This window comes from Grampus griseus, assembly GCF_964374135.1.
Source record: "Grampus griseus genome assembly, chromosome: 3".
NCBI classification, from domain to species: Eukaryota; Metazoa; Chordata; class Mammalia; order Artiodactyla; family Delphinidae; genus Grampus; species Grampus griseus.
In genome coordinates this window covers 40,529,744-40,818,101 of record NC_139019.1, presented here as the reverse complement: position 1 = coordinate 40,818,101, position 288,358 = coordinate 40,529,744, and the positions used below count along the sequence as shown (strand labels likewise).

At 38.5% G+C, this 288,358-nt stretch overlaps 2 protein-coding genes and 1 long non-coding RNA gene across 7 annotated transcripts in view; 1 reads left to right on the top strand and 2 right to left on the bottom strand.

The window, feature by feature from the left end:
- Positions 1–62,087: 62,087 nt before the first annotated feature.
- Positions 62,088–181,480, bottom strand: NDUFS4 (NADH:ubiquinone oxidoreductase subunit S4). Of its 3 annotated transcripts, none has more exons than XM_082652186.1 (6): positions 181,363–181,480; positions 134,541–134,619; positions 102,066–102,238; positions 91,031–91,104; positions 89,402–89,443; positions 62,195–62,302 (listed from the first exon to the last, which is right to left on the bottom strand). In XM_082652186.1, coding segments are annotated over exons 1-6 (468 nt in total). In that variant the 5' UTR covers positions 181,461–181,480; the 3' UTR covers positions 62,195–62,300. The 3 variants fall into 3 exon arrangements, with proteins under 3 accessions (XP_082508311.1, XP_082508312.1, XP_082508310.1); XM_082652184.1 differs by lacking the exon at positions 62,195–62,302 and adding an exon at positions 67,512–67,606; XM_082652185.1 differs by lacking the exon at positions 89,402–89,443 and having other exon boundaries at positions 62,088–62,302.
- A 57,295-nt stretch (positions 181,481–238,775) lies between these two features.
- FST (follistatin) lies at positions 238,776–245,029 on the bottom strand. 3 transcript variants are annotated; one of them, XM_082649964.1, is made up of 6 exons: positions 244,913–245,029; positions 242,801–242,992; positions 242,156–242,374; positions 241,612–241,836; positions 240,664–240,894; positions 238,776–240,205 (listed from the first exon to the last, which is right to left on the bottom strand). In XM_082649964.1, coding segments are annotated over exons 1-6 (954 nt in total). In that variant the 5' UTR covers positions 244,998–245,029; the 3' UTR covers positions 238,776–240,203. The 3 variants fall into 3 exon arrangements, with proteins under 3 accessions (XP_082506090.1, XP_082506088.1, XP_082506089.1); XM_082649962.1 differs by having other exon boundaries at positions 238,776–239,928; XM_082649963.1 differs by having other exon boundaries at positions 238,776–239,928; positions 240,664–240,891.
- A 41,356-nt stretch (positions 245,030–286,385) lies between these two features.
- Positions 286,386–288,358, top strand: part of LOC309821348 — a 4,414-nt gene continuing 2,441 nt past the window's right edge. Inside the window, exon 1 of the long non-coding RNA XR_014296597.1 lies at positions 286,386–286,565. This is a non-coding gene — a long non-coding RNA (uncharacterized lncRNA). The remainder of the gene's footprint in view (positions 286,566–288,358) is intronic.

The window sequence follows — 288,358 nt, the reverse complement described above, 5'->3', positions numbered from 1 at the left end:
GGGCCTGGTCAGCTAAAGGGACAGGTATGAGACTACCTTCTGTCTCTGGCTCCGCTGGTGGCAGACTGGCCATGCTCAGTGTCTCGGCAGCCAGAAGCCGAGACCATCTGGACAGCCTTGGTTGGATTCCCTGACGACCGGCTGAGTCTACAGCTCACGACAGTGTCTCCAGGCAAAGTCAGGAGGCTGACGGTGGATTCCCAGGGGGCAGAGACGATCCCCTTGGTATCCTGCTTGGCGCAGCACCTGTCCCATCAAGAGCCCTTAATGGGGATTTGCTGAACCTTTAACTGACTGAGCTCTCTGGTGCTCTTCCATTTCTCCTGTCCACTCACACTGCCCTCGGGATTGTCAGTCATCTCTCCATCCACATGATTCAGAAGCAGATTCGTTAAGTCACCAACACTCTGAAGTTTAATAGGTCACCTCTTCCTTCTAGCAACTTTTTGTTGTTGTTGTTTCTGAAGAGGAATAAAAATATTTAAGTAAGCAAGACTATCATTTTTTAGAAAACAAGACAGATAACCGCCAGAGGGACCAGACCATTGAATTCTTTATCAATGCATCTTTCCCTGCAGGAAATGCCCGTGGCGTGGCAGAAACTTCTGATTGTATTGGGTATGCAACAGCCATGCCCCAGGTTTCTCTTGTAAATAGACGTCTAATATGTTCACGTGTGGCGCTGTGCTTTAAGAAAGCTGGGCCCACTCTCAGTCTTGATTAGTTTAAGTCGATCATGGTGAACCCATTCCCTTTGCCTATTGGTTTAGAAAAGGGCATAGTAACAACGATAGCCAATAAGATACAAAGGAAAGGTTTTTGAGAAGCGTGGGGAGGGGCTTGAGTAAGTTTTCTTTTTCACACAGCCAAGTCGGTCTCGCTGTGGTCTTCACGTTTTGTTGTGTGAGGACGTTATGGATAGGGCTGTTGCCACCATCTTTTAACCATAAGGAGATGGGCTAGAGGACCAGAGCCAACACCCCGAGGACGGCAGGACAGAATTACGAAAAGAATCTGGTATCCTTGCTGACGGTGTGGAGCCACTAGATTAACCGACCCTGCACCTGCCACTCCTCAGACTGCTCCTCCTTTGAGAAAATAATACCCTTATTATGGAAGCCAGTTTCAGTCGAGTCTCTTACTAATTGCAGCCAAAAAACTAAACACGAGAAAGCCAATTCTGATCAGAAGGTTGCCAAGGGCGCAAGGACGCAAAGTGCGGTGAGTAGATTGAATTCTTTAAATGGCAAACAGTCCCGTGTCTGAGCATCTGTTTTCCCCTGGGGACCAGACAACCGAGTCCTCCAGCAAGCTGTCCCTTTCCCTAAACTCTGCGAGATGTACACTGCCGAATCTTAACTCTCTTGTGGGGGGACTGAGGAATCTTTTGAGGTGGATTTAAGCCCTGGGAATAGAATAATTTCTCCCAGGTTTCTAAAGCCACAATCTGTTGGGGACTCCCTCCTCGTCCAGTGGCGCCTGTGGTCTGGGTTCCCACAGACCTGTCCTCCCAGCTCTCCGCACAGTGGGGTGGGAAGGAGGGGAAGGACAGGTAGGTGGGGGGAGGCACTCAGGGGGCTGGCGGAGAAGCCCCCACCCCACCCCAGGTCCGCCGTGGCGCTCTGTGCCCTGTACTGTCAGCAGCAACTTTACTTGCAAGAGGAAGCTCTCTTTGGGGAAAATTACTTCTTTTCTTTTGCTCTCTGACAAACTTCCTTCAAATTGGTCTCAGTGTGTTTAAAAATTTCATCGCTACTATAAAGGAATCTGGTGGTTTCAGACCCTCTAGTTGCAGTTCTAACTACCTCTACGTGCATTCCTCCATATACTACGCTTTTCAGGGTGATTTATGAGTTGCAAATGGGATAAGAGTAAACTAGCCTTCCCAGGTGAATCTTGGTTGATGAATAACAGCTAACAGAAGATCAGGTAGGAAACAGGATTAGGTATCAGGATCTGAACGTGAGGGTGGCAGCACTTCTGGTGATGGGGTTGGTTTTTTGAGCCTCCAGGTGGAGATGGCCCACCTAGACATGAAGAGTGGAGTCAGCATATCACGCAGCAAGCAAAGACATGTATGTAAAGGCATCCAGAGAGGCAAAAAGGGTCCCCAGGTAATTACGTGTAGGCTCTACAAGGCAAAATAAAGAAGGGTCCCTCAGAGGCCGGCTGGTCAGTTATGGAAGTGGATATGGTAGGGAGCGATGCCAGTCCTGAGAGGTCACTGCTTTCTGGGCAACAGTGATTACCTTTTTATCCTGTTCAGGGGGAGGGCAGAGATAGTTCAAGACAAAGGAGTCACTGCTCAGTGCTGAGTTTCAAAATAGAGTTCTTAAGTCTACAGAAGAGATAGTAGTGTAAAGGCCAAAGTGCTTTTGCTGTTTGATTCTCAAGAGGCAGCCTTTGTTGGGACAATTTCTGCTGGCATTCCAAAATCTAGCTTTTTATATCGAGAGCAAAGGTAGAGAACTGATCATGTAGCATTCATCAAACTAGGACTAGGGAAGAATGCACGCTGACTGAAGTACAGGTGTTTGGTTTACACAAAAGAGAATAAAACCCCTCTCAGGGCAGGTGAAGAAGTAGGGAGAGGATGGAGAGAAAAGAGAATATTTAGATTAACACCAGCATCTGCTCCCCATCAACCACCTGATTCAACACACCCCAGGTGAAACCCTAGGGGTGAAAATAGAAACCATGGAAAATACTAGATTCTCTATACTCACTCGACATACATCTATTGAGTGCCTTTGAAGGGCCTGGCACTGTTCTGGGTACTTGAGATACATCATTAAACAAAACAGACAGATGCCTGCCCTCCTGGAGCTTATATTCTAACCGAGGAAGACAGATGTAACCAACAGACGTAATAAATTATCTTGTGTGATCTGGTGATAAAAAGAAAAGTAAAGGAAGGTAAGGATTCAAAGCCAGATTGAAATTCAAAGCCTGGGCTTTTAGCCACTTCTTCATAATAGTTTTCTTTTTTTTTTTTTTTTAAAAATAGTTTTCTATTATAGTTTTTTGACCATGGGAAATCTGCAAAGAACCTGTTTTCATTAGTGATAATAAGCAACTGGGTCCGAACCCTTCCTGAGGCAAGGGAAACACACGTGGGTAATGTCTTGAACATAATGAGAATTATCCATGAAAATACTTAAAGCAGGGGAACAGGCCCCAGAGGAGGTCACAACTCAGCAGTGCATCCTGGAGCCGTCAGTTCCCTCTATGGTCTAAACTCTGCTTTGGGAAAAGAAAAAGATACCCACAAATTAAATGCAAACTTCTGACAAAACAGCCTGAAGAATGAGCAATGGTATGCATCTGATTTACACCCACACCAGCTCCCTAGTGGGGGCCAACCCTCAGCTAGACCCAAGCTCCACTCGGCGGACGGGGGGGGGGGGGGGCGGGGGGGGAGTTGGGCATTTGCAAATGCAAACCCGCCAATGGCCTCTTGCCATCAGTCACTGCCTAGCACTGTAGGGGCTTCCCGAAACATTCATTTGTGTTTTCTTGTTGTCTTTTCTAAATTCACAACCAAGAAAATATTCAATAAGTAAAATTACCCATGACATATAATTTCATCCACATTTCTTGCAAAGGCTGTCTCCTCCAGACTTCAACAACTAGTTGAAGCCGTCAGGAAGGGATTACTGTTGTATGAAATGTGTAAACAATTGATTATATGAGAGTCTCATTAGTCTTGGCATCTGGCAGGCTCCCTATGTGTCCCAGGGTTCATGCACACGTGTGTGAGCATACACACACACACACAAAATGTGGAAAAAGGGATCCGTAGATAGACAAGTGGCCCACACGGAGTATGTGATCATTGAAGGTATAATTGCAGAATTGAGATGTAAAATTTTTTCTACCTTTCTCAACTTTTGGGTGCCTCTACGTTGCTTTTCTTGACTGTATTTCTTTGTGATAACTACTCTTTTATATTGAGCGTTTTAGAATCGGTTCCATATTATTTGGGGATCAATTCTGCTAATTTTTCTCCTTTTATTTTGAAACGTGAAACTTCGTACTGAGATTGCATTCTACTTTTTGTTTATATTTGATAATTCCATGTAAGTAAATATTTGCTTTCCAATCTGTATATCTTTTCTCTCTTCTTGCTTTACTCCTCCGGTTAAAACTCCTAGTGCCATGTCAAATAAGAGTGGTAACAGTGGACATCTTTGCCTTGTTCTTGATTTTAGGGGAAAAGTATTCAATCTTTTATCATTAATTATAATGTTAGCTAAAAGGTTTTTTGTAGATTTTGTCAAGATGAGGAAGTTCCCCTCTATTCTTTGTTTTCTGAGAGTTTTTATCACGAATGGGTACTGGATTTTGTGATTTGCTTTTTCTGCATCAATTGATAGGATAATATGATTCTTCTTCTTTAGACGGTTGGTGTGGTAGATTACGTTGATTGGCTTTTTAAGATATAATAAACGTGCAATATAATTCACATATTTAAAGCATATAATTCCATGGATAATTTAATACATTTACAAGGTTTTGAGCCATCACCACTAATTCCAGAACATTTTAATTACCCCAAAAATAAACTCCATACACTTCAACAGTCACTCCCTTTCTCCTCATCCCCTAGTCCCTGGCAGCCACGAATCTGCTCTCTGATGTTATGTATTTGTGTGTATTCATATAAATGCAATTACACGATACGCGGTAAAGGATACCGCTCCTTTGCAATGGGCTGTCCTTCCTGTGTACATGTTACTCTGACCAAAATAGGCCCTGTTAAATCAGTATTCCATAAGGAGACAGCTCTCCTGGGAACCTACTCCAAGTATAGTGTAACTGCAGTAATCGAGTACGCTCACTGGGAACACACCACCATCACTAACAACAGCTGCAGAGATTCTTTCTTTCAGGACTTTGTGAAGATACAAAAGGATTAAATGAGAATGACTAAACAGTGTATGAAATAAGACCTATGTGCAGTTTACTATATAGTAAACTTAAACATGTACAGTATGTTTATATAATAGGCTATAAATGATATACAGAGGGTTCTGGTAAGAGTTTCCAACTCTTCCTTACTAGTGACTGGTGAGATCTTATCAAGCATGCCTGAGAAATAATCTCTTTTCTGGACAAGTCGGGATTGTGATGATCTTCTTGGTTCCCCCACACTGCCCTTGTAACCCATTAATCTGCATTTGGAGTGTAGCTTCCTCCAATCAGGGCTTTTGATACCACGCAGGAAGACTTCTAATCCAATAGTTAGGATGAGGGCTAATCATATAACTTTTTTAAATGGGTTCAAGACATCTCTTTGACATTATGTTGATTATCTTTAGTTGACATAAGGATATGAAATTGCTGCTATTCAACTATTTATGACATTTAAAATCGTGTTTTCATAGGTTACAACTCAAAACAGGTATTCAGTTGAATATGTGTCTTCTGATCAGGGTTCCAAACCATTCTTCTTGCATTAGCTGCACCCATAATGTATCACCTACAATTTTTGTTTTATTGAAACAGACCAAAACTTGAAGGTAGTTGCTCTGGAATCCGAGTACAGAATATAGTTCTAGGTTTTTTTTTTTTCCTCTCCCCACCACTCAGCTTGCAGGATCCTAGTTCCCCAGTCAGGGATCAAACCCTGGCAGTGAAAGCACCAAGTCCTAACCACTGGACCACCGGGGAATTCCCAAGCAATTTTTTCTTTACAGACCTACTTTTGTTAAAGACTTCCAAGCTTCCAATTTTTCATTGAAACAACTCTCATCTTGCTCTGATACTTCACTTGCATAATATTATTACAATAACAAGGACAAGACATAGAACTAGTCTAAAAATGGACTCTTAGTAAGCCTACAGCTCAGTTGGTACGCCCAGAAGTAGAGATGTAGTAGAAAGAAGCCTACTAGCTGCAGGAGTTAAGAGAAGGAATGGAATATATATATTCCATATATTCCATATATATATGGTGTCATATACAGAGATTTGACTTTTATACATATGTACAGCTACTCTACGGAGCTATGTAATCAGTAGGTTTCTGAATGGGTACATGTAAATTAAAATTCACAAGTCATTTTATATTTGAACTATATACAAGATCTCCTTTTAAAGGAAGGCTTTGCAGAATTCTTTTCTACTGTAACTAAATTTCTCATTGCATAACTAGAAGAACTTTTACGTACGGATTTTCTGAAGCAAATACCTAGAACTAATTCCAGGCAAAATTACGAAGTTGGCCAAAGTTATGTACAGTTCATTTCTTCCTAATTACCCTCCTCCCCTTCCACTGCCCCTGCTGGTCAGACCTGTCTCAGATGGATTTGCCAAGCCCCATCTTCTAAGGATAGAATGTGGTCCTCACAGAACCGTCTTTCTGCCTCTGCCCTGTCTCAGGGCCCTAAATATCTCCACTGTAAATTTGTCTACAGGTGTTAGGATATGCTGGCTTCTCTCCAATCTCACCACCACCGCTTTGGTCCAGTCTTCCATTGTGTCCCATGTGGACTTTTGCAACAGCTTCCTACCCGTTTCTTGGAATCCTCTGCCACTCAGTCCAACGTTGTCTTCACAAAGCAGTCACAGTGGGTCTTCCTGAAGTACAAATATGAACATCTCCCTCTCCTTTTAAAGTCCTTCAGTGGCTTCCCATTCTCTTCCAATAGAGACCAACTTTTTACCAGTACCCTCAAGGCCTTGCTACCCTTCCACTCCTCTGTGCCTCACCACTCCTCCCTTGCTTTCTGTATTCTAGGAATTTTGTCTTCTTTCAGTTCCTCGTGCATGATAGGCTCTTCCCTCCCTCCAGGTCTTCTGTTCCTTCTTCCTGGAACATCGCTAGCATCATCACTCAGCTGTATCCAGGAAGACCTTCTCTGAAGGTCTGGCCCAAACTCCCACTGCACCCAGTAGTGCCCCTTGTCGAATATTCTTCAGACTTTAATTCCTAGTGCAACTCTGACACCCTCACTAACTTTCAAGATCCATGAGGGCAGGAACCACGTTTGTTATGATCATTGCTGTATCCCCAGTACAGTATCTGGCACTCAGTGGATGCTAAGAATTATTTGTTGAATCAGTACATATATGTGGCGCCCTTTTGAGGGTTATTTGTGTTTGCATGAGGACTCTGGATAACACAGAACCTTAACTTCGAAGCACCCAAGTAGGCCAGCTGGTAAGGTATTTACAGGCAGGGGAGCCTTTTCCATGAGCCTTTTTTCAGCCTACCAGATGACGTCATGTTGGGGAACTAAGAGCCTTTTAGGCCACCAAGCACACATTCTGAAGCCATCTCTCCTCAGTTATATGTCCCGTCATGTTTATTTTGCAGACTTGTCTCAAGATTCCTGATTCATTCTCTTGAGAAGGTTCTGGGGGATCTCATAATTGAAACTACTTTTGTATTTGCTACCTGTAGGGCCAATTGCCAATAAAACGATGTGGCAAAAACACTGCTGTGGAGAAACCTCTCGAAGTCTGCCAGCAATTCCTGCCACGGGGTGACTTCAGTGTGTTTTCCATTTGGATGTCTTGACTCTTCATGAGTGTGGGGACCTTCACCTTTCGTTCAAAAGGTGCCTTAGAACTTGGGTTTCCTGTTCTGTAGGCTCACCTTGTTCTTGTCCATAGCTGCACACCTGCTTCCACCCTCCCCCCAGAAGAGAGAAGACATTGTTTCAGAGATCTCAGACAAGAGGGTTGAAAAACGTCCACCGCCAATCTCCAGAAAAATGACCTTTTCTGTCTAGCCGTCTCTCATTTCAGTTCCTTGTGTTTATACATGAATTTCCTTCCTTCCTTTTTACTTCCTGATATTCTTGAAACTTGCACCCAATACCCTTCTGTCCTCTCTGGCCAGCTACATTCCAGTCCCCTGAGAGCACAGCCATTCTTGGAAAGGACAAGGAAACACTGGTTTCCCATCTCCTCCCTTGGCACACAGACTGGCCTTCAATCCCAGGATCGTTTCAGTCAGCTTTCGCCTTATGCTTTGACACTACGTGAGGCTGTGTCTTTAAAAGAGAAAGAAACTCACAAATAAAATGCAACCTCATCTTTGAAATGATTGCTGAAATGAGGTTGCTTTGGTACACTGAAGACATTTTCCACTTCATTTTCCATTTTAGGTCTCATCTGTAACTTCCTGTAACGTTTTTTTAAGCAGACACCCTTGGCCAGAGAGGAGAAGCTGGTAACTTAAAAATAGCCAGATATCTGGTGATATTTCAAAGGCATAATGGAGCACTGTGACACATTGCTGTGGTGTTGGGCTCAGTTTACGTCTTCCATCTTCCTCAGGCGGACAGAAGAATTAGTCTAGTTTATGATGAGTTTTGTGTATGTTTATTGGAAAATGTTCTGCTTTAAAGAGACCTTTCACCCTAGCCGAATGCACATCGCAGGGAAGACACTCTGCATAGACCTGTGTGTGCTTGTAATGTGGCAAATGTCAGACATGGGAGTTTCATTTGTTCCCAGATGCCAGGCTGAGGACAGTTAATATATAGTCTGTTGGCTTCAGTCAGCCCTGGGCTATTCGTCACTTACTCTTGACGATACACTCAGCCACGCTCATGGGTTTAGAAAACTCAGAACGTGATGAAAGGGTAAGGGCAAATATCTGAAATAACACCAACAGAAGCCCAGTTCTGATTGGAGCTATTGTTTACGTTTACGACAAGCTCCTCATAAACCATTATGTTTAGAGTTTAATGTGTGTAAGTCTCATCAGAGGCTTCTTGCACCAGACCCAACCAGACCAGACACAGTTACTTCACACAGTAACCACAAAAACATTCCTATCTTTTAAATATAAGAAGCCAACCTATTGTAACCTCTTCAGTCGTTTTACTTATTCATTCTCCTTTGATGCTTGCACTTAACCTGAAATGGCTTTTTGTTTTTTCTCGTGTGTTCAGTTTGACAAAACAGGAAGTAGAAAGCATCATTTGATCTTATATCTCTTTTCCTGGCTAGAGACTTTAGATCTAGAACAACAGTTAAGCCCTATTTGTTTGGGACATGTAAGCAGGTTATTTGGTGCCTTTAGGGATTATTCGCTCCCTTGCTTTTCCCTGTGTACATGTCTGCTGATAGAACTATGTCTCTGGAGATCCATCAGCTTGGCCATCAGATCAAGCAGGCACCCATGGTTTACGATTAGTAAGCAAGACCATGTAGGAAAAACATCACGAAGAGCGTGAAGGTGGTGCATGTCTGCACTGAGCAGAACAGAACGGGGCAGCCTGGCCAGGGAAGTCATAGCCGCCCTGGGTGTGGTGGGACCAGCCACTGATGATTTTGCAGCCACAAAGTTCCCGGTGAAAGGCTTAAAGGAGAAATTCAATGCAGTTGCCTTTTATCTGCCTCTCCAATTGATGTCTACACAGAGCAAGCAGGGCTCCTCAAACATGCCAGTCCGTTTCAGATACACAAGATTAAGTAGCTAGTGACATTCAAGACCAGTCGGCCCACCCGGGAGGACTGAAGCCAGCGGAAAAGCTGTCAGATTTCTCCTTTTCTCCATTAAGCTGGAAGCTTTTCAGTGGTGCCAGGTCGCATCTCCATCAGACAAGCTGGGAAGAGTGTCCGGCAACTTTCTACACCCTGACCCCCGGCACCCAGAAGAGTAACCCCTTCGCTGCTGAACTGCGGGGATCTGGAAGCGATGGTGGGGTCCTTCTTCCTTCCGTGTGCGCAGCTGTGTGGCTGTGACACACAGTCTGTGCTGTTCCCAGAGGAGATGGGGCTCGGGGCAACTGCGGGAGGACTGAGGAAATGGGTGTCCCCTCAGTAGTCCGGAGGCGTGGCTTACTGGGCACGAAGGTCGTGGAAGGTGAAGAGAGGAAGCAGAGGGGCCGAACGCGGGGAAAGATGAGAGGAAAGAAGAAGAAAGACAGTGGAAATAAAGGGAAGTGAGGTCTGGATCTGTAGCGCTCCCTTCCCACGCCACACTTCAAATCCCTTTGGAGGCAGGTGATGACCTGGGCAAGAGGCCACTGGCAAGGAGCAAAGGGAACCGTCTACCACACTGAAGCACAAGCTGATTTGGGGTTCCCAGAGCTGGCCACTGGGGAGGGCCGGATGCTGTGCAGAGGCCACGAGGCAGGAGACCCAGACCCGGGAAGGGGTCCCTGAGCACGGTGGGGTGGGCCTTGCCTCTGGCTTCCAGAGACCCGCCCTTGCCTTGCGAGATGGAACTCTGAGAACTGCTGGCTGCAGGGGGCCAGGGTCTTTTTTTTTTTTTTTAAATTGAAGTATAGTTGATTTACAATGTTGTTAGCTTCAGGTGTAGAGCAAAGTGATTCGGTTATACATAGATGTATATTCATGCTTTTTCAGATTCCTTTCTCACATAGGTTATCACAGAGCCTTTTCTGCGGTGTTTATCTCACTGTCGGCCCCAGTGTGCTCCCAGCAATAGGTGTCTGAGAAAGCTGTGGGCCCAGCTCCTTCAGCTGGGGGTGATTTACGCCAGCAGGTGTAGACTGATCTGCCTCAGAGACGAAACTCTGGCCTCCTCTGAGATCTTTCACAGCTCGTATATCGGGTTGGCCAAAAAGTTCGCTTGGGTTTTTCCGTGGCCGTTTTGGCTAACCCAGTTGTTTTAACACACACGCAGTCTCGGTCGCAAAAACCCCTTTCTTGAGCAGTGTAGCTCATGCCCCGGATGGGCTATCTTGTTCCCATTAGTAGGTATATGCTTCCCCCGGCTCCCACCCTGCCCCAGATGGCTGCTGGCAGCAAGGGCCCAGCCTTGTTCCCGTATGCGTGTGCGGGGATTAGAAGCAAGACCTCTGGATGACTTGCTTTAGGGCAACTTCCCACGCAGCCCCTGGACACGTTTAAATAACTTTTGTTACATCAGAGAAGTCACCCTCCTCATCAGTCCTGGCCAACCAGGCTGTCACCCAGAGTTAATAGCACTTCTTAATTAGGTTAAAATGTTAATGAGCATAAAACTATGCTAAGGTAGACTTGTGTTGTTATCAGTCTCACCGCAACTGGAGAGAACAGATGTGTCATTGTTGTGTATATTAATATCTCATCTCAAAGGGATATTAACCTCCTCCAAGGAAACAAACCATGGGTGTAATTATATCTACGCAGAATAGCATGCGTATTGAACACTACCTTTGTCAGTAGCCTGCAAATACATTTATCCTAATTGACTGTGATTAAATAATTTGACAGAGAAACACCCACCAATAAAGAGTGCCCAGCATAGGACCACGCATGGGGCTGGCGCTCAGTAGTGTGTAAATTTATTACGTGCGTGTTCTAACTAATGCATCTGGTATACAAAGCACTTAGGTATTTGTATCGAATGCAAATTCCTAGCACCAGCATGATCCAACCTCTAATATTACAGTTAAGAAAAAGATAAGGACTCCCATGAAGGGAACTTAAGCCCCTGAGGGCAGGTGTTTTGTCTAGGAATTTAACAAACAGAGGCTTTGTGTGATCAGAGTCTCTCAAGGAAGGGCCAGCACTCAAGATCGTAATCACCCTGTCCGTCCAGGGTCCGGCCTGGGTAGCTGGGCCAGCAACTCATGCTTCTCGCCACCCCTCCTTAGCACCTGCGGAACTCTGAGGATGACGAGGTCCCGAATAGGGAACTGGTGATGAATTGCATGAGAGTCTGGGAAAGTGGTGGCTTCCGGCCACAGGTGGCCAGCATGATAGGTGCTTTCTGCTTCCTTTAAAACTGTCAGCGCGTATATTGCTCATGAGTTTTATTTCTGTTGTTGCTTGTAGCAGTGCTCACTTATTTTTACTGTCTTCTATGTTTTATTATATAAATGCAAAATATATTCTAAAATAGGAACTGACCACAGAGTCATTGCACAGAATTTTAAGCCCAGACTGAAAATGGCATATTCTATTACCAATTTTTTAAAACATTAAAAAAAGTTTCCAGCTTCATTGAGGAATGGTTGACAAATTAAAAATTATATATACTTAAAAAAAAAACCAAACTGTCAGCACATCTTTGCACTCCCGCAGAATGAATTGGGTGAGCACTGTGGAGAGAGTAATTGGAGAGGACTCCTTGGCCGCTCATCCCTGGGGCAGCTATGGGGCCTGAAGTCTGCCTTGTGCAGAACTCCCAGCCCAGGGCCCCCTCGCACATTGTGCAGTGAGGACAATTGTGTCCTAACCGTACAGAGGAAAGAGAGAGCCCAGCTATTCCCTTCTACAGTCCCCTGCCTCGTCACAGGCCCACCTGGAAAGGCTGAGGTGTCACTCAGACTTGGAGCCCTTAGAGTATCTATTGGTGTGTGGGTCTTCCACACACCATCCACCACAGGCCTCATGAACATTGTCAGGCCCTTAGGATGAAAACTGGAAGAATACGATGCTTTGCCTTGGAATCTTACTGTCATGGACAGTTTAGCTGCTGTTTCTTTATTATTAGTATTTTAAATCTGCTATTAGGACTAACTAGGTCTAGGTAAAAACACACTGTGGGGACTTCCCTGGTGGTGCAGTGGTTAGGAATCCACCCGCCAATGCAGGGAACACGGGTTCGAGCCCTGGTCCGGGAAGATCCCACATGCTGTGGAGCAACTGAGCCTGTGTGCCTCGAGCCCGTGCCCCGCAACAAGAGAAGCCACTGCAATGAGAAGCCCGCGCACCGCAACAAAGAGTAGCCCCCGCTCGCCACAACTAGAGAAAACCTGCGCACAGCAACGAAGACCCAACACAGCCAAAGATAAATAAATAAATGAATAAATAAGTTTTTTTTTTTTTTTTTTTTTTTTTTGCGGTACGCGGGCCTCTCACTGTTGTGGCCTCTCCTGTTGCGGAGCACAGGCTCCGGACGCGCAGGCCCAGAGGCCATGGCTCACGAGCCTAGCCGCTCCGCGGCATGTGGGATCTTCTCAGAGCGGGGCACGAACCCGTGTCCCCTGCATCGGCAGGCAGACTCTCAACCACTGCGCCACCAGGGAAGCCCTAAATAAGTAAATTTTTTTAAAAAAGCATACTGCGTCTTCATTTCATCAAAAGGTAGATTTTCTTTGACAGATGGGAACAATTCTCACCTTTGAACTCTAGCACCTCCTCCCTTCTTTTCCGTAGAGTCTTCTGGAGCAAAACCATAACTGAACATAAGAAGTGCAGTTATACTTTATAAAAGATAAGAAATTCTTATTACTGTTCCTTGATCACTCAGTATAGAATTTGTACATTGTCTGGACTCATGGGGATTTAAAGTCAGTAAATCAGTGTTATAGGTTTCTCAGTGAATCACAAATTTATGATTTAACTTTATACCATGGAAGAGAAAAAAGTTGTAAGCAATTTAGGCTTGGAAATAAAGTGGAAAATTCAGCAGCCTGGCATCACTTGTTTAAAACTCTTTCTATGATTGTAAAGAACCTGGACTTTTTTGAAACTTAACTCCCTACTCTCCATCCTATCTTGTTTCATTGTTCTTTCCTTTTTTCAACTGAATATCATTGACATATAACATGTTCATTTCAGGTGTACAACATGATGATTCGATATTTGTACATATTGCAAGATGATCTCCACAGTAAGTCTAGTTAATGTCCATCACCATACATAGTTACCATATTTTTCTTCTTTTTCTTGTAATGAGAACTTTTAAGATAAACTCTTAGCAACTTTCAAATATGTAATATAGTATACAATAACTACAGCCTCCATGCTGTCCATTACATCCCCAGGACTTATTTATTTTATAATGGAAGTTTGTACCTTTTGACCCCCTTCACCTATTTTGCCCACCCCCACTTCCTGCCTCTGGCAACCACCAATCTGTTCTCTGCATCTATCAGTTCTTCTTTTTCTTAGATTCCTTGTATAAGTGAGATGATACAGTATTTGTCTCTCTCTCTGACTTATTTCACTTAGTGTAATGCCCTCAAAGTCCATCCATGTTGTCACAAATGGCAATATCTCTTTTTTTATGGCTAAATAATATTCCATTTTGTGTATATACCACATCTTCTTTATCCATTCATCCTTGATGGACACTTAGATTGTTTCCATATATCTTGGCTATTGTAAATAATGCTGCAGTGAACATAAGGGTGCATATATCTTTTTGAGTTAGTGTTTTTGTTTTCTTTGGATAAATACCCAGAAGTGACATTGCTGGATCATATAGTGGTTTTGTTTTTAATTTTTTGAGGTAGCTACATACTGTTTTCCACAGTGGCTGTACCAATTTGCATGCCCACCAATGGTGCATGAGAGTTCCCTTTTCTCCACATCTTCCTGTGCTTTCAATAATAGCCATTCTACTAGGTGTGAGGTGGTATCTCATTGTGGTTTTGATTTGCATTTCCCTGATGATTAGTGATGTTGAGCACCTTTTGTGTTCCTGTTGGCCATCTGTTTGTCTTCTTTGGGAAGATGTCTATTCAGACCCTCTGGCCATATTTTTTTTCATAAATTTTATTTATTTATTTGGCTGCATTGGGTCTTCATTGCCACGCACAGGCTTTCTCTAGCTGCGGCAAGCAGGGGCTACTCTTCGTTGTGGTGCATGTGCTTCTCATTGTTGTGGCTTCTCTTGTTGCAGAGCATGGGCTCTAGGCACACAGGCTTCAGTAGTTGTGGCATGAGGGCTCCAAAGTTGTGGCTCATGGGCTCTAGAGCACAGGCTCGGTAGTTGTGGCACATGGGCTTAGTTGCTCAGCAGCATGAAGGATCTTCCCAGACCAGGGATCAAACTCGTGTCCCCTGCATTGGCAGGCAGATTCTTAACCACTGCACCACCAGGGAAGTCCCCTCTGGCCATTTTTTAATCAGATTGATTTTTTTTTTTTTTTTTTTTTTTTTTTTTTTTTTTGCTATTGAGTTGTATATGTTCTTTATATTTTTTGGATATTAACCCCTTATCAGATATATGATTGCAAATATTTTCTTCCATTTGACAGGCTGCCTTTTCATTTTGTTGATGGTTTCTTTTGCTGTGCAGAAGCATTTTTAGTTGGATGTAGCTGTACTTGTTTATTTTCACTTTTCTTGACTTTGCTTTTGGTGTCAGATCCAAAAAGTCATCACCAAGACTGATGTCAAGGAGCTTAACGCCTATATTTTCTTCTAGGGTTCTTATGGTTTCAGGTCTTACATTCAAGTCTTTAATCCATTTTGGGTTAATGTTTGTGCATGGTGTAATACTGTAGACCAGTTTCATTTTTTTGCATGTGACTATCCAATTTTCCTAACACCTATTCTTCCCCATTGTGTATCCTTGGCTTCTTTGTTGTAAATTAATTGTCTATATATGTGTGGGTTTATTTCTAGGGCCTCTATTCTGTGTCATTGACCTGTTTGTTTTTATGCCAATACCATTCTGTTTTGGTTACTATAGCTTTGTAATATAGTTTGAAATCAGGAAGCATGAAGATTCCAGTTCTTCTTTCTCAAGATTGCTTTGGCTCTTCAGGGTTTTTTGTGATTCCATACAAGTTTTAGCATTGTTCATTCTAGTTCTGTGAAAAATGCCATTGGAATGTTGAAAGAGATTGCATTGAATCTGTGGATTGCTTTGGACAATATGTACACTTTAACAATATTAATTATTCCAACCCATAAGCATGGAATATCTTTCCATTTGTTTGTGTCTTCAAGTTCTTTCATCAGTGTCTCATCGTTTTCAATGTATAGGTCTTTCACCTCCTTGGTTAAATTAATTCTCAGGTATTTCATTCTTTTTGAAGCAATTGTAAATGGGATAGCTTTCTAATTTTTCTTTCTTTCTCATTACACCTTACACCCTTCCTATAGTCTATCTTGTATGAGTAGAGACCCATTTTGCCAGATCCAGAGTCACCTTGATCCTTTATTTTATTTGCTGTCTTCATTCTTTATGTTATTTCAAGTGTGTGTCGCTACCTAGCTACCCTTTCCACCTTCTCCTAGTTGTAGTCACAGGGCTATCATTGTCAGGAAGAGCACCTAAGTTTTAATTACATTGAAACATGCAATAACATCTGGTTGGATAATACTTAATGAATCTCTACTAGGGGTGGAGTTATTTTGCACTAATCTTTCCTGGTGCGCTCATCAGATAAATAGTGCCATTTAAAATAAAATGTGTTAGGGGCATTAGGAAACCATCCCTGCCCTCAGCATCTTCCAGGCCAGGCTTTGACTTCCATGATTTATCATATACAAGTCAAGAGTTTCAACTGATGACTTGTTGGAACAGGAACAGATTAGGCAAGGCTTCCAGATAAAAGGCTCTGAGCACCCTGGAGGCTGGAGGCTAGGTCTGGTGTCCTCTGTGAGGGCAATTATAGAACTTAGATTCTTCATGGCTCACATGAAACATCACCTTTGTAGCCTACACATCTGTGTCTGCAGTCGTGAATCTTCAATTAAGAACCCAAGTTCGTTCAGGTGTTTGTTAGGTACCTCAAATTTACATATATGCCAAAAGGGCTTCTGCCAAAAATCAGGATGAGGAACGGATATTTTTGAGAGATGCTTTAAGGCAATGAAGGCTGTTTTCAACATTCCAAAAAGTGTGTTAGAAATGAAACATTCGTGATAAGGCTGCCTAGGCCATTACTCAATAAAAGTATATTTATTTAATTTTCAGAAATCTTTCAAAATAACTGACTCACTTGGGATCTGGAAAAGTTAACAAAAGGGGTTGTGAGTGGTGAACAGCTTGAGAGGCCCAATCTGAAACACAGGCTGCCTATGAGTCTGCAAGCGCCATCCCTGTATTAAGCACCTAGATCACCAGAAGACTATATTCTTGGATTATATTTCTCCCAGAGAATCACCTTTACAGAATCAGGCTTTAAAAAACTTCAGGCCCTTGGCAGTTCCCTGGAGCACTCCAGGTCGGTGTTCAGGTGCCGGAGACTGAGCAGTGACGTCGTCTCCTGTTCCCCGTGAGCCCCTTGGGTCCCCACTGCAGTGGTGCTTCCACTAAAACATTGAAGTGATAAGTAGTAACAGACTCTACCAGCCAGGAAGTGCCTCCAGTGGACATTTTCTAACAACAACAGACTGAGCAAAAAGGGAGAGAAACAAAAACAAGGACCTGGAATGAAGTGGCCCCTTGGAGCTAACTCCCATCTTCCCCATCACTCCCAGTCCTTGTTGAGGAGCCTCTGGTACCACTGAACCTTCATATCAAAGGTGGGTCTTTTCATCCCTAATCTGTCCCTGAAGTTCACTTCTTTTCCTGAGAAGGGAAGCAAAACCTGTTCGGGAGCACAGGAGCCATCATTTCTGGCTGAATTAGGACCTCAAGGGGGAACCTCGGAAGAGCCAGCACACACGTGAGCCACAGCTGCTCCCAGCCTCTGGAGGAGACCCTCCAATACCAGTAGCTGGCACGGCTCTTGGCACCGATGATGTGTATTATGACAAAGGATGCCAGTGTGACGTGTCCATGAAGGACCTCACTCCACTACTGAAAACTGTCATTTGGGCGATCAGGTCCCCACAGTGAGCCACAGCCACCCCACATCTCTGCAGGAGACCCTCCAACACTAGCATGGTCTTGGTGCTCCAGCCGGCTGTCAGGCCTGAGCCTCGTAGGTGGGAGAGCTGAGTTCAGGACATTGGTCCGCCAGAGACCTCCTGACCCCATGTAATATCAAATGGTGAAAGCTCTCCCAGAGATCTCCATCTCAACACTAAGACCAAGCTCTACTCAACGACCAGCAACCTACATTGCTGGACACGCCATGCCAAACAACTAGCAAGACAGGAGCACAACCCCACCCACTAGCAGAAAGGCTGCCTAAAACAATAAGTTCACAGACACCCCAAAACACACCACTAGACATGGACCTGACCACCAGAAAGACAAGGCCCAGCCTCATCCACCACAACACAGGCACCAGTCCCCTCAACCAGGAAGTCTACACAATGCACTGAACCAACCTTACCCACTGGGGGAAGACACCAAAAACAATGGTAACTACAAACCTGCAGCCAGCAGAGAGGAGACCCCAAATACAGTAAGTTAAGCAAAATAAGACAGAGAAATACAGCAGATGAAGGAGCAAGGTAAAAACCCACCAGACCAAACAAATGAAGAGGAAATAGGTAGTCTACCTGAAAAACAATTCAGAGTAATGATAGTAAAGATGATCCAAAATCTTGGAAATAGAATGGAGAAAATACAAGAAACTTTTAACAAGGGCCTAGAAGAACTAAAGAGCAAACGAACTATGATGAACAACACAATAAATGAAATTAAAAATTCTCCAGAAGGAATCAATGGCAGAATAACAAAGGCAACAGAACGGACCTGGAAGATAAAATAGTGGAAATAACTACCACAGAGCAGAATAAAGAAAAAAGAATGAAAAGAATTGAGGACAGTCTCAGAGACCTCTGGGACAGCATTAAGCACACCAACATTTGAGTTATAGGGGGCCCAGAAGAAGAGAAAAAGAAAGGGACTGAGAAAATATTTGAAGAGATTATAGTTGAAAACTTCCCTAATATGGGAAAGGAAATAGCCAATCAAGTCCAGGAAGTGCAGAGAGTCACATACAGGATAAATCCAAGGACAAACATGCCAAGACACATATTAATCAAACTATCAAAAATTAAATACAAAGAAAAAATATTAAAAGCAGCAAGGGAAAAGCAACAAATAACATACAACGGAATCTCCATAAGGTTAACAGCAGATTTCTCTGTGGAAACTCTGCAAGCCAGAAGGGTGTGGCAGGACATCTTTAAAGTGATGAAAAGGAAAAACCTACAACCAAGATTACTCTACCCAGCAAGGATCTCATTCAGATTTGGTGGAGAAATTAAAACCTTTACAGACAAGCAAGAGCTAAGAGAATTCAGCACCACCCAACCAGCTTTACAACAAATGCTAAAGGAACTTCTCTAGGCAGGAAACACAAGAGAAGGAAAAGACCTACAATAACAAACCCAAAACAATTAAGAAAATGGTAATAGGAACATACATATGTATAATTACCTTAAATGTAAATGGATTAGATGCTCCAAAAGACATAGACTGGCTGAATGGATACAAAAAAAAAAAAAAAAAAAACCATCTATATGCTGTCTACAAGAGACCCACTTCAGACCTAGGGACACATACAGACTGAAAGTGAGGGGATGGAAAAAGATATTCCATGCAAATGGAAATCAAAAGAAAGCTGGAGTAGCAATTCTCATATCAGACAAAATAGACTTTAAAATAAAGACTATCAAGGGATCAATCCCACAAGAAAATGTAACAATTGTAAATATTTATGCACCCAACATAGGAGCACCTCAATACATAAGGCAAATGCTAACAGCCATAAAAAGGGAAATTGACAGTAACACAATTATAGTAGGGAACATTAACATGCCACTTTCACCAATGGACAGATCATCCAAAATGAAAATATATAAGGAAACACAAGCTTTAAATGATACATTAAACAAGGTGGAATTAATTGATATTTATATACATTAAACAAGATGGACTTAATTGATATTTATAGGACATTCCATCCAAAAACAACAGAATACACTTTCTTCTCAAGTGCTCATGGAACATTCTCCAGGATATATCATATCTTGGGTCACAAATCAAGCCTTGGTAAATTTAAGAAAATTGAAATCATATCAAGTATCTTTTTCAACTACAGTGCTGTGAGACTAGATATCAATTACAGGAAAAAATCTGTAAAAAATACAAACACATGGAGGCTAAACCATACACTACTAAATAACTAAGAGATCACTGAAGAAATCAAAGAGGAAATCAAAAAATACCTAGAAACAAATGACAATGAAAACACGATGACCCAAAACCTATGGGATGCAGCAAAAGCAGTTCTAAGAGGGAACTTTATAGCAATATAATCCCACCTCAAGAAACAAGAAACATTTCAAATAACCTAACTTACACCTAAAGCAATTATAGAAAGGTAACAAAAAAAAAACCCCAAAGTTAACAGAACGAAAGAAATCATAAAGATCATACCAGAAATAAATGAAAAAGAAATGAAGGAAACAGTAGCCAAGATGTATAAAACTAAAAGCTGGTTCTTTGAGAAGATAAACAAAATGGATAAACCATTAGCCAGACTCGTTAAGAAAAAATGGGAGTAGACTCAAATCAGCAGAATTAGAAATGAAAAAGGAAAAGTAACAACTGACACTGCATAAATACAAACGATCATGAGAGATTACTACAAGCAACTATATGCCAATAAACTGGACAACCTGGAAGAAATGGACAAATTCTTAGAAAAGCACAACCTTATGAAACTGAACCAGGAAGATACAGAAAACGTAAAGAGACCAATCACAAGCACTGAAATTGAGACTGTGATTAAATATCTTCCAACAAACAAACCCAGGACCAGATGGCTTCATAGGTGAATTATATCAAACATTTAGAGAAAAGCTAACACCTATCCTACTCAACTCTTCCAAAATATAGCAGAGGGAGGAACACTCCCAAACTCATTCTACGAAGCCATCATCACCCTGATACCAGAACCAGACAAAGTTGTCACAAAAAAAAGAAAACTTCAGGTCAGTATCAGTGATGAACATAGATGTAAAAATCCTCAGAAAAATACTAACAGAATCCAGCAGCACATTAAAAGGATCATACACCATGATCAAGTGGGGTGTATCCCAGGAATGCAAGGATTCTTCAATATATGCAAATCAATCAATGTGATAAACCATATTAACAAATTGAAGGATAAAAACTGTATGATCATCTCAATAGATGCAGAAAAATCTTTCAACAAAATTCAACATTTGTGAGAAAAACCATTTGTGATAGAAACCCTCCAGAAAATAGACACAGAGGCAAGTTACCTCAACATAATAAAGGCCATATATGACAAACCCACTGCCAACATCATTCTCAATAGTGAAAAACAAACCATTTCCACTAAGATCAGGAACAAGACAAGGTTGTCCAACCTCACCACTATTATTAAACATAGTTTTGGAAATTTTAGCCACAGCAATCAGAGAAGAGAAAGGAACAAAAGGAATCCAAATCAGAAAAGAAGAAGTAAAATTGTCACTCGTTGCAGATGACATGATACTATACATAGAGAATCCTAAAGATGCTACTAGAAAACCACTGGAGCTAATCGATGAATTTGGTACAGTAACAGGATACAAAATTGATGCACAGAAATCTCTTGCATTCCTATACACTAATGATGAAAAATCTAAAAGGGAAATTAAGGAAACACTCCCATTTACCATTGCAACAAAAAGAATAAAATACCTAGGAATAAACCTATCTAAGGAGACAAAAGACCTGTTTGCAGAAGACTATAAGACACTGATGAAAGAAATCAAAGATGATACAAACAGATGGAGAGATATACCATGGTCTTGGATTGGAAGAATCAACATTGAGGAAATGACTACCCAAAGCAATCTACAGATTCAATGTAATCTCTTTCAAACTACCAATGTCATTTTTCACAGAACTAGAACAAAAAATTTCACAGTTTGTATGGAAACACAAAAGACCCCAAAGAGCCAAAGCAATCTTGAGAAAGAAAAACGGAGCTGGAGGAATCAGGCTCCCTGACTTCAGACTATACTACAAAGCTACAGTAATCAAGACAGTATGGCACTGGCACAAAAAAAAAACAGAAATATAGTTCAATGGAACAGGATTGAAAGCCCAGAGATAAACACACCCACATATGGTCACCTTATCTTTGAGAAAAGAGGCAGGAATATACAATGGAGAAAAGACAGCCTCTTCAGTAAGTGGTTCTGGGAAAACTGGACAGCTTCATGTAAGAGAATTAAATAAGAACACTTTCTAACACCATACATAAAAATAAACCCAAAATGGATTAAAGACCTAAATGTAAGGCCAGACACTATCAAACTCTTAGAGGAAAACAGGCAGAACACTCTATGACATAAATCACAGCAAGATCCTTTTTGACCCACCTCCTAGAGAAATGGAAATAAAATCAAAAGTAAACAACTGGGACCTAATGAAACTTAAAAGCTTTTACACAGCAAAGGAAACCATAAACTAGATGAAAGGACAACCCTTGGATTGGGAGAAAATATTTACCAATGAAGCAACTGCCAAAGGATTAATCTCTAAAATATACAAGCATCACATGCAGCTCAATATCAAAAAAACAAACAACCCAGTGCAAAAATGGGCAGGAGACCTAAACAGACATTTCTCCAAAGAAGATATACAGATTGCCAACAAACACATGAAAGGCTGCTCAACATCACTAATCATTAGAGAAATACAAATCAAAACTACAATGAGGTATCACATTACACTGGTCAGAATGGCCACCATCAAAATATCTATAAACAACAAATGCTGGAGAGGGTGTGGAGAATAGGGAACCCTCTTGTACTGTTGGTGGGAAAGTAAATTGATACAGCCCCTATGGAGAACAGTATGGAGGTTTCTTAAAAAAGTAAAAATAGAACTACCATCTGACCCAGCAATCTCACTACTGGTCTTATACCCTGAGAAAACCATAATTCAAAAAGAGTCATGTACCACAATGTTCATTGCAGCACTATTTACAATAGCTAGGACATGGAAGCAACCTAAGTGTCCATTGACAGATGAATGGATAAAGAAGATGTGGCACATATATGCAATGGAATATTACTCAGCGATAATAAGAAATGAAATTGAGCTATTTGCAGTGAGGTGGATTGACCTAGAGACTGTCATACAGAGTGAAGTAAGAAAGAGAAAAACAAATACTGTATGCTAGCACATATACATGGAATCTAAAAAAAAAAATAAGGTTCTGAAGAACCTAGGGGCAGGACAAGAATAAAGATACAGACGTAGAGAATGGACTTGAGGACGTGGGGAGGGGGAAGGACAAGCTGGCACGAAGTGAGAGAGTGGCATGGACATATATACACTACCAAATGTAAAATAGATAGCTAGTGGGAAGCAGCCCCGTAGCACAGGGAGGTCAGCTCAGTGCTTTGTGACCGCCTGGAGGGGTGGGATGGGGGAGTGGGAGGGAGACACAAGAGGGAGGAGATATGGGCATATATGTATATGTATAGCTGATTCACTTTGTTATACAGCAGAAACTAACACTATTGTAAAGCAATTATACTCCAATAAAGATGTTAAAAAAAAAAAAACTTCAGATAGGCTGCTGGTGTGGAAGGGAGGCAACACAAGAAAGCCATCATCCTCTATCCCTTTATACTTTAGTGTGTGTATGTAGTCAGAACTTCTGTGATCATATTGCTTCTGCATCTGTCATACACAGACTGGTGATAAATTTCAGGTTTAGTTCAGGGGCAAGAAAAAGATTGTCTACTCTCGTAAGCCGATTGCTGTGTTCCTTCTAGCTAGCAAGAATTCTGTAACCCATTGGATTTTCCCTTAGATTTGAGCCCATTAACATCCAAGACCAAGATCTGGGCTTCATTACTGTTTTCTTTTTTTTTTTTTGGCCAGAGCTTCTTGGTATGATATTTTTCCCCTTTAAACTTGCTATTTGTTTTTTTCCTGTGTTTATAGTTTTTGGTTTTACTGCACGTAAGCGTTTATCCTAAGCAATCTCAAATCCTTTCAGAAAGTAGGTGAATTTAAAAATTATGTGAAGTAGCTTGATATCATTTTGGTCGTGGGCTCCGAAATCATGCCCAGGTACTGACATATTCATTCCAGTGCTTGAAGTGACCTTACCAATAGACATCATGCTGTCTCTCATGTAAGTGGAGTGAATGTACAGGAAGTATTTGGATGAAAATGGAAACATGTTGAAACCACTTCTTTTGCTTTAATCCGCGCCCCCCCAAAAAAATCTAAGACAGCATGACCCCGTCCTGTGTGCATTAGATAACCCAGACAACCTTCCACAGGAGGCCCACACACGGGAGGGCCTTTGTTAGTCCTAGAACTGCTGCCAGCCAATGATGGGCCTTACCTCCTTTGGCAATTCTGCTTCTCTGACTCACTTCCTGACCCAGACTTCTGTTCAGAAAGGAATCCCTTATTCCTGCTTGCTTCCCAACAGGCTTCTCTGCCTGCTCAACTGTTGAAAGATGTAGGGCTTTGTGATTTGTTGCATCTCAGGGCATCTCTGAGGCGGTTCTTCTGACCACCCTGCTTGCAGCTGCCCTGCTTCCTCTCCCCTCCAGCCGCTGTTCTGGTGTCCTGCTGTCATCCCCGGCACACACAGCCAGACAAGCAATCTCTTTGCAGCGAGCAACCATCCTTTCAGTGTCGGTAGGCTGGCTGCATTCCAGGACCTGGGTAGACTGATACAAGAGAGCAAGCTTGGGAACCGAATGCTGGCAGCGGGATGGCATCAACACAGAGCCCTTCACTAGTGACCATCAAGGAAGGGTGATAGGAGCATGTCCCTCCATGGATGACCTTTTAATTCTCAGTGTCTGTAAGTGCTTTGCCATCAGGGAGCCTTGTGTGAGTGTCCTCTAAAGGCACATGTTTTCTTCAAAAGTCTGTTGTTTGCAGACCCAGAATGTTCTTACTAGCCCTACAAGCCTGTGGCTCCTGGCAACCTGGACCCAGACCCTAGATATTCCAAAAACAGTGATTATAGAACTAAGAAAGCAAAGAAGCTGAGACCGACGAAGCAGACAGTTTGAGGCACGTGTTAAGCTTCAGAGTAAGGAATGTGGACATAGCCTGTCTGTCAGGATGAACTGAGAGTGATGACATTCCTTTCTTTACAAAACTGGCACGAGGAAAATTTTAGAGGGGAAACGGGAAGCTACGTCACAGATCCTGGGCTGGAGTAGGAGTTCAGAGCCTGTAATCCCAGGACTTCCTGCAAGTGAGAGGCAGAGAAGGCATTTTGGTGGTGCTTGTTTGCAGAAGACAGGAATGAGAAACAGAACAGGGAATGGTGAGATACATGTCGTTGATGTTTGTCTTTTTTTTTTTTTTTTTTTTTGGTGGTACGCGGGCCTCTTACTGCCGTGGCCTCTCCCACCGCGGAGCACAGGTTCCGGACGCACAGGCCCAGCGGCCATGGCTCACGGGCCCAGCCGCTCCGTGGCATGTGGGATCTTCCCGGACCGGGGCACAAACCCGTGTCCCCTGCATCGGCAGACGGACTCTCAACCACTGCGCCACCAGGGAAGCCCCGTTTATCATTTTGTGGCTATTGTAGGACATGAACCACCTTTCTGTGTTTGAGAAATTCGCTTCCTAAAGGTTGGAAAACCCCATTTGCTAGCCCTCTTTGCAGCTAGAGTTTGGGTATGTGACCTAGGGTAGGTTCCTCAGATGCATCATGCCACCTTTTGAACAGAAAACCGGAGTCACAAAGAAGCAGAAGCAGGAGAGACACCATTTGGTGATGGTGGTAGCAACAGCGCCAACATCCACTTTCTGTGTTCCATGGGGGTGGCAGGAGGGTCTTGGTGGACCGAGTTGATGCTCCTGCCTGCTCTGAGCCCAGTGTTCTTGACGTGTTTGTCAGTTCCCGCGTATCCTTTGAAAACAGTTCCCGTCACTTGCAAAGTGAGGCTTCAGGTGAGGTGACACCAGCACTCCTCACCTCACATACACAAAAGTTTGAATCAAATTCTGATTTACAACATGGGGCTCTTGATGTGCACATCCCGGCTCTGAGGTCCAGCCTGGTCTGTTTGAAGGGAAAGAGAGAGGGGTGAAGCAGAAGCCTGGGTGGACGCGGGGACACGTGGTCTGGTCAGAGAACAAGAAAGTGGCAGGACTACTCAGGGTCCAACCCAGGGAGGGCTTGAGAAAGTTGGGGGCGTGGGCGTGGCTGGGGGGCAAGTTCCTGACTGTCATTTTCGGGAGGTTGGGGGTGAGGGATTACCCTCAGGAAGCCCACATTGGTTGAATGGGCCAACCCTGGGTTAATAGAGAAAAGCAGACCACTTCTCTAGATGAAGAAAGAAATGTATTAAAATCCTTCACCCTCGTGGGGAAAGGCAAAACTCTATAAAAACAACATATCCTCTCCTACCCCCGACTTAAGGGATTAAAATTGGTGACTGGGGTTTAGCACATTAAAGCAGAAGTCATGCAGTTTCCCACTGAGAGAATCTTCCCAACTCCCCTTCAATCCGGAGCTGCCTGTGTGCACACATTGGGACCTAAACAATCTAATAGTGCCAGATGACTCCCAGGGAGGCAAATTAATTAGACATTTCTCCAGAGGTATTATATTCCAGTTGGGGCATAGTAGGGAGCAAAGGAGGCAAGGTTTTGCTGAATTGGGAACTGGCTCAAATTACGGCACAGCCTGCAGGCTGAGCTACATTTGGGAGTTTGGTTTTAGACTAGGGGTAGGCGCTTGGCTACCCACTAACTTGAATGAATCCTCTAGCTACATATTCAGCCCTCCCGTATTTCTAAGAGTGGCCCAGGCTTTAGGGAGAGCATGACAGGGACTTATGGCCTTTCTAGAGGAAGGTAGGTGAATTCGTTCATCCCTTCATCCATTCATCTACTCATTAAATAAATATTAAACACTTTATGTGCCAGGCGCTCTGCCTGGACCTTTCTCCCTGTGATAATTGAGATAATTTTCTTACTTAACCCACACAATAACCCTGAGATAGGTACGTTAGCTATCCCCATTTTACAGATAAGGAAATGGAAGCAATTTGTCCATATAGAGGGGATCAAGAGGCATAGCTGTTGCTGGCACTGTCAGTGCTTCTTTGTGGGAGATCTCTGCCTCCCAAGAGGGAGTTTGACTGGTGGAAAATGAAGGCCCCCCCCATATACTTCCTTGGTCATCAGTAAGGGTCAGGGTTGGTTTTGTTTTTTGTTTTATGTTTTTTTTTTTTTGCGGTACACGGGCCTCTCACTGTTGTGGACTCTCCCGTTTCCGAGCACAGGCTCCGGACACGCGGGCCCAGTGGCCATGGCTCATGGGCCCAGCCGCTTCGCGGCATGTGGGATCTTCCCGGACCGGGGCACGAACCTGCGTCCCCTGCATCGGCAGGCGGACTCCCAACCACCGCGCCACCAGGGAAGCCCTCGGGGTTGGTTTTGCGTTCCTAAAAAGCCACATGAAGTTCTTGGGCGCTTCCAAAGAGGCAGCCTGTCAAGTAAAAGAGAAGATGTGGGGTTGTGTGGAGTACGGATGGAGTAACCTTCACCAAACGATGGGAATGTACCAGCTCATAAGGATTTGCCCCCTGAGCTTCAAGTCTACCTGAATACCTTTTCCCCTCTCTAAAGGGATGAAAACATATAAATGGAACTCTCTTGATGTTCTTAAGTGAAATAAATGATGCTATGAAACAGCAGATGTATATGAGCATTTTCTTTCCAGTGAAGAGCTCCAGACATATTGTCTTCACTTAACATGGTTGTATAAATATGTGCTGGTAGAATTTTTTTCTAAGCCAGATACCCTGAAGTATTGTAGTTGTCCATCTCCAACTTCCTTGCTCTGGACAATGTTGACCTCTGGGTTACTTCGGCTGTTTATGTTCACCTGAAATTATGTTTTTGCAGTTTCTTTTATTATAGTTTGGCTGCACTGCCTGTCCAGTGATAGACGTGATGTTCTTATTGGAACTAATATAAGTTACGGCTCTAGGACCAGCAAAATCCACTCCTGTTTTTTTCCCCACACACTTCTTCCTGCAGGAGAGAAAGGAATTGTTGTTGCAGTTTGTTTGTGTTTAACGACCAATGCTTGTTCACATATACTTAGGTTTATAAATTTGTTCCTCGTTATTACCTGCTCCTTCCTCCTTGGTTCAATTTCCTTCTTAGAGAAAGACATGCATTAGTGGTTCTTATGGAAAACTGTTCTCATACTTTGCCTGAAAGTGTATTCATTTCACTTCAGTCAGAATTTTTAGATTAATATATTTCATCAGCATTTTAAAGATATTACCTTATCTCCTGGCTTTTCATTATGAGCACATCCATATCAGTGATCTGTGGTGTGTGTGTGTGTGTGTGTGTGTGTATAGAAATTCACCATGCCTAGGTTGTAGAAATATTGCTGTAACAGGAGTTTCAGTTCCCAGGACTCCATTTAACAATAACTTCTCATGGAAGCTCTCCCCTAGAGCCTTAGGCAAATTTCTTGCTGCTTCTCTAGGTTAGTGGATAGACCTCTTCTGATCATTCTTTGCCAGAGAAGGCAGGGTTGAAGGGTTTCAGTTCTAGACCTCTATCGTTTGCAAGTTCATGGTCCCAGATGTTCCCACATGGGCATTAACACCTCCTCATCCCAGCCATGGCCAACAACTCTCTAGCTAAGTTCCTCTTCCATTTCTGGCTCAGAATTTACTTTGCTTCTCTTCACTCAACTATGTAGTTAATATTTTTGTCTTCTGTTTTTTTGTGGTTTTTTTTGGCTTGATTATATGTTTATAGTTGAAGAGGAGTTTATATGACCTCAATCCATATGTTGTGGAAACTGAAAAGCCCATAATTGAGTTTGTATGAGTCTTACCTTTTCCTCATACCTATTATTCAAACTATTCCTGAAATTCCTAAATCTCTATGAAGTATTTCTAGGTTGTTCAAAGGGGACATAATAAGTCACTACTATTCAGTGAGCATTATGGACCAGGCCCTAGTCTAAGCACTATACATAGTCCATGTAAAAAAATTCTACCAGAGAATTAAAAATTCTCTTAATTCATACTGCTATTATCCTGTTTTTCAGATGAAGACAGTGAGTCAATGGGAGGACAGACAACTTTTCCAGGGTCGAACAGCTACTGAGTGACGGCGGCTGGTATTCAAATCCAGGTCTGTGTGATGCCAGAGCTTATGATCTTAACCATGGGGCTTTGTTGCCTGGTGCCCTGTCTATGCCTTGTTAGACTGGCCATAGCTTTTCTCCCTTCTCTCAGCCAACTCACCCTTGCTCTACTCTATGCTCCTATGATCCGCTGTGGTCATTGCTCCACTCCATGATCTCCACAGAGGAGATTCCTAATGTGCTTTTGTGTTTGCTTTTTTTCTCTTTGATAAAAATGAGAAAATTAGAGATGATCTTTAACATTCTTTCCAACTCGGACACTCTATACTGTAGTTTATCATCCATCTACTTGCTCACTTAAAATTTTTCCCACTTGTCCTTAGTGTGATTGTTTTTTTTTTCTTTTCTTTATTGCTTCTTGGATTGTAAACTTATGAGGTGCTGGGATGACAGGGAAAAGCTGGGAAAGTTCTGCACTCGTGAGAGCATGATAACTAGGGCTGGGCAACACTGCAAGCCCATTGAGGAGATAAATGAAGTGGGTTGAAGTTGAAGTTCTTATTTAAGCCACATCTGCCCTTAAAGTTCTAAGCAAAGTTGGATACTCTTTATGGGTGGGGTTGAAGATGAAGATGAGAGTAGAAGAAACTTCAAAGAGCGTATGCCTTTTTCTAAGCACTTCTTCCCAATAAGTGTTTAGGCACAACAGAGAAGGCAGCTTAGAAAATCTTGGGAAACAATAGGTTTATGGGGAAATAATTTGGAAATAACTTTTTATGTATTAATAATCATGCCACCTATCAACTAGATACTAAGCTCTCTTTTTATTCAATAGCTTCCTAATTTGGGCCATCCATATGGGATGTTTTGGGGAACTAAATGAAGCATGTGTAGCTGTCTACTTTGTGAGATTCAGTCTAAATTAGCAGTGTGCATGGACAATAGAAAACAAGAAAACTTTCTGTGTGTAGCAGCCTGTGGTGATGAGAACATGTGGCACGTGAAATAACACAAAAATATTACTATGGCTTTGAGAGAATAAACACTACTTATTCTTTTCAACATCACGGGTATTTTCCTCTCCCATTACTAACGAAACTTTTCTTTTCCCTGGAAAATAGACGTAATTCTTTTTTCTTTGGTTTAAGTCTATTTCTAAGACATTGGAAATAAGATCAAGATTTAGTTTCATAAAAACATAGCAGGAAGGGCTTTAAGCATTTAATAAGCACCTCAAACCTAAATACTCTTGTTATTGTAGCTCTGTTGTGAACTGAATTGTGTTCCCACCCCTAAATTCATATGTTGAAGCTCTAACTCTTAGTGTGACTGCATTTGGAGATACGGCCTTTAAGGAGATAATTATGGATAAGATGAGGTCATAAGGATGGGGCCGTGATGCAACAGGACTGATGTCCTTTTAAGAAGAGAAAAAGACACCATGAGCCCATGCACAGGGAAAAGGCCATGTGAGGACATGGTAAGAAAGCAGCCATCTGCAAGCCAAGGAGAGAGATCTCACCAGATACCAACCCCACAGTCACCTTGATCTTGGACTTCCAGCCTCTAGAACTGATAGAAAATAAATTACTTCCATGCCACCCAGTCTGTGGTATTTTGTTATAGGACCCTAGCTGACTAATACAAGCCCCTTTCCTTTTTATCTCAAAGTATTGTATCAATTAATGTATAACATTTAACCTAAATAAGCAAAATACAATTCAAGCAAGTAAACACTGAAAAGGAACTGCTCCACCAATCAGCCTGAACTATACATACTGCAGATTTGCTTTTGTGACAGAATGTATCAACACTGTATCCAGATATGCTTAAAAGCACTTCAGTTATTCCTCTATTTTAAAAATCACATGGAAAGCCTTCTTCACTGAGCAAGTATTATTCTAAAAGGGTTAAAATGATAAATTTAAACAATTTTCAACATTTGTAGAAATTAAAATAATAAGTCACTGAGAATTGTTTAACAAATTTTAATTTTTTTTTTTTTTTTTTTTTTGGTGGTACACGGGCCTCTCACTGTTGTGGCCTCTCCTGTTGCGGAGCACAGCCTCCAGACACACAGGCTCAGTGGCCATGGCTCACGGGCCCAGCCACTCCGCGGCATGTGGGATCTTCTTGGACTGGGGCATGAACCCACGTCCCCTGCATCGGCAGACAGACTATCAACCACTGCACCACCAGGGAAGCCCTAAAAAATTTTTTTAATTTAATTTTATTTATTTTTGGCTGTGTTGGGTCTTCGTTGCTGTGCATGGGCTTTCTCTAGTTGCGATGTGTGGGCTTCTCATTGCGGTGGCTTCTCTTGTTGCAGAGCACGGGCTCTAGGCACACGGGCTTCAGTAGTTGTGGCTCGCGGGCTCTAGAGCACAGGCTCAGTAGTTGTGGCACACGGGCTTAGTTGCTCCGTGGCATGTGGGATCTTCCCAGACCAGGGCTCGAACCCATGTCCCCTGCATTGGCAGGCAGATTCGTAACCACTGTACCACTAGAGAAGTCCTAAAATTTTATAAAAACAGGTGGGTGTTCTTTTCTTCATGTAGAGACTGCTCCAGTGTACCAGTGAGGAAAGCTGCTTTTAAGTGCATATATTTGAATAGCAACTTTTTGAGCAAGAACCCGATTTCTAACTTGTCCTTGGTCATGGACATCAGACCTAACATATGTATAGACATTTATATTTCCCCTCCCCAGATCGGAGGCATTTAGATTCTGTCCAGTCAGTTTACCACTAAGGAACTGTTTTCACCATAGGTCAACACTTGCCTATTCTTCAGAATGTTGAACCATTCCCACTCCCCAGCCCTGCCCCAGGGAATGTGATTTGCTTTTCATTAAGTATAGCCAGGAAAATAAAAACTCTACTTTCTTTGTTCTAAGACCAGAATGGGACTTGGTGCTGGTTCTGCGTAGCTAGAACTGAGTACTTGCCGATAACTTGTTCTTAGTAAATTATCTGTGGGGTAGATGTACTTTCATGTGGGAACACCACATTTGCATGCAAGAGGAAATGCTCTCCTTTTTGTAAAGAACAGGAAGATTCCATCTTAATCAGGAATTGTCTTCAGCTTGGGGTCGCTTTTTCCTATCAGCTGTCTGCGCTGCTTAGTGCCCTGTGGCGGGAGCTGCGGTCAGTCCCAGCCGTGCTCTTCCTTCTCATTTGCACTCTACCTCCTGATCCCCCTGGTTGTGCCTCGACTTCTCCTTGAGGGCTGACTCTCAGTAACCCTGTCATAGTTCTCTTTATTGCTTCTGAGACACCTACAAGATGCTCCTGGATCAAGAATTCACAAGACTAACTGATATAATCCTTGACTCCAAGGGCGGATGGGTTACACCTAATGGTCTCCAAGGCCTGAGCCAATTGGAAAAAAAATGACATTTCTCACCTTTTGGAGTGTTTCAGCTCTCCAGGGCACTGACCAGTCCGATGACACGGTCTGCCTCTTGCCTCTGTAATTTGTTCACAATGCAACATCACCTAATCTAGCTTGGAGGTGGCCACCCTTTCCTCAGAGAAAGGTCTTTTATTTTGCTTTGTGACACACCGCCTATGGCGGGGGGTGAGTTTGAACACACGTTCTAAATAAACACAGATAACTAGTTCTATGTAATAAGTAGAAACTAGATTTTCCATCAACATTCATGAATTAGGAGACAGATGTGTGGTATGATTTGCGAAGTGTTTTTAAAATCTGCTTAAACAAATTGCCTAAACTCCTAAACATGCCTCTCCACTTACCCCAGTGCCTGAAATGCCACCGTGAGTTACTAGCTTAGGAAACAGACTGGACTGTCAGAAGCCAGCCCAGGCTGGGGTATTTTGGACTGTCAAGATTGACCGGAAAGTGGCTGAGCAGATGTTTTTTGTTTTCCTGGTGAGAAGGGTTGGAATAAGGTTAGTTTGGGGAGAAAGTAGGTAGGTAGGTAGGTAAGTGGTAAAGAGAAGGGAAGGCTGACAAAAGAGAAGATGAAAGGGTGTCACCAGGGCTAGATTATGATCTTTCAGAGGCTTAAGCACTGGAAATAAAAGTAAAAACAATATTTGACTGTAAAACACAAACATATGTATGTGAAATTATAATGTCTATACATTTCTATAAATATTTCTATATATTTTCTATAAATTACTGTTTCTATATATCCCGACTGCAACATTCTGGATAAGTTCATCAGAGCTGAACTTATTTTCCCTGGCCCTCCCTGGCTGATGCCCTGTGCAGGACTGGGTCTGCCTGGTTGACATTCCTGAAGGGGAGTATGTCTGCTGATGTGCAGGGCCACTGCATAGGGCTGCACAGGCTGTGCACTGCACAACAGCAGGGGGCCCCCGGTCACAAAGAGCCTATGATGAGAACGGCTGCCCCTGGAGCTATTGTAGAGCTATTGTCTCTGTGCTTGAATCTCTCTGTAAAACTAGGAAAGTCATTCTACCTGCTGATAAAATTGTGTAAATAAAAGCACATTGAATTTTTCAGAAAAGGGCTTTTTATTATTTTCCTGAAAGCTAAGCTTATTTTGCCACTAATTTTAGCCTATATGGGTTACTAAGAAGAGTTAAGCAAAGCAGGGGCCTGGGGCGACCTCCCTTTGGACTTAAAGTATATGTCTGTTGTGAGTGAATCCAGATTCAACAATTCTAGAATGAAACAAACAGTTTCCATGAACTCACTCACTCACCTTCCCCACAGTCCAGGAAATTCTGCTTGTGATATTGAAAGATTGCTGGCCAGAGGTTTGCCCTCCTTGTGATTCTAAACTGGGCTATGATTCTCTGGGGCCACAGAAGCAAATCACTGGTTCTAGAATTGAAACTCTGCAAAAGCAGCATAACTCAGCTTCAAGTCACAACTCTAAGTAGAAGCTACAAGCTAAGCTAAACTACGAGTGGCACAGAAACGTTCGATAATTTTTCAGTCTCATTGAGACGGTGTTTCTTTTCCATTTGATACTTACGTGACAAAAATGCAATTCTCAAGTTAAATTATTTGTAGCCACCAATGTCAGATGTTTACAGCACGATCTAATGCTTCTGCCACCTAGGTCCCAGTTAACATTTGCTGGAGTCTTTCAAATTCATCGTGAAATGTATTATTCGTGAATGGTTGTATTCTATCAGGAAATGAGGATTGGTATAGAAAGGGGAGACTGAAATGACAGTTTTCTTTTCTTTTTAGTAGTAAATTCCAGAGAACTCACTTACCTTCTCACCACTGCCAGACATGACAAGACTTCTAAAATGGGAAAAATTCTTTCTGTGGTTTCAGAGCAGCCATTCTTAAGTCTCCTTCACTGACTAACTTAATTAGATTTTCCTTAAAAAGAATTGCTCTGGGCTAAATATTTGCATGCCAAGTTTCAGCCCTGAGCATATTTTCACTGAAATTATTAACCTCTGAGAAAACTAATAGAATCTTAATTATACTGACACTACCAGGAAATGCCATCATAGTCTTTGATCCTGCTTTCTATTTGTCACTTTGTTGGTTTTGGTTTATATTTATTTTAACCAAGATCATTAAATCAGAACCTTGTGAACACCCCAGTCACAAAAAACCGCAGTCACAACATAGGTAAAGAATCTTTCATGCAGTGATACTAAAATGCTCTATAAATAAATTTTAAAACTCTGAAGTTCCTCAATTTATCCATCACTGAAAGATATTTCCTAGTGAAGTGGAAAAATCATCAAATTACCATTTTTTAGGATACTTGGGTGGGGTAGTGATTTAAAAAAAAAAACAGTAACTCTGATTTTGAAAATGATTCTTTGCTTTTTTTTTTTTTTTAATGGTCACAGCTGGGCAAATCTGCTCATGAAATTCCTCTCAACAATTGCATGACTTTGGGTAAGCCAATTACCTTAGATTTCTATCGTGAAGGTGTTTTCCACTTCTAACAGGTGACCATGGAGCTATGGTACTCTTTTATATCTTTCCACCTCTAGGATTGGGCTGTATAGATTCTGAAGAAGAAAATCTGTATAATCCTACGTATAGTAGATGTTTCCCTTCTTTTGTGAAAGTCTTTATGGTGGTACCACCATGATGTATTCTTGCTAAAAATGTTGCACCTGAATATTACCCAACCTAAGGTCAAATCTCAGTTTATAAGAAATATGAAAAACCAAGGAAGGAAATAAACATCACCATTTGGAAGCAATGACACAAATCCAGAATGTGGACAGTCTATTTGAAAACTGACCTGGACTTCTTAATAATTCATAATACACATAACATAAATTTTATGGTCATTACATTTTATTCTGCTTCCTATGTAGATACAGAACAAGTACCATTATAATTTGTGGTTCTGGAAACAAGTGGTTTCTTTGAGACCCTTTCAGGAAATCTATTAAGTCAAACTCTTTTCATAATAAAAATATTATTTGCCTTTTTCACTGTGTTGTTATTAGCACTGATGGTACAAAAACAATGGAGGGAAATTGCTGTTTGACAAAGTGTTAAAATAGATTTCCCATATAGTGAAGCATATTCAAACATTGTCACAATTAGCAATTTTTTTAAACATAGGAAAACAGTTTTTGTACCATCTGTAAATAAAATTATATATATTTTCTTTTCCATTTTTAAAGTAAGCATGTATTCTTAAAATTACAAAAAATAGGGCTTCCCTGGTGGCACACTGGTTGAGAGTCCGCCTGCCGATGCAGGGGACACGGGTTCGTGCCCCGGTCCGGGAAGATCCCACATGCCGCGGAGCGGCTGGGCCCGTGAGCCATGGCCGCTGAGCCTGCGCGTCTGGAGCCTGTGCTCTGCAACGGGAGAGGCCACAACAGTAAGAGGCCCGCGAACTGCAAAAAAAAAAAAAAAAAAAAAAAAAAAAAATTACAAAAAATCACATAGAAAAGAAATCATCTGTTAGACTAAATTCTCTAAAAATGGACTCAGATTCACAGTGATAAGCAAAAGAAAATTATGAAATCAATTTGTACTGCAACTTCCATTTTTTTCAAGAAAAGAAAGAATGATTGGCAAAGGAATTAGTCTAATTATGCTTCAAAGAATGTCAGTTTAGTTATGGTTTATCTTTAAAATTTTTATTCAATTTATTTAAACTAAAAAAAGAAAAACAGTTCATCCATTTCTTCTACCCCTTTCCCCCAACCTCTTGCAACCACCAATTTCTTTTCTGTATCTTTGGGTTTTGTTTGTTTTTGTTTTCAGCTTCCATATATAAGAGAGATCATAACAGTTTTTGTTTTTCTCTGACTTATTTTACTTAGCATAACACCCTTGAAATCCAACCATGTTGTCAATGGCAAGATTTCTTGCTTTTTGATGGCTGAGTAGTATTCCTCTATGTCTGTGTGTGTGTGTGTGTGTGTGTGTGTGTGTGTGTGTGTGTGTGTGTGTGTGTCGCAATTTCTTTATTCATCCATTGATGGATACTTAGGGTTTTCCATATCTTGGCTATTGTGAATAATGTTGCAGTGAACATGGGGATACATATCTTTTCTTTTTTTTTTCTTTGCCTATGAAGTGTTTTATTTTATAAGATTATATTTACTGAAGGTCAAAAGTTCAGTTTTACCATTATTTCTAACAATTTTATAGAGTTAATTAAAAATATGCTACTTTTTATATTCCTTTTTATGTTTTTTTTGATATGGACCATTTTTAAAGTCTTTATTGAATTTGTTGCAATATTGCTTCTGTTTTATGTTCTGTTTTTTTTGGCTGTGAGGCCCTGTGCTATACAGTAGGTCATTGTTGGTTATCTATTTTATATATAGTAGAATGTATCTGTTAATCCAAAAGTCCCAATTTATCCCTCCACTCCCTTTCCCTCTTGGTAACCATAAGTTTGTTTTCTATGTGAGTCTATTTCTGTTTTGTAAATAAGTTCATTTGTAATTTTTTTACATTCTACATGTAAGAGATATCATATATTTGTCTTTCCACCTGTTTGTGTCATCTTCAATTTCTTTCATCAGTGTCTCATACTTTTCGGAGTACAGGTCTTTTGCGTCCTTAGGTAGGTTTATTCCTATGTATTTTATTCTTTTTGATGTGATGATAAACAGGACTATTTTCTTTTGTTATTAGTGTATAGAAATGCAGCAGATTTCTGTATATTAATCTTGTATCCTTCAACTTTACCAAATTCATTAATGAGCTCTAGTAGTTTTCTGGTAGTGTTGTTAGGATTTTCTATGTACAGTACCGTATCATCTGCAAACAGTGACAGTTTTACTTTTTCCTTTCCAATTTGGATTCCTTTATTTGTTTTCCTGATTGCTGTGGCTCGGACTTCCAAAACTGTGTTGAATAAAAGTGACAAGTGTGGACAACCTTGTCTTGTCCCTGATCTTAGAGGAAATGCTTTCAGCCTTTCACTATTGAGTATCATGTTAGCTGTGGGTTGGTCACATATGGCCTTTATTATGTTGAGGTAGGTTCCCTCTATGCCTGCTTTCTGGAGAGTTTTTAATCATAAATGGATATAGAATTTTATCAAAAGATATTTTCTGCATCTATTGAGATGATCATATGGTTTTTATTCTTCAATTTGTTAATGTGGTATATCACGTTGATTGATTTTTGGATACTGAAAAATACTTGCATCCCTGGGATAAATCTCACTTGTTCACGATGTATAATCCTTTTAATGTATTGTTGGATTCTGTTTGCTAGTATTTTGTTGAGGATTTTTGCGTCTATGTTCATCAGTGATATTGGCCTGTAATTTTCTTTTTTTGTGATATCTTTGTCTGGTTTTGGTATCAGGATGATTGTGACTTCATAGAATGAGTTCGGAATTGTTCTTTCCTGTGCAGTTTTTTGGAATAGTTTCAGAAGGACAAGCGTTAGCTCTTCTCCAAATGTTTGGTACTATTCACCTGTGAAGCCATCTGGTCCTGGACTTCTGTTTTTTGGGAGTTTTTAATTACTGCTTCAATTTCAGTACTGGTAATTGCTCTGTTCATATTTTCTATTTCTTCCTGGTTCAGTCTTGGGAGATTGTACCTTTCTAAGAATTTGTCCATTTCTTCTCGGTTGTCCATTTTATGAGCATATAGTTGCTTGCAGTAGTCTCTTACGATCCTTTGCATTTCTGTGATGTTGGTTATAACTTCATTTTTCATATCTGATTTTAGCCCTCTCCCTTTTTTTCTTAATGATTCTGATTAAAGGTTTATCAGTTTTATTTATCTTTTCAAAGAACTAGCTTTTAGTTTCATTGATCTTTTCTATTGCTTTTTAAAAATTTTTAAATAATTTTAAACTTACACAGAAGCTGCAAGAATAACATTAATACAAAGGATATCCATATATTCATTATGTAAATTCAACTGATTAACATTTTATCCCATTTGGTTGATCACTTCCTCCTTCCCTGTACACACACACACACACACACACACACACACAGAGGCATATGATTGTGTATGTGTAAGGGATGGCAAGGGAGGAAGAAAGAGATTGGTTGATTGTTTCTGAACCTTCATTCCTAAGTAGTTCAATCTGTATTCCCCACAAATATGGATAATTCTCTTTCACTACCATAGTACATATGTCAACATTCGTAAATTTAACCTTAATTAAAATATTTTTACCTAATCTATCTGTATTCCAGTTCTATCAGATTGATAATAATACCCTTTATAACATTTTTCACATTTTTTTAGTTCCTTAATATAGAAAGTTAGGTTATTGATTTGAGATATTTCTACTTTTGTAATGTAGGCATTTATAGCTATAAATTTACCTCTGAACTCTGTGTTAGCTGCATCCCATACATTTGGCACACTGTGTTCTTATTTTTATTCAGCTCCAAATGTTTTCTAATTTCCCTTGTTATTTCTGTTTTTGATCTATGGGTTATTTAAATGTGTGTTGTTTAGTTTCCACATATTTGTGGATTTCCCAAATTTTCTTGTGTTGTTGATTTGTAACTTAATTCCACTGTGGTCAAAGAACATTCTTGGTATGGTTTCAATCCTTTTAAATTGAGTCTTGTTTTATGGCCTAATATATGGTCTATCTTGGAAGATATTCCATGTGCACTTGACTAGAATTTGCATTCTATTGTTGTTGGTAAAGTGTTATAAAGATGTTAGTTAGGTCTGGTTGGTTGATAATGTTGTTCAAGTCTTTTATATCTTTGCTAATTCTCTGTCTTGTTGTTCTACCCGTTATCAAGATTAAAGTATTGAAGTCTCCAAATATTGTTGAATTATCTATTTTTCCCTTCAATTCTGTCAGCTTTTGCTTCATGTATTTTAGATCTTTGTTGTCAGACAAATAATATATACTTGTTGTTATATCTTCCCAATTAATTGATCCTTTATAAAATGTTTTTCTTTTTCTCTAGTAACAGTTTTCACCTTAAAGTCTATTTTGTCTGAGAGTTGGATAGCCAATCCAGTTCACTTATACCTACTGTTTACTTGGTATTTCTTTTTTCATTTCTTTGGTTTCAAACTGCATGTATTTTTAAAGCTGAAGTGTGTCTTTTATAACATCATATAGTTGGAACCTGTTTTTTTATTCAGTCTGATAATCTCTGCCTTTTCTTTGGAGTGTTTAACTCATTCGCATATTTTTTTTAATTGGGATATAGTTGTTTTACTAACTCATTCACATTTAATGCTATTACTGACATAGTTGGATTTATGTATGCCATTTTGCTATTTGTTTTCTGTAGTTGTCATGTCTTTTTGTTCCTCTATCCCTCCTTTATTGCTTTCTTTTATATTATGTGGTTATTTTCTAGTGTACCATTTTAATTCATTTATTCATTTAAAAAACATATTCCAACTCGTTTTGTTAATGGTTGCTCTATGGCTCTGCCATATATTTTACTTACAAAATACTTATTTATCATTCTGGTACTCCTCACTTCTTTCCATAGATTCAAGTTACTGACCAGTGTCATTTCCTTGCTCCAGTGTAATTTTATTCTTTGCCCCCTCCTTTGTTCTATTTTGTCATATATATTACATCTTTATACAGTGCCAAAAATACAATTTTATAATTTTTGTCTTCATATTAAAAATCAGTTAAGATAAAAAGGGAGAAAAAAATTATACTGCTTTTTGTAATTACTTTCAAAATTACCTTTACTGGTGCTCTTTGTTACTTTGTGTAGATTTGAACTACTATCTGGCGTCACTTCCTTTCAGCCTGGAGAACTGTATTTAATATTTGTTTCTTTTATTTGAGGCAAAAAATGTTTATTAACTTCAGAATTGAGTTTAGTTTTGTTTTCTGGTGTTTTTCCAGTTTTATGGAGATTTAATTGACATATGGCACTATATAACTGTAAGGCATATAGCATAATGATTTGACTTACACATATTGTGAAATGATTACCACAGTAAGTTTAGTTAACATTCATCATCTCATATAGATACCAAAAAAGGAGGAAAAAAATATTTGTTCCTTGTGATGAGGACTCAGGATTAATTCTCTTAACAATTTACATGTGTATCACATAGGAGTGTTAACTATAGTCATAATGTTATATATTACATCCATAGTACATATTTATCTTATAACTGGAAGTTTGTACCTTTTGACCACCTTCAGCAATTCCCTCTACACCGTGCCTCTGGTAACCAGAAAATCTGATCTTTCTTCCTATGAGTTTGGTTTGTCTGTTTGTCTTTCTCTTTTTAAGATTCCACATTTAAGTGAGATCGTAAGGTATATGTCTTTCTCTGTCTGACTCATTTCACTTAGCATAATGCCCTCAAGGTTAATCCTTGGCGCAAATGGCAGGATTTCCCCCCTGTTTATGGCTGAATAATATTCCATTGTGTATATATCCCACCAGTTCTTTATCCATTCATCCATCTATGGACACTTAGGTTGCTTCCATGTCTTGGCTATTATAAATAGTGCTGCTATGAACATTAGGGTGCATGTATCTTTTCAAATTAGAGTTTTCTCTGGATATATGCCCAGGAGTGGGATTGGAGGATCATATGGAAACTCTATTTTTAGTGTTTTGAGGAGCCTCCATACTATTCTCCATAGTGGCTGCACCAATTACAATCCGACCAACAGTGCGCAAGTGTTTGCTTTTCTTCACATCCTTGCCAGAATTTATCTCATGCATTTTTGATGCTAAGTATTCCAACAAGCATGAGTTGTTACCTCATTGTGGTTTTGATTTGCATTTCCCTCATGTCCAGTGATGTTGGGCATCTTTTTATGTACTCATTGTCCATTCATATATCTTTGGGAAAATGTCTATTCAGGGCCTTTGCCCAGTTTTTAATTGGATTACTGGGGGGGGGGGGGTGTTTGTTTTGTTGCTATTGAGTTGTATGAGTTCTTTATATATTTTGGATATTAACCCTTCAGACATATAGTTTACAAATATATTTTTTCCCATTCCTTAGGTCGTCTTTTCATTTTTCTGATCATTTCTGCTGCGCAGAAGCTTTTCAGTTTGATATAGTCCTACTTGTTTATTTTAGATTTTGTCACTTGTGCTTTAGGTATCATATCCAAAAATTTGTTGCCAAGACCTATGTCAAGGAGCTTTTCCCCTATGTTTTCTTCTGGGAGGTTTATGGTTTATGGTTTTGTGAGTGGTGTAAGACAAGTGTATAGTTTTATTCTTTTATACGTAACTATCCAATTTTCCCAGCACCATTTATTGAATAGACTGTCTTTTCTCCACTGAATATTCTTGGATCCCTTGTCAAATATTGGTTGACCATATAGTCCTGGGTTTATTTCTGGTCTCTAAATTCTGTTCCATTGGTTTGTCTGTTTTTATGCCAGTATCATAGTGTTTTGATTACTCCAGCTTTATAATACAGCTAGAATGAAACCAGGAACTGTGATGCCTCCCTCTTTGTTTTCTTTCTCAGGATTGCTTTGACTATTGAGGGTCTTTTGTGATTCCATATACATTTTAGGATTGTTTTTCTACTTCTGTAAAAAATGCCATTGGAATCTTGATACAGATTGTATGGAATCTATAGATGACTTTTGGTAGTATTAACATTTTAATAATATTAATTCTTCCAGTCCATGAACACAGGATACCTTTCCATTTATCTTCATCTACTTTAATTTATTTCATCAACATCTTGTAGTTTTCAGTGTACAGATCTTTCACCTCCTTGGTTAAATTTATTTCTAAGTATTTTATTTTTTGATGCTATTGTAAAAGAATTAATTTTACTTCTTTTTCAGATAATTTGTTGTTAGCATATAGAAATGCTACAATTTTTGCATGTTAATTTTGTATCCTGTAACTTTACTGAATTCATTTGTTAGACCTAACAGTTTTCTGGTGGTGTCTTTAGGGTTTTATATATATATGATCATGTCCTCTGGAAATAGAGACAATATTACTATTTCCTTTTCAATTCTGATATCTTTTCTTTTTCTTGCTTATTACTCTAGCTAAGACTTCCAGTAGTATGTTAAATGTGATGAGAGAGGGAACCCTTTTCTTGTTCCTGATCTTAGAGGAAAATGACTTCAACCTTTCGCCATTGAATATGATGTTAGCTGTGGGCTTGTCACATGTGGCCCTTATTTATGTTGAGTTATATTCCTTCCATTCCTAGTTTGGTAAGAGGTTTTTGTTTTATCATGAACGAACGTTGAATTTTGTCAAATGCTTTTTCTGTGTCTATTGGGGTGACCATATAATTTTTTTCTTTCATTGTATTAATGTGATGTATCACATTGATTGATTTGTGTATGTTGAATCATCCTTGCATCCCAGGGATAAATTACGTTTGATCATGGTGAATGACCCTTTTAATCTGCTGCTGAATTTGGTTTGTTAGAATTTTATAGAGAATTTTTTCACCTATATTCATGAGGGATATTGGCCTGTAGTTTTCTTTTCTAGTAGTATCATTATCTGGCTTTTGGTATCAGGGTAATGCTGGCCTCATAAAATGAGTTTGGGAATGTTCCCTCCTCTTTGATTTTTTGGAAGAGTTTGAGAAGGATTGGCATTAATTCTTCTCTAAATCTTTTTTAAAATTCACCAATGGAATGTTCTGATCCTGGGCTTTTTTTCCTTGGGAGATTTTTGATTACTGATTCAACCTCCTTACTAATGATTGACCTGTCCAGATTTTCTATTTCTTCCTGATTTAGTTTTGGTAGCTTGTATATTTCTAAGAATTTTTCCATTTCTTCCAGGTTGTCTAGTTTGTTGGCATATAGTTGTTCATAGTTGCCTCTTTTGTATAACTGTGGTATCAGTTGTAATGCCTCCTTCTTCATTTATAATTTTGTTGATTTGGGTCCTCTCTCTTTTTCCCTTGGTTAGCCTAGCTAAAAGTTTGTCAATTTTATCTTTTCAAAGAACCAACTCTTAGTCTTGTTAGTATTTTCTATTGTTTTCCTGTTCTCTATTTCATTTATTTCTGCCCTAAAATTTATTAATTCCTTTCTTCTACTAACCTTGGGTTCAGTTTGTTCTTATTCTTCTAGTTCCCAAGCCAGAGTTAGGTTGTTTATTTGAGATCTTTCTTGTTCCTTAATGGAGGCATTTATTGCTATGGACTTCCCTCTTAGAACTGCTTTTGCTGCATCCCCAAAGTTTTGGTATGTTGTGTTTCCATTTCCATTAGTCTCAAGATACTTTTTTATTCCCCTTTAATTTTTTAAAAAAATTTGTTGTTTGTTCAGGAGAGTCTTGTTTAATTTCCATGTATTCTTAAATGTTCCCATTTTCATTTTATTATTGATTTCTTGTTTCATACCATTATGGTCTGAGAACATACTTGGTATGATTTCAATCTTCCTGAATTTACTAAGACTTGTTTTGTGGCTTGACATATGGTCTATCCTAGAAAATGTTCCTTGTGCAGTTGAGAAGAATGTGTATTCTGCTGTTGTTGGATGGAATATTCTGTATATATCCTTTAGGTGTGTATATATCTTTTAGGTCCATGTAATCTATAGTGTTCATACTTGCTTTTTCCTAATTGATTGCATATCTCTTTGGATGATCTATTCATTGTTGAGAGTGGGTTATTAAAGTCCCCAACTATTATTGTATTGCTGTTTATTTCTCCTTTTAGCTATGTTAGTTTTTGCTCTATACAGCTGACCCTTGAACAACATAGGTTTGAACTGCGAGGGTCTATTTACACGCAGATTGTTTTCAATAGTAAATACTACAGTACTACAGTATCTGCAGTTGGTTGAATACATGGATTTGGAACTGTCAATATGGAGGAATCATGGATACAGAGGAACTACTTATATGGAGGGCCATCTATAAATTGTACATGGATTTTCAACTGCATGGCGGGTCTAACCACTATGTAGTTCAAGGACCAAATGTATATTTAAATGCTCCAAGTTGGACACATAAATATTTAAAACTGTCATATATTTTTGATAGATGACCCCTTTATCATTATATAGTGACCTTCTTTGTCCCTTTGTGCCATTTTTAAAGTCTATTTTGTCTAAGTATAGCAACTCTTGCTTTTTTTAGGTTACTATTTCTTGAAATATTTTTCCATCCCTTCACTCTCAGTCTCAAAATACTGTATCGTTAAAGCTAAAGTAAGTCTCTTGTAGGCAGCATATCATAAGATCTTTCTGTTTAATCCATTCAGCCATTTTATGTCCTTTGATTGGAGAATTTAATCCATTTATATTTAATGTAATTATTGATAGGTAGGGACTTACTTTTGCCATTTCATAATTGTTTTCTGGCCATTTTATAGATTCATTATTCCTTGTTTCTTATCTTTCTATCTCTTTTTTGTGTTTTGATATATTTTGCTATCACTATGCTTGAATTCTTTATCATGTTCTTTTCTGTAATTACTACAGATTTTTCCTGTATGATTATCATGAGGTTTACATAAAATATTTTAAAATTATAGCACCCTATTTTAAACTGATAACAATCTTTGACTTTAGTAAGATTCCTAAACTATACTAACTTCTCCCCCTCACATTTTAGGTTATTGATGTTAGAGTTTACATATTTTTTATATTGTGTAACTAATATCAGATTTTTGTATTTATGGTTATGTTTCTTTTTAACTTCTAAACTTTAGTTGTAAGTGAATTATGCACCACCATTACTATATTACAGAATCTAACTTTGACTATATATTTACTATTACCAGTGAGTTTTATGGTACCTTTTTATGTTTTCATGATGTTAATTAGTGTCCTTTTACTTCCACACAACACCCTTTAGCATTTCTTGTAAAGCAGGTCTACTGGTGATGAACTCCCTCAGTTTTAGTTTTTTTGGAAAGTCTTTATTTCCAAAGGACATCTTTGCTGAGAACAGAATTCTTGGTTGACATTTTTCCCCCCCGATATTTTGAATATGTCATCCTGTTCTCTCATGGCCTGAAACATTTCTCTTGAGAAAGCTACCCATAGTCTTATGGGTGTCCTATTATACTAATTTTCTCTCTTTTGCTGCTTTCAAAATTCTTTCTTTGTTTTTTTACTTTTGATAATTTAATTATAATGTATCTCAATGTAGTCCTATTTGGGTTGAACTTATTTGGAATTCTTTGGTCCTCATGGATCTTGGTGTCCATTTCTCTTTCCAGGTTTGAGATATTTTCATCCATTTTTGCTTTAAGTATACTTTCTGTCCTGTTCTGTTTCTCTTCTCCTTCTGGAATTCCCATAATGTGGATATTATTTCTTTTGATTGTGTCCTGTAAGTCCTACAGGCTTTCTTCACTCTTTTTCATTCTTTTTTCTGTGTGGTCCTCTGACTGGATAATTTCCAATGTCCTTTCTCTAGGTCATTAATTCTTTCTTCTGCATGGCTGAGTCTGATTTTGAAGTACTTTATTGAATTCTTTGGTTCAGTCGTCATATTTTCCAGCTCTGAGATTTGTTTGTTTTTGCTTTAATGGTTTCTATTTCTTTTTGAACTCATTTTGTTCATGCATTGTTTTCCTAATTTTATTTTGTTGTCTGTGTGCTGTTGTAGTTCACTAAACTTCTTCAAGAGGATTATTCTCAGTTCTTTGTCTTACAGTTCATAGATTTCCATTTCTTTAGGGTCAGTTATTGGAGCTTTATTTGATTTCTTTTGTGGTGTGATGTTTACCAGATCTTTTTATGATCCTTGATTCCTTACATTGTACTTCACATTTCAGTGAGGGGGTCTCCTCTTCCAGACTTTATAGGTTTCCTTTGGCAGAGACAGTTCTTCACCAGTCAGTTCAGTTTGCGTTTCTGGATGTGTCTGCTGGTCAGGTCCTTGGCAGGAGGGGGCTTGCTATCAGGGTCTATTTTGGGGTGAGATCACTGCCCAAGCTCTGAGGTTAGGAAGGAGGTGCCACTGGCTGAGAACAGTTGGATAGGACTCCTGGTTTATTTCATTGGCTAAGCAAGGCTGTAGGATGGTCTCTGCAGTTGCCTGGGTTCTTTGGTCAGGCTTGCTAGATGGTCAGGACTGGGTATTACATTCAGCAGTGAAGTACTATGAATTAGCTTCTCTGTCCTGATGGGATATCAGGACAGGCCCCAGGTCCTATCCAGCCCATTGTTCGGGGACCCAAATTAGGCAAAACTGTGCACTGAGTTCTCTGGCCAAAGAGGGCCACCAGTTTTGCTGTGCAGACAGGGAAATCCATGGGCTGTGTTCTCTTGTTAAAGTGTCACTGTAAGCAGGGCTATTAGATGGGCTACATAGCTTCCTAAGTACCCTGGTTAGGTTCCCTGCTTGAGCAAGCTGAAAACTATATTCAGCAATGGGTGGGGCTACACATTAGTTTCCTAGCCTGGCACAGCCGGGGAAACAGCTCCAAGTCAGAAAGGTTTTTTGTTTGTGGTCTTGACTCAAGCTGACCAATGCCGCAAGTAATCTGGCCAAACAAGGGCACTGGTTTGGCTCTGCAGTCTATCAGTTCTGCCTGCTGAACTCCCTGCTTGAGCATTGCTGGGCTATACAGTTTTCCAGCTGTTCTGGACAGGCTTTCTGGTTGGCCAGGTATAGGAGCTTCACTCAGCAGTGTGTAGGCCTAGGAATTAGCTTCCCTGCCTGGGTGGATTAAGGGAACCATCTAAGCCCAGCACTGGCTTTGCTCTGCGGGTAATCAGCTCTGCCTGCCAGACTCTCTGCTTGAGTGTTACTGGGTTATGTAGCTTCCAGGTGTTCTTGCCAGCCTTTCTAGTCAGATGGAGCCAGGAGCTACACTCAGCAGTTAGCGGGGTTATGACTTAGCTCTACTGGCTGGGTGGGAGCAGACCAAGCTCCAGGGCTACCAAATCTCTTCATCTGGGGACCCAAATCAGGCAGACCAGAACCCTGCTGAGTTCCCTGGTCAGACTGTGTCGCTGACTTGGTTCTACAGATGAACAAAGCCACTGGCTGGGACCACTACTTGGGTGCTATAGGTAGAAACTTGATCTGCCAAGATCCAAGTGCTGCTTGTTACAAGCCCCTCCCCACTTCTCCATCACCATCAGATTCCCAGTGGTCAAGACCCACAGATTCCCCTGTAATCTTTATGAGACAGTACTGGAGTGAGGGATCCCAAGAAGTGATCCACAGTGCTAGGGGAGCTGGATGTCAACCCTACACTCTCTTTTCCCACTGGAGGAACCATAGGTTGAGGGGAGACCTCTCAGCATGGCTCTGCACCAGCCTGGGAAAGGGGCAGTGTGCTCAGCATGTAACCCTCCTATTAGCTTTCTAATGTTGTCCATCTTTTTCTCTGTGATTCAGGGGGTGCTTCAGCCTCACCCCTGTGTTCTAGGATTTCTCAGTGGTGTCTTGTCCATGAATATTTGTTAGTTGTTTTCCCTGTGAAGCGGAGCAAAGTCAAGAATAACCTATGCTCCCATCATTGTGACATTACTTCCTCTAATATTTCTTTTAAAGCACATCTGATAGCAATGGATTCTGTGTCTTTGTTTATCTGGGAATATCTTTGTTTTCATATTTGAAAGACGGTTTTGCTGTATGTAGGATTTTTTTTTTCTCTCAGCACATTAAATATGTCATTCCACTGTATTATGGCCTCCATAAGTTGTTTTATTTTTTTTTAATAGGAAATCAGCTGTTAATCTTATTATGGTCTCTTTGTATCTGATGTATTGTCTCTTGCTCTCATGGTTTCTCTTTTTGTCTTTCAACAATGGCCTATGATGTATCTAAGTTTGATTTTGTTTTGTTTTTTTCCTTTTCTATCCTACTTGGATTTTGTTGAGCTTCTTGTTGTTTAGATAGGTTTTTTAATCAAATTTGAGAGATGATCATCATTATTATTTTGAATATTTTTCTCTGCTATTGTGGTAGGTAAAATAATGCACCCTCCAACCACTACCACCCCACAGACATCCATGTCGTAATCTATGGAACCTATGAATATATTACCTCACATGGAAAAGGAGACTTTGCCGATGTGATCAACATTAAAGACCTTGAGATGAGGAGATTATTTTAGATTATTCAGATGGGCCCAACCTAATAACAAGTGCTAAAAAGAACCCTTCCTGGCTGAGGTCAATGTTGGAATGAGATGTGACTACAAAAGATGATCAGAGAGATGCCATATTGTTGGCTTTCAAGAGGATGGGGGCCATCAGTTGAGAAATGTGGGCATCCGTAGAGGCTGGGAAAGGAAAGGAAACAGATTTTCCCCTAGAGTCTCCAGAAAGGAATGCAGCCCTGCCAACACCTTGATTAGCCCATTGAGACCCACGTTAGACTCTAACCTACAGAATTATAAAATAGTGAGTCAGTGAATGAGTGAATGAATGAATGAATAAAAGTCTGTTGTTTTAAGCCACTAAGTTTGTGGTAATTTGTTGGGCACCAATAGTAAACCAATATTGCTCCTTTCTCTTCTTCTGGTACTTCCATTATGTATATATTGATATGCTTAATGGTGTCTCATAGATCTCTGATTTTTTTTCATTCTTTTAATTTCTGCTCTTCAAATTGGATAATCCCTATTAATCTATCTTCACATTCCCTGATCTCTTCTGCCAGCTAAAATCTAGTTTTGAGCCCCTCTAGTGAGTTTTTCATTTTAATTATTGTACTTTTTAATTCTAGTATTTCTGCTTGATTTTAAAAAAATGATTCTATCTCTATTAATATTCTCTATTTGGTGAGTCATTGTTATACTTTCATTTAATGGATTAAATATGGATTCCTTTTATTTTTGGAGCATATTTGTGGTAGTTGCTTTGAGGTGCACCCAAAAGTAATGTTATTGACTGATTTTTTTTCCCCCGTGTGTGGGGCACACTTCCCTGTTTCTTTTCATGTCTCATAATTTTTGTTGTTGTTTAACTGGATATTTCAGATAATATAGCAACTCTCAGTCCTTATTCTGTGTCCGCACTCCAGGCTTGTTGCCATTTTTTGTTTCTTTCTTTAGTGATTTCATTGAACAAACTTTGTGAAGTCTGTTTCCTCTGCAGTGTGCAGTCTCTGATGTATGTCACTACTCGTTTGTTTTCCTTCTTTATTTTTAGGCTTCCTAGGCATCACCCCTGAGTCAGCATAGCTCAGCGTCCAATGATCAGAGGTTGTTTTGATCAGAGGTTGTTTTAAGCCCCCTGAGCCTTTAATGCCTCCACTTTTTGTTGGTGGATCTGTGTATAGTGTTGGGAATGCTTTCAAAGTTCAGGAGTCGGTTACAAGTCTTCCCCATGTTCAGTCAGGAACTAGCAACTTCTCTTGTTACTTAGATGCAGTCTTGCTCATATATACAGCTTTTCAAATGACCAGGGATGCCTGGTCAAGGCCTTGCAGGGATGCAAGGCCTTGCTTGGCAAGGCCTTTTTTTTTTTGGCTATCTCTTTCCCTGGATCTCCCTCTTAAATTTCTGATACAGTAAGTCCCCTACATATGAACAAATTCTGTTCCAATAGCACATTCATTAGTCCAGTTGGTTCATAAGTCCAACAAAGTTAGCCTAGGTACCCAACTAACACAATCGGCTATATAGTACTGTACTGTAATAGGTTTATAACACTTTTCACACAAATAATACATAAAAAGCAAACACAGAAAATAAAACATTGTTAATCTTACAGTACAGTACCTTGAAAAGTACAGTAGTACAGTACAACAGCTGGCATACAGGGGCTGGCATCGAGTGAACAGGCAAGAAGAGGTACTGACAGGAGGAGGGAGAGGAGGTGGGAGATGGTAGAGCTGAAGGATCATTAGCAATAGGAGCCGGAGGGTAAGCTGCAATTTCACTCATGCCTGACGCTGATGGCATAGGTTCTGGTTCCTTGCTGGATTCAATTCTATCTACCCTTTTGAAAAAATGATCCAATGATGTCTGGGTAGTAGCTCTTTTTTTCTCGTCATAGATGACATGGTAGCACTGGACTGAATTTTGAATGGCAGCTGCAGTCCTTTGTGTACGGTTCTATGTTTGGGTCCTGTGCCTCGAAAACTAACAGTGCCTCCTCAAATGAAGAAAATTCCCTTGCTATTTCCTGCTCTGTGAATCTCTTCAGTTCGTCAGTCACTTCTTCTTCCTCTTGTCGCTCACTTTCTCAATTATTTTCACTTTTGTTTCTATCATTATCGTTTGGTGCTTCTTAGCAGTACCAGCTACATCACCGCTACTTTTACACTTGCTTCCAGACATCCTGGACTTGAAATAAAGATACCGTACTACTGTACTGTATACAGTACTGTACGGTAAAGTACACAAAAGCACAACCACTATGTAGGGGATGCACGCACGTGACAATGTACGCCAGACATGTGAACTAACTTATGTGATTAGACATGCAAACGCATGTTCGCATCTTTGAACGTTTGCAACTTGGAGGTTCGTATGTAGGGGACTTACTGTAATGCCATTTTGTTTACCATTACTAGTAGTACAGAGACACTAACCATCCGTGATTGTTTGGCACTGATATCTACTGTTTTTGATAGCGTTCCTGGATATGGTTTTTCCATGTTCATCTCCAAGTAAAGTAAGCCTCTTCAGGCAGGGCCAAGCAGCTACCAGTCCTCATGACATGCTATGCCCACTCTGAGCAGAACCTCCACAACACAAGGCCAGAGCCCTGGGGGTGCGGATAGGAGCCACTGATCCTCCCAAGCTACCCCATCCTTTCCTGAAGTGGAATCTATGTCCCAAATTGGGAGCTGGTGAGGGAGGATGGGAGCTATCAGTTCTTACGGGCTGCCCTACCTTCACAGTGTAGAATTTCTAAAACATAGAGATGAAGAGAATGGGAGCATCCCTTGGCTGAAATGACATAGACTCCTACATTTCTTACAGAGATGCATAGATTTTCTTAAGCAAATTCTTCTTAATTGATTATATGCCCTTTGGTCAAATTCCAGAGACATTTAGAAAATATTAATTTATGTACTTATCCAGTTTTATCTCTGTTTCTCTGAGGAGACAATCTATCAAGCTTTTCATGTAGACATTTCAGAAGTCCCACTGCCTAGTCAAATCTTGACTATGATGGTTGCAAACTGCTGATCTTCCAACTCCAGCAGCGTTCTCTCCAAATTTACCACTCAGCACTTGGCATTCTACTATAAGCAAGAGCCCTTCCTTCTCCTCCATTATTTATCTATATTTATCATCAGTATGGATTCATGAGTTACTATTCTTTTTCCTAATGGTTTATACTTTATTACTGTACTTAGTAATTTTTCTGTTCAGTTTGTCTAGTTTTGATCAGTTTGTTCAGTTTTGATCAATCTTCTTTATCTTTTCAAACACCAGCTGTTAGTTTTGTTGTTCTTTTCTATTGTGCTTTTGGTCTCTATTTCATTCATTTCCATTCTGATCTTTGTTATTTCTCTTCATTCTACTAACTATGGGATTCATTTTTTTTCTTCTTCTAGTTCCTTGAGGTATAAAGTTAGGTTGGCTTTTTTGAGATTCCTTCTTGTTTGTTTGTTTGTTTGTTTGTTTTGCGGTACGCGGGCCTCTCACCGTTGCGGCCTCTCCCGTTGTGGAGCACAGGCTCAGCGGCCATGGCTCACGGGCCCAGCCGCTCTGCAGCATGTAGGATCTTCCTGGACCGGGGCATGAACCTGTGTCCCCTGCATCAGCAGGCGGACTCTCAACCACTGCACCACCAGGGAAGCCCTCCTTCTTGTTTCTTGATGTAGACATTTATCACTATGAACTTCCTTCTTAGAGCTGCTTTTGCTGCATCCCATAAGTTTTGGTATATTTCCATTTTCACTTGTCTTAAGGTATTTTTAAATTTCTCACTTGATTTCATTTTGACCCATTTGTTTTTAGTAGAATGTTGTTTAATCTCTACGTATTTGTGAATTTTCTAGTTTTCTTGTAATCAATTTCTATTTTCATACCATTGTGTTCAGAAAAGGTATCTGATATCTTCTTAAATTTATTAAAACTTGTTTTATGGCCTAACATATGACCTATCCCAAAGAGCATTCCATGTGCACTTGAGATGAATATATATTCTGTTGCCTTTTCATGAAATGTTAAATCCATCTGGTCTAACGTGTTGTTTAAGGCCAACATGTTTTTTCATGGATTTTCTCTCTGGATGATCTATCCATTGATGTCAGTGGGGTATTAAAGTCCCCTACTATTATTGTGTTGCTGTCTGTTTTTTCCTTTACATCTGTTAATATTTGCTTTATGTATTTAGGTGCTCCTATGTTGGGTGTGCAAATATTTACAAATGTTATATCCTGTTGTTGAATTGACCCCTTTATCATTATGAAATGCCCTTGTCTCTTATTACAGTGTTCATTTTAAAGTCTATTTTGTCTAATATAAGTATAGCAATTTCAGCTTTCTTTTGGTTTCCGTTTGCATGGAGTATCTTTTTCTATCCCTTCATATTCAGTCTGTGTGTGTCCTTATCTCTGAAGTGAGTCTCCAGTAGGAAACATATATACGGGTCTTGTTCTTTTTCTTTTTTCAAATACAAGCCCATTTATTTAAAGCTAGGTTAACTCTTGTTTGTTTTGGGTTTTTTTTTTTTTTACATTCAGCCACTGTGTATTTATTTATTTATTTATTTATTTATTTTTGGCTGTGTTGGGTCTTTGTTGCTGCAGGCGGGCTTTCTCTAGTTGAGGTGAGCGGGGGCTACTCTTCATTGTGGTGGCTTCTCTTGTTGCGGAGCATGGGCTCCAGAGTGCAGGCTCAGTAGTTGTGGTGCATGGGCTTAGTTGCTCCGCGGCATGTGGGACCTTCCCGGACCAGGGCTCGAACCTGTGTCCCCTGTGCTGGCAGGTGGATTCTTAACTGCTGCACCAGCAGGGAAGCCCCAGCCACTGTCTTTTGATTGGAGAGTTTATTCCATTCACATTGAAAGTAATTATTGACAGGTATGAACTTAATTGCCATTTTATTTATTTTCTCGCTGTTTTGTATTTACTTTGTTCTTTTCTGTTGCCTCTTCCTTTATGGTTTAATCACTTTCTTAAGTGGCATGCTTAGATTACTTTCTCTTTTTGTGCATCTCCTATGGGTTTTTGCTTTGTGGTTACCATAGGATCTATATATAATAACTTATAACAGTCTATTTTAAGTTGATAACAACTTAAGTTTGATTACATTCTAAATCTGTACATTTTTACTATTCCTCTCTCATTTTATATATTTGTGATGTCACATTTTACATCTTTTTATCTTTTGTAGTCCTTAACTAATTATTGTAGTTATAGTTATTTTTACTACTTTTGTCTTCTTTCATACTAGCTTCATAAGTGATTAATCCACCTCCTTTACTATACATTTACCTTTACCAGTGGGATTTAAACTTATATATCTTTTCCTATTACTAATTAGCACCCTTTATTTCAGCTTAAAGAAGTCCTTTTATCATTTCTTTTAAGGCCGATTTAGTAGTGATAAACTCCCTTAGCTTTTTCTTGTCTAGAAAACTCTTTAACCCTCTTTCAATTCTGAATGACAACTTTGTTGAGTAGAGTATTCTTGGTTGGAAATTTTTGTTTGTTTTCCTCTCAGCACTATGAATATATCATGCCACTCCCTTCTCGCTTGCAAAGTTTCTGCTGAAAAACCTGCTTCTGATCTTATGGGGGTTCGCTTGTATGTAATGCATTGTTATTCTCTTGCTGCTTTCTCTCTTTGTCTTTAACTTTTGACATTTGAATTTTAATGTCTCTCTGTGAGTCTCTCTGGGTTCATCTTATTTGTAACTCTCCAGGCTTCCTGGATCTGGATGTCTGTTTTCTTCCCCACGTTAGGGAGATTTTTAGCCATTATTTTTTCAAATAAGCTTTCTGCCTTTTTCTCTCAATTTTCTCCTTCTAGGACCCGTATAATGTAAATACTATTTTGCTTGATGTTGTCCTATAAGTCCCTTAAGCTGTCTTTACTTTTTAAAATTCTTTTTCTCTTTTTGCTGCATTGATTGGGTGAATTCCTCTACCCTGGCTTGGAGGTCATTGATCCTTTCTTTTTGTTTCATGTAGTCTGCTGTTGAACCCCTCTACTGTAATTTTCAGTTCAGTTATTGTATTTTCATATTGGTGACTTCTATTGGCACTTGTTAATATTATCTATTTCTTTGTAGAAGTTCTCACTGTGTTCATCTGTTCTTCTCCCAAGTTTGCTCTTTATCTTTATGGCCATTATTTTGAACTCTTTATCTGGTAAATCACTTATCTCTGTTTCATTAAGGACTTTTTCAAAGGTTTAATTTTGTTCTTTTGCTTGCAACATATCCTCCGTTGCTTCATTTTCTATGTTGGTTTCTTTGCATTAAATAAAATAGCCACCTCTCCTAGTCTTGAAGGAAGTGGCCTTGTGTAGGAGATTAATCTCATTGTTTAACCTTGCCTTAGCTCTTTGTTGTCTGTCAAACCTTTGTGGTTGTCCAAGTAGCCTATTTTATTTTGAATGGCTCCCAGTAGTTGACATGTGCCAAGACTTATTTTTTTATACGATTTACATTTTGGCATTTGGATATTGTTGTTTTCTTCTTTGGAATTCTCTCCATATATTTCTTTGAGTGGTATAACCTAAAGCAAAATGCAATGTGTATTTGATCCTTTGGAAATTTAACTGAAGCAATTCTTCACTTACCTCAATTTATCCTTTGTTTAATACACAGTGAAATTGCATTAGGTACTCCCCAGGGTTCTTCCACACTGTTACATACTTACTTAATTCCTATTCATCTTATGGTTCTCTATGATCCTTCATCTCCTTCTCATTGTTAGCAATTTTCTTCTTTCTAATGTAAAGATCAATCATCCCGTCTTGCAAATTTATAATTTATATTTCCCAAGTGCACTGCACTGTGTCCTCTTAGGTGAATTGCCACCTTTAAAAGACTAAAGCATGCTTTAATTGTGGTATATATTACTTTAGACTCACATGGAAATCCCTTTGTAAAAATCATATGATTGTTACATGTGCAAAATATTTCCTCCATTTTAAGAACTGTAAATCTATATTGATCCCCAAAACTTGGCCTCTGTACACCGATGCCAAATTGAATCTCGGAGACAGAGTTTTGGGTGAAGTAGAAAAGAATAGCTTTATTGCTTTGCAAGGCAAAGGTGAACACCATGGGCTTGTGCCTCAAAAACTGTGTGTCCCAGCCTGAGAGGATTTGGTGAGGAGTTTTACAGCAGTGGTTCAAGGGCAGGGCTGCTGATAAGGATCAAGCCGTGTATGTTCATAATGAAAAATGTCAGCAGATATTACATTGTAATCTACTATTGGTGATTTTCTCTAGATATGGATATTCATTAAAGAGTAAATTTGAGTTAGATATTAACAACAAAATTAACTATGCTTTATCACTCTGTACTCACAAGCATTGTTTCTATTTCTTACCCATAAAACCATTCATTAGTTCAAGTATTCACAAGTCTGCTAAGTCCTGTTTATTCTCCATTTTAAGTACAACTTTAAAAGAAACTGTTCATTATATTTTTAAAATTTATTAATTTATTTATTTTTGGCTGCATTGTGTCTTTGTTGCTGTGCACGGGCTTTCTCTAGCTGTGGCGAGTGGGGGCTACTCTTCGTTGCAGCGTGAGCGCTTCTCATTGCGGTGGCTTCTCTTGTTGCAGAGCACAGGCTCTAGGCATGCGGGCTTCAGTAGTTGTGGCATGCAGACTCAGTAGTTGTGGCTCATGGGCTCCAGAGTGCAGGCTCAGTAGTTGTGGCACACAGGCTTAGTTGCTCTGTGGCCTGTGGGGTCTTCCCGGACCAGGGATTGAACCCATGTCCCCTGCAATGGCAGGCAGATTCTTAACCACTGCGCCACCAGGGAAGTCTGTCTGTTCATTATTTTATCTAAGTTCTATTTATATCTGTAGGCATCCTGCTTTATCTTTCTCACATTATGATTAAAGTTTAAAAAAATTACTTAGAGATCCTAGCAGGCACACATAAATTTAGCCATATGCCTGGCCACAAATAATATTTAATGAATGATGTGCATTTTCATGAAGCAGAGTGCCCAACATTTATTAAGTATATACTAGGTGCTTATTTATTCAACCACACTTGATAAGGACACTAAGGTATTAGAGTGGTCAAGTACAAGTGGCACATCTGACACTTGATCTAAGGGTTGTCGTACTAAAGAATACTGTGCTTTAGTTTCTCTTCCAAAGGGGATATTAAATCCAATAAGTTTAATTATTTACTTACTTATTTTAAACTTTTCTTGGCTCAAGCAGGCCTAACTTCATCATAGGTCATAATGGGCATGTGATTGTTCTAGGGAACCATTCAAAAGGAGAGACAGTTATGAAACCTCATTGTAATTAAAAGACTGATTTTTGTCAACTTGTATAAGTGACTCCCTCTTCCACAACTTTAAATTATATCTACTATTATCTCTGAAGGCCCTTCTAAACTAATCTTTCTTGTAAATACCAATAACTGTGTACTGCTAAACAAACTTGACAGATTGACAGTTTAAAGTGAGGTGGCTCTGGGATATTTTTCATGGCTTTATTATCCCATGTTTTGGATTATCTGGGTGAGTCCTAAATGTAATCACTAGTGTCCTTATAAGAGAAAGGCAGAGGGAAATTTGACCTGAGGGGAAGAAGGTAATACGTAATGCAAGATGTTACTGGCAGGACTTCCCTGGTGGTCCAGTGGTTAAGACGACGCACTTCCAATGCTGGGGGTGTGGGTTTGATTCCTGGTCGGGGAACCAAGATCTCACATGCTGCACGGAGCGACCAAAAAGAAAAAAAAATGTTACTGGTTTTGAAAATGAAGAAGGGGCTGCAAGTCAAGCAAGGCAAGGAATGTAGCTCTGGAATCTGGAAAAGGCAAGGAAATGGATTCTCTCCTAGATCCTCTGGAAGGAGTGCCCTGACCACACCTTAATTATGGCCCAGGGAAACTGATTTTGATCTTCTGATCTCAAAAATTGTAGAATTAATGTGTGTTGTTTTAAGCGAACAAATTTGTGATAATTTGTCACAGAAACCATAAGAAACTAATACAAAGACTAAACAACCTTTTATTTACTACTAGAACCACAGTTTCTTAATGAAATTGCATCTAATTTTATTCAATTTCCATTTCTGATATTCTAGTAATTTTGGTGCTAAGCACATAGCAACGTCTAAGGAGGTATGTAGCTGTTGAGCTTAGAGACAGTTCTTTTCATTTAAAAAATCCTTTGTTGGCCTCCTCAATTCCTTATTTATCACCTCTTCCTTTTTGTTTACTGAAAATACCTTCCCTAAGGAATTGTCTGTGACCCTCCTCTGTTCTTCATAATTTTATACTCACTACTCTATTCACTGCCAGAGCTATCATTGTTACAGTCCAGCCAATGCTCTTGGCCCATCTGCTAAGCTCCAGACCCACATTTCCAATGGTGGGCTGTGAATCTTTGATAGCTATCTTTTATAGCTCATTGGCATCCTGCATTCACTGTAACTAAAACTGAATTCATCTTCCCACACATAGATTTATAAACAGAAAACCAAATAATACCAGAAATGAATGTTTCATCAAATAAGGCATGTTAAGAATTTTGTTTTGCTTTGTTTTACACAATAATGGAAAACTAGAGAAGTATCTAATTTTTTGGTTTTTGCAGATGTCAATTTTGAGTAATATTTCTTCCAATATGTCTTCACTTTGCCTTGTTCCACATGGACCATCCTAGTCATGGTGCAAATGCTGCAGGAATGGAAAATCTGACTTTTAGATTATTCTGTATATGAATTTTAACACATTGATCTTCTCAGTCATCAAAAACTTTATATATAGTTGTTTTTCTGTTTAACCATTATAAGCCATATCAAATGCTCATGGACCATGCATGTTGTAAGTGCTGCTCTGACATCACACTGAGGTTTGTCTTTATGTTTAAATCAACTTTTACTGAGGTATAATTTACATTCACTAAGATCTACCAAATTTAAGTATAGAACTGATATGGAGTATGTCCTAAGGTATACTAAGAAAGAAACACAGCAGGGTACAAAAGAGTACATATAGTATGCTTCCTTTTGTGTAAGAAAGGAGAAATATGAATATGTACATTTGCTTAATTTCCAAAATGAAACACAGCTAAGATAAATCAGAAAGTAATAAAATTGGTTACCACAGAGGGTAGGTAAGAATGGGACTCCTTCAACTTTTTAGTACAATTTTGATTTTTGAACCAGGTTAAAATTTTACATGTTTAAAAAATAAATCAATAAGAAAGAAAAAATGCTATACATGAATACAAAGGAACAAATGAACCTAACTGTATATGAAAATAGATAATGTAAAGAGTTAATTCAAGGAACTTGGGAAACAGTGCCCTGACTCTATCTCTTCTTTTTTCTGAATAAGAATTGTGAAGAAATCTTGAACTTTACCTTGTAGTTTGTTACTGGTGGTATTAGTGATTTCAAAACCATTTTGTGTGTATTGTAGGATAGAGTAAGAGTAATACACTGATGTTAGGAACCAGGATTCTCATTGTGAGAGAAGGGTGATAAAATATTCAATGGGGGTGAGGGAGAGTAGAGGAGGAGGGAGATGCAGAGAAAGAACTCTGAGCTACTGGACTGGAATTGGAGGTTATCAAGATATAAAATATGAGCATGTGTGTAAACTCTGCCCACTTACATGGGTCTATATAGTACCCTAAATTTTTTTTTATTGAAGTATAATTTATAAATTTGTGTTAATTTTTGCTGTACAGCAAAGTGACTCAGTTACAGGATACTGAATATAGTTCCCTGTGCCATTCAGTAGGACCTTGTTGTTTATCCATTCTATATATACTAGTTTGCATCTACTAATCCCAAACTCCCAATCCTTCCCTCCCCCACCCCCCCTCCCCCTTGGCAACCAAAAGTCTGTTCTCTAGTTCTGTGAATCTCTTTCTGTTTCATAGATATGTTCATTTGTGTCATATTTTAGATTCCACATATAAGTGATATATGGTATTTGTCTTTCTTTCTGACTTAATTTGCATAGTATGATAATCTCTAGGTCCATCCATGTTGCTACAAATGGCATTACTTCATTCTTCTTTTTATGGCTGAGTAATATTCCATTGTATTTATATACCATATCTTCTTTATCCATTCATCTGTTGATGGACATTTAGGTTGTTTCATGTCTTGTCTATTGTAAATAGTGCTGCTATGAACATAGGGGTGAGAGCCTAACCTTGATTTCTAAATATTACTTTCCGCTAAAAGGAAACAGGGGTCCTTGGAGAAATGACTGATTCCAGGTCTGAGGGGGGAATGTACAAAGTAAACCTAAAATATATTGTTCCAGAAATCAAGGAAGTATTAAAAAAGGGGGTAAAGATATGCCAAAAGGGACAGAGGAGCCAGCTTGAGGGAGCTCCCAAAGGTGAAATCTGGGACATTAAATATAATGAGAATAATGAATACTAAATAAAAAAGAATCCATAAATCAACAACAGTAATTAATAACAACAGCAAACCAGTGGGGCTAGCTAGTAGATGGAGAATTGACAGAACTAGAAAATTACCATTTGCAGTCTCTGGTGTAATACCTGATTCAGGTAAGGACAGTCCAAAAATGCTTACACAGTTTGGTAAAGTTTTCTTGGGAAACAGGATTTATGCAACCTCAAAGTATCAAACCATAGATTATGTACTAATTAAGAGATAAAAGTACTTTGTGATGGAGACTCTGGCATGTACCACCTTAACCAAGTGATTACACTAACATCACCAATAATTGGACAGTGATTTTATGTGCCTCCAGGACTGATTCTTTGAGAAAAACAAAAAATTACTAATTATTGGTGATATTAAGTTTGATCACTTGGTTGAGGTGATACGTGCCAGATTTCTCCATCATAAAGTACTTTTATCTCTTTTAGTTAGTACATAATGTATGGGTTGACACTTTGAGATTGCATAAATCTGCTTCCCAACAAAATTTCACCATTGTTTTAGCATTCCTTGGATTATTACCAGGAATGTTTAACTTTAATCTCATCATGACGAAACAATGAGAGAAAGCTAAATTATGGAACATTTTCTGAGGACTAGCCTGAATTCTTTGAAAACACCCAATGTCATGGAAGAAACAAAAAAGCAGGTGAACTGTTCAAGATCAAGGAGACTAAATTTAATATATAATTATTGATTGGATCCTGGACTGAAATAAATCAGTGTAAAGAACAATATTGGGGCAACCTGGCAAAGCCTGAATATGGACAATTGTTAAACTATCAACAGTCAAATTTTTAAAAATTGTGACAATATTGTGGTAATATAGAATAATGTCTTTTTTCTAAAGAGATATTTCCCTAAGTATTTAGAGATGATATTATGCCTGCACCTTACTTTTAAATGAAGATTGTGGGGAGGAAGGGAGGGAGAATACATGTGACAAAATATTAACTAGTAAATTTAAGTGAAGGGTATATGAGTGTTAATTTTTAACCTTTTTTTCTTATAATAAAAATTTGTGGAAAATCCCACTGAAAAGGAAAAAAATTTTTAAATATAATCAGTGATCTTTAGATTAGGAGAAAATCTATTACAGTATAATATATTATTATGATCACATACCATTGTTGGCAGGCTTTGGTCACAAAATCATCATCATGAGCTTCCTACAATAAATAATGACATCTCCTGGACTTATTCTTGTTAAATTGACAACTGGAGAGACACTGGAGCTTCTCATTAGGTTCCCAGAGTTGCCATATATTCCAGCATTCAGTTTCCTCAACCTAGATCTACCCCTAACCAGGATCCAAAGCACAGGCGTAATCATGTCTACATCTATGGGTAATCAATCAATTAAATCACAATTTGAAAATCTATTTTTTTCTAATTTTGTGATTTAATCTTCATTACCCATGTAGGTTTAATATTTATCTTCCAAAAAACCCACTTTAATTAACTGTTCCTCAGTTTTCGAGAATATATGGGAGATTATTTTAACAATATTTAAGATAAAACAAGATTGTTTTATAAAATTTAAAAAAATCTGAGTTCTAAAATTTAAAAAATCCATTTAAAATTAACTCTTGAGTGGTCAGTATAATTCTTAGATGAGTGTAAATAACATCAACTTTTGAACAGCTATTGAATAGAGTCCCAGTAAATATCCACTAACAGTTTCAAAGACGTATCAACTGAAAACTAGAAGAGAATGAGACAGACCAGGTTTGGTTTGTATTCAGAATCACTGAAACAGTCAAACTAATCATTGTTTATTGTGCTTTCCCACGAGTGAGGCTTTGCTGAAGACATTGAGAAAGAAATTTCAATACTTACAGTTTTAGTCATTTGCAGTCTGGCTAGGGAAGTAAGAGTTATATGTTTTTAAATATAAAAGCAAAAAACTGGGAAAATCAAAACGTTGAAAACCAGAGGTTTAAATTGTGTATTACATGCCACAATATAAAAAATGTCTTGAGAAAACACGATATAGTCAGTGTGTGTTTGGTAACTCATACTGTATGACCTAAATGATTAGCACATAACAAAAGCATATATTTATATTTTCTAAAAATAACAGTGAATACTAATCATCTCTAACAAACAAAGAACTGGTTTTTATTTTCTGAGTCTTTTAATTCACAAGAATATAAAATCTTTACCTGGACCTCACAATCATGAAGTGTTGATTTGTGGGCAGCATTTAGTATGGAACACAATTCATTCAGGCTCAAAGAAACTTACTTAGAGAATATTTCTAATTAAAGAAGAGGGTTTCAACAATAAGGAGATTTGGGTTTAGGTTTATCAGATTGCAACGTAATCATGAATTTCTTTACCTATGATAAAAGGAAAATTTCTAAGACAGCATTTTGATAATGATGGCTGGTAGTTTATAAATATTATTAACTTGAGAATGGTCATAAAAAGCAAGTATAAAACTTCAATATTGCAGATTTCAAGTACTCCTTTTAATAGATTAAGTGCCGAAATTTCCTAGAGGTATGATCACCTGAAAATGTCTCTCTATAAAGGAAATTATAACAAGTTTAATTTTAGACATCAAAAAACATATAAAATGACACCACAAAATGTAGTTTAAAGGTCAAATTTATTAGGAGATTGAGGTGTAATATACACGGACTATAAATACTGAACAGCTGACTTTATTCACAGACAAGCAGAGATATAATCCGTGCCAACCTATTTTGTGGATACTCTTGTTCTTTTGTTCCAAGAAAAGTTTGCGCCGTAAGACTTGGACTTGGGTTTCGGAACCCTTCTCTCTTCAACATCATAGCTCCATCCTAGAAAACAAAAACAAAAATAAACACACAAGAACAGAATTAAAGAGGACACCTGAAGAACACAGCGAGCAGAGGCTAACTTTCATAAATTTAATGTTCATTTATCACGAGTATGTGTCAAAACATTTGAAATATAAATATTTAGTAATGCGTCCCCTTGTAATCCTGTGTGACGAGAGGGTCTAAAGTATTGCCTGAAGATGATTTACCATATCTTAAAGGTGTAAGCCATGATTTAATTTCTCCTTGCTGAATATTACTTGTTCAAATATCCATTAGTTATGTATTATGTAAAAATTTCCATTCCTCTTTGTGGTTTAATATGTGATTTCTTTAGCTGTAATGAGCAATACTGAACAATATAACCCATCTCACTGCTTTCTAAGAGCTGGTGCCTTTATAACAGTTTGGAGCTCACTTGAAGTGATACAGAGAAACATGTACAGAACTAACTATATAAATCAGAGTTAGAGGAGACCATAAGAGATTACTTGGTTGAGCTCCCTGGAGTTTGACAGGCAGATTAAACTCAAAAAGTTTTTCAACATTTGTTTCAAGGGCTGTCTACATTAGACTCCCATTGAAGTATCTGATAACAGTGCAAATTCTTAGGCCTGACCAGAGATCCATTGGATCAGAATCTCTTGTGGGGACCTGGGAATCTGTACTTAATTGATCCCAGGAGATTTTTATGCATAGAAATTTGAGTACCACTGGTCTAAACTGTCTATTCCCTTCTGAGAGTTTATACCTTCTCTCCAAAGCCCTTCTCAGTGTTTTACAATTTTGAAAACTGGATTTATATATGTCTATACCTTCTGCTTTAAGTATAGTTCAGTTCTTCTAAGACATGGAGAAAAACCAAATAAACACACTCCTCCTTGAAAATATAATTGTCATACTTTTATTCCCTAGTCCAAGCAACCTATCTATATAACTCACTTTTCTTCATTAGATCCATTTTCCATCTCTGTAATTTGTCATTCTTCTCTTCTAGAACTTTCTTCAAATAACTCATCTTGAAACATTTGATTCATGGCTGAATCATGCAGTCATATATAAAATTTCCAAACTGAATACTGTAGTCTAATTAAGTAAGCTTCTTGATCTTGTGAGTTGTTATGAATTCTAGTGCCTCTAGGTGAGTATAGTATTTGCTACCACAAAGCTTACGTTGCAACAAGCCTTTTAGAATTCGATTTTGCCGTAAAAGTGAAGCCTATGAAACTCAAATCATCAAAGTATACTGCTAGTATGCCTATTTCAGTGCCCAAAAAGGGGAAATAATTAATAACTCCACTGCTAGAACACTATCTTCAAAGAAAGCCCATTTGCTATAAGGAAATGGAGGAGGAATGCAAATGAAACAAATGGTTTAAAATACATCTTACTTTCACAGAACCCCAAATACTGGTATATTAACAAGTGGTTGTTTGAATTTCAAAAAATTTACTAAAGAGCATAAGAACAGTACCTACTTTATAGGTTGTCATGAGGTTTAAACAAGCTAATTCATGTAAAGTCCTGGCATTTATTAACTTCTATGAGAAAGGTATTTTTCTAAAACCTTTATATGAATTAATATTAGTTCTTTTATATAACTGAGGAAACTGAGGCACAGAATGGTTAGGTAACTAGCACAAGGTCACTCAGCTAGGAAAGGGCAGAAGCAGTATTTGAACACAGTCTGATTCTGGAGCCTGTGCCTTAACCATACTCTATTGGTTCTTGTGGTTTATAGTAAGAACTTGATAAACGTAAAGGTATTATTTCTCCCTCAAGTTTGATTTGCAACTTCCTAGCAACTTATCTTCTATATGAAGTATTAATGTGAATAAAATCTGTCATATTGGAACCCATTAATTTTGAACTTATGATGCTTTGAATCTAGTTAGGCATAATTTGGCCTAGTAACTATAGAAAGGGGTTTTGGTAAGCAAATTAATACTGTGAACTAAGTATAATTTTAACATTATAAACTTCTCAAGCATTTCCTACATTAATCAGCAAGTGGTGCTGATAATTATAAAATACTCAATTCAGTAAAGCAGGTATAACAATAATATTTACTGAGCATTTGTTATACATTTAACAAAGATTATCAATTGCCTTCTCTGTGTCAGGAACTGTTTAGACACCAGAGGTAAAGCAGTAAACAAAAAATTTCCAAACTTCTTCAAGTCAGTAGGGGAGGAGAAGTTAATAAGTAAATGCATAGTATATTACGTGCTAATATAGTAAAACGTACAATTAAAAATATATATTATATACTAATGAGTACTAAAGAGAAAACATTTTAGAAAGGGCAGATAGGGGCACCTTCCGTCCCTGAGAAGATCACATTTGAGCAAAGACATAAAGGACATCAGAGAGTTAGTCATGTGGATGTCTGGAAAGAGAGCTTGAAGGCAAAAAGAACGCAAGTACAAAGGCCTCCATTCAGGAATGCGCCTGGTATTCTGTGTTCTAGGTCCTGCACTGAGTTTTAAAATTGAGTTCATAGGTTGCCTGGCTTATGAGGTAGGCATTATAAATACCCTGATTTTATATCTAATTATGAGGAAAAATAGAGAACATAAACAAGCAGCCTAAAGCCACATGGCTAATAAGTGGCAAAGCCTGGATTTTAATTCAGGTTAAGTCTATGCACCTAACCACCTCATAATAAAATGGCATTTCCCTGTAACTGCAATTTTTATCTATTTCACCCATCTCCTTTCAACCTGTGTGATTTCCTAACTTTTTTTTCTGTTTATTTTTGTAAATGAGTTGAAAAGACGGTTTTAAGAATCCCTGGAAAGTAAGGCTATGTCCTCCATATGTCCCCCCATAGTTGTGAAGAAAGGAAATCGTTTCTAGTGTGGATTCTATGTCTGGTTATTGTAATGATTACTGGTAAGTTACCCAAGACTCTGTGATCTTTTTCTTGCCAAATGATGGGTGAGACGACTTACGTTCCCTCCCCCTCTGCCTTCCTACACACATTCTCCAGCCCAATAAAGACACTAAGAGGAACTGAAGAAGAAATGAGAAAGCACTTAGAAATATTTAGTAATTGGTACTATACACACACACACATACTTGATAATCACTCTCAATTACAGTTAATCCTTCAGCCACGAGGGAGAAAAAGAATTTTTTTTTACTGCCTCAGAATGCAGACATAGCTCTATTATCTGTTCTGTCCATGGAGTCTGAAAACGCTGTCAGGGTCACTGCAATGTGAGAAGACTGGGGTTTTGTACACATAAAAGAACAACTGGTTTGGGTTTTCTCCTGGTAACTAAGGAGTGAGCTGACTCTTGGGAATTGTGAGCCAGATTATAGTTGCTGTTGATAGTGATAACAACAATAAATAGAAGTATCATTATAGGGATTGGAATGTGGATGGGCAAAGCACCCTGTGAAACAAACAGAAACACCCATGGAAGAAACCTGCGTTTGCTAACGGCATCCGTCTCTATGCTATTACTTTCCACTTTATCACAGCCACCAGTGATTCTTCTACGGAAAACCGTTCCCAAAGCGACACAAGCAACTGTGTTTCTCTGATTAAGTAAAAGCAAAGAAGGGTATGAGGAAGTCTAATGACAATTCACAAAGACTGAAACTCAAGTCAGAGTCTACGTAAAATCTCCCTTTGGATTTTTCAGCAGTTTTCTACTATGTAGGACTGATGTTACAATGAAAATTTGCCCTTTTCTGGAACCCTGTTAAGAATCTGACCACATTTCCAAGCATCCCTCTACAAAGTGTCTACCTTACAGTGCCTGGATGAACAAATTTACTGGTCCCACTAAAAACTTCATACCACAATCTTTTAAAATTATTTTTGTAATATTGTAGCAGTATAAAGGCTACTGGGGCAAGCTGTAGCTTAAACTAAAAAGACAAGATAACTACAAGAGTAAAAGCACTTGAAAGGACATTGAACATTTGTACTTAATGAGTATGTTTCATGAATTGTACTCATCTTTTCTACTTTCCTATTTGAAACTTGTTCTTAGAAGGACAGAAGATAATATAACCTGTGGGAAATAAAACATAGACCTTTAAGAATGGAATCTTATTTGTGAAATGTTTAAATTTCCACAGGAATTGCTTTTGCAACCTGAAAATTTTTTTTAAAGAAATAACTCAAACGAGTTTTTGAATGAGATTATGAAAGTGAAAACGCTTGCACTCTCTGAAGAATGCTTGTATAAAATCAAGGTGTAATCTATGACAATGGTTTCATGTGTTGTTCTGTTGTTCTGGTTGGTCTGAAAACCAGCCCTTGCTCCTCCCAGCTGTGCAACAGAAGAAGATCAAAGCAACTGAGTCTAAGGCAGCTGCCCAGGGATGGGGTAAAGCTCCTAGGGCTGCCGTCACTTCCCACTGAGGAGAGCAGCCATATGGCATGGATTAACCACAAATCCAACCAACAGCACCCAAATGATGAGAAGCTGACTCCCTTTGCTGTTTCACACACTGGAATGCTTTCACAAAGATATTTGAACGTTAAGCCCTAGTATCAGAGAAATACCTCTGGCAAATGCTCCAATAAACTTAAAATGTGATCTGTGATATCCCATGCTCAATTTCTTCTTCAGAAATATGCCCATTTATTTTGTTGACCTCCAGATTGTGGCTGGTATATTCTACGTCCTATGATATGAATGTCTGGTGTAACCTTTTCAAATACTACCAAAAAACAAAAACAGAAAAGCCTCTGAACAAAACGAGACCCCAATAATTTATGAATTCCATGTATGAGACAAAAGAAAATCCCATTCATTTAAATTTACAGAACCATTTTATTTATGGTTCAGTAATGCAGAAATACAGAGAAACATTCATCAGTATTTTTACTGCTTGTGAAATATGTTACCTCTAGTAACCTTGGTTCAAGTCCTGTTAAAGGTCTTTCTCCTCCAATAACCTAATCGCAAACTCTGATATTTGGAAGTGAACGGTTTAATGATTTTTCCTACTGTCCATTTGTGTACAAAGTAAGAACGATCACATAATTTGGCACAAACTGACATATCTGGCAGTCACTGCTAACAGAGGCATGGGATCAGAATAGCAAAGACTTTGAGAGGTATGTTGATACTTAGAAAGTTTCAAGATTCCCCACCAGGCCATGGACCCATACTATGCGCCTAGGTAAAAGCAAAGCATAAACTTAAAATATAATTTAAGGAAGGAAGGGGAGAAGGAAGAAAAGTAGCTTTATAGGCACTCAAAAGTACCTTGGGACTTCCCTGGTGGTCCAGTGGTTAAGCCTCTGCACTTCCACTGCAGGGAGCGCCGGTTTGATCCCTAGTCGGGGAAATAAATAAGATCCTGCATGCCGCGTGATGTGGCCAAAAAAAGTACCCCTATTTGAAATTCTCACGTATCTAATATTTTGGGGGAGAGGAAGAGGTTCAGAATAATTTAAAAATATCTTAGATCTTCTTTTAGAAAATATTATAGAGGAGAAATGTATTTTGGATACACTGGCAAAGCAGTTCTTTCCATGAAACTTATGTAAGATGGATTAGCAACACCCTACACCTGCCACAGCTGCAAAGACCAAAAAAAAAAAAAAAAACCTTTGATACGATAGTTAATGCTCCCTTAAATTTTATCTGTTCAAATAATATATTTGCTATACAGTATTATTATTTTGGAGCCACATTATTCAGAAGTTGCCACAAAACAAACTGGTTTGTGTTCCAAAAGTACATTTGAAAATCAGTCATTAGAAATTTACAACACATTTTTCTAGAGAACGAAACTATACAACAAAGGTAGATTTTCAAAAATCACTTAGGGGCTTCCCTGGTGGCACAGTGGTTGAGAGTCCGCCTGCCGATGCAGGGGACGGGTTCGTGCCCCGGTCCGGGAAGATCCCACATGCCGCGGAGCGGCTGGGCCCGTGAGCCATGGCCGCTAAGCCTGCACGTCCGGAGCCTGCGCTCCGCAACGGGAGAGGCCACAGCAGTGAGAGTCCCGCGTACGGCAAAAAAAAAAAAAAAAAAAAAAGAAAGAAAAGAAAATCACTCAGATTTTGACATAATTGGTCTGGGTGTGGTCTGTGTGTAGGGATCTCCAGAATCCTGTAGATTTCCAGAATCCTATATAACCCAAAATATACTAGAACCTCACTAAGCCCCCATGTATAACACTATCTCTATGAGAAAAATTATTTCAGACTTCCAACAGAGAATCTAAGGATTTCACGTTTGTCTGTCTGTCTTTCTCCTTAGCAGCCAAACGGAACATTTCCCTAGCCACAAGACAGTCAGTAGTACTGGGACTGGGGATTGGGAAGAAAGAATTATGTAGAAAAAAAAATTGGTGCTTCAGTAGAGACGACGAAGTGTTTATAGAACAACAGATCATAGCTGTTAATCTTCTTTGAGTTACTTTGCAATTCCAAACGTTGTATGTACAAATAATCTTCATTATTCGCAGATTCTGTATTTTCAAATTCGCCTACTCACTAAAATTCATTTGTAAACCCAAAATGCATACTTGTGAGGCTTCCATGGTCATTCATGACATGCACAGAGCAATGAAAATTTTGAGTCATCCAACACACATGCTCCAGCTGAGATCAAACGAGGTAATGCTCTGCCTTCTTGTTTCAGCTCTCACACTGTAAACAAGTATCCTTTCTGTAGTCTATTCACAGCCACGTTTTTTGCATTTTTGCGCTTCTTGTTGGTAATTTCACTGTTTAAAATGACCCCCAAGGGTAGTGGTTTAGTGCTGTTTAGTGTTTCTAAGTGCAAGAAGGCTGTGATGTGCCAAGTTGTGTTAGGTAAGCGTCATTCAGGCATAATGCTGTTGGCCATGAGTTCAATGTTCATGAATCAACAAAATACATTAAATAAGGTACTTTTAAACAGAAACACACATAAAAACAAGATGGTGTATTGACTGGCTGACAAAATTTTGTGATCAGAGTCTCACAGGAATCATTTTCCCTAGGAGCAATATTTCAGTATTCACTAATTTAGTGTTTGTGGTGACTTTATAAAACATAACTACCGGGCCTCCCTGGTGGCACAGTGGTTGAGAGTCCGCCTGCTGATGCAGGGGACACGGGTTCGTTCCCCGGTCCGGGAAGATCCCACATGCCGCGGAGCGGCTGGGCCTGTGAGCCATGGCCACTGAGCCTGTGCGTCCGGAGCCTGTGCTCCTCAACGGGAGAGGCCACAACAGTGAGAGGCCCGCGCACCGCAAAAAACAAACGAAAAAAACATAACTACCATGAATAATGAGAATCAACTGTACTTGATAGATATATAAATTCTGTCCTGCCTGGTGACTCCCTAGGCCTTGGAAAAACCAGTTTTGTTTCTATTTGCAATTCATCTCATTCTTTCACTCTATATAAATTTGTGCTGTACTGACTTTTCCTTTGAACTGGTTATAACGCCTGCCTGGCTCCCTTATTTCATGAGTAAAATAAATTCTTCAACACATGTTTACTTATATCTATATTAAATCATAATCTCATCTTTTTCAGGATATTCTTTTAACAATTTTGGAGGTACTACTGAGATGCCCAATAGGTTCACCAACCAAAACCAAGTAAATTTCTTCACCAGAAGTTGTGTACCTTATTTTAAGCTCAGGCATATCTTTTCTTGGCTTCTGAAAGTAAGAGAACTTTGCTGATTCTCGTTTTTCAAATTTCAATGTTGTTCTCTACTAATCTGGGGAACTGATTTAAAGGTCTGATCATTTAATGATTCCCTTAAAATGGATTAATGGGGACTTCCCTGGTGGCTCAGTGGTTAAGAATCTGCCTGCCAATGCAGGGGACACGGGTTTGATCCCTGGTCTAGGAAGATCCCACATGCCGTGGAGCAACTAAGCCTGTGCACCGCAACTACTGAGCCTTTGTGCTGCAACTACTGAAGCCCACGTGCCTAGAGCCCATGCTCTGCAACAAGAGAAGCCACCACAATGAGAAGCCCACGCACCACAACGAAGAGTAGCCCCCACTCACTGCAACTAGAGAAAGCCCACACACAGCAACAAAGACCCAACGCAGCCAAAAATAAATTTTAAAAAATTATAATAACATTTTTTAAAATTAATTTAAAACAACCAAAATGGATTAATGCCTTTAGAAATCCATTCTCAGATGAGAAAAGACAGAAAATCTGGTTTGTTAGTCCTTCCTATTTGAGGTCAGATAAATGAAGAAGTTGTAATCACTGAGTAGAGAACAGCTCTTTAGTGTCGACCAGTGAATATTAAAATTCTATGTTTACTATTAACCCATGGCTGAAATTTCAGAATTGAAATTATAAGTTCTTTGTGTGACTATGTGTGTCTACATAACCTATTAATTCAGAAATGCCTTTACTTCTCATTATGTGTGTGGCTAGTGTTTTTCTACCTCCAGATGGAATTAATGAATTAGATTATAAAATATCATTAAGGGGCTCTGTTCTGACTGGGTATAGAGAAAATACGTGCTTGTATAAGTGGAATATTCCTAAAATGAGGGAACTGAATTTCTAATACCTTGAATGTGCTAGGTTTAAAAAGTATTCTTATAGGACCTAACAAACATTTAAGAATTTAAATTCAGGTAATATAGGTAAATTTTGGCAAATGGCAAATTGAATTTTTGTTTAATAAAAACAGCTATGTTTTCTCTAATATATCAGTGTTAAATATAACACAAGCATAGATTTTTATTCTACCTGAATACAGTCTTTCTAAACTTATACAAGTTTTCTGATCAAATAAGCTAACATTACTTCTTTTCAATGTTTTACAATCCTGCAAAATGTAAATTTGTGTTTATCTACAATGATTAGTTATTCTAACAAACAATTTTATTTCAACACTAATTACATTTTGCAATATGTCATCTTTAAAATTAATTTCCAGGATCTTTAGATAACCTAAAACCTTAAATGATATTAATGAATATTTATTAGATACCTAGATAATTTCTACAATAAAATACTGAACAATTGATTACTAAGCAAAAATTTAAATTTATGTACTTTTGCTTCTTTTATATGCTACAGGGAGGCTGTATCTTTGGTTTGTTAATGGACACGTTCATTTTTGCCACTTGGATAAGTTGGACTGTAAGGAATGCACACGAAGATGGCTTACTAGGAGGACACGGAATTTGCGTCTCCTCACAACTAGGGTACCTGCCAGGCACCGGTGGGTGACCACGGTCACCTAAGGGGACGGGAGGAACCCCCAACGACTGGGTAGGACGTGGGGAGTGAAGGGGGAGGAGAAGTGGAGGGGGGATGGGACTGGCACCCCTGAGGGGTGGCTTTGGGAGGGGAAGGGATCCCAGCCTGAAGGGGGAAACTGGTGAACCGTTAGGAGGGCAGAGGATCAAAAGGGAGCGTGGCCAGGTTTCCCCTGCCCACCTGGATCCCCAGGAATCTGTTGAGATCCTGGGCCAAATTCTCTGCCCACCTAGGCCCCCTCCAGCTGCCTGGGTCCTGAGGGAATGGGAGGGAGGTAAGGGGGTACAAAAGTAAAGGCCCGACCTCTGGGACCAGCACCCCTGAGTGATGGCTGGGGGAGAGAAGGAGTTCCTACACCCAGTGAGACCCACCCACAGTTAGAGGTCCAGTGGCAACGGGGGAGACCCTGGGGGAGATGGTGGGGGAGGAGTGCGAAGTAATGGAAGGGAACACAGCCAGGGCTTTCCCTGGCCACGTAGGCATCAGGAAGCCTGTTGGGCTCCTGGGCCTAATCCTCTGCCCTCAGAGCCTCCCTCCTGCTGCACAGAGCCCAAGCCCACCCCTACACCCCCACCCAGGGCCCTACCTCTACACTCGGAGAACCCTTCCAATGCGCTGGGCGTAAACCCCAGCCACACACCCTCACCCAGGGCCTTACCTCCTAACTCCAGAACTCCACACTCCAGAGGCCCTTCCTTCCCACTTACTGCCTCTCCCCTTCCTAGCAGGTCCTAAGCAGAGGCCCTGCCCCATGCTTAAAAATCGCCCCACCTAGGCCACGCCCCCCAGGGCCTTTCCCAGCTATGTGGGTACTGAGCCTAGGCCCTGCCCCACCCTAAACCCTGCCCCTGCCTAAGTTCCACCCCCTGCCTAAGCTCCACCCTCATAGCCAAGGATTTTTTCTTTTCTTTTTTCTCTATTAGATTGGAGGTCTGTTATACCTTGTTGATTCATTGTTGTTCATTCTTATATATCTTTATTTTTCCTAATCTTTTATTTTTCTAATTTTATTTTATTCTTTATACTTTATTAATGATCTCTCCTTTTGGCTTGTTCCCCACACCCCCCCACCCGCTTTTTTGTTGTTTTCTTTTTTTCTGTTCTGGATTTATTTTACCTTGTGGCAGTTGTTTCAATTATAGTTTTATTTTTCCTAATATATTTTTTATCTTTCTAATTTTATTTTCTTTTTTATTCTTTGATATTGTACTGCTCCTTGTTTCCTTCCCTCCCTCCCTCCCTCCTTCCTTCCTGTTTCTTTTATTTTGCCACGAAGCTTCCAGGATCTTGGCTCCCAGGCCGGACGTAGGGCTTGAGCACCTTTGGTGTGAGCTCCGAGTCGAAACCACTGGACTAACAGAGAACCTCAGACCCCAGGGAATATCAGTCAGAGTGAGGCCTCCTGGAGGTCCTCATCTCAGCACTAAGAACCAGCTCTATCTAACTAACTACCTGCAAACTCCAGTGCTGGATGTCTCAGGCCAAACAACCAGTAAGAGAAGAATACAGCACCACCAATCAAAACAAACAAAAAAATATGTTACAGACGAATGAGCAAGGTAAAAACCTCCAAGACCAAATAATAAATGAAGACGAAATAGGCAACCTACTTGAAAAAGAATTCAGATTAATGACAGTAAAGATGATCCAAAATCTCAGAAACAGAATGGAGAAAATACAAGAAATATTTATTTAACAAGGATCTAAAAGAACTAAAGAGCAAACAAACAGTGATGAACAACACAATTACAGAAATTAAGAATACTCTAGAAGGAATCAATAACAGAATAAGTGAGTCAGAAGAATGGATAAGTGAGCTGATAGATAAAATGGTGGAAATAACTGCCAGGGAGCAGAATAAAGGAAAAAGAATGAAAATAATTGAACACAATCTCAGAGACCTCTGAGACAGCAGTAAACAGCACCAACATTTGAATTGCAGGGTTCCCAGAAGAAGAAGAAGAGAAAAAGAAAGGGACTGAGAAAATATTTGAAGAGATTATAGTTGAAAACTTCCCTAATATGGGAAAGGAAATAGCCAATCAAGTCCAGGAAGTGCAGACAGTCCCATACAGTATAAAACCAAGGAGAAACACACCAAGACACATATTACTCAAACTATCAAAAACTAAATAAAGAAAAATATTAAAAGCAGTAAGGGAAAAACAACAAATGACATACAAGAGACTCCCCATAAGGTTAACAACTGATTTTTCAGCAGAAACTCTGCAAGCCAGAAGGGAGTCGCAGGACATATTTAAACTGATGAAAGGGAAAAACCTACAACCAAGAATACTCTACGCAGCAAAGGTCTCATTCAGATTCGATGGAGAAATTAAAACCTTTACAGATAAGCAAAAGTTAAGAGAATTCAGCACCACCAAACCAGCTCTACAACAAATGCTAAAGGAACTTCTCTAGGCAGGAAACACAAAAGAAAGAAAAGACCTACAATAAAAAACGCAAAACAATTAAGAAAATGGTAATAGGAACATACATATCGATAATTACCTTAAATGTAAATGGATTAAATGCTCCAACCAAAAGACATAGACTGGCTGAATGGATACAAAACAAGACCGTATATATGCTGTCTACAAGGGACCCACTTCAGACCTAGGAACACATACAGACTGAAAGTGAGGAGATGGAAAAAGATATTGCATGCACATGGAAATCAAAAGAAAGCTGGAGTAGCAATTCTCATATCAGACAAAATAGATTTTAAAGACTATTACAAGAGGCTAAGAAGGACACTACATAATGATCAAGGGATCAATCCCAAAAGAAGATATAACAAATGTAAATATTTATGCACCTAACATAGGAGCACCTCAATACATAAGGCAAATGCTAACAGCCGTAAAAGGGGAAATAGACAGTAACACAATATTAGGGGACTGCAACACCCTGCTTTCACCAATGGACAGATAATCCAAAATGAAAATAAATAAGGAAACACAAGCTTTAAATGACACATTAAACAAGATGGACTTAACTGATATTTATATGACATTCCATCCAAAAACAACAGAATACACTTTCTTCTCAAGTGCTCATGGAACATTCTCCAGGATAGATCATAGCTTCGGTCACAAATCAAGCCTTGGTAAATTTAAGAAACTTGAAATCAAGTATCTTTTCTGACTACAACACTATGAGACTTCATATCAAATACAAGATAAACACTGTAAAAAATACAAACACATGGAGGCTAAACAACACACTACTAAATAACCAAGTGATCACTGAGGAAATCAAAGAGGAAATCAAAAAATACCTAGAAACAAATGACAATGAAAATACGATAACCCAAAACTTATCGGATGCAGCAATGGCAGTTCTAACAGGGAAGTTTATAGCAATATAATCCTACATCAAGAAACAAGAAACATCTCATAAACAACCTAACCTTACCTAAATAAATTAGAGAAAGAAGAACAGAAAACCCCCAAAGTTAGCAGAAGGAAAAGAAATCATAAAGATCAGATCAGAAATAAATGAAAAAGAAATGAAGGAAATGATAGCAAAGATCAATAAAACTAAAAGTTGGTCCTTTGAGAAGATAAAAAAAATTGATAAACCATTAGCCAGACTCATCAAGAAAAAAGGGAAAGACTCAAATCAACAGAATTAGAAATGAAAAAGGAGAAGTAACAACTGACACTGCAGAAGTACAAAAGATCATGAGAGATTACTACAAGCAACTCTATGCCAATAAAATGGACAACCTGGAAGAAATGGACAAATTCTTAGAAATGTACAACCTGCAAAGACTGAATCAGAAAGAAATAGAAAATATGAACAGACCAATCACAAGCACTGAAATTGAAACTGTGATTAAAAATCTTCCAACAAACAAAAGCCCAGGACCAGATGGCTTCACAGGAGAATTCTACCAAACATTTAGAGAAGAGCTAACACCTATCCTTCTCAAACTCTTCCAAAATATAGCAGAGGGAGGAACACTCCCAAACTCATCCTACGAGGCCACCATCACCCTGATACCAAAACCAGACAAGGATGTCACAAAGAAAGAAAACTACAGGCCAATATCACTGATCAACATAGATGCAAAAATGCTCAACAAAATACTAGCAAACAGAATCCAACAGCACATTAAAAGGATCATACACCATGATCAAGTGTGGTTTATTCCAGGAATGCAAGGATTCTTGAATACATGCAAATCAATCAACGTGATACACCATATTAACAAATTGAAGGAGAAAAACCATATGATCATCTCAATAGATGCAGAGAAAGCTTTCGACAAAATTCAACACCAATTTACAATTAAAACCCTGCAGAAAGTAGGCACAGTGGGAACTTTCCTCAACATAATAAAGGCCATATATGACAAACCCACAGCCAACATCATCCTCAATGGTGAAAAACTGAAACCATTTCCACTAAGATCAGGAACAAGACAAGGTTGCCTACTCTCACCACTCTTATTCAACATAGTTTTGGAAGTTTTAGCCACAGCAATCAGAGAAGAAAAGGAAATAAAAGGAATCCAAATCGGAAAAGAAGAAGTAAAGCTGTCACTGTTTGCAGATGACATGATACTATACATAGAGAATCCTAAAGATGCTACCAGAAAACTACTAGAGCTAATCAATGAATTTGGTAAAGTAGCAGGATACAAAATTAATGCACAGAAATCTCTTGCATTCCTATACACTAATGATGAAAAATCTGAAAGTGAAATCAAGAAAACACTCCCATTTACCATTGCAACAAACAGAATAAAATATCTAGGAATAAACCTACCTAAGGAGACAAAAGACCTGTATGCAGAAAGTTATAAGACACTGATGAAAGAAATTAAAGATGATACAAATAGATGGAGAGATATACCATGTTTGTGGATTGGAAAAGAGAACACTGTGAAAATGACTCTACTACCCAAGGCAATCTACAGATTCAGTGAAATCCCTATCAAACTACCACTGGCATTTTTTACAGAACTAGAACAAAAAATTTCACAATTTGTGTGGAAACACAAAAGACCCCGAAGAGCCAAAGCAATCTTGAGAACGAAAAACAGAGCTGGAGGAAACAGGCTCCCTGACTTCAGACTATACTACAAAGCTACAGTAATCAAGACAGTATGGTACTGGCACAAAAACAGAAAGACAGATCAATGGAACACAATAGTAAGCCCAGAGATAAACCCACGCACATATGGTCACCTTGTCTTTGATAAAGGAGGCAGGAATGTAGAGTGGAGAAAGGACAGCCTCTTCAATAAGTGGTGCTGGGAAAACTGGACAGCTACATGAAAAAGTATGAGATTACATCACTACCTAACACCATACACAAAAATAAGCTCAAAATGGATTAAAGACCTAAATGTAAGGCCAGAAACTATCAAACTCTTAGAGGAAAACATAGGCAGAACACTCTATGACATAAATCACAGCCAAGTTTCTATTTGACCCACCTCCTAGAGAAATGGAAATAAAAACAAAAATAAACAAATGGGACCTAATGAAACTTCAAAGCTTTTGCACAGCAAAGGAAACCGTAAACAAGACCAAAGGACAACCTGCACAATGGGAGAAGATATTTGCAAATGAAGCAACTGACAAAGCATTAATCTCCAAAATTTACAAGCAGCTCATGCAGCTCAATAACAAAAAAACAAACAACCCAATCCAAAAATGGGCCGAAGACCTAAATAGACGTTTCTCCAAAGAAGATATACAGACTGCCAACAAACACATGAAAGAATGCTCAACATCATTAATCATTAGAGAAATGCAAATCAAAACTACAATGAGGTATCACCTCACACCAATCAGAATGGCCATCGTCAAAAAATCTACAAACAAGAAATGCTGGAGAGGGTGTGGAGAAAAGGGAACACTCTTGCACTGCTGGTGGGAATGTGAATTGGTACAGCCACTATGGAGAACAGTATGGAGGTTCCTTAAAAAACTACAAATAGAACTACCATATGACCCAGCAGTCCCATTACTGGGCATATACCCTGAGAAAACCGTAATTCAAAAAGAGTCATGTACCAAAATGTGCATTGCAGCTCTACTTACAATAGCCAGGAGATGGAAGCAACCTAAGTGTCCATCGACAGATGAATGGATAAAGAAGATGTGGCACATATATACAATGGAATATTAGCCATAAAAAGAAATGAAATTGAGTTATTTGTAATGAGGTGGATGGACCTAGAGTCTGTCATACAGAGTGAAGTAAGTCAGAAAGAGAAAGACAAATACCATATGCTAAAACATATATATGGAATTCAAGAAAGAAAAAAAAGAATGTCATGAGGAACCTAGGGGTAAGACGGGAAAGGGGACGCAGACCTACTAGAGAATGGACTTGGGGATGTGGGGAGGGGGAGGAGGAGGGGTAAGCTGTGACAGGGCAAGAGAGTGGCATGGACATGTATACACTACCAAAGGTAAAATGGATAGCTGGTGGGAGGCAGACGCATAGCACAGGGAGATCAGCTCGGTGCTTTGTGAACACCTAGAGGGGTGGGATGGGGAGGGTGGGAGGGAGGGAGACCCAGGAGGGAGCAGATATGGGAACATGTGTATATGTATGACTGATTCACTTTGTTATAAAGCAGAAGCTAACACATCATTGTAAAGCAATTATACTCCAATAAAGATGTAAAAAAAAAAAAAACAGAATTGATAAACTATTAGCCAGATTCATCAAGGAAAAAAGGGAGAAGACTCAAATCAACAGAATTACAAATGAAAAACGAGAAGTAACAACTGACACTGCAGAAATACAAAGGATCATTAGAGATTACTATAAGCAACTATATGCCAAGAAAATGGACAATCTGGAAGAAATGGACAAATTCTTAGAAGAGCGCAACCTTCCGAGACTATATGCCAAGAAAATGGACAATCTGGAAGAAATGGACAAATTCTTGGAAAAGCACAAACTTCTGAGACAGAACCAGGAAGAAATAGAAAATATAAACAGACCGATCATAAGCACTGAAATTGAAACTGTGATTAAAAATCTTCCAACAAACAAAAGCCCAGGATCAGATGGCTTCACAAGCGAATTCTATCAAACATTTAGATAAGAGCTAACACCTACCCTTCTCAAACTCTTCCAAAATATAGCAGAGGGAGGAACACTCCCCAACTCATTCTACGAAGCCACCATCACCCTGATACCAAAACCAGACAAAGATGTCACAAAGAGAGAAAACTACAGGCCAATATCACTGATGAACACAGATGCAAAAAATGCTCAACAAAATACTTAGCAAACAGAATCCAACAGCACATTAAAAGGATCATACACCATGATCAAGTGGGGTTTATTCCAGGAATGCAAGGATTCTTCAATATATGCAAATCAATGTGATACACCATATTAACAAATTGAGTATAAAAACCATATGATCATCTCCATGGATGGAGAAAAAGCTTTTGACAAAATTCAACACCCATTTATGATAAAACTCTTCTGTAAGTAGGCATACAGGGAACCTATATTGACATAATAAAGGTCATATATGATAAACCTACAGCCAACATCATTCTCAATGGTGAAAAACTGAAACCATTCCCACTAAGATCAGGAACAAGACAAGGTTGCCCACTCTCACCGCTATTATTCAACATAGTTTTGGAAGTATTAGCCACAGCAATCAGAGAAGAAAAAGAAACAAAAAGAATCTAAGTCGGAAAAGAAAAAGTAAAACTGTCACTGTTTGCAGATGATATGATACTATACATAGAGAATCCTAAAGATGCTACCAGAAAACTACTAGAGCTAATCAGTGAATTTCGTAAAGTAGCAGGATACAAAATTAATCCACAGAAATCTCTTGCATTCCTATACACTAATGATGAGAAATTAAGGAAACACTACCATTTACCATTACAACAAAAAGAATAAAATACCCAGGAATAAACCTACCTAAGGAGACAAAACACCTGTATGCAGAAAACTATATGGTATTGATGAAAAAAATTAAAGATGATACAGATAGAGAGATATACTATATTCTTGTATTGGAGGAATTAATATTGTGAAAATATACTACCTAAAGCAATCTACAGATTCAGTGCAATCCCTATCAAACTACCAATGGCATCTTTCACAGAACTAGAACTAAAAATTTCACAATTTGTATGGAAACACAGCCGACCACGAATAGCCAAAACAATCTTAAGAAAGAAAAATTGAGCTGGAGGAATCAGGCTTCCGGACTTCAGACTATACTATAAAGCTACAGTAATCAAGACAGTATGGTACTGGCACAAAAACAGAAATACAGATCAATGGAACAGGATAGAAAGCCCAGAGACAAACCCATGCACATATGGGCACCTTATCTCTGATAAAGGAGGCAAGAATATACAATGGAGAAAAGACAGCCTCTTCAATAAGTGGTGCTGGGAAAACTGGACAGCTACATGTAAAAGAATGAAGTTAGAAAACTTGTAACACCATACACAAAAATAAACTCAAAATGGATTAAAGACCTAAATGTAAGGCCAGACACTCTTAGAGGAAATCATAGGCAGAACACTCTTTTACATAAGTCACAGCAAGATCCTTTTTCACCCACCTCCTAGAGAAATGGAAATAAAAACAAAAATAAACAACTGGGACCTAATGAAACTTAAAAGCTTTTGCACAGCAAAGGAAACCATAAACAAGATGAAAAGACAACCCTCAGAATGGGAGAAAATATTTCAAATGAAGCAACTGACAAAGGATTGATCTCCAAAATATACAAGCAGCTCATGTAGCTCAATATCAACAAAACAAACAACCCAATCCAAAAATGGGCAGAAGACCTAAATAGACATTTTCCCAAAGATATACAGCTTGTAACAAACACATGAAAAGATGCTCAACATCACTAATCATTAGAGAAACGCAAATCAAAACTACAATGAGGTATCACTCCACACCAGTCAGAATGGCCATCAAAAAATTTACAAACAATAAATGCTGGAGAGGGTGTGGAGAAAAGGGAACCCTCTTGCACTGTTGGAGGGAATTTAAATTGATACAGCCACTATGGAGAACAGTATGGAAGTTCCTTAAAAAACTAAAAACAGAACTACCATATGACCCAGCAATCCCACTACTGGGCATATACCTTGAGAATACCATAATTGCAAAAGAGTCATGTACCACAATGTTCACTGCAGCACTATTTACAATAGCCAGGATATGGAAGCAACCTAAGTGTCCATCGACAGATGCATAGATAAAGAAGATGTGGCACATATATAAATGGAATATTACTCAGCCATAAAAAGAAATGAAATTGAGTTATTTGTAGTGAGGTGGATGGACCTAGAGTCTGTCATACAGAGTGAAGTAAGTCAGAAAGAGAAAAACAAATACCATATGCTAACACATATATATGGAGTCTTAAAAAAAAAAATGGTTCTGATTAACCTAGGGGCAGGACAGGAATAAAGACGCAGACATAGAGAATGGACTTGAGGACACGGGGAGGGTGAAGGGTAAGCTGGGACAAAGTGAGAGAGTGGCATGGACATATATACACTACCAAACGTAAAATAGCTAGTGGGAAGCAGCCGCATAGCACAGGGAGATCAGCTTGGTGCTTTGTGACCACCTAGAGGGGTGGGATCGGGAGGGTGGGAGAGAGATGCAAGAAGGAGGGGATATGGGGATATATGTATGCATATAGCTGATTCACTTTGTTATACAGCAGAAATTAACACAACACTGTAAAGCAATTATACTCCAAAAAAGATGTTAATAAAAAATGCACACAGTTGTAGAAAGTTGTGTTACGTGTATTAATGACCCTTGCCTGTCTACTAAAATGCTGGTGTTTAAGAGTTTTCAACTTATGTCTATTTTCTCTATGAAATCAAAGTAACTTTCATAGAATTAATATACAGAAATGAAACTCCACTGGGAGTGATGGTGGCAAAGGGTATAACTTTGTATGCAAGGTTATGAGATGTGTTTTTGTTTACCAAGGGGAAAAGAGGTTAGGTCCTAAAGTAAAATGGCTGTTCCAGAATGAGAAAGAGAATTATGAAGGACAAAACCTGAATGGGTACAGAAAGTTATGTAAGCTTTGGAAAAAGTAAATTTTATTTGCCTTAGATTACAGTATGTCTGGAAAATAAGTCTGAAAAGCTATGATATGTGTTAAAATCCTTGCAAAGTCTGCTCCATTTTGATGGGCTTGTTTCATTAGTTTACTGTTTATTGCTTTCACCTACAAAATGAAGGGGTTATTCTTTTTGTCTAATCTGCCTAGATTGCAAAGATTCTGTGGCTTAACAGAATAACTTTATATGCTTTATGTTGACTTTAAGTACTTGATGACTTATGTAAGAGCTCAGGTTCTTCACAGTTATGCTAACCTCTATGTTTATAAGTTTAATTGTCACTTTGACATGAGCAGTCAAATACTGTTTCTCAGGCACATGTGATTCTATTTCCTAAATGTTCAAATCTATTGAAAATGTTTTATTTTTGCCTCCCAGAAATCAAATCCTAAATGTAAAATATTCAGCGTATCTTTGCATCTAAAACTATCTTTGTGGGAATCTCAAAGATGTGTGCTTCCAACTTTGTAAAACGAGAAGTGCTAGAAACAATTAGATTTATTTGATATGTTACTATTGATGAGCTACATTGGAAGAGCTGTCAAGTCAGAAGAGATGCTTAAGCATCCTGAGGTTAAATCTGTATGGCTAAAATGTTATTAATGTAAGTATTTCACAAATTGTATGCTATATGCTAAGTATAGAGATTTGTCAATACCCTCACTGTCTATGATAGGTTTTATCTATCTGATCTCTGGTGCTGCTTTGCCTGATATCAGAAAATGGTATAGGTTATCAGTCACAATTTCAGTTAATTTTAAAAACATTAACTTGGTTGCATCTTTACTTCTTTAGTTTAGATCTTTTATCTTCTAGGTCACTATATGTCAATAGGAATCCATACCGCATATCTATGGAATTTTATTAATATACAGATGTTTAGGACCTACCCTAGACTTATTGGATATTTTTACTTGATATATTTTTTGACATATTCTTACTATATGTTTGGTATAGTCATGGTACATTATGTCTCAGGATTACTTTGTCTTAAGATTTTTTTCTCTGCAAAGAGTATGTTCATCTATTTTCATAAATTAGATGAACAGTCACTGTCTTCTTTGAAAACAGGCTTACCTAATTGTGTACAGATATTTTGCCTGTAACATTTTTTGGAATGCCTTTAAATTGCATTATTCTTGTTATTAACTCCTATCATTTATTTCACTTTTGAAATTTATCTGTAATGTTAACTACATCCATTTTAAGTCTTTAATCATTTATGAAAAGATTGTTAAATTTTACTCTACTGCTTCCCTGACAGTTCTTGCAAATAGCTACAGGCAGAGAGCTTTATCTTCAACAATGAAAGACTGTCTCAAAGCCCTGTGAAGAATATGTATAGGCTTCCGATGGCATCACTTAAATAATTATAAGACCCTATCAGTGGACTCAGTCAAAATTTCCAGAACTCTAGTTAAGAAGCAAATGCATTTATGATCCAGTGAAACAAGAATTAGTTATACAGGACTGAAAAAATTGATGAGAGATAATTCTATGGTTTGGGGGAGAATATTTTTGATATTGTTTTAACGTTCTATTTTCTGGACATATAGGAAGTTCTTTCCCTCTCCTCTTGAGGTATCTATAACTCATTACAATTTAACAGAAACAATCGTTATGCAACCAAGGCCTTACCTGGAATGACATATTTGAGAATGATGCTCATTTACTCAGGTATGACCAGACATTTGTAAGGAACTGAAGTTGACTTTATGGAGGCAATGCTTCCAAAGTCCTTCCATGGCACTAGGGCTTACAAAGTTCCCTAAGGTATTAAGGAACCTTAGGATATTTTGGGGACCCTGAGAAGGGAGGAATTCGCCCAATTTAACAGGTACTGCAGGAGAAATCTGGTGGCAAGTTATTGGCTTGGCTTCTTAGTCTTAAAACGGTTTGAAAAACCCAATTTGAGATTCCTTATGAAATTTTCAGCAGAGCAAACGTAAGAAAGCTTATGTGGTAAAGAGGAGTTAGAATATGCCATTCCAAAATATGCCTCTTTGGCAATAAGGATTATCTTGAGCTGGTTATTTTTAAGAAACAGTAAACACAGGAAATCTCTGAAAACAGAGAAATTGCCCTTTTCTGAGGGACATTTACATTTATAAGGGAAATTTCCATTTGTAAGATGTCTCCTTCTCTGTAGCAGGAGGAGAAAGGATGACTAAAACTCTAGAAACTTATCAATGGAGGAGGCTTGAACTTAAATCTGCATAACAACCATACCCTTGTTTATGATACTTTGCCTGATAACCTCCCATAACTCACTCCCCACCCAAAATATCTCGTCTTTAACTGAAGACCGTATTTAAGGACTAAGAATTAAATTGACATGAGATAGATGAACAGGAGAAAATCAAACAAAAGTTTCATAACATATATACATGGGAGAGACCCAGCAGAAGTAAGTAATTAAAAACTGCCAAAGCCCTCACCTTAAATACCATCCTCAGCTAAAGACAAAAGAGAACACTGAGGATAGGGAAAGTCAATTCTGTGAGATCACCAGGAAGAAAACAGTAAACAGGGGTGAGATTGTTATGCAGATTTAAGTCATTGCCTTCTCCACTTATAAGAGTTTCCGGAGATAAGGTCATCCCCCTGTTTCAGGTACATCAGGGAGATACCCTTACAAATCGATATTTCCCTTATAAATGTAAATGCTTATTACAAAAGGGTAACTCCTACTTTCCTCCAAGTATGCAGTTTCTTAGAAAATAATCAGCTTAAAATAATATGCCAAAGAAACGTATTTTGGGGTGGCAAATTCTGCTCCCCTACAGAGTAAAATAAATCCTTTAACAAGCATTTTGTATCTATATGAGAGTCATAATTCTTACTTTTGTTTTGAAAGTCTTTTCTTGTTCGTTTTATTTTTTTGAAAGTTGTTTTTTTAATAATAGATATATGGATGTGAGGTTGAGACCCTCATTACAAGGTTTAAATTAGGCGGAAATCCAGACCTTGCTGATGGTGTCCACTTCTGGGGTAATTCTACGTTCTGGGCTGCAACTGCAATTATCTCTTTATTTTCCTGAATCCAGGGCCTAAACTGTCTGCTTCCTTAGTTGCTTCCACCTTCTATTAGTTCAGAGGTGGGTTTTTCTTCCCAAGAGACCACTACAGCAGTTTCAATGCTTATTCTCTGTCTTCCTATTTCTGAAGGAAACCCTCCTCTATTTTGAGAATTTCAAAGAGTTTTTACAGCTAACAGCAATGAGAAAAACACAGGGGGTAAAATGACATACCAGAGGAAACTCACAAAGTTTCACATCAGCTCAAATGGGGGTGGGGGGAGCCATTCTGGTCCCATTAGCATGTAAATGGTAGTAGATGCTAGCTTGCTATGGAAATTTCCCACAGCTTCTACCTCCTCTCCCAAGGATGCTTCCTTCTCCTCCCCCACCCTTTGACTCCAACATGAAACAAGAAAAGACAAAAGCCACATGGGTGAGAAAGGTGGGTCTTTTCTGTACACAAAGAACTAAAATAAGGTTCATCTACGTTTCAGAGGAAACCTCAGATAACCTTTCTTTGTAAAAAGAAAAGAGTTTGAAGAGTTCCTCTGGAATATATGCTGCATTCAAAGTGGGACCTTTAGGATGAGGAGGATGAGGCGCTGGAGTTAAAACCCAAAGACATAGGGGCATTTGTAATTTACTTTGTGTATGTTGGGGGAGGGAGAAGTAAGAGGTGGGAAGCAGGGGGAAAAAGAAGCCATGGGAAAGCATTCAGTCTTTTCTTCTATCCCAATCCCCAGTTCACAGAACCAGCCTTCCACAGGAAGTGAGGAATGGTGAGAAGGGAGACCTAGGCAAAAAAGAGGAGCAGAGAGGTAGTTGCTGGAATTATCAATAGCAGGAAGAAGAAAACTTTTAGTCTTAGAGATGAGGGCATTCTTAGGTAAAAAGATGGACTTACACAATGCCTTATTTGATTAAGAAATTGAAAATAGGTGATTAACATGGGTTTTATGATGTAATATAGGTCTCTTTTAGCTATTTTATTTCACTATTATTATATGTAATGTAAGAGTTTACACTTATCCTTGATTGATATTGGGTAAGAGTGTCTGAAGAACAGAACGGCATTTCTTTTTAAAAAATTTTTATTTTTTGATCAAGCAGTGCAACTTGTGGGATCTTAGTTCCCCAACCAGGGATTGAACCCAGGCCCTTGGCAGTGAAAGTGCTGAGTCCTAACCACTGGTCTACCAGGGAATTCCCCACATTTCTTAAGTAATAAAATGTGAACTTTTAAAAATTGGGTAAGTTTTCCTGTTTTTTTTAATATTCACCTAGAATATGTGTATAATGAATGTCTTGTATAGCTTGAAGTATTCTAGATTAGTGCTGTCCAACAGAAACAGAATGTGAACCATACATATGATTTTAAATTATCTAGGAGCAACATTTAAAAAAATGACTAAAAAGAAACAGGTAAGCCTTTAATCATTTTTTTTCCTAGCCCAATACATATGTGAAATATTATCATTTTAATATGTAATCAATATAAAAATTAGATATTTAAAGCTTTTTTATACTAAGTCGCTGAAATCCAATGTATATTTTACACTTAACAGCACACCTCAATTCCAACTAAACACATTTTAAGTGCTACACAGCCACGTGTGCCTACCATACTGGACAGTGCAGATCTAGATGACTGATTTTTTAAGATCTACCAGCAGCATAGTATCAGAAGAAACACTGGACTTGGAACCTAGAAACTTGGGCCCTATCAGCTGGGAGCTATGTGATGGATACTGGTCTTGTTTTATTAACTTCTCTAGGTCTCAGTATCCTTTAAAAAGAAAAGTTTAGACCAAATAGCATACAGCTTGGAAATAACTCTAAAGTTATGAAATAATCATCTTAAGTACACTGGAATATACTTTAGGGTACTAACTCTTAAACTAAGGATAAGCTGCAAATTAACTTCACAGAAAAACGTTTACAGGTTGCATTTTACAAACACACTAAAATATAAGAAATTGCTAATCATTCTATTATAATTTTGTTTCTTCAGGTTTCTACTTAGAGGGAATTAACAGTTCTTCTAAAAGATACAACAAGTAGCCAAATTAATTTAAAGTGATTTAAGGAAAAGTTTAAAACATGATCTGGAGAATAATTTATAACATCACTAAATATAATGTTGAATTTACCAATTTTTATTGAGCATATTAAAAGATGAAGATGAATGAGACTGGGTGTTTTCCCTGGTAGGTGCTTATAATTCAGTAAGCAGGGTAAAGTATTACAGTTTGAGTAAGAGGACTATGCCTTATTAACTAATGATCCCCAGAACCCAGCCACCACTGCTGGCATATGACAGGGTACTCAACATATGTATGACTGAATGCAATACAAAAGAAGTAAAATACAATACCATACTATAAGAGCTGTAAGAAAGGAACAAATCATTGTGGAAGTTAAAAGGAAGAGAGGGCACATCTATTTGGAGGTGGGAGATGGAGGTGGGAAAGGGAAATAAGAAAAGGGATCAGGAAGGAGATAACATTTAAAATGTATTTTGAAGACTAGGTTGGAGCTCACAGGCAGGAAAAAAGAAGAGAAAGGGAACAGAATGAGGAGGAGGTTATAGAAGGAAGAAACTAAAGCAGGCTTGGGGATAAGGGCAGGAAGAAGAGCTGAGGCATAGTAATATAAAGTTAGGTTAGTACTTGAGTGATAATTCAAGTTCTTCACAATATAAGCACTAACTTATCAATTGAGAAAAGTATCTATTAAGCACAGGCCTTTTGAAGTGTCTGAATAAAGAATATTTTGGATTTATAAAAATGTCAGGGAAGAAAGGGTCTCAGTATTGAGGGAATACATATAATTGTTTACATGAGGGGTCAGGCAATATTTTCTGTAAGTGGCCAAGTAGAAAATATTTTTAGACTTTGGGAGTCATAAGGTCTCTATTACAACTATTTAATTCTACTATTATAGCTGAAAAGAGGTCATAGACACTACATGAATGAACATACCTGTGTTCAAATAAAACTTACCCCCTTATAAGTATGTGGCCTTGTTAATGTTATAATATCTCTAAACCCTCAACTTCCTTGAACTGTAAAATGAGAATAACTGTTCTTGCTTCATAGAGTTGTAGTGAGAATTTAAATTAGAATGAAAAGCACTTAGCATAGTGACTAGCTCATGACTTGGTGTTTATGAATGTTAGCTTTATGTTATGATGATACCCATTAACTGAGTCTGATATATAGGCATTAAAAATGTTTTCTAGAAAGCAACGGAATCTGTAAATCTTGTTCTTCATTGTACTGATTCTCTACAGTACAATCTTTTGTGTCAAGGGAAATGATGGTCATGACTTTTCTAGAAAACCATTTAAAAGTAAGGGAAATTAGAAAACGAAGGAGGAGATGAAAGGTAGATTGTTTATTTTCAGAACAGTTCCCTTCGTGTACAAATTATCTTTTTTGTGTGTGGTAGTTTTACCCTAACCTCTTATTTCTAGACACTACTGAAAGGCAAACTAATGCTCATAACTGGATTGCCAGATTTTACTATCAACACAGAATTATCTATATCAACAAAAACAAATGTTTCCTTCTAGAGCATATGATGAATAAGGCACTGGGTTAGACAGTAAAGAAATAAAGATATATATGAGCTGGTTCATGGGCTTGACATCCTTAAGTCTATCTATAGTTTTTTATCATTACTCAATCCAACTTATTTTAAAGATGAAGAAACATGTTTATCAATGGCTATAGTGAAACATGACTGGCTCAAGCTCTCCTGTGGGGCAATTACAGAATGAGAATCCTAGTTTCTAGCCTCTTAATCCAATAGTCTTTCATGTTAGTGCTTCTGAACCATTTCTTTTTATAGCCTTAACCTACCAGAACACTGGTTCACGTAACCTTCAATAGCACTAGCTTACAACAAAATGATGTTTGGTGTGGAGGGGAAGCGGGCATCCATTTGTATGCCCCCCACCACTATGCACCTACCCAAGAGAGCAAAATCAGAATAGAGGGCATGCTGGGCAATTTGGAAAAGATCCTCCACCCCATGATTCTGTACCATTTCAATGGTGTTTGTTTAGACTTGCTGCCACGATAGCTGCAGAAACAGGACTTATCTATTTAAAGACATATAATGCTAAATGTTAAATAAATGAGGAATGAGGAATAATCATTGAGGACTTCCCCAGGAGATGAAAGTGGCTTCAAATTCTTGAGTAGAGGAAAATATTTTAGAAAGTCAATAATTTCACCACATAGCAAGTGTCCATTATATAGGTTTTGTGTTATGTTGCTTTGTTTCCAGTATGTACCTAACTCTTGCTACATTGTAGGTTAGAATTCCTGATCCACTGTTTTTCTGTTTTTGTTTTTTTAATTTTATCTTGGCCGTGCCACATGGCTTGTGGGATCTCAGTTCCCCAACCAGAGACTGAACCCGAGCCACAGCAGTGAAAGTGCCAAATCCTACCACTCAACCACCAGGGAACTCGCCTGGTCCACTGGTAGCTTACAGTTTTATAAGGTAATATCCTCTAAACTTTTTCAAGTTTTACTGTCTATTGACTTTGAATAATGGTCCTCAATTTTCATTCTGGTGTTGGGGGTAGAAATCAGAATGGAAAGGCCCTTGATTTTAACAGCAGCAGTGGTTAGTTCACACCTGCAAATCACATGGCAACTATAGTCAGGCAGTCCTTGTGCCCACTCAGAGACTAGTCAGCAATAAGAGTTTAATTAGATTTCCTGTCATTAAACTCACAGTACGGACATTTTTGAAGTGTCAGACATGAAATACGGTAGGCTGCAAAGATGAAAAACATTAATAGAACTGTTGCTGATAAGCTATATTACAGTTTAATTTAAAAAAGAGCAATGTAAATGTTAAATCATAATAATATTTTAAAGACTATAACCACTTTGAGAACAAATATGTAATTCAGAAATTTGGAAATTGCCAAGAAAGTATTAATAAGGAATTATACTTAAATCTTTTTTTTTAATTTCAAAAGTCTACTACTAAGTAAATAAACTGATATACTATTACATACTTACTTAACTATGTTCTAAGCACTTTAATTAACCCATTCAATCCTCACAACAATTTCCATTGTACTTCCATTTCCTCCTGTACAGAGTCAAACAGCGATCCGACATGGATTCAAACCCAGGCAGTTTGGCTTTAGACTCTTAATCATAAGGTATATAATATGAACTTAGGATGAAAAGAAAATATTTCAGATAATAATAACCTTTACAGTGCTTTCACGTTTATATCAAATGTTAGATAATGCTAATAATCTTTTACACTTATATATTGCCTTATAGTAATAACATACTTAAATGGACAGTATGTCATTCAAATAGATAGCTAAATTAGATACAAATTCGATTTGACCAACTAGGACAACAGAATGCATTAGATACAAATGCACAGTACTGCATTAAAATCCGAGAGAAACAGCAGAAATAACAGATGGAGAGGGAGGTAAGGAACAGGACTAATAGTTACCAAACGTCTATTATGTATCAAGTACTGAATAAGTACACCTTAAGATAAGTACCATTATTTCAACAATGAAGAAACATTAAGTCCATGATGAAATTAATCCAAAATCATGTAGCTTCAAGTGGCATAATAAGGATTAGAATTCAGAATGGTCTGCCTCCAAAGCCTCTTTTCACTACTGTGTTGCATGGCTTAACAGCAGGAAATGAGAAAAAAAGACATTCTGTATTTTTGTTGAAAGCAAGACCAACATAGGCCAATAGTTTTAGGGCTACAGTAGTTTTGAGGTATAATATACTCTGAGGCTGTATTAATATAATTGTAGACATGAGATTATGCTTGGTACTAGGCCCAACATATCAATAAAAGTGGCAGATGTAGACATTTAGGCTTACATGAAATTTTAGAGGAAGTATGATAATGATAACTATTTTCAAATAATTGAAAAGCTATTAGGTAAAGTAACAGACATGAGATTTTGGCTCAAAGTAAGAAAATAATAACCAGATGTCAAAACTGGAATAGGTTGCCTTATGAGATGTTTAATTGGAGTTTAAAAACCTAATGTCAATGATTTTGCAGAGGAATTCATAAGCAAGATAGGAATTAGACAAGTAGTTTTATTCCCTGTCTCTACTTCAAATTTAGAGCAGTTTGACTTATATGTTACATGTGCATTTTACTTTTAGATCTTTTTTTTTGGAGGGGTATGTTCTCATGTTGTAAAAAACAAAAAAATCTAAAAACCACTGGATTAGATACACTGAGAGATTTCATTCAACTTAATGCCAGTTAGGGATATAGTATCTGATTAAGGTTAAGAACATAAAATCATATCTTGATTTTATTTGTCAAAGCAAAACAAAAACAAACCAAACTTACCATTTTTTTCTGCAAAGGCAATTGCGTCGTCTTTAGTACTGAAAGCTAGAACCATGTTGGACAGTGGATCAGCCCTGTAAGAAACAATTTTTTTCCAGGATTTAACATTAACCTCTGGCTGAAAATTACTTATTTTAAATCATTTCTTTAAAACTGTTAAATGTTTGAATATGTTTTTCTGTGTTAAATTTGATTTTTCTAACATGTATTGTCAAATTAAAAAATTTAAAATTGTAGAGATATTCAGCAATCTTTAATCTCAAATAAAATCATTTATTAAACTTAAAAAAAAACTAGAGGAGAATGAGAATCCTCTTAGGTTTTTCCTTAAACCTTACAAATTCATCAAAATGAGAAGGAACATGGCCAAAATGGTGGACTAGGAAGACCCTGAGCTCACCTCTCTCACAGACACACCAAAATTACAACTATTTACACAGCAACTATTGAGAAAAACTGGAATCTAGTGGAAAAGATCTTCTATAACTAAAGATATAAAGAAGGAACCACAATGAGACAGGTGGGAGAGGGAGATCCCTACCCACGGTGGGCTACCCACAAAGAGAAGGATAATTACAATTGTAGAGGTTCTGCCCAAGAAGCAATGGGTCTAAGCCCCACATTGGGCTCCCAAGCCCAGGGATCCTGCACTGGGAAGACGAGCCCCCAGAACGTTTGGCTTTAGCCAATGGGCCTTACTTTCAGGAGACCCAGAGGGCTGTGGGAAGTAGAGACTAACTCTTAAAAGGTACACACAAAATCTCACATACTTTGGGACCCAGGGCAGAAGAGTAATTTGAAGGCAGCCTGGGTCAGACTCACCTGCTTATCTTTGAGAGTCTCCAGAAGAGGCAGGAGGCAACTGTAGCCTGGGGACGTAGAAAACTGGCAACAGCCATTTTGGGGAGCTCATTCTACCACAAGGACAGTGGCAAGTGCCATTCTGGAACACTCCCAATAGCTTATTACCACTGGAACCACAAGGCTGTAGGCACCAATCGTGAGGTGCCTCAGGCCAAGCAATTAACAGGGTGGGAACACAGCTCTACCCACCAGCAGGCAGGCTGCCTTAAGAACTTCTGAGCCCACAGTGGCCCCGGGACACAGCCCTCTCCACCAGAGGGCCCTGCAGCCAGAGACCCCAGGACCACAGCAGACCCTCAGCCTGCCATAGAGGACCCAGCCTACCCACCAACAGGCAGTACCAGCCCTGGGACCCCACAGGCCCTGGCTCTGTGGACCATCAGGACAACACCAGCTCTGAGACACCGTGGATCGTGGATCCCTCACAATCCCTCACCTCCCTCAGCTGTCCTGGTACCACCCAGCAGTGGACAACAGCAGTTCAGCAGGAACCCCCCAGGATTCTGTAGCCAGAGATCCCAGGACCCAGCTCTGCCTACCAGTGAGCCGGGACTAGCCCCAGAACCCCTTGGCCTTGGCCCCACTCACCATTCGTTTGACACGAGCTCTAGGACCCCTGGACCCTGCAGCAAGAGACCACAGGACTTAGCTTCATGCAACAGTGGGAGGAAATTAGCCCCGGAACCAGACCCTGTCCACCAGCAGGTGGTCCCAATCCCAGGACCACTGCAGCCCCACAGCCTGCTTTATCCAGGATCCAGCCAACACACCAGGAGGTTGACACCAGAACTGAGACATCTTGGACTACTAAACCAGCTGACCTGGAGTCCAGCGCTACACACCATGAGGCCAGCACTAGTGTTAGGACACCACAGAACCCACAGCCAGCCATGTCAGGAAATGACCCCACCGACCAGTAGGCTGACACTAGATCCAGGAACCCAGCTCTGCCAACTAGGGAGCCAGCACTAGCCCTGTGACACCCTGGGTTTCTGCAGCCAGCCTCCTCCACACGAGGTAAGGCCTAGCAAACAACTGGACCAGGGGCCAGCCACATCTATCTGACTGCCCACAGTAGTCAACCTGCCACAACAGAAGGACCCATTCAGCCCACACAAGCGGCACCCTTAGCGCATATAGCTTTGGTGACAAGAGGGGAGTGTGCTGCTAGGACACATAGGACATCTACAAAAGGCCACTTCTTGAATGTTGGGAAACAAAACTAACCTGCCAGATACATAGAAACAAAAAGGGCAAATCAGGCAAAATGAGGCAAGAAAATCAGTTCCAAACGAGGGAACCAGATAAAACACCAGAAGAACTAAGTGAAGTGGAGATACCCAATAAAGTGTTAAAAGTAATGATTGTAAAGATCAAAAAAATCAGGATAAAAATGGATGACACAGTGAGAAGTTTAATAAAAAGAAGATATAAAGAAGAACAAAACAGAGTTGAAGAATACAGTAACTGAAATAAAAAGTATACTAGAAGGAATCAACAGATTATGCAGAGGAATGAGTAAGTGAGCTGGAAGTCAGGAGTAGTGGAAGTCACTGAAGCTAAAAAAAAAAAAGAAAAAAAAAGAAAAGAATAAAAAGAAATGAGGACAGATTAAGAGACCTCCGGGACAACATCAAGCATACGAACATTTGCATTATAGGGGTCCCAGAAGAAGAAAGGAGAAAAAAAGGGGTAGAGAACATATTTGAAAACATAATAGTTGAAATCTCTAACCTGGGAAAAAGAAACAGACATCCAGGTCCAGGAAGCACAGCAAGTCCCAAATAAGATCACCCCAAAGAGGACCAGAGCAAGACACATTGTAATTAAAATGGCAAAAATTAAAGATAGAGAATATTAAAAATTAAGAGGGAAAAGCAACAAGTTACTTACAAGGCTACCAGCTGACTTCTCAGTGGTAACTCTGCAGGCCAGAAGGGAATGGCATAATATATTTTAAATAATACAAGTAAAAAAACCTACAAACAAAAATACTCTACCCAGCAAGGCTTTCATTCAGATTTGGTGGAGAAATCAAAAGTTTTACAGACAAGCAAAAGCTAAGAGATTAGCACCACCAAATCAGCTTTACAGGAAATGTTAAAGGTAGTAAATCAACCATGTAGAAAGCTACTTGGAAGATTAAAAGTCAAAAGTAGTAAAATCATATATGTCCTCATAAGCAGTTAAAAGATACATATAACAAAGATGTAAAATATGATGTCAAAAACTGTATTCTTAGGGGGAAGGGAGTAAAAATACAGGGTTGTTAAAATGAGTTTGAAATTAAGAAAGCAACTTAAAATAATCACACACAAACATATAAATTGTTATATATAAACCTAATGGTAACCACAAACCAAAAATCTATAATAATACACAAAAAAGAGAAAGTAATCCAAATATAACACTAAAGATAGTCACCAAATCCCAAGGGAAGAGAACAAAATAAAAAGGAACAAAAACTATGAAACAACCCAAAACAATTAACAAAATGGCAAAAAGTATATACCTATCAATAATTACTTTAAATGTAAATGCTCCCTCCAATCAAAAGACACAGAGTAGCTGAATGGATATAAAAACAAGCCTCATATATCTGCTGCCTACAGGAGACTCACTTTGGACCTAAAGACACACTGAAAGTAAGGTGATGGAAAAAGGTACTCTTTGAAAATGGAAATGAAAAGAAAGCTGGGGTAGCAATACTTATATTAAAGCAACAACGACAAAACAGAGTTTAAAACAAAGACTGCAACAAGAGACAGAGAAGGACATTACATAATGATCAAGGCATCAATCCAAGAAGGAAATATAACAATTGTAAATATATATGCACCCAACATAGGAGCACCTAAATACATAAGCAAAATTAACAGACATAAAGGAAGAAATTGACAGTAACACAATAATAGAAGGGGACTTTAACACTCCTTCTATCAATGAACAGATCATCCAGACAGAAAATCAATAAGGAAACACTGGCCTTAAATGACAAGACAAACGGCCTTAAAAGTTATACATTTGTATAAATATAAATATATATATATATATACACACACACACACACACAACAACATTCCAAACACAAGCAACAGAATACAAATTCTTCTCAAGTGCACATGGAACATTCTCCAGAATAGATCACATGCTAGGCCACAAAACAAGTCTCAGTAAACTTCAGAAAACTGAAATCATATCAGTCATCTTTTCCAACCAAAACACTATGAGACTAGAAATTAACTACAAGAAAAAAGCTGCAGGGCTTCCCTAGTGGCGCAGTGGTTGAGAGTCCCCCTGCCGATGCAGGGGACACGGGTTCGTGCCCTGGTCTGGGAAGATCCCACATGCCGCGGAGCGGCTAGGCCTGTGAGCCATGGCCGCTGAGCCTGCGCATCCGGAGCCTGTGCTCCGCAACGGGAGAGGCCACAACAGTGAGAGGCCCGTGTAACACACACACACAAAAAAGCTGCAAAAAAACAAACACATGGAGGTTAAACAATATGCTACTAAACAACAATGATCCAAAATCTACAGGATGCAGCAAAAGCCACTCCAAGAGATAAGTTTAAGGTGATACAAGCCAAACTCAGGAAACAAGAAAAATCTCAACAACCTCACCTTATACCTAAAGGAACTAGAAAAAGAACAAATAAAACCCAATGTTAGTAGAGGAAAGAAATCATAAAGATGATAGCAGAAATAAATGACAGAAACTAAAAAAAAATACAGAAGATCAACAAAACTAAGAGCTGATTCTTTGAAAAGATAAACAGAACTGATAAACCTTTAGCCAGACTCAGCAAGAAACAAAGAGGGCCCAAATCAACAAAATTAGAAATGAAAAAGGAGAAGTTACAGGCTGCACCAGAGAAACACAAGGAATCATAAGAGATTACTATGAACAACTATATGCCAATAAAATGGACAATCTAGAAGAAACAAATTCCTAGAAATGTACACTCTCCTAAGACTGAACCAGAAAGATATAGAAAATATAAACAGACCAATTACCAGTGATGAAATTGAATCAGTAATTTTAAAACTCCCAACAAAAGGAAGCCCAGGACCAGATGGCTTCATAGTTTAATTCTACCAAACATTTAGAGAAGTTAACACTTACCCTTGTCAAACTATTTCAAAAAATTGCAGAGGGAAGAGCACTTCTGAACTCATTCTACAAGGTCAGCATCTTCCTGATACCAAAACTAGATAAAGATATCACACACAAAAAAGGAAACTACAGGCCAATATCACTGATGAACAGATGTAAAAATCTTCAACAAAATACTGGCAAACCAAATTCAACAACACATTAAAAGGTTCATCTACCATGATCAAATGGGATTTTTCCCAGTGATGCAAGGATGATTTAATATCTGCAAATCAATGTGATACACCACATTAACAAACTGAAGAATAAGAACCATATGATCATCTCAATAGATGCAGAAAAAGCTTCTGATAAAATCCAACATCCATTTATGTTAAAAACTCTCCACAAAGTGGGTTCAGAGGGAACACACCTCAACATAGTAAAGGCCACATATGATAAGCCCAGAGCTAACATTACAGTCAATGGTGAAAAGCTGAAAGTATTCCCTCTAAGATCAGCAACAAGTCAAGGATGCCCCCTCTCACCACCTGTATTCAATATAGTACTGAAACTCCTAGCTATAGCAATCAGACAAGAAGGAATAAAAGGAATTCAAAGTGAAAAAAGAAGTAAACTTTCACTGTTTTGCAGATGACATGATACCATATACAGAAAATCCTAAAGACATCACCAAAAAACTACAAGAGCTCATTAATGAATTTGGTAAACTTGCAGGATACAAAATTAATATACAGAAATCTGTTGCATTTCTATACACTAATTATCAGAAAGGGAAATTAAGAAAAAAACCCATTTACCATTGCATCAAAAAGAATAAAATACCTAGGTATAAATCTAACAAAAGAGGTTAAAAAACCTGGACTTGAAAAACTGTAAGACTCTGATGAAAGAAACTGAAGACGACACAAACAGATGGAAAGATATACCATGTTTATGGACTGGAAGAATTAATATTGTTAAAATGATCATACTACTCAAGGCAATGTACAGACTCAATGTAATCACTATTAAAATACCAATGGCATTTTCACAAAACTAGAACAGATAATTCTAAAATCTGTATGGAAACACAAAAGATCCTAAATAGCCAAAGCAATCTTGAGAAAGAACAGAGCTGGAGGTATCATGCTCTCTGACTTCAGATTTTTCTACAAAGCTACAGTAATCAAAACAGTATGGTACTGACATAAAAACAGACACATAGATCAATGGAACAGACTACAGAACCCTGAAATAAACCCCATGCACTAATGGCCAATCTATCTATGACAAATGAGGTAAGAGTATACAATGGAGAAAAAACAGTCTTTTCAACAAATGGTGCCAGGAAAACTGGACAGCTACATGTAAAAGAATGGGATTAGAACATTTCCTCACACCATATATAAAAATAAACTCAAAATAGATTAAAGACCTGAATGTAAGACGAGGAGCCATAAAACTAGCAGAAAACATAGGCAGAACACTCTTTGACATAATTCATAGCAATACTCTTTTAGATCTGTCTCCTAGGGCAAAGGAAACAAAAGCAAAAGTAAACCAATGGTACCTAATCAGATTAAAAGCTTTTGCACAGGGCTTCCCTGGTGGCGCAGTGGTTGAGAGTCCGCCTGCCGATGCAGGGGACACGGGTTCGTGCTCCGGTCCGGGAGGATCCCACATGCCGCGGAGCGGCTGGGCCCGTGAGCCATGGCTGCTGAGTCTGCGCGTCCAGAGCCTGTGCTCTGCAACGGGAGAGGCCATGACAGTGAGAGGCCCACATACCACACACACACAAAAAAAAAACCTTTTGCACAGCAAAGAAGTAAAAAAAAAACACTGACAAAATGAAAAGATAACGTACTGAATAGAAGAAAATATTTGCAAATGATATGCCTGATATATCTAAAATAAACAGCTCATACAACTCAATATCAAAAAAACAAACAACCTATCAAAAATATACAGAAGATCTGAATAGATATTTTTCCAAAGACATACATATAGATGGCCAATAGCCACATGAAAAGATGTTAAATATTCCTAATTATTACAGAAATGTAAATCAACACCACAGTGTGATATCACCTCATACCTGTCAGAATGGCTGTCATCAAAAGGCCACAATAACAAACATTAGCAGGGATGTGGAGAAAAGGGAACCCTTGTGCACTGATGGTGGGATTGTAAATTGGTGCAGTCACTATTGAAAACAGTATGGAGGTTCTTCAAAAAAACTAAAAACACAACTACCATATGACCCAGCAATTCCACTTCTGGGCATATATCCAGAAAAAAACAAAAACACTAATATGAAAAGATACATGCACCCCAAAGTCCACAGCAGCATTATTTACAGTTGCCAAGATATGGAAGCAACCTAAATGTCCATCAACAGACGAATGGATAAAGATGATGTGGTATTCATATGCAATGGAATACTACTCAGCCACAAAAAAAGAATGAAATTTTGCCGTTTACAACAACATGGATAGACCCAGAGGGTATTATGCTTAGTGAAATAAATCAGACAGAGAAAGACAAATACATATTTATGTTATCCCTTATATGTGGAATCTAAAAAAATAAAACAAATGAATAAATATAACAAAACAGAAACAGACTCATAGACAACAAACTAGTGGTTCCCAGTGCGGAGAGGGAAGAGGGAGTAAGATAGAGGTAGAGGAGTAAGAGGTACAAGCTACTATGTACTAAATATATAAGCTGCAAGGATATATTGTAGGGACTTCCCTGGTGGTCCAGTGGTTAAGAATCCACCTGCCAATACAGGGGACATGGGTTGGATCCCTGGTCCAGGAAGATCCCACAGGCCGCAGAGCAACTAAGCCTGTGCACCACAACTACTGAGCCTGTGCTCTAGAGCCCACGAGCTGCAACTACTGAGCCCATGCACCACAACTACTGAAGCCCACAAGCTCTAGAGCCCACACGCTGCAACTACTGAAGCCCACGTGCCTAGAGTCTGTGCTCTGCAGCAAGAGAAGCCACAGCAATGAGAAGCCTGCACACTGCAAGGAAGAATAGCCCCCACTCACCACAACTAGAGAAAGCACCCTCACAGGTACAAAGACCTAGCACCACCATAAATAAATAAATACATACCTACATACACACATACATAATTTTAAAAAAGGATATATTGTAGAGCACTGGAATAGCCAATATTTTATAATAACTTTAAATGGAGTATAAGCTGTAAAATTTTGAATCACTATGCTGTACACCTGAAACTAACAGAATATTGTACATCAACTATACCTCAATTTAAAAAATTTAGTATCAAGAAAATTGCTGAGTACAACAGTTACTACTAATATCATTACTGCCTCCCTGCCCCAAATAGATGGCAACAACACCTACTCTTCTTGATGAACCTTCATCATTATGGAGAATACTCTTTAGAATACATCATACTGACAATACTGTTTTCAGCTTTCGGCCACTTTAAAAAAATAATGCTCTAAGATCTGACATCTAATTGAGTTCTTCAAACTAGGATAGTGGTAATGTTTACAAATCTACATAGACTCTTTACAAAATAACCATATAATTTCAGAAATGTCACTTCTATTAGCATGTTTATTAAAAGACTGTTTTGCTACAAATATTTATTTTGAATCTCTAAGCCAAGTATAGCATTCATTCTGTGAAACATCGTTTAGATACATGGAATAAAAACTATAGAAAAGAAGGTTCAGGAAGTAATTTGGGGAGTGTAAAGATATGAGATATACACAGAAGAGAATACATGGGAAATAGCACTCACTGAAGTGAAGATTCACAACTTGTACAAAATGGTTACTATTCTGGGACTCCCGTAAGATCCCTATATGCCAGATCAATCTTCCTAAGTTCAATTCCCAAATTCACTGTCCAACTCAAAAACTTTGAAAAACTGGAACCACAGTGGACTTGATCCAAGTTTATACAATTTTTCCCCTAAAGGTGCTCTCTAGTTCAGACAGCTAGGAGCATCAAGCACTCAAGCAGAAAGCCAGTCTTGTAAGCACAAGAAGTCTGGAGATGGAATTTAGTATATTCCCAGAGAAGCTGGAAATTTAGGAGCAAAAACAGTGAAAAGGAGGAATCTCCAGAACAGAGAACTTTTGAATTGCACATGAATGGACAAGGCTTTAAAACAATAGCTGAGAAGGCTGAGAGAACCCAACAGAGATTTCAGCAGCTGTCCACTTGCTACAGTGGAGACTGAGTTTGGAGTTCCACAGAGTTAGAAGGAGTTAGTAAACACCTTGTGCTTTCCATCAAAACCTCAGAAAGGCCATGCCTTTTTATTTTTCCAGATTATGTTCCAGGATTAAGAAGAGGGGTAAAACTGCAACAGACCTACCCTAATAAAGCATAAAATATATCTTCCACAAGTTCAAGGTTTTCTATCAGTAATTTAACTGTCTGTCATTAACTATATAAGCATAAGGGATGGAGAATTAATAGATTGTTGATATTTCTTAATATAAATTGGTTTATTAACTGAGAATTAATGTTTCAGGGATTAATTAGCATATTATTAGTATGAAGTCATACATTCACCAAAAGATATGTACAATAATTTTCATTTTAGTATTATGTATAATAACCCCAAATGAAAACTACCCGATGCCATCAATAGACAGTGCAATGGATGAACCTTGTGTATAGATGAACACATTAAAAGATCATGTGACTTATTTAAAAATGAGTAATCTTAACATTTCAACCATTGGGCATAGACGAAGTTATTCCTTATAAATTTCTTTAGTCTCTATGAGTGTGTGATTTACAACAACACTCCATATATTACATGAAACATAAAATCTAAAGATACCAAAACACCTGAAAAACCGTGCCTATGTATCATTCTGCCAAATAAAATATAATTCTATTTAAACTGCAACATGGCAGATATTTTAAACAAAAATTCTCCCAGGTACATCATCAGGAAAAGATGTTAAGTGTCATACTTTTCTAAAATGAGACATAATTTAAACTGATAACTACCTTCAACTGGAGACTGAACAAATATAATGTTCCAGTAGTCTCAGTAAGAAAGATAATATTCTTGAATATCTAGCTATTTTCTCTAGTAGCAGCTTCTTTCATTCAACTAGAGGCAGTCCTGCTCTTTAACATTTGGGCCTTATCCACCATAGAGATTCAGGTCACCGATTTCATTAGTGCCACAGAATTTATGACTACTTTATTCCAATGCCTGTAAACTTATTAATCACAAGTTCTCACTCAGGAACTTACAAGTTTCCCTCAAAATAGCCAATTTCTAAACTTATCTAATCTCTTCTTATAAATAACAAAAAAATACTTTATAAGTTTTATTTTATAAACAAGTAAAAGTGTCACTAAATTATTAACACTATTCATACAGTGTATCTTAAACTAATATATATAGCTTGGGGACCATGCTAAGAGTGCTCACAATGTCAGCCATTTTTATCCAATAAATAGTACTCTGAAAAAGACTGTTTTTATGGTTTATTTTGCTGGGCCACACTTATATGAACATTATATATATGTAATATATACATCTATATCATTGACCATAGTGATATCTACACAAATTATCTCAAAAGGTATTGTCATAAAGCATCCTGGGGACTTTCCTGGTGGCACAGTGGTTAAGAATCTGCCTGCCAATGAAGCGGACACGGGTTCAAGCCCTAGTCCGGGAAGATCCCACATGCCACGGAGCAACTAAGCCCATGCGCCACAACTACTGAGCCTGTGCTCTAGAGCCCATGAGCCACAACTACTGAGCCCACGTGCTGCAACTACTGAAGCCCATGCACCTAGAGCCCGTGCTCCACAGCAAGAGAAGCCACCCCAATAAGCAGCATGTGCACCACAATGAAGAGTAGACCCCGCTCGCCGCAACTAGAGAAAACCTGCGTGCAGCAACGAGGACCCAACACAGCCAAAAATAATTAAAAAAAAAAAAAAAAGCATTCTGTACACAGAAGAGTCTGAAAATCAGTGTATTTAAAAGGAAAATCTACACAGAAAAACAGAGCTGAGAATATTCAAATAAACCAAAGTACTCACGTTGATGCCCAACCCATCAAAGGATTTTCCCATCTCTCTCTGGTATCAAACTCCATCTTCCATTTCTTCGTGTTGTTTACTCCAGACTGCATGTTATTGCGAGCAGGAACAAAGATCCTGACTTTTCTAGTTTTGATATGCTCTTCTGGAATACCAGTTAAAGCAGTAATATCCTACAGAAAAACAAGCAAACGTGTTTCTAACAGCCCACATACACTCTAATGTGTTTTTGTTGCTTTTTGTATCTTGCAATTCTATTCGTACTTATTTATAAATTTTTTTAAGCTTTCTGACTTAATTCACTACTTTGTTATTTTACCATGTAAACTGCTATTTTGATATTTGGAAAAGATATACTGGGGGAGTGTTAGGGTACAGTGGGGAAGGGTTCATAAAAAAAAATTAGGTCCCTTCTGTACAACAAAGCACTGGTAATTTCTGAAGATTTTGCTGGTAGAAAAGCCTGTATACAATAGACTGTTACTTCATAAGCAAGTAATTACCTGCTAATTAGTTAGCAGAGAAAGAATGTAAAGGGATATTAAAAATAATGAAATATAAAAAGTGACTAAATTTTAAATAGAAAAATCTATTACCAATGGTTTCTATGTCAAATTGCTTACAACAAGGCATTCCCTTCAGAGGAAGGCCTGACCCTGTTTGTAAACAATTAAAATCAATTAACAACTTTAACTAGCATTTTGATTTATCTCCCTTTGGTGAAACCTATTGAAGAGAAAATGATATCAGATAGATGTCAAATCTATTCTGCAAAGCAGAGCCAAAAAATTTGCACAATTTTTGCAGAAACATGAGATGAAAACAATGGTAACTTTCTTGACTCTTTTTCTTTATTTCTATCCAGTAACAAATGCTCAACTGATGAATGTATACAATTTTGATGCCCTAGATTAGATATATTTATCAATTTATAATAGCAATCAGGACGCAAAATAACAAAGTAATTCAGAATTTAAGTTTCCATTTAGTAATGGTAAAATACTTTATCAACATAAGAACATAGTAGGGTCAACTATATTATTCTTATAAATGAAGCATTTTAAAATCATGGTTCACTTACTAAGGTAAATTTTAACAGGTTAAAAACAACAGGTTTAACCTGGAAATGAGTATACCAAACTTGTGAAAACTAGAAAATATAGCCCATTTTGTCAATTTTAATTTCACTGTAATATGTCCTCTAATGAAGGCTAATGTTTATTTGTGGTTCCACTCTAATCAATGCTTTGGACCAAAGAATTAGTATAAGTAAGTACTTAGTTGCAATATGTACTGTGAAAAAACTAAATGTATTTCTGACTGGACTAGGCTTTCTACCCACAGATTAAAGAACAAATTCTTTAGTTATTTTAGCTGGCAACTATACCTTTCCACCTGTACCAATAATTAGGTGTGGTTACTTTGTCACAGCCTGTCTGTTTGGAGAAACTATTGAAATGATCCATACAAATATTTACACAAAAAAGTACATCTAGTATATGCCTACATTTTTTAAAAGTTTCTTTGCTTATAGGATAAAATAAAAACAAAACAAGTACAACTGGTACATAATTTTTAAAGACATGAATATAACTTTTAATTAGTAACTTCTAATTGTCAAGTTAAACCTCAAAGAAAAGTAATTTCAGGTATTATTATATTTAATGACTCTCTAAAGCATATTCTTCTACTCAAGAGCTTGAAAGAGACTCAGCTCCTGGGAAGTCCTTAATGTTTATTTCCCCCTTTGAATTCACTACAGTATTTGTAATCTTTCATATTAACTTATTCTTTAATACTATATATCTTCATATTAATATGTCCTATTTCTTCAGTTATAGTCGAAGCAAAGTATAAACAAACAATATAAGTGTATTACAAAATTATGGGGTGAGGCATCCTTGTCAAACTCCATAGCAACCCCTCCATTCTGAGCTGAGATCATAAAAACTGGAGCTGTAAATTAGCTATTCTTTTAATTAAGACTTATAGAAAAGGAAATATATTAATCTCTTAATACCAGTTACCTCAGAAAGATAAGATCATGGGAAACAGACTTACTTTTTCTTAATAAATGTCTATATTATGTGCATATGCCAAAGTAATTTGAAAACCAATAAAGCTTTAATAAAATGGAAAGAGTATCTCTTGATTTGTACTATCAAAGCAGAAAGGGATAGAATGATTTTTTAACGATGGAAAACCTCTTTAAAATCAGTGGCTACAAAATATTGCTGAGCTCCTAGCTGCCAGTGCTTCCATGCCCTCTCAAATTACGGCAATTATTTACTGATATCTTCCCCCAATAAAGCTGGCATTTGAACAAATGAGTTTCCAAATTTTGAAGCCCAAGTTGTTCTGACATAGAATCCCTGTCTTTGCCTGCAGAAGACATGTAAGGTACTGCAGCCGAGTTGAACTGCTGCCAAAGACAGAATAAAAAGGCTTGGCATCTCTCACATACTTGACACCTAAAGGGCACAGAAGCTCTAAAATTCCTAGTCCCTCTAGGCACACTCTCAGTCTAGACAAACTGATTTCTCACACTTTTTAAATGCATCACAACACTCTATTGTTATCATTTCATCCACACAGCTTCAGCTAGTGACAGAAGAACATGTCCTTTAAGCGACATTTCAATGGGCTAAAGCTCCCATTCCAAGATTCCATTAAAACAATGTAATACTTGAAAAGAACTATGAGGCACTATGTTGAACTTTTTACTTGTGTCTTCAATGCTTTGCTTTCCTCAAAGTTGTCACTCACCTACCTGTGACTCAACTTTTGAAAATAAATAAATAAATAAATAAATAATCTGCAAACTACTTAAACTATATTGAACTAATGATATTCTCTAGATTTCTACTTCTCTATTGCAATATGGATCATCTGTGATTATTTAAAAAACCCATTTACAAAAGATAGAAGTGCTCTGAAGATGCCCATGTTGCCTTTTACAGATTTCTCATTTAATTGGTAAAATAGGCAATTTATAAATAATAATTCATAAATTTTCTATGATTACAAAAAAGTTAAATCACATAAGATACAAGAAGCCTTCAAGTTGGCACCTGAAGAACCTCAAGACTCACCAGTTATTATCTATAAATTCTAAAAAAACAAGTAACCCTATAGATAATATATACAGACTTACTGAATTTTAAAACTTAATTTTAAACAGTTGGGTCAAGCCTGAAACCTATATTTATATTATTAAAGAATGTCACTATCTCAATCAAGTTTTGGAAACACAATCTTATGTACAATAAGCTATTTTAAGAAATAGTAAGTAATTAGCTCATCATGATTCACAGATTAAAGGGCATTCAAATTTAAAAATTTGCCACTGAGAAGAAGCATATCATAAGTTCCAAAGTTCTACTCTTTCAGTACCATCTCTTCCACAATTTAAATTCTAGAAGAGCTGATAGCTGACCTTCCATTTCACAAGTCTAGTTTAGTTAAATGGAAGAGGAATTTAAAAAATCATTAAGAAAGTATATGCCAGTATATGTAAATGAACTTTATTTTTTCAAACACCAATTTCCATTATAAAATATTAGTTTTCCATACAAAAACTGTATGACTCGGTTATCAACTGTCCCCATTTATCTTGTGTGAATTCAACTTTTTTTTTTTTTTTAAACAAAGGAAGCAGGGAACAAGCAATGGGAAGTTGGTGTCAAAATGCAGAAAAACCTCCCAGCAAGCTTCTTGCAACCACCCAGGATTTAGAGTCTTGCTGGCCGCTCTCTTTTCAATACCAGAATTTCACACATTTCAATGACTATTATGACTTCAAAGAATCAAATTTTCATCATTGTCCGTCATCTGCCAGTTGATTTGTATAAAGGAGTTCTTCTGCATGCATTCCAAACAAAAGCCTCCTTACTTTTGTGGCTATATATCAAGTTTAAAAGTTTTGTTTGTGACAGTTGTGTCTTTGGTAAATTAGGGTAACACTGAAGGAGTGCAGCTGCTCTGCAGGAACCTCCTTTTTGGCACCATTTCACTTAAATAAAAACTGAATAATTAGCTTCTGCCTTTATTAAACCACAAAAATGCCACTGGCCTTAGTAATTACTTCCGGTTGCCCCACCCACTTAACCTTAATACTTTACACTTGTCATAAAGAGAAATTAATGAAAAAGGTTTTCACCACTTTGGATGAATTTTTGATAGATCTCTCAGTACACCCAGAACAGCCAAAATTTTTACCAGGCTTTTTGGTAATAAGTTGACTAAATTGCATGTTATTATGGATCAATGTTGAAAAGTTTTAATAGAGTACATATTGGAACATTAAGTACAAATATTGCTCATAGAAACTTGTTCTATTGCAGGCTATTAGTTACCAATTATGTGTTTAAATTTATTTTAGGGCTAAAACTGATCTAAATTTGATGATTGTGTTTATATTCTACTTCAACCATGAAAGATGTTAAAAGGAAAACAATCCTGGATCTGTAATAAAAACTTCCTTTCAAGTGCCCTACAGAAACTTAACACAAGAAACTCATTAAGTGGTCTCATAAGTAATGAAGGACATTTTACAAAATAAATTTTACAGTTTGAAAATTAACAAAGAGTTGGCAGATAGCATAACCATATGTATTTACTTACCATGGAAGAACTTTAAACATTTCTAAAAAGTTAGTGGCCACATCGATTCAAGATACAATCAAAACTGTAAAAATACATTAGAAGTGTGCCAGCAGAACCAATTTTTGTTTGTTTGTTAAAGCAACATATTGATGTAGGAGTCTAACCAGGTAATGAAACAAGTGTTGAAATATGATATCCATTATATCTTGCATATCGGGCAAAGTTACCATGAAACCAAAAGTTCAGTTTTAAATGGAATGTTGTTAAGATATTAACAATGGATCAAGCAAATGATGCAGCTAATCATATAAAGAGCAAAAACCTAAGAATTAGAGACATGTGTCTCAATCTCAAACCATTTTCATTACGCCTAGATCCTTCTGAGCAGGATAGGGTAGAGCAACGGCTAAAAGCAAAGGGCTGAGTCAAAACTGGGTTAGAATCGCAACTTACGTTGGGTAAATTAATAGACTTCTCCTAAATCATCATCTATAAGGATCAATTAAACAAAGTAAAATGAGGACTAAATAATGTATGTAAAGTGCTTGGGCAATAAAGAGATGTCCCATGTATATTTAATGTCTACTATGTATTAGACAATGGACACAATGCTCAATAGTATAGACATGATCTCCATTCTCATGAAAAGTACTATTTGACTTTTCAAAAAGGACAGAGTGAACAAGTAACAGGAGGCTGTTGTTAAGATGAAAAAAACTCCCATCTTCTTTGAAGAATATGAGTTAGTAAATAAAATACAACAAAAGGAACAAGGTATAATTTATCTTTGTTCATTTCAATTCAAATGGACAGATTGTACTATGCCAAGTTATCTATGTCAGGGACTGAAGAGAATATAAAAATAAGACTTTAGTCCTGAATTTTAAAAGTTTATAATCTGTGTACCCATAAGGAGGGGGGGATAACTAAGTAATCATTACTGTAAAATACAGTATTAGTTAAGATTCAGATAAATCTCGAAGAACCCAAGCTCCACCGTTTGCAACCTATGCGGTATTGATAAGTTGCTTAAACTCTGTCAGTTTTCTCCTTTAAAAAAATGCACTACAAGGAATTCCCTGGCAGTCCAGTGTTTAGGACTCCACGCTTTCACTGCTGAGGGTGCGGGTTCAATCCCTGGTGGAAAAACTAAGACCCGCAAGCCCTGCAGCTCGGCCAAAAAAAAAAAAAAAAGGCACTACAAAACCTACCTCATAGCAATGTTTGGAAGGATTAAGTCAGGATATGAAGTAAAATGTGATAAATGCCATGGGGGTCAAATAAAAGAAAGACTGCATTTGGTTTTAAAGGTGCAAAAGTATCAGAAAATACTTTTTCTGACTAAAGAGGGAGACAAGATGATTCTTTCAGGATACTTATGATTTTAAGAAGATACAGTTAAAACATTATAAAAAAATTAAATAAAAATTTAAAAAATATGTCCATATGTTTAAAACCTTAGCAACTGCTTTTCTTATGCATATTACCTACCAATAATTATCTATATACATATCCACTGTGTATAGTTATAATAATAATAAAATAATTTTGCATTATTGTTAAGTATCACATCACTTACTCTTTTCTCCATGTAGTTACCCAGTTTTCATATTTCTTGTTTTAATGGCCTCATTGACAATCTATGAAGTTGATATGCCACAATTTCTTAGTCAATTCATTATTAAAAAATCAAATTGTTTTGTTATTATTTCTTTTAAAGTACAGATTACTGCAATGAAAATCTCAGTAGCCTAATTCTTTAAGGTTAGTCACTGAGGGTAATACTAACTGGATCAAAGGTTATAATAATTTCCAGGGTTCCTGATGTTATCAAATTGCTTTCCAAAGGGGTGGTAATTTTTATATTGCCAACCACATGTGGGCCAATTTCCATTTATGCTCTAAAGGCACAGAGAAACAGGTATACATTAATTGGATTGAATTTATTTATTGTGTATTCTTCCATACAAAACTATAAAGGAGATGAGTTTGATCTTTGACTTGTAAAAACATTATCCTCAAAATTGATCCTAATGATATTACTTTATAGGAGCTAATACCAGTAGAAACAGGTGGGAAAAGGTAACACCTAAAATCTAATTAACTGTTCAAAATATAACTCTGGAACATCAGAGAGATGTATATCTAATTAACTGTTCAAAATATAACTCTGGAACATCAGAGAGATGTATAATCTTTTTGTAATGGTGTAAGGATGGTGAATATTTTCATATTCTGAAATACTGTACATAGTTATAGTACATGATTTGACATATGGCATAGCCAAATCAAGTCTACTAAACAACTATTTTAAGACAGAATGCTATAATTTTTTTTTTTTTTTTTTTTTGGCTGTGCCACGTGGCTTGCAGGATCTCAGTTCCCAACTAGGGATTGAACCCGGCCCACGGCAGTGAAAGCCTGGAATCCTAACCACTAAGCAACCAGGGAATGCCCCTGGAATTCTATAATTTAAAAAAGATTATACAGAAATAAACTTTTTCCCCCAAATCAGGAAAAGTCTTCCATTGGAAGCCTTCCTTCATTTTTATAAGGAAACACTTGAAAGAATCTTCATTTTCTACTAACTTTGAAACAACTGAAAGTTACTTAAAAAAAAAAAAAGCTTAATAAATAAATGAACAGTCAATACTGCCTCATTGAAAACCAGTATGCTTCACTGAAGCATTCTGAAAGTTATTAAGTTAATAATTTTTTAAACTTAAGAGAAAGATATAACATTAATAATGATCAACTTTTTAATACATAAACCCCTCTCCCCTTTTGCTTTTTAATCCAATGTTCCAGAATTTTTTTGATTTTTAAATCACTAACTCATGTAGCTATATTAGGTCACATAATAGCTTTTTCAGAAGCTGAAATAAAGGAAAAAAAATTTTGGACACAAAACACTTGGAACTTATATAGCATATTATATTTTTAAAAGATCCAATCTGTTATTTCTTAATCAAATAGTCTTCCTCATACCATGGTAATAAATTAAAAAGTTGACCTACACACAACATAAATTAAGAATTATGAGAACAAAAGCCACAACAGCAGAGAACTAAATACGAAATAACTGTTGAATAAACATCAGGGCAAAGGAAAAGAAGGTAAATAAACATCTGGAAATCAAGTTATGGTTTAAGCAATAAATGAAATTAGTTAAATCTGGAAAGGAAGCTGAAAATAATGAATCTAAAGCTGAATGTTTCTAGCTTAATAAAGCAATACTCAAGAGGCAATGCTGTGAAAGTCAAACTAGATTTCAAGGAGACACAAAATGTATAAGACAATCCCTCATTAATTTAGCATAAGAAGAGAAGTTAAGCTATGCAATAGAAGTCTCCTTTCTGACTTAGGAACTGATAGTTGTTCAGTTAACTGAAAATATTAGTGAAAACAGAGGATCATTAAGTAAATACACACATGCACGCATACACAGCCACACTTTAAACACTGTATTATAACTTAAAAAGCATACATGTACATTCTTTCAATACTCTTCTGATATAGGGCCAGTACCTTTCCTTTGAGTGTAAGTCCAGTGGTAAGAATTCCAAGTGTTGTTTCTTCCATAGACTACCAAGAAACTGCATATCTACAATTTATAGTTTTGGTTTTTTAAATGCGAAGTGAGAATACAAAGACACTTGTGAAACATGAGTCCAAAATCTGTCTAGATTTGCTTTTACATCACAACCTTTAATATAATTGTTTCACCTCCACCTAATTTGACAAAGATCGTGTTAGAAATTCACCTTTATTGTCTTTTCAAAGTATTAAAAAGACTGTCATATAAAGAACTCTTTGTCCCCCATATAGCAACATTCAGACTGTACTATCCAATTAAATTATGTAATTACAATGGCAAGTAAAACTGGCATAGAAAGGTGTGGAAACAAGCACAGCTGAGTCTTGGTAAACATGACTCATTACTGAGAGCTGAAGTCTGGTAGTATACTAAAATGAAACCTAAATTAAGCCATAGTATGTAGTGTGTTAGTAAGGATGTTTTACAGAAAGAACTGAGAGCATCAATAACAGAGCAAATTGTTAAAGGCTGGTTTAAAAAATTAAAGATTCATTAAAGCCATTATTGTAAACGATTGTCACAATGTAGTATATGGATTTCCATTGGGATCCATGATGGAGCAACACATACCAGACTACCACTGTTGCCATGTAAAACTATAAAACTGGGAGAGTTAAGCAACTTTTTTCAGATATTAGACAACTGGATAATAGGCAGCATCATACTGTCATCCCTGAAAGAAGGAAAATTCATGTTGTAGTCCTACAAATGACCCAGCTTTATGCCTGGAGGCACATTCTAGACCACGATGGAGCCCAAGCAGAACACCGGAGTCTCACTGATCAGAGAAGGTAGGGATTAGAGTTCAGGGCTACTAACATTTGTGAGGCAGAGTTCTGAAGAGGAACAATTAGGCAAGAAAAATAAATTTAAGGCATCCAAATTGGAAAGGAAGAAGGAAAATTATCTTTGTTCACAGATTTGTAGGATTATACACACAATCACAAAACCTGCTAGAGCTAATGAACAAGTCAGCAAAGTGGCAGATTAAAAAAAAAAATCAACACACAACAAATATCAGTTGTGTTTCTACACACTAACAATGAACAATATGAAAATGAAATAAAGAAAATAATTCCAATTTAAAAGATATATGTACCCCTATGTTCATTGCAGCATTATTTACAATAGCCAAGATATAAAAACAACCTAAGCATCTACTGATAGATGAAAGGATAAAGAAGATGTATGTATAAATACAATGGGATATTACTCGGCCCTAAAAAAGAATGAAATCTTGCCATTTGCAACAACATGGATGGACCTAGAGGGTATTATGCTAAGTGAAATAAGACAGAGACAAATATTATATGATTTATGTGTAGAATCTAAAAAACAAAACAGAAACAGACTCATAGATACAGGAAATAAACTGGTGGTTACCAGAGGGAGCAGTGGTTGGAAGGTGGACAAAATAGGTGAAGGGGATTAAGAGTTACAAACTTCCAAATATAAAATAAATAAGTCAGGGGGATGTATTGTACACCATATAGTCAATAATACTACTATAACTGTATGGTAACAGATAGTAACTGGATTTATCGTAGTAAAAAAAAAAGGGTGGGATGGAATGTGCCAAGACCATTTCAATGGGGAAAGCGCCAACAAATGGTGCTGGAAAAACTGCATCCCCAAATGCCAAAGAATAAAATTGGATCCTTTACTTTATACCATATACAAAAGTTAGCTCAAAATGGACCAAAGACCTAATGTAAAAGCTTAAAACTATAAAACTCCTAAGTTTTGTTCACCAAAGGACATATATCTGATAAAGGATTAATATCCAAACTATATAAAGAACTCCTACAACTCAACAAGAAAATGTGCAAAGTACTTGAATAGACATTTCTCCAAAGAAGATATGGAAATGGCCAATGAATGCATGAAAAAATGCTCAATATCACTAGTCATTAAGAAAATGCAAATCAAAACCACAATGAGATACCATTTCATACCCATTAGGATGGCTATTATCTAAAACATGGAAAGTAAGTGCCAGTGGGGATGTAGAGAAATTGGAACCCTTGTGTATTGCTGGTGGGAATGTGAAAATGGAACAGCCACTGTGGAAAACAGTATGGTAGTTCTTCAAAATGTTAAACATAGAATTACCATATAATCCAAACAACTCCACTTCCACGTATATACCCCAAAGAACTGAAAGCAGGGACTACAACAGATATTTGTACATCCAGGTATATAGCAGCATTATTCACAACACGCAAAGATGGAAACAACCCAAATGTCCATCAATGGATGAATGGATAAACAAAATATGGCACATATATACAACATAATCTTAATAAGGAATGAAATTCTGACACATGCTACAACATGGATGAAACTTGCAAACATTATGCTAAATAAGCCAGTCACAAAAGGACAAATATTGTACGATTCTGCTTATATCATACATTATTTGGCAAATTCATAGAGACAGAAGGTATAATAAAGGTTACCAGGGACTAGGAGGAGGAGGTAATGGGGAGTTATTATTTAATGGGTTCGGAGTTTCTGTTTGGGGTCATGAAAACGTTCTGGAAATGGATAATGGTGATGGTTGCACAATACTGTGAATGTGCTTAATGCCACTGAATTGTACACTTAAAAGTGGTTAAAATGGTGAATTTTGTGTTAGGTATATTCACTACAATTTTTTTTTTAAGAAAATGGAATGACATCTTTAAAGTGCTAAAATAAAAATCATCAATCTAGAATTCTATATCCAATGAAAAGGTTGTTATGGACTGTATGTCCATAACATTCAACGTCCCCCTACCCTTCAATTCATACACAGAACCCTTAACCACAAATATCATGGTATTTGGAGACAAGGCCTTCGGAAGGTAATTACAGTTAGATGGGTCATGATGTGGGGTCCTTATGATGGGATTAGTGCCTTTATAAGAAGAGACACCAGGGCTTCCCTGGTGGCGCAGTGGTGGAGAGTCCGCCTGCCGATGCAGGGGACACGGGTTCGTGCCCCGGTCTGGAAAGATCCCACATGCCGTGGAGCGGCTGGGCCTGTGAGCCATGGCCACTGAGCCTGCGTGTCCGGAGTCTGTGCTCTGCAACAGGAGAGGCCACAACAGTGAGAGGCCCGCGTACCGAAAAAAAGAAGAGACACCAGGGTGAATCCTCTTTCTCTCTCTTTCCTGCCATGTAAAGATTCAGTGAGAAGGCAGCCATCTCTACAAGCCAGGGAGACATTCCTAACCAGAAACCAACCACGCAGGCACCTGGATGTTGGACATCTAGCCTCCAGAACTATGAGAAAATTAATTTCTGCTGTTTAATCCATTCAGTCTATGGTATTTTGTTATGGTAGCCTGAGCTAAGACAAAGTATTTCAAAAGCAGAGGCAAAATAAAGGCATTTCCAGATAAACAAAAGCTAAGAGTTTTTGTCCCAATAGATCTGCACTACAAACAATGTTAAATGAAGTTCTTCAGGCTGAAGGAAGGAGACACAAGATGGAAATCTGTATCTATAAAGAGGAATGAAGAATACCAGAAATGGTAAATTTTTAAGTAAATATAAAATATTTTTCTTCTTGTTTCTTTAATTTCTTTAAAAGATAACTGATTATCTAAAGCAATATTAATAATTTACTATGAGGTTTATAAAATATGTGGAAGTGAAATCTGTCAACATTAACACAAAGGACTAGAGAGACAGATGGAAGCACTGATTCAAGATTCTTACGTTACATGTAAAGTGATATATTATTAGTTCATGGGAGACTGTACAAAGTTAAGAATGCATGTTGTATTCCCTAAAGCAACCACTTAAAAAAAAAAGAGATACAGCTAAAACATCAACAGAGAATATAAAATGGGTTTCCAAAAATGTACTCAATCCAAAATGAAGATGAGAAAGGTAGGCAAGAGGAGAAAAGAAATCAAATGGGAATTAAAAGGCAGAGACTGTCAAACTAGATGAAATAAAAGCAAGAGCTTTTGTTTTTTACACTGGCAAAAAAGAATAACCATTTATTAAAGTAGATACAGAACACCCGTTTCCTCAGATTTTAATACTGCTTTACATATTGTGTTTGTGAAACAGTCCCTATTATAACATGTTTATAAACCCAAATTTCAACTGATTACAGATTTTTCACTTGTCAAACACATAGTTAATAATCTTGAGAGGAAAATACATCAAAGGAATTTATACGATTATAGAAGTTCTTTTTATACATGTCTCATGGAAGATACATTTATTACTTTTTAGATTCAAACTGGTTGATAAACTTCTTGTGGTTGAGGTCCTTCATTTTATTTTTTGTGATAAGAAAATCCAAAATTATTAATGTTGAATTTCTCATTGTACATTCATCTAAAAACACAGTAAAAAAAAACTTGTAAAGATTGTAGATTGGTTAATTTAGGTGTTTTATAGTGGCTTATTATCTAATTAACTGACTGCTGGGGATATCTGCTGGAGAAGGAAGAAAAACAATCTGGAGAAAATTCTCCCATTTATTTATATCTGATAAACAAATAAAATGAAAAGAACAAAGAGCTACAAAGCCACATGATGCTATTTCTGGCCTAGTCCATTAGGTCCTGATGAACATTTAAAGTGTTTTCTTTTTCATAAAGGTAAAAATCTGAAAAGAAAGACACATTGTAGGGACTTCCCTGGTGGCACAGTGGTTACGAATCTGCCTACCAATGCAGGAGACACAGGGTTGAGCCCTGGTCTGGGAAGATCCCACATGCCGCGGAGCAACTAAGCCCATGTGCCACAACTACTGAGCCTGCGCTCTACAGCCCGCGAGGCACAACTACTGAGCCTGCGTGCCACAACTACTGAAGCCCGCGTGCCTAGAGCCTGTGCTCCACAACAAAGAGAAGCCACCACAATGAGAATCCCACAGACCACAACAAAGAGTAGCCCCCACTCACCGCAACTAGAGATAGCCTGTGCACAGCAACAAAGACCCAACGCAGCCAAAACATAAATTAATTTTTAAAAAAAAGAGAAAAAAAAAAGAGAAACACACATTGTATGTTTTTTCCCAAAATAGATTTTACAAAAATATATACACATAATATATAGAAGCTGAAATTATTCAAAACCAATAAACAAAACACCACAGAAGAGTAAGTGGGCGCAGCATAGAGGTTATAAAATGTCCCCATAGCAGTTTGGGGGCTTCCCCCTCCTTTACCCATTTCATGATTTTACAATCAGACCTATGCATCATCAAGCCTGAAATAAAGGCACTAGTGACATCAGCTAGTGCAAAGAGTTCAGATATTTCTTTAAGTATAAAATACTTCAAATGAGTAGATGAAAATGCAAAATGGCACATTTTTTCAACTCATAAATGTGTGCAAGGTACAAACTTCACTTTATCTTGGATTAAAGACCTAAATGTAACGCCAGAAACTATAAAACTCTTAGAGGAAAACATAGGCAGAACACTCTGACATAAATCACAGCAAGATCCTTTTTGACCCACCTCCTAGAGAAATGGAAATAAAAACAAAAATAAACAAATGGGACCTAATGAAACAAAAGCTTTTGCACAGCAAAGGAAAACATAAACAAGAGGAAAAGACAACCCTCACAGTAGGAGAAAATATTTGCAAATGAAACAACTGACAAAGGATTAATCTCCAAAATTTACAAGCAACTCAAGCAGCTCAATATCAAAAAACAAACAACCCAATCCATAAATGGGCAGAAAACCTAAATAGACATTTCTCCAGAGAAGATATACAGATTGCCAGCAAACACATGAAAGGATGCTCAACATCACTAATCATCAGAGAAATGCAAATCAAAATTACAATGACGTATCACCTCACACCAGTCAGAATGGCCATCATCAAAAAATCTACAAACAAGAAATGCTGGAGAGGGTGTGGAAAAAAGGGAACCCTCTTGCACTGTTGGTGGTAATGTAAATTGATACAACCACTAGGGAAAACAGTATGGAGGTTCCTTAAGAAACTAAAAATAGAACTACCATATGACCCAGCAATCCCACTACTGGGCATATACCCTGAGAAAACCCTGAGAAAAAACAATAAGAGTCATGTACCACAATGTTCATTGCAGCTCTATTTACAATAGCCAGGACATGGAAGCAACCTAAGTGTCCATTGACAGATGAATGGATAAAGAAGATGTGGCACATATATACAATGGAATATTACTCAGCCATAAAAAGAAATGAAATTGAGTTATATGTAGTGAAGTGGATGGACCTAGAGTCTGTCTGTCATACAGAGTGAAGTAAGTCAGAAAGAGAAAAACAAATACCGTATGCTAACACATATATATGGAATCTGAAAAAAAAAAAAAAAAGGTTCTGAAGAACCTAGGGGCAGAACAGGAATAAAGACACAGATGTAGAGAACAGACTTGAGGACACGGGGCGTGGGAAGGGTAAGCTGGGACGAAGTGAGAGTACCATGGACATATATACACTACCAAGTGTAAAATAGATAGCTAGTGGGAAGCAGCCACATGGCACAGGGAGATCAGCTCAGTGCTTTGTGACCACCTAGAGGGGTGGGATAGGGAGGATGGGAGGGAGATGCAGGAGGGAGGCGATACGGGGATATATATATATATTTTTTTTTTAATTTAGAAAAGAAAAAATAAATTAAAAAAACAAACTTTAAATATAAGCTCACAAATAGGTTAAAAGTAAAAAGGTGGAATAAGATGCACCATGCAAAACTAAGAATAAGAAAATGGAAGCAGCTATATTAATGTCATCAGAGTAGACTTCAGAACAAGGATTAGCACCAGGATAAAGAGGGATGTTACATAAGATAAAAACATCATTTCAGGGCTTCCCTGGTGGCACAGTGGTTGAGAGTCTGCCTGCCGGTGCAAGGGACACGGGTTCATGCCCCGGTCCGGGAAGATCCCACATGCCGTGGGGCGGCTGGGCCCGTAAGCCATGGCCGCTGAGCCTGCGCATCCGGAGCCTGTGCTCCGCAACGGGAGAGGCCACAACAGTGAGAGGCCCGCATACCGCAAAAACAAACAAACAAACAAAAAACATCATTTCATCAAGAACACATAACAATCTTCAATGTTTATGTACCTAATAGGAGAGCTTCAAAATCACTGAAGCAAAAAAGTGATCCAACTAACAGAAGAAACAAATTATATTTTGAGATGTTAACACTTCTCTCTCAGTAACTGACAGAAGACAAAGACAAAAATATCAGTAAGGATAAAGAAAACTTGAACAATGCTATTAACCAACCTAAACTTAACTGAAATTTATAGATCACCAAACCGTAAAACTAAAAAGCTACGCATTCTTTCCAAATGTACATGGAACATTAATCAAAAAAGACCATATTCTGAGCCGTAAAAATAAAAGGTCTAAAAAATTTTCAAAATTGAAATCGTAAAGAGTGAGTTGTTCACTACAATAAAATTAAATTAGAAATCAAAAATAATGTAGTTCACCAAATAAATGATGAAGATAATACTGTAGATATATTAGTGGATGATCACCTTGCATTGTTCTGGAAGGCTTTGTAACAAGAAAGAATATAGACTGACACATAAGATCTGGAGAATATTTCTCAGATACATTCTTTATATAACAAACCCTGTTACAATGCATTATAAAAAATGGTAATAGCAGTAGTACTAATTGCTATGCAGTGGCCTAATATTTTACATTTATTTATGATATAAATTTATCAACCTGCATGCCCACAAATTGATAGTACAGTGATAGCTAAGTTCATAATGCTGATCCTCAGGATTTATTAAGCTTTGAAGTACTTTCTAATTCAATGGTACATCATTTAAGTACTATGCATTTTTATTGTTTTCTAATTCTTAGATGTATAGTATTTATCTATTGTACAGAACTTGTTAAACCCCATGTGTCAAAGTTTGAAAGGCATCTATAGAACTGGATAATGTATACTAGAAAAAAAAACAGCCCATGAAAAGCCATATCTCTAAAATTATATATAGCTCATTAGTAAAAACCTCTCAAGAAGGTTATTAATTATCTTTAGGTATCAAAAATATTTAAAATATTAATACTAAATAAGCCCTTTGATTTAGTAATCCCACTTCAAAGAATCAATCCTAAAATAAAGATGTTATCAAAGATTAGACTTAGGAATAGAGATATTCATTCTAACATTGTGTATAATTGCAAAAAATTGTAAACAAACTGCAGGATAACGAGAAGTTATTAGGTATAGCCATATAATGGGAGAGTATATATCCATTTACAATCATTCTTTTGAATAATTTTAAAGACAAAGATATTCACAACATAATGCAAATAAAGTGAAAAAAACAGGACATCAAACTATAAAGCATAATCTGTGTTTTATATAAGTATGTTGGCTGTTGGCTGTGTTTAAATATTCATATAAAAAAGAAGTAAATTCACCAAGACTATGACATTAAAGGTGATTTTAATTTTTTTATGTTAATATTTCCAAGTTAATGTTTCTACAATGTACATGTTTATTAAAATCAAAAAAAATTTTAATTACATACAGTTTAATGACCAAATATGAAGTTTAATACCATGAATAATGCCTTCAAAAACTTCTTTGGAGTAATACAGTTTAAAATTCGCACCATTAAAAATAGGTTATAAATGACTAAAGAAGTTTCTCATGGGAATGATAATCATACAGCAATACATCTACACAACTGATTGGCAGAAACTATGTAAAGAAAAATAGTAATATCACAGATTATTTAGTAAAATGCCATAGGCTGTAAGAAAAGGCAAGTTACATGACAAAAATCATTAAATACCAACTCGACATACACTGACATATACAAATGAACACACTTCACTAATATAAGACCACTGTAATTGAGACCAATATTTTGCTCCAAGATCCCCAAAAACTCAATACCTGAATAGCAAATTGACTTAGAACAGTAGTCTTCTCAACTAATTCAGATTCAATTAAGGATAAGGGTTATAATTTCAGTTTGCTTTTCTTTTCAGACTAATAACTCCAAACAGGAAAAAAAAAAGTGTGGGGGGGTACTTTTACTGAATGATGAAATAAACAAGATGTTGTGTTCTCCTATTGTTTAATGTAGGTATTCTCAATTAACTTTCGAAACAACTCTAAGGAGTTCCCTGGTGGTGTGGTGGTTAAGAATCTGCCTGCCAATGCAGGGAACACGGGTTCGAGCCCTGGTCCGGGAAGACACCACATGCCACGCAGCAGCTAAGCCCATGTGCCACAACTACTGAGCCTGTGCTCTAGAGCCTGTGAGCCACAACTACTGAAGCCCGCGTGCCTAGAGCCCATGCTCCACAACAAGAGAAGTCACTGCAATGAGAAGCCTGTGCACCACAACGAAGAGAAACGCCCTCTCATCACAACTAAAGAAAGCCCATGAGCAGCAACGAAGACCCAATGCAGCCAAAAATAAAGAAATAAATTAATTAATTAAAACAAAAAAAATAACTCTAAAAGTGTTTTCACTTTATGAGGACATTCACAGAGGTTAAACAACATGCTCAAGGTCACACGGCTAAAAGAAGGGATTTAAAGATCTAATGCTATATCTGTAAATAAGTCCATGGTCTTTCTAGTAACCCAGGTTTCTCACTAGATTGAAAATTTCAAGTAATATAATGTACAAGTCATGGTATTTCTTCTTACAGTTAGTAAACGTCTTCAAAAGTCCTGTATATTCCCAAAGGGGGAAATAAGACAATGAAAGAAAAATGCAGTTAGAGGGTAGAGTCATCTTTGTCTCTCCTCTCTATATCTGATGTAGCTCTTCCATCATTTTGGAAGAAGGAGAGGGAAAAAGAAACAAAGAAAGAAGAAAAAGGGCAAAAGGCACATAAGTGTGGAGAAAGAAGAGCAAGAGAGGAAGAACAACAAGGGGAACAGAAGAGACACATAAGAGTGAAAAAAAGAAAAGAATAATGATAGCCAAAGAACTGGCCAAAGAGTCAAAGCCAGACAGAGACAGAGGTGGAAAGTGCAGAGGAGGAGAAAGAAATAGCCATTGAAAGGGGGGGACAGTACGGGGGTAGGAGGAAACACAAGCAGCCAGAAAGAGAAAGAGAGACAGATGACTATCAGCTACATAGTCAGCAAAAGAGGAACAGAGAGTCACAGAGACAGAGGGAAAAAGCCATACAAACAGTGGGTAATACAAACATATCTGGGGCTTTGTCAGCACCTAATCTGGTGGACAGCAGCTCAGACAATTTCTTATCTTTCTTCACCCTGATGACAAATCTCCACTATTTCCCCGCCCCTTTTGGGGGTGCGGGTGGAGGGGAGTCAGTGTAGGAGGGCCATGGAGAGTGGAAAATTAGAGGAAGAAGATGAATTTATTACTCCAGGTCACAATACGACCTTTATAAAAAAGCAATTTCAAATTCAGAAGATTCTTTAATAGACAAATCAGTGAATTTTTATACCATATGTAAAATCTAAAATGCACAAAAACTGTGGTCCTTTTTAAAAAGTAGTTGTTAAAAATTCAACTGCTTGTAGAAAACTTTGTGAAAACTATCAAAATTTCATGAATGTCCAAAAAAGGCATATGAGTAAATAAAAATAGCAACAAACAAATCACTTCCTTTAAGCTTCTTTGAAGTAACCTTTAACTGTAATAGCTAAGTAATTCTCAAGCTTTTTTGAGCAGTAAATCAGATCAAATCACTTTCCTACTTAAAACCCTATAATGGCTTCCCATTAAAATTAGGATAATATTCACACTTGTTACCATGGACCTAAAATCTTACCTAATCCAGCTCCTTCCTACCTCTCTGACCTCACTTCCTATCACTCTCCCCATTTCTCACTATGTCACATAGCTTTCCTTCTCTTCTTTGACTACTACCACCAGCTAGTTAACATCTGAAGGCCTTACCCTTTTCCTCTACCTGGTATGCTCTTACGCTGGCTTCTCACACAGCTGGCTCCTCCTCATTCAAATCTTAGTTCATATTTCATATCATCTCAAAGTGTCTTTCCTTGATTGCCCTATAAATAACACTTATTCTACCCAAACCCCCAGGTATTCTCTATCCTGTCACCTTGCTTTTTTTTTCTATAACATTCATCAATCTATGCAAGTATTTTAATCAATTAGAAATAAAGTTGGCATATGCTTACACATGAAAATATTGATATTAGCTCTAAGGGGAATGATGCTGTTCCTTATTTACTGTTATATCCCCAGGGCCTAGGATATGGTACATAGCAGGTGCTCAAATAATTGAATGAACAAATGAAAAAGTACAATATGATTTTATATTATAAATAAAGGATGAGTAAGAAAAAAAAAATCCCTTGAAGGATCTTCACAAACAGCTACAGATTGTCATAGTTGAAAACTCCCAGCCCTAGAGGAATTTTAGTCTCCAAACACTCTAGGCACATGCCATACCGGCCATGGTATGAATGTTTTATACATTATAAAGCTTACTAAAACAGGAACCTTATTTTAAATTTTTGGATGTCAAATTTCTAACTACTGAATTAGGCTTAAAAATCTTTTTAATTGATAGATTTTAATTATAACAATACATATTCAGTAGTCATTGTAATAGATGCAAATCAGTACACTAATCAGATCCTCAATTCTTGAATTTAAATTAGCATTCTCAGCCCAATGTTTTGGTATATTTGTGCCCTATATGTTGCTTAGAGAAAGCCAAGATCATTTTTTATACCTATTTTATTGGAAGCATTAAAATTTAAAAAGACCCTCATTAACTAACATGCAATAAACTCAAAGCTGAAACAAATAAAATATTAAACATGAAACAGGAACTGAACAAAATGCCTATTCACACATATCTTGAAAAGTATGCCTAATAAAGAGAAAGTTTTGTGGACACATAGTACACTGCAAGCAGTAAAGCTTCCATATCACTACCCTACATTTTAAGCCGCCTCATCTTGTAAAACATGAATGATATTTACAAGCTTTCAAGTGGCCTCCTAAAGAGTAAAATCAGAGCACAGATTAAGTCATATAAGATTAGAAAAGCCTGAAGACAGAAACAGATTCGATGTTTGCTAGTCTCAAATTCCAAGGTCTGCATTTTCCTTTCCTTTGCTCGAATTCTATTCCCAGAGATACATGATATAAAGAGAAAAAATAATTGTCATTACAAGATGTTACTCCTATTTTCTTCATTTCTTCTCACTCCTGCCTTCATTAAGGACTTACTATAAGATGATGGACATGAGGCTTTTAACAAATTTAATGTGGGTATTTGGAATTAATTTTTGAAATTATCTGGCAAGCTGGCCAATGAAAAAAAGCTATAACTCTAAAAACAAAATATTCTTTCTACTACCAAAGAAACAACAAAGTCCCACCTACACTCACAGTATAAAATAAAGCATCATATATCTACATACTCTGATATAAACCTTGATGATTAGTTTATATTCAGTTAAATAAATAAAATTAGACAACCAATTTTTAAGAGGATAATATACAGCTTATGACTTTGAATTCATTTTTTAAAAAAGGTAATGTATTTTCACATATAAATTGTATAATCTCTAAAATATAGCCAAAAAAATCTTAATGTAAAATCCAAACAAGTAAAATATTATCAATTCTACTTTATTGAGGGCCAAAGCTCCTACATAATAACATGCAAGAATTTTAAATTCTTGAAAGCAAGTGTCAAGTACTATACACAATTTCCATACACAGCAGGTAGCAAAGCAAGAAAAGAACTGACACAGTTACTCTCCTTAAAAGAGACATACAATAGAGAACTGTTATACAGCGCTAGCATACTACAGATCTATGCATTAAAGATGTTGTGGCTATTAACAGTTTAAACCTTTACTGTATTTTACTAATTGGTACATAGAACTTTAAAGCTTTTGAAAGATAAAACATTCCAGTCAGTTCAATTCTCCAGCATTGTTCAAGTATTCCAAGTAGGAACAAAGAGGAAAATAAATCTGCTTTAATTGCTGAAGAATCACAGATAATAGAGATGGTTGAATACTGCAGAGGAAAGATCTTTTGTTCCTTAAACAATTTTAATAAAGAAAGATCATTCTCTATTTAAGTTTAAATGGTTCCTGTCTGCATATTAAAACTATTATAACATTCATTTCGTCTGTATTTAGTTAGTACAAGTTTTATATAGCTTGACAGTATGCGAAAATAACTTATTTTAATTGGGAGTATATTTTAGAACACAAAGTTCTGTATTTACCAATATAATTTTATTGAAAATAACTGTATATAATAATTGATCTGACTTGTTTTAATCAGTGTTAAATGTAAGAGTTAACTGAAGTTGTTTTAAAACTAATGACATGTCATTAATAAGAGTACAAATATTTCTATTTAAATGATCGATTAATTCTATTAATTTAATAGAATTCAGTAATTTAAGAGCATGTTTTACCCATAAAACAAGCTATTTTAATATAAGTTCAAATGCTGAGGTATATTATGTCATGTAACAGGAATATTATATACAATTTAATAATCTTCTAAACATGTAAGCAATCACTTACTATGGGGATTAATGCTACTGGTACATAATACATTTACTGATTAACCTATACCAAAAGTGCAGAAGGAAACACATTTATTTCTAGCTATACTAAGTCTTAACGTTTTTCATTACTTGAATTTTTTATATTTTCCAAAATCAATGCCCTCCCACCCTCCACACACACACACACACACACCAGTACTTGAAAAAAGGCCAATTAAAGAATGGCCATTTCACTATAAAATTTACACTACCAAAATCATTAGTCATTACTTCTTCCTTAGAATTTTAAGCAATAGTATTGCTACAATCTTAAAAGCTATTCACCAATTTTCTTCAGTAGTTCGTGGGTAACGTAAAACCAACAGAGAGCAGTACATTGTAAAAAACTATTGCTGTTTTTAAAACCTAAAACTATATTGCAAACTAAGATTTATCTTTAGTCAACACTTTTCTTTTTAATAGTCTCATCTAAATACAAGAATATAAATAAGCATCTGCAAAGTAAAAAACATGAAAAAACATTATTCCATATTTAGTGCAAGTCTTAAAGAAAAAAAACTTTCATGCTAAACTGCCACCATGGAAGGTTCTCAAAGGCTACTATTCTTTGATGTAAAATGAAATACTACTTAGTGAATAAAACATAAAAAACTCCTGTCTACCCTTCAAAGAGACATATCCTTTGACCCGGTACTCCAGACTAAAGCCTTGAAATTTTTGCACAAGAATGCTGCGTGCGGAAAGTCCAGACAAAACAGACACTTGAGATGCTAGAAGGCTGTATAACCCCAATCGCAGACACTACTCCTTCCAATAATCTAGCAGAGATAGCGCTGCCATACACCAAAAGAAAGTAATCTCACCAAAAGAAAACTGACCCCTTAAAAAAAAAAAAAAAAAAGCAAGCAGTCAAAGCAAATATAAGCCTTTAACTTAGGTTTATCTTTTTGTGCAGGTCACCTCTTAATGACCAATTTTTTAATTCAAGTTTCCAGACTTATAAAAAGTTTTCATCTATAAACTTTTAGTATTGTAGGAGGCAAAAATAACATAAAACAAATACTGGTGCTGCAAATATGGATTTATTTTGAAAGACTTGCAAAAATCATTCATTTTTAAAATTTCTTACAGTAATACAAGCAATGAAAAAATTCAAAACTTATTAAAGTGACAATAAATTTATATTAAATAACTTGCTGCTTGCAGACATTCTAAAACAGGAATATTTGTTGGCTGAATGTGTTAATAACATGTGCTTAATCAAGTAGCAATTAATTATTGCACATATCAACAAGTAACAAACCTTTAACTGCTGTGTTATTGCTATTTGGAAGTAACTGTCAAACAGCCAAACAAAAAATTGGCAATATTCAAAACACTGACTCTATTTATTTTATATGCACACCTAATTTTTAAATAAAGATATTAATACAGACTACTTAAAACATCTAAAATATTAGGATTTTACATTAATAGTGTGTACTATCATGTAATTTTTCAAAAGAAAAAAAAAAGTTTAGAAATCGTAGCCATCATTCACACCCCACGCCACAGATTTGAGATTTACAGATAGCTAAAAAAAATTTTCCTTTCTTACATGCTTGTATGTTGAGATTGCATGTATAACTAAGTGTAACACCTTTATAAGATTTAAAACAGGTGGTGCTTAATAGTTTTTAGATAAAATAACCAAGTACCTAAATGAAAACAAACCACTGAACGTATCAATATAAACACTGAAGGATAGTGCCAGGCACACTTAAGTGCTCAGTAAGTATTTACTGAATAAATAAATGAAGAATGAAGGAAAGATAGCATATAACATAATTTTATGGAAGTAATATACTAATGTCAAACTATTAAGGCTTTTTTCACATTATTTTTATTAATAAACTGAAATCAATTCTTATTTTATCGGGGTAGTTTTTTATTTTTGTATGTTAAAAGATTAACTATAGCAGTTCATAGCTAATATAAGGTAATTGTGAAAAACAGGAATTAGTATTTTTAAAACACTTAATACAAATGATTAAAAAGCAAATCAAAAATGTACCTATGCAGGTCTAAGTTATGCTTTAGTTGCTTTGTGGGGGAGCCTTTACTCACTCTTCAAAGAGTACTGAAAATTTAACTTCTCTCTTTTGTATAATACAAGTGAATATAAAAAGACAATGTGTTCATTGGACTTGTGTATTCATCAAATGTACTGAAAGGAGACTGGGGTGGGGTGGCATAAAGAAAAAAAAGTTACTCTCTTAATAAGCACAAAGGCAAAGACATTCTTCACCCAACCTCCACAGCACAGCAGCTCCTGCCACAAAAAACAAGGGCCTAGCAAACAACCATTCGTTAGCTTTCCTTGTTATCTGTAGAAGTATCACATATTTGAAAATAATAATGGTGCAACCCATGAAAGTTGCATCACGCAAAATTTTTTTTAAACACTGTGCTTCTACATAAATCAACAAGATTATTCTAAGACACTGTCATCACCTCTTTTGATATTTAACATTTTATTAGTTGCAAGAATAAATGAAAAGGATAGTTAGCAATTTATACATGAGAGAAGATATTAAGAATGACTGATTAAAAATTTACCATGTGCTCTGACATAAAATTCATTATTAGCAGTAATCCAGGTATTACTATAATTTTATTCTCTGAAGATTTGTTTTCTAACAATGTGAACATTAGGTATAGTTCTAAAATGACAGAATAGAATTCTTTACACTAGAAAATGCTAAGCAGACTTTACCCCTCTACATTCTATTCCTAAAAGAAAGGATAGGATGCAAGTTGTCAATATACAACTGATGCGCAGAATAAAACGTTTTTTCTTTGTATGGTATCGACATCCACAAAACATTATAAAAATTCCTTTAATTTGTTATGTTATATATATTAAATTCTGCCTGTCAGATATAACAGTAAAAAAAGAAAGAAAGAAAATTAAAGTTTACTTGGTGACATGCCCCTAGAGCTAATCTAATAACAGTTTAAAATAATAAGCATTATAGGGAGTTCCCTGGTGGTCCAGTGGTTGAGAATCCACCTTTCAACACAGGGGACACGGATTTGATCCTTGGTTGGGGAACTAAGATCCCACACGCCGCAGGGCAACTAAGCCCACGTGCCGCAACTACTGAGCCCGTGAGCCACAACGAAAGATCCTGTGTGCCACAACTAAGACCTGACGCAGCCAGAAATAAATATTTTTTTAAATAATAATAATAAGCAGTATATACTTAAGATTTAAGAAATGAAACATGACGGGACAAATAAAAAAGGGTCTGAGGTTCTAGCTCTCCATGAAATCCACGTAAGAAGAAATATGAGGACCTAAGTTTTAAGTTGCCTTACTAGACTGCTAAGATTAAAAAAAACAGAGGTGGGGCTTCCCTGGTGGCGCAGTGGTTGAGAGTCCGCCTGCCGATGCAGGGGACGCGGGTTCGTGCCCCAGTCTGGGAAGATCCCACATGCCGCGGAGCGGCTGGGCCCGTGAGCCATGGCCACTGAGCCTGCGTGTCCGGAGCCTGTGCTCCGCAACGGGAGAGGCCACAACAGTCAGAGGCCCGCATACAGCAAAAAAAAATAATAAATAAAAAATAAGAGAACAGAGGTAATAATCCCCACCATATCCTGCACGATACATCTGAAGTATCATGAGAAATCCTGGCAACATTTTAAAAGGGATTCAGTCAAACTGGAAGGTAATCAAGATGATGAATTAACTGAAACTCATGTAAAATGAACCAAAGCCCTGGGGATGTTTAAGCCAGAAAAGAGAAGACTTAGGAAAATGATTCTCAAACATTTTGGTCTCAAGACTCCTTTACACTCTTAAATATTATAGAACCCCAATGAGATTTTGCTTATATGAGATATACCTATAGATATTTATCATACAAGAAATTAAAATGGAGAGAAATTTAAACATAAACTTAGTCTAAAATAATAATAAATCGATTATATACTAATATAAATAACATTTTAAAAGTATATTTCAAAAACTAAAAATTTGAGAAGAGTAGCACTTTTGAAATCTCTAATGTCTAGCTTAATAGAAGACAGCTGAATTCTGACTTCTGTTCTTATATTCAAACTGTTGGCTAAGTTGTCTTGCTTACTATATATGAAGAGAACTCATCCCCGCACAGATATGTAATTAGAGGAGGGAGCAATATTTTAATAACCTTAATATTTTCATTCTCTCATTAAATCCATGGTTGGTTCTTGCACTTTAATTGAAAATTTTACCAGGACTTCCCTGGTGGTGCAGTGGTTAAGAATCCGTCTGCCAATGCAGGGGACATGGGTTCGATCCTGGCCCAGGAAGATCCCACATGCCACAGAGTGACTAAGCCTGTGCGCCACAACTACTGAGCTTGCGTTCTAGAGCCTGCAAGCCACAGCTACTGAAGCCCGTGTGCCACAACTGCTAAATTCCGCGAGCCTAGAGCCCGTGCTCCACAACGAGAAGCCACCACAATGAGAAGCCCACACACCGCCACGAAGAGTAGCCCCCGCCTGCCATAACTAGAGAAAGCCCGTGCACAGCAACGAAGAGCCTACGCAGCCAAAATAAATAAATAAATTTATTTAACAAAAAAAAAAAGAAAAAGAAAGTTTTACCCATTCATGATTTTATAACCATCATATGTTAGTTACGGAAAATACTGGTTCACAGAAGTATGCAGATCTTCCAAATGTTAACATATTTCATTACACAGTATTTTAAAAGTCACATTCATTAATATCACTACCAGTCCCATTAGAACAGTCCTTAAGTACTGGGAAGTTGTCGAGCTCATTCAGATCAGTGGCAGAATCAAGTTCTACAAAAATTCTAATTTTCACTCCAAAGCTTGAAGTTTATCATGGGCAACACTTCCTGTAAGTGACAGGTTTATTTCTGAAAAGATGTCTGCCACGTACTGAATACTGAATAACCATAATGTGTCTGTCATCTGTTATTGTTTTTTCACCTAAAAGGTGTTCCATGAAGAAAAGGACTAGGTTCAGTTTGCAAAGGCAACTCAACCATACAAGATTTTCCTTGATACAACTGTACTTCGGTATGCCGAAGAGTTTTACGCATACTTCTGTTTTGCTACATGGAACATAAAAAAGGTGTACATGCAGAATTGAGATTTTTAAAAATTAATAATTTTCACTGCTTCATCAAAGACATTAAGTGAAACTAGATTCTTTTTTAAGAAACCTCAAATGCAGGGAAGTGAAGGATACAATGACAGGTCGCACACTTAGGGCCACTGCCTTTATTTACACTAAGGTGCTAACAATTTTGCCACAGTTGCTTTTGTAACATACGTGTCAAAGTCAACACACTGAAAAGGGCAAATAAAGTCTTTGAATAATTATGAAAATAGTTTGACTCTGTGGACCTTCTATAAGGGTTTTGCTCCCTCGGCCCCCCACCACTCTTTGAGAACCACTGATTTAGGACCAAAGAGCTGTTTTCAAATATACAGAAAGCTATCACGTAGAAAATGGCATGCCCCATGTATTATTAGGGCAGATCTTTTTTTTTTTAATAAATTTATTTATTTATTTTTATTTTATTTTTGGCTGCATCGGGTCTTTGTTGCTGCGTGCGGGCTTTTCTCTGGTTGTGGTAAGCAGGGGATACTCTTCATTGTGGTGCACAGGCCTCTCACTGCAGTGGCTTCTCGTTGCGGAGCACAGGCTCTAGGCGCGTGGGCTCAGTAGTTGTGGCATGCAGGCTCAGTAGTTGTGGCTCTTGGGCTCTAGAGCGCAGGCTCAGTAGTTGTGGAGCACGGACTTAGTTGCTTGGCGGCATGTGGGATCTTCCCAGGCCAGGGATCGAATCCGTGTACCCCGCATTGGCAGGCAGATTCTTAACCACTGTGCCACCAGAGAAGCCCAAGGGCAGATCTTGAACCAATGGACATTATTTATAAAGAAACAGCTTAGCACCAAATTAAGAAACAACCTTTTCCCTTTAAAAAAACTGATGAACAGTAAAACCCACCCTTTATAGTGTACAGTTCTGTTTTTTTCTAACAAATGCATCACAAAAAATACCGGTTTTGACCAAAAAATCAACACAACAATCAAGATATAGAACAGTCCTCCATCACCCCCTAAAATTTTCTAATGCCCATTATAGTTAATTCCTCCTCCCACATCCAATCCTGAAAACCACTCATCAGTTTTTTGTTCCTAGAGTTTTGCCTGTTCTAAAATGTCAAATGAATGAAATCACACAGTATGTACGTAGCCTTGGAGTCTGGCTTCTTATTAGCATAAAGCATGCTAATAAGCATGCTAATAAGAAGCATGTTTGTTCCTAATCAGTGTGCAGAAATCCACTGACAGAGTGTTTCCAGTTACTGGAATTATTAATAAAGCTATTAAAAACATTTACATGCGGGATTTTGTGTAAACATAGATTTCATTTCACTTCGGTAAATATTCAGAAGTGAGACTACTGAATTATATGGTAAGCATATGTTTATAAAAAACTGCCACACTATTTTCCAAAATAGTTGTACCATTTTGCATTCCTATGAGAGTTCTAGTAGCTCTGCATCCTTGCTAGCATTTGGTATGGTCAGTTTTTTTAAGCCATTCAAATAAGTGTGTTGTGGGAGCTCATTGTAGTTTTAATATGCAATTTCATAATCACTAATGATGTTAAGCATCTTTTCATGCGTTTATTTCCCATCTGAGTATCTTCTGGGTAAAGTGTATGCTCATTTTTATTTAAGTTAATATCTTATTATTTAGTTATAAGTGATTTATTTTCAGATACAATTCCTTTATCAGATAACATGTTTGTCAAATATTTTCTCCCAACCTATGGCTTGTCTTTTCATTCTTTTAACAATGTCTTTCAAAGCAATTTGAAAGAAAATTTTATTTGTGAAGAAGTCCAACTTCATAATTTTTTAAAAAATAAATTATGCTTTGGTGTTATAGCTAAAAACTATTTAACCAAACCAAAGTTACAAAGATTTTCTCCTACATTTTCTTCTTCAAGTTTTACAATTTTCAGTTTTATATTTCAGACTATGAGTTTACATCTAGGGCTTTGAGTTAATTCTTAAGTATAGTGCAAGGTATGAATGAAGTTTTTTGTTATTTTTTGGTTTTTTGCATTTGGATATACAATTATTCCATCTTCATTTGTTTTTTTTTTTTGATATATTTTTTAAATTTTTATTTATTTATTTTTGGCTGTGTTGGGTCTTCGTTTCTGTGCGAGGGCTTTCTCTAGTTGCGGCGAGCAGGGGCCACTCTTCATCGCGATCCACGGGCCTCTCACTATCGCGTCCTCTCTTGTTGCGGAGCACAGGCTCCAGATGCGCAGACTCAGTAGTTGTGGCTCATAGGCCCAGTTGCTCCACGGCATGTGGGATCTTCCCAGACCAAGGCTCGAACCCGTGTCCCCTGCATTGGCAGGCAGATTCTCAACCACTGCGCCACCAGGGAAGCCCCTTCATTTGTTTTAAAGACTATTTTTTTCTACATAAGAAACACCATTCTAATAATTATGACTGATCAGTAACATAAAGAGCAGCCTCAAAAGAAATGAGAATCAGCTGGAAATTTTTAAAACAGAAGTTTAAGAACCAGTTGTTCAGTCCAATAAAAAAAGGGCAGAACATTAAATTATCCTTCCAACTCTCACTCTATGAAGTCCCGAGAGGAGCATGTCTTAGGGAAGACTTACAGGTCTTCTTCCCTCATGTTCTCAACCCTCACCCTCCAGCAGTTCAGCTTTTATCTAGTTTATTACTAACTGAATTCCCACATCAGATTTCTCCTGAATAAAATGTTAAACAATTTTTTAGATGAAAAACAACCTGATGAAGTAATATAACTAGGTAACATCTAAAGTTATCCTTTGGTTTTAAATTCCTAAGATCCATTTTCTAAAACTAGAATAACCACTGAAATTGGTCCCCAACTAAGTTTAGTCCATATGCTTAATCACTGGGCTTTAATAGGCATACCTGTATTAATTTTAAAAATATATTATATAACAGTGTTCAACAGAAATCATAATAGCTAGTTCCCTTACCTTCCAATTAAGATTCAAGCTTCTATCCAATTTCAGATACAAATATAACAGTAGTCTATAACAGTAGTGTTGAGTAATTAATAAAAATGGTATACTAAGTTAACAAATAGGTTTACCTTATATAATAGTGACATTAAAATGCTGTTTCCACATCTCCTTTTAAAACACTCACGAGGATTTACTTCACATTTTGAAATATTTTTATCATTAATGTTGATATATACATTTTTAGAATCATTTTTTGTTCAAAATGCAAGCATAATTAACTCCAATTGCTCAATATTTCTGGAAGTACCCTTCAGCCCCTGGTCTTGTCACTATGCTACTTATTAAACTCTCCATCCAACAGTGTGTAGGAACAAGAAGACATGAAACCCCTAGTGGCTATAACCCCTATGTTACCTATCTGATTACTTAATACTTTCATTTTAATATAAAACTAATTGAATGGCAAAAACTTAGGTTTGAAAATTACCTATGGGTTTCAGTTATCCATATTAAGTATCACTTCAAGAACTATGAATAGGGCTTCCATGGTGGCGCAGTGGTTGAGGGTCCGCCTGCCGATGCAGGGGACACGGGTTCGTGCCCCGGTCCAGGGGGATCCCGCGTGCCGTGGAGCAGCTGGGCCCGTGGGACATGGCCGCTGGGCCTGCGCGTCCAGAGCCTGTGCTCCGCAATGGGAGAAGCCACAGCAGTGAGAGGCCCGTGTACCGCAAAAAAAAAAAAGAACTATGAATAATTATACATAAGACTTCAACTGATTTCAACTGGACTATCACACTGACATTTTGACTACTATACTTCAAGGAAGACATAACAAAGCTAGGGAAAATCTAAAAAGGGCAACAAAATTCATTAAAACTATACAACTGATTTTAGGGGATATCATTAAAAACACAAAATTCAAAGCAGTCTGTATACCTCTCTGGTATGCTTCATAGTACCTTTCTAGAGCAATAGATTGCTGGCTGACTTATTCATTTTGCAAACTGAATAGTAAGAAAAGAACTTACAAGTGCTACTAACAAACTCTCTAAAATTTGAAACTTTATTATAGACAGTAAACCTCATAATACTGGAACAAGAAAGTAATCTCTTGGGGCTTAAAAGAGATGGTCATTGGAAAAGGTAAAATAATAGTACCCTCATTAATTAATGAACATGTGGCATGTGTAAATCCTCCTCCTCTCACACACACACCTGTCTCATTTCTCTTATACTTGACTAAGCAAGTGACATTTGGGTTTTTTGTTTGGTTTTTTGGGGGGGTTTTAGGCTGAGCCACGTGGCATGCAAGATCTTAGTTCCCCAACCAGGGACCGAACCTGGGCCCTCTGCAGTGGAAGCATGGAGTCCTAACCACTGGACCATCAAGGAACTCCCAGCAAGTGACATTTGATTAACACTTGATGAACAGGTAGATGGTACCTGGATGAAGAGCTAGGGAATTGGTAAAAAGCAGCTGGGCATAATTAACTGAAATCTGAATGCCCTGAAGCAGGAAAGAAGAACAGCAAGTTCCAGGCTTGCTGTGGCTGAAGCACAGAGTGTAAAAGACAGAAGCACAAGATAAACTTAGAAAGATAGGAGTTAAATCACACAAGACCTCAAAGGCCATGATAGGATTTTAATGATTACTCTCAGGTCAGTAAAAAACACCAAAGGATTTTACACAAAAGGATGACACAACCAGCATTTTAAAAAGACTATTCTGGTTATCTGTGGAAAGTGAATTAGAGGAAGATTGAAGTATCTATGGAGATCAATTAAGAAACAGGGCAGCAATCTAGGTGAAAAATGATGGTAGCCTTGACTAGGATGATGGCAAGGTCAGGAGGCAGATCTAAGAGATAATTTAAAGACAAAACCAAGCAGTCTTAGGCATAACCAGCCTTTCAAATTGTCTGTACTTATCTATTTATTTATCTATTTATATCTTTAATGGTGCAAACAGAAACTTAAGTGTGACCCATTATTTAAATTATGTTTACAGGTTGAAAATTAAGTGACAAAAGAATGTACAATTAGAAAGAGAGTAGTCAAGAAACATACCCGTATATCTGATAATTGTAAACCAGCTATAAAATGAAAAGCATGTTTATATGATTACACATTTTTACTAGAAGTCTTAGAAACTTTACAAAATTTATGCCATTGTACAATATAGGTATAAATAACAAGTTGCATCTAAAGTAACACCACACACTGAAAAATTCTATAAGTGATGATGACCAAAATTCTATCTGCTGCTGATTAACAGAAGAACCTTACTCATGTATTGTTAGTTGTAATCTCTCATGCATAATGCAGAAATAGGATGTGTGTGTGTACACACACATATATACACACAGTAACAATTACAATAATTGGCTCCAGAAAACCCAATATACTTAATTTTAGATAGTACTGGTAAGTTCTTACAACTTAAATAGGAGTGTAACTGAGAAAATTAAAAATAATATATTCATTACAAAAATAAAAATATTGATTTCTACTTATAAATGCCACAAAAATGGAAGCCTTTTGTAATTTTAATGTTTGTATATATTTGTGTAAAATGCTTAACACAAATTATCTTTTTGTAATGATTATTTCTTCTTAAAATTTATATACACTTTTCCTAGAAGAACCCAGAACACCATCTGAAAAATCTGTTATACAAAAATAACCCTGAAGGCAGAATCCTAGCAGTGTATAGTAGAGAATTCTTACCAATTTTTCATCAACCGTTATGAGTTGCGTGTCTCGAGTTTGGTCCTGTGCCAACCTCCATGTGGAAGTGCTCAGCGACCTGCAGTGAAAGACTTTAAGTTAAAAAGTGATCCATGCAATGAGAAAAGAGAGGCAGACAAATCTTACAGAAACCAGCTACTTTAACAGTATCTGTCTTATAAAACAAAAAGAATAGAAAGAAATAGAAGAGGGCACAAAAATCCTTTTTCTCCCCAATTAGTTCTGTCTGCTGAGTTTCTGGCAGACTCTCACTTGACAGTTCACAACAGGCTGTACTTTATGGCAGTCTATAGGCTCTCTGTCATAGAAGGGCCGCCAGTGACAAGAACTGTTCTGCTCTCTATGAATGCACACTGGCTAGTTTGTCATTACAAGGAAGAAAAATGCAAAGCTATATCAACACTTCTGGAATGCTGATTCCTAAATGATGGCATCAGAAAGAAAAAGAAAAATCTCCATCATATTCTTAATGGACTAAAGTAAAAGTTGTAGAATTTAATTACATAATGGTAACAAAAAGTTCCTTCACTCTAATTTCAAAACAAAAGTTTAAATAGGAATGATTTGCATGATCATTTAAACCAATGTTATTAGTTTAATCCTGTGACCCATTCACAGAATTGAATAAAGTCTGAATAGCTGAAATAGAAATATTAAGTCAGAAATAAAATCAGCACAGAATCTAACTCCTTTGTATTAGCATGGTCCCACTCTCACCCCAAGGAAATTATGAAAAGCTAACAGATTTTTTTTATTTCATGTACACACTGTAGTTTATACTAATGAATGCAATAGCCATCGATGATTGTGACAATTTAGCATTTTAGAATTTTCCAAAATATTAAACCATCCTATGTAGATTTCTCTTTAGAAAGTAAGTTAGTATACACAATTGACTTGAGTTTCCAAACCAACTGAATAGAGTATTCAATTCTTTTATTTAATGCAATATAATCAGCAATAATTCATGCAAAACTTCATGCCAAATGTTCAACTTTCAACAGCTACATTGTACACAGCTTTATAGAAAATCTACCTACTAGTAACGTAAAGATAACTCATAATACAAAAGGCTTTGTTTCATGAACATATATTTTTTTAAAATATCAATTATTTCCCCTAATTAATACAATCCATTATCACTATAAATACCTTGCTCAGAAATCTATCCATACAAAATACACCTACATGGATATTATTTTAAATTATTTATACAAACAGTTAAAATATATGTTCTAGTTATTATAATACTAAAGAAGTATAATTAAGTACCTTTTAAAATCTATTTACTCTGGAAATCACTAAGAGCAATAATATGACAATAAGAACATTTTGAGTATTTATAAATAAATCCATATATTGCAAGAAAAAAGTGAGGCAATGATAAGGGAACTCAGGAAAACTTGAAATATTAGAAGTATTAGTAAATGTAGGGACTTCCCTTGTGGTCCAGTGGGTAAGAATCTGCCTTCCAATGCAGGGGACGCGGCTTCGATCCCTGGTCGGGGAACTAAGATCCCACATACCGCAGGGCAACTAAGCCCACACACCACAACTATAAGCCCACGTGCTCTAGAGCCAGTGGGCCACAACTACTGAGTTCACACACCACAACTAGAGAGCCCACGCACCACAACTACTGAGCCTGCGTGCTCTAGAGCCCCCATGCCACACACAGAGACCACACACCACAACGAAAGATCCCTCATGCCACAACTAAGACCCGACACAGCCGAATAAATAAATATTTTAAAAGGAAAAGAAAATATAGCTATATTTCAAGAAAATGGAACTACCTAATTCCTCTAATGAATAGAAGTGTTAGATCAAAATAGTGGAAATTAGATTAAAACTCTGTAATCCACGAACTGTGTAATTTAAAATTATACAGTAGGTTTGACTGATTTAAACAATTTTCTTTTAAATTGTATGTTAAAATCTTATTGTACATTAGTTGTAACCCAAAGTAAATTTTTTAAAATGTTAAAGTATATATACTTTAATGGTAGATATATTTTAATAATTTTAGATTGATCTCCAACTAATCACAAGAATGAAGCTGTATGTCATTTTCTGTAAACAGATAACTATTATAAACAAATACACAGATGAAAAATTATGCTTATATTTTTATCAGCCTGTATGTAAAAGGCAACACAATAAAAGACAAAAGATGTTAAGTAAAATAATATTACCAGAAGAGTTAAAAATAAAAATAGGGCTTCCCTGGTGGCGCAGTGGTTGGGAATCTGCCTGCCAATGCAGGGGACACGGGTTCGAGCCCTGGTCTGGGAAGATCCCACATGCTGCGGAGCGGCTGGGCCTGTGAGCCATGGCCACTGAGCCTGCGCGTCCAGAGCCTATGCTCCGCAATGGGAGAGGCCACAACAGTGAGAGGCTCGCGCACCGCCCGTGCGCCGCAACTGGAGAAAGCCCACGCACAGAAACGAAGACCTAACACAGCCAAAAATAAATAAATAAATAAATAATTTTTAAAAATAAAATAAAAATTTTTTGTAAGAAAAAGATAGGCTAGAATGCAAAGAAATTATAAGTAGAAATTCTTATTTATTATTTGAAACAATATATTCACATATAATTTATTTCAGAAAAATTTGCCTAAGTAAAAAACACATAATGTATATATGTATACGTATATATATGTGCATATGGGTTATATATATTAAGTCATGTGCTAAGTAGCTATTCCTGAAACACAGAGACAGCAATTCTTAAAAAACAAACCTCAGATGTGGAGAAAAATTTTCCTCCAATTCTAGATAGTTAAGGTAGCAACAGAGATCTAGAGTCAATTACAAACACAGCATTTAATTAATTATACCTACAAAATATAATCTACAGTTAATTTTAGATTAAATATGAACTATATAGCAAATATCTTTTTGTTTATTAGCCTGTAAAGAACACCACAACAGTGAAGTGGAAGAAGTAAAGAAAATATTTTTAGTCATATTAGAGTATAAAAACGTTACTAAACAAAATATAAAACCTAGAAAGCATAAAGTAAAAAATGACAGAAGCTACTACAAAAAAACTTCTAAACCAAAATAGTATAAATTAAGAATAAGACAGGTAGGGCTTCCCTGGTGGCGCAGTGGTTGAGCGTCCGCCTGCCGATGCAGGGGACACGTGTTCGTGCCCCGGTCCGGGAAGATCCCACATGCCACAGAGCGGCTGGGCCCGTGAGCCATGGCCGCTGAGCCTGCGCATCCGGAGCCTATGCTCCGCAACGGGAGAGGCCACGATAGTGAGAGGCCCACGTACCACACAAAAAAATAATAATAATAATAAGGTAACAAACAAGAAATCTTTACAACACAAAACAGTAAAGGATCAATATCCAAAATAGGTAGGGAATTCTCTGGCGGTCCAGTGGTTAGGATTCAGTGCTTTCACGGCTGGGGTCCCAGGTTTTATCCCACAAGCTGTGCAACAGGGCTAAAAAAAAAAAAGTAAAAGAGCTCCTACAAATCGGTACACAGGAATAATGAGTTTCAAAGGAGGAAGTCAAACAAGAAAAAAACAAACAACCCAATTACAAATGGAAAAAGAATTTGAAGCCACATTTATCTAAAGATCTACAAATAACCAATAAGCACATGAAAAGATGCTCAACATTACTAATCACTAGGGAAATGCAAGTCAAACCTACAATGAGATATCACTTCATACCCATTAGGATGGTTAGGAAAAAATAAGCATTGGTGGAATATGGAGAAATTGGAACCCTTCTGCATTGCTGGTGGGAATGTAAAATGCAGTTGCTGTGGAAAACAGTATGGCAATTCCTAAAAAAACTAAACAGAATTAACATGTGATCCAGCAATTCCACTTATGGGTATATACCCAAAATAACTGAAAGGAGGGACTCAAACAGATATGTGTAATATTCATAGCAGCATTATTAGCAACAGCCAACAGTCAAATATTAATAATCATATTTTATTGGGCCATGTATCATAATACTAGGAAGTTAAGTGTACATACAGAAATGACTAATATGTAATGATTAGTAAATAAATGGTAATTTTATCTTGCTATTTAGTTCCCCTTTTTTTTTTGGCTGCATTGGGTCTTAGTTGGAGCACACAGGATCTTCATTGAGCGTGCGGGATCTCTTGTCTCCACACACAGGCTCTTCGTTATGGCACACAGGCTTCTCTCTAGTTGTGGTGTGCGGGTTTTCTCTTCTCTAGTTGCAGTGTGCAGGCTCCAGGGCACATGGGCTCTGTAGTTTGCAGCACGTGGGCTCTCTCATTGAGGCGCACGAGCTCAGTAGTTGTGGCGCACGAGCTTAGTTGCCCTGTGGCATGTGGGATCTTAATTCCCAGACCAGGGATCAAACCCATGTCCCCTGCATTGGAAGGTGGATTCTTTACCACTGGACCACCAGGGAAGTCCCTAGTACCCATTTTTGAGAAACTTAAAAATTTTGTTTGCTTCATGAACTTGCCTTGCTATCTACCCATTTGTTTTAACTGGTCTGTTCACATTTCCAAGTTTCTTAAGTGTCAATCTTAATTCTGAGCCCAAAGGGCTGTGACTGTTACTAATCAATTATTATTAGAGTATACAAACAATTTATTCTATTTAGTTTTTTTGTATAAGTTTCCTGTAAGACAATGAGGTATCCTGGAAATGGATATTAAGAGATCTTATTTCTAACTCTGAATTTTACTACTTACTGTTGTGTCTATGAGCAAATCACTTAACGTCTCTGCATCTCGATTTCATTTTTGTAAATGTGTAAAATGAGGACTTGTTCCTCTCTTCTTTTTCTACTGAGGAGTCTATGTGATTCTAATAAGTGGAACTGATTATAGTTCTAGTTTGTTTTAATAATTCCCTATGAAAATGCTATGGAATAACTACTCAACTCATAATCTGATTTTCTTTAAAAATCTAAGGAGTTACAACTTTCAAAAGCATATACACATTTGTTTATCCATTAATTTCATGATGAACATTTGGGTTGTTTCTGCTAAAGATATTCACGTGCAGTTTTTGTGAGGACATAAGTTTGCAACTCTTTGGGTAAATACCTAGGAACACAACTCATGGCTTATATGTTAAGACTATGCTTAGCTTTGTAAAAAACTGCCACACTGTCTCCCAAAGTGGGTGTTCCATTTTGCATTCCCACCAGCAATAAATGAGTCTTCCTGTTCTCTTCATTCTCACAAGTGTTTGGTGTTGTCAGTTTCTTGGATTTTACCTATTTTAATAGGTGTGTAGTGGCATCTCATTGTTGTTTTAATTTTCAATTCCCTAATGACATATGATGTTGAGGCACCTTTTCATATGCTTATTTTCCATTTACATATCTTTGGTGAGGTATCTGTTCAGATCTTTTGCCTATTTTTAAATTGAATTTTTTTTCCTTATTGTTGAATTTTGAATTCTTTGTATATTGTAGATAAAAATTATTTATCAGATGTGTTTCGCAAATATTGTCTCCATCTCTGTGCTTTTCTTTCTCTTAAAGTGTCTTTCAAAGAGCAGAAGCTTTTAATTTTAATGAAGTCCAACTCATCTATATTTTTCTTTCATGGATGGTGTTTTTGATGTTGTATCTAAAAACTCAGCCCCAAACCAAGGTACCTAGATTTTCTCTTATGTTATGTTCTAGAAGTTTGATAGTTTTGCTTCTTACATTTAGATCCATGATCCATTTTGAGTTAATTTTCGTGAAAGGTGTAAGGTCAATGTGTAGATTCTTTTTTTTTTTGGCATGTGGTTATGTTCCAGTTCCACTTATTAAAAAGATTATCTTTTCTCCACTGGATTGCCTTTGCTCCTTCCTCCAAGATCAGTTACCTATCTTTGACTAGTCTATTTCTGGACTATCAATTCTACCCATTGATTTATTTGCTGATCACTGTGTTGATTATTGCAGCTGTATACTAAATCTTGAAGTCAGTTAGTGTCAGTCCTCTTTGTTATTCTTCTTCACTATTATATTGAATATTTTGAGTCTTTTGCCTTCCGGTATATAATCAGTTTCTTGACATCCACAAAGTAGCTTGCTGGGGTTTTGATTGGAACTGTGCTGAATCTATACATCAAGTTGGGAGGAAATGACATTTTAACAATATTGAATCTTCCTATCCATGTATATTTATTAGGATCTTCTTTGGTTTTTTTTCATCAAAGTTTTGTGGTTTTCTACATAGACGTCTTACAAATACTTTTTTAATACTTCAAAATATACTCTTCAAAAAGTCTTAATGGTGAAAAGATAAAAAGAAATCATTTGCAGTAAAAATAGTATCTGAATAAGAATCATATTGCTGACTCCAAGTACTAACACTATTCTCCTCCTGAAGCAAATTAACTTTATCAACTAAGAATAGTAAAACTCCCATATTATTGTAGCAGTTTGAAAACATGGCTCCAAATTCCTTTGACACTCCTCCTTCCCATGAGGGGCTGGAGGTCTATGTTCCCTATTCCTAGAATCTAGTCCTGTGACACCTTGATCAATATAATATGGAAGTGAGGCTATGCATATTTCCAGGCTCAGACCTTAAAAAGCTAACAGTTTCCACTTCTTGTCTCTTAGAACATTGTTTCTTGGGATATTCTCTCTTGGAACCCAGCCACCATGTTGTGAGGAAGTCCAGCCTGCCCCACAAAAACCCATGTGAAGAGGAATCAACAGCCAATACCACTTTGCTAGCCAAGTGGGCGAGCTATTAGACATGATCCTCTAGCCCAAGTTGAGCCATTCCAGCAGACACCACCTGCAGCAGAGATAAGCTTCCCTGCCAAGCCCTGCCCAAATTTCAGATTTCTGAGTAAAACAAATGACTGTTGCTGTTTCAAGCAAATGAATATTGGGGTACTTTGTGTTCAACTATAGATAAACAAAAACATCCTTACAAATAACTGAATATGGTTTTAAAAACATTAAAATTAAACCAGTAACTTCTATGGACCAGAAATGATCTGCTGGACTTATAGATAAAGTAAAATTCCTAATCCTATAAAAATTATTAATGAATCAATGAATTCTCAGCCTTTTGACTAAAACCAATTATGCTTGTTGTCAATTTACCGCAAACTGAATTAACCCAAATTCACATTAAATCAGAAAGTGTTCAGTTCCATACTAAAACATAAGGAAATATTACTAAAAGTTCTAGCAGAAATAATAAGGTAATAACATATCCATATACTTTGTGCCACAATAACTATCTCAGGCTTAAAATATGTTGATATTTGGGTCAGTCACCTTCAAGTTGATGATCTTAAAGCTCTTCAAAATCTTGAATCTATAGAGAAAATTTAAACTGTCTTCATCATACTGTACTCACTAGATGGAAGCAAGAAAGAATGAATTGTTAACAGAAAAAATAAAAATGGGAGGTCAAGGGCTTCCCTGGTGGCACAGCAGTTAAGAATCCACCTGCCAATGCAGGGGACACGAGTTTGAGCCCTAGTCCAGGAAGATCCCACATGCCATGGAGCAGCTAAGGCCACGCGCCACAACTACTGAGCCCACGTGCCACAACTACTGAAGCCCATGCACCTAGAGCCCGTGCTCCACGAGAGAAGCTACTGTAATGAGAAGCCCTCGCACCGCAACGAAGAGTAGCCCCCACCTGCCGCAACTAGAGAAAGCCTGTGTGCAGCAATGAAGACCCAATGCAGCCTAAATAAATAAATAAATAATTTTTTAAAAAGGAAAAAGATGGGAGGTCAGGAGACCATCTTAATATTCTGGGAAAATATGTAGAGTAAAAGGAAAGGCAAAGATCCTATAAATTTGGTTAATGCAGTGGAAATAACAGTGATGACAGTTTATAATCTATTCACAAATTAGTTATTTAATTCTAAATCAAATTTATTGCAATAATTTTTAATCTTTACATAAGTACTTAATATTATCTTAAAATGTTCAACTGGTCAAGTCAGTAAAAATTATAATATCCTGCTCATAGATATTTTCCCTTTCTTCTGAGCCAGGTAGAACTTGTAGCAGGATCTTATAGCTGTTGTGCCTCTGGACACAGCTCAAGCCAAAACCTTAAAGTAATCCTTTGAGAGTCATCCAACAGACTAAGGAGATTTGTGCAAGAGGGATAAGAGTAATTATGCTCACATACCAGACTTTGGAATGGAACTGAAGAGTAATAAGGAGGAGAATGTGGGCAAGGTTTCACAGGTGGTAACAAAGAAACTGGAGGGCATGATGGAAAATGTAAAAGAGAAAGAAATATACCCAAGTTTATACCAACAGGATATCAAAATAAATATACATGAGCTTAAAACAAAGAGAATAAGAGATAGAGGTGTCATGGTGATGATAATTATATTACAAAACACAACAAATATATGTGAAAAGTTCATATTTAGGAAGGTCAAATCATTGAGCTACACTGGCCATTAAAGAATAACTTTACTGGTCTGGAACGCCTTAAAGGAAGGAATTGAGTTGCTGTACTTTGTCATGTCTTATAAATAATTGGAAGCTAATTTACCATAAAGATGTCAGTTTTTAATCTACAAATTAAATATAATAATAATAAACAACCTAGCAGAATTTTTATAAAATTAGATGATCCTTATCAGGAAGAAAAAATTCACAAAAATAACCAAGAAAATTTTGAAAAACAACTACAGGCATATCTCGGAGATATTACAGGTTCAGTTCCAGACTACTGCAATAAAGCAAATATAGCAATAAAGCAAGTCACAAATGTTTTGGTTTCCCAGAGCATATAACAGTTATATTTATACTACACTGTGATCTATTAAGTGTGCAATAGCATTGTATCTTTTTTTAAAAAAGTACATACCTTTATTTTAAAATAACTTTATTGCTAAAAAATGCAACCATCATCTGAGCCTTCAGCAAATCATAATCTTTTTGCAATAGTAAATCAAAGATCACTGATCAGGCTTCCCTGGTGGCACAGTGGTTGAGAGTCCGCCTGCCGATGCAGGGCACAGGGGTTTGTGCCCCAGTCCGGGAATATCCCACATGCCGCGGAGCGGCTGGGCCTGTGAGCCATGGCTGCTGAGCCTGCGCATCCGGAGCCTGTGCTCCGCAACAGGAGAGGCCACAAAAGTGAGAGATCCGTGTACCGTAAAAAAATAAAATAAAATAAAATAAAATAATAAATTTACTTATTTATTTATTTTTGGCTGCATTAAGTCTTCATTGCTACATGTGGGCTTTCTCTAGTTGCAGTAAGTGGGGGCCACTCTTTGTTGCGGTGCGCGGGCTTCTCATTGCGGTGGCTTCTCTTGTTGCAGAGCACGGGCTCTAGGCAGGTGGGCTTCAGTAGTTGCAGCAGGTGGGCTCAGTAGTTGTGGCTCACTGGCTCTAGAGCACAGGCTCAGTAGTTGTGGCGCACCGGCTTAGTTGCTTCACGGCATGTGGGATCTTCCCGAACCAGGGCTTGAACCCGTATCCCCTGCATTGGCAGGCAGATTCTTAACCACTGCACCACCAGGGAAGCCGTGAAAAACACTTTAAGGAAAGAAAAGACAAGCACAGAGTGGGAGAAAACATTTGCAAAACACATATCTGATAAATAACTTTTATTTACAATATATAAAGAACTCTTAAAATTCCAACAATAAGAAAACCCAATCAAAAGGGAGCAAAAGACCTGAATAGACACCTCACCAAAGAAGATATATAGATGGCAAAAAAGCATATGAAAGTGCCTCAACATCATATGTCATCAGGGAATTGAAAATGAAGACAAAAATGAGATGCCACTACATAGTAATTAGAATAACTAAAATCCAAAAAACTGACACCAAATACTGATAAGCATGTGGAGCAAGAAGACATCTCATTCACGCTGGTAGGAATGCAAAATGGTATGTAGAGCCACTTTAGAAGACAGTTTGGCAGCTTCGTACCAAGCTAAACAGTCTCAACATACAATCCAGCAACTGTGTTACTAGGGTTTACCCAACTGAACTGAAACCATATGTCCACACAAAATCTGCACAGGAATGTTTATCACAGCTTTATTCATAATTGCCCAAAACTGGAAACCACCAAGATGTCATCTTCAATAAGTAAACTGGTGAACTGTGGTAGAACCATACAATGGAATGTAATTTAGTAAGGAAAAGAAATGGTCTGGAGAAAATATTTGCAAACCACTTATGTGACGAGGTATATGCAAAATATATAGAGAACTAGTTAAACTCAACAACAAAACAACAACCAACTCAATTCAAAAATGAACAAAGGACTTAAATAGACATCTCTCCAAAGGAGGTATACAAATGACCAATAAGCACATGAAAAGATCTTCAATATCGCTAATTATGAAGGAAATGTAAATTAAAACCAAGAGATACTACATCTTACTCATTAGGATGGCAAAAGGAACAAGGGAGGGAGAGAGGAAGAAAGGAGCAAGTATTGGCAAGGATATGGAGAAATTGAAACCAGTTAGAATGTAAAATGGTGGAGGTGTTATGGAAAACAGTATGACAATTCCTCAAAAAATTAAAAATAGAATTACCATATCATCAGGCAATTCTACTTTGGCTATTTAACCAAAATAATTGAAAGCAGGGACTCAACGAGGTTTTTGTTCACCAAATGTTAATAGCAGCATTATTGACGGTAGCCAAAAAGTGAAAAAAATCAAGTGTCCACTGGTGGATAAATGGATTAAAAACAATGTGGTATATATGTACAATGAAATTTTATTCAGCCTTGAAAAGCAAGAAAACTCTGACATATGCTACAACAGGGATGAAACTTGAAGAAATGTTAAGTGAAATAAGCCAGTCAGAGAAGGACAAACAGTGCATGATTTCTATTCATATGACGTACCGAAAGTAGTCAAATTCTTAGACAGAAAGTAGAATGGTGGGTGCCAGGGGCTAGTGACACAGGATAATGGCGAGTTATTGTTTAACCAGTACAGAGTTTCAGTTTTGGAAGATGACAAAAAGTTCCAGGGCTATATGGTGGTGACGGTTTCACAATAGTATGAATGTACTTAATGTCACTAAACTACACTTTAAAATGGTGCAAATGGTAAATTTTGTGTTATGTATATTTTACAATTAATAAAAAAAAGACTATGCCTTGTGAAGAAACTGCTGAACCCTGGTTTACACTACCAATAAAGAGAAACATACAAACAAAAGTTTGTCAAAGCCAAAGATTTATAGTTTTGCCTAGAGAAAGTCTCTCCATGTATGTATGTAGAAGTACTCTCTATGTATCAATCACTCATATCTCTACAAATTTTTAGAAGACTAAATTGAAGCTGTTAAACCCACATGCCACGGAGCCCACATGCCACGAAGCGGCTAGGCCCGTGAGCCATGGCCACTGAGCCTGTACATCAGGAGCCTGTGCTCCGCAACGGGAGAGGCCACAACAGTAAGAGGCCTGCATACCACAAAAAAAAAAAAAAAAAAAAGGACCAAAAATGTAGTTTTTTGTTTTTTGCGGTACGCGGGCCTCTCACTGTTGTGGCCTCTCCCGTTGCGGAGCACAGGCTCCAGACACGCAGGCTCCACGGCATGTGGGATCCTCCCAGACTGGGGCACGAACCCGTGTCCCATGCACCAGCAGGCGGACTCTCAACCACTGCGCCACCAGGGAAGCCCCCATTTTTGGTCTTTAAGGTCAACATGATTTATTTACTTGTGCCTCCAAAGCTCAGAAGGGGTCAAAAAGTCGTTATATGATTTGCTTCACACCACCTTTAATGCTACTGCTTCATCATAGACAGCCCATCTAACTTTTTTTTAAAAAGGCTATGTATTTTATATTCTTTTATCTTCACTTTGAACTATTCGAACTTGTTGCTTATTTGCTTCAATTTAAGAATCTTTACTTTAAAACTTTTAACCACTATAAAACCATCAGGGATTGGTTTGAATCGTATGTAGAAATTGTAACACATGATAGTTGAACAGCACAGCATTCATTATCTAGCAATGTTACACCAAAGAGAAAGCTAGTTGGTAGGTATTGCTTACTCTTCACAAAGATGGAGTGTATGTCCATCAGGAAATCTGGTACACTTAGGCACACTATTTCTTAAAGGCTGACGATTACATGATTAAGAATAATTACAAATACATTGAGAAGAAAAAAATCACTAACATTCATATTCGTTTCATTTTTTTAAGTGAAAAATGGTCACATAGTGACTTCAGAGTTGGTCAGAGCCATGTTAAAATTCCGTATCTGCCACTTAAGAGCAAAACAATCCTGAACAAATTACTTCACAACTCTGCACTTCAATTTCCTCATCTGCAAAAATAAGGATAATAATACCTCACAGGATGACTGTCAGAATTAAATAACATGTTAAATAATTGACATGGAGGGCCTGGTGTAGAAAGAAATAAATCTTCTTTCCTTTCCCTCCAATAACAAATAAAACCAGTTCATTTAGTGGCAAGAGAGGAAAAGGAACCCTACAAAGGATTAACAAACACATATTTCTCAGATTTTCCCTAAGAAATGTAAACAGCGAACTTCTTTTTCTGTCTAATTAACCACAAAATACTACAAAATCCATTACTCTATTTCTGTCCTTATTCCCTCTCAGCTGGACTAATACATCCAACACTTAACTGGCCTCCCTGACTCTAGTCTTATCTTCCTTAAAGGCGTCTTCCACATCATCAGTGAATTACATCCTATCATGCCACTCCTTTGCTTAAAATCCTTCATTGGCTGGTAGTAGTTTACTTTTAAAAATGGAAGTATTTAACAATGGAGTACCACGATATTTATAATTTACTTTCAAATAGATTAGATAATAAAGACTATATGTGTATGTGCATTTTGCTCATATACATATATATGCATATATAATCATACATGTATTTTTCTTTTCTATATACATATAATACATAAATGCAAAATGAGCAAAAAACAGCAAAATATTTACAATGTTAAATTTATGTGGTGGGTTTATGGATTCATTATACTCTATTGCATGTGTGAAGATTTTTATAAAAAGTTGTAAAATTGAAAACAAAATGGAAAATATTATAATATTACAATTAGCATGCTTCATCTATGGAAAAATCGAAAAGAAATAAGAATGTATTTGCTTAAATATGCATAGACAAATTCCAAGCATAAGAAACTGATAACAATGATTTCTTGGGGGTGGGGGTGGGGAGAGCAGTGGTAAATGGGGAACGGAGATGAGAGGAAGACCCTTACATGCTATTTATTTTATAAACACAGAACTCTGTGACTGTATTATCAATTCAAAATATTACATTAGAAAGTAGTGTTGACCATATTTTTACTCAATGCATATGGTTACTGTGAGGATTAAATGAGACAACATATATAAAGCCTTAGTAAGTGCTTGGCACTTGGCCAAGGATCAATAAATGTTTTAGCTAAGTCCAGCTGTTGAAGTAAGAAAAAAAAATCTTGGCAATTCCCTGGCGGTCCAGTGGTTAGGACCCTGTACTCTCATTGCCAAAGGCCCAGGTTCAGTTCCTGGTTGGGGAACTAAAATCCTGTAAGCCGTGTGGCACAGCCAAAAACAAACAAACAAAAACTTCAGTATTAATAATACCATCTAATGTATACAACTTAATTTTAATCTACACCCTAGGAATGGTTAGTTATACACTCCAGAAGTGGCTACTTACAGACACGAATTTCAAAACTGATTATCAAAATTTATAACAAAGGAATTTTTTTTTTTTTTTTTTTTTGTTGCCCTGTGTACCGCAGGCCTCTCCCTGTTGTGGCCTCTCCCGTTGCGGAGCACAGGTTCCGGACGCGCAGGCTCAGCGGCCATGGCTCACGGGCCCAGCCACTCCGCAGCATGTGGGATCTTCCCGGACCGCGGCACGAACCCGTGTCCCCTGCGTCAGCAGGCGGACTCTCAACCACTTCGCCACCAGGGAAGCCCCACAAAGGAATTTTTTGATGGGCATAAATCAAGACTGAAATTTCTTTCCTTGATGAAATGGTGGTACTTGAAATTTATGACTGTCTACAAAAACTGCGTGTGCACCACTGAACAAGGTTTAAAATCTAGCAAGGTCAGTAGCCTAGACTTTTAGAACAACACTCAAGGTCTAAAGCTCTATTTGCACCTAGGATCTCCCACTGTTGCCTGACTTGACCAGTCTTGCCATCAGACTACTGCTATTGTTTATCTTTAGTGAACCAAGATTCTCATAAGGCCTGTGAACTATCTCTTCATAGCGAACCCTACTACCTAACCTGACTGGACAGCAGATCATTCCTATCCTAAGAATTTGTAATCGTCTACCTTTAGTCAACCGAGGTATAACCTCATAGAAATACTGAGAAGATTAAATGAGATATATTAGCCCAAAGGTCCTGCACCAGGAAGAGGAGAACAGCTGGCTGTGAAGGCCAAGAGGGCTTGAGTACAAGAGAGCCAGAGGGCTCTAGGAAACAGAGATTCTGCTCTTAAGTGGCGCATATAAAATCTCACACCATCCAAGTCCCACTGCTGAGGCAGTAATTTGAATGGAGCCTGGGTCAGACCTACTTATTGATTTTGGAAAGCCTCCCAGAGAGGCTAGGCAACTGAGACTCCCCCTGGGGACAGAGAGGCTGGCAGCAGCCATTTTGGGGAGCTCATCCTACCATGAGGACACTGGTGTTGTCAAGTAACATTTTGGAGTCCTCCCACTAGCTGATTAGTGCTGGGGGCTTACTGGCCCACAAGTGGGCCAGTACCAGCTTGAAGTCGCCTTGGGCCTCACAGCCAGCCACCCTAGTCCCTGGCCCTGTCCACCAGCAGGCTGGCACCAACCATGGAAGCCCCCAGTTACTGGTACAGCCAGCTGTACCAGGACCCGACCCGGCCCACAAGCAGGCCAGCAGCCACCACAAAAGGCAGGGCCTCACAGCCAACCAGGTTGAGAGCTAGCCCTGCTTACCAGTGCACCCCCAGTAGTTGGTCCCACAACAGAAGGGCCCATGCAGTCCACACAGGGGGCAGCGTTAGAGCTTATAGGTCTGGTGACCAGAGTGGAGTGTGCTGCTGGGCCCCACAGGATGTAACCTATACGCATAGTTCTCCAAGCTCAGGAAATGTAATCAACCTATCTAACACATAGAAATAGACACAGAAATTTAGGCAAAATGAGGAGAAAGAGGAATATGTTCCAAACGAAGGAACAAGAACAAAACCCCAGAAGAACAACTAAGTGAGGTAGAGATCAGCAATCTACCTGATAAAGAGTTCAAGGTAATGATCATGAAGATCTCAACAAACTTCTGAGAAGAATGAATGAAGTGAGAAATTTAACAAAAACATAGAAAATATAAAGGAAAACCAAACAGAGCCAAAGAATACAATAGCTGAAATTAAAAATAAACTAGAAGGAATCAACAATGATACAGAAGAACAGAGCATGGACCTGGAAGAGAAGTAGAATTAACCCAAGCTGACCAGAAAAAAGAATTTTTAAAAAACGAGGTAGGGGCTTCCCTGGTGGCGCAGTGGTTGGGAGTCCGCCTGCCAATGCAGGGGACACGGGTTCGTGCCCTGGTCCGGGAAGATCCCACATGCCGTGGAGTGGCTGGGCCCGTGAGCCATGGCCGCTGAGCCTGCGCATCCGGAGACTGTATTCCGCAACGGGAGAGGCCACAGCAGTGAGAGGCCCACGTACCGCCAAAAAAAAACAAAAAAAACCAAGATAGTTTAAGAGACCTCAATATCAAGCATACTAACACTCACAGTATAGAGGTCCCAGAACAGGAAGAGAGAAAGGGGCTGAGAATTTATTTGAAAAAATAAAAGCTAAAAATTTCTCTAAACTGGGGAAGGGAAGAGACATACAGGTCCAGGAAGCACAAAAAGTTCTAAACAAGATGAACCCAAAAAGATCCACACCAAGACACATTATAATTAAATGGCAAAAACTAAAAACAGAGAATTTTAAAAGCAGCAAGACAAAAGCAACTAGGTAAGTATAACAGAATTCCCATAAGACTATGAGCTGACTTTTCAGCACAAACTTTGCAGGCTAGAAGGGAGTAGCACGACACATTCAAAATGATGAAAGGAAAAAACCTACAACCAAGAATACTCTACCCAGCAAAGCTGCCATTCAGATATGAAAGAGAGACAAAGACAGACAAGGAAAGCTAAAGGTTTCAGCACCGCCAAACAGGCTTTATAATAAGTGTTAAAGGACGTAAAAGGAGATGGAAAAGGTATTCTATGTAAACAAAAATGAAAAGAAAGCTGGGGTATCAGTACTTGCATCAGACAAAATAGACTTTAAAACAAAGACTGTAACAAGAGACAAAGAAGGACATTGTATTAACAATCAAGGAATCAATGCAACAAGGAAAAAAACAATTGTAAATATATATGCCCCTGAGATAGGTACACATAAATACATAAAGCAAATATTAACATAAAGAAACTGACAGTAATGCAAAAATAGTAGGGGCCTTTAACATGCCACTTACATCAGTGGACATATCATCCAGATAGAAAATCAATAAAGGAACACTGGCCTTAAACAACTTGTGAGACCATATTGACTTAATACAGATATACATATAGAACACTCCATCCAAAAGCAGCAGAATACACATTCTTGTCAAGTGCACATGGAACATTCACCAGGATGGATCACATACTAGGCCACAAAACAAGTCTCAATAAATTTAAGAAGACTTAACTCATATCAAGTATCATTTCTGACCACAATGCTATGAGATTGTGGTCAGAAAACTATAAGAAAAAAACTGCAAAAAAAACAAATCACATGGATACCAAACAACCAAAGGGTCATGGAAAAATCAAAGATGAAATCAAGGAAGATATGAAAAAGGAAACACAATGATCCAAAATCTATGGGATGCAGTAAAAGCAATTCTAAGAGGGAAATTTATAGCAATACAAGCCTACCTCAGGAAAGAAGAAAAATCTCAAATAAACAATCTAACTTTACACCTAAATGAACTAGAAAAAACAGAACAAACAAAACTCAAAGTTAGTAGAAGGAAAGATACAATAAAAATCAGGGAAGAAATAAATGAAATAAGACCAAAAAAAAGAAAGCCCAGTAGAAAAGATCAATGAAACTAAGAGCTGGTTCTTTGGAAAGATAAGCAAAATTGATAAGGCTGTAGCCAGACTCATCAAAAAAAAAAAAAAGAGGTGGCACAAATAAAGAAAACCAGAAATTAAAGTTACAACTGACACCAAAGAAATTAAAAAGGATCATAAGAGATTACTATGAACAATTATGCTCCAATAAAATGAATAAACTGGAAGAAATGAATAAATTCCAAGAAACGTACAATCTTACAAGACTGAATGAGAAAAACAGAAAATATGAACAGACCAAATAATAGTGATGGAATTGAATAAGTAAAAGAAAACTCCCAACGAATGAAAGTCCATGACCAGACAGCTTCACAAGTGAATCCTACTAGATATTTAAAGCAAAGTTAACACCCGTCCTTCTCAAACTGTTTCAGTAATTGAAAAGGGAAGAATACACCCAAACTCATTCTATGAGGCAAGCATCACCCCTATATCAAAACCAACAAAGACATCACAAAAAAGGAAACTACAGGCCCAAATCACTGATGAAATAAAAGAAAAAATCCTCAGCAAAATATCAGCAACCACAATTCAATGATACATTAAAAGTATCATACACCATGACCAAGTGGGCTTTATCCCAGGAATGCAAGAATAGTTCAGTATTTGCCAATCAATCAGCGTGATACACCATATTAACAAACTGAAGAAGAAAAATTGCAGAAAAGAGCATTTGACAAAATCAATATTCATTTATGATAAAAATTCTCAGGGCTTCCCTGGTGGCGCAGTGGTTGAGAGTCCACCTGCCGATGCAGGGGACGCGGGTTCATGCCCTAGTCCGGGAAGATCCCACATGCTGCGGAGTGGCTGGGCCCGTGAGCCATGGCCTCTGAGCCTGTGCGTCCGAAGCCTGTGCTCTGCAACGGGAGAGGTCACAACAGTGAGAGGCCTGCGTACGGGGGGGAAAGAAAATTCTCAACAAAGTGGGTGTAGAGGGAAAATACCTCAACATAATAAAAGCCATATATGACAAACCTACAGCCCACCTCATACTCAACGGTGAAAAGTTGAAAGCATTTCCTCTAAGATCAGGAACAAGAAAAGGATGCCAACTCTCACCACTTTTATTCAACATAGTACTGTAAGTCCTAGCCATATCAATCAGGCAAGAAAAAGAAATAAAAGGAATCCAAATTGGAAAGGAAATGTAAAACTGCCACTGCTTAAGGATGACATGATACTATAAATTGAAAATCCTAAAGATGCCACCAAAAAGCTATTAGAACTAATAAATGAATTAGTAAAGATGCAGGACAAAATGTTAATATACAGTAATCTCTTGTGTTTCTATACACTAAAAACAACCAGAAAGAGATATTAAAAATAAAAATTCCATTCACAATTATGGCAAAAAGAATAAAATACCTAGGAATAAATCTAACCAAGTAGGTAAAAGACCAATACTTGAAAAACTATAAGACCGTGATGAAAGAAACTGAAGATGACACAAATAAATGAAAAGATATACTGTGTTCATGGATTGGAAGAATTAATATTGTTACAATGACCATACTACTCATGGCAATCTAATACAGATTCAATGAGATCTCTATCAAAATACCAATGGCATTTTTCACAAAACTAGAACAAATAATTCTAAAATTCATAGGGAAACACAAAAGACCCCAACTGGCCAAAACAATCTTGAGAAAGAACAAAGTTGGAGGCATCATGTTCCCTGATTTCAAACTATATTACAAAGTTACAGTAATCAAACAGTATGGTACTGGCATAAAACCAGATCAGTGGAACAGACTAGAGAGCCCAGAAAGAAACCAACACTTCGGTAAATTATTCTACAAAAAAGGAGGCAAGAATATACAATGGAGGAAAGACAGCCTCTTAAATAAATGATGTTGGGAAAACTGGACAGCCACATGCAAAAGAATCAAACTAGACTACATTCTCACACTGTACACAAAAATAAACTCAAAATGGATTAAAGAGTTAAATGTAGTAAGACCAGACAGCATAAAAATCCTAGAAGAAAACATAGGCAGTACGCTGTTTAACACTGGTGTTAGTAATTTTTTTTTTTTTTTGGATATGTCTCCACAGGCAAGGGAAACAAAAGCAAAACAAAAATAAACAAATGAGATTACATCAAACTAAAAAGCTTTTGCACAGCAAACGATGCTGTCAACAAAATGAGAAGGCAACCTACTGAATGGGAGAAGATATTTGCTTACAAAATATCTGATAAGAGGTTAATATCCAAATATGTACAAAGAAGTCATACAACTCAACATCAAACAAACAACCCAATTAAAAGATGGACAGAGGGCCTGAACAGACATTTTTCCAAAGATACACAGATGGTCAAAAGACACATGAATAGATGCTCAGTATCACTAATCATCAGGGAAATGCAAATCAAACCACAATGAGATATCACCTCACAAATTTCAGAATAGCTATTATCAAAAAGATAACAACAAACATTAGGGAGGATGTTGAGAAAAGGCAACACTTGTGCACTATCAGCGGGAATGTAAATTGGTACACTCACCATGGAAAACAGTATGGAAGTTCCCCTTGACAAATTTAAAAACAGAACTATCATATGGTCCAGCAATTCTGCATCTGGGTATTTTTCTGAAGAAAACAAAAACTAATTCAGAAAGATATTTGCACCCCTATGTTCACCATAGCACTATTTACAATAGCCAAGGAAGCAAACTAAGTATCCATCCATAGATGAATGAATAAAGAAGATATAGTGTATATAAACAATGGACTATTACTCAACCATAAACAAGAATGAAACCTTGCCATTTGAGACAATACAGATGAATCTAGCGGATAGTATACTTAGTGAAATAAGTCAGGCAGAGAAGGACAAATACTGTATGATTTCACTTATATGTGGAATCTAAAAAAACAAAACGAACAAACATAACAAAACAGAAACAGATCCACAGATGCAGAGAACAAACCAGTAGTTCTTAGCGGGGAGGGGATGAGGAGGATGAGACAAATAGCTAAGAAATATTTAAGAGGTACAAATGACCAGTTATAAAATAAGTAAGTCATACGGATATAATGTACAGTGTAGGAGGTATAGTCAGTAATACTGTAATAACTTTGTATGGTGACAGATGATAACTAGACTTACTGTACTAATCATTTTGTAATGTATAAAAATACTGAATTACTATGTTGCACAGCTGAAACTAATATAACAAATGAATTATACTTCAACAAAAAAAGAAAATTTTTTCTTAATTTATCCAAATCCAATGAAATAATAGACTACTAGACCCGAACAGAGTACTTAGAACTCTCAATGATTTCCCTAAATAAATTACTTAACTAAATGCTTAAGTCTATGACTTTTACACTAGAAGCATTTTCAGGTCTGTATATGCAATTTCATTTCAATCACAAAACTGATATAGTCAATAAGAAAATGAGATATGGGGGTGGAGTCAAGACGGTGGTGTGGGAAGACACCAAGTTAGCATCTCCCCACAACTAGGGCATCTGCCAGCTGCTGGTGGGGGACCCTGATGCCCAAGGAGATGGAAGGAACCCCCAAGTGAACTGGTAGAACATGCGGGGACAGGGCAGGTAGGAGAAGTGGAAGCCAGACAGGATTGGGGCTCCCGAGGCCAGGGAGATCAGGATGGGTAGCTGGGAGGGGCCCTCCGGGAGGAGCAGGAGAGGAGTGCAAGCATTTGCCCTGCCCATGCAGCCTGGGGAGGCTGCTGAGTTTGCAGGCCGGTCCCCTGCCCTCCAAGGCCCCCCTCACCCCAGCCACATTGGTCCTGGGGGCACAGGAGGGAGGCAGGGCAGCTCAGGAGAGGCAGGTGGGAGGAGCCATCCGGGAGGAGTGGCAGAGGAGTGGAGGGCGTTTGCCCTGCCCACTTGGGCCGGGGAGCCTGCTGACTCCCAGGCTGGTCCCTTGCCCTCCAAGGGTACGCGGCCACATTGGTCCTGGGGACACAGGAAGGAGGTCCCCTCTCCCACTGGCCGCATTGGTCCTGGGGGCATAGGAAAGAGGCTGAGGGGAGTTCAGGAGAGGCAGGTGGGAGGGGCCCTCCAGGACGCAGGAGCAGGAGAGGAGAGGAGGGCATTTGCCCCGACCACTCAAGCACAGGAAACCTGCTGGGCTACAAGGTGAGGTCCCTCACCCTCTGAGACCAAGGGTGGGGGGCGTACCTGGGCCCCTTCCGTTCTTTGAGCCTAAGCCCCACCCCTCACAGCCCCCAGGGCCTTTTCCAGCCCTGTGGGTCCTAAGCATAGGCCTCACCGACTGCCCAAACCTTGCCCTTGCTTAGGCCCCGCCCTCCACAGCCAAGGCTTCCCCCCACCTTTTTTTTTTTCGCTTCTACCTCCTCTTTTTTACTACTGTGGTACTGTTGTACCTTCCAGTTGTTGATTCACGTATATTTTTATTTTTATATTCTTTCTAACATATCTGTTAGTTGCCTAGTCTAATTTTATTTTTTACTTTGTTTTTGCGCTCTATTTTTTTTTCCCCACCCCACGCACCTTGCGGGATCTTAGTTCACGAGCCAGGGGTTGGCCCGAGGCTCCTGTGGTGGAAGCTCCGTGTCAGAACCACTGGACTAACAGAGAATCTCAGACCCCAGGGAATATTCATCAGAGTGAGGTCTCACAGAGGTCCTCATATCAGCAACGAGACCCAGCTCTACCCAACAGCCTACAAACTCCACTAATGAAATTGAAACCATAATTTAAAATCTTCCATCAAACAGAAGTCCAGGACCAGATGGCTTCACAGGCAAATTCTATGAAACATTTAGAGAAGAGCTAACACCGATCCTGGTCAAAATCTTCCAAAAAATTGCAGAGGGAGAAACACTCCCAAATTCATTCTATTAAGCCACCATCACACTGACATCAAAACATATCACAAAAAAAAGAAAATTATACACCAATATCACTAATGAACATAGATGCAAAAACCCTCAACAAAATACTAGCAAACAGAATCCAACAACATATCAAAAGGATCACACACCATGATCAAGTGGAATTTATCCCAGGTATGCAAGGATTTTTCAATGTACGCAAATCAATCATTGTGATACACCACATTAACAAATTAAGTAATAAAAACCATATGAGCGGGCTTCTCTAGCGGCACAGTGGTTGAGAGTCCGCCTGCCCATGAAGGAGATGTGGGTTCGTGCCCCAGTCTGGGAAGATCCCACATGCCGCAGAGCGGCTAGGCCCTTGAGCCATGGCCGCTGAGCCTGCGTGTCCAGAGCCTGTGCTCCGCAACGGGAGAGGCCACAACAGTGAGAGGCCCGCATACCGCAAAAAAAAAAAAAAAAAAACCAATATGAGCATCTAAACAGATGCATAAAAAGCTTCTGACAAAATTCAACACCCATTTATGATAAAAAACTCTCCAGAAAATGGGCATAGAGGGGACCTACCTCAACATAATAAAGGCCATATACAACAAACCCACAGCAAACATCATACTCAATGGAGAAAAACTGAAAGCATTTCCACTAAGATCAGGAAAAAGACAAAGATGTCCACTCTCGCCACTGTTATTCAACATAGCTTTGGAAGTCCTAAGCATGACAAACAGAGGAGAAAAAGAAATAAAAGGAATACAAATTGGAAAAGAAGATGTAAAACTGTCACTGTTTGCAAATGACATGGTACTATACATAGAAAATCCTAAAGATGCCACCAGAAAACTACTAGAACTAACCAATGAATCTGGTAACACTGCAGGATACGAAATTAATGCACAGAAATCTCTGGCGTTTTTACACACCAACAACCAAAAATGAGAAAGAGAAATTAAGGAAACAATCCCATTTACCATCACAACAAAAAGAATAAAATACCTTGGAATAAACCTGCATAAGGAGGTGAAAGACTTGTACTCAGAAAACTATAAAACACTGATGAAAGAAATCAAAGATGGGCTTCCCTGGTGGCGTGTGGTTGAGAGTCCACCTGCCGGTGCAGGGGACACGGGTTCGTGCCCCGGTCAGGGAAGATCCCACATGCCACGGAGCGCCTGGGCCCGTGAGCCATAGCCACTGAGCTTGCGCATCCGGAGCCTGTGCTCCACAATGGGAGAGGCCACAACAGTGAGAGGCCTGCATACCGCAAAAAAGAAAAAAAACAATCAAAGATGACATAGACAGATGGAGAAATATACCATGTTATTGGATTGGAAGAATCAATATTGTGAAAATGACTATACTACCCAAAGCAATCTAGAGATTCAGTGTAATCCCTATCAAACTACCAATGGCGTTCTTCACAGAATTAGAAAAATTTTACAATTCATATGGAAACACAAAAGGCCCCAAATACTAAAAAACAATCTTGAGAAAGAAAAATGGAGTTGGAGGAATCAGGCTCCCCGACTTCAAACTATACCACAAAGCTACAGTAATCAAGACAGTATGGTACTGGCACAAAAACAGAAATATAGATCACTGGAACAGGATAGAAAGCCCAGAGATAAACCCACACACATATGATCACCTTATCTTTGAGAAAGGAGGCAAGAATATACAATGGAGAAAAGACAGCCTCTTCAATAAGTGGTGCTGGGAAAACTGGACAGCTACATGTAAAAGAATGAAATTAGAACATTCCCTAACACCATACACAGAAATAAACTCAAAATGGATTAAAGACCTAAATGCAAGGCCAGACACTATAAAACTCTTAGAGGAAATCATAGGCAGAACACTCTTTTACATAAGTCACAGCAAGATCCTTTTTTACCCACCTCCTAGAGAAATGGAAATAAAAACAAAAATAAACAAATGGGACCTAATGAAACTTGAAAGCTTTTGCACAGCAAAGGAAACCATATGTAAGACGAAAAGACAATCCTCAGAATAAGAGAAAATATTTGAAAATGAAGCAAATGACAAAGGATTAATCTCCAAAATTTACAAGCAGCTCATGCAGCTCAATATCAAAAAAACAAACAACCCAATCCAAAAATGGGCAGAAGACCTGAATAGATATTTCTCCAAAGAAGATAAACAGATTGCCAACAAACACATGAAAAGATGCTCAACATCACTAATCATTAGAGAAATGCAAATCAAAACTACAATGAGGTACCACCTCACACCGGTCAGAATGGCCATCATCAGAAAATCTAGAAACAATAAATGCTGGAAAGGGTGTAGTGAAAAAGGAACCCTCCCTCACTGTTCGTGGGGATGTAAATTGATACAGTCAGTATGGAAAACACTATGGAGGGTCCTTAGAAAGCTAAAAATAGAACTGCCATATTACCCATTAATCCCACTACTGGGCATTTACCCTAAGAAAACCATAATTCCAAAAGTCATGTACCACAGTGTTCACTGCAGCACTATTTACAATAGCCAGGACATGGAACCAACCTAAATGTCCATCAACAGATAAATGGATAAAGAAGCTGTGGCACATATATACAGTGGAATATTACTCAGCCATAAAAAGAAACAAAATTGGGTTATTTGTAGTGAGGTGGATGGACCTAGAGACTGTCACACAGAGTGAAGAAAGTCAGAAAGAGAAAAACAAATACTGTATTCTAACGCATATATATGGAATCTAAAAAAAAAAAAAGGTACTGATGAACCTAGTTCCAGGGCAGGAATAAAGATGTAGACATACAGAACAGACTTGATGACACAGGGTGGGAAAGGAAAGCTGGGGTGAAGTGAGAGTAGCATCGACATATATACACTACTAAATGTAAAACAGTTAGCTAGTGGGAAGCAGCAGCGTAGCACAGGGAGATCAGCTCAGTGCTTTGCGATGACCTAGAGAGGTGGGATAGGGAGGATGGGAGGGAGGCTCAAGAGGGAGAGGATATGGGGACATATATATGCATATGGCTGATTCACTTTAATATACAACAGAAACTAACACAGTATTGTGAAGCAATTACACTCCAATAAAGACCTATTTAAAAAACAAAACAAATGAGACATGAACGAAATTTCCATAGACTTTTCATAATAACATTCTATCTTTTAAAAATATTCACCTAAAGATTTTTTAAATTGAACAGTGTATTAGTTCCAGATGTACAACATAATGATTTGATATTTACATATACTGTGAAATGATCAGCAGAAATAAGTCGAGTTAACACCGCCACCATAGTTACAAATCCTTTTTCTTACGATAAGAACTTTTAAGTTTTACTCTCTTAGCAACTTTCAAACATGCAATATAGTGTTAACAAAGTCACAATGCCATACCTGGCCCAAGGCTTGCAGGATCTTAGTTCGCCGACCAGGGATCAAACCTGGGCGGGCCCCCAGTAGTGAAAGCACTGAGTCCTAACCATGGGACAGCCAGGGAATTCCCAAAGAGGTTTTAACTTTAAAATATTTTGGGGCTTCCCTGGTGGCGCAGTGCTTGAGAGTCCGCCTGCCGATGCAGGGGACACGGGTTCGTGCCCTGGTCTGGGAAGATCCCACATGCCACGGAGCGGCTAGGCCCGTGAGCCATGGCCACTGAGCCTGCGCGTCTGGAGCCTGTGCTCCGAAACGGGAGAGGCCACAACAGTGAGAGGCCCGCGTACCGCAAAAAAAAAAAAAAAAAAAAATGGGCAGAAGACCTAAATAGACATTTCTCCAAAGAAGACATACAGATGGCCAACAGGCACAGGAAATGATGCTCAAAATCACTAGTTATTAGAGAAATGCAAAATCAAAACTACAATGTGGTATCATCTCACACCAGTCAGAATGGCCATCATTAAAAAGTCTATAAAATAATAAATGCTGGAGAGGGTGTGAAGAAAAAGGAACCCTCCTACTCCTACACTGTTCGTGGGAATGTAAATTGGTACAGCCATTATGGAAAACAATATGGAGGTTGCTTAAAAAACTGAAAATAGCGTTACCATACGATCCAGCAAGCCCACTCCTGGGCATATGTCTGAAGAAAACGCTAATTCCAAAAGATAATGCACCCCAATGTTCGTAACAGTATTATTTACCATAGCCAAGACACGGAATCAACCTAAAAGTCCACTGACGAATGGATAAAGAAGATGTGGCGTGCGTGCGTGCGCGCGCGCGGGCACACACACACACACACACACATATATACACAATGGAATATTACTCAGCCATAAAAAAGAATGAAATAATGTCATTTGCAGCAACATGGATGGACCCAGAGATTATCATACTGAGTAACTCAGACAGAGAAAGACAAATACCATATGACATCACTTATACGTGGAATCTAAGAAAATGATACAAATGAGCTTATTTAGAAAACAGAAATAAACTCACAGACATAGAAACCAAACTTACGGTTACCAAAGGGGAAAGGGAGGGAGGGATAAATTAGGAATTTGGGATCAACAGATACATACTACTATATATAAAACAGATAAACAACAAGGACCTACTGTATAGCACAGACAACTATATTCATTACCTTGTAATAACATATAATGAAAAAGAATCGATATATATGTATAACTGAATCACTGCTGTACATCTGAAACACTGTAAATAACTATATTTCAATTTTTAAAACAGGATTAAAAAAGATAAAGTCTGTAATATGTAATACTATTGTTCAATATAAGGAAGAAGGACACATCATAAAATGAAAAAAAGTCATCATTTTTCCAGTAATCTATAAAATCATTGCCCATGATGCTTACATTTAAAACCCAAATAGTTATTTCATAAGGAAAACAAAAATCTAAAATGCTATCCTGCTTAAGGAGATGCTGCTATGAAATATTTTAAATTTTCTATACTATTGCATAATCAAATGAGCCCACAGATGTTTAGTGAGAATCTAAGTTCTGTGTTATACTGTGAAAGCAAAAAGGTGAAGAAAATAGTTCCTTCTCTCAAAGAACTTAAGACTATTGGGAAACACAGACAAGGAAATAGGCAATCATAATGAAGCACAACTATTACTAGAAAGAGGTAAGACATAAGAAGAAGGCACTCTAAGACCACACAGAATTGGTATTTAACCTAAGCTTGTGAATTCAAATAGTGCTCCTTAGAGAAAGTGATGGTTAAAGTGCCACCTGAAGGATAAATAGACCTTAAATGGGCAAAGGGTGTTGAGGTGGAGTAAGGGAAGGAAAGGACAGAGGGGAAAGCAGAAGAAACAGTCTAAGCAGACAGAACCGTAATCACATAGGAGAGAGTAAGAGAGCATACAAATGCCAGGAGACAGGGATAGCAAGTAGTTCAGAAACACCAAAATATAATTTGTATATGGCTGGAGATTGGGCCAGAAGGGAACTGAGGAGAGGATGAATGCCAAAAAATGAACAGAAGATGTGAGCAGGGAATATGAAGGCCTCTGTGGCATGTTGAGAAGTTTGGACTTTATCCTCCAGGCAACATGGAGAACAAATTAATACCAATGGCAAGCAGACCAGTTAGGAGGCTGGACGATAGTAACTGCAGTTGCAGTAAGGATGGAATTGAATGAGAGTTAGGAAAATGAATACTAGGATTGAACGACATTGATAGGAGGCCTAAGAGAGGGAGGAGACAAGAATGATACATAGGTTTCTGGCTCAGATAACTGGCTGGGTGTTGGTGACAGTAACTAAGAGGGAGAATGAATGAAGTGGTGGAAGAGGTGATCATTATCAAATTGTTTCAGATATGCTGTGATTAAGATGCCTGTGGAAAATCCAAGTGGTTAGTTCTAAAGGTCTAGAATTCAAGAAAAAGATGCAGAGTCATATCTTAGATGGAAAGTAGGTCCTAAAGTCAGTGTGTTAGGCAAAAACTGCAAACAGTAAAAATTATCTTTGGAAATTCGTTAGGAAGCCCTTTCACCTCACAGTGGAGACCCACATACCATCTCTTAATAAGCCAGTCCTCTAGCACTGGGACAAACTGCTGTTTCTTTGGTTGAGTACTAAATGATCACTAAGTAGAACATGAAAGATCCAACTTGAATTTTTAAATGCTTTTAAAACATTTTCTACTCTTATCTTCCATGTATATGGGTTGACTTTCTTCTGTGAACAGTGTATATGATGCCAATGAACTATATACATTTAAGCTTTCATATAAATAGATGGTAACTGAAGTCACATTAGATAATGAGATACAGGAAGAGTGTACTAGTTTCCTATTGCTGCTGTAACAAATTACCACAAAGTTGGTGGATTAAAACAACACAAATTTACTCTCTTACAGTTTTGGAGGTCAGAAGTCCAAAATGAGTCTCACAGGGTTAATATCAATGTGTCAGCAAGGCTGGTTCCTTCCGAAGGTGCCAGGGGAGAATCTGTTCCTTGTCTTTTCCAGCTCTTACAGGCTGCCTTACCATGTGGTCAAATCACTCTGGTCTCTGCCTCCACGGTGACATTTCCTTCTCCTCTGACTCCTCCTGTGTCTTTCTTATGTGAACCATTTTGATTACATCAGGCCCAACAGGATAAATTCCCATCTCAAGAGCCTCAATTTAATCATACCTAGAAAGTCACTTTTGCATCCAAGGTAATAGTAATATTCACATGTTCTGGGGATTAAGACGTGGACATTTTGGGGACTTCCCTGGTGGCACAATGGTTAAGACTCCACGCTCCCAATGCAGGGGGCCTGGGTTCGATCACTTGTCAGGGAACTAGATCCCACATGCATGCCGCAACTAAGAGTTCGCATGCCACAACTAAGGAGCCCACCTGCCACAACTAAGGAGCCCATGTGCCGCAACTAAGGAGCCAGCAAGCTGCAACTAAGAAGGCCATATGCCGCAACTAAGGACCAAGCAAGCTGCAACTAAGACCCAGTGCAACCTAATTAAATAAATATTAAAAAAAAAAGACATGGAGATTTTAGGCCAAATGGGTATCATTCAGCCTATCACAGAGAGTATGCAAAGAATAAAGGTATTGGTAGTTCTTCAACTGAATGGTGAGTCCACGTCAATTCATTTTGCCATTATGCTTCCTAACATAAATATATGTTACATACATTCATGTGTATATAAAATATATAATGTAAAACACTTTTATAAAAGTAAAGAACTATAAATCAAACTCTGAGAAACACTAGCAGTTCAAGGAATGGACAAAAGGTGATGGGCATTCAAAGGGAACTGAGGAGGAAAGCCAAAATAGAAGTGAAAGGAAGAATCTTTCAAGAATGAGAAAGTCATCCTTTTGGATTGCAACGGTCATGTAAGATAAGTACTGAGAAGAGTCTATTCATTTATCAACAGGTTCACTGTCGACCTTGATGAAAGCTATTTCAGTGGAATGGTGGATATAAAAATAGATTACACTGAGCTGAGGAGTGCATGGGAGGTCACGATCTGGAAAAAGCCAGGTGCAGATAAATCTTTTACATACTAGTGAATAAAATACTGTAAATAAACAGACAAAATCTAAGATGCTCTAATAATCCAGGAAGAGGAACTAGAATATAGGTAAGACTTATGAAAGGAGCGGGGAAAAGAGGTAGGGAAGAAAGAAAGGAATAAAAACTAAAAGAAAGAAGCCACAAAAGAAAGAATAATAATGATGATGTTAATGATGATGATAATTTTGTTGTTACAATTTATTAGGCCTTAGCATATGCTGCACACTGCCCCAAGCACTTTATATACTTTATGAAACAGATTATTATGTCCAATTTACAGAACAGGCACAAAGTAGACACAGAGCAAGAAATGTCAGAGGTGGCACTCAAATGTCGGTAGTTGACTCTAAAACATGTGCTCCTAACTACTGTATTAACTGATGTGACGGCGCCAATACAGTATTTCAAGTATGAAAAAGCTAAGAATGGCAGAATTAGCCAGAAGCTAATTAGCTAAGAAACTAAGAATTAGCCTGGCAGCATGGCTAATATCGGGAGTTAAAAGAAAATCTCTGGAAAGCAGTTCTTCCCAAAGCTAGAGTCAAGGACACTAAGTAAAGAGATTTTAAGGGAGTTGGCCACATCAACAGTTTGAACTCAAAACCAAAAGATTAAATTGGGGACCAAAATAAAAACTTGAGCCCTAAAGAGGGGCCATTTACAAGCAGTAACTAAGATGTACTTAAACCATTAACTTCAGCAGCAGCAGAATACCAATGTTTTAAGTCTCAATTAAAGGAAAAGAAAACTGAAATTTGTGAAATAACCCCAGATGCACATTGTATCCATACCACTACTAACTATGCACTAACATGGTATGCTGAAACACATTAATAAGATGGACAACAAGGCTACCACCAAGGTAATCAGAGAAGACAGTGGGACCGGAGCAAGAGCCTAAAAGATAGCAGTAAAGGGGTTTCCCTGGTGGCGCAGTGGTTGAGTCCGCCTGCCGATGCAGGGGACGCGGGTTCGTGCCCCGGTCCGGGAGGATCCCGCATGCCGCGGAGCGGCTGGGCCCGTGAGCCATGGCCGCTAAGCCTACGCGTCTGGAGCCTGTGCTCCGTGGCGGGAGAGGCCACAGCGCTGAGAGGCCCGCGTACCGCAAAAAAAAAAAAAAGATAGCAGTAGAAAAAAGTTCTCATAACTACCATTAAATCATTTAGACAGTGTCAGTGAAAGGAAAATATATGCTCACCCAGAGAATGAGATCAACTAGGTTACTGGCCACTAGTACCTGTTACATTCTCAAATTCAAAGAAAACTCTGTAGGTTGACCTTTGTCTGCTGGGATGTTACAGTCACTGGTCAACTGGTACACAATACGGGAGTATTATGCCATCATGAATTCTTTAAACATGGAATTGTTCTCTTCCCTAGAGAACTTCTATTATTATTTACAGTTGAATGAGTTGTAAGACCTCAGTGTCCTGATCCTTTGTCACGTCCTTCAGAATATTGGTGAATAAAGCAAATTCTAATAAATATGAGTTATTTACAACCCTAGGAATAGATTAAACTATAATTATCAATAGACCATCTAAAATGAGATCATTCACTTTCATGAAACGAAATAACATACATAAAGCAATTACCACAGTGCCTAAGTGTTCAATAAATTATAGATATTAGAATTCTTAGGACAATCCCTGGTGGTCCAGTGGTTACGACTCTGCACTCCCAATGCAGGGGGCCCAGGTTCGATCCCTGGTCGGGGAACTAAAATCCCACATACTGAAACTAAGTCTGCACACCACAACTACTGAGCCCACAAGCCGCAACCAGAGAAGACCATGCACCGCAATGAAGACCCAGTATAGCCAAAAATAAATAAATTAATTAAAATGTTAAAAAATAAAAACTTTAAAAAATAAATTAAAAGAATTCTTATTAGCAACTCCCCTCTCCCCAAAAAAGGTTGCAGAGACTCCTGAGTTATAAGGAAGCCTATAACCGATACCTTTGGTGCTCACATTACATTCCTTTGACCCATTTTTCTTTTCAGCCACAGCTACAGAAGCTCAGACTCGGGTCATCATCCAGTATCCCACCTGAAGTGAACTCATTATGCCTGAGGGTCTTCAGGAGCACTAGTATAGCTCAGAGTACAGAAGAGCTAACACCTCCAACCAAAGGGAAATGAGAACCAGTAGATAAATGTTCAAGCCTTCCAGCTTTCAAATGGATAATACTGAAAGGCATTCTGTATGCTTAGGAGATTCCAGTGGAACTGAGCCTCCTACTGCTTGCTCACTGCAGCAATCTCAATTATCACCCTTTTTCCTTCCTTCCCAGTCCCACTCCAGAGCTCCTCACTTCTAGTTCCTATGTCAACTCTCAAATAAACCACCTATACCCATGTCTTGGTCTCATACTCTTCTTTGGGAAATGCCAATCTAAGACAAAGCCCACGCACAAGATCCTAAGAAATGATCACCTATCCTTGGATTGAAAACTTTTACCCTAACACATTCATCCTCAAAGCAGATGTTCCAAAGGCATACATCCTATGAAAGTGTAGAATTGCAGTCTTGGAGACTAGAAAAGAACTACAAGCATTTATTGAATGAGTGAGCAAACTTAGCAAGCAAAATCCCAGAGTTAAGAAACAGGTAAGAGATCAGTCTATACAATATATACAAACATTATTTGTTCCCTAAAGATATTGCAATATAAAATATTCCTGGTTCTTGGGACTTCCCTGGTAGCACAGTGGTTAAGAATTCGCCTGCCAATGCAGGGGACACGGGTTCGATCCCTGGTCCGGGAAGATCCCACATGCCACAGAGCAACTAAGCCCACGCGCCACAACTACTGAGCCTGTGCTCTATCTAGAGCCCACACGCCTAGAGCTTGTGCTCTGCAACGAGAAGCCATCTCAATGGGAAGCCCTCGCACAGCAACGAAGAGTAGCCCCCTCTCGCAGCAACTACAGAAAGCCTGCGCACAGCAACAAAGACCCAACGCAGCCAAAAAATAAAAAATAAATGAATAAATAAAATATTCTTGGTTCTTAATTTTTGTTCAAGGGGCCCAGCTTTCATTACAACCAACTTCCAGAGTTTCTATAACCTATATGCATATGATACAACAGCATAACTACAATTACAAACAATGACTATATCACAGTAAACCCTTAGTCTGTTTAATCTTACTCAACTGAGTATTCCCCCAAGATTTTTTTTTTTATAAATTATTTTATTTATTTATTTTTGGCTGCATTGGGTCTTCGTTGCTGCGTGCAGACTTTCTCTAGTTGCGGCAAGCGGGAGGCTACTCTTCGTTGTGGTGCGCGGGCTTCTCATTGTGGTGGCTTCTCTTGTTGCGGAGCACACGGGCTCTAGGCGTGTGGGCTTCAGTGGTTGTGGCATGCGGGGTCAGTAGTTGTGGCTCACGGGCTCTAGAGCGCAGGCTTAGTAGCTGTGGCATACGGGCTTAGCTGCTCCACAGCATATGGGATCCTCCCGGACCAGGGCTTGAACCCGTGTCCCCTGCATTGGAAGGCGGGCTCTTAACCACTGCGCCACCAGGGAAGCCCTCCCCCAAGATTTTTAAAGCTTGGTACCAAAGAAAGGGTTTTTCAGTCCCTCCCTCATGATAAAGCTATGAGATATAAGCCTGAAAAAAACTTCAGTTTTTCAGCGTTAAATAGCTGAACACTATTGTGTTCCAACAGCTATGATATCTGCCACATCAAAAAAAACAAGCTGAAGTAGTAGCTGACAAATGGCAGAGACAAATTAGAGAGAGAACCTAGTAGCTTTCTAGCTCTGATCCCTGGGACCAGTTAGCAGTACCCTTGCCCTTTTCATTGCTTGATAATACCAATATAAACCAATTCCATCTTCTTGTCTATGCTAGTCGTTTGAGTTTCTAGGTTTCTGTCACTTGCAACTGAGAACGGTCTAACACAAGAGCTAGTATAAACAAAACGTCGTATAAGATCTAATGCTCTCTATGCAAGGGCTACAAAAGCCTGGGATCCATGAATCCCCTGGAAATGTAACTCTTGATTTTATATATTTGAGTGTATACACCTCTAGAAGGAAGTCACCAAAACTTCCATCAGTTACTCAAAATCAATGTCTGACTCCTACATCCTCTCAAAGAAATTAAGATTTATTTGTTGGTGGTCTAAAACAGTGACTCAATGTATTTTTCTGCCCATTTACATGGGCAACAAATTTCCATCTTTTATTAAATGTCATAATTTTCAACCAAATGCACATGTATTTTCTTTTAAACCCTTTCTCTGGCCCATTTCTAAGTTTCTTCCTCCTACCACAGTTGAGAATCAATGGTTTAGAATCTGATTCTATGAAGAACTTTTTGGGGGGTCACCTTTCAGATTTTTTAAACCTATTCAGATGTACTAAAATGCAAGAAATATTAGAATTTAGCTTTTAAATAATTCATCCTAGGCTGGCTGGCCCTGGTAAGATGTAGTAAGCACACTCTATCCTGTCTCTCCCACTGAATACAACCATAAATTCTGGACACGATGCTTGGAAAAGCTATTTGAACACTGAAAAGTAAATAGCAAGCAGATCAGGGAAGATTACCAGAATTCAAAGTATCAGTCAACCAGAGACGAGTTTACCGTATTTTTTCCCTCCAGTAGCCCTTGCCTGAACTTAATACAACTGGAAACCTAGAAATGAGCACTTCTGAAGGAGAAGCATTCTGTCCCAAGAAGCTAGAAGGGGAACTAACAGAAATGTCTGAGTGGGAAATCACCCATTTTTTTCTCTTTTCTTTGTTTTCTCGTGCACCAAATGGTAGGCAATCCTATGGCTTCCATACATGGAAACCTGCAAGAGCCAAAAACTAGAGGGAAGGAAACCTTCTTCTCCATTCATTGAAGTTGTGATTTTAAGAAGGTAGGACCAACACCTACTGCTTTTTTGGTTTTTTTCTCTCTCTGTCCTCCCATCCCTTAGCCCCTGATGCAAACGTAACTGTAGGACTGCACTACAAAACAAGGTAGCAAGAGCCACAAGTTCCTAGACGGAAACTAAAAAGGGAAACCCCATGGAATCGGGTCTTCAGAACATAATGGAATTAAACTAGAAATCAGAAACAGAAAGATGAGAGGAAAAATCTCCAAATTCTTGGAAATTAAAACACTTCTAAATAATCCATGTATCAAAAAGGAAGTCTGGAGGGAAATAAGATATTTTGAACCCAAAGATAATAAAATACAACATATCAAAATTTGTGGGATGGAACTAAAGCAATTCAAAAGAAAACAGAAGATGAAGAAGTCCTTCCTAGCTCATTTTGAGTCCAGTATTATACCCATATCAAATCAAAAATAGAACAAAAAAAGAAAACTACAACCAATATCCTTCATAAATATAGATGTAAAAATCCTCAACAAAGTATTAGCAAATCAGACACAGAAGTATATAAAAAGAATTAAATAACACAACCAAGTGGGATTTATCCTGAGAATGCAAGGCTGCTTCAGTTATTTGAAAAATCAACATAATTCAACATACTGACAGGCTAAAAAAGAAAAACCATAATAATATATCAACTGATACAGAAAGGCATTAGATAAAATATAACATCCATTCATGATTAAAACCTATTAGCAATCTAGAAGTAGAAACTTCCTCAATCTGATAAAAGGCATTTCTACCAAAAAAATCTTTAGCTAACATTATATTTATCGGTGAAAAACTGAAAGCTTTCCCTTAAGATCAGTAAATGGCAAGAATGTCTACTGTCACCACCCTTGTTTAACACTTCTGGAAACCAAAAAGAAACAAAGGTATAGAGATTGGACAGAATAAATAAACTGTCCCTATTCACATACTACATGATTACCTACTTTAAAAATCCCCAAGAATCTACAAAATACATAAAGAACTAACAAATGAATATAGCAAGGTTGCCTGCAAAGTCAAACACACAAAAATCAGTCCTATTTCTATATATGGCAATGTACAATTACAAACTGAAATTTTAAAAATAAGGCTATTTACCACAGCTCCCCCAAACTGAGATACGTAGGCATAAATCTAACAGAACATACAGGATCTGCAGATTCAAAACTACAAAACACTGATGAAAGAAATCAATAAATAAATGAAGAGACGTCCATATATATGGACTGGAAGGTTCAGCATAGTAAAAATGACAACTCTCCTCAAATTGATCTATAGATCTAAAACAACACCAATCAAAACCTCAGGTGGATTTTTCAAAAATATGGATAAAAATAATTCTAAAATTTAGACAAAAAGGCAAAGGAACTAGAATAGCTAAAAATATTTTGAAAAACAAGTATGAAATTGGAAAAATCACAACTCCTCAATTACATTAACTATAAAGCTATAGTAATCAAGGCTATGTGGTATTGGCAAATGGATTTAGATAAATGGAACAGACCCAGACAAATACAATCAACTGATTGGGCTTCCCTGGTGGCGCAGTGGTTGGGAGTCTGCCTGCCGATGCAGGGGACACGGGTTCGTGCCCCGGTCCGGGAAGATCCCACATGCCGCGAAGTGGCTGGGCCCGTGAGCCATGGCCGCTGAGCCTGTGCGTCCGGAGCCTGTGCTCCGCAACGGGAGAGGCCACAACAGTGAGAGGCCCACGTACCGCAAAAGGAAAAAAAAAAAAAATATATATATATATATATATATATATATATATATATATATATAGTCAACTGATTACTGACAAAGGTCCAAAAGCAATTCAGTGGTAAAAGAATAGTCTTTACAATAAATGGGGTTGGAACAAATATACGTCCATTTGCAAAAAAAAATTAAGCTCAACTTAAATCTCACACTTTATATAAAAATTCACTCAATATGGATCACAGGTCTGAATAAAAAGATTTCAAAACTTCAAGAAGAAAATAGAGGAAAAAAATCTTCATATCCTGGGGTTAGGCAAAGAGTTCTCTGATATGACAACAAAAGTACAATCCATAAGAGAAAAAAACTGGTGAACTTTATCAATATTAAAAACTTTTACTCTCTGAAAGATACTGTTAAAAGAATGAAAAGAAAAGCTACAGATGGGGAGAAAATATTTGCAAACTACATATCTAACAAAGGTCTTATATCCAGAATATTTTAAGAACTCTCAAAGCTCAACAATAAGAAAATAAACAACCCAACTTAAAAACTGGCAAAAGACATAACAAACACTTCACCTCAATATTATTAGCCATTAGAGAAATACATATTAAAACCACATGAGTTATCCATGATGGAAATGCAAATCAAAACCACCAGATACCACTTCATACTCACTAGGATGGTTATAATAAAGATGGTAATAACGAGTGTTGGCAAGATTGTGAAGCCAATGGAACCCTCATTCACTGCTGGTGGGAATGTAAAGTGGTGCAGACACTTTGAAAAGAGTCTGGCAGTTACTCAGGGGGCTAAACACAGTGTTATCATATTGTCCAGCAATTCAACTCCTCCGTATATACCCAAAAGAGTGAAAACCTGTGTCACACAAAAACTTGTACACAAATGTTCACAGAATGTTATTCATACTAGCCAAAAGGTGAAAACACACCCACTGTCCATCAATTTGTGGATAAAGTGTGATATGTCCATTCAACAGAACATTATTCATCAATAAAAAGGAATCAAGTATTGATACATGCTACAACTTGGTTAAACCTTGAAAACATTAAGAGAAGCCAGTCACAAAAGATCACATATGATTCTCTTTGTATGAAATGTCCAGAGTAGGCAAACCTAAAAGACAGAAAGCAGATTGGTGGTTGCCTAGGGCTAGGGGAAGGGAGAAACAGGGAGTGACAGCTAATGAGCACAGGATTTTTTCTTGGAGTGATGGAAATGTTCTAAAATTGATTTTGAATGGTTGCACAACTCTGTGAATATACTAAAAACCATCAAATCATATATTTTATATGAATGAATTATATGGTAATTATATCTCAATAAAGTTGTTACAAAAACACAATGAATTATTATTAGACACCAATTAAAATGGCTAAATTTAAAAATACTGACAATACCAATGTTAATAAGGATGCAGAGCAACTAAATTTCCAAACATTGCTGCTGGAAAAGCAAAACGGTATGACTACTCTGAAAAATAGTTTTGCAGTACCTTATAAAGTTGAAGTATATTACCTACGGCCCAGAAATCTTCCTCCTGGGTATCTACTCTAGAGAAATGAAATCATGTTTACATAAAATCCTGTACACAGATGTTTAAAGTGGCTCTATTTACCATGGTCAAAAACTGGAAAAAGGGCTTCCCTGGTGGCACAGTGGTTAAGAACCCCTGCCAATGCAGGGGACACAAGTTCGAGCCCTGGTCCAGGAAGATCCCACATGACACAGAGCAACTAAGCCCATGAACCACAACTACTGAGTATGCACTCTAGAGCCCGCGCACCTAGAGCCCGTGCTCCAAAACGGAAGAAGCCACCACAATGAGGGGCCCATGCACCGCAAAGAAGAGTAGCCCCTGCTCACCGCAACTAGAGAAAGCCCACACACAGCAACCGACCCAACGCAACCAAAAATAATTAATTAATTTTAAAAAAAAAACTGGAAAAAATTGAAATGTTCTTCAAGGGGTAAACGGATAAATAAATTGTGGTATATCCAAACAATGGAATATGATTTAGCAATAAAGAGAATGAACTACTGATACACACAACTTAGAAGAATCTCAAAGGCATTATGCTAAGTGAAAGAAACCAATCTTCACAAGGTTGTATACCATATGGCTCCATTTATATTACAGTCTCAAAATTACAAAACTATGGAGATGAAGAAAAGATTATTTGTTGCCAGAGATTACAGGGGTAAGGAGGGACTCTTTGGGGTGAAGTCCTTTGGTATTCTGTACACTGATTATTGAGATGGTTACACAAATCCATATGTTTGTTAAAATTCTAAAAACTGTTCACCAAAAGGAAAATAGTGGATTTTTCTTTATAATTTTAAAAATTAAAAAATGTTAAATCCAATTGAGAGTCAATAGTCAATATTGAGAGTCAACAGTCAATATTGAGAGTCAATAGCTTTTCTTTAATTTGGTTTAAATTCACTAGACTACCACTTCTGATCATCTCATTTAGTTTAAAATACAGTATATAGTTCAAAGAAAGATACTAAAAAAATGAAATTCATCCTAAGGAGTACCAAGAGGTAATAAATCTGGTCATTAATTAGGGGTAAATAAACTAGACATGCTAAGCCTGGAGCACAGACTCAGAAGGAGAATGACCGATGACAAATGTCTTCAATTATCTGAAGAGCTGACATGTGCACGAGAGTTAGAATTTTTCCATATAATATTAAAGAGAAACTTCATTTACCAGTGAGCCTAAAAATATAGAGGGTTTTCTAGGGCCACCAGTAATTCACCATATATTCCTCAACTGCTAGATGATCAAGAAGCAGGAAGTTCTGAAGATTCTTGCATTAAACAAAGGGTCAGACAGGATGATCCAAGAGTTTTCTTCCACCTCAAACATTATATGAACTATAACTTCTACAGTTAACCTACCAAAGTAGAAGACACCGAACATCTAAAAAGGTATCCCTTCCTGCCAAAATATCACCTTTCATTGCATAAAAATATTAAATAGCACTCTAAGTTCCAAATTTTTAAAAAGACCAAATAAATTCAAAATCTTAACAAAAGCCTTGTTAAGACCCAGTTTATTTCTCCAAATCTCATTTGTACTAAGGATATTACAATTAAATTCAAATTACTAATGTCTAATTAAATCTAATTTCATTAGACTTAAAAGACAAAAGTTATAAATTTCATGCAAATTTCTATAAGTATATTGAAGAAATTTCTTGAAAAATAAGTACTCTTTCCACACAAAGGGTGGTAGTCCTCAAAAGAGCCAAAACATCTGTATTCACTTTAAAGCTCATCAAGACAGACTGACATTTTTAGGAGAAGCATATGGCTTGCTGAACAGTCATCTAGAACAGGATCTTTCGTCTAGTAAACCCTATTCAAGGACCATTTACTTATGTATGGAGTGGCTGAATAAAGAAAAGAACATATTTTTAAGTCCTAGAAAACACAAAGAAATAAACTCTTCATCTAGCTTTGTTAAGGATACAGCAAAACACATTAGAAAAGCAGCCAGATCTTTACTCTCAGAGACAGTGCTCTCAACATCTGAAACAATTCTAAGAAATCACTGAAACAAAAGAACTCTAGAAAAGCTTTCTTAGAGAACTATATCCAGCCAAAGACCACCTCCCTAAAAAAGGCATTTCCATTTTAAAGGATAAAACACTCTTCTTAAAACTCTGAAGGGCAGAGTTCAACAGCTGCGCTATATTAAACCTGAGCCCTTCCAAAAGGAAGAACAAGAGTCTCTGGAGAGCGAGTAACATGGCCTGCTTTCTCCAAAATTATCAAAATGCCTGCTTTGCCTCAAAGGAAAGTTTCTCCAAGAAAAAGCCTCTATACAATACATGGGTGAAAAACAAAACTTAGATTAGGAAAACATGCAAAAATAGAAGCATTTGTTTCTGGAAATCTCCTCCGCCTAAGGCAAAAATGCATTTTGAAGTCCTTCAAGACATAGCATGGAAACTATTAAACAAAAAAAACCAAAAACAGTAGTTTTCAGCCCTAGCTTCCCTTCAGAATCACTATAGAGCTAGATCTCAACATAAATTTACTGAACCAATATATACTGGGACCAAGGCATCTGAATTATTTATGCACACAGCAAGTGATTTTGATGCACAGCAAGGTTTTAAAAACAACTGAACTGGAGCATGATCCCATAGAGGAAAAATTAAAGTCTAGTGAGTAAAGAGAAGGAGGAAAGGTCACATTTGAGCAACTAACTAGTTCTAAAGAACCTAAGGTTGTATACACCTACTAAAATACTCAGTAACAAACAGAAAGAAAATTTGAAACAGAAATTCTGAATTGTTCTCATGCCATTACTTAAAGGACAAAAGTCTTAGAATAGTTTGCTAAAATATCCAAATATTTAGATGAAAGTTGTTATGAAGAATCTGATCACTGCAAAGGTTCCATCAGGGTCTCTGGATACTGCAAACTGAAAAAAAGAAAAGTTATAATAAGAGCTCATGTATTATATGTATTATCTGTCAACCTTTAAAAAGTTCAAGGATTTGGGCTTCCCTTGGTGGCACAGTGGTTGAGACTCCACCTGCTGATGCAGGGGACACGGGTTCGTGCCCTGGTCCGGGAGGATCCCACATGCCGGGGAGCGGCTGGGCCCGTGAGCCATGGCCGCTGAGCCTGCACGTCCGGAGCCTGTGCTCCGCAGCGGGACAGGCCACAACAGTGAGAGGCCCGTGTACAGAAAAAAAAAAAAAAAAAAAAAAAAAAAAGTTCAAGGCTTTAATCACAACAAAGTAAATTTCAGCCATTATCAAAGCTTTATTAAGCCTACTTCATTTTACACAAAATTCTACCAGGTTTTACTTGCTTGGTATTCAAATCCATGATAAACGAAAAGTAGCAGTGGAACTGCTAAAGGGGAGCGGACCAGTCAAGGAAGGATACAAAAACACTATTAAAAAGTAGACATGGGACTCCCTGGTGGCGCAGTGGTTGGGAGTCCGCCTGCCGATGTGGGGGCGCGGGTTCGTGCCCCGGTCCGGGAGGATTCCGCGTGCCGCGGATCGGCTGGGCCCGTGGGCCGTGGCCGCTGGGCCTGCGCGTCTGGAGCCTGTGCTCCGCAGCGGGAGGGGCCACGGCAGTGAGAGGCCCGCATACCGCAAAAAAAAAAAAAAAAAAAGTAGACACAAGAACTCAGAAAGCACAGCAGACACTTGATAGTTTTTAAAGGCAGCAGAATACGGTAACTCTATTTCCTAATGATCACTAGAGTGAAGAAAAAGAAAAATATGTTCAGTATACCTTGTTTAATTCATACCTTACATGTATTTTGTTTAAGAGTGTAAGAAAGTATAATAATCAAGTTACCTATACAAAGTCTCTCATCAAAAATAATTACAAAATTTAGGGGAAAAAATCCTTACCACAAAAATAACCACAAAATCCCCTAATTCCTCAATTGGAGACTCTAGCTGTATAAAAGGAACAATGGAATGAAAGTAAAGAGCATCAGATAGTCTTTTAAATACAGGATACACCTTGAGGGGAGGGACAGACTGGGATTTTGGGACTGACATGTACACACTGCTATATTTAAATAGATAACCAACAAGGACCTACTGTATAGCACAGGGAACTCTGCCCAATATTCTGTAATAACCTAAATGGGAAAAGAATTTGAAAAAGAATATATATATGTATATGTATAACTGAATCACTTTGCTATACACCTGAAACTAATAGAACATTGTTAAACAACTATACTCCAACACAAAATAAAATATATATATATATACCTTGCTAAAAAGAAAACAGAGAAGACACTGAGATTTTAATTTACTATTACCAGACATAATATTTCTCTCTGCAAAAGTCAACATATTCCTTTAAATTGCTAAGTCAGACCATTTCCTAGTAATGTAAACTTAAAATCTGTTTCTTTGTCTGAAAAATGAGAATAAAAACATGTGAGTTGTAGGATTACTGTAAGAAATGGGATAACAAAGGTAACGTCCTTGGCACAGTGGCTAATACACAGTGAGAAATAAATGTTAGCTGCCATTATTAATTTGTACTCAGAATAAACATCATAAAAATGATTCTCAATGTTCACCAAAGGGTATATTTTAGAAGCTTTTCCATTTGAAATGGTCTTATTCTGCATTCACCCCATACCCAGAGACCTCTCTAAAATGTATTATACAGGAATCAATTTGCCCCATCTTTCTTCATTAAGTCCCATGTATTATCAACTTTTAAAAACTTCATGTAAAGTAGCTTGCACACAGCAAGTCTAATAATCACATTTAGTTACTATTATTCCTAAAGAGCTCTCATGCTCTGTGAGTACCCTTTCTCAAATTAAGTTCATTTCCACCTCTGTTTTAAATTTGAAAACAAAAGAGGAATCAGGACACTTGTCAAAGAAGTGCTTGAGTACAAAAAAAATCTATTTAGGGACTTCCCTGGTGGCACAGTGGTTAAGAATCCACCTGCCAATGCAGGGGACACAGGTTCAACCCCTGGTCCAGGAAGATCCCACATGCCGCAGAGCAACTAAGCCCGTGCGTCACAACTACTGAACCTGAGCTCTAGAGCCCATGAGCCACAACTACTGAGCCCACATGCCACAACTACTGAAGCCCGTACACCTAGAGCCTGTGCTCCACAACAAGAGAAGGCACCACAATGAGAAGCTCGTGCACCACAACGAAGAGTAGCCTCCACTCACCACAACCAGAGAAAAGCCCGCACGCAGCAACGAAAACTCAACACAGCCAAAAATAAATAAATAAATAAATTTATTAAAGAAAAAAATAACCTGCTCATTTTCAAGTGTGTGTGTGCACGCTCACTTGTGTGTAGAAGAGTCAGTATAGGTTGTTATGCTGAGGCAGCCAACAATCCAAACAACTTTGTGGCTTATAACAAAGTTTGTTTCTGTCACTTTACATTTTATATAACCTATAAGAATCAGCTTCTGCTTTCCTCCATGTTATCTTTATTCCAGGATCTAGGCTGAAAGAAAAGACCCCACCAGGGAAGCAGAGGAAAAAATGACATGGCAAAACATGGGATAGCTCTTGGAGCTTCTGCTTGACATGGTATAACATTCTTGGTTAACATTTCATTGGTCAAGGGACTTTCCTGGTGATCCAGTGGTTAAGAATCTGCCTTCCAATGCAGATTACACGGGTTCGATCTCTGGTCCGGAACTAAGATCCCACATGCCATGGGGCAACTAATCCCACGTGCAGCAACTACTGAGCCCGTGTGCCACAACTAGAGAGCCCATGCGCTACAACTACAGAGCCCATGCCCTCTGGAGCCTGTGCATCACAACCAGAGAGAAGCCCATGCACCACAACTAGAGAGAAGCCCATGCACCACAACTAGAGAGAAGCCCATGCACCACAACTAGAGAGGCGCGAGCCCACGCGCCGCAATGAAAGATCCCCCGTGCCACAACTAAGACCCGATGCAGCCATAAATAAATAAATATTTTTTTAAAAAAAATATGGCGGGTAGAGGAGATGGTCCCCTTGAAAAAAAAAAATTCATTGGTCAAAACAAGTCACTTGGCCAATGGAGTGGTGATGTATAATCCTGTCACAGGGAATGGAAATTAATATTATAAATAATAATACCATCTACCACGATATCCACCATCGAGACTAAAGAAAAGAAAAATATTCAGGCTATTCAAACCAATAATAAAATCAGCATTTATTTAGGTAAGGTTTACTATGTGCCAAGACATTATTCTAATATTTACTAGTGTTAAAATATTTAAATAAACAAAGATGTCTGCTACTGATGAAAACAGACCAACTAATTATGGGTATTTTTTAATGAGGAAAATAAACAAAACAATGAAACCTATTAGAAAACACATTAGAAACATTGAAAGCTCACAAAACTTGGCTTTGATATGTTCCAGACAACAAAAAGTAGCTGCCCTTCAGAGGAATTTGTTTATCCAGCTTATCTGAAGCAGAAGCTAACCTACTGATTTTAAATGTCCTAAATGTTTTTCAAATTAGGGCTGAGACAGTTTCTTAGCAAGGTGTAATACACACAGAACTCTTATCAAACTTAGTGCCTCTTACTCATTGAAGGTTCCTACAGACTCATATTCATACTGGCTTATCTAACGCTGAAAAAGGAAACATAGCAACAAAATACAGCCAGAGACTGGAGCACAAAATAGGCCTCACAAAAAGGTCCCAAACACTCAGTCCCCACCAGTATTAATTAACACCCTCTGAAGACCCTAAGGAGCTATATTTGAGGTAAACACAAGACTCAGTCCAATTGAGAAGTGATAGAACAGGGCTAGGTGAGATAAGTATGCATGAATAGGTTAAAGAAAACAAAAACAAAAACACTGTATCATATGTCCTGAGTCCCAAGTATTGCTATTTTGAAACAGAGTGCCATTTTATCTGATTTTAGATTAATATCCTAAATAGTTAAACTTACCCTGGACAATCCCTTAGGAAAGTCAGGGAAAGTAAGAATAAATGTAGGCCATATATCTGGGGTTGTCCCCCCTCTCTTCAGCCCAGGCAAGTAAGAAGCATGTGGAAACAGACTCACTCTAAAGCAGGATCTCAGCAACTAGATCAGCTGAATCAACTACACTGTTTAAACAATTTTTCCTCTTCCTTATGTGTACACATGGTTGGGTTTTTCTGGTTTGCTCTTTGGGTTTTTACAGATATACTAAAGTTAAATTCATAAAAGTTAATGTAGCAGTTAACTGCTTCTTTCCTTCTGCTGATAGTTCCTTTTCTTCAGTATTTGTTCACTACTCCCTTTATCGAGGGCCTTACTGATTCTATCCCCCCTCATTTCACTGAAGTGATCTGAAATGTCACATCATTTGCAAATATTTTCTAAGCAATGAAATGAATTTTAGATGCAGATGTCCCCATTAATTGGTTCTCTTTCCACGCTCTACCTTTTCAGATCCTCATTCCTCTCAAAACATAATGTGAAGAGAGTGCTTAAGGCCGAAAAGCAAATAATATCTAAGAGAGAAGTGCCATAAATTTCTCTCAAGGTGAAGTGAACAACATAAGCTCTTCGGGTAAAAAAGGTGGTAAAGAAAGCAAATAAATGTATCATTTCACTTGAGCTTAAAATTTGTTTTCCTTGGCTTTTAAGTTTTTTAAAGTCTGAAACAAAGGTCATCTTACATGATTTAAAATTTTATTTTCAAATCTCTTTTAACACATTTGCAAGCAGAAACTCTTTAAATGTGGATAAGTAGTACTAATTAGCAAAGTTTCCAAAATCTAGTATCTTAACTTCGACAACTATAAATTGCTAACAAAATGGCTGTGACTTAGACATACATCCATGTTTTGATTAGCCAGGGACCCTTCAAATTTGTTCTCAGTTCTAGGAATACCATGAACTTCTAGGGAATGCAAAATTAATGCCCATAATATCTAGAAGAATAAGAACTAACCTTGGTCACCTCTATTCTAGACCTAAGTCAACCAGTGGAGCATCTTACCTTAGAGAAATACTCATGTGTAGAACAGTTAACTGTTGTACAAACTTACCTTTCCCCAATCTTACAATTCTTATTTTTCAATGACACTATATTATGTATACATCGCTCTATTATTGCCTTCAAGACTTTTCATAAGCCACTGACATCATCTTTCCCATCCATCATCCACTATTTAAAATCTTAATAAAACTTACCTCCAAAAATCCTTTCTAATTAACTCTAGTTCTAACTCTCTGTATTCCCTTTATGTTTAATATAACACTAAACTAATTAGCGTTTCACTAGACCCTCTTTTCAATTTTTAACCACTCCCATTCCTCCCACCCCTTCATATCTGTCCATCCAGTCTTTCCATCGCTGTTCTAAGCACTCATGTAGAAGATACTGAACATAAGCCCTGGTTAGTATTTATACTAACAAGCTGTGAAAATAGCAATGAAACAAAATAACTCTTCGCAGACAAAAATGCTAGAATGTGTGTGTGCGCGCGCGGGCGCGCGCATGCTGTTGTGTTAGTACTATAATAAAGTCAGGAAAATTCAGAAAAATAGGGAAATGGAGGATTAAGTAACGAAGTCGAAAAAGAAATCACCATCACAAAAATGCTTCAAGGCAAAACAATGAACGACAACAATCTCTGAATTACTGTATCACTGTGAGGCTTTAATAAAATTCTGGATGGGAAAACTCCCGGCATTACCACCAGTCCTTTAAAAATTACTTTCCAGTACTACTAGCAGTGATATTTTTACTAACGTTGAATTCCAACCAAGTTTTCCTCCCAAGCAGCCTGATAAATAAAACAATCTTTCAGCGCAGAAACCCAATCAATATCACCTAAAGCCGTGGAAGGGGAGGAAGTGATTTAACCCTCCAGTAAAGACTGGAGTGATGGGCAAACAGGTAAAAAAATGGAGGGGTGCGGAAAGTGGGGAGAAAAATGAGTGGGACTCCGCCCCCTCTCTCTCTGGGGGTTCGGCTCTTAGCTCCGGAGACAGCCCCACTCCGCAGACCCCTCTCAGCAGCAGTCCAAGTTTCCAAGAAACCAGAGGTACTCCTCCCCCCTCCCCGCATTCACGCCCCCGCTGGCCTGGCCAAGCTTCCCCAGGTCGCAGCTAGTCCCAAATCCGCCCGCCCTCTCCCGTGCAAAGGGTCAGCAGAGGACGTTTTCCCGAGGCCTTCTCCGGGACCCAGCAGCAGAGACCTCCGCAAAAGTGGAGAGACCCGAGAAGCTTGAAGAAGCCTCACAATGCTGTTACCTGGTAGGAACCTTGGAAACGGAAACGGCAGCTACAGCCGCTGCCCTTCTCCCCCGCAACGCTTGCCTCAGCGCCACTGACATTGAGACCGCCGCCATCTTGCTGCAGGCAAACACTAGGACGGATCACCGCCAGGGACAAACTTCCTTCGTTTTCAAGCCAATGGAACCGCAATGCAACGGAGTGGGTTTTTTGGGTTAATTTTATCCTTGTTTGGTGTTTTGTTAAATAATGGAGTTTAGAAAAGAGGTGAAACGTTTGGTTGAAAGAGATAAGAAGGAAAGTGGACGGAAGAAAAATGCAGAAGTGCATTAAGTGTAAAGATCGTCCTCATAGAGTAAAATCCTTTTTTGTTGTTAAGGACTGGTTACTTAGCAGTTAATGAAGAGACCAAAAGAAAACACTTGAAAGTTTAAACACCTGCAACTCATAATTTTTTCAAAGGACTCAATATTTAGGGCTGAGCCCACTGGAAGAGCCAGAGGGCTTGTTGGTTCTTGAGAACCTTAAGTAGTACTTTTCCAAAGTGTTGCCAGATTAAGTTTGCAAGACCTCAGGAAAGGACTGTATTCAGTTTGGTGTTCTGTAGTTGATAGTTATAATGGTCATATTTTCCAAATGAAAAATCTAGACACATGGCCTGGCAAAGGATTATTTTTTGACGTGTGTATTTATATGACAAACTAACGGAACATAATATTTTATATCATTCTTTTCCCAGTAAATCCTGAATGTGTGATCATAATCCATAGATACCAGACATATAAAACAAAAATTATCTTCTGAGGCGATTGTTGGAAACATGTTTGTATTGTGGGCTACTGACCTTAAGAATAATGATTAACTGTGGATTATAAAATGAAAAGCAGACTACTTTGTGGGGTTTGTTATTTAAAAGATTTTTTTTTAAGAGTTAGAACGTTGCTGCTTTTAAAATTAAGCAAGTTAAAACATAACCTTTATTAAAAGAATAGGATTAACAGGAGGATGGGGAATGCCTTGGTTTTGCATTAAGGCCAATTAAAAGAAAACTCAATACATAGGGAAAAGGGGAAAAGAAAGAGATTGAGCACCATAGCACCTAGCACCAAAGAGAGAGAAAGCCATGTCCAGGAAAAGAGGAAATGCACAGAAAGATGAAAGAAGAGATGTCTCAGAGGGAATTTTCTTTTAAACTTTTAATTTTGAAATAGATTTCACAGGAAGTTGCAAAAACAGTACAGAGAGATCTTGTGTACCTTTCACCCAGTTTCCCCCATTGATTACATCTTATATAATTGCTGTACAGTATCTAAGCTAGGAAACCGACACTGATATATAAAGTGTTTATATGGTCCTATGTCATTCTATCACATGTGTCAATTCGTGAAACCACGAACACAATCGAGATACAGACCTATTCCATCACCACAAAAATTTTCCCTGGTGCTACTCTTTCACAGTAGTACCTACCTCCCAATCCCTGGCCATCACTACTTTTTCCATTTTTATAATTTTGTATTTCAAGAATGTTATATAATGGAATCTTGCAGTATATGACTTTTTGAAATTGGCTTCTTTCACTCAGCATAATGCCATTGAGATCCATCCAAGTTATTGCATTTAACAATAGTTCATCCCTTTTTATTGCTGAGTAGTGTTCCATGGTGTATTAGTCCAGATGCTGCCAAAAAACAAAACTAATAGTATATATATCTGGACTACCACAATTTGTTTAACCATCCACCTGTTGCAGAATATTTTGGTTGTTTCCCATTTGGGGCTATTACAAATAAAACTGCTATGAGCAATCATGTACAGGTTTTTGTGTGGACATAAATTTTCATTTCTCTGGAATAAATGCTCAAAAGTGCAATGTATATTTAGTTTTTTAAGAAAACTGTTACAAACTATTTTCCAGAAAAGCTATACCAGTTTTCATCCCCACCAGCAATGTATGAGATCCAGTTTCTCCGTATCCCTGCCGGCATTTGGTATTGTCACTATTTTTAATTTCAGTTCACCTAACATAAATAATAGGTGTGTAGTGATATGTCATCATGGTCTTAATTTGTATTCCTCTAATGGCTAATGATGTTGAATATCTTTTCATGTGCTTATTTGCCTTTATGAATATTCTATTCAGTTAAATATCTCATTTTGCCCATTTTCTAGTTGCATTATTTGTTTTTTACTGTTACATTTTGTCTTTATATATTCCAGATATGAGTCTTTCATCAGATATGTGGTCCACAAGTATTTTCTCCTATCTGTAGCTTGTCTTTTCATCCTCTTTACAGGGTGTGTTGCTAAGTAAATGTTTTTAATGTTGATGAAGTCCAGTTTAGTCATTTTTAAACTTACGGATTATGCTTTCTTTTGCTTCCATGTTTTACTTATTTTTGTTGCATTATAATTAACATATAATATTATGTTAGTTTCAAGTGTGTAACAGTAATTCAATACTTTTGTACATTATGAAATGATTATAGCAAGAAGACCTCTTAACATCTGTCACTGTACAAAGTTGTTAGAATATTATTGACCAAATTCCCTATGTGTACATTATATCCTGACTTAGTTATTTTATAGCTGGAAGTTTGTACCTCTTAATCCCCTTCACCTATTTTGTCTGTTCCCCCTCCCCACTCCCTTTTGGCAAGCACCAGTTTGTTCTCTGTATCTATGAGTCTGTTTTTGTTTTATTTGTGCATTTGTCTTGTATTTTAGATCACACATGTAAGTGAAATCACATAGTATTTGTTTTTCTCTGTCTGACTTATTTCACTTAGCATAATAGCCTCCAGGTCCATCCATGTTATTGCAAATGGCAAGATTTCATTATTGTTTATGGCTGAGTAATATTCCACTGTGTATATATAGACCACATCTTCTTTATCCATTCATCTATGGATGGCCACATAGGTTGCTTTCATGTCTTGCTTATTGTAAATCTTGCTGCAGTGAACATGGGGTGCATGTATCTTTTCAAATTAGCATTTTCTTTGGATAAATACCCAGAAGTTGAATTGCTGGATCATATGGTAGTTCTATTTTTAGTTTCTTGAGGAACCTCCATGCTGTTTTCCGTGGCTTTCTAATTTACACTCCCACCAGCAGTGCACAAAGATTCCCTTTTCTTCGTACCCATGCCAACACATTGTTTCGTGTTCTTTTGTATGGGTTGTGCTTTTGGTGTCTTGTCTAGGTACTGTTCACCAACCCTAGGTCCTGAAGATTTTCTCCTATGTTTTCTTCTAAAGGTTTTTTAGCTTCACCTTTCACATTTAAGTCTATGATCCTCTCTGAGTTCGTTTTTGAGTTAAGTTTTTAGTTAATAAGGTGTGAATTGTAGGTCAAAGTTCAGTTTTTTACCTGTGGATATCGAATTGTTTCAGCAATATATGTTGAAAAGACTGTTCTTCTCTCATCGAATTGCTTTTGTACCTTTGTCAAAAAATCAGTTGGCCAAGCTTATGTGTGGCTATTTCTGTGTTCTCTATTTGGGGGGATTTTAAGGCCAAGGTGGCTTTGATTTTAGATTAAATTTTTATAAATATGTTTTCTTTTTTAAGGAGAAACTTACGATCCGTCCGAATGTTCATAAGGACAACTTACTATAGTCCTGCTTCTAGTCCTATTGATAGAAAGCCAACCTCTCCACCTACCACCTACTCCAGTCCTTTCCTTCTATGAGCTTGCAGTCCTCAGCAAAACCCCACTGTCTGCGTTTTTTGCCTTTTTACTCAGCCCATGATCCAAAACCAGCATTGCCGATAATACACTCCTATAGAATCTCTGGTTTTACTGACCTGCTGCTGGATTCCCTCATCCGCCCATACATGAGTTCTTTCTGACCTCACATACAGGATATAAGTCTGAGAATGGAACAGAAATAACTGGCTGTGTGCATTTCTTTAAAACAATTTCACCTAAACTATAGACTACCACTAAGCTTAATAGAATGTCTAGGTCCAAATGCCATCTTATTATTGCAATAGGAGTATTAAAATATGAATTGATGGTAACTTTTGCTGGCATCTCATGCATGATGACCAAAATTCTCCTGAGCTGCTCATCATTGCTAAACAAAATAGCAACCTAAAACACTTGTTTTACTACCAGCGAGTACTCACTATCTAACCTTATCTGACTCCTCAATAGTTTGGTATAGCTTTTAACTCAATGTCTTTTACTTCATTTACCAAATGATATTCTGAGGAGAATACTAATTGTGGAAGACTTTAACAGATGCTTCTAAAAATTGATCCCATGCTATTAATATTCCAGACTTGGATATTCATAATATCTTTGGAGTCACTTTTATCCTCCGGCTTTATTGAGACATGACTGGCGTACAACATTGTATAAGTTCAAGGTATACGTTGTGACGATTCGATATACACATATATTGCAAAATAGTTACCACAATAGTGAATACGTGTATCACTTCACACGGTTACCTTTGTGTATGTGTGTGTGCTGAGAACTTTTAAGATCGTCTCTCTTAGCAACTTTCAAATATATAATACAATATCATTCATTATGGTCACAAGGCTGTACATTACATCCCCAGAACTTAATCATTTTATAACTGGAAGTTTACTTTGTACCCTTTGAATACCTTCATCCATTCCCACCCTCACCCCCATTCTCACCAGCCCCACCTTGCCCCTGGAAACCACCTATCTACTCTGTTTCTGAGTTCGGTTTTTTTGTTTTGTTTTTTTTATTATTTTTATCTTTTTTTTTTTTTTTTTTCCCTGCGCTGTGTGGGATCTTAGTTCCTGACCAGGGATCTGCCCCCTGCCCCCTGCGTTGGGAACGTGGAGTCTTAACCACTGAACCATCAGGGAAGTCCCTTGTTTTTTTTAGCTTTCACATATAAGTGATTTCATACAGTATTTGTCTTACTCCGTCTGACTTATTTCACATAGCATAATGCCCTCAAGTTTCATCCATGTTGTCACAAATGGCAATAAATTTAAAATTTTCTATCTTTTTATGGCTGAATAATATTCCATTGTGTATGTGTGTGTGTGTGTATCACATTTTCTTTATCCTTTCATTCATTGGTGAACACTTAGGTTGCTTCCATGTCATGGCTATTATAAATAATTCTGCAATAGATATGAGGGTGCAGATATCTCTCCAATATAGTGATTTCATTTGCTTCAGATATAGCCCAGAAGTGGAATTGCTGGATCACGTGGTAACATTGGAGGCATTCTTAATTCCTCTCTTTCTTTTACCTTTCAGCTCAATCTTTTTTTATTAATTAATTAATTTATTTATTTATTTATTTATTTTTGGCTGCATTGGGTCTTCGCTGCTGCACCTGGGCTTTCTCTAGTTGCGGCGAGCGGGGGCTACTCTTGTTGTGGAGCACAGGCTTCTCATCGCAGTGGCTTCTCTTGTTGCAGAGTACGGGCTGTAGGGCGTGCAGGCTCAGTACTTGTTGTGCATGGGCTTAGCTGCTTCGTGGCAACTAAGGGCTCGAACCCGTGTCCCCTATATTGGCAGGCAGATTCTTAACCACTGTGCCACCAGGGAAGTCTCTCAATCTTTAAAATGTATCCAGAATTGGACTATTTTTCCTTCCTCTACTATTAATACTCTGACCCAAGCCACCATCACCTCTTTCATGGATTCTTGCACAAGGCTTCTAATTGCTTCCACATAGCAATCAAAGCTATTGAAACAAAAGTCAGATCATGCCATTCTTCTGTTCAGAACCCTTCAGGGACTTCTTATCTCAATTAGAGTAAAAGCCAAGGCCTTATTATAACATATAAAGCCCTGTATACTAGGAACCCTGAAGTCTCTCTGACCTCACTTCTTACTGCTGTCCCTTCACTCACTGCATTCTAGACCCATTGGTCTCCTTGATATTCTCAGAATACACCAGGCCCACTTCTATCTCAAGGCCTTTGTGCTTGCTGTACTCTGTGGCTAGAATGCTGTTCCCTGTATCTGGAATAATCTTATCTCTCTCTTTCTATCTCTCTCTCTCCCCTTCTTCACGTTTTTGCTCACATGTCACCTTCTCAGTGAGGTCCTTCCTGAGCACCCTGTCTAAACTTTTCACCCCACCCCAACGCTTTCTATATGTCTTCCCCACTTTATTTTTCCTTTGTAAAGCATTTTTGTAAGTTTCAGCACTTTATGAACTTCTTATGATAAATATGAATTATAAAATATGGGAGAAAATCCTCCAGTAAATAAGGTCAATCTCCTTCCACTTATGGTCACAAACTTTTTCTTACCTTCACAGTACTGTTTCTGGGAACAATTATTCTATTTCTGCAATTAATCAAATGAAGATATTTTTACTTAGCTTACAATAATTAGTGAACTATATAATTTTACTCTCCCTTGTACCTGGAGATCTGCAATGGCCCCTACTGGGTTACCACATTCATTCTGGCCTCCAATTTATATCCACTCTGGAAGTGAACACATGTCATGTCACCTGTATGAATCCAGTGGCTTACCATTGTCCTCAGGATAAAGACAAAATCCCTTCACCTGATCTGACAGGCTCCACATGGTCTGTCTCCCACCTTCCTTCCTCTCTAGCCCACTGACTGGCTTTCTGTAATGTCCCAGAGCCTTTCACAAATGGTCTCTTCCTTGCCTCTTCTCTAGTCATCCTCCTTGCCCTTCAGATCACAGCCTAAGAGTCACTCCCTGTGGTAGAAAATGTAGGTATCTTATAAGCATTTCCCACCTCCCCCTTCCTTGATGATAGAGCCTCATTCCTACTATAGAGACTAAAAAATGTTGTATACTTGCTTTCCCATCAACTTGAAGCTAGCACATGGACATGTCCAAGGCCAAGGGATCTGAAACTCCTTCTGGGAAAAAAAGGCTTCCGAAAAAAAGAGACACGCAATGGAAAAGGTCTCCTATCCTGCATTTGGATGCAGTTGAATGAGGACATAAAGCCTAGAGCTGTGGAATCTCAGCAAAAGGAGACAGATAAGAGCCTAGTCAACAAGAAAGGATGGAAGAGCAGAGAAAGGGAACAAGCCTAGGGCTTTAATAGCATTGTTTAGCTTCTGAATCAACACTGATCAAAACACCTCCAGTCTTCTTGTTATATGAAATAAAGTGGCTTAATTGTTTAAGCCTACATCTGTTAGATATCCTACAACCAAAAATATTGTTACTGATGCCCTTACACAAGAATTACTTCTCTGACTTCCGTCACCATGTCAATTCCTCTTTTTATAGACCCACCTAGCACCATATCTTTCTCCTTCAGAGCACCTCCCATGCTGTGATTTTTTTATTTTCCTTTTCTATCTAATGCATTTTTTAAAACATCTTTACTGGAATATAATTGCTTTACAGTGGTGTGTTAGTTTCTGCTGTATAACAAAGTGAATCACCTATACATATACATATATCCCCATTTCTCCGCCCTCTTGCGTCTCCCTCCCACTCTCCCTATCCCACCCCTCTAGGTGGACACAAAGCACCCAGCTGATCTCCCTGGGCTATGTGGCTGCTTCCCACTAGCTAGCTATTTTACATTTGGTAGTGTATATATGTCCATGCCACTCTCTCACTTCGTCCCAGCTTACCTTTCCCCCTCCCTGTGTCCTCAAGTCCATTCTCTGTCTGCGTCTTTACTCCTGTCCTGTCGCTAGGTTCTTCAGAACCTTTTCTTTTTTTCCGTATATCTGTGTTAGCATACAGTATTTGTTTTTCTCTTTCTGACTTACTTCACTCTGTATGACAGTCTCTATGTCCATCCACCTCACTACAAATAACTCAATTTCGTTCCTTTTTATGGCTGACTAATATTCCATTGTATATATGTGCTGCATCTTCTTTATCCATTCATCTGTCGATGGACACTTAGGTTGCTTCCATGTCCTGGCTATTGTAAATAGACCTGCAATGAACATTGTGGTACATGACTCTTATTGAATTGTGGTTTTCTCAGGGTATATGCCCAGTAGTGGGATTGCTGTGTCATATGCTAGTTCTATTTTTAGTTTTTTAAGGAACTTCCATACTGTTCTCCATAGTGGTTGTATCAATTTACATTCCCACCAACAGTGCAAGAGGGTTCCCTTTTCTCCACACCCACTCCAACATTTATTGTTTGTAGACTTTTTGATGATGGCCATTCTGACTGGTGTGAAGTGATACCTCATTGTAGTTTTGATTTGCATTTCTCTAATAATTAGTGATGTTGAGCATCCTTTCATGTGTTTGTTGACAATCTGTATATCTTCTTTGGAGAAATGTCTGTTCAGGTCTTCTGCCCATTTTTGGATTGGATTGCATGCTGTGATTTTAATGCAATGTAATCATCTCTTTCTCTAGAATGTAAAGTAAGTTCTCTGAGGACAAGGGTCATATCTGTTTTTGCTAATCATTTTGCCCGTACCTAGCCTAGTTCCTGACACACAGTAGGACCCAAAGAAAGCATAGAATACATGAGTGAATGAGTGAATGAATGAATGAAAATAATTGGAACTTTAAAAATATCAAAAATCTAATAAATAAATAATAAATTTTAAAAATATATATCAAAAAAAAGAAAAAATATATATCAAAAATCAGGGGAGAGAGCCTTTTCTTTTTGCTATTTTTGTTCATAAAAAGCTTGTACAAATTGCTTTTAAGGGATTTTTCACTCAGGTCTACAGATCTTATTGGTTTCTAATATTTCACCTTTGATCAAGTGCCATTTCCTGAAGACCTTCGTGGGATGTTAGGGGTCGGGGCCCAGTGTTGCTGGCAAAAGACCTGAAACCATAAATCTACCATTTATTAGGCTTGCATTTAAAAAAAGAATTTTAATAACCCCTTTCATTTCCTTATTTCTCACATTTCAAATACAGGATATGGGTCTGAGCTTGGAACACAAATAATTTGCTGTGTGCATTTATTTTTTTAACAATCTCACCCAAACCATAGGTTCTACCACTAGGCTTAATAAATATCTAGGTCCAAATACTGTTTTATTACTTCAAATAGGAGTATTAAAATATGAATTGATTTTACTTTTTGCTTGCATTTCAAGCATGGTGGCCAAAAGAAACATTTAGTTTAGTCTTTCTGAGGCCATGTGAAATTTACAGTGGATCTGAAGTTGTCTGGTTTTAATTTTTTCCCTTTACACATGGGTCTTCAATAAAGCATCCAGAAGAAACTAAATTAAAACCAGACATTTCTATCAGAAGTTTCACATGCAATCACTATAGACATGAAAAAATTCCACCATCATTTATTGGCTACAAACTAATATTTTAAATCACATTTTATTTCTCACTGCTAATTTAATTGAAAATCTTGAATTAATACCTTATCATCTTATAAAATTATTATGACATCTGGCAGGGTTGCTGAGGCTTTGGCACCAAATGAAATAATTTCTACCTATAGTGAAGAAATACCACTTGAAATTATTTTTGGAAATCAAAGGGTACAAACAATCAAAATTCAAAAAAACTGGAGGAATTTTCCCATATAAATTTGATCACATGTCTCTTCACAATCTGGAGTCCAATCCTAAATTTTCAACTGTTTATGGGTCATTCTCAAACTTAACATGAAGAAAACCAAACAAATTATATTTCTTCCCTTTCTTTCACCTAGAGCAAATCTGTCTGCCCCATCCAGTATTCTCTGTCTTGGCAAAATACTCCTATCTTTCCTCCAATATAGGATGTCATCAACTGTAAAATGTATCGTTATTTTCTGTACTATTAAGTACAAAAAAATGCAACAATTAAACCATGACACAATACCAACTATATTATATATCCTGATGTCAGAGAGGGAAAATGTGGGGAAATGCAAATTTTAGAAGCAAAGAAATATAGTAATCGCCTAACCTATTTCCTCCTCTTTTTCATTAGTAATAGAAGCCATTATTTATTGGTCTCTGGAATAAAGATTTTATTTTATTGCTAGGAATGACCATGTAACAAGTTCTGACCAAAGAAACGTAAGAAAAAAGTATCATGTGACAATTTCTGGGTAACCTCCTTTAAACATAGATAGTAGTTGTACCTCTTTGCCCCGCCCTCCCCCTTTTTCTTTATTTCTTCTATCGTCCTGCTATGTAGATGCAAATGTGAAGACTCAGACCATGGAAACAAGAGCCCTATGGTGAGCAAATAATGAGGTGGAAGGAACCTGGATACTCCAACCATCCTTTGATTCCATAAGAACTGCCGATCCGTTGATCCTATCACCACTCCCTTGATCGTGGCTCTCCCCCCTTATCCAGATTAAGTTCCACGGCCAATTATTATGACCATTTTCTTGCTTACACTCACAACTGCCTTGCCCCTCTCTATTTCTTATACTCAGCAAAACTGCCACCTAAGTTAAATTCACCTGTCTTTCTATCCTGCCCCTGCACACAACTGAACACAACTGGGGAAAAGCACCAACCTATACTGATTTGTCTCACTTTATCACAAACCTCAAGTTGGCTCTTAGTGTTACTTGCCAATCATATTAAACTTTCCTATGTTCTATATTCATGTATTCTTAACCCATTTACTCTTTTACACCTTATTCTTTCTCCTCAAACCTCTGTTAACTCTTCTCCTATCCTCACTTCTTGCTGGTGACTTTCCTGCTTCACTGAGAAATTTCATTAATCAGAAGAGCCATTCTCCAGATATCCATCAACATATCACTTATCAGCAGCTGCACCTACATACTCTGCCTTCCCTTGGTTATCATAGATGAACTATCCCTGCCCCTATCTAAAGGTGATCCTTGACTTGTGCACTAGATCCATCCTGAATCATCTACCTGAGGACATTGCCCCAGTAATTCTGTCTCTTCTCTTCTACACCATAAATATTTCACTATATCCTAGAACATCCTTCTCAGTTCACAAGCATGTTGTTATTTCTCCCATTTTCAAAAACAACACTTATCTTGACTCAATTTATCCCACCAACTATTGCCACATCTCTGAAACAATTTTCTAAATAGTTGTCTCTACACACTGTCTGCAATTCTCCTATTCTCCCAATGCTTTGATTCCACTAAAACTGTTCTTTCAAAATCACCAATATCCTCCATGTTGCTAAGGCCAATTATCAATTCTCAGACTTCATGTCATTTGACACAATTGATTTCTCATTTCTCAATACACTTGCTTCACTTGCTTTCCAGGACACCACACTGTCCTGGTTTTCCTTCCACTTCATTTATATGCTCTTTCTCAGACTCCAGTTCCTGATTCCTCCTTCTCTCCCAAACTTGTTAATGTTTGGGGTGTTCTAGGACTCAATCCTCGGTCTTCTCTTCTTCTCCCTTGACAACCTCATTCAGTCCCATAGCTTTTAAATGTCATCTATTTACCAATAGCTCCCAAACCTTTATCTCCAGCTTAGTCTTTTATCATGAATTAAAGATTTGTATTTCCACTTACTTACTTGATTTTCTCACTTAGGTGTTTAATAGATATCACCAGCTAAAAATGTCCAAAACTGAATTCTTGATCTCCCCCCCAAATCTGATAGCCTTCCCCATCCTAACTAATGGCAACCTTATCCTTTTAGTTGTTCAAGCTAAAAACTATGGAGTTATCCTTAACTCCCTTCTCTCTCTTTGGAACACTAGTTCTGAAACATCTTGGAATCTTTCTGAAAGATGATTCCATACTACAGAGTGGCCACAAAGTCCCTCTACATGAGATTCAACAACAGCTGAACAACTGTTCAATGTCCATTGACATTGGAAGAGGTCCAGAAGAACCTAAGGAAAATAAATTTGTGTAGCTATTAGAGAAACACAGGCAGATAACTTCTCACTGCCATGCCAGAAGACTTCTGGTCGCTTTGTATATCACTAGCTAGACATTGCAACATCATTACAGTCCTTCTTCACTCCTCTCTTTCTCTCTCATCCTAATAAATTCCTTTGGCTCTGCCTTCAAAGTATAACTATAATATAATCACTTCTCACTACCTCTATTGCTAGCTCACAGGTCCAAGCTACCATCATCTCTTGCCTAGAATGCTGCTAGAGTCTTTGAGCATGACTTCCTTTTGTCTCTGTCCCCTATAGTATATTCTCAACACAGTTGCCACAATGGTCCTTTTAAAATATCAGGCAATTCATGATACGCCCTTGATCGAAACCCTCCATCAGAGATGATCGGGCTCCATTACCTCTCCTACCTCACCTGCTAGTATTCTCTCTTTCACTCTGCTCTTTTCTTCAACATACCAGGCATTTTCTCACCATAGGACCTTTGCATTGATTGTTCCTTCTGCCTGGAATTCACTCCCCCCGCACCGCCACATATCAACATGGCTAACTCCCTCCTCTCATAAGTCTTTGATCAAATGTCACCTTTCAAGGAGGTTTTCCTTGACATACATATCAGTCAATGTCCTGCCAGGAAAACAGAAACCACTGTTTCAAACAGAGGAAATTTAATTCAGGGAATTGTTTACACAGGTGATGGAATTGCTGAGGAGCCAAACAAGGGAGATTATGAGACAACTCAGATATCAGAATCAGCAGGAGCTGCTGTCACCCCTAGGGCTAAGGACCACAGGGAGTAAGTGGTGTGACCAGAGCTCCAAAGCTGGGGTGATCCATGGGCTTTGAAACCATAGCAAGGGAGGCTGAGTAGGAGCTGGGACCAGGGAGGGATAGATAATCCAACGGGAACTGGAACAGAATGATGGAAAAAGTGCCAGACATCACCCCCCAAGCTGGAGAAGGGAGGCAGATAAATATCCAACTTGCCCTCCAGTCTGCCAGTACCTCCCATTAACTGAACCCACCTGGAAGCTCGAAGTCAAGAGAACCCGGGAGAGGTTGTTCCTTATGAAATGGCAGAGCAGGGAAGTCAAGGAAGAAATCTAAGAGAAGCTGGAAAAAGTTCAGCATACCACACTTCTAAAATTTCAAGATCCCAAACCCCGCATCTACCACACACTCCCCCTTACCCTGCTCTATGGTCTTGTCTATCAGGATTCCTAGTTGGAAGCAACAGAAACCTATTGTGACTTTAGAAGAGGAAATTGTTGAAAACATATGGGGTAGCAGATAGAATCACAGGAGGCCTGGAGAACTGAGCTCAATTAAAAGGGGGCAGTAGCACAGGAAACTAGGCAGAAAGCAGGACCAAAGAAAAACATGCCACAGAAACTAGCCCGCTGAGGACCCTACCATGGCCATGATAGATACAGATGCACAGCTGTTTTGTATATCACTGGAGACTAGATCCCACTGCTGGAACCATGGCCACTGCTGTTCATGAAAACTGGGTATCACTGCCATTAGTACTGCCACCTGTCTCCGTAATGGATTCTCCACTGCCCTGGGCTCTTGGTATCAATGACTTCCTCTCCAAAATCCAGGGCAAATGTGTCTGAATACCTGAATCTGAGTCACATGCTTATATCCTAGCTGCACAGAGGGCTGGGAAAGGTTATGTGTTATTTTCAGATTTCTTGGTGAAAGGCAGTCTCCACCTTTCATCAATATTCAGAAGGTAGTAATTTCCCAAACATACAAAGGAGATTTACAGCCTGGGCAGCCAAAAATATTATAAGCATTCATTGTATCTTTGTATGTATCCAAAACTACTGTGAATTTTCTCTCTTGGATACCCTTTATACTATCTTATCCTTTTAGAAATGTCTAGTGCAAACTTCAAGATCCAACTTAGTTTCTTTTTTCATTTGAAGTCACCCCTCCCCCACCATGCAAAGCGTAGATATCAGTCTTTATGCCACCACTCTACCTTGTACAAATTTCTGCTATGGCACTATTAAAACTTAAAAAGTAAAATCTTACAAACCTACTATGTACTGGATAATGTGCTAAGTGCTTTACATGTTTCATTTAATCTTAATCAGCCCTATGAAGTACTACATTTTCTTTCTGTTGCATGTGAGAATATTGCACTTTACAGAGGGAAAAGTAATTTGCACAACCTAGATACTACTAGAAAGTGACAAAAACAACATATGAAGCCTAGTCCATCACATCCCAGAATCTAAATTCCTTTTTTTTAACATCTATATCTTTTTTTTTTTTTTTTTTTTGCGGTACGCGGGCCTACCATTGCCGTGGCCTCTCCCGTTGCGGAGCACAGGCTCCGGACGCGCAGGCTCAGCCGCCATGGCTCACGGGCCCAGCCGCTCCGCGGCACGTGGGATTCTCCCGGACCGGGGCACGAACCCGTGTCCCCTGCATCGGCAGGCAGACTCCCAACCACTGCGCCACCAGGGAAGCCCCTAACATCTTTATTGGAGTATAATTGCTTTACAATGTTGTGTTAGTTGCTGCTATATAACCAAGTGAATTAGCTATACGCATACATATATCCCCATATCTCCTCCCTCTTGCGTCTCCCTCACACCCTCCCTATCCCACCCCTCCAGGTGGATACAAAGGACCAAGCTGATCTCCCTGTGCTATGTGGCTGCTTCCCACTAGCTATCTATTTTACATTTGGTAGTGTATATATGTCCATGCCACTCTCTCACTTCATCCCAGCTTACCCCTCCCCCTCCCTGTGTCCTGAAGCCCATTCTCTACATCTGCGTCTTTATTCCTGTCCTGTCGCTAGGTTCTTCAGAACCAAGTTTTTTTTTTTTTAGATTCCATATATATGTGTTAGCATACGGTATTTGTCTTTCTCTTTCTGGCTTACTTCACTCAATATGACAAACTCTAGGTCCATCCACCTCACTACAAATAACTCGGTTTCATTTCTTTTTATGGCTGAGTGATGTTCCATTGTATATATGTGCCACATCTTCTTTATCCATGCATCTGTCGATGGACACTTAGGTTGCTTCCATGTCCTGGCTATTGTAAATAGTGCTGCAGTGAACATTGTGGTACATGACTCTTATTGAATTATGGTTTTCTCAGGGTATATGCCCAGTAGTGGGATTGCTGGGTCATATGGTAGTTCTATATTTAGTTTTTTAAGGAAATGTTAAGGTGTGTTTCTCCTTGGATTTATCCTGTATGGGATTCTCTGCACTTCCTGGACTTGATTGACTATTTCCTTTCCCGTATTAGGGAGGTTTTCAACTATAATCTCTTCAAATATTTTCTCAGTCCCTTTCTTTTCTCTTCTTCTTCTGGGACCCCTATAATTCAAATGTTGGTGCATTTAATATTGTCCCAGAGGTCTCTGAGACTGTCCTCAATTCTTTTCATTCTTTTTTCTTTATTCTGCTCTGTGGTAGTTATTTCCACTATTTTGTCTTCCAGGTCACTTATCCATTCTTCTGCCTCAGTTATTCTGCTATTGATTCCTTCTAGAGAATTTTTAATTTCATTTTTTGTGTTGTTCATCATTGTTTGTTTGCTCTTTAGTTCTTCAAGGTCCTTGTTAAACATTTCTTGTATTTTCTCCATTCTATTTCCAAGATTTTGGATCATCTTTACTATTGTTATTCTGAATTCTTTTTGAGGTGGCCTGCCTATTTCCTCTTCATTTGTTTTTTCTGGTGCGTTTTTACTTTGCTCCTTCATGTGCTATTTTTCTCTGTCTTCTCATTTTGCTTAACTTACTGGGGTCTCCTTTTCTAAGGTTGCAGGTTTGTAGTTGTTTTTGGTGTCTGCCCCCAGTGGGTAAGGTTGGTTCAGTGGGTTGTGTAGGCTTCCTGGTAGAGGGGACTGGTGCTTGTGTTCTGGTGGATGAGGCTGGATCTTGTCTTTCTGGTGGGCAGGACCATGTCCACTGATGTGTTTTGGGGTGTCTGTGAACTTATTATGATTTTAGGCAGCCTCTCTGCTAATGGGTAGGGTTGTGTTCCTGTCTTGCTAGTTGTTTGGTATAGGGTGTCCAGCACTGTAACTTGCTGGTCACTGAGTGGAGCTAGGTCTATGCGTTGAGATGGAGATCTCTGGGAGAGCTTTCACCGTCTAATATTACATGTGGCCAGGAGGTGTCTGGTGGACCAGTGTCCTGAACTTGGCTCTCCCACCTCAGAGGCTCAGGCCTGACACCCAGCTGTCAGGACTCTGTCCTGACCCAAGACCCTGTCAGCCACACGACTAGGTATGTGGGAAGTTTCTTGACTTTTGGGAAGTCTGAAATCTTCTGTCAGCGTTCAGTAGGTGTTCTGTAGGAGTTGTTCCACATGTAGATGTATTTTTGATGTATTTGTGGAGAGGAAGGTGATCTCCATATCTTACTCCTCCGCCATCTTGAAGATCTCTTTCAGAATCTAAATTTTTAACCATACAAGAGATATACTGCTTTTAAAAAGTGTGCACATAGAACCAAGAGTGGCAAAATGTTGATAATTGTAGAAACTGGCTAATGATTACATGGGAATTTATTATACTACCCTGATATTTTAAAAACATTAAAACCCATAAACACACGTCCTACTCAATTTTTTTTTTCTGGAGTATTTTAAAACAAATCTTGGACATCCCATCATATATTTTATTTATTAATCAACAGAAGTTTATAGAGTTCACACTACAATCCCACCATTAAAATGATTCAGTTATGCTCAATTCTTACTTAGTATTTTCCTAGTACCAAATTCCTATGAAAGAAGAATCAGATTGGTCCATCTTGGGTCAGATCTCCACCCCTGCCAATCAGCTGGACTGGGTGGCCATGTTACATGGACTAGAGATGGCTGCCTATGCCTATCCCTTCAGAAGAGCCAAATTCTAAAGGAAAGTGTGTGAGCCAGGTAGATATCCCAACTTTTCCCTAAGAAATATAGGCTTTATTTTCCTCCTGAACCCATAAAATAAAATAAAAACTTAAAAATACAATTCATTTTCTTGATCATAAATAAGGCTGACTGTATAGTAATTTGTGAATCAAATAGCATTTATCTCTGGTACATTTAATTTCCTTGTGTTAGTTAAAATAATGCTGACTGCTTTAACAAATAAACCCTAAGTTCTCAGAAGCTCATCAAAATAAAAGTTTACTTCTCACATATCAGTAAAATAAGGTGTTCCCAGTCAGACCAGGAACCCAGGCTCCACTCTTCTCTAGATCCGTAGGGAAATTTGCCTTCAATATGTGGATGAGAAAAGATACCATGCAGATAATGTGGAAAGTTTTTAATGGATCAGACTTGGAAGTGGCATACAGCACTTTTCCCACATTCCATTGACCATAATTCAGTCATACAGTTACACTTAACTGCAAGGGGAATTCTGGGAATAGTATCATATCTATGTACTCTGAAGGAAAAGGAAATGGACTTTGGTTAACACATAAATGTCTCTAACCCAGTCTGCTTTTCTTTTTCTTTTCTTTTTTTTTTAATTTGCCAGAGTTCCCTGTATGTTTTTTCTATTTATTTATTTATTTATTTGCTGCGTTGGGTTCTTCGTTGCTGCGCATGGGCTTTCTCTAGTTGTGCAAGCAGGGGCTACTGTTCGTTGAGATGTGCGGGCTTCTCACTGCGGTGGCTCCTCTTGTGTGGAGCACGGGCTCTAGGTGCGCCAGCTTCACTAGTTACAACACTGCAGGCTCAGTAGTTGTGGCACACGGGCTGTGTTGCTCCACAGCATGTGGGATCTACCCGGACCAGGGATCAAACCCGTGTCCCCTGCATTGGCAGGCGATTCTCAACCACTGCGCCACCAGGGAAGCCCCCCAGTCTGCTCTTCTGATCACCAAATATCTATTCTCCATAGATAAATCTGAAGTATGCCCTTCTTGGGAACTGCCCAGTTTTTACTGCTTGCTCTCAACGTGCAAGTTTGGGCTTTTAATTGTGTTTGATAGTTCAATTCCTTCAAAATCATAGTAGATTTCTGATTGATGTATTTTTAGTTCCATATGTCAGTAACCACACCTAAGGGTCCTTCCTAGACATAACTCTCAAGCCTCATTTATTTTTTGCCTCCTTGCCTCTTATGATAAATACTGTTTCAGTTAAATGCAGCTACTGAGTGACCCAACCTGGTTCCTTGTGGAGCAGAGATAATACATCCATCCCTCTGAGCTATTTCACAATTGCACAATCATGAGTAGGTAAATGGTTGTGTTTTAATCAACTAATTTTGGGATTGTTACACAGCAGTAGATAACTACATAATGCAATGCCTTTTTTTTCTCTTATCTAGCCAGCTACCTTCAGGGCACCTGAACTTTGGTTAGGAAGGCTACATCTGTAATCTGATTTTTGCCAAAATGAGTCATAATAATATTATTAATATTTAGGCAGAAACAAGAGGCATAAAACATGACTATCCTGGGGAAACTGGAACATACAGTTGCTGTGTAGCCCTTTTTTGCCGAAAACTTTTTTTTCAGTCTTTTTTCCTATTCCATAGGATTTAGAAGCAGTTGACTTTTCCAATCCTTCGAGGAACTAAGTTTCTGGACTGTCTTTATTCCCTTTCATCTCTGTTTGGAAACTGTGATTTTTTTCCCCCCGAGTACATCAGTTTCTTGTGATAGCTTGATGAAAGCAGTTATCCCTGCTTTTTCCAGTCACTTCCACTAGTGCTACAGGTTCAGAAGTTATATGGTCTTCCTCTTGTAACAGGGAAGAACTTTTTGTATTCTATTACGTTAATCACTAAATGGATGTTGCCTATAAGCTTGAATTATACATAATGGCCCATCGCTGGGAACCCTGCCTCCCAGGTAATGAACATTAAGCTAAAATACCTTTGTTTATTTCACAGGAAACATCTTGACCAAACCCACCTGTGAATGACTACAGGGAGGAAGAAATTAACATATACCTCCAGAGGCAGACCAGAACCAGGAAATGTTTGACTTTACACCTTCCCTTTTAGTATAAAAGAAGCCTGAATTCTAACTCAGGCAAGATGTTTCTTTGTGGCACGAGTCCATCCTCTTTTTGGTTTGCTGTCTTTCCAAATAAAGTTGTTATTCCTTGCCCTAACAACTCATCTCTCGATGTACTGGCCTGACATGTGGGGAGCGGTAACACTTTAAAGTATCATTGAAGACAGTTTTATCATATGTTTTGCTTCTAGGCATTATGATTCTCTATCTTTCCAGCCTCCGATATCAGTTTCCTTACTGCTTGATGCTCAACCGCTAAACCAATGTCACAAATGTGGAGTTGTCATTTTCGTACTCCACTTCCAGTATGAAAAGTGCAATGGCTTAAAAAACAATATTTATTTCTTTATTGAAAACAATAAATATTTCTTCATATATTTATTTCTAACTCATGTAAAGTTCAATAAAAGTATTCTTGATTGGTGTGGAGTTTTCCTGTAAGCAGTGTTTCTAGAAAGGAGGCTAGTTCTATCTTGTGGGTCTGCCCTCTTCATCGTAAGTTTTCAACGTCACCATGCTCTGAGTCAGGCCTGCAGGTGGAGAAAGGGTATAAAAGATCATTTGTGGGAGACATTCATGGGTCAGGCCTGGCAGTGAAGCACATCCTATTAGCTAAATACATCCTACAGCTGAAACACAGTCAAATAATTACACCTAACTGCAAGGGAGGCAGGGATGTATGGCCTAGCTCTGTGCCCTAGGGAAAAAAAAAAGTTTTTTGAAAAGCCAGGCTGTCTCTGCTATACCAGTTCAGAGTGACAAGATAGTCATAGTTTGCAGTTTTTCACCCTTTAGAAATAAAGGCAAATTTGTGGATAATGTATAGGTCAATAATCTAAAACACGTTGTGCATTGGACTTCGGCAGTTTATTTTCTCTCTGCATTTGAATATGTATGTGGCTGATATTCTTGGAATGCCCCTCTAATCAAATAACATGCACTACATAGATTTCATTCTTGCAAGGCCGAGAAACTGATCAGTTTTGTTATCTAGTCTCCCCCGTTCAGCTCTTCCTCTGGAACTATTGAAAGACAAATCTACAGCGTACCATCTTTCAAATCTTCTTCGGAGCTAAATGTGGTATTTCAATAAACTTCCTTATTGGTTTGCAGGCTAACTGTTGAGTAAGCATAAGACATAATAAAATAAGTAGCTAGTCAGTATAGAATCAGAAATCATCTGGTCCACTCTGTTTAATTTTCAGATGATTATTTTGTGTTTATTCTACCATCCTCTCTGTGGGTGTTGGCAGTTAATAAGCATGAAAAGAATATTTTCAAGAAATTTCAGTGCTGGGCAATAGAGAGTTGACTAAACAAAATAAAATAAGATCTATAAACATTTTTATAGTTAATTCAGTTTTGAAAAATTGCTTTCAAATTCTGTCACCATTATTTGTAGAATTTTTTAAATGGAGATGATAAAAGCTGTCAACAGTTTTCCAAACAGATTAGACTTGTCTTTTTAAACTCTTAAAATCTAATCATGAGCGAATCTAGCGATTTTATTTGCTGAGTCTTCTTTTTTTCTCATTGCTCGGGAGTTTCACTAGGACTGTACCTCCATTCAGGCATTAAAGAATTGGGCAAGAGGAGTCAATAGATTATATTACCAGAAGGAATATTAATTTCTGGAAGACAGCAAGATTCCAAAGCTTGCCTTGAAATCATCAGTTAGTCACGTGGCCCAATTGCAACAATTGGGGAAAGCAGGATGGAGCTATCCCATGCCACTAAAAGGCTTAGCATACTAATGGCCCTTTGACACTACAAGCCATTCAGAAATCAGACTTTGTCATGCTGAAGAATAGACCACTCACCCCCAACAGGAAGCATTGGGGAGGCAAACGTGACAGTAATTCCCTGTCAGATAAAACTGAGGTATTGTTTTGGATCCCATCATATGTGAAAGGAATTACCCAGTCATAAATTTAAAATTTTCTTTCTTTACCTGTTAGTCACTCTGTATTAGAGTTAAATATCTGTGACAGGTTAAGGTTAACAATTTTGAGAATCTAGGTGTTTTTGAACAGGTTGTGGAAATTGGGATATGGCCACTGCTGTATTTTGATAATCTAAATATTGCTAAAGATTACACATGCAGCTATCAAAGAGAAAAACTAAGCAAGGCTCAAATATTTTCTATCTTTTCTTAGCTAGAAGACATAAGGTAGTGAGAGAAAATAAAGCAAAGTAGAGAATAATCTGCTTTAGAGTTATTTTTCTCTGTATTTACATAGCTTTAAATGACCTCGTATTAACATGCAACAAAACACTAGAAACAATTCAAAGGAAAGCTAGCATAAAACCCCAGTAATGGTCCATGGAATGAATCTTGGGGAGGTGGGGAACTCACACATTAACACATCAAAACTAATTTGAAGAGGATTTAATTGATCCGTGGGCTGTCAAAGGAAGACTTCAGCTTGTAAATTACAAGTGGTTGTCTGCTCATTACATTTTTTCTTTAGAAAATACAGTAGAGAGATGTAATCTTAGTGTTTTATCTGTTTATATTTATTTATTATTTCCCACCTTAACTATGTGTTCGGCACCTTATTTTGCCCAGTTATCTTTTGTTTGAATCATTTTTCAAAGGGGGAAATATTTATTTCAGGGAGATTGTCTCTTGTTCCATGAAAGAGGAAAAAACAGGTTCAAATCAGGGAGGCTTCATCAAAGAGAGTTGTAATCCCTATTGTGTCTGTGTATTCTTCCCATCAGTTTAGAGAATGTGATAAATATCTCTTTGAATCAAGCGTTGGCATTTACTTTTCCTGGCTCCAATGATTTAAATGTGGTGCAAAAATAAGATATTCAGATACAGTAATTTACTACATTGAGTTTCTTTTTAATGTAAAAAACTACTTGTAGCTCTTTTTAAAATGCCCCTTTTTGTTAGAAGTAGATTTTTTTTTCTGTAACTTTTATTTTATAACACTATGTTTTGGAGGTAAAAGGAAAATAAAATAAGATCATTCTTTGTGACCCAACACGTTTCACTGAACCCAAGAAATGAATAATTGCAAAAGAAAAAGAAGCCTTTTAAGTTTCATTTAACATTGAAAACCGTCCCAGACCTTGTCAGCTCCAGCAACATTCTCTTGCAAAAAGACATTATTTTAAAGTTTTGAACAGGAACTGGTTTATAACAACATAGAATTTATTTTTCTTGATTACTCAATTACCAAAAATTCCAAAAAGATTAATTTTTAAATTGTAATTTGGTTGTCCTGATCTTCTTGCCAAGCTTCCACATGGTTTTAATTTCATCAGTTGGTATCTTTTTTACTCCATGCCTCCCTCTTATTGAGATACACTGGGTAATTATATTTTTCCTTTATAAACAAGAAGAGTGATAAATAAATTTGGAATTATCAAATGCTTATCAACAGTTTTTCTTAAGTTCAAGGATTGTCAGAACAGTTTTCTTAAGAGAGAAAAATACCACATTTTAAACGATAACATTATTATCCAGAGGATAGATACGTACTATAAATGTTCTTTTGTTGTCCTGGAAGAGGAGAAAAAAACAGTTTATTTTAAAATTAAATTTGACATTGTGAGTGGCTTCTGAACATCTGGGGCTTATTCATTTTCTAATAAGCATCTGTAAACATTTTAAATTTTACAAAACGTATGTAGTAAAGGTATACTATTGTCAGAATATTAATAAGATTATTACACACATAAAACCTTTTGAAATAAAATCTTTATTTCAGCTTTATCCGATTTTTTGATGTGCTGATATGAGTACTTAGTAAATATGTCTTACTTTATTACCAGTCCATAGTTTACTTTTTTAAATACTATTTTAGTTTTTAGGACTTGAAATTTAAAGAGAACTGGTAAAATGAACGTTTTTTAAAGTAACAGTACGATCCAATGCGTCCTATGACATTTGCATCACGTGTTTTCTTCAGCGTTCTGTGATTTCCATCAAGTGCTGAGACACCCTGCGCAAAGTTGGAGGCTTTTTTTCGCAAGAGCAGCTGGTCTGTCAGTGATACTGATTTTAGGAACTGAGCGCTTTCTAGACTGAATTCCTCTCTGCTGGGATGTTACTCCTCCCCCGCACACTCAGCCCACCAGGCACTAAAACCGCAAGAAAAAATGTGACCAGCTTTTTCATGCAGTATCATTTTTACTCTAGGATAAATAAATTTAAACCTCATTTTGCACTAAAATTACAGATATATTATGGATACAATGCAAAATTCTCATGATTGTTTGGATCAAATGTAAGACTTTAAAGAAATTTCAAGATTATGAAGGCCTTCCAGATTCTTTTCTCCACAGTTAGGGTGCCCAAGTAGAGAAGTGTGAAAAACACTGAATTAACACACAAAAATGGGCAATCTTTTTTTTCTTTTCCTAACTTTATGGTAGTGCATATATACACCATTATTTTCAATGAGTTTTCCTCATCCAAAGTCTTCAATCTCTGAAAACCCCCGGCCTCTGAAGTCAGGACTTTTTTTTTTTTTTTTTTCTTTTTGCGGTACGCGGGCCTCTCACTGTTGTGGCCTCTCCCGTTGCGGAGCACAGGCTCTGGACGCGCAGGCTCAGCGGCCATGGCTCACGGGCCCAGCCGCTCCGCAGCATGTGGGATCTTCGCGGACCGGGGCACGAACTCGCATCCCCTGCATCGACAGGCAGACTGACTCTCAACCACTGCGCCACCAGGGAAGCCCCCTGAAGTCAGGACTTTTGAACTAGAGAAGACCTGGAACAGCAGCATGAATTCTATTGAAATCCAAATTGAGTGATGAATGGAATTTCAAGGATAGTTACCTTACCGAGTCACATGTAGGGAAGTAATTATGGGTTTTCTTCTCTGTTTATTTCCTTTTTTAAATGTGAGAATATTTTTCTACTTCTAACTATATTTGTCTCAAAATATATATAGAAAAAGAAAAAGAAGGAACTAAAATTCACCTCAGGTCTTATTGCCCTGAGATTAACCCTGTTCATTTAACAAAATATGTATTCGATGGTCACTGTATGACAGAGACATCTTCCTACACACACACACACACACACACACACACACACACACACACAATTCTACATAAATAGGGACATACCATACATGCTATTCTATTACTTGCTTCTTTATAATAAAAAGTACATCACAGACAACAAATATCTATATCACCATTTTTAATAGTTGTATAGTATTTCTCTATGCAGTGCTAGTTACTTGACCATTATTATGGCCTTTCTCAGTTCTCATCCCTACACCAATTCTTGATACTGAAATTTTCTCAAGTTTACTCCAAAAATGAATATTTCTGTCATTTAATGATTTTTCGACTGAAGAATGCAAAAGGCAGTCCCTGTACATGTTTATGAGTTTATATATTCTCATATGTATGTCTGTTTGAAATACGTATGTATGCTTGACATGTATTTATTTTTGCCTTATTTATTTTTTTCTCTGCATTTAAAATTATTTCCTTCACAGGTTATAAGAAAATGCACATATCTACCAATTTCATCAAATAATAGGTTATTTGCAAATCAAGCCTACGTAAGTTTCCTGCTGATAACATAGTCATTTCCTTTGAAAGATGTTTTTCAGAACTGTAACCGCTATCCTGAGAATGAATACACCTAACTGGATCTTAATTCCCAGTATAGTTGCACAACTTCGGCAAGTATTTCTTGGTTTTTCTTGTCATTTTCTATGTGCTTCATCTTCTCATGGAGTTAGTCACCCAAACTAAATTTCCTCTGGGGAAACTGTATGCACATTTTCTGCATAATCTCTTGAGGTTAAAAGCTTTGAGGATCTTTGTACATAATGGAAGAGGACAGTCCTTTTACTACAATTGTCTTAATCCTTAAGATGTTTTGTGTGTCCTGAATGGGAAGCCATCGTTTCTTCTAAGGCTTCCTGAGACAGGATCTGCAAGATATTTGCCTCTCGGTGATTTTATTGAGTAATGCATTGAATAGACAAAGTTAATTATTACTAAATAACCGTATGCTAAATAAGTTCTATATTTTAAGGTTATTTGGTGCCCTCAGGTTATATCTAATGGTATGTGATAACATTTCATAATGAAAAAGGCATTTGTCTTGTTGAAGTAAGTGATTTCTTCAGTTGATGAGGTGGGTTGAATACATTACTTCTAGCTGGATTTGGCACATTAAAAATTTTTTTATTATAGGGGGAATTTCTTTCATGATATTTTACATATACATAACCTTTTGCTTAATAATTATTTTGTTATCAATATCTGTAACTTAAATTGTAATTCATACAGGAATCTGTTATTTAAAAAAATCATAAAATAACTGTGTTGTATGTAGCTAGATTTAGCATAGAATCAAAGGAACAGTCTCTCCTTTGTTTCTTTAATTGTTCCCAAAAGAAAATTCTTAGACTCACATCTCTCCTCCATTTACTTAACCTGCAGAACTTTGTCAAATATAATTGATATATTTAAGAACATAGAAGCCCAATGGAGATACAGGATTTCTCTTTCTAGAATACTTTTTTTTTCCCACATGAACCCTTGTTTTATTTTAAATTTTTTTAAATAGATCTTTATCGCAGTATAATTGCTTCACAATACTGTGTTAGTTTCTGTCATATGCATACATATATCCCCATATCCCCTCCCTCTTGAGCCTCCCTCCCACCCTCCCTATCCCACGTCTCTAGTTCATCACAAAACACGGAGCTGATCTCCCTGTGCTATGCTGCTGCTTCCCCCTAGCTAACTATTTTACATTCGGTAGTGTACATATGTCAATGCTACTCTCACTTCACCTTAGCTTGCCCTCCCCCCCAGCACCCCGGTCCTCAAGTCCATTCTCTATGTCTATGCCTTTTTTCCTGCCCTGCCACTAGTTTCATCAGTACCATTTTTTTTTTTTTTAGATTCCATATGTATGTGTTAGCATACAGTATTTGTTTTTCTCTTTCTGACTTACTTCGCCTGTATGACAGACTCTAGGTCCATCCACATCACTTAAAATAACTCAATTTCATTTCTTTTTATGGATGAGTAATATTCCATTGTATATATGTGCCACGTCTTCTTTATCCATTCATCTGTCGAACTGGACAGCTACACGTAAAACAATGAAATTAGAACACTCCCTAACACCATACATAAAAATAAACTCAAAATGGATTAAAGACCTAAATGTAACACCAGACACTATAAAACTCTTAGAGGAAAACATAGGAAAAACACTCTTTGACATAAACCACAGAAAGATCTTTTTTGACCCACCTCCTAGAGTAAAAGAAATAAAAAGAAAAATAAACAAATGGGACCTAATGAAACTTAAAAGCTTTTGCACAGCAAAGGAAACCATAAACACGACAAAAAGACAATGCTTAGAATGGGAGAAAATATTTGCAAATGAAACAATGGACAAAGGATTAATCTCCAAGATATACAAACAGCTCATGGAGCTCAATATCAAAAAAACAAACAATTCAATTAAAAAATGGAAGGAGGACATTTCACAAAGGAAGACATACAGATGGCCAAGAGGCACATGAAAAGATGCTCAACATCACTAATTATTAGAGAAATGCAAATCAAAGCTATAATGAGTTATCACCTCATACCAGTCAGAATGACCATTATCAAAAAATCTACAAACAATAAATGCTGGAAAGGGTGTAGTGAAGAAGGAACCCTCCTGCATTGTTGGTGGGAAAGTAAATTGATACAACCACTAGGGAGAATGGAGGTTCCTTAAAAAACTAAAAATTTGGTTTTAAATTTTTAAAAGACCCAGCAATCCCACTACTGGGCATATACCCTGCAAAAACCATAATCCAAAAAGAGACATGTACCACAATGTTCGTTGCAGCACTATTTACAATAGCCAGGACATAGAATATATATATATATTTTTTTAGAATACGTTTTTTAAAAACAGAGACCTTTACATTTCCCTAGAGCGGCTGCTTGCCTTCAGGTGGTAAAATAAACAAGGTGACTTCTTGCGTCCCCTTTAGCCTCATAATAGAGCCATCCCAGCTTCACTTATCTCTCTCTTATTTTAAAATTTCTCCAGAGATAAATGAACCCTGGAATATTTGGGTGTATAATCACAAATCTCAAAAGTTTGACTTCCAGAATCCATTTTTTATTGCCTTGCTTTGGCTCCTGAGGTATAGCCAAATAGGCTTTTAAATATTTTGGAAAGTAATTCGCAAGTCTTCTATGGCTGATCATATATTCTTTCATTGTGAATCAAACTCCAATCCACAATTTCGTATGATTAAACTTGAAAATAGACTTAAGTGATTATTAAAGTAAGGCATGCTCATCCTAAAATATTTTAAAATCCTAGGCAGATTTAAATAAGAATATCCATAAGATAACTTATAAGTTATCTTATAAGATAAGATATAAGACTGGATAAGATAACTTATCCAGAGATAACTATGACAGGCATTTGATGCATTTTTTCTAGTCTTTTCTCCATATGTATATAAATGTATATATATATATATATATATATATATATATATATTTGAAGCTTCTGTTTGTCCATATTTAAATATATTTGTCTAAGACAAATTCCTAGATGTGAGATTACTAGATAAGAGTATGAATATTTTTTTTAATATTTATTTATTTATTTGGCTGTGCGGGGTCTTAGCTGCAGCAGGTGGGATCTTTGTTGCCGTGTGCCGGATCTTTAGTTACAGCATGCAAACTCTTTAGTTGCGGCACATGGGTCTAGTTCCCTGACCAGGGATGGAACCTGGGCCCCCTGCATTGGGAGCGTGGAATCTTAGTCACTGGACCACCAGGGACGTCCAAGAGTATGAATATTTTTAATGGCCTTAATTCATACTACTACACTGTTTTGAACAGATTTATACCAATTTATAGGCTCACCAGCTGTGGATGTGTATGCATACCGTTTTTTGTCTCTTTTGCTTGCACTGAATGTTCATTCTATTTAAAGCTTTGCTAATTTGATAGGTGTAGTGAGACTGAATGGTAGACTCCCCAAAAGATAAATCTACATCCTAATATTCACGGTCTGAGTATTACCTTACATGGCAAAAGATGTGATTAAGTTAAAGATTTTGAGAGGAGGTTTTATCCTGGATTATGCAGGGGGCCCTAAATACAATTACATGCTTTGTTTTTTTGGCTGTGTTGGGTCTTCGTTGCTGTGTGTGGAATTTCTCTAGTTGTGGTGAGTGGGGTCTACTCTTCGTTGTGGTGCGAGGGCTTCTCATTGCAGTGGCTTCTCTTGTTGTGGAGCACAGGCTCTAGGCGCACGGGCTCAGTAGTTGTGGCTCACCGGCTCTAGAGCACAGGCTCAGTAGTTGTGGTGCACGGGCTTAGTTGCTCCATGGCATGTGGGATCTTCCTGGACCAGGGATCAAACCTGTGTCCCCTGCATTGGCAGGCAGATTCTTAACCACTGTGCAACCAGGGAAGTCCAAATCACATGTATTTTTGAAAGAGAGAGGCAGAGGAAGTTTTGAGGCAGACACTCAGAGAAGAAGACAATGTGAAGACAGAGGTAGAGATGGGAGGGTGGGGACACAAGCCAGGGATGCCATGCTGGCAGTCCCCAGAAGAGGGAAGAGGTAAAGAACAGATTTTCCCTGGAGTCTGCAGAGGGAATGTGGTCCTGCCAATATCTTGATTTCAGATTTGGGCTCTAGAACTGCGAGAGAATAAATTGCTGTTGTTTTAAGCCACCAAGTTGTGGTGATTTCTTAGAGAAAAAAGTACAGGAAGTGAATACAACTGGTCAAAATTATATTTCAGTGTTGCTTTAACCTGCATTTCCCTCACCAGACACATGGTTATTTAAAATTTTATTTATTTAATGAATAATAAGGTTGGATGAAGCTAGGACAGAACGCAGAAAGGTAAAAAAAACAGTTTGGGGGCTTCCCTGGTGGCGCAGTGGTTGACAGTCCGCCTACGCATGCAGGGGACACGGGTTTGTGCCCCGGTCCAGGAGGATCCCACATGCCGCGGAGCAGCTGGGCCCGTGAGCCATGGCCGCTGAGCCTGTGTGTCGGGAGCCTGTGCTCCGCAATGGGAGAGGCCACAACAGTAAGAGGCCCGCGTACCGCAAAAAAAAAAACAAAAAACAGAACAGTTTGGAGGCTGCTGCAATATTTTACAAGAGAAAAATACCCTGGCTTGAGATAAGATGGTGGAGTGAGAATGAAGAGCACAGATTGGAGAGGTAGTTAAAGTTTTAAAAAGACAAGACTTAGCGATTGTATAAGATTGTGGAGAGGGAGGAGATGAGGATAATGGACAACCAGGTAGGTGACTGAGATAGAAAATGCTGGAGGGGAAGAAGCAGGTTTGGAGGAAAAGTAAAGAATTCAGTTAGGAAGACTTAAGGTGCCTGTGAGACATGCGGGTGAAAATGTCTCCTGGGCTGTTGGCTACACAGGCCTAGAGCTTAGGACAGAGATCGTGGCTAGAGCCATGCATTTATAAGCCATCAGCATTTTGAAGCTATTGACATGTGTGAGTCTTTTCTATATAGAGTATTCAGGGTACAAAACAAACAAGACCTGGGACCAAACCCTGAGGAACAGCGTAAGTGGGTGGTCAGAGAAAGAGTCTTTCAAATGTGATTGAGAAGAAGCTGAGAGAGTAACAGGGAAGAATCAGAGGATGTTTTTTAAGGACAGAATGATCAATGTCATTGAGCCGACAGATTCCGGATTTTAGTACCTCCCAAACCTGCCTCAGCTTTCAGACTGAGGCCAAGCTCTTCCTGGACAGCCCACAGCAAACGATGGAGCTTAACAAGAACATTGAGTAAGTAAGGACACTTCTGTCCAGCCCAGGGCTCCTTTAAGGAGCAATTTTTGCCCCAGGACTTCTTGTTGGATTGACCAAGAATTTTTCAGATTTGCATCACCATCTGAAGGCCTTCTATGCTCAAATCCTGCTTCCTCCCCTTTCATATTTCACAGGTGCTATTCCCAAAGAAACCTCTTGCACTGTTCACTTTGTCCACTTCTGACACAGTGATCTTGCAGAAGTTTCCATGGAATTAGAGGAAGTTGAGGAATAAATGCCCAGTAAAGTTTGAGACTCAGTGGTGAAGAGGAAGAGCGAGGGAAGAAACGAGTGGGACTCGAGTCATTGGGGACTTCACTTTAATAATAGACAGGCATGGGGACTTCCCTGGTGGTCCAGTGGTTAGAACTCTGAGCTTCCACTGCAGGGGGCCCAGGTTTGATCCCTGGTTGGGGAACTAAGAGCCTGCATGCTGTGTGGTGTGACCAAAAAAAAAAAGAAGAAAGAAAAAAGAATTGACAGTCATGAAATATTTCGATCTGGTAACTTGAGTGAGTGGAAGGGGTGATATCCCAAGATCCCTGAGAAAATTGAAAGGATGGAATCCTGAGCTTGATAGCCAGAGGAATTCAGCTGAGACAAAAGGAGAAATCACTCTCACACTGTGAGAGGAGGGAAGGAAGAAAGGACTGCATGTAAGTTTGCAGATATAGTAGCAAGTGAGACCATGTGCTGAGAGGGAAGGAAGAGGTGATAGAGTGTGTTCAAGGACAGTAGAGATGGTTTGATGTTAACTGTAGTGAAGGATGGTTAATGGTGAAACACTGGAAGCATTCCAGTTTAAGCCAGGATAAAATAGAGATATTCACTATTACCACTTGTATCAGTAAGGTTCCCAGCCAAAGACAGATGACACAATCAAGTCGGGGTACCGAGAGGAGAGGGGATATTGATGAAGTTTTGGCAGCATATAAGGGAAATTGGAAGATCTAGTGCAACACCCCAGGATGAGTAACCCAGGACACTGTTACCACTCCCAGGACCGAAGCAGGAAAAAGAGGAAAGTTACTGGAACTCAGTAACTTAGAAACTTAGAAAGCTGAGTGGAGAGGCTGGCTTTTAGGAACAGGGACTTTTGATAGGATGAGAGATACCTCCATTCATAGGGACCCACAAGTGGGGAGCTGGGAGAATAAATACTTAGACTTCACAATCCCTAATCCGTCCCTTTTCTTTGTTGGCCAAACCCAACCAAAAGCCAGAGAGCAAAGGAACAGAGTAGGGTGGGGAAGAATGAATTTGGAGGATTATAATATGCCTTACCACATGTAAAAATGTACCATAAAGCTACCAAAAAAGAAAAACAGTGCATTATTGGGTCAGAAATAGGTTATAGAAAAAGCTGGTGAGTCTAAAAATAGGACCAAGTTAATATATGGCATTCATTATATGGTAAAGGTGTATTCAAACTAGTGGCACAAAAGATGAATTATTCATCAAATAATATTTTTGAACAGGTGGCTAGTGATTTAGAAAAGATAAGTTAAACCCCTACTTTTAGATACCTGTAAACTTTAAGATAAATCAATGATTTAAATGTAAAAGAACTTGAAGGGAATCTAAGTGTATATATTTATATTTTGTTGTTTGGAAATTATCACAGGAACTGGAAACTACATTATAACTTAAAACATCTTTAGGACAAAGAATACCATAAACGAGCTAAAAGATTCATTAAAAAATTAGGAAATATCCGGGGCTTCCCCGGTGGCGCAGTGGTTGAGAGCCCGCCTGCCGATGCAGGGAACACGGGTTCGTGCCCCGGTCTGGGAAGATCCCACATGCCGCGGAGCGGCTAGGCCCGTGAGCCATGGCCGCTGAGCCTGCGCGTCCGGAGCCTGTGCTCCGCAACGGGAGAGGCCACAGCAGTGAGAGGCCCGCGAACCGCAAAAAAATAAAAAAAAAAAAAATTTAGGAAAAATTCATAACACATGTCAAAAAATTAATAGCCATAATGTACAAATGAATAAATCTATAAAAAATTAACAACTCAATAGGAAAAAAATCTGTGATAGGTTTTAACAGGCCAATGATGTATGAAGAAACACATTGGTAAATAAATATAAAAATACTTCCGGGGCTTCCCTGGTGGCGCACTGGTTGAAAGTCCGCCTGCCGATGCAGGGGACACGGGTTCGTGCCCCGGTCTGGGAAGATCCCGCATGCCATGGAGCGGCTGGGCCCGTGAGCCATGGCCGCTGAACCTGCGCATCCGGAGCCTGTGCTCCGCAACGGGAGAGGCCTGCGTACCGCAAAAAAAAAAAAAAAAAAAAAAAAAAAAACTTCTGGCTTTATTAATAATCAAAGACATGAACTAAAAGCAACTGTGAAAGGGACTTCCCTGGCGGTCCAGTGGTTAAGACTCCGCGCTTCCACTGCAGGTAGCGCAAGCTCTATCCCTGGTTGGGGAACTAGGATCCCTTATGCTGTGTGGCCAAAAAATTAAAAAAAAAAAAATTCTACTAAAAAATACCAAACACAACTGTGAAATATGATTTCCACATCTATAAAGTTGTGAAAGATTGAAATGACCCATTATTGTAGGAAGTGAAGGAAAACAGACCCTCTAATTTACTGTGGGTATATAAATCAATACAACTTTTCTACAAGGCAATTTGACACACTGTATCAAAATATAAAATGTATACAGCTTTTGACCCACCAATCTCAATTCTAGAATTTATTGTAAGGAGTAATTGCACAAATGCAAAATGTTGTATCTGTTAGGATGTCCATTTCTTGTTTTCTTTATTTTAGACCCCTCCCAATCCATTAATATGGGACTAGACAGAAAAATTAAGATACAATCCTATGGTGGAATACTCTGTGGCTATTAAAATTAATATATGTTTCTATATTAATTCATGTGAAAATATATGCACACGATCTCTCAGTGAAAAAGATAGCATGTATAGAATAATCCTATTGATTTAAAATTGATTACTAAGCATAGTAATCTGGAATCACAGTATCTGGAAAGATAGTCACAAAATTGTTAGCAGCAGTTATCATTTTTTGGGTATTTTGGGTACTTTTATTCTTATTTGGCTTTTTCTGTGCTGTATGAATTTTTAATTAAATTAATTTTATTTTATTTTTGAATTTTTAAAGTGAATATGTGTAATTTTACAAAATATATATATTTTGCAGATACTTGTAAGTATAGTAATTACTTAAAGTACAGCTTTTTTGAAACATATTATAAAGGAAGAAATGAAATAGTTTATGTGAAGGTTAGAAGCAATTGTTATATAGAGAATTACAGGATTTCAGCAAATCCTTGACAGTGCAGGTAAAACTGGAACTCATACATTTATGTCCCCGACATTAGTGATGATCTCCAATAGAGCTCAGTGGCTCTATAGTCTGTCTTCTAAATGCTGTCCTTTGAATATCAAGAGCCAATCTCATGAACTCAGATTATAGAGTTTTACCGTCACGCATAGTGTAAGGAGCATGCAGAACATGATGGATAGGAAAGACCTTTCAGACAGGAAGAGGAAAGAGAAAGTTTTACGTGATAAGAGAAAATGAGACAGATTAGCAGGGCTGCAACCTGAGAGAAGATAAGCATAATTGAATCCTGGAATAGGAATTTGATGAGCCATCATTCTTGGCCTTAGGCAAAGGAGGGTGTAGCAAGACGATAGTAAACCCAGATAGCTTGAGGGAGAATTTGAGAACATCCAGGCTTGTAATCAGCCTCATGGCTTTATCTATCATAGCTCTGGAATGATAAATTAACAAGGGCCCTGGGAGGATTCTAGAGCAATGGGCCTGAGATACAGTATTATTCAAAGCCTATGACCTTCATATGCTACTTTTTTTTGTTGTTTGTTTGCACCATGTGGCATACAGGATCTTAGTTCCCCAACCAGGGATGGAACCTGCAAATGGAGTCTTAACCACTGGACCACCAGGGAAGACCTATATGCTACTAAATGGTAGAGAGCAGAGATGCTGCAAGGACTGTAAACATTCTACACCCAAATTCGAATGTGGGCATGTGTTGGGGGGAGTTTACCACACCCACAAGCAAACAATCCTTGGACCACAGCTGCGTGTCCTACAATTCAAGCTCCATTCTGACACTATCTACCTGGAGACAGTGTCAGATTCCACAGGTTAAGGGTTCATTTCTACAAGACTGTCCCTCACACCAACTCTCTGCCCAGCTTAAGATGCCAGTCGCAAGTCCAGACTGTCATCTGTACTTGTGACTATAAATCAGAAGTTCCCATGCCCCCCCAACTTGTGTTCAATTAATTTGCTGGAGAAGCACTTTACTTACTAGATTACTGGTTTATTATAAAATGATGCAATTTAAGAATAACCAGATGGAAGAAATGCATGGGGAAAGTTATGGGGAAATGGCTCGGAGAGTCCATACCCTCTCTGAGCCCACTACGCTTCTCAAATCACCTGTTCACCAACTCAGAAGGTTTTTAAACCCTGTCCTTTGGGGCTTTAGTGGATGCTTCATTACACAGGCATGATTGATTCAATCATTAGTCATTGGTGATTAATTCAACTTCCAGCCTCTAGGGAAAGGCGGGGGTGGGGTGGGGGTGGGGGACTGAGAATTCCAACCCTCTACTCACAAAGTTGGTTCCCTGGCAACCAGCCCCACCCTTCAGTGCTTTCCCAAAGTCACCTCATTAACATAACAAGACACACCTGTATCTGCTCTCGTCAGAGGAAATGCCAAGGGTTTTAGGAGCTCTGTGCCAGAAACAGGACAAAGAACAAATACGTATTTCTTATTATAAATCACAATATCACAGACTGAAAGATCAAAGTGGCTTGGGCTGGGAAAAGAAAGCTGTAGTTGGTGAAGAACTTACACCTGGAGGATTGTCCCCGCGATGGGCACAGTAGCCATCATTAGTAGTTACCATGCAGGACCAGACAGTCCTCAGCAGATGCCAGGGCTGACGACTGAGGACACACTACACTGGAGGTAGGAGAAGACCCAGAGCAGCCCGTCCAATGGAACTATAATGCAAGCTACACATACAATTTACAGTTTTCGAGCAGCCACACTAAAAAAGTTAAAAATAGGTGAAATTAATTTGAATAGTTAACATTTATTTAACCCAATATAAGCCAAAATATTTTCATTTTAACTTGAAATCAATATAAAATATTAAAGAGATAGTTTATGTATATACTTTTGGGTACTACACCTTGGAAAGCCAGTATGTATTTTACATTTACTGCACAGCTCCATGTGGCCCATCCACATTTCCAGTGATCGGCAGCCACCCATGGCTAGTGACTATTGTGTTGGATGGCACAGATCAAGAGAATAGGAGGTAGACTAAAGGCCCTTCTTCCCGCCATCATTAATACATAGAAGCTTCCTTCTCTACTCAGCAACAATCTTGGCAAGGAAGAGCGGGGAGAGGAGACCCCTCTGGCTGTAAGAAATGTCTTTGATAGGAAGTTAAAATTATGGATTGATTAAGAGACTTTTAACTGGAGGTAACCGTTAATTTTTTTTTTTTTTTATAAACAAGAGAATTTTATTTCTCACAGTTCTAGAGGATGAGAAGTCCAAGATTAAGGCCCTGTCTGGTGTGAGCCCACTGCCTGGTTCATAAATGGCCAACTCTTTGTTGTGTCCTCACGTGGTGAAAGGAGCAGGGAGCTCTCTGGGGTCTCTCTTTTATTTATTTTTTTAATTGGGGTATAGCTGTTTTACAATGTTGTGTTAGTTTCTACTGTACAGTGAAGTATACAGCAGGCTCTTATTAGTTATCTATTTTATACATATGAGTATATATATGTCAATCCCAATCTCCCAATTCATCCCAACACCCCCTCCCCCCACCCCCTGTTTCCCCCCTTGGTGTCCATACATTTGTTCTCTCCATCTGTGTCTCTATTTCTGCCCTGCAAACCAGTTCATCTGTACCATTTTTCTAGATTGCACATATATACGTTAATATATGATTTGTTTTTCTCTTTCTGACTTACTTCACTCTGTATGACCCTCTCGAGGTCCATCCACATCTCTACAAATGACCCAATTCCGTTCCTTTTTATGGCCGAGTAATATTCCATTGTCCTTTGACAGACATGGTAACAGAAACCTGCATGGATGAAGGCCAGATTGCAGCTGTGGGCCGTGAGTGCCTGCAGGCTTTGGAATTTCTGCATTCGAACCAAGTTATTCACAGAGACATCAAGAGCAACAACATCCTGTTGGGAATGGATGGCTCTGTCAAGCTAACTGATTTTGGATTCTGTGCCCAGATCACCCCAGAGCAGAGCAAACGGAGCACCATGGTGGGAACACCGTACTGGATGGCACCAGAGGTTGTGACACGGAAGGCCTATGGGCCTAAGGTTGACATTGGTCCCTAGGCATCATGGCCATCGAAGTGGTTGAAGGGGAGCCCCCATACCTCAGTGAAAGTCGTCTGAGAGCCTTGCACCTCATCGCCACCAATGGGACCCCAGAGCTTCAGAACCCAGAGAAGTTGTCAGCTATCTTCCGAGACTTTCTGAACTGCTGTCTGGAAATGGATGTGGAGAAGAGAGGTTCAGCTAAAGAGATGCTGCAGCAACAGTTCCTGAAGATTGCCAAGCCCCTCTCCAGCCTCACTCCACTGATTGCTGCAGTAAAGGAGGCAACCAAGAACAATCACTAAAACCACATTCACCCCAGACTCTTTGTGCCAAGGCTTCTGTGAAATAAATGCTCATTTTGAAAAAAAAAGATGTGGTATATGTACCACATCTTCTTTATCCATTCTTCTGTTGATGGACATTTAGGTTGCTTCCATTACCTGGCTGTTGTAAATAGTGCCGCAGTGAACACTGGAGTGCATGTGCCTTTTTGAATTATGGTTTTCTACCTTTATCTAGAGACTAAGTTTTTCTTCAATTATCAGTGGCAGTGGGGACTCAAAGACAAGATGAGATTATTTGAAATAAAGAAATGTATAATCTGCTGTACATCTAAGTAGTATTGGGTACATTTCAACCCATATTACAAAAGTTTGGAGAATTGTTTTTACTGTCTGGGAACCTAGACCTTATTAAGCATATTGAAAAAGTAAGTCACTATTCATCTCACTGGATTTAGGCATGGTTTTACAGCAAGTAAGGAAGTATTGCTTGAACCCTCCAGATGCTTGTAACCTAAAGCCAAGACTACATAACACTGGTCATTACAAGCAAGTCATGATCTTTGGGAATGGGGTTCCTTGCGGGACAGAAGTTTCATAACTAATATGATTTCAAACAGCACTAATGCAATGCTTTAGAAAAGCTCTTCTCTAAGCCTTTTTTACTACGGTGTTGTACCCACCAGGCTGGCTCTCTCTTCTCTGCCTTTACTTTCCATGTTCCCTGTCTCAAATACCTCTACCCTCCGCTCTGATACCTGATTCTATCCACACTTCATAAACCAATGTATGTTCTCTCCTTGCTATGAATTATGCTGGGACTTGTTCAATTTAAATAAAATTTATTGTGCGATTCACATTAAGTGGCTTAGCTCTTAATTATATACTCTTGTATTATTTTCTAGTTGTTTTCTTTGTGAATTTCTCATCTCACCATTAAATTCTTGATCTACTATGGGAAGAAACTTACCTTTCTTTTATATATCTGATGCATTCAAAAAGTGCTGGGCTTGAGATTAATCCTCAAAATATACTTGTTGCTTGAATTGAATCAACTAAATAGTCTATGATGATTCAATTTGAAAATTAAAGTAGCCAAATATAGTCATACCCTCTTAGCATAGAGATGCATTTACAGAATGGGGAGTGCTAACTGCAAACAGATAATTATATGGAATTAATATTCTGGGCATTGCAGAGACAATTTTGATTCTATCTTCTTTGAATATCCCGAGTTGAGAAAAGCTCCTGACTTATATTCTTCCAGCCATTGTCTATAAAACTGTTGATCATTTCTTCTTAGCTGCAGTGAGAAAAAAAAATGATCACTATCCGTAAATGATTCTGCTCTTTGTCATTTATTTCTTCCACTAGTTCCTAAAATGTGCCCTTCCTCCTCAAGTATTTTAATATCCAAATGAGTACAGCTCTGGTAGGTATATTTCTCCTGATGAGTCAATGGGATCACTTCCAGTACTACAATGTGCACATCTTTTATCAATGACAATGGGCTGAAACTATTCACCAGAATATGAAATAAAGGCTCACTCCCAATTTTTGGCTTCACTTTTCTTTTGGCCACACCACAGAACTTGCAAGATCTTAATTCCCCAACCAGGGATTGAACCCGGGCCAAGGCAGTGAAAGCACCAAGTCCTAACCACTGGACCGCCAGGGAATTCCTGTCTTCACTTTTACCATGCTCAAGAAAAGAAAGAGTTTGTCATGCCCACGCAAATGGAGGCAAAGTAAGTAGGGCATATGATGGTGTATTACAACTGACTCATCAGGAGAAATATGCCTACCAAAGCAATATTCCATGTGTTTTACACACACACACACACACACACACACACACACACACACACACACACACATGTTTTAATATGAAATACTTCAGAGACAACAGTGCTATAATACATCAGTGCTACTCAAAGCAGTGCTCAAGGAAGTATGCGTCTAATACTCTGGGGAGTCGTTTAAGTCCTTCTGGCACATTGTAAGATAATAAAGATATCTAAATAAGTTTATAGCCTCAGTTCTGATTTTGGATGACTTCACAAAACCTTGAGTTTATCATTTGTTTTTAATCATAGCCCTTTAACATTTGTCAGGCACATGGCTTTTTCTTGTTTCATCTTGAGAATTTTGATGTTGATATTCTGTCATTTAAAATCATCTTTATGCTGTTTATTTTTGTGTGTGTGCTGAAATAATAATTCTTTGACTAGAAAGGCTTGTACACTTTAGATGGGGAATTCAGTTCAAAGGGAACTGTGCTTGGTCAAAGAAATAGATACTTTAGTAATTGTGATATCTATAGATCCACAGAGTTAGAACTTCTCAGAGGCTTCAAGGAATTATTTCAAAGCTGAGTAATTCTTTTAAATGTGTTTAGTTTTTTTAAAAAAGGAATTTTGCCTTTTTAAAAAAATTTATTTATTTATTTATTTATTTATGGTTATGTTGGGTCTTCGTTTCTGTGCAAGGGCTTTCTCTAGTTGCGGCAAGTGGGGGCCACTCCTCATTGCGGTGCACGGGCCTCTCACTACCGCGGCCTCTGTTGTTGCGGAGCACAGGCTCCAGATGCGCAGGCTCAGTAATTGTGGCTCACGGGGCTAGCTGCGCCGCGGCATGTGGGATCTTCTCAGACCAGGGCTCGAACCCGTGTCCCCTGCATTGGCAGGCAGATTTTCAACCACTTCGCCACCAGGGAAGCCCTTAAATGTGTTTTTTAAAATATGTATTTCTTTATTTTGACTGCGCTGGGTCTTAGTTGTGGCATTCAGACTTCTTAGTTGCGGCATGCATGCAGGATCTAGTTCCCTGACCAGGGATCAAACCCGGGCCCCCTGCATTGGGAGCGTGGAGTCTTACTCACTGGGCCACTAGAGAAGTCCCTAAAAGCTGAATAATTTCCTTATGTGGGTTCAACAATGGGGAATAATATGGGCTAGTAGATTAGGCAGGTAGATGGCAATGTTTTGGAGTGAAGAACTATATACAAAAAAATAGGGCTTCCCTGGTGGCATGTGAGCCATGGCCACTGAGCCTGCACGTCCGGAGCCTGTGCTCCGCAACGGGAGAGGCCACAACAGTGAGAGGCCCGCGTGCCGAAAAAAAAAAAAATATATATATATATATATATATAAAATGGAGTATGTTAAAACTGTTAACATAATAGTTAATTATGTTATGTTATGCAGCTATTCATTTCACAAATATCTCTTGAGGGTTTCCTATGTGCCAGCAGTTTCTTAAATGGTAGGTAAGCTGTGACGAACAAGACAGACGTTGTTCCTAGGGAATTACCTGGTGGTCCAGTGGTTAGGACTCTACTGCAGGGGGCAGGGGTTGGATCCCTGGTCAGGGAACTAAGATCCCCACATGCTACATGGCAAGGCCAAAAAAAGACAGACATTGTTCCTAAACTTGGGAGTTGAGAATTTAGCAGATACTTGATAATTGAATGGAGAAATAAAGTTCTTACTCCTGTCTTAGGTGACCGGCGGTTTGCTGGTACATGCAATGTTCCTTAGAGTGTGGCAAATAAAACATCAATTTAGTTTCCTTTTTCAAATTCCATGTAAATGGAAATGAAGGTTTGAGTCAGGTACATTACATCCTATAATATTACATCCCATAATATTTAGCTTCACAACAAAGGAAGCATAAAATCTCAAGTCCTTGGCTAGTTTAGGGGTTTAAAGTGCAGACTGATGGCTTGAAGGTTTGTTTAGATTCCTTTTCAGTCTAAATAATGTTTCATAAGAGACGCTTCTTTTTTTAAGCTGTCAAAATTAGGCTTGGGGAAAGTGCATACTCCTTTTCATATCTCATCCTTCACACATTTCTAGAAACTTAGATAAACTTTTAAGTATTGAGAAAACATGAGATTTTTTTTTTAAGTCTTGATTCTTTGATACCCTCGGACAACTAAGATATTGACTAGGATCAAATATGAGGTTGAGGGAGCATGTTATGTCCATACAAAAAATAGATAACAAGTATCTCTTAAGAGTGTTGCTAGTTTTATAATCTTCTTTATAGTCCAGATAAACTGTGGATATGACCTTCATTTGAATCTGAAGCATGTTGCAAGTCAGCACAGAGAACAAATGTAAACGTTTAGAATTTTTTTAAAGAAAAATTGCCACGTTTGCAAAAGTTATTGCTTTGAAGTTTTTTGTTTTTAGATAATGCTCTATGTAGAATCAAATCTTTTTTTTAAAAAATTATTTATTTATTTTTGACTTCATTGGGTCTTCCTTGCTGCACTCGGGCATTCTTTAGTTGCATCAAGTGGGGGCTACTTTTTGTCGCGGTGAGCAGGCTTCTAACTGCGGTGGCTTCTCTTGCTGTGGAGCACGGGCTCTAGGCACGTGGGCTTCAGTAGTTGTGGCACGTGGCTCAGTAGTTGTGGCTCACAGGGTCTAGAGCGCAGGCTCAGTAGTTGTTTCACACGGGCTTAGTTGCTCCACGGCATATGGGATCTTCCTGGACTGGGGCTCGAACACGTGTCCCCTGCATTGGCAGGTGGATTCTTAACCACTGCGCCACCAGAGAAGCCCCTAGAATCAAATCTTGAAAAAAATAAAGAAGGCAAATGGAAAGAACATCAGTAAGGGTATAAGGGTATAATAAAAAATAAATGAACATCAACTGTTTGTCCTTACCAAAGGCAACTAGATCTGAGTCTAATAAGCAATGTTCTCCAGCCAATGAAAATGAAATGGCATAAATCACGACCTAGGTGTGGAAAGAAAACACAAAAGAGAATAAGGAGACTTTACAAGAAAGATCTCACTCTTTAATATATTTTCCTTGTTTTTACTTTCTCCAAAGAGAACAAGCAAGGAGTTTCTTCAGCATCTTAGAGTATGGCTGGCATGGGAAGCAGCAATCCTCATGTAGGCAGAACACAAGGAGGCTGTGGGGTTTCCTCAAATAACCTAAAACAGAAGCCAACAGTGGTCATGTCCCTCCTCTCCCCTCTTTCTCTTCCCTCTTCCTCTATCCCTCTTCCCCAATTCTGTGGACAATAGAATTTTTAAAATTGAAATTTGATGGTATCCTTGACCTGTTTGAATTCCTTAATGGTTTGCAATTGCTCTTCAGATAAAATTTAAAATCCTACAAATTTCTGCATGATCTGGCACTCACCTCTCCAGCTTCATTTTCTACCTTTCTCTGCCTTCCCCACTGAGTTTCAAACTCAATGACCTGCTTGCTGTTTGTCAAATAAACCAACCTCTGTGATCCTTCAGAGTATCACTGTTTCCGTCTGTGTGGGAAAATCTTCATTACCACCTCCAGCCCTCCCCAGGCTACCACTGCCAGCTAGTTCCTCCTCAACCTTCAAGTCTCAGCTTTAGCGGCTCGCCAGCCTAGGTTAGACTACATATTATTATCATTATTATTTTAATTAATTTATTTATTTTTGGCTGCGTGGGGTCTTAGTTGCGGCACGCAGGATCTTTCATTGCGGGGCACAGGCTCTTCATTGTGGTGCACAGGCTTCTCTCTAGTTGTGGTGCACGGGCTCCAGAGCACGTGGGCTCTGTAGTTGTGGTGTGTGGGCTTACTTGCCCCACAGCATGTGGGATCTTAGTTCCAAGACCAGGGATCGAACTGTCGTCCCCTGCATTGCAAGACGGATTCTTAACCAATGGACCACAAGGGAAGTCCCTAGGCTACGTATTATTACAGTATCCTATACTTTGCCTTTACACATACTACTTGTATAAGTGAAACTACTCAAACCAATAGTAATTTTAATAGAAACATGATGAATTATTTATTGTCTATCTTTTTTTTTTTTTTTTTTAATGTTTTGGCCACACAGTACAGCAAGTAAGATCTTAGTTCCCCAACCAGGGATTGAACCTGTGCCCCCTGCATTGGAAGCACAGAGTCTTAACCACTGGACCGCCAAGGAAATCCCTATTGTCTCTTTCTCACTAGATTTTAAGCTCCATGAGGGCAGGGATTGTGCCTCTCTTGTTTATTACTGAATTCTAAATACCTGCACTGTGCCTGACAGAGTTGGTGCTTAATCAATATCTCTGAAATGAATGAGGCTCTGTTGTAGTTATGAGAGGGCTCAGTGGGAAACCTTGTCATTGACTGTTCACCTTGAACCAGGTAAACATGGTTTTTGCTTCATCTAAAAGTTCAAATCTAAATCACCTAAGAACGTGAATAATGTAGATTTTACTGAATGCTTTCGGGGGAGCTGAAGAAGAGAATGACATCACACACCACACAGCAAAGTTTTACTGAACATTCCTATTAGACTTTTCTATTCTTCCCCTCAAAGTTCCTTTTTAGTGTGTTCTCTCCCCCTTTACCTTTCAAGAAACCTGTCCAGCTTTACAGACTCAGCCTTCACCACTCTGATTTCACCAAGCCAACAGAGATCTTTTGCTATTCCTTTTCTAATGTGGAACATTATAGCCTTCATCCTTCTATAAGCTTGTAAGAACTGACATAAATACCACAAACTTGGTGGTTTAAAGAACAGAAATTTAGGGCTTCCCTGGTGGTGCAGTGGTTGAGAGTCCGTCTGCCAATGCAGGGGACACGGGTTCGTGTCCCGGTCCGGGAAGATCCCACATGCCGCGGAGCGGCTGTGCCCGTGAGCCATGGCCACTGAGCCTGCGCGTCCGGAGCCTGTGCTCCGCAACGGGAGAGGCCACAACAGTGAGAGGCCCGCGTACCGCAAAAAGAAAAAAAAAAAAAAGAGAAATGTATTGTCTCACAGTTCTAGAGGCTAGAACTCCAAGATCAAGGTATGGGTAGGACTGGTTCCTTCTCAGGGCTGTGGTGGGGAATCTGTTCCATGGATTTAGCTTCTGGTGGTTTGCTGGCGATCTTTGACATTCCTTGTCTTGTAGAAGCATTACCCTAATCTCAGCTTTCACCTTCACATGGCGTTCTCCCGGTGTGCATCTCCATCCAAATTTCCCTTTTTATGAGGACACAAGTCATATTGAATTAGGGTCCACCCTAAATGGACTCATCTTAACTAATTACATTTGCAGTGACCCTATTTCCAAATAAGGTCACATTCTGAGGTGCTAAGAGTAGAACTTCTACATATTAGTTTTCAGAGGACACAATTCAACTCATAACAAGCTTCCTGCTCCTCATTCCTCTCTATAAGAAAAAACTCTTCTTTGACTCTATCTTCCCTAGAAAAGGGGTTGGAGGGAATTACAGATGAGGGGAATTGTTTATAGTGAATATATTTTATCTGTCCAAAATAATTTCCCTTACAAGTGACTGAAAAACTAAGAAATTAGTCATTTTTTCTGTGGATTTATCTTCCAAAAATATAGATCAGGTGACATCATTCTCTTGCTCAAAGGCTGAGGGTAGACAATATCTTATCTCTCTTGGTGGCCACTGCATCTCTAGTACCTGGCTCATGGCTAGTTACATATTAGGTACTTACAGATATTTGTTGAATGCAATTGAAAAACTTTAATGGCTGCTTTTCACTTGCAGAACAAAGACCAGATTCATCAGCCTAGCCCACAGCAATCTGATTACAACTTATCTTTCTAGCTTATCCTACCATTCCACGCCTTACAACTATATACCTTTAGCCATAAAAACCATTCTACAGGGCTTCTCTGAGTACACTCTTCACTTTCATGCCCATTCTTTAACTCAACCTTTTCTCTTTGCCTGGAATGTGTTTCTACCTTCTAGCTAGCCAGCCTATAAGGCCCAGCTCAGACTGTCTCCACCTCTTTTGATGATAAGCCTTTTTCCTCTAGGTAGAATTGATCTCTTTTTCAGATAGCCTCCTAGTACTTTGTATTCTTTTCACAGTAGAACTCAAGGTAGAATTATTTTGAATTGTGTCTATCTCCCAAGTAGATTAAAATTCTTATAGGACCAAGAATATGCCCTATTCATGTTGTTATCATTCACAAAGTCAGGCACACCTCTTTGTACTATAAGTATCACCCATCACAATTTTAATTAGTGAGTTTTAAAATTAAATGCAATTGATTTTGGACTTCTTCCCCTAGGTTAGCTTTTTCTTTTTCTTTTTCTTTTTTTTTCCAGTACAAGGACTCCTTTGTAATCATAATTTTGGGATTTTTCTGAAAAACTGTATAATGACAAAAAAGCTACGATAAATTTAATAGTATTTTAAAATAGATTTGTGTTCTACTTACCACCAAAGCATCTACAGACATAGGGAAAAAAATGGATGTTCGTCTGTTAGCAGACATATTATAATGTTCGGTGCGTATGTGGATCTGTGAAAAGTCAGTGGCTTACAAATTACAGTTTTCTAGAAAATAAGGGCCCATTGCAGATTTTTGATTGGATAATGACAAAAGAAAGTTAAACCACATAAAAATGAGATTACTTTTTTTCAAAATATTCTGCCTTGCATTCAGACGTTTATTCATTCAATGAATATTTGTTCAGTTCTAGTTATGTGCTAGACAACATCCTAGGTGTTGGCATACAAGAGGGACCAAGGTGGTGTCAGTGGAGGTGATGAGAAGTGGTTGGAAACTGGACATTATTGTGAAAGTAGAGCCAACAGGATTTACAGACAGATTAGATGTAGTGTGTATGAAAGAAAAGAGTAAAGGATGATTCCAAGGTTTCTGACTAGAGCAATTGGAAGAAAGGGGTTTGAGCATAGGGGGTAATCAGGATTTTGCTTTTGGACATATTAAATTTGAGATGATTATGAGTCAAGAGAAGATATCTTTAGACATATGCTAATGTAGGTACCTGCTCAATAAGGATAAACACAATTAGAGGCATGCCAGAGTTGGTGCATACCAGCTCACGAGAGCTGATTGTAATATTTTCAGGAATTTTGTAAGCCAATTGTTAGAAGTTAACAAGCTGGTATTCAAAATTAAGCTATGTAAGTATACGTGTATTAGTTAAATTATACCAAAACAAAAGTAATACATATTTTAAAACCCATCACTTCCTAATCATTTTACTATTATCTATAATGATGAGGTTAATTCTCTTGTATCTGTTCAGAAAAAATACTATAGAATCGTACATATCTCTTTCCAACTCTGGGTTCAGTGGCATCACATTGGTAGCTTGAAACTGACTATGATACAATGATCGGCAAATGCCACCAAGCAGGGCTTTTTCTCCCTGGAAAACTTATTGTTAAATCACACTTCCTAGTACACCACTGAAAAATCCTCATGAAAGCAAATTGTCTCTTCACCCTCCTATATCCTTATGTCATCATCATCATCACATTTGTTCTTACCTTTTCTGCTATATAAGTGAAAACGAACAAATAAATCAAGAAGGTGACTAGGAAATAAAAGGCGAAGGAAAAATAAAGTGTTGATGAGTAGCTAGCACAGGATACCCAAAACAAGAAAGGTCTTAAAAAATAGCCTAAGTTATGGTACATCTATGTCTTTTTATTTTTTATTTTTTATTTTATTTTTTTTGCCACCAGGGAAGCCCACATCTATGTCTTTTAACACTTTATCTTCTTTTTTAAAAAAATGAGCCAGCTCTATACCGATATGGAACAATCTATATCCTATAAGATATAAGAAGTGGACAAAGCAAACTGCACAAAAATACAGTACATGCTTGCTTATGCACTGAGTATTTCTGAAAAATATACAGGAAACTGGTACCATTCATTGCTTCAGAGGAGGAGAACTTGGTGACCAGGATATAGGGGTGGGAGAGAAACATTCAATTCCCTAGATATCCTTTTGTTCCCTTTGAATTTACTAACACGTGTATGCATTTCTTATTCGAATCAAACACACATGACTTTTTTTAAAAAAAAGTGCTTAAGTGGTTTTAAGAACATGAGGTACAAATAACCTTCAACCTAGGGTGGGTGGGAGGAGACGCAAAGCTCTTCCACTTTAAATTTGTACCAATTTTGTCTCTTTTAAACACAATTATATTTCTTTATAAATGTCATTAACATTTATAAGGAAATCTTCTGTGATATGCAGCTTCCAAATATGAAAGATTTTTGGTTAACAATTGTAACCTATAAACTTCAGGTTATGTTAATCTCCAGGTGTGTTTAAGAAACTGTATGTGTTAGAATATTTGTTATACAAAATTACATTTATTCACTTAAAGAAATAAATACGTTTGTCTTAGTAATTTGAATTTATTTAACCTACTTGTGGTAATTAATACATTGACTATGACCTCACTGATTTTATTATAATGATTCTTTCCATTATTTAAATAAGATAAGCTCCTTTGTTAATCCAAAAATGTAGCAGATTCTGAGTCTAGGCTTTTCTCCTCAGTTGAGCAAGGAAATAAAGCAGTGCTTATAGCAGACTCATTATCAAAAACACAGCTGAAAAACTTGTGCTTTCAAACAGATTGGTGCCATGGTCCTGGACACAAGTCTGGACAGAGAAGGTGGTGGAATAGATTGCTTTAGCCCTGAAACTGGAGTGTGCTGATATAACAAGTGAAGAGGACTCAGGAAACCTCTTTTGGTTTTCAGTGGAAGTTGCCTCTCTTTGCTGCTATTCCAATTTGAGAGTGTCAAACTGCTGTATTCACTGAATTATGTACCCTAAAAATGCACACGTTCACGTGTATTGGCTAAGGATCCGAAGTTTAGAAGCAGTGTTAGCAAAAGCAGTGTTTTTCAATGAAATGAGGCAGATCAAACTGAGAAGCAGTCGTATCAGGCTGTGGTAGAGAAACTCTTCTCTTCCTGAATGTTTTCTTCCCCCCTTTTCCTATATGAATTCAGGATTGATCAACCAAAAATCAGGTCTGAATAGGAAGTCTTAGAAGACTCCTGTGTCTGTCAGGTTGAGGCAGGAAGAGAGAATCCATGCCCGGTCCCTGGCCCGAGAGTTTGATCAGAACCTTCACACAGGATAGGACTCGTCACAGTGGTGTTGCAGGGGTAAGGGAATAAGCAAGCAATAGCACCTAGACAAGTAAAAATAGGAAGACCTTACTTTCCTTAGAGAAGAATGAGGGCAAGAAATAGAGTTTCTGGACTGAAAGGGAACTGGAAATGTATAGATTGGGCCGCCCTCCTTCTCCTGGATGGTCATGGAGGGAAGCAGCGACTACCAGAGAGTTGGTGCTGAAACAGGGAGCGAGCAGGGAACCAGTACCCCACATCTCTTTCCTCCCATCCTCTGCTTTCTTCTCATTGACCTGGCCAGACCTAGAGGTAAACCAGCCCCCACAGGGGCATTCTGTAGGGTTCAGCCTTCCAGGACCCAGAGCAGGAGAGAAAAGGATGGAGAATGGGTGGGAGTGGAAGTGCAAAAAGAATAATCAGCATACTTAGTGTTTCCTGCCTTAAAACCCTCCGGGCAAATTCCAAGATAGAGCAAAAAGTGTAAGTGTTTCTCTTGACAGGTAAGCTATTAGTAACCTTTGTCTGGCCAAACCCCAACTAGCTTTGGGTGATTATGGGAACCCTATGTGAATTGAAGTAGAGTTTTAAGGCAAGATTCTCTCATTATATATGCATAAGCATCATTGCCATAGTATGTTGTATATCATACTTTGAGATATATAATTAATATTCTAGATAAACAAGAAAGTGTTTGCATAAAGTCTCAAGTCCCTCTCCCCAAAGGAATCGAATGATCAAATTAAAATCTTTAAAAAAAAAGCACACACCAACTTTAACTAAAGAATAAGAATCTGAGTTAAGATTGGAGGATTTTATGAAAGATCAAGATCGTATAAAGGAGAAAAGACATAGTTAACTCTTTCCTTCTTTCACATTCTGAAAGGGAAAGCTGCAATTTTAAAACCGTAATTAGTGAAAAACAATTTAATTTAATTCAATTAAAGAAAACTAGCATTCAGATGGTAGAGTCTAATTTTCCACTGAATTTCTAAGTGGAAAATAAAGCATATTTATTTGCGGAGTGAAAATTTTTCTTAAGGAACAATTTGCTCTAATCGGAAAGAATGAGTGTGCATAAATATATTTGCCAAAAAAGTTGCAAGCTTTTCATTTCCAAGATGAAGTATAATAAGCAACACTAAAATATGACTACAGATTAAACTCTTGTATACTAGTAATTCTCTTTTCTAGCATCACTTTACACCCAAAAGGGGAAAAAATTAACTTCTGTGCTTATAGAAATTGGCAGCACATCAATAAAAACATGTGATAACATAATTATTTGCCTTAAGACTGTTTGACTGTGTTAGTAGCCAGGTGGAACCAAAATTATTCTCTCTTTGGGTAAAGTTTTTATATAAATTTATTAATTATTGTTCTTTTAATTTTATCTTAAATGTTTTCAGTGAAAAGTAGGATATGATAAGACTGGAATTTTTATCATTTACCAAGTCTAGAATTTTCTTAGTAATGTTAAAAGAAACTTGCATTGGTAAATTAAGTCTTTTTTTCCCATAGAATTCTGACTCCATTTCTCACCATCTTTATGACAATAAAACTGGGATGAAAGTATGGAGTATTATTAATTCATGAAAAGATTTCTACTGAAGCTAAAATGACTAAATTTTCTAGAGTTATAATTTCAATGCTTGGTTTATATTTACCACCATCAAAACTGATATTTAAGGGCATAGAATTCTAGAGTAAATATGAGTACACAACTAGAATGTGTTAAGATGTAATAATGTGTATCTTTTAAAATCGATTCTTGTAAAACTAAAACAATTTTATTTTATTTACTTTTTAATTTTATTTATTTATTTTTGGTTGTGCCGGGTCTTAGTTGTGGCTCGTGGGCTCCTTAGTTGTGGCATGCATGTGGGATCTAGTTCCCTGACCAGGGATCGAACCCGAGTCCCCCGCATTGGGAGGCAGATTCTTAACCACTGCACCACCAGGGAAGTCCCTAAAACAATTTTAAAAGTAAGCCAAACTATGAAATTCTTCCATTTAAATTATCTTGGAAGTTATTAAAAAAAAAACCCAGCTTCATTGAGATAAAATTCATATACCATACAATTCATTTATTTAAAGCGTACAATTCAGTGGTGTTTATATATTCACAGAGTTTTGCAATCATCACCACAATCAATTTTAGCACATGTTCATCCCTTCAAAAAAATCCTGTACCAACTAGCAGTCACCCCCTGCCCCCCCAATTTATGTCCCATTCCCCCAGTCCTGGACAACCACTAATCCTTCTGTCTCTACATATTTATCTATTCTGGACATCTTGGCTAATTTCTATATATTTATCTATTCTGGACATCTTGGTGCAATATTTCTCTGACAAATTCTGAATTTTATATTGATTTATTACGTATAGATATAAATCTGTTTCTGTTTTCTTTCTAATTAATTACTGGAACTTTGTGTTAATTTAATACTGAGGTCATATATAAGATTTTTGAAAAAATTATAGTTGATTCCCAACTATAAATAAATGATACCTGTGGGTTTTTGTTGAGGTGTAATTTTGGCCCATAAAATGGAAAGCACTTCAGGAGAATTTTAACAGATTAAAAAATCAGTAAATCAACTAAAACAACTTTCAAAATGTTGATTTAGTTTATATTCATTCCCTCTGCCCCTAGATATTGGTGAAGGGAAATGTGTATCTTGATCTGGTCCTTTTTCTTTTGTCACCTAGGTCTCTGTCCCATGTCATCCGTGCTGGAGATCGGACATTCCCATATAAGGATCTTTGCTAATGTCAGAGAATTCTTAGTTTTCTACCAGTCTTTGCTTGAGGTTGAGTTCAGACTCCTCAGTCACATATTTCTAAGTATGAGCTTCTGCTCTGGTCCACTAGAGGCTGGAGGACAGAAAGCTTTCCCTTGCAAAACATTCTGCTAAATGCTGACTGCTGTTCATTATTTGGGAAATCGCTTCTCTGTCTGATGTTGTTGTTCTCTGGTCTATTTCTCTGCCCTCCCATGTTCCTCCGAATTGTGTTGGTATAACGCAGAGTGTTTGGCAGCAGCCATTTTATTGGGTGGAGTATTTGACTGGTAGTAGATTGGGAACAGCTTCCTGGTTGTTGAGTGCTTCTGAGAAAATACTCTTGAACCTTGCTGATGTTGATGAATTCTATACTCTCTCTCTGGCTTCAGCCACTTGCAGTTCTACTTTTAACAACTTTATAACTATCTTTGTTTAGATTATCTCGTGGTATTTACCTGTCATTGTGGCTGCCAAGATCTCTGGGACACTCCCTCTACTTTATGCTGAATTATACTTTCCCAATTTAAAATTTAACCCTGCATTTCCCAGCTTCCCTGTTGGGGACTTAGTTTCACCAATCAGATTTATTCCTATAAGATTCTGATTTGGAAGGAATCTGTGTGAGGAAACAAGCAGAGTGAGGGGCATCCCTTTGTTAGGGGCAGTAGGTAAAGGGGCAATTTCCTGACTGTAGAAGAAAAGGAATGATCTGAAGCTCAATCAAATGTCAGGGCTGGTCATAGCAATCTTCAGTCACCAGCATTTGGATTGCAGTGAAAACCATGACAATCTGATGATATTGGAATATTGTGGAATACATAGAAGACTGTGCAGCCTGAAAAGCGAGGGGGTGGAGGATGGAACTCTTGGCCAACAAAGGGCAGTCAGATCAGGTAGATGAGTGAAACAAACCAGGTGAAGGACAACAGGCGACATGGGAGGTGCAGTGAACTAGGGGGCATGTACCCATCTAAAGAAAGAGTTGCTAAAAAAAAAAAAGAAAGAAAGAGTTGCTGATGTCTGCTCTGCTCCTGGTGATTGTGTGGGATCACAGGCCCAGTGATATCTGGTTCTCAGATTTTTCAAGAGAAAGTAGAAATCCAGATTTTGGGGTGGGATTTCCTAATTTTAAAATATTGTTAACTAATTCAAAATTATTTTACAGGTGTGGGTGATCAAATAAAATATAAATTGGATACAGTCCATAGGTTGCCAGCTTTTGATCCTACTTTACTGGTGAGAAGAACACGGCGCGTAAGGAAGTCCCATAAGAATGGTGTGATAACGGGTGGGGGAAATTAAAAAACCCGGGGAATTGAGAAGAGCAGAGTCCCGTTGACAATGTACAAATCAAAGAGTGATTCATTAGGTAAGGACGGAGTCATCCATTGTGTCCATTGTACTGGGAGCTTGGAAGTCATTGATAATGTTTGCCAAACATATTTAGATGAAGAACAGGAGGAAAGACCACATTGCAGAAGGTTGAGGAATGAGGGAGAGGTGAGCTAGTGGAGATAGAATGGAGATTACGCCACAGGTTGTGTCTAGAGGAAGACACAAGAAGGCTTTTTTTTTTTAGAGGGCTAGCCAAGGCTGAAGCATTTATGTGTGTGTGTGTGTGTGTGTGTGTCTTGAATTAGGCAAACTTTACTAATTATTTCAATTTTCCTATCCTTATTTAGAAACATTTTTATGAAACATATTTATAGGCTCAGGGTAATAAAACCACCACAGAGGGAAAAATTTTAAATGATGGAGGGAAAGTTCTGTTCATAGAGTGAATTTCTGGAAGAGATGGGAGGGGGGGTGGTGGAAAACACAGAAATGAAAATGAGATTCTTTGAGGTTGGAGGGAAGGTTGTTACAAATTGTATGGAATAGGGCAAACGTATGGCAGTGGAGGAAGCTGACGTAATTCTTTCCTGATGGCAGCAATTATCTAGTTGAGTAGATGAGATAAAGTTCACTGAAAGTGAGGAGAGTGGGCGTGGTTTGGAAGTGCCAGGGAGGGAAATGGAAAAAGACAGATGTATAAAATATTGCTCTTAAAGAACCCAACTGAGATTAGATTCCATACTTGTGTAAGGGCACCCAGTGGTACTTTTTGAGGATTTCATCTTTGCTCAGCAGCATAGGTATAGTTGTAGAGAAGGTGGATTTCACTGATCCATAGTTAGGATTTTGGCCAAAGAGTGTGGGGAAATGGACAGGAATTCATAGAACCGAGGTTCTAGTGAGAGAATCATTGAGGTGATTGAGGTAGGAAAAGATATGAGGCCAGGAGGAATAGAATGTCAAAACATTGTGAGAGAGGCCCTTTCAATCTTGGTTCAGCCTATGAACCTTGGGATGTTGTTGTCTCTGGATACATTCCTAGGAGGATATCAGTTATTATAGTTTTGAGCCTGCACGTCTATTTCATTTGGTTGCTTAGAGCTCCCTGTTCTTAGAAGAGGTGGATGAAATTAGTAGCAGTTTTGGCTTCCTGACCAGTGGATGAAGTTGGAAGTTCTACTCTCTAAGAAGATGATGTAGAACTGCTGGAAGAAGTTGTAGGCAAGTGCTAGGGAAGGGAAGTGGAACAAATGTCAATTTAAGGGAGAACCAGGGTTGGAATGTCACTATCTTCATTTAAAATTCATGTCTCTTCTTGATAAACTTACCACTCAATACATATGCCTGGAGGGGATGGTAAAGGCAAGTCCACAACTCCTAGCCAGTCCGGCTTAAGTCTCATTGGGAAGATCTCCCATAAGATAGTGAAGGCTGAGAATATTCTTAGGAAAAATGTGCCTTGTGATGTCTATGGCCAAGTACCTTTACCACCAGCAGGTACACTCCTGAAAATAAGGCCAATTATGCGTGGGAATTCTGACCAGGTGAGGCTGGCAGAACAGAGTTGAACACGGTTTCTGTGTAGCCCTACCAGAGACCCATGTACGGGTATTCTGGCTGCCTTTGGAACATCAGGGAGCCAGGGCTCACTCAGAGCTTGAATTGATTCTAGGGCGGTAGTTCTCAAACTTTAGCATGCACAAGAATCACCTGGAAAGCTTGTTAAACCACAGATTCTTGGACCCCAGGTGAATTTTGTTCAGTGGTTCTGGGGTAGTGCTCGAAAAGTTGTATTTCTAACAAGCTCCCAGGTCATTCTGATGCTGCTGGTCTAGGCACTACACCCTGAGTAGCACTGTTTATATTTGGGAATTTTATTGACTGGGTCCTGATTCCGCATAGCTAATAAATAAAGTGCTCTCAATCTATTTTGATAACTTTTCCTCGGTCACTGGGTCTACAAAAGACTCTAGGAGTTTCAAGTATCGGTAGCCTTTTGAGTAATCCAATTCTTCCCTTGTCATTGGCCCATAAGTCCACAGCAATCTCAAGAAACTATAGAGATTGGCCAGTGCCTTGGTCTTTCACTGCCACCACTGTTTATGGGATGCATCATGACCAGGAAATCATCCCATCAATTTTTTTTTTCGTGCCAGAAAAGATAGAGATATATGAAGATCTCTTAGAACTCGAATAGATGTACAGCTACTCTGATTCACGAGGATTGTGACTTTGCTTCTGATTTCTTGCTTGCCCAAAATCACTGAGAAAAGTTTATACTTGTTCTTTAGCCAGAGACCTGAGTCCTTAGGGAATTAATACAAGAGACTTTTGGTGGCAGTATATCTGGCTCCTGACTGTACCAGCTGGTTCCCGGGCCATATTCTTAAAATAGAAAAATAAATGACAGCTCTGCCAGGACTACATTTGGTATAATCCAGAGAATATGTGTTTAAGTGTCTGAAGGAATCAGCCACAGGAATCTTGATGGTACCAGCCAAGATATCTGAGGTCCAAGGGTGGCAAAACCCAGGGACCATCCAGTACTCATGGGGGGATTCCAGCTAAACAGAAGCTGGGATTTGGACATGTCCGGGCAGGTCTGCTGAATACTCAGGGCAGGCATGCCTGGAGTCTATTTACATGACAACTTTTGGCTGAAGAATGATTGTTTGTTGATCTGAATGGAAAGTGGAATGGGAAGAAGAGAAATGTGTCTGTCTTAGGATGCAGGTTTTGAAAAATGTTTTTTAATAAATGAGTTTATAAATTAAATAATATATCATCTTTTTGTATCTGGTAATTGTACAATTTACATTAGGATTTTTGCTAGTTTGGAAATAATTTATTACTATCTTTAGAAACCTATAGCCCTCATGTAGGAAATCCTATCAAAATTAAAGACAGATTTAATCTAGTTTACTACCAGGGATTGTGTTGGGTGTGTGAATGAAAAGACAAAATGCATGTCTTATGGCTTTGGAAATGTTGGGTGACTGATTTTTTTCTAAATTTCCATGAAAAATAATGTATCTCAATTTGTTATTTGAACTGTGAACTTTTGCTATAGCACCTAGATCTTCCTGAAGCTCTGTTAAATATTAACGTGGCTAAAATAGTTTAAAATTTAAAATAAATTGTTTACACTTGTGCTTCTGGTCGTGATTGGTGCCACTCCTTATTCATTGCATTTTCAAGGTAGAGGCTGGTTGATGAGCTACAATTTCACTCTTTCTTTTTCTTTCTTTATTTTTTTTTGTTTTGTTCAGGCCATGCAGCCTGCAGTGGAGGAGCAGAGTCTTAACCACTTGACCACCAGGGAAGTCCCTCTTTTTTCTTTAATTAATAACAATTATTACAGTCCTAGAGGACACTTATTCACTGGCTGTTTTTCATGTGCAAGGCACAGATCTAAGCACTTTACACATTTTATTTCTTTTAATCTTCAGAACACTGTTATGAAGGAGACACTTTTATTATCCTGGTTACATACATGAGAAAACTGAGGCCTAGAGAGGTTAAATTCCTTGTCTAATTAATATATAGCAAGCAGTGGGGAGAACTGGGGTTTTGGTGTTTGAAGTGTTTTATCAAAACTATTAATTACTCTAAATTTTAAGATGGTTATGGAAAGGAAAAGGCTGTTTCTCAGTTCAGGTATGGTTTAGGTGTCAGAAATTCTCTCAGTGCCAATTTTGATTCTTTAGCCCTTGCGAAGTCACCGGAATTATTTTCCAGTCTTTTGGTCATACAAAATGATTTTTTAAATGACTCTATTTCAGTTGCTTTCCTAGAGATTGGGAAAAGCAGTCTACTGTGCACCTCTCCTTGAGAATGACTTTTTAAATCTTTAAACTTTTTATTTGGATATTATTTCAAACTTACAGAAAAGTTGCAAAAATAAAGATCGTATTAAAGATACCCATACACCTTTTACTCAAATTCACTTATTGTTAATTAACATTTTACTTCTTTTATCATTTGTGTGCTCTCTCTGATTACATATGGGGGAAAAAAACCTATATAAAGCTATATTTTTTCTTTCTAAATCACTTAAGGGTAAATTACATACATTTTGGTCTTTCCCCCTAAATACTTCAGTGTTATCTTTCCTAAGTATAGGAATATTCTCTTACTTGTATATTTCAGTAGTCAATTTCAGTAAATTTGGTTTGATACGATGCTTTCATCTATGGACAGTGTTCTAATTTTGTCAGTTGGACAATAATGTTATATACAGGGCTTTCCCCCTTGGGTACAGGATCCAGTCTAAGGCCAGGTACTACACTGAGCTGCATTGTTTGAGAATGATTCTAATTATGCCAGATTTTATTTTTGCTGTACCCATACAGCATGTAAAAATCTTAATTGAAGTGGACCTCTGATGAAAATTAGACCCCTGATAGATTTTTCATTATTACTTGATATTTTGCAATTCCTAATGATGATTAGGATGAACTCATACTAATTAAAGCTAGTTACTAGCAACTGTTTCTATTAATTACTTTATATACCTAAACGAATTAGATTCTTTTGAGTCATAGCTGAAATTCTAACAGTAGCCTAATGGTATTAATCTAATTTTAATTTTAAAAGAGACTTCTATTTTTTGGTACTAATTAGCCTAACGCAGGATTACTGGAAAAGTCGGAAACCCCAAGAAGGAAAATGAGATACTGTCTGGTGTTTGAGAGGAATGATTGATGCTGACAAGTATGAAATAAAAATTATAAATAAATAATCCGGATGTTGTTTAAAAGGCAAGCTGTTGATTTTATCACTCCCCCTTGCCAAGACACACATTGGTGCCTGTTAAATTTGACGTTTTTACTCTGATGTCAATGGCAGCTTTAAAGCATCAGTAGCATCCCAGGATGAGGTAATAAATCTGTCCCAGGAAGAGATGTGAAACCATGTCTGCCTGCTGTTTCCTTATCCAAGAGCCCAACCCTAGTGGCAAGCCAGCAGCTCCTGGGCACTACAGAATTTACCATCCTTGTCTTTCCTCGGTTAATGGGGGCCTGTTTGTCTTCTGCACCTCTTTTCCCCTTTTCTCTGGGAACCGGGAGTAGAGGGCTAATGAACCCAACAGGCTCCTAATCATTATACAAACTCTGCCCACCCAAGAGGCCCCTCTGCCTTCACCAAATTTCTCATTTGGTGACCACAGTTGAGAGCCAACAGTCTCCTACAGTCATTTTAAATAATTATTTATATTAAAGAGGGTTTTCACAAAAGGGATAAACTTTTGAAAAGAACTTGGGTCACAGTCTTTGAAAGAAAGAACATATTTGCTTAGCAATGTTTGCAATATTGACTGTTGTTTGCACTTGCCCTCCTACAGTCCCAATCCTCACTTCTTTGCATCTCGTACTTGATATTTTCTAATATACTTAGGCAATGAATTAGCACACGAGTTGGAAACTTGTGATTATATAGTTAAGTATCACTACGTAGTACAATGTATTACAGGGACAAACAATTGATGTCCCAGGTGCCAATCTGAGACTCTTGATAGTGTGATTTGGCTGTCTAATGTAAACTGCAAAATATTAATACATGTCCTCTTACCTTGAAAGTGTCATTATTTACTCTCCATGAACCATGGACATCATTGTGGAAATCCACCCCTGCCCCACCCTCACTTCACCAAGTCTCTAGAATTCCAACACTATACTGCCTTTATTTCTGTAGTTGATATTCTGACTTCTAGGATGTGCTGTCATATATTAGTCCATTTTCACTTTTCCTTGTGATGTGCTTTGTTTTTTAAAGATCTAAGATCCACTGTATTTAGATGAGGAAAGATAAAGGGCACCTCTGGCTATGGAGATGAGTTTGGAACAAGGATAGCTAAGATGGTGTTTTTAAAGAGGAAACTTTAGGCTTGGTACATTGCAGGGAAGAACATCTACAGTGTCCTCCAGGGCTGAGTGGTAGGTATGCCATCACTCCTACAAAGGGGTGGCTGGACCTCAGATTCCTTTATCTTTTGAGCTCCACTGAGGTGATCTGTAATTTACCTTGGAGTTCCTACTGCCCTGGCCACTTAATTTCAGTGATAACTCTATTTCTCAGCAAATGTATCATATACATTTTTACTCAAAAGCCCACATAACTTCTTTTACATCATCAGCAATTGAGACCATTGGCTTTTTAAAATTTTTTTATTTTTTCACTCATTTATTTACAAATACACATTATAACTTTTATATACATTGCACATTTACATGGTAGAAAAGTACAAAACTATATATTTAAATGAATTTATATTTAACTTGCCATGTTTGAAAATATAAAATTGCATCAGAAAAAAGTATTATGAAAAGCAAGAAACTTGAACTGATAAAGCTTTGATATAACTTTTCATGACACATTGGGTGAAAAGGACTAATTTAAAAGGTACAGCAGACTAGCTTAAAGGAAACACCTAACAAAAGGTTGAATGTGTAGCATTCCCCTTCCTTCAGGCTCCTGACACCCATATCACTCAATTTCTTTGGATCTGTAACATCTTAAAAGTACATTATTAGAAACCCAACATTGCTATCAGCCCCTCTCACAAATGTCTTCATCACAACAAGAGAACGGAAGTAGGAATTTCCTCAAAGATGTATCCTCTGTACCTTCTATCTGAGTCAGAGTTATAATGCCTTTTGGTCAGTCAAGATTCCTTGTAAACAAAACCCGAGGGATCACGTATGTACAGAACAGGCAGCAGAGAATCCAATAAATAAACATGACAGAAACTGACATGCAAGTTTGTTATAATGGAAAAGAGTCTAACAACAGTGAAATGAAGGGAGACAGATGAGTGAGTGAATAGTAAGGAATGGACTTAAATGGTTTACAAGGAAAAAAAAAAGCTTTTACTTTACAAGCAAGAGACCTCACAATAAATAACAACTGCTCTTCCTTTCACGAATAAATTTCTTCAAAAACAAGGTGTACAGTCAACCAGACATTTTATGTATAAATTATAAAACATGACACAGTATAAATAAATGTCTACAAGTCTCAACTATGGGCCTCATCCAGTAGACCTCACAATGACTGCCTCTCCGGGTCCAATGAGTAACAAGGTGGCCTGGGAGAGAGCTTTAGGACAAAGGTCCTTTATGTATAGTTTTCCCCCCAAATAAATAAGCATACACTTATTTACAGTATGGACAATATATTTTTTCTTTTTCTTTTTCTTTCTTTTTTTTTTTTTGCCCAAAGGCTGTGTCAACACTGAACATTGGTGGAGGGTTTACCACTCTAGAATGGAAGATATAGGAAAGCTGTAGTCCTGGTCTTCATCTTCCTCCTCTTCCTCGGTGTCTTCCGAAATGGCTAGATGGGGGAATACAGGGGAGCTGCTGTTTAAATATGGACAACAACAGCGCAGAAGCAGCTCAGTGTACGTTTTCAAAGCCCTCTGAAACAGCCATATTACAGCGTTGCATTTTTATGTGACTTGCAGTAAGATGCTTTTTTTTGTTTTGTTTTTGGCATCTGCTGTTATGCAATAAGTTTAAAAAAAAACTTAAAAAAAAACACCATTATCTATGAAGTCAAAAACTGCAGAAAGTTCTGAAGAATCAATGGCTCAGGTTTTACGGGCAGATTCCTGAAATTAGATAAAAAGCGCTCTTGTGTTCTAGGTATAACTGCTTTGGGTCCTTAATTCAGAGTTAGTAGAGGCAGCTGCACAAAGCAGCAGCCCCTGTGTGATAACAGACTTTGAAAAAGAAAAAAAAACAACCTTTGAAGCAGTTAGTTTAGATTCAAGTGTTAATAAAGCAAACAGCAAAGCACACTACTAAAGCAGAAGAAATTAGGGGCAAATGACTGGAAATAGGTTTTTAGAGGCGACCCCCTTGATGATCATCAGACAAATCCTAAAAGCCCAGAAACATTCCAGGCAGTTGTTCTGTGGATCGCCGAACTGCTGTTAAAATTTAGCAGCTACCTAACTTAAACAGAAGTGGGCTTATATGGGGAGGTTTTCGTGCTTTTTACGTCTCCATTCCCTAGGGCTTGCCTGGGAAAGCCTTAAATTGCAGCAAGGTTAGAAATTGCACTTACAGTTGCAAGATCCGGAGTGCTTCACTTCCAGCAGCACGCCTGAAGAGCAGGCCGCTTCCTTCATGGCACACTCGCTGGCGTAGGTGGCATTGTCACTGGCACAGACAGGCTCCTCAGACTTACTTTCAGGGCACAGCTCATCGCAGAGGGAACACCGGCCTCTGCCAACCTTGAAATCCCATAAACACTTTTTTCCACCAGTGCACTGGATATCCTCACAGGACTTTGCTTCTAGGATATAATACACCTGTGATGAGTAAATCCATTTCCCCCTTGCCCCCTTTCTCTAGTCTCCTATCCATAAATGTAAACATATAACATATCTTATTACTCACTCACGGGGGTAATGGAGATATTGTGCAAAAATGCTCTATAAATAAAACCAAAACACACACACACACACACACACACACACACACACACACACACACACACACCCCAGTTTCCTACATACTATATTAGTATATGAAAATACTGTAGCATTTTTTTGGAACAGAATTTCACGGTATCCTTGAGTTAAATACGTATTTGATTATTTCCCACAAGTGGGATCTTTTAAAAAAAGAAAGAATTCTATCAGTTATCAGAATCTGATAACAGATTTTAGGAACTGTTAAGTAATTATTTCTTGCTTCCAGCAAGTCTAGCACTTAAAAAAAAAAGGTGTAAAATTGAGTGAGTTCTTTGGTTTCTAAGGAGGAAAATTGTTTCCTGTGTGCTGGCATTTCAATATATATGCCAATGTTTCCGGAAGACAATGGTTTTCTTAAGGAATGCTGTGGTCATGACAGTTTACCCAAACTGGAGAGTATTTCTCTCTTTGGTGAAGCTATGTGTTTGGGGAGGCTTTGGCCTTATTTATTGGTTAACCTCATAGTTTTAACACCAGTTCTAGCCTCTTTCTCTTTTTGTATTTTTTCTTTTCCTTCCTCAATCCAGAATACCTACTGATACACTTTCCCTCATAGGCCAATCCAATAGACCTGCCCAGTAGGCAGGTAGCCTTTCTCAGGTGACAGGCGCTGGAGTAGGTTACTCCATCATTCCCACAGAGATACTGTTCAGAGGAGGTGGGCTCTGGGCAAATGCGGTTACATGTCACACAGTAGGCATTATTAGTCTGGTCCACCACGCATGTGGAGCTGCCTGGACAGAAAACATCCCGACAGGTCTCTGAAACAAAGAGGGAAACACACATTAATAGGCATCTTCTGGTCCTTAGGGACCGAGCATTTGATAGTATCAAGGAAATCATGAAGCATCCAGCTTTCAGAAACGTACTCTGGGAGCCCTGTGGTTTTCAAAAGAAAACTATGATTCTAGGTTGGTCCTTCAGTGTTTTAAGGAGTCTTCAGAAGTTAGAAAGGGTTCCTTTATTTGGTATCATCCTTATTATTATTAGGCTATCACTGCAGACTACACCATCCCCCGGGGGTCTTGCAGTGGGTCTATCTCAGGTAGAAAGCTGGGGGAGGGGCCGGGTAAGACCTACTTTTACATTTGCCCTGGTACTGGACTTCCAGTTCCGGCTGCTCTTTACATCTGGCCTTGAGGAGTGCACATTCGTTGCGGTAGGTTTTTCCGTCCAGCCCACAGACTGGGCCTTTCCAGGTGATGTTAGAACAATCTGGGGCGCAGACGCAGCGGGGTTTGTTCTTCTTGTTCATTCGGCATTTTTTCCCGGGCCCACAGTCCACGTTCTCGCACGTTTCTAGCAGTTGGAAAGATGCAGGGATTAAAACCGGGGCCAGGCACCATGCAGGTCAGCCAGGAGGGCTGCGGGTGCCTCGCGCAATCGTGCTTGCCAGCAGTCCGAGCCCAGGGGCTCTCACCCAGAAGTTGAGGAGGGGCAGGTGTGGGGGACAGTGGGCTGCATCCCATACCCAGATCTCTCTCAAAGTGCACGGGTTGGCTGGCTTCACCACCACATTTGGCTAAGAAGTCCGAGAACCTCTGTCGACCTTGTTTTGCCTGTAGTATGTGACACCCAAGATTAAACCCGGATGGCTTACCAGGGCTGGGGGTGGTTAGGTGGATCCCACGAACAAAGGTCTCCCAGTCCCAAACCCCAGCTGGGCACTGGGAGGGTAAGACGCCCTCTACTGAGGGCCTACAAATTGGGGAGGAAGAGCCCTACCTTTACAGGGGATGCAGTTGGGGGCGCCCCCATTGAAAATCATCCACTTGAAGAGCGTGTTGTCATTTACGTCCTCTTCGGTCCATGAGGTGCTCAGGCGGCCGGTGCTGCAGCACTCCTCCTTGGTCAGTTCTGTCTTGTACAGGACCTGGCAGCGGCCGTTCTTTGCTTGGCGGAGCCAGCAGTTCCCAGCTGCGGGGAGACAGGGGCGGGGAGGTGGGCGAGTGAGCAGTGGCGGGGTAGGGGGAGAGAGGCGACGAGCCGGCAAGGGAAGGAGACCCGGCGGGGATGGGGAGGGAGTGAGCGTGGAGGAGGAGAGACGGGAGAGAAAAGCAGAAAAGCAGGAAACAAATCGGAGGGAGTGAAGGGGTGGAGAAAGAGGGGGAAAAAGCCAGATTGAAGAGGTGGGAGGTGGGCGAGGGGGAGGGAAGGCGAGAGCGAGAAGCCAGAGCGCCCCAGCCATATCAATGTCAGTTACCAGTGACCCAGACACAACACGTGCAGCTTGCATTGACTTTTACTAGACTGTTTACTTTTATTCGTCCCATTTCATAACCTGCAGCGACTCGAAGAGCAGATTAAAGAACCTGACAAAAACAGGATGCGACGGGTGTTTTTACATGTTGCATTCATGTAGGCGGTACGAGTATTATTTGTGACAGGGGTTAAGAAAGTAGGAGAACTTGAGAGAGAGAGAAAGAAAAAGAAAGGGGGAGACAGAGACCGAGACAGACAGACACACACACAGACACACACACACACACACACACACACACACGCACACACACACACGAACAGATCAAGCAAAAGGCACTTGTGAAAAATGAAAGCAAAAAAGCAACCGGGCCCTGCCCGGCGCTGCCCCGCGCGGCCTCGAGGCGCAGCCCGCCCGACGGGCCGTTTTGCAATCCGCCAGACCCAGAGGACGCCCGCGGCCACCGCGATCTTTCGAAATCTCCCAGGGCTGCTTTCCCCGGCACCCCGGCAGCGCCTCGTCCCGAAAGGCGGGCAACTCAGAGTAGCGCGTCGCAGACGGCTAGGGACAGTGCCCGGGGGACAGTTTACAACACACACAAAATGTTAACGCTAAAGCCAGGAAAGTTACAAGTCTGCCTCAAGAAAAGAGTAGGGGGGGGAAACAAAAGGGGGGGGGAACTTCCTACTGTTTCATGGTTTTATATACATGTATGTGTGTATACACACACCCCTATCTCATACCTACCAAGAAATCTTTGCAAGTAATTTCTCCCCCTTCCTCCTTTTTAATGTTCGGATTTTGGTCAGGAAGATTTCTCATGAATCATCCATATAACTTTAACAATAATTGGATCGCAAGCTGCTATTATTATTTTAAAAAATTCTGCCCAAAGACTAATTGAAAGAAACAAATCTAATTTTTAAAAGCTTTAGAAATTTGCATCTCAGAATTTAAATCAATTGTGGGCTCCTCACTGTTCTACAGAAAGTTAACAGTCAGAGGAATGAGGCAAAGGGGAAAAAACTGTAAACTACTCAAAAGAGTCCGGGGCAATAATTTTTTTTTTTTTGCAGCGTTGGGGGGAGGGGGTTGGAAGAAGCATCCACTAGGCAGAAAGCTACTTCCCTCTAAAATTTTCGGCACCCACATTTCCAAGTTTGGGCAAAGTTTCTGAAACCACGTCCCCCAGCCACCGAAGAAATTTCAGTATCTCCCCCTCCCCACCCAGTCATTTTTTTAAGGTATCCACAAGACATAGGAGGGAGGGAGGTTAGACTGCAAATGGGTCGACTGAAATCTCCAGGCTACTGATGCTTGTCCCCTTCCTCAGAGCCAAACAGGGGAGATAACATCTGAACTCATTATGTCCAGAACTTGGAGCATCTAACCCTACCTATTGAGAGAGACTCCAGCTCACCCCCTTTCCTTTTAAAGGATAACCGCGCTCCAAACTCGGCTTCAGGTCCTAAAGTGTCACTGCCTTTAGTTTTCCCACTCCTCTCCATCCCGGACTCGCTAAGTTGGTCCAACATCTTCCGAGAGCAGCGTTGCTCAGAATAGACCCAGTGGAGACGACCGAAAAGTACAAACCCCTGCCCTGTGCCGAACCTCCCAGCGCATCCCCCCTTGCTTACCCTGGGCACTGCGGTCCTCCATGAACTGGCAGAGCAGCAGCAGCAGGAGGCAGAGCCCGCCGGGCTGGTGCCTGGGACGGACCATCCTGGGGGCAGGCGCGGGGCGAGGAGCGCGGCGGCGCGGGGAGCGGGCGCGGCGGCGGGTGGCTCGGGCAAGCGGCGCGCGTCACAGAGGCGAGCGGCGGAGGGCGCAGCGATCCCGGCGCAGCCCCGCGCTCGCCGCCGGCCGCCCGCGCGATTCAATGGACGTCAGAAGCCGGGCGCAGCCGCGCTTTAAATCTAGACGGGGGTCTCCGCGGTTTGCGGTGGGCGGTCTCCCAGTGTGTGGGGCAGTGGGAGGGCGGCCGCGAGCGAGGGTGTGCGCGGCTCCTTGGGGGTGGGGAGCTTCTAAAAGTTCAGTGTGAATCAGGTGACATTTCCCACCTTCTGGAAACCCTTCCCAATTATCTGGTGGAGGTGCCCGAAATCAAAGCTGCAGGAGGGGAATCGCCGAGTTCTTATTTGCGTAGGAGCGAGAGGGAGGGGGCAGGCGACCGGGGCGGGGGAGTGGGGAAGAACACCCACTTCAAGTCCTGCACGCCGCCGCTCGCTGGTAGCGCCGGCGCGCCGGGGGTGGCGTGTGTGTGTGTGTGCGTGTGTGTGTGTGTGTGAGAGAGAGAGAGAGAGAGAGAGAGAGTGAGTGTGTGTGTGTGTGTGTGTGTGTGTGTGTGTGTGTGTGTGTCTGGTGGGGGCGCGCTGGGGGCTCTGGAGGCGGCGGCGGGCGGAGCGGAGCTGGGCGGCTGGGCGGGAGTTGGTCTCCGCACCGGCGCTCCTTCGCTCCAGGAAGACTTTGCAAAACGCCCGAAGAGCCCTGAGCTGCTGAAATATCCCGCTTGAGGTCGGGTCGCTGCCGTTTTAGGCCCCCGCAGTCTGGGCGCGGGACCCCGAGACGTTTTGTCTCTGGGTCTGCGCGTGCCGAGCGCTGCGGCCACCCGGAGCCCAGAGGTGTGGCTGGGAACCCCGGCCCCGGCACCTTCCACCCCGGCTGAGCCGGGCCGAAACGTGGCCCTGGGTCTCGACGAGTCAGAAGCGAACAAAAATGTTGAACACCTCAGCCCCGGCCTCTCCCCCCCCGTCACAGTCTCGACCCTCTCGTTTTCTTTTCTCCCCTTTCACTTCGCCGCTTCTGGAGTCGGAACCCGGAGCGGGGGCGCCGACGCAGGCGGTCTACCCCCCTTCCCCGGCTCGGAGGCTCCCCAGTTTCCGTCCTGTGTGTCTCCGTCTCTCCCAGTCTCCTTCTCAGCATCCCCCCCCCCCCTTTCCCTCTTTCCCTCTTTCCCTCTTTCCCTCTCTCTCCGTTCGCGGAATAAAAAAGATTGCAACATCGATAATGAACTTCTGTAGCCTCAGTTTATTAAGCACAGTGCCTGGCATTCTTCGCTGAAAGTTGGCGGGTCTCTCATTTATAACATTTTTGGCACCGCTGAATGAAACTGAGGAGGCGATATTTCCTTTTATATAAAACGATTACTTCACGGAAAATGCTATATTGTTTATTCCAAAGCTGCCTTTTAAATTTCTATTCTTTTCGCTTCTGGAGCCCGAAGGACAACAGACAGCGAAGTATGCAGACAAAATTCTTGGACATTCGCAGGTCACTGGGATTTGTTCTCCTACGGATTTCAAATCCGCCCCTCTTCACGCCCCCAACCTCCCCCCGCCAGATCGCCGCCCCCCACGCCTTCTCTCGTCCTCCCACCCCCCATCTTCCACCACCCCCTCCCACCCCCTCCACAACTGCAAATAACTCAGTGATAACAGATTTTTTTCCACCAACTGCAGGAGATAGTGCTAATCTTTTAATAAAAGATCCCATTACAATGGGATCTGTCTGGACAGACTATAATAGATCCCGAAATACAGCCGTGCTAATATTAGAAGACAGTTGTTTGGGTGCCTCTCAGACGGGCCCAAGCCCCCCTTTGAAAGTGGGCATGAATCACAAAGCCCCGCGGCCGCCGCACCTGCACCGCGCGCATTCGGTGCAGCAGGCTGGTAAAAACGGGTGACCTCGCCGCTGCTTTTCGCTTTATAATTACCGTCCTGAGGACGGGAGGGGAGGGGCGCGGGCGGTCGGGGCGGGGTGGCGCTGGCTTTTTGCTCACTTCAGACGGCTCTGGGGGCTCCACATCCTTCTTAATCTTTCGGATTTATTCTTCCTCTCTCTCTCTGTGTCTTCCCTCTTCTCTCTTTCCCTCCCGTCCGCCCAACCCTTCTCCTCTTTTCTCTTTGCCTCCCTCTTCCCCGACTCTGCTCGTACTCTCCCCCCTTCTCCCTCCCCTCTTGCTTTTCCACTCTTCCCTCCAATGCAGCATTAATGTAGAGTTGTTTAGTGCCCTCTAATGGCCGACGACATTAACAATTAATAGCAAACTGTCCCCTTTGCAGGAGCCGACACTCCATGGCAGAGTTCCAAAGTTGAATTTATTTCTTCTTTATTCAGGCAGATGGATATAGTGCTTATATAGTAATGTGCTGAGGGAAAGTTTGTTTTCTCCCTTTCAAATCCTCTTTCCCAGGGAAAACTTAGTTGAAGGAAAGGGGAAAGCTAACAATTATTGTTACTCGACCATTTTTTTTGGGGGGGGGCGGTATAGATTTGTCTTTTAATAGCAGCAAGAGACACAGCTTCTGTTTTATCAAAGTTTATCAAACGTGTATCTAGGGTTGGAAAATAAATTCAATATTCTAAATACACAAATTATCTTAGATGGTAGGTGGTTGGATTTCGTGGCAGTGTTACCAATAGCCATTAAACATTTTAAGACCCAAATGTGATTATATGATTTTATATTGTCCCCAGTTTAAATGCATTTATTGGTCCTGAGTCTTCTGTAGCCTCTGGAAGCTGAAATTTCTCACTTTAGGACCATACAAAACATTTAAATTTTGCTCATGCCTGGTTGTATATGAAGTCATCTTGCCTAGAGGAACGTGGGGTCATATATTAATGCATAGTTTATTTTCTCAATAGTTTTGGGAAGATTGTTTTAAAGACCATAAAATCCTCATATTTTATAACCATATAGCAATGAAAATAGTGATGTAACCTGCATGTTCTCATTATGGTTTAACTTATTCATTTGCATGTGCACTTAGAATATAGTGATATAAGAAGAGCATACCCGATATGACTTTGAGGGGCGTGGGGGGAGAGTGGTCCATGTGGCTAAATGAAAATTAGAATAAAGGCAATTTTGAGGGTTTAATCAAAAGAATATTTTATCTGGACTTTTGAGTTTTTGGTTTATTCAGATAGTTATTTTAGTTTGTGTATATAGAAACAACTCATGTCACAGAACTTTCTGAATTAACTTAATCCAAGGTATGACCACACAATTCCAGGATGATGGGTAAAAAGTAAAAATTCTGTTGCTATTTTATTATCTGTCTACATAATGCCAAGTGCTCAGACCAGTCATTTGACTAAATTGACTGCATTGACTAGTTGCTTTGGCATCATGTGATTTTCTAGGCTAGGCCAAAGCAGACACAGTAGCTCTCATTGTAAAAATGCCACCACTCACAGGAGTGACCCAGAGTACCAGAGGAGTACCAGAGGCAGACCCAATACAGGATTACTTTTCTCTGCAGAGAGGGTGGCTCTAAGGGGTCAGGGTTGAGGTCACAGGCAAACACAATGTGGAAAACATAAGTGCTGTGTTGCTTTTGCCTTTGTGAATAAGCAGTTTGGTGTTTGTTTAGTGATACAAGCTCATCCTGTTTTTCAGCTGCACCTTGGATAGTATTGATCTGTTTGGGAAAATGTCTGCCCTGAATCGGCACAGATCAGTCATCAGGATTCTTGTTGGCCTGGCTTGTTTTCTGACCAATTGGAGGAAATGAGACACAGGTCAATATTGGTCTCATATGGGCCTCCTGTGAGCATCAGTAAGAGATCCATCCCATTTCTGGGGTATGAAATGGTATCACACCTGTTCAGTGACATCACAGAAAAACAGCTGCTATTTCTTTTACTGTTTTATCTCCTGTAAATGTTAAATATTGGGTTTGTAGATGTATAAATGTCAAGGGGACATTTTAAAATAAAAATGCCTTCTTTCAGTTTTGTTGTATGCTTCCAAGTTGGACTTCTTATTTTTTTTCTTTCTGCTCTGCCAAAAAAGTAAATGTAAATTATGAGAAACACAATAGGACCACTTTGTAACTGACTTTCTGGGCAGCACACAAAAGGACTGCTGTTCTCTGATTGTTTTTTTGTCAGCTTCAAAAGCTATCTTCCTTCTAAAGTTTATAAATTTAAAATATTAGAGTTTAGCAAATGATTCAATCTAGCTCCCAAGATACCTATTTGAAATCATATGAAATTGTTGTTTGAACCAGAACTGACCTGGTTAAATTTTAGTCCCTAAAAAAAGAATATGGAAAGGGTGAGTGAGGTTACATATGGACAATTTGGAAGTCAGGAAGTGAGTAGCTTTTACTTTTTTGCCTTAAAATTAAATGTCAAACTTTTTTGAAGTTAGGTATTTTCCAAAATGATACTAAGATTTCAAATGCAAACAATCAATCTTGATTAAGCGACAGAATTTAAGCACTGGAGAAATACGCTGAAGTGTTTTTAAAATCAGATTTTGTTCTTCTAGGTACAAAACCGGTTACTTAATGCGTCATAGTCTTTGGTGTTGTGTAACTTCATGGGCTAGATGAGGATTGTGTGGGGGGTAATAGTTCTGTATTGGCTGAATTGTTGCAGAACTAAAAAGTTAAGAAATGTGAGTACATAAAAGCAATGTTTATCCAAGAGGTCCAAACCATCAGGTAATTACGTTTTTAAAAATGTCATTAGAATATATGTCTTTTTTAAATATAGTACTAAGAAAACAATCAATTGATTACCTGAACTTTTCTCGTTTCAATGGTGCTTTTATGTTATATAGAGTCAGTCAATCATGGACAGCCCTTTTCTTTTTCTTTTTCAAAAATTTATTTAGTTGTTTTTGGCTGTATTGGGTCTCTGTTGCTGCGCGTGGGCTTTCTCTAGTTGCAGTGAGCGGGGGCTACTCTTAGTTGAGGTGCACAGGCTTCTCATTGTGGTGTCTTCTCTTGTTGAGGAGCACGGGCTCTAGGCACATGGGCTTCAGTAGTTGTGGCACATGGGCTTAGTTGCTCAACGGCATGTGGGATCCTCCTGGACCAGGGATCAAACCCATGTCCCCTGCATTGGCAGGTGATTCTTAACTACTGTGCCACCAGGGAAGTCCCTATAGATTTTTAATTAATCATCTTTCCTGAAAGGGGAATTCATTCCAAATCTAATTTGTACTTTGCCTTTGCACTTTATAAGTGTGGATCTATTTCTGGGTTCTCTGCTTTGTTCCACTGATCTATTTGTTGATCCTATGTCAGTCTCACATTGTCTTGACTACTGGGACTTTATAGTAAGTAAGGAAGTCAGGTAGTGTAATTCCTCCAACTTTATTCTTTTTCAAGATTGCTTTGGATATTCTAGTTGCATTTCCATGTAAATTTTAGAATCCACTTGTTGAATTCTATAAATACACACAGAAAGCTTGATGGGATTATGATTGGGACAGATCAATTTGGGGATAATTGAACTTTTAAGGATATTGAGTCTTCAAAACCATGAACATGGTATATCTTTCCATTTACTTAGGTTTTGTTTAATTTCTCTCAACTGTGGTGTGTAGATCCATTTTGTATTTTAACTGTCATTGAAAAACTTGCTGAAGTAGGATAATAAATGCAGTTTCCAGCTCTTTATCTCAGAGGAACTCGATGAGTTATAAAGATTTCCTGGTGCAGGATTATGTTTTCATACTTCCTAAGGCTGATTATCTATGGTCAGTCAAAAAGAATGTATTGAACACACTTTTCAGGAGTGGTGTGCTAACTCATCAAAATCTCTTGCATGCATTCTTTTGTTGTTTCTTTCAGACCACAGATAGTCCTTTGAATGAATAATTTCTGTCACCATGAAATTTATACCCAGTGAGAGTTTAAAATGATCCTTTGTTGGTTAGTGTTTTGTTGAGTAGTATTTCATAATTTTCATGTGACTAGGTTCCTACTCAAAACAATCCATCATCATGCTTAAGTTTTGAGAGGTAGAAATATGCAGTTCCCATTGTGCCAACATTTAGGTGGAAGTTACTTTCTGCTTGTGTTCTTTACTGGAGAGTTATGTCATCTTTTCGTTTGTCATTGCTCTCCCTGATTCATTCATCCTCCCTGTGGTTTCCTTTCCTCTTATAACTCATTTTCCATCCACCAGAAGGATTAGCACTATAACCCAAAACTGTACCTTTTGCAGCATATATTGGCTTATTTTTTTCATGTAAATGCTACATTCAAAAGTAAACTATACTTTGTATTGTTTATCCAACAGTACTATTAAATATTTAACAATGGGTTGAGGTCAAATGATGATGACACAACATGTGGAAATACAGAACAGATGATGCATTAAGTGTTGAAATAAATTATTTCAACACATGGCGAGGCTTGCTCTTTTTTTGGACTAGAATAGGAATATGTATATTATGAAGACTAGTAGATGAATGACTTAGAGGTAGTTTTGGTCAGTGTGTGCTTAATCTGCAATAAATAGTCATTCTTTTAGCAATATAAAATTGTTAGTATGTATAGGAGGCTCATTTATTTGGTTTTCCAATACATTAGTTAAATGATTCTTCTGAACTGGCCTCAGTGTGATTTCCTCGCAAATAAGTATATGAAAATCATCAAGAGGAACCATGTGTTAATGGCTCACATGCTGGGCAGATGGAAACATACTGGAGAAGAACTATTTAGTTGAGATCATTTTGGCCCCAAGACTTCTAATCTTTGCTTTAATAGAAAACATTGCTTTGGCCAGCCAAATGACACAACCATCACACTGTCAACATTTTCATCTTTGCCAGAGCACCAGATTTCCTGAAGAAACCTTTAGGCAATGATTCCTAACTTTTTCTTATTTGCAGTCCATCTGAGAAGCTGTTGAAAGATATGAACCATCTCCCCAGAATAGTGCACAGACACAAATACATATACACCTGCACAAAGTTTTACATTCATTTTTAGGAAGGTCTTAAGCATTTTGAAATCCATGCATGGATCCTTACAGGATTCCATGGACCCCTGATCAAGACCCCTGATTCTGAAAGATACAATTGCTAGGTGTTCCGATTATTCTGCCAATACACTCCAATCTGTCTACTTGCTTTGTAAGAACCATTCAGATCTCAGTTAGAGTGTCCTCCCTGGAATAATTCCATATATTAGTGTGTATTACAAAATTAACCAGTGTCACCAATAGAGCAATTGTCTTGAGAGAGTTCAAAACACACACCCACACCAACACACACATACACACACACACACACTGGTATGCATCTATCTATTATTTTGTCCTTTAATAATAGCTACCATGTATTGAGTACGTATTCCATGCCAGGAGCATGAAATATATCATCTCTATTTTCTTAGCTTCTTTTCCAGATAGATATTATTATCACCATTTCCTAGATCTCTCCACAAAACTGGACAATGCTGAGCCAGGAAAACTTTATAGCCTAGCATTTAGGAAGGGATTGTACTTTAGGCATTCCAGGGGGTAATGAGCAAAAGAAACAGCTCTGTAATTACTACTATATTCTAAACAACATAACATACTTTTACAGATAATGTTTTTCTACTGTTATGCATAAAATCTGCAGTTTTGAGGCACACAAAATATGCTAGCACAAATAGCCCGTAGTCTTTCTGTGGCTTAATTTTCAACGTAATTTCAATAAATATTTATTAAATATCTATGATATTCTCCAGACTCTGTGATAGAGATAGAGAAGGAAACAAGGCAAATCTAATTGCAGCTTTCTTAGAACTTTTGAGATAACAGAGAAGGCAGATATTAAATAAGTCCATATAATAAACTGTGATGAGGATGGCCAGGTAAGGTCTTCCTAATGAAGTGACATTTAGCTGAGACCTTATGTTTGAGAGTTAACCAGAAGAAGGTGGTGCTTGGAGAGATGGTGGAAGAGTATTTGTGAAGCCCAGGAGGCAAAAGAGAAATCATTTGAGGAACCAAAAGATGTTTAGTAATGACCAAAGCACTTACTTTGAGAGGAAAAGTGGAAACTGAGTAATGGGAGAAGTTGATGGTGCAGATTATATAAGCTCTTATAAAAACCATGGGTTCATTGGTTTTCCAGAGGAAATCCATGGGAATATTATAATTGGGGGGGGGCATGAGCCATTTTTCACTTAGAAATTCTCTCTTTGCCTGAACTGTGGAGATAGATTTGCAAGGCGCTAGCATTGGTGAAAGGCTATCTTTTAGGATGCCATCCCAGTAGCAGAACTCTAGCGGGGGTGACACTTGGGTTGAAGAGGAGGATAGATTCAAGAGACAAGAGGTAGAATTGATAGGTTCTGTTGATTGATTGAATGAGGGGGATGAGGGAAAAGGAGGAGACGAGGATGGCTCTTGGGTTTCTGGTATGAATAAGTGAGTGGGTGGTGGTATCATTTCCTGAGGTAAACAATAACAGAGGAAGAGCAGGTTTCTGTTTGGGACTTGTCTTTAAGGAGCCTGTGGGAATTCAAGAAATTCTGAATGCCTTGAATTGCCAGGGTCATCTTTATGAATAAATCTATTACAGTTAACACAAGACAGTCTTCTTTTCTGACCCTGGAAGCAGGCACATCTACCTAGATATGACCAGTTACAACCAAGAATACAAAACACTTTGGGATGAACTAACCAAACAAATGAATGAGAATGGGTGGTTGTTTCATAAACCAGTTCCAAGAAAATATTCCCCCATGTACTTTCTAAGCACTAACTTTAAAGTATAGCAGCAACTCAATATATAAAACTTACATGAGGATAGGATGAAAGGGGCCCAAGCACTCTCTTAAGATATACAACCATGTGGGAATCTTTGTCTTGTGTAAACCGATTCCAGTCTCTAGAAGGCATTGCCATTCAGGATCTAGTTCCTGGAGAGGGGAAGGAATGAGTAGAAGATGAGCAATCCATCTTCAGCTACCTTGGACGTTTATTCATACATTAAACAATATTTATTTCGTAAACAGAATTAATTGATTACAGCTGAGTAACGATTGATAGCAAAACCATTAGATGAATGACTGATGGGGAATTGACATTTATGTCGATATGTGTATATCCTCACCAATATTTGGGTTGTTTCCAGTCTAGCTATTATAATACTGCTGTGAACATACTCATACAAGTTTTTGTGTGTCATATGTTTTCATTTACCTTGAGTACCTAGGAATATCACATATAAATATACTTAGAAGTGGGACTTTCCTGGAGGTCCAGTGTTTAAGAATCCATGCTTCCACTGCAGGGGACACTGGTGTGGCCAAAACAAAACAAAACAAACAAAATGTATACATAGAAGTGAAATTACCGGATCATAAGATAACTGCATGTTAAACTTTTTGAGATACTACCAAATTGTTTTCCAAACAGTACTTTGTCATATCATTTTATATTTCACCAGCAAAGTATGAGTGTTCTAATTTCTCCACATTTTTGCCAATACTTGTTATTAACTGTCTTTTTGATTATAGCCATCTTAATAGATGTGAAGTGGTAGCTCATGTTTTTTTTTTCCAAAAGTAATAAATTCTACTTGAAGCTAAATCATATAAAGAGATTTTGTAATAAGGAAACAAATGACAGAAGCCTGTACATTTCAAGTAAAGAAATTCAAACGCACAGCAGAGAACTTTTGTACTCATGCATGCAACTGAGGAAAGTAGCTTATAGAACCTGCAGCACAACATAAATGATCAATTAAGGAAGAGAACACATTTCCCAGGTAGGGTGAAAAACTGTGAGATTACAAGAAGACAGCTCCCCATCAACACAGAAAGATCTAAGTCTTGCTACTAAAGCACTGGGTGGCATGGGGGGAGAGAGGGGAAGAGTAAATTTCCAAAGCTGAAGGTCATTTGATTTTGTGTCTAAGGCATAATTCCTCATGTCCTGCTTCTCTCTCTTTGTGGCTTTGAGTCACGCTTTCCAATTCAGTTTTAACATTACGTTAATTTAATTTTTTATTTTGTGATTTTTAACTTAAATTTTTATTTTATAATTTTCATGGTGCCATGAAAATCTTGATTTCTTATATCATTAGTAAATCACTTAATCTCCTTTTTCTATGTTTTAAAGGATATGGTTTCAAAACCTTGCTTTTTAATGTTATAAAAGATTTTAAAACCTTTTTAAAAAATGTTTTCTCTCAGAATTTGTTCTTTAGATTTTGGCCTTCTTTGTGGAGAGAAAGTTCTTTTTCATCAGGCTGCATTTGGAAAAAAGAAGAGAGAATTTACTGAAGCAGAAACACAAGGGAAGGGTAATGGTATGTCTTGGTAACTTAGCAAAACACAAAATTTTTTTTTTTCCCTGAGTACAAAAGTAATAAAGAACATTTGGAAAATACAGTAAAGGAGAAAATTGAAATCATGTGTTTCCTTACCATCCAGATAATGATTATTAATGCTTTGGTGTATATTCATCCAGATTTTTTTCTATGTATAAAAGCAACGATTCAGAGGAGCACCAATACCAGTCCATTTGGGCAAGCAGAACCGCGCCAACAAAGATGTAGGTATTCTGGAAATATTTCTTACTTTTCAGGATTCCTGCCAACATGCAGAGTCTATCTCTGGGAAGGAAGACTGGTAGGATGTAGACAGGGTTCAGGGTTCTCAGCTTGCAGATTGAGTTTCAAGCAAGGTTCCAGATCTCTTTGCCAAGGAAGAAGATACAGGGGACTGGATGCAAGGCTCCTGGGTCCAGGGAAACTGACCTGTTGCCAAGCTTTTTAAGAATGGTAGGGTTATGGCTACTCTGTACCTCTTTTTCCTGTTAGGACTATCTCAGGAAAGGGGATAGACTTGGCTTCTATTGAAGGAGCTCATCAGAGGCTCTGACACCTTGGGTTCTGAGGAAGACAAAGGCAGGCAACGAAGGCAAAGACTAACATTGTGCAGGTTGAAAATGAGTCTTATTTCTCATTATAATACACATTTTCTGAAAGAAGAAATCTTTAAAAATATGTTTTAATATGGTATCTTTTTTCTTGGCTCAAGCCACTAGTGGGCTTAGTTGAATATTTAAAAGTATCATAGAGCTTGCTCATAGAGTATATTATGTTAATGAAAAATTTAATGGAAGAAGCAGAAAATTGTATTGCGTTATGGAAAGCAATTAGGGATATTCGAGAAATGTGTATTCTTGTTGCCCTTACAATAGCTAGACAGCTTTTAGCTTTCAGCCAAAGTTTTTTTTTTTTCCTAGAAAGTTTTAATAAGATACAAGCTATACATCAGTAGAGTGCTTGGTCCAATCGTGCGTTTTCAATAAATATTAAACACTAACAACAACTGTGAAGTTTCCTGTGTTATGTTCATCCCAGAAAGGACTTCTTCAGCAGAGCTACAGTTTAAGGATAGTCTGGGGCTGCAAGAAAGAGAGACGTAGAAACTTTGCCCACAGCCCAATCCCAGACACCAATGTGTCAGAACAAAAAGATCAGTATATGGTGGTAACTTCTGCGGTCCTCCCAGCACACTGCGATGCCTTTTCTTGCTATTGGCCCTTTATGAATAAGGAGTTGAATCAGCCTGTGATAAGGCAACTGAGAAGCGCTGGCATTTTGAAAAGGATAACCTGTGAGTATGGTCTTGGGTTTTACTTACATATTTACATCTCCCCAGGTCTAGCTGCAACTTGAGAAGAAGCTGGAAATAAGGAGATAAGTATTCTTTGGCCCAAATGAAGGGCAGAAGTCAGTTTCCCCTCTGATCTGCAGTCTGGATCTCGTATCTGTGAGCTGAATCTCTATTGCATGAGGGACGAGTGCAGATTGTGCAACAGAGGGTCCCTGTGTGCATCTGACAGGAGAAGTTTGTTCTGAGTGTCATAGTGTTGTTTTCATCTTGATAGACTAGTACAGTCTGGGTGAAATGGTAGGGGAGGGTGCTGGGGAAAGGAGAAATGCCCAGGTAGCTGAACAATGAAAGCTTATATGCTACACGGACAGAAAGGAAAGGGAGAACACAGATGGCTCAGTGAAACCACTGGTTAGCAGAGGCAATGAGAATGCAGAGTGCGGATTTCAGGAAGGATAACATTTGTGAAGGCTGAATATAATCAAGGGGATCAGAGCCATATACTGGAAAAGTGATGGGAAATACAGTAATACGTCCATTAACCGCAGCACCATCACCATCAATCATCTTTAGTCTATGATGAGAATTCAAAACTCAAGAGAGGCTTGTCTTGGCCTGTGCCTATACTTCACATTAAGTATTTATTTTTGTCCTTGGTATTAGGAGATACTGCCACTGACAGCATTACTATTAATGTGTGTGAGTGGGGCTCAAAACGGACCAATTAATGATGCACAGTTCAATCCTGTCTAAGTACACATGTAGACAGGGTGTCTGTCACCATTGGTGGCTTTCCCTCTTCACCTCTGGGGCTGCATGAAGTCTCAGTTAACAAAGAGCTTCTCCAGGTTTGAAGAATGCAGCACCGATCTGCTGACTGCTATGGTTTCCCAGAGTCAGAGGATATGCTGCATGGCTAACTGTTGAGCTTCTACACATTCTTCCCACTTTTCTTCTGTTGACCCTGCTTCTAATCAAGCCCCTTTGGCTTGTGGTGGGTGCAGCTGCTGTGGTTTAGTGCACATGTCCAGAGGCAGAGATTCAGTGAGCAGAGCTAAGATGCTGATGGAGTGACTATACTTTGGATCTTTGTTTTCGGCACTCTTGAGTTTCCACTGATGTTAATTATGGCCCATGGGTGATGCTGTGGAGACTGCTGGAGGAAGCAGGTGGGAATCCAAGTTACTGTCGTTCTTCCTCTGGAGAGATATATACAGTGCAGAGGTTTACTTTGGCTGATTGCCTGACGCCATGTCTTGGTCTTTTGGGGGATGGCCACCAGAAGAGAGCTTTTTTGAACAAGCACCCTGAATTTTTTTTTTAAAATAAATTTATTTTATTTATTTATTTTGGCTGCGTTGGGTCTTTGTTGCTGCATCCACGCTTTCTCTAGTGGCAGCGAGTGGGGGCTACTCTTCACTGCAGTGCACGGGCTTCTCATTGTGGTGGCTTCTCTTGTTGCGGAGCTCGGGCTCTAGGTGCACAGGCTTCAGTAGTTGTGGCTCACGGGCTCTAGAGCACAGGCTCAGTAGTTGTGCTGCATGGGCTCAGTTGCTCCGTGGCATGTGGGATCTTCCCGGACCAGGGCTCTAACCCGTGTCCCCTGCATTGGCAGGTTGATTCTTAACCACTGCGCCACCAGGGAAGCCCCTGATTTTTTTTTAAGGCTGCCCTTGCATCTCTGAACAACAAGTTGCCTAGGAGATGGCATTTGCATTTAGCTCTCCCCACTGGATTTCTAGAAGTTTCCTCTGTGAGGATGGCAACACCACCTCAGGCTTTGGATTACATTTTTGCATTGATATTATTTTTGCATCATCTAGGACATAATTCCGTGGAATCACATGTATTTTTTTGTGCTTTTGGCTTAGAAGTACAGTCAATGAATATAGAGAAGCTCCTGAATGATTGCACCAATGTTGCATGATCCTGCCTTCTGTGCTGGCTTGATTTTTAAGAGGATGCTGGGCATAGTCTGATTCTGGCTTTTAGAATCACGGTTTTGTCTAGCACACTGCACAAATAGATGTACCCAAATTCAACTGGTGGTGAAGAGCAGATTTCATAGCTTTAGTAAAGTCTGCCACCAAATCTAACATGCTGGCTTCATCATTATTTTAGGAGTTCATGGAAATCTTCTTGTCAAGATACCTACTTGTTAAGACTCTGGTGTAAGTGTCCAAGTTAGGCTCACAAATACATTGAACCAATAGTATCAAAGATGCAGAAATGAAGTGGGTCAGGATTAAGTTCAAATTCAGGAATTAAGTTCTGTGCTTTTTGAGGATCATCTCTGATATCACAGAACTTGACTCTTTTGCTTCACTGACAAAAAAAGCCTCTCTGTATACAGGTGTGACATTTGGACACTTATTTTCATTTCCATATTCTATATTTTGATTCTTATCGAAACTACTCTTTTTAAAATAGGTTTATATGGCTTGGTCAAAATAAAAATAAAAGAGATGAAGTATAGATATATACTTCCTATATAGATATAGGAAGATTTCTATTATTTATTAAGTAGAGTGGTTGATATAAAATGATTTATGGGTGTAAAAATTAGAGAAAGTATATATTTAACATACAAAGCATTTAGTGGAGACAGAAATGAGTGTTTTATACATTATGAAATAAATTGAAATATTGGGGGATTAAGGAAGGATTTGCCTTTTTACTTTTAGGTATTTAAATTTTTGTAATCAATATATTAATTTTGCAAAGAGAAAAATACATATGCTTATCGGTCAACTCTGGTTACTTTGAGGAGAACCCCAGCCTTCTCTAAAGTGAAGCAGCATTGTTATGGACACTTAGGTGCCTTATGATAAAAGACATATGCGGGCAGACTCTTGGTCAGATGTGAGAACTCTGAGTATTGGGGTTCAGCAATCCTCAGAGATAAAATTGAAGAGAATAAACACTGAGTTAAATTATTTGGATAACGAATGAAGGTTGCCCGTGCCCATAAATATGGGGCTATTCACTTTATTATACACAGCTACTGTGACTGATGCTTTTGACAAAAAAGGGAACAAAAGAAAAGATAGATGTGATCTCGTTTCTTAAAGATTGTCTAATTAAGGTAGAGAGTGAAGACCTGATCAGCAATGGACTAATCCCAAAGCAACCTAAAAGCAAGTTAATGACCATGCGGTACACATGGTATACATAATTTCTAAAGGAATTCAAGATAGGAAAATATTTTGTGTGGATCTGTTTAGCCGATAACAATCATTATGTTTCCAGGAAAGGATCATTTGAAATAAACAAATCCAATTCAAAAAATAAATATAAAGACTAATAAATCATACTTAGTGTTCCCCAGAAGATAATAATTTTTATAAACTTTATAGATAAAATGCTACTGAAGGATGGAGGAATCAGTAATTAAATTTTCTGAAGACGTCAGAGAAGTGATCATAATATATGGAAAATACCTCAAAAGAGAATTATTTTATTACGAGAAGAATGGAGACATGGATATTCCAGGTAAAAGCAGAAGAAATAGCACAAATTTATGAGACGTCTAGGATTGTGAGGCAGGTACTGTAGCTGATGAGTCTGGAAAGATTAAATTGCGCGGGTCCTAGAATGACATATTAAGGCATTTAAACTTGATCCTGTAAACAATGTAGAGCCATTAAAGGCCGTATGTCATGACTAGATCTGTAATTGTTACTATGACATACATAAAAAAACGTAATTCAGGGCTTCCCTGATGGCGCAGTGGTTGAGAGTCCGCCTGCCAATGCAGGGGACGTGGGTTCGTGCCGGGAAGATCCCACATGCCGCGGAGTGGGTGGGCCCGCGAGCCATGGCCGCTGAGCCTGCGCGTCCGGAGCCTGTGCTCCGCAACCGGAGAGGCCACAGCCATGAGAGGCCCGCGTACCGCAAAAAAAAAAAAAAAAAAAAAAAAAATTAAACAAGTTGCGCCTGCGCAGGTGCACTCTTGCCTCAAGGCAGAGCATGCGCGCGCAGTGACTCCCCACTTCCGCCCTCAGCGGAAGTTTCTGCGGGGCAGCTGGGGAGGACACTAAGGTGGAGTTTCCAGCCCGGTGGATCTGAGGGCCGGTGTGTGGCCCGGTAAAGCATGATACCCTCTGTCCAGACCATGGCAGAAATATCGAAGCGTTCACATTCTGCCCCGACTGTGGAGAACCTTTGCCTACAGAGGAGCGTGAGGCGTCCCAGACCTTTGTGTCAGACCGCTCGGAGCATGCTTGTGAGGCTCAAGGAGAGCCGAATGCCAGTTCTAAAAACCTCTTGCAAGAAAGTGAAATGGGCCAGCTCTGTTACCTTTCCCCCATTAACCACCTTCTCAGACCGTGACAGTCTGGGTCTGAAAACACCTGCAGTCCCAATGAGAGACTCAAACCTGCATACGACCAGGTGAAGCCCTCAGACGCTAAAGTGGAGCCCGGTAGCGCCACGCTTTTAGGCCTTGCCCACGGGGACGGTGCTGACACACAAAAGTGGGCAGCACTGGAAGCTGGGATCCCTCCGGACCAGGGATGACCAGGGCATCCTCTGAAGGTACACTGTTCACAAGCGGCAGGGGCTGGGCTGGGCGGGGCCGTCTTCGAGCCAGGGCAAGGGGAGGGGGACCCCTTTCTGAGAATGGGAATGAAAACCATATCGCAGTTGCACACTCGCCTCTAGGCAACCTCTTAGACTCGGGACTGCAAACCTACCCACCTACAGGGGCCAGGAAGGTAGAGTAAATGAGGGCTGGAGTCTGAGAGTGGGCCATTGCGAGTGGTGGGGACTGTGGCCAAATGGAGAGCATGTGCCCTGTGTAAGGAGGGCACGTTTCTTCAGTTCCACCTACTGTTGTCGTGTTGGAGTGCAGGCCCCAGTGTGGCTGGTTGATAACGGATGATGATGATCGTTGTAGCCACCCTGCAGAGATAGGATGGACCCGCATCCCACCCCAAATTTGGTTTGGATGTAAAGAGCGATGATTTCAAACACAGAACAAGAGGGTGTGAAATATTTATTGCTCTCAAAATTGAGGTCTCTGGGGAGAGCAGTCCTGAAATGCCTTGAGAGAACAGGGAAGGAACCCGGTCTGGTTTTTATTGTGGTTAAGGGCTGGGGCTGAGGTGAGGGTTCCAGCACATGGGCCAGGGCCTCACATAGTTTGAATCTTCCACAGGCACCAAAGAAGGGAACACCCAGGCTTTCTTACCAGCTTGCCCAGATGTGGGTGGGTGGGGAAGAGGGAGGGCCAGGCTTAAAAGCTGTCAGTAGTCAGACATTAAAAAAAAAGGAGTCATTTTATTACAACGAAGAAAATAATAACTGTGCTGGAAGTTTTAGTATTAATCATACCTAACATTTATTGAGTGCTTACTCAAGGCCAGGCCCTGTTCTAAGCGTTTTACGTGTGCTTTTTTTCTTTTAAGCAATTTTTAAATTGAGATAAAATTCATATAACATGAAATGCACCATTTTAAAGTGCCTAATTCAGTGGGTTTTCAAGTATTCACAGTGTTGTGCAACTATAACCACTATCCAATTCCGGAACATTTCCATCATCTTAAAAGGAAGCTCTGTGACTTTTAGCAGGTACTTCCTATTCCCCCTTCTCCTTAGCCCTGGGCAACCACTAATCTACTTTCTGTCTCCATTTGCCTGTTCTAGACATTTCATGTAAATGGAATCAGACAATAAAAACAAACAAACAAAAAACCCCAACAGTTCAGATGGCAAGCCTATGAAATAAGTTCATAGCTTCTCAAGCAGGTGCTGTTGACATTTCAGGCCTGTCTGTTTAGTCACACAACATATGATTATGACCAAAAGACATTATAATGTATACAGTCTTTGGCACACTAAACCCTTTCCTATACAGTGCTAAAACAATAAAATAGAAAAATTAAATAATAATTTTCTTTACAGTTATAGCTTTTTGGTAAATGTTGTATGAAAAAGAAAACCCCCAAAGCAGTAACAAAAAACAAAACAAAAAGCATAAGGAATAAGAAATTCACAGTTTTACTTAAAAGCTTTTGTGGGCTTCCCACTACTATTATTACTGCTGCTACACACAATTGCTACTTACCTTTTTTTTTTTTTTTTTTGGTATGCGGGCCTCTCACTGTTGTGGCCTCTCCCGTTGCGGAGCACAGGCTCTGGACGCGCAGGCTCAGCGGCCATGGCTCATGGGTCCAGCCGCTCCGCGGCATGTGGATCTTCCCAGATCGGGGCACGAACCCGTGTCCCCTGCATCGGCAGGCGGACTCTCAACCACTGCGCCACCAGGGAAGCCCTCCGCTACTTACCTTTTCTTGAGTGCCTGCTATGGGCCAGATGGTTTTGTTCTGTTTCAGGGGTTTTTAAGAAATTTTTTATTCTGGAAAGAACACTTAACATGAGATTTACCCTTTTAACGAATTCTAAAGTGTATAGTATATTATTGCTGACTATAGGTACGGTGTTGTACAGTAGATCTCTAGGGCTTATTCATCCTGCCTGACTGAAACTTTATGCCCATTGATTAGTTAACTCCCTGTTTCCCCCTCACCCTTACCCCTGGCAACCACTGTTCTGCTCTTTGATTTTATGAATTTGACTATTTTAGATACCTCATATAAGTGGGATCACATAGTATTTGTCCTTTCGTGGCTGGTTTATTATACTTAGTATAATGTCCTTAAGTTTCATTCATGTTGTTGTATACTGTAGAATTTCCTTCTTTTATTAAGGCTGAATAGTATTCCATACCACAGTTTCTTTATCCATTCATCTGTCTTGAGGACATTTAGGTTGTTTTCACATCTTGACTATTGTGAATAGTGCTGCAGTGAACATAAGAGTGCTAATATCTCTTTGAGATCCTGATTTCAGTTCTTTTGGAAAAATACCCAGAAGTGGGATTGTTGGATCCTATGGTAGTTTTATTTTTAATTTTTTGAGGAACTTCTATACTGTTTTCCATAGCGGCTGCGCTATTTTACATTACCACCGATAGTGTGCAAGGGCTCCAATTTCTCCACATCCTCCAACGCTTCTATTTATTTATGTGTATATGTAATAGTCATCCTGAGAGGTATGAGGTTTTATCTCCTTATGGTTTTGATTTGCAATTCCCAGATGATTAGTGATGTTGAACATTATTTCATATACCTGTTGGCTATCTGTATGTCTTTGGAGAAATATCTATGCAAGATCTTAGGCCTTTTTTTTTTTTTTTTTTTTTGGGCCACGCCTCATGGCATGTGAGATCTTAGTTCCCCAAGTAGGGAACGAACCCGTACCGCCTGCTGTCGAAGCTCGGAGTCTTAACCACTGGACTGCCGGGGAAGTCCCTCTTAGCCCTTTTTTTTTTTTTTTTTTAATTGCATTATTTTTTTTTAAATTATTGAGCTGTAGAAGCTCCTTGTGTAATTTGGATATTAACCCCTTATCAGATAGATGGTTTGCAAATATTTTTTCCTATCCTGTAGGTTACCTTTTCACTCTGTTGATTATTTACTGTGTAGAATCTTTTTAGTTTGATGTAGTCCCACTTGTTCATTTATTTATTTATTTATTTTTGTTGCCTGTGCTTTTGCTGTCAAATCATTGCCAAGACCAATGTCATGAAGCTTTTCTCCTATGTTTTCTTTTAGGAATTTTACAGTTTTGGGTCTTATGTTGAAGTCTTTAATCTGTTTTGAGTTGATTTTTTGTGTATGGTGTAAGATAAGCATCCAATTTCAGTCTTTTACATGTGGGTATTCAGTTTTCCCAACACCATTTGTTGAAGAGACTGTTCTTTCGCCATTGTGTATTCTTGACTTCCTTATTGAATATCACTTGACCATACGTGTGTGGATTTATTTCTGGGCTCTCTCTATTTTGTTCTATTTGTTTACATGTCTGTCTTTATGCCACTACCATTACTGTACTTTATAATACATTTTGAAATCAGGAAATGTGGTACTTCCAGTTTTGTTGTTCTTTCTCAAGATTGATTTGGCTATTTGTAGTCTTTTGTGGTTCCATATGAATAGTAGAACATTTTTCTATTTCTTTAAAACATGCCATTGGGATTTTGATAGGGATTGCATTGAATCTGTAGATCGCTTTGAATAGTATGGACATTTTGACCATATTAAGTCTATATATTATTCTTAATGCTTTACGTATAGTAACATTTGAAACTTTTTCTAATTCTAGTTTTTACTTTTTAAAAACTTTATTTTAGAGTAGATTTAGATTAATAGAAAAGTTGCAAAGGTAGTATAGAAAGTTCCATATACCCCACACTCAATTTCTTCTATTATTAACATCTTACATTAGTATTACATTTGCATAATTAAGGAATCTATATTAAACCTTATTATTAACAAAAGTCTATACTTTGTTTGAATTTCCTTAGTTTCTACCTAATTTTTTTTGTTTGTTCTAGAATCCATCCAGTATACCATATTACCACTAGGCTCCTACTTGCTGTGACAGTTCATAGTAGTGTTCTTACTCATCACAATAATTCCATGTGGTAGGACTATTATTATTTATTTATTTATTTTAAAAATAAATAAATAAATATTTATTTATTTAGCTGCGTTGGGTCTTAGTTGCGGCACGCAGGATCTAGTTCCCTGACCAGGGATCAAACCTGGGCCCCCTGCATTGGGAGCATGGAGTCTCAGCCACTGGACCACCAGGGAAGTCCCTATCATTTATTTTATTATTATTTTATTTATATATTTTTTTCTATCATTTATTTTTAAAGATGAGAAAACTAAGACTAGGGTCACACAGAAAAGGGAGTCAGCTCTGGAAATCTGGGTCAGAGTCCTCACTCTCAACCACTGCACTGCATTGCTTCAAACATATTAGGTACTCAGTAAAAGGTAAACAAATGCACAACTGCACACCTGGATCATGATCTAAGGGAGCATGTGGTAAATGCTTTAGAGCTCCCAAGGGTAAAGGTTATTTGTAAGAGTTTAGTGAAATTTCTGTAAGATTTCAACAATGAGATGAAGTTTGAGCTAGGCCCTGAGAATTGGGAGAAATAATTGTATAATACGTTATAGTTCCTTTCAAATATATTAGAATCCCTGTCCCAGTTCATTTTTATAACATCTCCAAGGATAGATGAATGGTTTGGCCTTGGAGTAAAAAGCTTGGGTATAAAAAGTGTGGGGTCATGGTTTAAACTTTCAGTGTCTAACCAAAGTCATGTTATAGAATTTCATTTTACTTCCAAGAGGACAAAACATTTTAAAAGTACAATGTTTTTTAACCTATGAACGTTTAGTTTCAGAATTAGTTTGATCACAGTCCCAAACTCTTTCTCAACCAGTTTAAGATGAGGATGGAGTCAATTTTGTTTGATTAATGCATTGTGGATTCTTTTACATCATTCTGGCACATAGGAAGTAATGAATAAATATTTGTTGAATGAGTGAATGAACCCTGATTCAATTCAAAGAGATATTAAAGATTTCTTGATTTTCTGTTGACAGGTGGAGGCTACACAGTGTTTCCTTTCTCAAATGAATACACTATTAGAGAATCTTAGCATCTTTTAAGACTTGCACTCATTCAGACTCCCTGGAGTCTGTAAAAAGGGGGAACAGAAATGTCCCAGAGTCTTTGCTCTTCCTACCAGCTCCCCTAAGCAGAACTGTAAGTCCCTGAATTTGTAAAGAATAATGTTCTAGGAGTATGTTTTATTAATGTTTACAGCTTTTCTAAAAAGTAAAGAGTAGGTCTTAGAATATCAAGTTTATTTATTTGAAATGAACTCTATTGAGAAATTATTATAAAATGATAACCGTCAGCTTTCCTTTGTATTAATTAACTGTGTTCAATTAAATGATTCATGATTGACTTTATAAAGTATTGACTTTTTAAAAAAAGGGCATTCTGCTTCAGAGGAGAATGTGATACATATGTCACATATTTGATCTTTTAGAGATTTTTGGATAATAACCAGAATTTTCAAATTTGGAACATGGTACTTATATCAATGACTGGTAGGCCTGAAAATGCTTCCTTTGGAATTATGACCCCTTCCCTGCTATGGTCTCTTTACTCCCAACTCTGGGAAATGTTTATAAAGGGGTAACTAGTCAATTAGAAATAGTTCTGGCAGATTAAATCTAACCCTGCAGGAACCTGTAAAACTGCCCTCTAATGGAGCTTATTGAAATTTAAGACTGGAGGGTTCCAATAGAGAAGTGTCTTAGGGTCACAGGTTGTATGAAATTCCATATTGTTTCTCAAATTTCTCGAAAGCATTGATGGAAATGGCAGTTTAGAATGGAAAGAGTAAAGGTCAAATATGACCTATAGAATATGCATTTATTATTTTTCTTTCTTTTTGATTATCAGCTCATGTTAGTAAGGCCTGTGTTTTCAAGGTAGTTATAAATGCATAAAAAAGATGTTATAACCCAAAATAAAATTGAAAAAATCAAAATTAAAAGGTGTCAGCAGAATAATTAACCCTATGAAGAATAGAGGTGTGGTCATTTACTTTGTGGTGACTGGTTTTCACGTTTGATTTTGACTGTGACTTTGAGGAAAAAGGCAACATCTTTAAATTTAAACTTAATATATTCCATTTTCTGTATAATTATGTTTCTCTGTGGGTAGCTTGGAAATGTTCAGATGTTCTGTGAATTTATCCTGGCGATCAAGGCAAGTATGTATCGGTCATGAGAGGGAAGCTCCAAGGATCCCTACCTTATTGTAGGGGAATAGTTATCTCTTACAGGCTTTGATTTGAGCCCTGTTTATAAGATGAATGATGTTGAATGAGAGAGCACCAAAGATGATCTTCTACATTTCAAATATCCGTTGTCTTGCCAGCATTCCACCATTGGAGATACATATCTTTAGCTCTAAATACTTCTAGTCAGGAGTTCTTTGTTAAAACCTAAGCCATTATCAATGAATACTTTAATTACCAATAAACACCATAATGCAGTATTTCTCCATTGGTGGACCATCTGCTTCAGAATCACCTGGAGGGTCTGTTAAAAACACTGATTTAGGGGTCCCACTCCAGACCAGTTTGGTCAGAATTACTGGGTGGGAAGATGGATGAGCCCGGTGAATCTTATACCTAGTGAAGTTCTAGAATCAATGAAATAAGTTGAAAGCCCTCTGAGAGCAAAACTCTTTAGAGTACAGGGTAGGCATCTGAGGAGAAGGAAAGAATATGCCAAGATGAAGGAGAGAGCAGAGATGGGGCAACTGGGAGACACCAAAGCTGAGCTTTGGCCTCTTCATGATTCTGTCCAAGGCCAGTCCCCAGAAGAGTTAGTATTGCCATTGTCAGTGGCTCTATGAGTAATCTCCCTCATCAGGAAAATGGGAGACATGAAAACCTTCTTTTGGCAAAGGTAGGACTAGCCCACAAGAAAGCCTGAAATACAAAGAATTCTCAGAGATAAACTTCCTCAACTTAACTGAGCCCCTCGGGGTAGAGGCTTTTCATTTGTGCTGGCCCCAGTGACATGTGGTGCAGATCCAGATACGTCCTGGGTCTTGTGATCACAGTCTTTCTTTTGAAAACAGTTGCTGACAATCTGTCACTCCTTTGTGTTAGAGCTCAGCCTGTTTGAAAATGCAGGGTATCAGCTGCTGTTGCTGTAGGTCCATTTCTATTTTCCAGCAGGTGGGTGTGCCTGTTTCTTTCCTTTCATCTCCATCCAGGCTTTCTTCTTTCAGGCACTTTCCGGTTTGTCAAGCCAAGTATGCCTGTCATGTTGGAACCCAGCCCTGGGACACTCACCAACTTCTCTTTGTGTTAGTATCTCCCTTGACTATGTTTCTACTCTTTCTTATCTTCCTAAAGCCCATCAGTCCATTCACATGTTCACCTATACATCCTATTCTCTTTATTGTGGGTACTCAGAAATTGCCAGTTAACCTTGTAGTCTCACCTTTTCTGTGTTTTTGCTTCATCTAGACTTGCCTTGTGCTTTTCCCCAGGGTCATTTTGGTCTATCCTTATCTCTTCTTCCCGTTATTTTCTATATCAAGTCATACTAAGTACTTAAGTAGCTTTCCTGAACAGAAATATTAGGGTTCAGTAGGAAGAGAATGGGTTTCCGACTCAAGGCTAGTATTGGAATCCTCTCTTAGCTACTTATTGGTAGCTCTGAAAACAATAATTTTCTCATAGAGTTCTGAAAATTTAATTAGAAATATGCCAAGCACAGCACCTATAACAATAACTGTTCAATTCATGGTAGCTATTATTATTTATACATTACTATTTTTTTATTGAAGTATAGTTGATTTATAGTATTTCAGGTATATAGCAAAATGATTCAGTTATATATATATATTTATATATATATATGTATTCGTTTTCAGATTTTTTTCCATTATAGGTTATTATAAGATATTGAATATAGTTCCCTGTGTTATATAAGTAGGTCCTTGTTGTTTATGCATATTATTTTTGTATGAAAAATTTCCATTCTACTGTAGTACAGTGCTTTTTCTTCCTTTGTGTTTGTGTAGATTTTCTTGGGTTTGGGGTTCCAAGAGAAGTAGGAGATTAGGATATATAGCCTTTAACCATGTGAAGCAAGAATAAAGGGACTCATGAGCAGGAGGAAGCTAGCATTTGCCCACTCACAGGCAGAGGTTTCTCTTAGGACCAGGCCCCTGGTTGTCTTTGCCTGAGTGTTCAAGATGTTCTTTAATTAAGCACAAGCCATCCCCAGAGGTCCTTGACTGGAGGGCACATGGTTTCCTCCTGTTGAGTTAAAGCCTTGGAGTCCCAACAGGACCTGTCCAGTGGGGCCATGGAGCCCCCACCATATTCTGGGTTTTTGTTGTGTCCTGGCTCTGGTGCCAACACAATTCTCCAGCCTCCTAGTATGCTTTCCCATTGCTGTTAATTTCTGTTTTTCTCCCCTTCTGTAGGCTGTCTTTTCATTTTATTGATTGTTTCTTTTGCTAAGCAGAAGCTGTTTAGTTTTTTTAAATTGAAATATAGTTGATTTATAGTATTAGTTTCAGGTGTACAACATAGTGATTCAATATTTTTGTAGATTATACTCCATTTAAAGTTATTACAAAACAATGGCTATCTTTCCCTGTGCTGTACAATATATCCTTGATGCCTATTTGTTTTATACATAGTAGTTTGTATCTGTTAATCCTCTAGCCTTATCTTGCTCCTCCCCCTTTCCCTCGCCCCACTGATAACAAGTAGCTTGTTTTCTGTATCTGTGAGTCTGTTTCTGTTTTGTTATATACATTCGTTTTATTTTTTAGGTTCCACATATAAATGATAACAGAGTATTTGTCTTTCTCTGTCTGACTTATTTCACTAAGCCTAATACTCTCTAGGTCCATCCAGAAGCTGTTTAGTTTGATGTAGTCCCATTTGTTGAAATAAACCAATGCATATACAGTCAATTAATATCTGACAAGAGAGCCAAGAATACTCAGCGGGGTAAGGATAGTCTCTTTAATACATGGTATTGAAAAACCAGATAATCACATGCAGAAGAATGAAATTTCACTTCTGTCTCACACCCCTCGCAAAAATTAACTCAAAATGTATCAAAAACTTAAACATAAGACCTGAAATTGTAGAACTCCTAAAAGAAATCATAGTATAAAAGCTCCTTAACTTTGGTTTTAGCAATGATGTTTTGGATATGACACCAAAAGCACAAGCAACAAAAGCAAAAATAAATAAGAAAAATATTTCTTAAAACGCTTAAGTTTTCTACCAGAGTAGACAGTACAGGCCTTTCCTTTCTACTTCTTACTTCTCCCCCAGACATCCCAGTAAAGCTGAAATAAGTATATCTGAAAGCCAATCAACCAACCAACCAACCAAAGAAACAAAATATCCAACCTCCTCTTCAAATTCCTAAAACTGTCCAAAAGCCAAAAAGCACCCCCCGCCATCCCACTTTTTGCTCTGCTAGACTCTATTCATCCGTTCTTGGACTGTGCTTGAATTTCCCTTTTACATCATCTTGCCCAGCACTGACAGTTCTGTCCCTGTGTTTCTAGCCACTGTCCCAAACACTACTTCTCCTCAGGACACTCAAAGACTTATTGTTTGTGCTTCATTTGATGCAGATCACATACTGCTTAGTAGCTGGGTTTTTTTTGTTGTTGTTGTTAGCAAGATTGTATGCTTCTTGAAGGCGCAGCCCCATGTACCCTCTATAGAAGGCACAATGATTTCCAAAAAGCAGCTGCTCAATAAAAATTTATTGACTGGTTATTGATTTTTGCTTTAGTTATATTTCACAGTTTTCTTGCTTGCCAAGTCCTGCTTCTAGCCAACATGGGATTATGTGTGGCACCTGAGGACAAAGGTGGCACGGAGAATTAAAAATCTAGAGATAATCATACAAGCTCACTTAGAACAAAGGGTTTAATTATTCCCCTATCAACTGAGCCTTTTATCTGAGCTGAGTTGCCATAAGCAACAAATTGGTGAGTTTCATTCACTCCGCTTGCTTTGGCTACCGTGAATAGCATGAGGAACACAAGTCAGAGTGAAGGAGAAGCAGAGGATCTGCACAGGATAGGTAGCTTTTGTCTGGTTATGTTGGCCAGAGAGCAACATGTGTTAAGTGCATCACTGAACAAGTGTTTGACCTTTCTGTGCGGGGAAATAAGCGTCTGACAATTTGTTTCATGATAAACTAGAACTAGTCTGGGAATGATACTTTCTAATGCCCACTTTTCCTTATTTATGAACCAAAAGGCTAAGTGGTGCTGTCCCTGGAGATGGAGATGGCCAAGGGAATAGAGATAAAAAAGGGGATGGGGACTTCCCAGTGTGGTTTTTTATTGCTGCCAAATAGGGGCTCTTTCTCCTTCCTGTACTCTCAATACCTCCTACCTCTGGAGGGTCAACAGCCAGAGGAAGCTGGTGACCAGCGGTAAAATAAAGCCTGTTGGCATGCTGAAAGGGTATCATTTCCACCTCGCGGAAACTTCTTGAATCCATCCATCTCTTTCCATCTCCACCATCACCTCCATAGCAGGGTTTATATTCAAAATATTTAATAACTAATATGGCACAAGGCACTGACCTATCAGGATGGAGCCTGACTGCTTATAAATAACCAAAAATAGTCATACTGGTCACCCTTCCTCTTGGGAATCTAAGGTCCAATTGCCTCTGGCCTGGGCCCTGTAAAGGCCTCCTAAGTGGACCCTCTGGTGTACCCTAATCTACTGCACAATAGCCAGAGTGATGTTTTTCAAGTGCAAATTGTACTCCTTCCCCCCCTCGCTTCTTAAAACCCTTCCGTGGCCCTCCATAGCTCTTAAGATAAAGAGAACTTCTTTAACTTGGCTTTTTAAGCCTCACATAATTTGTCCCCTGTCTCTCTGTAATATGATTGATAGCCTATTTCCTACACAAAACTGTAAGCTCAATGAGATTAGGGACTATGATTGTTTTTTCCCTGCAGTTATTTCCCCAGTGACTAACTGGTATAGTTAGTCACTAACACAGAGCAGGAGCTCATTAAATATTCTTTGAATGAATAAGTAGATCATGAAACAATCCCAACTTTTCCAACGTGTATCTTCATATCTAGTCCACGATTTTTATTGTATATATATGTGAATACGTTTTTAATAAACAGTTTCATAGAAGATACTTGTTCATATTTCTTGTATTGTTGAACAGCAACAGCATTTTCCTAATGGTAGATGTGAGGCATCTGGGAGTTCTCTGAGGCGAGGCTGCCCTTTTTGCCCTCCCTCCTCCTCCCCACTGTCTAAATAGTCATGTGGCACTATAGTTCTGTTTCCCAAATGATTCTCCCAAGTGATCTCTCCTCTCCAACTCCTGGCTATGCCGTGGTCCAGCTCACCATTTCTTGCAGTTACTTCTAACCTGGTTTCTCTACTTTCTTTCTTACTCTCCTTCAGTCCATCTTCTGCAGAGCTGTTAGGGGAAACTTTCTAAAACTCAAACCTAATCATATCCTTCTCTTGCTGTAAAATTCTTTAGGGTATCCCACAGAGGATCAGGTCTTAGCACAACATATAAAACCCTTAGTAATTTGGAACCTGTCTACTCTTTGAGACCTATTCATTTAACAAATAGTTACTGAACACCTACTGTGTGCCAGAGGATCTGTTGGAAATATTATGGTAAATGAGGAGTACTTCCTTTGTCCTTGTCTAATGGTGGATTCACCCCTTGGAACAATCATACATAGCTACTATTTGTGGATCCCAGAATCTACCACACCCTCATATTTCTTTGTCATGGCTGGGGTTCCCTTCTATTCCTCACCTCTACCCACATCCACCAGACATACTCCTATTTATTTTTCAGGACTTAATTTAAGGATCATTTTTTTTGGGGGGGACACTTTGATCACCTTCCATCCCCCAAGAATTACAGTTCATTCATTGTCCGCCTTCTATCAGAGTACTGGTTACATCGTTTATGTTTCCTTATCTTTCTCCACACTAGTCTATAAATTCCACATTGCATGACATTTTGTCTTCGTCATTATTGTCTCTCCAGAGAATAGAAGGGTACATGTTAAGAGGAAAGCAGGCATTCAGTAATGTTTGTTGACTAAGAAAATGTTTTCTTGGAATGTGAGATCCAAGAAGATATGGTAATATATATTTAATCTGTATCATAAAATTTTGAGATCTTAAGAAATCATAATTTATTATAGTAATTTGTTGATATACTTAAAAATTTATTTAAATTTTATTCAATATCCTTTGTTTAAGTGGAATCCAATTGTAAACTGACCCCTCATAAAGCTTATTATCATCTATGATAATTAAAATGTATACCTTGAATGATACACACACAGCTATTGCAAATCTCAGCAGTAAAAATTTTCATTTGACTCTTTCCTGCTTTGACTTATGATGGACTTTGGCAGAGTCTGGTAACACAAACATTGATATATTCCCTTCTGGAATTTGCCAGATTTTCTTCCTATTGATGGGGATAGACATTTTAGCAATTCGTTTTCAAGCTAGATTTCCCAGCCATTTCTTTTTCCCCAGGACCTATTTTTATTTCCATCTCTTGGTTATTCTTTTTTTTTTTTTTAATTTTTGTTGGAGTATAGTTGATTTACAATGTTGTGTTAGTTTCAGGTGTAGTTTCAGGTGTACAGCAAAGTGAATCAGTTATACATATACATATATCCACTCTTTTTAAGATTCTTTTCCCATATAGGTCAATATAGAGTATTGAGTAGAGTTCCCTGTGCTATACAGTAGGTCCTAATTAGTTATCTGTTGTATATATAGTAGTGTGTATATGTCAATCCCAATCTGCCAATTTATCCCCCCCCCTTTTCCACCCTGGTAACCATAAGTTTGTTTTCTACATCTGTGACTCTGTTTCTGTTTTGTAAACACTTTCATTTGTACCATTTAAAAAAAATTTATTTATTTGGCTGCGTCGGGTCTTAGTTGCGGCACGTGGGATCTTCGTTGTGGCATGTGGGACCTTTCGTTGCAGCGCGTGGGCTTTTTGTTGTGGCACGCGGGCGGGCTTCTCTCCAGTTGTGGTGTGCGGGCTTAGTAGTGGCGGTGCACGGGCTTAGTTGCCCCACAGCATGTGGGATCTTAGTTCCCTGACCAGGGATCGAACCCGTGTCCCCTACATTGGAAGGCAGATTCTTAACCACTGGACTACCAGGGAAGTCCCTCATTTGTACCATTTATTTTAGATTCCACATATAAGTGATATCATATGATATGTGTGTTTCTTTGTCTGACTTACTTGGTATGACAGTCTCTTTTGGTTATTCTTAAGCATAAAGTTAATATTAACTACTTCCTGTGACAGCAGACCCTGGTTAGAGCTCTCTGGGGTATGACGGTTCCAGTGGAGGGTTGTCTGAGATGAGACTACTAGGGATTGGTCTTGTCAGTGCACAAATATTTATTAAGCACCTGCTCTGTGCTCAACTCTCCAATAAGGTATAATTACTTCTGTCCTATTCACCACTGTATTTCTAATGCCTAATAAATGTTTGATGAATATTTTTTAAACGAATAAATTTTTGGAAAATATGGAGCCTGTTCTTAGTGGAGTTGAAAAGAAGAATAGGGAGAGAACTATCAGTTATGTTCCTACTCTGTACCAGGCCCTATGTTCACACTTTTCACACCTTGTAAGTTTTATAAAAGCCCTTTGAGGTAGCTGGGCTTATTTCATTTTCCATGCATTCCTTGTTTTCCCAATTGGAAGCTAAGGAGTATAATAGTAATCACATAGATAATATCATCGTATTCCTAACTCTGTACTTAAGCTGTCTCTATTGACAGACCTTAGCTCTTCCAAAGCCCACTTGATTATTACAGAAAATGTCTGGGGGTGTCCTCTATGTACTCATGAGAATAACTTTTGCATTTACCGCTGCCCTTCCATTTGCCACATTGTGTCTACCATTTTCTGCCTCCCCTGGTCTGCTGCTATCTATTTTTCTGCCTGCTGATGTCTCCAGGGATTGAGCTGTGCAAGCCCTTGTGGCACTGATGCTGCTTCACTGTTACATCATGACCTATTTTGTGTAGCAGTGTCATGGATCTGTGAGAAAAGCAACCTGGTGACCAGACGATCTTTCTCCAGCAGAGGACAAAGAATCTGGAGGGAAGGGCTGACGTGGGCAGGGCACTCATCTGATGTGCTCTTACATGTGGTGTGGCAGTCAGAAGCATGGAAATTGCTGGAGGCATTGTAGCTGGACTTCAGGCTAGAGAGTCCACTGTCTGGCTCAGTCCACCCATAATAGTGTTTTCTGTTAAGACAAATCTTCCAACCCTATGAGAGAAGGCGAGAGGTAGGAGAGGTTTGGGATCTGATGAGAAATGCCTCTGGGGAACAAGTAGCATGCCCCTCTTTGTAGAGACCCACCAAGATTTAACTAAGGGGAGGCAAAAAAGAACAAAAAAATTAACCTGGTAAATACTATTAGCCTTTTCTTCTTTCTCTACCTTTGAAGGAGGAAGAGTCCTCTTTGCTTCAATAGTCCCAGGGACTGGGATTTTGTTTTGGTTAATGTCTGGGGTATAATGTTGGAAGGAGCCCCAAAAGTCTAAATTGATATCCAAGAGACAAGGTAGAGAGCTATTCAGGAAGAATAATAGATTGAGAAGGAAGGGAATATGAGAGAAATAAAACAGAAGTATGGGCTAGAGTTTTAAGGGTAGAGAATCTAAGTGAGAGGGAGAGAGAAGAGTGATTACTAAGCAGCTGTTATAAAAGACCTCAGAGATGATGATGGAAAAAGAGGATCTTCATGATATTTCCTGTCTGTGAAAAATCTTGGCAAGTTCCCTGGTGGTCCAGTGTTTAGGACGTGCGCTTTGCACTGCCGTGGCCCGGGTTCAGTCCCTGGTCAGGGAACTAAGGTCCCCCACAAGCCATGCGGTGTGGCCAACTACAAAAAACAAAAATGAAAACAGAAGCACTTCAGTAAAAATTTAAGATATTTTAAAGTGTATGTTGGGTTTTGGACTTATGCTTCTGTTGGATACAGCACTGATATAAGACTGGCCATAAGAGTGGTTCAGCTCTGTGTTACTATCTTATTGGAGAGCCAAAATGAAGCCGTGAAACCACTGGCAAACAGAGTGATGGATTGTGAGGTGCAGACAATGTGTGTTTCCAGAGATCAGACAAAGCAGGAATCAATGTGGGCTGTGGTTTTTGGTGAAGGTCTCAAAAGAGCTTAATGGAACATAGCTGGCACTCAGATCTCAAAAAATATATAGCACTTGAATAGATGGAGAGAAGGAAGGACATTTTAGCCAGTGGGAATATATTTAAGTAAAGGCATGAGGTAGGAATGAACATTGTATTATCTAAGGGGGGTTAGTCAGGAATTCAGCCTAAGGGAAAGAAAAAGAAGAGTGATGAGTAGCAATTGGGAATTAGAATGTATCAGTAAAGTGGGGTCAGTTTATGGAGGATTTTAGAGGCTACACGAAGAGGTTGTTCTTAATTTATAAAGGACAAGAGATATGTTCTGTAGAGTGATGAAAACTAGAGTTTTAAAAAGCCTCATCTGAAGGAAGTGATTGAAATGGAGAAAGCCTGGAGACTTTTTGTTTTAAATCCATGTGTGAAGCATTTAGGTTTGGACTTGGTGGAGAGGAAATGTTGAAAGGACAAATCATAGGGCTCGTAACTGATATTCAGGACAGATGTGAGATCAGAACTGAATATAATTCTAATTTTTCTAGTCTAGAGGTTTTGGAGAATTATGGCTTCATTCATTTCTCCATTTATCTTTTCACTTATTTGAGAAATATTTATTGAGTACCTACTATGTTCTCCATACTGGGATACAGTGAAAAGAGACATTGAAAACTCCCTGACCTCATGGAGCTTACATTCAAGAGAGGGAGAAACCGATAATTAAAAATATGAACAAGTAAAATATATAGCATATTAGCTGCTGATAAGTTCTTTGAAGAAAAATAAAGCAGAGAAGGGGAATAATGAATTAGGGGTAGGTAAAGAGGTTACACCGATAAATAACTGAAGTGACGGTGTTGGAAAAGGAGCTAGTTGTCAGGGAAAGGTGGGATTTGGACACTTTTGTGGCATTATTTTCTGAGAAACGTAGGTCAATAATTCTTACGGGAGGTATGGTTGCGAATGTAGATTTGGAAGGCACTAGCATAGCTGCAGTAATTGAGGCTTTTATATTAGGAGAACTCTTGAAAAAGCAGGATTTGATGAAACCTTGAGGTCTCAATCCTGGAGGCTGACCATTTTTTAGGAGAATTCCTTGGGAAGAGGAGGAATAAGACCCAGGGAGGGAGGAACAGTACTCACATGTTACCGGGATTAGAAAGAGAGGCAGGAAAGGAAGGGAACTTACTTTTTTTTTTTTTTTTTTTTTTTTTGCGGTACGCGGGCCTCTCACTGTTGTGGCCTTTCCCATTGCGGAGCACAGGCTCCAGACGCGCAGGCTCAGCGGCCATGGCTCACGGGCCCAGCCGCTCCGCGGCATGTGGGATCTTCCTGGACTGGGGCACGAACCCCTGTCCCCTGCATCGGCAGGTGGACTCTCAACCACTGCGCCACCAGGGAAGCCCTGGAACTTGCTTTTTAAGGTTTTTTTTTTTTTTTAAATTAATTAACTAATTAATTTTTGGCTGTGTTGGGTCTTCGTTTCTGTGCGAGGGCTTTCTCTAGTTGTGGCAAGTGGGGGCCACTCTTCATCGCGGTGCGCGGGCCTCTCACTATCGCGGCCTCTCTTGTTGCGGAGCACAGGCTCCAGACGCGCAGGCTCAGTAGTTGTGGCTCACGGGCCTAGTTGCTCCGCGGCATGTGGGATCTTCCCAGACCAGGGCTCGAACCCATGTCCCCTGCATTGGCAGGCAGATTCTCAACCACTGCGCCACCAGGGAAGCCCCTTTAAGGTTGTTTTTATTGTTCTTATGTGGGTGATAACTGAAAGGTACAAGCTTATCAAAAGTGTGTTCCAATATACACAGTATTCATCACCCTCTGGTAATGTCTTAAGGAGGTTATGCAAGTATCTGGAAGACTGTTGACTGAAAGGGCAATGAACCAGTTTGCTGCCCAGAAATGGATAAATAAGTAAAATTCATTTTTATCTTAACACCAAAATGCACCATTAAAATGACAGTGCCTTGATTAGTGAGTACCTTATGAGTACTAAAGACTTTGTAGATGTGTTTGTTTCACAACTAACCCATCCTCTCATCCTCTGTAAAACTGTTATAATGTGCGTCTCGATGCCATAGCCCCGATCTTGAGATTTGACAATCTAGCGTGAACAGCACCAGTGTGGCAGGACATGAAAGCCTTTTTCGACAGGGAAAACCAGTAAGCAAGTATAATGCATGAAACAGAAAGTAAATAAATAGGTGACTAATACTGAGGTCTGAAGGGAATGGCCTACCAATTAGGCAACAGCTTCTCACCATTTTACGAGGTGATATTACTGATCCCTTCCTATAAAGTCAAGGCTGCTAATGTACCTGTTATTTTTTTCCTCCACGTTAGAATCTTTTTCTTTTTAATTTAAAAGGCTACTAAGAAAGGCAAATGAAGCAAAGAATGCTCTAACTCTGAGGGATTGAGTTATGAGTCTTTATCTGTGAACTGTAAAGGCATCTTCTGCTGATACTCCCGTGTGAACTTGCAGGCTGGTATGATAAACAGCAGTGATGCAAGAACAGCATAACTCAGGAGACTTTAAATGATTGTGATCTACATCTCACTTTATAAAAAATTTAAATATTAATGATCTCTTTTTAAAATCAGTATGTTTTCAACTGCATGGACATTTAATAAGAAAAAATAAATAACATTTAATATTGATCAAAAGCCCCTAAGCCACGAATTTAAAAAATTAATTTACTACCTCTTTGTTCTAGTCATTAACTTGTAGGGGAATTAAAATAATCACAAATGATGGCAGTGATTGCAAGGAAAGTTCCTTATCTTATAATAATGCCACATGAAATTCTTAGAGGCTGAATATATTTGTTTCTATCCTTACGTTACACAGACCATCTTTCAGAAATGGAAAGAAGTAAGGGATCAACTTTAGTTCTTATGCTTACGAATGATGACTCATCTCCAGTTTGGGAACCTGGAATGGTCGAATAGTATTATCTTTGATTTGCAAGCTCAGGTTTTGCTATTGGAAGCAAATGCTTCCATTCCCCCCTTCTCCTCTGCTCTTTTTTCCTATAAAGTTCAAGACTGAAAGAAAGTAAATATTTTTCCACTTGAACATTTTTTAATTTTTATTTTTCTATAGATAGTAAGCATACTTTCATCATTCTTGAACTAAAAATGACAGATGTTTGAAGACAGTATGATGTCATTGATTTTAGTTGCCTGATTTAGTTTTGTCAGACTAGATATTTCTGTTACTAAAGTTGATTTGGTTGTTTTTTTTTTTTTTGAAAGAAAACGTTTTTAATCTTACAGTACAGTACCTTGAAAAGTACAGTAGTACAGTACAACAGCTGGCATACAGGGGTTGGCATCGAGTGAACAGGCAAGAAGGTTACTGACTGGAGGAGGGAGAGGAGGTGGGAGATGGCAGAGCTGAAGGATCATCAGCAGTAGGAGACGGAGGGCAAGCTGCAATTTCACTCATGCCTTACATGATTGGCCATGCAGATGCACGTTCGCATCTTTGAAAGTTTGCAACTTGGAGGTTCGTATGTAGGGGACTTACTGTATAGTTCCTTGTGCTATATAGTAGGTTCTTGTTGTTTATCTATTTCATACCTAGTAGTGTGTATTTGTTAATCCCAAGCTCCTGATTTATCTCCCCCACATCCTCCGCTTTCCACTTTGGCAACCATAAGTTTGTTTTCTAGGTCTGTGAGTTTATCTCTGTTGTGTAAATAAGTTCATTTTTATCATTCTTTTAGATTTTACATATAAGTGATGACATAACATTTGTCTTTCTCTATCTGACACTTCACTTAATATGGTAATCTCTAGGTCCATCCATGTTGCTGCAAATGGCATTATTTCATTTTTTTCTTATAGCTGAATAATATTCCATTGTGTGTGTATACGTATGCAAATATATATTACACACACACACACACACACACACACACACACACAAACACACCATATCTTCTTTATCCATTCATCTGTTGTTGAACATTTGGGTTGCTTCCATTTCTTGGCTATTGTAAATAGTGCTGCTATGAATATTGGGGTGCATGTGTCTTTTCAAATTAGAATTTTCTCCAGATATATGCCTGGGGGTAGGATTGCTGGATGATATGGTAACTTAGTTTCTTAAGGAACCCCCATACTGTTTTCCACAGTGACTGCACCAATTTACATTCCCACCAACAGTGTAGGAGGCTTCCATTTTCTCCATACCCTCTCCTGCATTTATTATTTGTAGACTTTTTAATGATGGCCATTCTGACTGGTGTGAGTTGATACCTTGTTGTAGTTTTGATTTGCATTTTTTCCAATATTTAGTGATGCTGAGCATCTTTCTTTTCTTTTTTTTTTTTGCTTAATAAATATTTTAAATGATTTAATGCATGAATATGGAGGAATGAATATACAAGAAAGTAAACATGACATTTTAATAAAGAAAAACGTGAAGAGACTGAAAAGAAAAACACACTAAAATAGCTATAAGTAGAATATATTACCCTATTGAAATACAAAGACTTTTATATTAATAGAAAAAAGTTCAGATGTACTGTTTCCAAAACATGGCTCTTCAGACAACACTGGAAAAGCAGTGTTGTAAATATAGGATAGGCCTGCTATCCCATGCCATGAAAATTAACAGAAAAGAGAAAACATTAACTAGGAGAAAAGAATGTTATCTTTTTTTTTTTTTTTTTATACAGTAGGTTCTTATTAGTCATCAGTTTTATACACATCAGTGTATACATGTCAATCCCAATCGCCCAGTTCATCACACCACCACCCCCTTCCCCGCCACAGCTTTCTCCCCTTGGTGTCCATACATTTGTTCTCTACATCTGTGTCTCAATTTCTGCCCTGCAAACCAGTTCATCTGTACCATTTTTCTAGGTTCCACATATATGCATTAATATATGATACTTGTTTTTCTCTTTCTGACTTACTTCACTCTGTATGACAGTCTATAGATCCATCCACATCTCTACAAATGACCCAATTTTGTTCCTTTTTGTGGCTGAGTAATATTCCATTGTATATATGTACCACATCTTCTTCATCCATTCATCTGTTGATGGGCATTTAGGTTGCTTCCATGACCTGGCTATTGTAAATAGTGCTGCAATGAGCATTGGGGTGCATGTGTCTTTTTGAATTGTGGTTTTCTCTGGGTATATGCCCAGTAGTGGGATTGCTGGATAATATGGTAATTCTATTTTTAGTTTTTTAAGGAACCTCCATACTGTTCTCCATAGTGGCTGTATCAGTTTACTTTCCCACCCACAGTGCAAGAGGGTTACCTTTTCACCACACCCTCTCCAGCATTTATTGTTTCTAGATTTTCTGATGATGCCTATTCTAACTGGTGTGAGGTGGTACCTCATTGTAGTTTTGATTTGCATTTCTCTAATAATTAGTGATGTTGACCAGTTTTTCATGTGTTTCTTAGCCATCCGTATGTCTTCTTTAGAGAAATGTCTATTTAGGTCTTCTCCCCATTTTTGGACTGGGTTTTCTTTTTAATATTGAGGTGCATGAGCTGTTTATATATTTTGGAGATTAATCCTTTGTCTGTTGATTCGTTTGCAAATATTTTCTCCCATTCAGAGGGTTGTCTTTTCATCTTGTTTATGGTTTCCTTTGCTGTGCAAAAGCTTTTAAGTTTCATTAGGTCCCATTTGTTTATTTTTGTTTTAATTTCCATTACTCTAGGAGGTGGATCAAAAAAGATCTTGCTGTGATTTATGTCAAAGAGTGTTCTTCCTATGTTTTCCTCTAAGACTTTTATAGTGTCCAGTCTTACATTTAGGTTTCTAATCCATTTTGAGTTTATTTTTGTGTATGGTGTTAGGGAGTGTTCTAATTTCATTCTTTTACATGTAGCTGTCCAGTTTTCCCAGCACCACTTATTGAAGAGACTGTCTTTTCTCCATTGTATATCCTTGCCTCCTTTGTCATAGATTAGTTGACCATAGGTGCGTGGGTTTATCTATGGGCTTTCTATCTTGTTCTGTTGATCTGTGTTTCTGCTTTTGTGCCAGTACCATATTGTCTTGATTACTGTAGCTTTGTAGTATAGTCTGAAGTCAGGGAATCAGATTCCTCCAGCTCCGTTTTTTTCCCCTCAAGACTGCTTTGGCTATTCGGGGTGTTTTGTGTCTCCATACAAATTTTAGGATTTTTTGTTCTAGTTCTGTAAAAAATGCCATTGGTAATTTGATAGGGATTGCATTGAAGCTGTAGATTGCTTTGGGTAGTATAGTCATTTTCACAATGTTGATTCTTGCAATCCAAGAACATGGTATATCTCTCCATCTGTTGGTATCATCTTTAATTTCTTTGATCAGTGTCTTATAGTTTTCTGCATACAGGTCTTTTGTCTCCCTAGGTAGGTTTATTCCTAGGTATTTTATTCTTTCTGTTGCAGTGGTAAATGGGAGTGTTTCCTTAATTTCTCTTTCAGATATTTCATCATTAGTGTATAGGAATGCAGGAGATTTGTGTGCATTAATTTTTTATCCTGAAACTTTACCTAATTCATTGATTAGCTCTACTAGTTTTCTGGTGGCATCTTTAGGATTCTCTATGTATAGTATGTCATCTGCAAACAGTGACAGTTTTACTTCTTTTCCAATTTGTATTCCTTTTGTTTCTTTTTCTTCTCTGATTGCCGAGGCTAGGACTTCCAAAACTATGTTGAATAATAGGGGCGAGAGTGGACATCCTTGTCTTGTTCCTGATCTTAGAGGAAATGGTTTCAGTTTTTCACCATTGAGAATGATGTTTGCTGTGGGTTTGTGGTATATGGCCTTTATTATGTTGAGGTAGGTTCCCTCTATGCCCACTTTCTGGAGAGTTTTTATCATAAATGAGTGTTGAATTTTGTCAAAACCTTTCTCTGCATCTATTGAGATGATCATATGGTTTTTATTCTTCATTTTGTTAATATGGTCTATCACATTGATTGATTTGAATATATTGAAGAATCCTTGCATCCCTGGGATAAATCCCACTTGATCGTGGTGTATGATCCTTTTAATGTGTTGTTGGATTCTGTTTGCTAGTATTTTGTTGAGGATTTTTGCATCAATATTCATCAGTGATATTGGTCTGTAATTTTCTTTTTTTGAAGTATCTTTGTCTGGTTTTGCTATCAGGGTGATGGTGGCCTTGTAGAATGAGTTTGGGAGTGTTCCTTCCACCGCAATTTTTGGGAAGAGTTTGAAAAGGATGGGTGTTAGCTCTTCTCTAAATGTTTGGTAGAATTTACCTGTGAAGCCATCTGGTCCTGGACTTTTGTTTGTTGCAAAATTTTTAATCACAGTTTCAATTTCATTATTTGTAATTGGTCTGTTCATTTTTTCTATTTCTTCCTGGTTCAGTCTTGGAAGGTTATACCTTTCTAAGAATTTGTCCATTTCTTCCAGGTTGTCCATTTTTTTGGTCTAGAGTTGCTTGTAGTAGTCACTTAGGATGCTTTGCATTTCTGCAGTGTCTGTTGTAACTTCGCCTTTTTCATTTCTAATTTTATTGATTTGAGTGCTCTCCTCTTTTTCTTTATGAATCTGGCTAATGGTTTATCAATTTTGTTTATCTTCTCAAAGAACCAGCTTTTAGTTTTATTGATCTTTGCTATTATTTTCATTTTTCTATGTCATTTATTTCTGCTCTGATCTTTATGATTTCTTTCCTTCTGCTAACTTTGGGTTTTGTTTGTTCTTCTTTCTCTAGTTCCTTTAGGTGTAAGGTTAGATTATTTATTTGATATTTTTCTTGTTTCTTGAGGTAGCCTTGTATAGCTATAAGCTTCCCTCTTAGAACTGCTTTTGCTGCATCCCATAGGTTTTGGATTGTCGTGTTTTCATTGTCATTTGTCTCTAGGTATTACTTTTTTTTTTTTTTTGCAGTACGCGGGCCTCTCACTGTTGTGGCCTCTCCCATTGCGGAGCACAGGCTCCGGACGCGCAGACTCAGTGGCCATGGCTCATGGGCCCAGGCGCTCCGTGGCATGTGGGATCTTTCCGGACCGGGGCACGAACCCGTGTCCCGTGCATCGGCAGGCAGACTCTCAACCACTGCGCCACCAGGGAAGCCCTCTAGGTATTTCCTGATTTCCTCTTTGATTTCTTCAGTGATCTGTTGGTTATGTAGTAACGTAGTGATTAGCCTCCATGTGTTTGTGTTTTTTTCATTTTTTCCCCTATAATTCATTTCTAATCTCACAGCGTTGTGGTCAGAAAAGATGCTTGATATGATTTCAATTTTCTTAAATTTACTGAGGCTTGATTTGTTACTCAGGATGTGATATATCCTGGAGAATGTTCTGTGTGCACTTGAGAAGAAAGTGTAATCTGCTGTTTTTGGATGGAATGTCCTATAAATATCAAATAAATTTATCTGATCTATTGTGTCACTTAAAGCTTCTGTTTCCTTATTATTTTCATTTTAGATGATCTGTCCATTGGTGTAAGTGAGGTGTTAAAGTCCCCCACTATTACTGTGTTACTAACAATTTCCTCTTTTACAGCTGTTAGCAGTTGCCTTATGTATTGAGGTGCTCCTATGTTGGGTGCATGTAAATTTATAATTGTTATATCTTCTTGGATTGATCCCTTGATCATTATGTAGTGTCCTTCCTTGTCTCTTGTAACATTCTTTATTTTAAAGTCTATTTTATCTGATATGAGTATTGCTACTCCAGCTTTCTTTTGATTTCCATTTGCATGGAATATCTTTTTCATCCCCTCACTCTCAGTCTGTATGTGGCCCTAGGTCTGAAGTGGGTCTCTTGTAGACAGCATATATATGGGTCTTGTTTTTGTATCCATTCAGCAAGCTTGTGTCTTTTGGTTGGAGCATTTAATCCATTCACGTTTAAGGTAATTATCGACATGTATGTTCCTATGACCATTTTCTTAATTGTTTTGGGTTTGTTTTTGTAGGTCCTTTTCTTCTCTTGTGTTTCCCACTTAGAGAAGTTCCGTTAGCATTTGTTGTAGAGCTGGTTTGGTGGTGCTGAATTCTCTTAGCTTTTGCTTGTCTGTAAAGCTTTTGATTTCTCCATCGAATCTGAATGAGATCCTTGCTGGGTAGAGTAATCTTGGTTGTAGGTTCTTCCCTTTTATCCCTTTACGTATATCATGCCACACCCTTCTGGCTTGTAGAGTTTCTGCTGAGAAATCAGCTTTTAACCTTATGGGAGTTCCCTTGTATGTTATTTGTCGTTTTTCCCTTGCTACTTTCAATAAGATTTCTTTGTCTTTAATTTTTGCCAGTTTGATTACTGTGTGTCTTGGTGTGTTTCTCCTTGGGTTTATCCTGTATGAGACTCTCTGCACTTCCTGGACTTGGGTGGCTATTTCCTTTTCCATGTTAGGGAAGTTTTTGACTATAATCTCTTCAAATATTTTCTCTGGTCCTTTCTCTCTCGCTTCTCCTTCTGCAACCCCTATAATACGAATGTTGTTGCGTTTTATGTTGTCCCAGTGGGCTTTTAGGCTGTCTTCATTTCTTTTCATTCTTTTTTCTTTATTCTGTTCCGCAGCAGTGAATTCCACCATTTTGTCTTCCAGGTCACGTCTCTGTTCTTCTGCCTCAGTTATTCTGCTATTGATCCCTTCTAGTGTAGTTTTCATTTCAGTTATTGTATTGTTCATCTCTGTTTGTTTGTTCTTTAATTCTTCTAGGTCTTTGTTAAGCATTTCTTGCATCTTCTCGATCTTTGCCTCCATTCTTTTTCCGAGGTCCTGGATCATCTTCACTATCATTATTCTGAATTCTTTTTCTGGAAGGTTGCCTATCTCCACTTCATTTATTTGTTTTTCTGGGGTTTTATCTTGTTCCTTCATCTGGTACATAGCCCTCTGCCTTTTCATCTTGTCTGTCTTTTTGTGAATGTGGTTTTTGTTTCACAGGCTGTAGGATTGTAGTTCTTCTTGGTTGTGCTGTCTGCCCTCTGGTGGATGAGGCTATCTAAGAGGCTTGTGTAAGTTTCCTGATGGGAGGGACTGGTGGTGGGTAGAGCAGACTGTTACTCTGGTGGGCGGAGCTCAGTAAAACTTTAATCTACTTGACTGCTGATTGGTGGGGCTGGGTTCCCTCCCTGTTGGTTGTTTGGCCTGAGGCACCCCAACACCAGAGCCTACCTGGGCTCTTTGGTGGGGCTAATGGGAGACTCTGGGAGGCCTCACTCCAAGGAGTACTTCCAGAACTTCTGCTGCCAGTGTTCTTGTCCCCACAGTGAGCCACAGCCAACCCTGCCTCTGTAGGAGACCCTCCAACACTAGCAGGTAGGTCTGGTTCAGTCTCCCCTGGGGTCACTGCTCCTTCCCCTGTGTCCTGATGCACATACCACTTTGTGCGTGGCCTCCAAGAGTGGAGTCTCTGTTCCACCCAGTCCTGTCAATGTCCTGCCATCAAATCCCACTAGCCTTCAAAGTCTGATTCTTTAGGAATTCCTCCTCCCGTTGCTGGACCTGCAGGTTGGGAAGCCTGACGTGGGACTCAGAACCTTCACTCCAGTGGGTGGACTTCTGTGGTCTAAGTGTTCTCCAGTCTGTGAGTCACCCACCCAGCAGTTATGGGATTTGATTTTGCTGTGATTGCGCCCCCACTACCATCTCATTGTGGCTTCTCCTTTGTCTTTGGATGTGCGGTATCTTATTTGGTGAGTTCTAGTGTCTTCCTGTTGATGATTGTCCAGCAGCTAGTTGTGATTCTGGTGTTCTCACAAGAGGGAGTGAAAGCATGTCCTTCTACTCCGCCATCTTGGTTCAGCAAAAAAAGAATGATTTGTTTTTTTGTTTTTTGTTGTTTTCTGTATTGTGAGAAAGGAATATTTACTTTCATAAAGTATTTAAAAATATTCAAAAATTAACATATACTAATGTTAATCCCGATACAAGTCTTAGCATAATATTTAAAATACCTTAAATGTTGTTTTAGTTATTAAATTCTGTGCTCCTGTAATTTTTAAAGACAACAAAGCAAAGCCAAGGAAACAGTAGTTAAATTGATTTTCATAATCCTTCTTCCATAGGATCATCTGGAATGTATTAAACACATCTTCCCTTTTCCTTACCGTAAAATCTAAGGGGAAATAAATATTTTTACAGAAGTGAGTCAATCACATTTGAAGTTAGTGAAATTGAGGGCACACTGAGATTTCTTTCTTCATTAAAGTAACTCCAAAGATACTTTACTGCATGGTTTATTCTGGCCAAATAAAAAGAGAAATTGGGACCAAGATGCAAGAAAAGTATGTGTTGTGTACAATATCTGTTGGGATATGATTTGAAAGACTGAGAAAAAACTTTACATATATTCCAACATATCACATATCTTTACACATTATTAACATCTTAAAAAACTGGACATAAAATAGTGTAAAAGCCAACATTATGTCATGAGGAGCAGAAAAGAGAAAGAGCAGACATTATAAACTTTCTTATATGCTTTATACCAAAATCCTTAAAAAAATAAACTGGAATGTGGCTTGCCGCCATAGGTGCAAAGTAGATTATAAATTAATTTGGAAGCAGGTGTTTCCATGGTTGTTGAAAAAACAATGCCAACTGAACATTTCCATAGCATTAAAAGAGCAGACTATGGTTATACTTACAACAGGCAAGAAAGAGAAATAAGGTCATAATGCTGGAACATATTCCTCACTCTCTGAAACAAAACCTGGAGCCATAAATGCTGCAGCTGGAAGAGTTTTGTAGAAGTTTTGATCTTGGTGGGCGAATTTGGCATTAACATCTTTAACTCAGATGCATAGCTTGCAGTAAAATCCATATCCACAAGGTATTTTCTATTCCCAACTGTGAAGTTTCTGCTCTTTCTTTTTCTTTGAAGAAGAAATAAACAAAGACCAAAAATTATTGGATTCGTTAAACTTCAATTTGTCATTTCTTGGAGCAAGTGAAGTTGCAAAACAGAAATTCTCAAGCTAGCCATATATATAGTTATGGTAGTATAATACTTTATACTCACTAGCACAGAATCCCATTCCATTTGTGAGCTGTGTTGAAGAATAACAATGTCTGTGCCTCCATGGGCAATATTTTCCTCTGATAAGAGTTGTG

Excerpts from the sequence above, each read along its gene's own strand:
- NDUFS4 (XM_082652184.1), bottom strand. The coding sequence starts at position 181,460 with ATGGCGGCGGTCTCAATGTCAGTGGCGCTGAGGCAAGCGTTGCGGGGG. Across the intron at positions 102,239-134,540 it reads TAACGGTTGATGAAAAATTG|GATATTACTGCTTTAACTGG; the intron begins GTAAGAATTCTC and ends GTTTTTCTGTAG. Across the intron at positions 67,607-89,401 it reads ACTTCAAAAATGTCCGTACT|GGATCAAACCGGCGCTCCCT; the intron begins GTGAGTTTAATG and ends TTCCCCGACTAG.
- FST (XM_082649962.1), bottom strand. The coding sequence starts at position 244,997 with ATGGTCCGTCCCAGGCACCAGCCCGGCGGGCTCTGCCTCCTGCTGCTG. Across the intron at positions 242,375-242,800 it reads CAACTGCATCCCCTGTAAAG|AAACGTGCGAGAACGTGGAC; the intron begins GTAGGGCTCTTC and ends TCCAACTGCTAG. Across the intron at positions 240,895-241,611 it reads CTATGAGGGAAAGTGTATCA|AAGCAAAGTCCTGTGAGGAT; the intron begins GTAGGTATTCTG and ends ATTATATCCTAG.